Here is a 281549-nt window from a genome sequence, read left to right on the forward strand (position 1 = left end):
ACTTCACATTAAAGTCCTACTTACAGAGACTGCTACAGAGGGAGAGACTAACATGCCTGCTATTGCAGGCAATCATATGTGATTTTTTTCATCAAATGATTGCTCTCTTAAATCACATTTTTATCCTCCCTCTACGTATTGCTGCTGTTTGGTACGCTAGCCTAGATGTATTCAGCACTACTTTATTATCAGCTTGTTCCTGTGCCAACACTGTCCTCTTTAGCTTACTTCTCTCCTACCTTTACATTTTTCCCCTCATACTTATGAGGAAGTGAAATCCCCCTCTGCTTTTGGTGGCTAAACCTAGTAATCTCTCTACTCTATGCCTTCCAGCATTGTAGCGGCCATTCTTCACAGTTTGTATCTCCCTTGAGTGGGGTCACCACAATTGTTCATTTCTGGAGAAGAACAGTCCAAGTACATTAATGAAGAACAGAGCTGTCAATGTATGTGAATCACCTGGACAAACTCCTCCCAGGAAAACACAAGCCTTCACTGCAAAGTGGAGCTCAAAAACTCCATCTTAATTCCAGTATTTGACAAATATAAAAGCCATCTTCTACATGTACCCTGTTTATCAAGTGATAATTACACAAAGCAAAACAGTGATAATTTGTAAAACACAAGTATGCAAGTTAAATTCAAATTGCAATTTCACAATTCACATTTCAGACATTGTGTTGGATCTGACTGTGTCAAAGTGATGAAAAATGTTTAAAACATTTTGCCTCCTCTTACTGTAAGAAAATGTGTATTTTAGGGTGTTCAGGCTGTAAGTTCTATAGATGGCATGATTGAGAGCAAGAATAATTTAGGAAGAAAATGGGAATCATAAGATTCCCAGCTTCCACTTCAATTAATGATCTTTAAATTTTGGTTTAAAACAGTAGAAGACTTTACAATACTCATGATGTTTAGGTGAAGGTATAATAGTTACTCTAAGTTTTGGGTTTAATGTGTGAAATTCACATATTCAAGCTTTTCCAAAACTATCATCTAAACAAACGTTTTGCTTTGTTTATAATTGAGGCATTATTATTTCACTTCAAACAAGTAGTTTTGTTACTAGTAATCTGGTTTAGAATTGTTTTGACCTGAGTAGAAAATGTTAGTTTCAATTTGTTTGATGTCTGAGTTTCATTGGAGGTAATATAGTTTAACAATATAAATGGGACTTCCTACACAGGAGAAAAAGGCTTTTGGGGTAACAAATCTGTGATAGATCTCTTGTTAAGTGAACAATTTCTCTCAAAAATCACACAGCCCAGTTTAATCTCAGTTCTTGGTACTAGGAACAACATATCTAGCAGTGTAATTTCCTCAGGTGCTTCATAACTGTAGTTATTCTGAGTCATAATAACTCCTACAAAAGTAATCAGTTTTATGAATTTACCAATCTTTCTCACATACCACTTAAAAGGTACATCTCACTAAGCTGTAGAGAGGTAAAGTAGGTGCTTATGGTTGCCATGTATCAGTGGCAGCACTAGAAATTGAGGAATCCCCCCTCCCCAGACCCTTTTCTAACTTCTTCACCCCTTGGTCAGAAACTTAATTCCATGACACAGTAATTACACTAAGTGCCATATATTCTTGCCCCGCCTATACAGTTGTTGTGTAGATAGTTGTTGATTTTTCACTCTGTTTTTAATGCAAGAGGTTAATAATGCTTGGGACATTTGGGCCTGGCTTATTGAGTAACTGTCACCTCCAAGGTGTAATTTGATTAACGTTATGTAATTTAGTCTCCAGTTGGTTTACCACTTTCCAATAACCACATCAGGGATATCACTGCACTAACACAGCCCTGTGGCATTACAGTATAACACCTTGGCTTACCCACCATCAGTATTTGGTAATCCTGCCTAGCATTTTCAAACAGTTCTCATGGTTCACATTCATTTGGCCCCTGCTTGAAATCACTACAGATGCACTACAAACACTGGTGAATTAAACCTTGCAAACTATAGGAGGGGAACTTCTGTAGACAGAATTATGAGAATGTGCAAAAGGTCTTGATTGTTTTTAGTTACATTCAAAAAATCCATAGGTATCCTTAGAAGCCTCAATGTAGGCATCAGTTTTTGAAGTAACATAGAACTATCTGTGCAAATAAAGGTGTTATACTGTGACTAGTCAGTAACTAGCTTTTAATAGTATCCTTATACTCCACAGGGCGTATGTGGCAGTCACTAAACAGCCCTTGCCATTTTAAGTATGTAAGAACCTGACTGTTCCTGCATCCGTTCAACCCTCTATAAACCTCTTTTCTGGGGTTAATTATGCGTGTGAGTGTTGCCACTAACATTGCTGAGTGCTTGTGGCCTTCCTATCACTGCAGATTCTCTGCTGCCTGTATTTGCCTACAATGAGCATCTTAATGCCTAAGGTGGAGAAACAAAGTCAAATAAGATGTTTATGCTCTATTTCACTGTCTTTTGGGGTAAGATCTGAGTCATATGCTCTTGTTCTACATGATTATCATCCTCTTGAGTTGTTACAGTTGTGAAACTGATTTATATGCTGCAGGAGGGGTAATAGAGGACACAGATTGCAATTAAGAAAGCAAAGACAACTTGGGCTAACTTGTTGGCTCTGCCACACTCTCTGTGACTTAAACCCATATTCTGATCTTAGACCTTTGAAAGTGAGCCCGAATTTAGTCTCAAGCTTAAACTTACTTGATGTTCAAGCTCTGTGGGTGACAGGTTCAAGTCGGGGGTAATTCTATGTTTCTAAGCATCTACAACGTTCACAGTGGGATCAAGACTACAGCATGTATACATAAAGATGGGGAAGAAGGCAGCTGTTTCTCAAAAGTTTAAGGTCTAAAATGAACACAGAAGTAGACAAAAAAAGGAAGTGGAGGATAATGTGATCATAGCTGGTTGTAGTCACTGCTCAGACTTTGTCAAGGAGGACCTGGTGGACAGAGCGGATCGTGCTTATCCCTGATACAGCTTCACTAGTTTTGAAATGTCAGGGATAGTTATACCAGGGAATAACTTTACCTGTACCACATACACATTTATTTGATTACTGCAGCTGGAGTATATATGAAGTACGTAACAAAAACACCGTGTACCCACCCTGTGATGTAAATTCACTGTCTTACGTCACGGGAAGAAGAGGAAACACAGTAGGGTCAGAGCTAGCATTGCAATCCGGCGAGCTTCTGAAGCCTTCTCCTACAACTTTCATCTTTCACAAAGAAAGAAGAGTAAGAATGAAAGGGAGGAATGAAATAAACATTCCTGGAAGTGTAAATGCCGTTTTTCCCCAGGAGATGGCGAGCTTGGTCTCCCATTTCCGTTCCTCACCAGTTCCACGGCGGGAACCACCAGTCCGGGCTGTCCTTCTCAGAAGCTGGGAGCAATTGAGTGCTTGCAGTAGCCTAAACAGAACCATTCACTTCAGCAGCAAAACAGAAAGGGTAATATGCACTGGTTAGCAAAAGGCCTCTCATCTGCTAACACGTTAGTGGGTTGAGTCAGCTGAATACATTTTAGGAGAAGCTGGCAGAGATGGTAGTAGCAAGAGGTTCTCTGCACTGTGCCAGTCATTTTAATCACAAAGAAATAGGACCTCTTCCTTTTTTTTTGCCAGGTTAGATCCAAATTCCTCCAGGGACAGCTTTGGCACTTGCAAGGGAGAGAACAGTGTTGTATTTAGAGGGATGCTAACAACTCAGAATGTTTCCAAATTGGTGCATCTCAGACAATTCAAGTTTCGCATGGATTTGTCTTTAAATAGCAGTGAGCAGGGCACTAGAGCAGGAAGTAAGATGGGGGAGGGACAGTTCCTCCTCTCCCAAGCATGTTACAAACTAATTTTAAACAGTGCACTAAGCACAATGCCATCCTATATATTTGTTCCCTATTCTTTGTGTGTGTACAGATTCTGTTGTAGCTTTTTTACTCACTTTTGCTGCCACTGTTAATATAAGGTCTGGAATGAAAGCATTCCCCCCTCCTCGCTCACCCTTCTGCATCCCCACCTCCCAGGAGGCATCATCTTGCCAGTCTGGCAGAGGAAGTGCTAATGCACACCAGCAACACTGACACACCACAAAGTGCTGTCAAATATGCAAAGTAAACACACTGAACAGAGACAGTTAAATAGCATCCTGTTTGCATCCCTATTCTCTTCTAGTTATTGCTGTTGTAAAAACTGGTTTGAAACAATAGTAGGTGTGGCTTTTTTTTTTTTTTTCTTCTCCCCTATCCAAGGAAGACATAATCTTTCAAGTTGACAGCATCCCTATATGCTGATGAGATAGTGAAGGTTGAGTGCCAACTAGCAGCAAAAATATAATAGCATCCATTAGAGCTGTTAGCTAGGGTCTGCCGGTGCTTCTGTTTGTAATTTAGAGGGTTAAAAGTCAGCCATGCAAGTAAGATGCAGGAGAAATTTTGCATTGAAAATCTGGACCTTGCAGTGGGTTTTTTTTAGTTTCTTACAAAAAAATAAATACCAAATTTGCTTTGACACTCTGGACCACACTGAAAGGAAGATATAAGAAACCTAAATGAGGTTTACTGAGTTGTGTCTCTGCCACACATAATGACAGGACTCAGTCCTTGTAAAGTTCATTGGAGATTTATGACCAGAATTAGTAAGTTATGCACTGTCTGAAGCATTCGTGTTCCTTAGCGCTTTGCAAGATTTAGGCATTGGTGCCTCATTCTCAAGCCTATTTCTGCATTTATCTCATGTATAGGTTGACATAGAGACATGATCCTTACCTGGTTACGCACTAGTAACCAGAATGGCAGAAAGTCATGGTTAATCTAGAAAGTTTGAACTGGATGTTGACAGAGAGCTGATATTCTTTTGTAAAGACACGTCTGGTGACAAATAATCTGAAGATCAGCATGAAAGCAAAGAAACACTAAAGCATGACTGAGTGCACTGCATAACTGAAAGTCACAAGAAGTGCATTTAGAGACAACTTTTTTTCTTCTTTTTTTCCTCTCTGAAAAGGACGCCATGAAAGTGTACTGGGCCATCTGTATCTCAGGATGTTTTTCCTTTTTTCCTGGGCACAGATGGTAAACTTCAAACATTACTGTCACTCTCATCTACCACATCAGCCCTGCAAGCAGTCTTATTTATAATTTTCATCCATTGCTTTCCGGTGACCTCCTGGACCTCCCTTTGGTGCTATCTTAGAAATTCTGGCTAATATTAAAAGGCACTAAAATAGACACATTCTAAGCTACCCTTTTGGGTGTGGTAACTTAATTCTCAATAAATAAAAGACCCTTTAAATTAAATGAAAAAGAAACAAATTAAAAACCTTTCCTATGCTTCCACAGTAAAACTGAAGCAGGCATGTTGTATGGGGGTGAAAGCAAGGCCTGGAAATGCAGACTTCTGAGCTGTGTGCTTGTCTCTGCCATGACTCTCAGGCATGTCACTTTACCTCTGTCTTCTGCCTAGCAGGTAGAAAGCTAGCTTACACCTGTTTTTGCAGGAGACAGGATACTTAACTGAACCACATGCTATTAAGCCTCTTGAAGTGTGTCAACAAAATAACTTAGAAGCCTACTGAGCATATTGCCAAGAAAAGATGTCAATGCCAGAGTATTGTGCTCCCTAGGACAGGGCAGGCTGAAATTATTTTCTACTGCCTGCAAAGGAAACAGTGTTTTGCAGAATTTACCACTCTCTCCAAATCCTCAGGAGCACAGTACCATGCAGCTTTGAAAATACAGTAGGTTCAACTCCTGAACTAAAACCTGAATCACTATTACAATGTTCTTCAAAGGAATCGCATCCCACTGGGGTTTATAGCTGAAAGCAAGTCTTCACCTCTCCCTGACCCACTTTAAAAAGTTCTCCTCTTCCATATGAAAGACTTCAGAAGGAAACTGTGAATGTAGGCCACAGCTCATCTCTTTGTTTTGGAAGAACCCCCATTGCTTTGTCTCAATTTCAGACCTCCCATGTAAAAAGGAAACTATCCAGACAATTCCCCAGCGTATGTCCCATGCACTTGTCCCTAGTGGCATCTTGTCCCTTAGCCTTGCCTCTCCTTTCATATAGCTGTCACTGGAGAGATGAATTTGGTAGGCACAGGAAATAAATTTCATGTATTTTAATTCCCTGCTATCTGTGTGATGCACATGCCCATGCAGAGTGAGGAAAGGATTGTGGCACTTCTGAGTGAATCAAGCCTGGATAATTCTGGTTGACTCACTGACATGAATTTCATTTTCACAGCAAGCTCCCAGTTGCCCAGGGTGTTGTGTTTTTGTCAGTGTTGCTTGGTTTTCAGTCATTTGGTATAGGATTCCCTCACTTATCCCCCAGATCTTTTTCATGCCTTGTTAGCACCTTCATGTCCAGTTTGGAGCATGGTCTGAAGGGCAGGTCTGCTGCTAGGACCCAGCACTGGGGCTCTCTGGTGTTAATCCTGGCTTCCTATGTCTGTGGCATGATTGCAGGGAACACAGGGCTCTGCTATCAGCCAGGCCCTGTTAGGAAGGCAATGACAGCATTGATGCTGCTCCGATGACTACAGCTCGCCTTCTTTTTTGGTGCTGGGAGCATTACAGAAAAAAAAAAAAAATGGAGTAAGGCAGGGAGGGAAAGGATCAATTTTACTATGCAAGCAATGAGACTGAAAATGTTCACCAGTGAGCCTAGTGATGAGAAATAGCAGGCTGAGATTGACTCACACTATGGTCCTGTTTTAACACTCATTAACTGATTGCTAACTAATCTAAGATTAGGCTTAACAAAATGTTTGATTTAGAAGATAAATACCTATATTCACCTGAAAAAAACAGCTTGTATTAAAAATATATCTACTAATTCTGGCCTGAGCCAGGAAGACTAGGTCCCCCTAAGCTGTACAATTTTTAGAGTACATAGTGGATGCACCTAGTCCTGTGGGTTTCAGTGCCGAGCTCAGTCAGTTGTTTGGTGAGCCAGGCCATGTACAGCAGTAAGGATCCAAGTAGCAGTGTAGAGGGGCAATTTGAGAATAGACAGTGCTTTAAACAGACAATTGTCAGTCAGTCAGGAATTTAGTGGGCAGGAAGACCTCCAAATAAGAGAATCAACTGCTACATACGGGCTTTGTGCTCTAGCTACTAGCTGGCAACAAAATTTGTACTCTTTCTGATGCAACAAGCTTTAATCCTGCTTTGTAATCAACACTGTGTATTTCTAGGTTTCAACATTCTCAGTGGACAAAATGTCCTTGAAAACTCACTGTCTTTTTATTTCCCAACACTTTACTTGAAAACATAATGGCCACAGCATCCTTCATCTGCTCTGGGACCTTTTTCTATTTGATATCTACTACATTATCACAATCACAAGTAGTTTCAGAAGTGCTGTTAAGAGGCCCAGTGGCACACTGCTGAAGTGAGATGACAGATGTCCCTAAAACTACATATCTTGACATTCAGGGAGACAACTAAAGAAGAAATATCTCAGGAAATGCAGAGTCATAGGAGCAAAAAGATGGACAGTAGAGACATTGTCACACACCTTCACCTGGTCACAGAGACTGGCTGTGAATGACTCCTTAGAGAGAAATTTCATTTTACAGATTTAAGGTAATGCAAATCTCAGGGTTCTGCCGGACAACCTACTGCCATTTGACAAGTTACTGCATGCCAGCTGAGCTAACTCACTAGTGGCTTCTGCTTCCAGTGCCTGAGAGCGCACATGCCTGCACTACACTAACTTAAACTGCAGCAATAGGCAGGTTAACACGTTACACTTGCCTTCTTCAGACACGATGTGGTCAAGTTGGAAATGCCAAATTAAGGCCATACTGTATCCTGTTCTGAATGGCTGGGGCTGACCCATCTCATTGTGTGCTAGGTTTAATTATGTTTTGCTAGACACTCAAGCATCCATTCACCTGTTCTGCAAGTTTTCTGAACTCAACCCCTGAATTAATTTTTGCAACTGGCGCCTACTCCAACGGCCAGCTTGTCTCAGAGCTTTGCAGTGCTCAAGAGAAGAGATGGAGTGTGATTTTGCAGCACGAGCCACCCAGCCCCCTGTTGCAACAGCGAGTCCTTGGCTTGCATGGACAAGCTCTTCAATGATGAGTCAGGGATGCGGCTCTCATGCCAACATTTCCTCTTGCACATTCTGTCCCCCTATGAAGGTTTGCAGCTCTGTGAGTCTTGACTACAGGTCTTGCCTCACAGACAGGCAGCAGCCTGGAAAGAGAATTTGGAATCATAACTTCAGTGAGCAGATCCCTGTGGCTTTTGTCTCTGGCTGTTGTGCCTTCAGCATTATCAGAAAAAGTCAGAGAAAATCAAACACCATGGTATCAGCATTTAGAGCAGGAAAGGGCAGGGAACACAGAAGAGTTTTAGGGACTCTTGAATGGGGAGATGGGTGCTTGGTATTTAAATAATGGGGTTACCATTTTCAAGATAAACTCTCATGGGTTGCAAAAGGCCTCAAATGAATTCCAACACTCCTCTTGGTTTCATCAGCCTATTTTCTCATCTGCTCCTTCATGCAAATGTGGTGTGGTCCCTGTTGCTCAGGAACCATAGTGGGGATACAGGGGGAGGGAGGTCCATCCCCTCATGCAACTTCTGCTGACAGGGACAGCATCCAACCTGGAGGGGACATGGAGGCTAGTTGTAAACAACTGTTCAACACAACCACTTCCAGCTTTGTATATAAATTATATGTTGCTGAGCAAATGTACTTGCAGATCTTGGATTCACAGCCCCACAGAAAAAGACTGACCACAGCCAACATCAGCAACAAAGCAGAAGAAGCACACACACTTATGAAGCAACCAGCAGGAGGGACCGGTTCTGGAACTGTCAGCTCTGCCTGCAGGAGCTCCCACCAGTCAGACGGACAAAAAGGACTCTGTGGTCTGGGAGCCCAAACAGCATGTCTGTCAGCCTGAAAGGGCACATTTTCCTCCTTGTGCCATGTCACTCTGAACTGCTCATTTGTACATGCTTGACAGTGAAAGGGTTAACTTGGAGATGGTCCCTTGATACCCACTTCTGAACGTGATGGAAATGTCAAGTGAGCCCTCTGGTCCAACATGTTCATTCAGACCAGAGTCCACTTCCTCATTAGCAACAATAAATTTAAAGCAGATGGGAAAACTGCTCCATTCTCTGATCCAGCTTTCAAAGCCCTTTGATTTCAGAATCCCTCGGTTGCTCTTTGACTTTTCTTGCCTGTGAAGTTCCTGGTAAGATTGATAGGGTCTGGACAGGAGGACACCAGTGCAAATTCTGGTATCAGTCCTCTCCTCTGCTGCATTTCCCACATCTGACCCTGTTAATTGCAGCTTCTCTCTCCTCCTGTGATGTAAAGACCTTTGATTTTTTTTCCCATCCTTCCTCTATCACCAGTTTTCTACAACACTTTGCAAAGGTTAATGGCTAACTCCTTACCATGTCTACTCAAAGCTATGATAAGCTTCTTTAGAGAGTGTGCTCTGTTTCATACCACAAACAGAAAGCCATGGAGGAAGGGGAAGTTTGGAAAGGACAGCAAGATAGCAACCTAAGTACTAATGCCTGGAGAATACTCCACAGCAAATGTAACACTAGGACATGGTCAGTGAATAACTGGGATGTCCCCATACCACGGCTTGTGAAAAGTCAGTTGGGCAGATGCTGCAAAGTGACTTGGGCAGGAGACAATGCACTACCCCTTCTGATGACCTTTTGCTTTGGCTAGCACAGGACATTTCCTGCAGCCCAACCCATGCCTTGTTGTCTTTTTCACAAAGATATTTTTCCCAGTCCCTAGCCTGGATGAATTTTCAGCTGACTGCTTCTCATCCCACCCAGGTGGTGGGAGACCAACGGATCGTCTCCCCGCTCCCCAGTTCCATTAAAATCACCTCTCATGTCCCTTCTTGGAGCTCCTGAGGCTGCTTGAGAGGGCCCTGTGAAAAGAGGAGGTGCAGAAACAGGTCACCCTGGGAAGCAACCCTCACCACAAGGCACTGACACTTCAACATCTTTCTGGAGGATCAGAGCCATCTGTCTTCCTCCTGACCCTCAGAAGAAGCCCATTTTAGCTGCTGCCATTGTACCCAGCTCCATCCCATCCTGCCTACTGCCCTGCTAAAATCCCTTGTGCTGCTACCCTGAGAAAGGATCTGTTTCCACAGGCAGAAACTCTGGTGAGCCCCAGAAGTAGGTAGGGGCTTCTCCCTCCCCTCAAAGCTCAGCTTGAACAAGGCAACACTGATAAGACTTGGCAGATACCCCATCCACCATCCCAGTCCTGTTGAGGACAGACACCAGCTCTGCCAGCTGCCACCAGTTAAGCCAGCCGCTACACTCCAATACACCATTTCCACCTTCAATAAGCAAACTCGTGTTTTCCTGTGCTTCTGTGGTCTTGGTGACAGAGGTCTGTGTTCCCTGTTCCTCACTCTCCTCCTGGTGGCTGCAGATACTGCTCCTCACCTGTGATCCAGGTCAGGGGGTCATATGCCATCGGAGGCCATGAAGAAACACTCCAGAAAACTGGGCAGGTCCTAGACATCCTGGAGCTGTCCTGTTTGACCATGGCTCTTCAGGAAAGCCACAGACAAGTTTGCCTAAGCAAAGCGAGCTGAAATGAGGTAAAAAAGCCTCAAATCACATTAGCTTGAGGTTTTGACCTTTCCCAAACCTGCTGACCCAACAGTCTTCCAAAGTACAGAAAAATTCACTTTTATACGTCACTATGATGACTCCCGACTCCTTGCAAAAATGTAGCTACATGTATTGCTAGAACTAATGAATGGCTTCTGAGATGCCTCAGCTGTCATGGCACATGGCACACCGAGAGAGCAGGGATAAGACCAAAACCATTTCCTTCTCTAAAAGCAGGTCTCTAGTCACTGTCAGCAGGACTGATCTTATGATGCACAGATCAGCAAAAAGCTGATTCCATGTAATGAAAAACAACCACATGTCAACCAGGTTTTTATCTAGACATTTATTTATGCCTGGTGCTTTTGTTCTCAAAACTTTTACAGGCAATGTATGTTTTTACACACTCTGTAGTATAATGCAGAGCCATGCAAGTGGCATATTCAACATGCACAATGTGGTACATTTTGGGACACAGGTTGCACTTCCAAATTCCTCAGATGCTTTCAGAGATCTCCCCATCATCAACCCTCTTTGCTCCAGTCAGTGCACATGACTCAGTTGTAAGAAGTGCAAGCCAGGATCCAGGGGTTCCAACCCAACTCACGTAGCAAGCCTTGTGCTCAGGCTATTTCACCTCTGTGAGGAACACCAGGATAAAAGGTGGATCATAATTTCTTCCTAGCTTATATAAAGAAGCTGAGAAGCTTCAGTTCTCTGTAAGGACTGCATAAGGGCCTGTGTGAGGATTTTGAGCCAGGACTGGGTGATGGTTGTTTCAGTTCCTTTCAGAGAGGCAGCAGTGGCTGCATGCACACAGAACTGATATGTGCCTGCATGATAGGAATCTGCTCTTGCTTAAGTTACATGTTTATTATTAACTAAACCTAGTAAAAAGCACCAAGTGACACTAAAGTATCTCTCAGAGACTGAGCAGCTGCTACGGTTGTTTTGACACAAAACTTAGTAGCAGCAAGCTGGGCCATCAGGGCACTCAGCTCCTACTTGTTTCTGCTATCAGAGATGTGATCATAACAATTTTAAAGATCAGATACAGGTGCAGGAAGGAACCAGGGAACTTGCCATACAGCAAGAGGAGGTGTAAGATGATGCTTGAAGGCTGAAAAATTATCATTTGATGATTATGGAGAGACTGATGGCTGCTTTGCCTTCCTCCTCCTTTCAGGGTGCAATCACAGGCACAGCAGAAATTGAACCATTTTGTTCACAGCAGACAAAAACCAAGCAAACAAAACTGATTTCTAGTTCAGCAAGCTGAAAGAGAGAAACACTTGGCTCTGTGTTAATGAGGCTGCTGTGGAGACTTTGGCCAACAGAAGAGCACAATTAATTTTTACTGGAAGTATCAGAATGTCAGACACAGATACCAAAGCTTTGGAGATGTGCATGTCTTGGATTTTAATTGGCTTGTTACCTTCATGTTGTCAAATGCAGATGAGGGAGGGGGTCTATAGATAAGTGTTCTTCTAAAACTCATTCCTTTCCTCCCAGCTTTGGTAACTGGGCCTGAGACAGAGGTGTAATCTCCCTTCTTCCCACACTGAGGGGCTTCATATGAGTTTAAATGAATCACTTGTTAACTTCCCTAAGTGGCCAACACCTAGGTAACTGCTTCCAGTGCCATGGTAGGGTCAAGCAAAGCAGGCTGCAAGAAACTAGGACATGGAAAGCAGGCTTAAAGGGGAGACACACCACTGCTCCAGCAGCAGAAGCCTTGGGAAGAACAGCAACAAAATTAGTTTAGAGTTCTTCCTTAGGTTGCAGTCATGGGGCAGACTCCACTACCTATTTTTACTTTGGACCGGAAGTAAGTATATTATTTATTTCTGTCATTCTGTCTCCTCACAGCAGCTTATAAAGCTTAAGTCATATTATTTGTAAAGCAGTCTGCAATCCCCAGAGCAAAAGTACCACTGAAAGGCCAACTAGCAGAATCAGCCATCCTGCCATCACGGAGCACAAGGTGGCCCAGAGATGGGGCAGAGGGAGTAGAATGAGAGGAGTGATGAGGCAGCCAGCCCAAGGGCTATCCTTTCCCAGTCCCTTTGCTGACTGGGGAGGAAGATACTCAGCTTGACACAATACAGTCTAATATTCAATATTATAGGCCCCTTGAAAGGGGTCTATAAGAAAGATGGGGGTAGACTTTTTAGCAGGGCCAGTTGCGATAGGATAAGGAGTTTTAAACTAAAGGAGGGAAGATTCAGACCACACATGAGGAACAAATTTTTTACAATGAGGGTGGTAAAATACTAGAACGAGTTGCCCAGAGAGGTGGTAGATGCCCCATCCCTGGAGACATTTAAGGTCAAGCTGGACGGGGCTCTGAGCAACCTGATCTATGTGAAGATGTTCCTGCTCATTGCAAGGGGATTAGACTACATGCTCTGAAGGTCCCTTCCAACCCAAATTATTCTATGATTCCATGATTCAGAGGATCACAGTTTCAACTTTTGCCTCACACGTTCCAGACTTTGGCACAGAATTTCAAATTGCATTAATCTGGAAAAGAGTCAAACAAAAAAAGTTGGGGTTTGTTTTGGTTTGGTTTAGTTGGGTTTTGGTTTGGTGTGGGTTTTTTGTTTGTTTGTTTTGTTTTGTTTTGTTTTTCCTAGGCATTGCTTAAAATAGGAAACAAACAAGTGTCATTGCTGACACACACAGCCCTGGAGACAGCAGTGAGATGCCCAGACACAGACAGATGCATGCGACTCGACATGCCTATGCTTGATCCAAACTACATTCCCTATCCATCACCCCAATATTATCAGGATAGAAAATGTGTTTCACTTCTTTTTTTTTTTAATATCAGATTATGGAAGATAATTAAGCACCTTTCTACTCACAACCCACGCCATTTGGTTAATAACATTAATACCATGAAAGTTTGTTCTCAGTTTTCCATCACTTTCTTTTCCCTGGTCTCCCCTGTAATTTGCTCTGCCTGGCTATTTCAAAGCACATTTTTATTATGTCCTTTTACTCTATTCAAATCACCATTGTTTGTTTTGTTAGCAGTCTCACTTGAGGGGCAGGGTGTATTTAGGAGGGCATTCAACATTCAAAAATTAAAAGCCTTGGAACTACTATTCAATTGGAAAATGATTAAGCACTGCACTCTGGCATTTTTCAGAAGCTTGTCTAAAAGCACCCCAGTGCCAATTTCTTGACGCTTTCCCCTTCTCTTTTACCTTTAACTGAGAATCACTGGTTTACTTGCACACTAAATAGGACTAAATGCTTCATGCATTTCAAAGATAGTTTTCTAAATAATCAGGCTAAATCTTGATGGGTTCACTTATTTATCTAACTGCATAGCTCTCAGCAAAGAAGTGTGCTGTTACTGGACACAATCCCAGTCCGCCCAGAACCACCAGCCTCTTCACGCTGGGGTCACATCTAACAGAGATTGCTCTGGGTTAGCAGTTCATAGGCTAGTAACACATTTTATTAATGAAAGGGCTGCCACACAGCTTATTTAGAAAAATGCACAATGCCATAAAATAAGTGGGTGTAAAAAGGTGAACATTTTGTCACCCACAGTGACAGTGCCACATGGAAGACAAAGGATCCTTTTTCATGTCTCTGCCAGGGAGTGCAAGATTGTTAGTACACAATGGCAATGCATCAATCTAAGAAAAAATCTGAGTAATTTCTTGTTGAACCAGAGGGGGGCAATGAATTCAACTTCATATCTGCATGCCCCCCTTGTTTTGTAGCACAGGATGAAAAATAAGCCCAGACAGAGAAGGAAGACTACTACTTTGCATTGCATTTGATTACATTGCATTGCATTTGATATTTGGGTGATGAGGTTAACTTGGCTGCAGGGGGAAACTGGAGGTCAGGCAGACTAGAAGAATGAAGAGTCACACAGTGATTTGTATCTTCATCGGGCCATTAACTCTGCAGTAACAATTCCAGATGTTTTATTGGTTTAGAACCTGGATTTGAAAGGTTCTTCCTTAAATTGTGACTCCTGGAGTCACAAGACTACAGCCAAAGCTATAATTTCTGACTGGACAAAACTAGACACTTGGAAAAACACAAACACATCATATTTAATGCGCTGCTAGTCTGCCTGAATCCAGGGTCCTGCTTACAGAGAAGTATTCTACTACTTCTGTCTGCATGGGCTGCTGACTGAAAATATGACTGCATTAGAAACAGATAAGTGGTGCTTCAGTTGCTGGGGATGCCTTGTGAAACCACACTATTGCCAATGTACTGCTAGGGAGAGACTTCTCCAACCTGCCGCCTCAAAAGAGTGACACTTACTTGCCTCTTCCCACTGGCTGCCTAAAGACAGTGAGTGGAGATCCAAGCAGCTGGTCAAGCCACGGCAGTGCAGCCAGACCTGATCCATGCTGCTGAGCTTTGGGACAAACTATCAGAAATAGTATCAGAAATAGTGTGGCCAGCAGGACTAGGGAACTGTACTCAGCAGCGGTGAGGCCACACCTCACATACTGTGTAGTGAAGGGTCAGGAGCACAAGTCTTATGAAGAGCAGCTGAGGGAACTGGGGCTTTTTACCTTGGAGAAAAGGAGGCTGAGAGGAGATCTTATCACTTTCTACAACTGGTTGTAGAAAGGTTGTAGCAAGGTAGGTGTTGGCCTCTTTTCCCAAATAACAGATGATAGGACAAGAGGAAATGGCCTCAGCTTGTGCCAGGGGAGGTTTAGATTAGATATTAGGAAAAATTCCTTCCCTAAAAGGTTATCTAGCATTGGAACAGGCTGCCCAGGGAAGTGATGGAGTCATCACCCCTGGAGATACTTAAAAGACATGTAGATGTGGTGCTTAGGGACATGGTTTAGTGGTAGAGTGTTAGGTTTATGGCTGGACTCAATGACCTTAAGGGTCTTTTCCAACTGTGCTGCAACAGAATTAGTTTTCTTCAGAGCAGCTAATATGGGGCTATGGTTGGGATTTGTGCCGAAAACAGTGTTGATAATACAGGGATGTTTTAGCTATTGCTGAGCAGTGCTTACACAGAGTCAAGAACTTGTCTGCTTCTCACACCACCCCAGCAATGAGTAGGCTGGGCTTGCACAAAGGGCTGGGAGGAGACTCATCTGGGACAGCTGACCCCGAAATGACGAAAGGGATATTCCAGACTATATGATGTCATACTCAGTATATAAATCTGGGGGAAGAAGGAGGAAGGGAGGGATGTTCAGAATGATGGTGTTTTGTCTTCCCAAGTAACTGTTATGCATGATGGATCCCCGCTTTTCTGGAGATGGTGAACCCTTGCCTGTCAATGGGAAGGAATGAATTAATCCCTTGTTTTGCTTTGCTTGCACACGTGACTTTTGCTTTACTTATTAAACTGTCTTTGTCTCAACACATGCGTTATCTCACTTTTACCCTTCCAATTCTCTCCTCCATCTCACCAGGAGGTGGGGTGAGCAAGCAGCTACGTGGTACTTAATTGCCAGCTGGGGTTAAACCACAGAACTAACCTAAATGATTCTATGATTCTAAAACTCATCATACCAGAGGGTACAAAGCCCATACAAGTTGACCTCAGCACAAATTGCAGTAGGAATCACTGACAGATGAAAATTGTCAGTTGTGAAAATATCCCAGAAAAGTCCAGAGATGGCCTTTAATTGCTTAAATTACTTTCCATGGGCAGGGCATCACAAAGCAGTCATGTTGTTGTCCCTAAAACAGGGTTCTTTACCTGACAGGTGCGCAAATGAGCCAAATTCTGCACACAGAGATTAGATACTGATTATATTACGGAGTTGTACAAGTTTGGATGCTAGCTCAAACTAGCATACCAGGAATACAAAAGTCTCAGTCATTTATATAAAATCCTATCAGTATATACACCCCTCAGGGCAGTACTGTAGGGTTGACTGGCTACAATATTTGCATACAGGTTATATAATACTAGTCCTACTATGCATGCTCAGTAAGTAGCAGTCGTCTCCTGGAGGTGGGTAGTCTTCGACAAGGAGGTGTGGTTTTGTATTAAAATGATATTATAATGAGAAAAGTTTACTTTAGGTTAAGCATGTCCACAAAATTTGTCAATGATCACTACATAATCAACTGTCCATGGCTGACTTCTCAATTCCAGGATAGGTTTTGTTCTACAACTGGAAGTTAATTACTGCTAGACATCTCATCTGTTATTAGTCTAATATTAACTTTCTAGTAGGCTGCATGATCAGGTCATTTGGCCTATCTAGCAACAATGCTAAGCTGAAAAGTCAGAAGGCAGTCCTCAGACTGAGCAAGCACAGGAACACCAGACCTTCACCTTTGGGACACATAATATGAAGCTGACAGAAGAGATCTAACTACAGGCTCAAATAAAACAAGAAATTCTTCAGGGCATCCTTCAGGGCATCACTTCCAGATTGAATAGAGATGAGGACAGACAGACCCAGTGGCATTTTTCTAGTAGCCAAGAGTGATGGGGGAAAGGCCCATATAGCCTCAGGGATCCTTCGTAGGCCCCTGCTTGGCTGACAGTGTAAAGTCAGACACTTTCCAAAAAGTACAGTACAAGCTCATTTCCAGATGATATTTCATGTTTTTATCCCTCCTTCTTCTGTTTAAGGGGTTGCTTGGATCACATAATGAGATTTAAGAGATTTCAGACAGACTTACTTCTGGGGCTGCTGTGCAGGCTCAGCTACCATTCCCAGTCACTGGAGGAGCGCAAAGCCCAAAGCCTTCATCTTGAGCATGTCTTGTAATCTTCCCTCACATGGACCAGGCCTCAGTGACCTAAAAAATAAAAACCCTCGGAAAGGTTAATTCCTTAAAAGCTCTCTCACTTCAGAAGTAGAACAACCACCATCAAAAGTCCACTCAGCACAGCTCAGCAAGACAAGAGATGAACCACTGGCTGCAGGTAATTGCAGAAGCTCACATGAGACTCTGCTTCCACTGAAATAAGTGCCTGTTTCTTCAAAAGTAGAAAACCTAACCCTAACCCTAGCAGTATTAACCTCTGCATGGGGGTTATAAGCCTCATTACCCAGCAGCTTAATAGAGGCCCACCGTGATGCAGCAATATTGATTTCAGCTCACAAGCTAGCTGGGATCTCACCACACACGTAACATATGCACACCGCCAGCAAAAAAACAAGGGTGAAGGCAATTTCTGCCTTGATGTGATTAGTGTGCAGCAATGCTATCAGCTCTCCAGTTCCCTGCCTCCCTCTTCCTCCCCAGCCAGGGCCTTGTCCTCCTTGGATTTTATATTCCATCCCCTGTCTCAATACCACATCATGCCTTTCTCTTACAGCCTGAAGCACGCACTCAAAGCCCATCTTCCTGTGCACAAGTGCTTCTCTATGCTGTACCTAGCCACTGTTGGAAACAGAGCTCCTCTGCTTACTTTGTCAGATTAATACAAAACTGCTATCAGCATAGTGGTAGGCTCTTACTAACAATTAATAGTGGCAACTCAGGAATGATTAATGAAGGTAAGAGTTAATGTCATGTTTGTGTGACTGAGGCTGTCAGTGGGGATTAAGGAAAACACCCATCACAGCTCCAAATTCTTGTCTGCTTCCACTTTCATTTAAAGAGAATATATTTTGGACAGTATTAAAGTAATTAAGCTCATTAATTTTTTATGTTATTCACTTGTCTTCTGCAGATCCTGGCTTTTTTACTTCTTTTTGTCATCAGCACAATGGGAAATTAGCTCCTGAAGTCTTACTAAGTCTTTACTGGCAGTCTTTAAAGGCCTTGGATCTCACAAGACACTTCATTCATCTGGCGACCCCCAGGCTACAAGAGCACCAGGGTGCTCTCCCTCCCATCCCCTCCCCTGCACTCCCTTCCTCAAAGCAGAGATAAGAGCACAGCTATTTTAAAAGCAGGAAAGGAGATAAAAGCACCCACTTCAGATCATATGCTGCTGTCATTCCATAATTAACTTCACCTACATTTTCAAAGGAAAAACAAAAATGCAAAAATAATTTCAAACCACTCTTTCCCCAACAAGTTAGTCATCTCATTCTTGATACTGATATCAATAAAATGAAGTGGAGAAGTGGAGACTTCTTTTTTTTTTTTTTTTTTTTTTTTAATACTATTACCAAGTCACCCTTCAAAGCACTATCTTGAGCTCATTTTTCAAATGCAAGCATAAAAGGAGGCCAGGTCGCTCTCTTCTCTCTATAGTTCCCTGTGTCAGTTTGGGCTACCTATATGCTCAGGGCCAAAATGACATTTCTCCCTCTTCTCTCCCAACTTCTTCCCTTTCCTTTCCCAGTTGCATAAAGCAAAAAATGTTGGTGCCAGCCATCTGACAGTGTTCCTACAGCCTCTTCAGGAACATGTGCCCCTACTCTCCACACACTGCAATTGCAGTTTGCACCTTTAAAACAGCATTATTTGCAACAAACCACTTCCAAAATACCCTAGAATCAGAGAATCACCCCTGAATTGGAAGGGACCCACAAGGGTCAAGGAGTCCAGCTCCTCTCCCAGCATATGACAACTACAACATTGACACCATGTGTCTGAGGGTATTGTACAATCACTTCTTGAACACTGTCATGCCTGGGGCCGCGACTGCCTCCCTGGGGAGCCTGTTCCAGTGTTCCACCACCCTCTGGGTGAAGAACCTTTTCCTAATGTCCAACCTGAACCTCTCCTGGCACATCTTCCTGCCATTTCCTTGGGTTCTGTTGTTGGTCACCAGAGAGAAGAGAACAAGGCCTGCCCTTTCTTCTCCCCTTGTGAGGAAGCTGTAGACCATGATGAGGTCTTCCTTCAGTCCCCTCTCCTCCTCACTGAACAAACCAAGTGACTATAGCCACTCCTCATAGCTTCCCCTCTAAACCCTTCACCAGTTTCATGGCCCTCTTCCGGACACTGTCCCATAGCTTTATATCTTTTTTATACTGTAACACCCAGAACTGCACACAGTGTTCCAGGTGAGGCTGCACCAGTGCAGAGCAGAGCGGGACAATCACCTCCCTTGACCAGCTGGCAATGCTGTGCTTGATGCACCCCAGGACACGGGTGGCCCTCTTGGCTGCCAGGGCACACTGTTGGCTCATGTTTGACTTGCTGTTGACCAGAACACCCAGATTGTTCTCCACAGAGCTGCTTTCCAGCATCTCATCCCCCAGTCTGTATGTACAGCCAGGGCTACCATGTCCCAGGTGCAAAATCCAGCACTTGCTCTTATTGAACTTCATGCAGTTGGTGATTGCCCAGTTCTCCAGTTTGTCCAGATCCCTCTGCAGGGCCTCTCTGCCCTCCAGAGTGTGAACAGCTCCCACCAATTTTGTGTTATCAGGGACTTAGTTAGTATTTCCTCAAGTCCTGTGTCCAAGGACAGAATATTTATGAAGACACTAAAGAGCACTGGAACACCACTAGTGACTGGTTGTCAGCCCAATATAATCTCATTTACCCTTTGAGCCCAGCCCGTCAGACCCTTCCTCACCCACTGCATTATGTATTTCTACAGCTGCATGCTGGATGTCTTAACCAGGACAATACTGTGAGAGACAGTATTAAAGGCTTTCCTGAAATCCCAAAGTATCACGTCAACTGGCTTCTGTTGGTCAAGTAGGTGGATAATCTTGTCGTAGAAAGAAATTAAGTTGGTCAAGCAAGACTTTCCCCATGTGAACCCGTACTGGCTCGTATCAATGACTGTGTTGTCTTTCAGGTGTTTTTCAATAACTCCTAGAATAATCTTCATAATTTTGCCAGGCACAGAAGTGAGAATGACAGGCCTGCAGTTGCCAGGGTCATCCCTGTTGCCCTTCTTGAAGTCTGGGAAAACGTTTGCCAGTTTCCTACTGGGATGTCTCCAAATTCCAAGAAGCATTGAAAAATCATGGAGAGAGGTCTTGCTATGACATCAGCCATCTCTTTAAGTACCATCAGATGAATCCCATCAGGCCCCATCAACGTATAGGGATCTCACTGAAGCAGCAAATCCCGCACAGGTTCGAGATTTATTTGGACTTTGTCATTGTCACAGCCATGGTTTTCTAGCTTCTCTGGGACCCCCAGAGCCCATCTTCGGTGTCGAAGACTACGGCAAAGAAAGCATTAAGCATCTCTGCTTTGCCTGTGTCCCTGTTTATGAGGTGACAATGGTCATCAAGGAATGGGCCAGTGATATTTCTGGTTTGCCTTTTGCCATTAACATATTGAGAAAAGCCCTTTTTATAGTCCCTCACAGTACTAGCCAGCTTCAAGTCTTATTGAGCTTTGGCCACACAAATTTCCTCCCTACAGTGGTGAGCAGCATCTCTGTTGTAGTAGTAGCAGTATAGTGTAAATAGTGTGGGCCACACTATTCTTGCTGCATGCCAGGATGCTGTTGGCCTTTTTTGCCACCTTGCACACTGCTGGTTCATATTCAGTAAGCTGTCAACTAACACAGAATCACAGAATGGCTGGGGTCGGAAGGGACCTCTGAAAATCATCTAGTCATACTCACCTCCTAAAGCAGGTTAACCTACAGTAGATTGCACAGGAATGTGTCCAGGTGGGTTTGAATTTCTGCAGACAAGGAGACTCCACAACGTCTCTGGGCAGCCTGTTCCAGTGCTCTGTCACCCTCAGAGTAAAGAAGTTTCCCCTCATGTTTATATGTAACCTCCTGTACTTCAGTCTGTGTCCATTTCCCCTCATCCTATTGTTGGGCACCACTGAAAAGAGTCTGGTCCCATCCTCTTGACATCCATCCTTCAGATAATTATAAGCGTTGATAAGATCCCTTCTCAGCCTTCTCTTCTTGAGGCTGAACAGACCCAGCTCTCTCTGTCTCTCCTCATAAGAAGGATGCTCCAGACTCCTAATCATTTTTGTAGCCCTCTGCTGGACTCCCTCTAGTAGTTTGTTGTCGTTAAACTAAGGAACCCAGAACTAGACACAGTCCTTCAGATACAACCTTACCAGGGCAGAGTAGAGCAGGAGGATAACCTCCCTTGACTTGCTGGTCACACTTTTCCTAACGCACCCCAGGATACCATTGGCCATTCAGCCAGTTCTCAATCCATCTCACTGTGCAATCATCCAACCCACACTTCCTAAGCTTTACTATGAGGATGTTGTGAGAGACAGTGTCAAATGCCTTGCTGAAGTCAAGGTAGACAACATCCATTGCTCCCCCCTCATCTATTCAGCCAGTCATGTCATCACAGGAGGTTATCAGGTTGGCCAAGTGTGGCAGAATGCAAACCCCCCTCTCTCCCCCTCCCTCCTTCAGTATGGAAGGAATGCAAACCACCCTCTCTCCCCTCCCTCCTTCAGTACGGAAGGAGTAGGCACATCTCCCTCTCTCTCTGCTACTTGAGGCTAACAGCTTCTTTTGTTTGGCCCCAGAGCACCCTGGCCAGGGCCATTAGGAGAAGGGAGTGCCGAGGCGCCAGTGTGCCGCTGGGCGCCTGCGGCCAGTGTGGGGGATGTTTGGAGGCTTCAGGGGCACCCACAGCCCGTGTGGGGGTGCAGAGAAGCTTCTAGAATGCCTACAGTCAGATCTGATCAGCCAATATAAAAACGGGATTCTCGTCGAGACTCCGCCCATTCGCGGGTCTCTTGGAGCACGAGCAAGATGCTGCCGCCAAGAGCCCCCCTCCCCGGGACGGAGACTCCGCTTGCTGTGCCGCCACGGGTGTGAGTAAAATTTCTCGCAGAATTGCGAGTATATTTATACTTTCCGTGCTTAATACAAGCACGTGTACTTTCCGTGCTCAATACGAGCACGTGTATAAATTAATCCTCGTAGAATCGCGGGTGTATTTTCCTTCCGTGCACACTTGCACGTTTATAAATTTATCCTCGCACAATCGCGAGTGTATTTTCCTCCCATGCTTCCACATAAGCACGTGTAGTATTCTGTGCACATTTGCACGTGTAAGTAAATTAGCCCTCGCAGGATTGCGAGTGTATTATAAATTTACCCTCGCGGAATCGCGAATGTACACTTTCCGTACTCACTACGAGTACGTGTATCTCTTTAAAAATAATCCCGCACCGTGTTCAGGCAAGTGTGTATTCGTCTCGGACTCAGGGCCAGTTCCGGCATTGTTTTGAGTGAAGCCACGTGCATGCACACTGTGGACCGCCTGTTGTATTAGTTGCTGCCCCTTAATAATTTTCCTCAACTGATATCTGAACCTTTATTTAAGTCACTTTGGAGTGCTAAAACCCTGTTTCTCACCAGTTTAATAAAAGTTGTTTTGGACCCTGTTGTCCCTTAAACTAACCTCGGGGTACCTCCGTGACACCAAGCATGATTCCCCCTTCTTGAATTCATGCTGACTACTTCTGATAACCTTCTTTTCCTCCACGTGCTTGGAGAAGACATCCAGAATAAGTTTTTCCATCACTTACCAGGGATGGAGGTGAGGCTGGCTGTTCTCCAAGATCTTTCAAAGATGATGGAGAGTGGCTTAGAAATAACATCGGTCAACTCCCTCAGCACTCATGGGTGCATTCCACTGGGGCCAATGGACTTGTGGATGTCCAGTTTGACTACACGATCTCTAATGTGATCCTTCTCCTCCGCACTTTCCTGCCTTTAGGGTCTGGGATTCCTGCAGGCTGGTCTTAGCAAAGAAGGCATTCAGTAACTCTGCCTTCTCTGAGTCATCTATTACCAGGACACCCACCTCATTCAGCAGTGGATCTGCATTTTCCTTAGCTTTCTAATGCTCTTCTTGTTGTCCTTGACATCCCTGGCCAGATTTAATTCCAAGTGGAGCTGGTCCTTCCTTGTGACATCCCTGCATACTCTAACAGACACCTGATATTCCTCCCAGATGGCCTGTCCCTTTTTCCACATTACATAAACATTCTCCTTCCACCTGAGTGTTGACGGCTGCTCCTTACTCATCCATGTTGGCCTCCTACTCCCTTTACTTGATTTCTTGATTTCTTCACACCCAAGTCTGGCCCTCCAGCCAGTTTTTTACCCAGTGAAGAGTATGCCCATTCAAGCCACAACCTGCCAGTTTCTCCAGGAAAATGCTTGGTGGAAAAGGATCTGGGATGTTGGTCAACAGTTGGCTGAACATGAGCCAGCAGTGTGCATGAGTGTCCAAAAAGGCCAACAGCATCCTGGCTTGTACCAGGAATAGTGTGGCCAGCAGGACTAGGGAAGTGATAGTCCCTGTGTACACAGCACTGGTGAGGCCCCACCTTGAATACTGTGTGCAGTTTTGGGCCTCTCACTACAAGAAAGACAGTGAGGTACTAGGGAGAGTGCAGAGGAGGGTGATGAAGCCAGTGAGGGGCCTGGAGCACAAGTCTTATGAGGAGTGGCTGAGGGAACAGGGGCTGTTCAGCCTGGAGAAAAGGAGGCTGAGGAGAGGCCTTATCACTCTCTATAACTACCTGAAAGGAGGTTGTAGCATGGAGGGTGTTGGTCTGTTTTCCCAAGTAGCAAGTGATAGGACAAGAGGAACTGGCCTCAAGTTGTACCAGGAAAGTTTCAGATTGGATATTAGGAAAAATTTCTTTATGGAATGGTTGTGAAGCAGTGGAACAGGCTGCCCAGGGAAGTGATTGAGTCAAAACCCATAGAGGTGTTTAAAAGATGTGTAGATGAGGTTCGTAGGGACATGGTTTAGTGCTAGATTTAGGTTACAGTTGGATTCGACAGTCTTAAGGGTCTCGTCCAATCAAAATGATTCTAAGATTCTATCATCACCATCATTAAGCTCCAGACAATCGAAACACTCCCTAACAAACAGGGATACTGCACCTCTTCTCCTTCCTTGCCTGTCCTTTCTGAAGAGTTTATAACCATCCAATGCAGTACTCCGGTTGTGGGCATCATCCCAGCAAGTTTCTGTGAAGGCAACTACATGGTAGTTTTTCTGCAATAGCTTCTGTCTCCTGTTTGTTGCCCATGCTGCATGTATTGGTATAGATGCACTTCAGCTGGGCTATTGATCCTGTCACCTTTAAGCAGTGAGAAGCCCTAATTCCTTTGTGACCACTTTCAGGTACTTCTGTGGTTCCTAACACATCTATAATCCCTCTGTCTTCGCTACCGCACAGCTCTCCATCCCCTACTTCTGCTGAGACAGCAGACCAAAGGGCCTCACTAGCATGCCATCCCTCAAATGTTGGGTTGCTGCCCTTGGGTTTGTCTCTGCTGTGCCTGGGTTTCTCCACTTCCTCCTTCAAAGCTAGTTTAAAGCTCTCTCAACGAATCCTGCAAACTCCTGTCTAAGGATCCTTTTCCCCCTTTGAGACAGGTGCATCCCATTTGTTGTCAGCAGGCCAGGTGTCATGTAAACTAACGCATGATCAAAAACCCCAAAATTCTGCTGGTGACACCAATCCCACAGCCAGGTATTGATTTGGTGGATTTTCCTATATCTTCCCTCATTGTATGCTGCAACCTGGGGGACAGAGGAGAACACTACTTGTGCTCCTGATCCCTTAACCAGTCATCCCAAGGCCCTTAAGACCCTCTTGATTTGCTTTGGATTTCCCATTGCAGTCTCATTGCTGCCTACCTGAAAAATTAGTAGAGAATAATAATTTGAGGACCTTACCAGGGCAGGAAGTTTTCTCTTCACAACTTTAACCCTGGCCCCAGGGAGACAGTAGACATCCCTAAGAAGTGGGTCTGGTCTGCATATTGAGTCTTCTGCTCCCTTTAAAAGGGAGTCTCCTATGACCTTGACCTGCCTTTTTTCTTCATAGCAGCTGTTTTGATGGAGCATGCAGATTGACTTGTCCCCTGCAGCACCTCCAAGTTAGTTGAACTACCTTCCTCAATATTGTTGTTTGGTTCTACCTGCAGAGCCTCATACCTGTTGTACAAGGGAACCTGGGAAGGTAGGGTAGTCACAGCAGAGACACTCCTCTTTCTGCACCAGGCAGGAACATTCTGCCATTGCCCCCTATCCCTCAAGTCACTACATTTCACCATGCAGAGAGAAGGTAGGGAGTCCTCTGAACTGTGTGCCCTGTCTATGTCCTGGGCCTTTCTGAGGGAGGATAGGGTGTGACTCCAGTGGTCTATCTCCCTCTCACACTCCCTGATACTCCCCAACCTACTCACCTCCTCTCAGAGTTCTGCCACTAAGCAGAGGAGTTCCTCTACCTGGTCACACCTCCCACAGCTGTGCTCACTGCTGCCATCTGGTATTGGTGTAAGAGCAGGGCACACCCTGCAGGCTGACACCTGGGTGGAAACATCCTCCCACTGCATCTTGGTCCAGACAGCTGCATCACTTGTGGTGGGGGCCAACCTTATGGAAGCCATGGCTTTCTGCTGGGTGGATACCATTACTCCCTGGTTGAGCTGGCAGACCTTCTCCACCCTTCCTGTGCACCCTTCCGCGCAAACTGCCTCATCCAGCTTTGTTTGCAGTGCTCCTGGTTACTAGGGCTCCCTAGGCTGCCTTTTATAACCATGGTCACCATTGCCCCGGCAATCCACAGGTCTCATCAGTGACTTTAATGATAGCTGGCAGCTCCTGACACTGCCCTGGTGTTCCCTTGTTTTGGGAAACCATCCCTGTTCAAGATCTGCTGCTTTGCTGCAGACTGGGTTGGCTCCAGAGCAGCTCCACTTGGCAGTGGTGAGGCTGTGCCTCAAATACTGTGTTCAGTTTTGGGACCCTCACTACAAAAAAAAGACATTGAGGTACTGGAAAGAGTTCAGAGAAGGACCACAAAGCTGGTCTAGAGAACAAATCTTATGAGGAGCTGTTGAGGGATCTGTGGCTGTTTAGCCTGAAGGAGGATCAGGGGAAACCTTATTGCTGTCTACAACCACCTGAAAGGAGGTTGTAGCATGGAGGATGTTGGTCTCTTCTCCCAAGTAGCAAGTGATAGGGCAAGAGGAAATGGCCTCAAGTTGCACCAGAGAAAGTTTAGATTGGATATTAGGAGAAATGACTTCACGGAAAGGGTTGTAAAGCAGTGGAACAGGCTGCCCGGGGAAGTGGTTGAGTCACTACCCCTGGAGGTGTTTAAAAGACACATAGATGAGGTTCTTAGGGACACGGTTCAGTGCCAGATTTAAGTTTATGGTTGGGCCTGACGATCTTGAGGGTGTCTTGCAACCAGAATGACTCTATGACTCTAGATACCTAGAGGTTAGAAGAAAATATGGAATTCAAATATTTGTTTCTTATTTTCAATCGATGTCCAGATTTTTAAAAAAGGAAGAGAACTTGAAACAATTACCTGCAGGTCCAGACTTACCTCTTTTTTTTTTTTTCATTAAGTGTGCAAAAATCTTCTGTTAAATTGAATGAATTGAAAAGATTAAAAATGGATGCACAAGACAATACTACCCACTGGTAAGGAAGCTGGATCTTGGAAGACATGGGTTCTGTTATTCTTGAAATTCATCTTGATGTCTCTCCCTGTCTCAGGTTTCCCCACTTGAAAAACAGTGCAAATCCTCCTCTCGTCCCTGCAACTGTGTGCTGTTGGATGGAAATGAAATTAACTTTCTTCATGCAGTTAGAAACTCTCCTCCCAGGACTTGCTGCACAGCACAGATGGAGTTAGTGAGGAAATGCATTGAGTATTTAATTTATTTTATTTTATTTTTATTTTTTAAATTTTATACATATAATTATTATTGGCATTAGTACATTAGTATTATTTATCTATTTTATTAAACTGTTCTTATGTCAATCCAGGAGGTTCTCCATTCCCTTTGGATTCACTTTCCTACTTGGGGGTGGGGGGAGTGAGCAAGCAGCTGTCATGGTTTTGATTGCTAGTTTGGGTTAAATCATGACTAACTGATAAAAAGGAATAGAGTGATTAGTTACTTGAAAAACATTCCTTCAACAAAGCAGCCTGAGAATTTCTGGCTAGCTTCCTGAAGGAAGGTGACAATGTGTCTAGAATGATTTTCACATATTTCTGGTATCAGATACCTGACAGTGCTACCAAAACCATAACAGCCCAGGCTCATGGCACAGGAATTTCTAACCTTGACCTGCAAGCAGCTCCTAGAAACTGGCTTTGCTCATGAAGATCTGCTGCATCTCTCAGATGCACTTGGTTGTTGTTTTTTTTATTCCTGTAGGAGCCTAGGTTTGATTTTATCTATGTAATCTATGTCTTAACCAGCATATCTAGCACAACACCTTGAAAATGGATATTTAAGACAGCTCCATTATTTCTGAAGCAGAGTACTCTCCAAATTTACTGCTTCTGCTAACTCCTCTGCTCTGCACAGACTGCCAAGGAAGAACAATAAATACAGCAACAGATGCACAGAGAATTCTTGCTCTTGACTTTGCATTGCATTGAGTGAACAGAAACTAGCAAAAGAGCAGCCAATTATCAGCCGTGTTTCCTTAGTCTGCAAACACACCTGTTGTGCAGCATTTAAGTATTTCTTATTCAGGTATAACAGATGGAACACTTACAAAACTTCCAAAGGGGTTATAACTGTGTCTAGCCACAAACCTTACTATCTTCCCCTTACACCGCATATTTGCAAGCTAGTGCTGCTTTGGATACAGTGTTGAGTGAACAGTATTTTCTAAGATAATTCTGTCACAAATGAAGAAAAATCTACTCTGTCAAATAAAACATCATACTTCATCACTGTACTGCAACATGACTTACATTTGTCAAGGAAATACTAGATATTCCAAGTAAGTGCAATAGTCCATTCATTCAAATGGATGCTACCAGGGTGCTCCTTTAGAAGTGAGCTGGTTTCAGTCAAGCTGAGCTATTGCTCCTATTGTTCTTACATGTGCTGGTTTGACCAAAAGCAAGTTAATTCTCTCCATGCAGTTAGAAGCCTTTCTTTATTGTAGCTTGCATGGTCACGGTTTAGATGTAGTTTGAGAACAAGAAGGTAACACCCCAGGACAGAGTTAATGTTTTTAATTGCTCTAGTCTGAGCCAAGGGCTCTGAGCACTCTGCCCACAGGTGTGAGGCAGCTAGGAAGAGGGGCATGGATGGGGCAGACCTTGACTGACATCCAGACTGATCAATAAGAAGGTTCCATGACATTAGCATCATGCTTCTTGTTTAACCAGAGACAGAATCTTCCAGCCAAACTTGGAGTGCCTTGAAGCTGGGATGGAGACCTGTTTGGGGGAGTTTTGTTTGTGAGTTTCTTTAGTTAGGCCTTCTGTCACCCTGCTGTTTTGCAGAGGCCTCTGGGCGTTCCTACCTTTTTCTCTCTTTTTTTCTCCAGGATTGGCTGCTCGGGACCAGGTGCTGCTTCTTGGGACTGGCTGCTCAGTGTAGAGGAGTTAGTGAGGAATATTTTGCATTCTGTTTCCATTTTATACATATTAGTAATAGTAGTAGTATATTAGTGTTATTTTGTTATTTTATTAAACTGTATTTATCTCAATCCACAAGTTTCTCCCTTCCCTTTTCATTCTCTCCCCTATTTGGGGGTAGCATGAGGAGGGGGTGGGTGAGTGGCTATCATGGTTATATTGCTAGCTCAGGTTCAACGATGACATTGTGGTATCAGGTAATGAGACATGACATTTTTTACCTCATGGTAACTAGCAGGAGATAGCTACTTAAAACAAACAAACAAAAAACACAAACAAAAAAACCCAACAAACCAAAACAACCAACAAACAAACAAAACCAAAAACCAAAAGAGGTAGTTACCTGTACAGTGACTGTTGGGAAGCATATAGGAAGTGATGGTCCCAAATCAGCTCTCAGTGAAAAGAAGTCTTCTGCATGGTATCCAGCACCCAAGCAACTTCACTACTCAACCACTTTGTGTCCACTCCCACAGAAATGCTAAGGGCTGGATCAGCCACAAAACTGCTTTACTTTTTTATCTGCAGTAGTCCCCTCAGTAAGGCTGTAAGGAATACTGTTGAGGTTTGAGAAGCAGAAACTCATGTTTCAATTCACCTATTCACAGTTTGGCAGATAAACAGAGAAAAATCCCTAGAGAGATCAATCTAGTACTTTTCCGAAGTGCTTTATGCAATCTGCATACCCTCAACTTTGCTTTGAAAAGCAAAGAAGAGCTGTGAAATTCACATGAAAATGCCTTAACTTCAGCTAATAAAAGCACATAATTTTGGACTACAGGTCCTGAACAAGTGAAAAGCTGCTTAGTTCTCTCACCAATAGATAACTGAGGCTGAAAGATTAGGAAACTGCTTGCAAATCAGCAAGAAAAGATGCCGCCCTCAGAAATCACTGCAGAAATAAAACTGTGTATTTAATTTTCAGGCGTAAAAATTAAGATCTTTAAAGAAATTGAAGCAGAGAGAATAAAAATTATTAATCAGGTAGCTCAGCTGGAGAGTGTGCTATTTATTTTCATAAGTGGCTGTCTTCCGAATCAACATTTCTTAAGCATAGCTCTTGCTGGGATTGAATAAGCCAGCTTCAAGAAGCCAGCATTCCCTCCCCCGCAGAGAGCCCATTGCGGCTGCACCAACAGCTCTGTCTCCTTTGTGCCACTGGTGTGAATTTTGGATCCACAGTTATTTATTCGAGGCAGTTTGCCACCATCAAAGATTACCATCTGAGAATTTCAGTGAGGGTATATGACTTAAATAATGACAAAACTGACATGCATTTGTGAAGGTAGCAAATGGAGATGAGTCATGGAAGTGAAATACGTCAACCTCTATATACTAATACAGACTGAAATATTGAGATGTAACAGTTGAACCTGTTCTCATTATTCTGTGGAAATAAATTTGTAACATAAGGGGTACTTCTTAATGCTAGTCCTTTGAGTGACAAGACTGTCTCTAGTGAGCCACCTTCACAAGAAGAGTGGCTATGATCCAGATGTCAAGCAGGGCTGGATGGTTCCCATGATAGTGGTGGTGCCTGGGAAAAGTGCCCTGACATAGGACTTCAGCCAGACATGCAGCCTGCCCAAGAGCATCCTAGATCTTGCTCATGTGTCTGGCACATGGGTCACGGACCTGGAGATAAACAGGGATATTGTGCTCATAACATCAGTGGCAGGTGGAGAGGGGAAGGTAGAAGCTAATGCTAAAGGCCCCTTAGCTCTGCTAGTAAATCTGCATGCAGCAACCAGCAGAGTAACAATCTCTGCTGAAGCCTCTAGAGCTTTGCTACATAGCAGACAACAAAACACGACTGTTTCAGACGCCTCATCTTTGATAATACAAACAGAAGGGCAAAATGAGAGACATATGTATCAGTATATTTTTATACACATATGTACATGTGGATTTCCAAAATAATTTCCTTTTAAAAATATGTTTTAAACCCACACAGATTTAACAAAGCTTAACACTGACTGCAAAAGCAGCTGGATGAAGCCTCAGGTAGGAGGCTATAAAACCAAAAGAACAGAGACTTCACGAAGTGGGGGACATCATTGCTTGGGAACAGTATTAAAACATCCACTTTATTCAAGAATACAGAACACATTTTTGACGATTTCCAGTTTACAAAAGTTTAAGACAAGGTTGGGTTTCAATAGAGAAGCTCCACTAAAGCCCTTATGTAATATCTCAATTTCAAGTTGACAAAACCCCTCAAATCAGAAAAATAACGGACAAATGAAGGCCACAGTCCTGTACTGGGCTACATTCAGGCAGAATCGAGCACGGTATCAAAATTTTTTCTGGAGTCACATATTCTACTACATGGGTGAAATATAGCCTTGTGTTACTAAAAAAATATTTCAGATCTCATACAAACTGCAAGAAGAGCACTTGTCTTATTTTAGTTCCAGGCATTATATGCAAAATAGCTTCCGAGGACCGACAGTGAGGAACAGTACTTGCCATCTGATCACCATGTTAAAAATACAGCATTAAATTCTTCCTTCATTTATACAATTTTAAATATTCATTAAAAATGAAATTCAGAAGTCTCCTTCTATCCTTTTCATTGTTAATAGTTTTTCTTATCTACTAAAACCATTTGTCTTTCCTAAAATGTCTAAAAAGCACACAAGATTAACAACCTGCAGCATTAATGAAAATGAGAGTAATTGTCTCTTTTCTCCACCCAGCTTCTGTATGCATCACAAGGGCCCTATTAGCTGTATCAAAGTGAAGTGGTGTAAATAAAACTGATTTGACTTTAAAGGAGAGAAAGAATGAATGCAGTTATTTAAAAAATCGCAAAGCACTCAGTGTTGTCATGTATGTCATTGTAGATGAAAAGTAAAAACAATTATTCACAGGCTCTCTATTAAAGACATTACTGCCAGTTTTCCATTAGCACAATACCAAAGAAGTAAAATGTAATTTGCCTTACAAGGAACTTCAGGTTATTGTCAAGTGGATTCGCTAATGGCCTAATTTTACATATACAGCATTCTGACTTCAGCAGAGGTTACAGATACTCAAAACTCCCGAAATTTGTTTACCTCAAATAGTAATTTCTTCAAATTGTTTTGTTGGAATCAAATATATTAATATCTGTCCACTCAATAATGCAGTATTATGCTGTATTAACACTACTAAAAATGACACGTTATAAACCATTTTGGTGTGATACTACAGCAATTTCCAAAGAAACCAGCTAGCAAATCTGTTCTACAAACCAGAAAACTAAGATGAACCCCCCCCTTAAAGTTTTAGCATGCCTTTTTGGAACAAGATACTCCTCAAATTTCTGTGGTCCCCATAAATAACAAAAAAGAGGAAGACAAGACTTATTTATCTTTTTGGATCTCTAGACAATGATATGTAACAACATCCAGAAATGTAGTTAAACAGCCTCCCACCAAATCAACATTCAACCAGAAAGGCACAATCTCCTTTTGTAACTTGTATTCTCAAAAACTAAAAGATACCTATACAAAGATAAGTACACCCTTAGCCAGAAGGGAAAACTTCACACCATTTAGAATGTTTCCCCCCCCCCTTTTTTTTTTTGTGAAGTCCAAATGGATTATCTTTATGCAAAAGTTACATGAATATATACAACCTGAAAGAGTATTTTTTTTAATATATATACATATATGACAGTGACTGACACAGAAGGCAGAAGAAGCAGGCTATATCCACTCTTTTCCCACGTCTTAGGAATGCAAGGCAGTGTTTTTCAGGTGCCATAGGCAAACAGTATTTGGTTTGCACACACCTTGGTGTCTTAGAACACATGTGGTAAAATGCAGTCCCCCATGGAAAGATTGTGTGAGGATATGTGCCATGTAAGTTACATTGGACACAATGATTTAATTTCACTAATACAGCCTTTGGCAACTTTAAAACTAAAAAGATGCCTAATTCTAATGAAACTACTGCAAACTTTTCAACAGTATGTTTTAAAGTCAAATATAATGTTTAAAAAACTGTAACAGAAAAATGTTAAGGCTAATTCTGATACAGCATTACATAGCTCTCTTAAAGAGGCCAAGCAGAGCCTAAATGAAAGGCAAAAGGGACAGTGGGGCCCGGTGCTCACAGGAGACAGCCCTGCACCCACCTTCACTATTAGCTCAGCTATGTACTCAAATTTAATCTACTTGTAAAATAAAGAATAACTGTCTGCGAAGTGCCAATGGAAACCTTCTGCTTATTAAGGTGGATGGAGTCATTAATTAGCCAAATCTTGCTTTGTGAAGGACAGCATAATTACACTGCTTTTGCCCCCAGCAAGGATGAAATCCGGCCCTATCTTGTACATTGCTTTACAAGGACCTAGGAGCATCTTCAACAACACACTTCAAGACAAGCTGCTTAAGCCTGGAATAAAAGACTGTCGCTGATCTGCTTCCAAAGTCAGCCAAGCCCATCAGCATTAGAATTCTCCAGTGCTCCTCACTGTGTCATCTCTTATATACCATGACAGTAGACTCCAGAGCTGGAAATAAAAAAAATAAAAAAAAAAAAGGCCACAAAAAAATTGAGGTCTATGTGTGGGAACTGAGACTAAACTCAACTTACTACCCTACTGACACTCAAGCTCAAAAATTCTTGGGTTCTGAGCATAACCTTTGGGTAGAAGAAGTTACCCTAGAATGATGGGAAGAAAGTAGAGGGTGTGGGCAGTTAGCTTCCTTCATTTCATGTTTATTACATGGAATGAGGAATTTGAAATGTGTCTGACAGACAAATAGAAATAATTTTTCAAGGTAAATTTCCCTCTGGACAAAAGAAAGACACTGCATTGTTTTCTGTATACTGAGCAGAAGCACTGGACTGCAGTGGCATTTAAATTTACTGCTTGCCTTCCTCTTGCCTCTCTGAATACCTTTACCTCTGAGATGCTTTCACATGGGTGATTCAACACTGCACTGAAACACACTTCACAGGAGACCATTCTAAGAGTTAGAACAAAACAGACACAAATAATTCTGGTTTACTGTAGAAGCTAGAATTTCAACCAAATGAACACAAATAATGGCAAACTCCATTAAAAAAAAAAATCCTAAGTGAAACTTTGACATTTCACAGTTCTACTGGTGCAGTAGAACTAAATCTATGAAATATACTGTGAAATATACTACTTACATACATAGACATAGTATTAAACATGTGTATCCATGCATGTATGCATACATGCCATGCTGTAGTCAGGGTCAACAAGTCCAGCGCATTTCACTACATGACCTGCTTTCAGTAACAAGTATAGCAAACTAGTCATTCACACTAAAGCTTTCCACGATGAGTGTTTGCCTCAGGCTGGTATTGGTGTTCAAGAAATAGCTGAGGTTTTTTTTGTGTTTTTTTTTTTTTTTAATTTATTTAGTTGTTTGTTATCGTTGTCTTTTTTTTGGTTTTTTGTTTTTAAGAAGGAACACGTGGATTAATGTTGTTTTGCCACACTTGAAAAGAAGTCTTGCGCTGATTTGTTGAGATGCTTCAGTGCCTCTGTACTCAGCCTTGAAGTCTGACAGATAAGTCAACCTTTGTGGTGTTCCTGAGAAAACCCATGCAAATTTGGCCTAGATATTACCATCTGGGAAAAAGCCCTCGTTTGCTCAGTTAGAGAGTTGCTGAAAACTACATTCACAGTGAGAATGTTCCAGAATGAAGAGAAGAGTCAGACCTCCAAGCAGAAAGACTGCCTCTCATGTGCTTCAACAACCACCAGCTGGCATTGGGCAGTAAGAACAAACAGTTCATATGTCAGCAGGATGGGAGGCAGTCTGAAAACAGCAGTCTTTCTGGCAGAGTTTTTGTGCGCAACACTTTTATATATTATACATGCACATATATACATTCATGTACAGTAAACAGTCCAAGAAATACATCACATCAGTTCTTTGACATAGCACTGATGTTTCTCTTATTAGTTTGAACTGGAACTTGCTCGCAGAAATATTGTGGAGAGCTAATGTGACTATAGGTTTAGCTCTCACAGCTCTGTCTTTGGTGAGCCCAAAATGCTGAATTGAAATACTAATTGGATTCAAATCAAGTCATCATTCAGATGCATGTTCCCCTGAAACCTATTAGCAGATTAACCTATACAGACTTGAAAAAGTAAATGCCTTCCTGCTATCCCAAATCCTGAAGAAGTTACACTTCTCTTTCAGCAATGTGGTTGACCAGAGAATTACTCCGATCTGCTGTCCTCTCGAGAAGAGTTCTGTTGCCATCCAGACTGTCATGGATGCCTCTTGTCCAACTGCTAGCTGTGCCCAGAGGGCTTCCTGCCATGGGGGCATCTGTGCTCACCAAGCTTCCTGTCTGAGATCGGTAAGGAGGAAGATCTGGCTGATCAGGGGATTCAGATTCAGAACAATAAGGTGGTGGAGGAAGGTCAAACCAAGGAGGTCTGCTGTAAGATACACAACATAGTGAGAGGTTACTGAAAACAGTTGTATGGAAGAAATCAGATAGTTTTCCAGTAATGAAAAAAAAACCAAACAGTATTTCTTAGCCTTTCCATGATATCTCTCAGGATATCTCAAACAGACCTGCCTACATTATTCAAAACATCCACATGACTACTGGGCAGCAAGGTTTCTGGTCAAGATGCAACATAGCTAGTTACATCCTGCTTAACACTCTACACTCTGATTTTCATGGGTATGCACTTCCAACAAATCTCAGCTTACACTCAGAGAAGTAAGCATACTGTATAGCATTTATGCAACCTGAGAAAGCACTTTAAAAGAAATAAGGTAAGTAGTGGATTTACACCTATAGATAATTATGTGAACACAAGAAAACTCTGAGGAAACCTCCATTGTGTGACAAAGATTAATGGTTTATGATTTACAAATAAATAACAAACTAAATTGTCCACATGACAAATCACTTTTGCTGTCAAGATATCACATGCAGAGCAACTGCTAAGTAGGCATAGACGACTACAGGATTCAAGAACACTGTTTCTGGTTCTGACAGTAAAAAAGTTAAGGGACTGAAGAGTTTAGCAGATTCATAAATAGGTCCTGAGAGCAATCAGCTCTGAAATTGCTTATGTTTTGTATCAGTGCGTGTGAGAAGTGATTACAATCCTCACAGCTGCTCATTTTGTTGTCCTTATTAATGAAAAGATACTATTATGTCTACATTAAGACAAGGAGCTGCTGCCAAATGCATCAGAGAATAGGAATGTACATGATTATACTATCTTTCTTAGATCCCAGAGTTCATCCTAAAAAATATCGAAAGGGTGACAGTGAAAAATCTGGATCATTAAAGTTCATACTATGTCCTGTTTATGTACAGGAGATGTCACTCTAGGAGTTTTGTGTGGAAAGACTTTACAGACAGATTAAAATGAAGGCTAATTACCTAAAATAAAACCCGTGTCTTAACTACAAAAATATAACCCAAACCACACTCATACACCAGAATTCAAAGTACTTTCAGCTATTTAAAATGAGAACAATGCTTTACATTTCAGAGTCATGTTCTTTTCTTCTGTTGGCAAAGGGAGACTAGTGCAGAGCAGAGGGACTATAAAATTCGTTATGCAAGAACTGAAGACCTCTTACCTTTATACACTTACCACATATGATCAAGATAATTAAAAAAAAAAATACTATGAGCTACAACCTAGATTTTTTTTTGCAAAACTCTAAATTCATTTTTCATGCTTTGATTCCAGACTAGCACAGGATACCACTACTAGCCAAGTGATGCATTTCTCTGCATTCTCCTGCCATCCTCAAAATCTCTACTACCAACAACATGTGCTAAGAGAACATGACTTAAGTTTGCCTTAAATCCCTTTAATATCAGTAACAGTAGGGGGACCTGAGGAACATGAATTTTTCATGTGCCAGAGAAACTCAAATTTACCCAAATTTGGACCTATGTATGTGACAGAATTGCAATGTTGTACTTCTGTCAAAAGCAGTAATAAGGACAAATGGGGAGCAGAGGCACAGATTAACAGAGCTGCAACCAGTAGCATGAAACTTTGGTGACCACAGAATCAGGTCGTGTACATACCTTTGGTCAAGCACAGCCTCTGTATAAGATGGCGGAGAGTCCAGGTCCACTGGCCTGTGGTAGGCCTGGTTGGACATGTACTGGATCCCATTGTTGACATTGTAGGTGACGCTGCAGTGGTGTGGGTGATCGAGGACCACCAGCCGGGACAGCAGGACAGGGTGCTGCAGCCGATGCACTGGCAGGGTCATGAGGTTGTTGCGTTTACGTTGGTGATGCAGGACTAAGGCAAGAAAGGCTACCACAAGTACGAAAATGACAGAGCTACCAATGATAGCATAGGTAATACTAGGGTAGTAGAGCAGCTGATTTTCTGAGGTCACGTAATCTTGGCCGCTGCCTACGTCTGCAAGACAAAAGGAAACCTCCAATTTGTTTCAAATATAAAAGTGCTCTTACTTGACATACGCTGCGTTTTCGGCTAATGCACTGTGTGAAAAAAGCAAGTTTTCCCTTTTTCTTTGGATTATGAAAAATTAGCTTATTAAAAGCATATGCTTGCAAATCAGATGGCTGACTACTACTCGACTCGGTCCATCCTGACCTACTAAAAGTGCCAGCAGACAAGCTAGGAAGAGACAAAAACACACACCGTAGTAGGAAGCACGTGCACTGTCATCTCCCCTATCCCTACTTATCAGCCATAACTTTTTGTTTCCAGAAGTGAGACACCCAGTTCTGAAGCATAAGCATAGTACCTCAGCTGTACCCAGCAAAGCACACTAAAATCAGAGATATACAAGTCCTGATCTTCACTTTTAATGATAACTTGCAGTGCAGTCCAACTTCACATGGAGTTTATAAAGAAAGGCAGCAACTACCTCCTGCTCCACAGATCTAACAGTCCAAAATAAGTATGGGAGAAAATACAGATAGCTGCTCAGTAAAGGGTGGTTATTTGGATATTAGTGATCAGAAGACCTCCTGCTGGAAAAAATTCAAAAGAAGAAAGGATGTTGGAACAGCAAAACCTACAACGTAAGCCTGGTAGATGTGTTACAAATAAGAGATGTGAAAGTCTAAAAGCAAAGAGTGCAGTGAAAGAAGTAAATGGTAAAACCAAACCAACCGAACAAACAACAAAAAAACCTAAACCAAACCAAACCAAACAACCCCTAACCAAACAAAAAAACAGGTTAGGATAGAATGAGGAAAAGAAAAACATGAGCTGGGCTGAGGGCATGGAAGATCACACAGTGAGCTTCAGTTTGAGACAGAAATGGTAAAAGGAATGGCTGGAACTGGTAACCGAGTACCAGGGAGCAGCAGCATGACCCTAAACAGCATTATTATAGGGATGATGAGAACATCAGCTCAGAAGAGGTACTTCAGATAGCATGTAGTATGTGTTTTACTTGCAGAAGGCACTGAGGAATTGGCAAAGTTACCCAAACTTGTAAGAGAAGTTACAGTTGGATTTGTTCAGAGGCATAATAGAGGAGAACCCTGCCTGGGTTCTGGGCCCAGAGAAGCAAAAGGTAAAGGACAACAACTGAATGGATCTTGAACTCCATGCAAATCTTTTGAGGAAACATAATAAAGAGAAAAAAAAATGAAAAGGAAGAAAGAGGGTCAGAAAAGCAAAATGGCATAAACACACTGACATGACTCTGCCACACTCAAGGCCAGTGTCAGCACCACGGAACTATGTTCCCACAACTCCATTTCAGCACCCTGTTCCCTAGGTCTTACAGCCTTTGAATACTGTTTTCTTTTTTTTTTTTTTTTGTGTAGAATTTCTATTTCTGTGCAGGCTGTACCTCCGTATAGCCTCAATAAGAAAAATACTATTCTAGTACAATACAGTCATCTACCTCAAGAAAAATGAGAGGCTGAGCAGAAAACAAATAAAACGATCCCAAACCCTTGACCTCCAAAATCCACAGAATTACAAGAGCATGATTCATCCAAATTCTTCATTTCCTACTGCAGAAGGCTGGGACAGTAAATCTTAACATACGATTTTCCTTTCTTTCACCTAACAACTAAAACTGCTTTTTGGTCACTGACTGTGTCTGTCACAATAAAGAACTTTCCTCAAGCACCCATTGTTCTGCATCAAGATGCTTTGGGTATTTCTCCCAATATTTGGTTTTGGCAGTTCACTTCCATTGTTAAACACCAAACCACATTTTCCAGCATCACTATAAATAACTTATGCATTAGTTAAGTAAGATATACCACAGTTTTCTTGATACCTACTGTCACACCTCAGTGAGGATACTTACTAAATTTATTTCCCCCATACAACTATGCAGAAGAGAAAGCAGAAATCATTGTTACCAGTCAACACCAGGTCTGGTTCACTCAACAAAGTGAATAAAGTCTGCATGAAGAATGTAAATCAAAGCGAAAGGGAGGAAAGGAATTCAAATGCATTAATGATTTTAATTACAGCTCATCACATATTACTGTAGCTTCTTTAATACACTCCTTAAATTCACCAGCTGAGAAATTCATTAATGCCACATATCACAGACAAGGTCCAGTGTAGGAAGCATAGTGACAAGCAGATAATTTTTATGCAAATATCAACAAGTTTATTTGCAAGGAATGACCCATGGATGAATACCACTTCCTGCAATTCCTTAGTGCAAGGAAGGTATATGTATTATAACATCCCAATAAAAGACCACAAGACTTGGCTCACTGGTTGCAGCGCACTGGTGTAAGACAGAGAACAAGATGCCTTTGCAGACTTGACTTGACCTAATTAGTTAACTTGGGATCATTCTGCAGCAGTACAGTCCCATCTTACTGAAAGGGAAGAAAAATGAGATAAGTGAATTATATGTCAATTTCTTTTCTAAACTTTTTAGGTTATCCATCTGTTTATGACACAATATTCTAGGTCCTAGATGAAAAGCCTCCATAAATCCAAACAAACTATATGGCTGAAGAAAAAATACTTTGTCAAAAGCCAGATGGGATATGGTGACCAGCTTTACGTCAGTCTGGAACAAAACATCTATTTTATCTGGTCTTATGATTCTTTTCATACAACAACAGCCCACATACCTTGCAGAGACCTTGTGTAACTTCAGTTAACATGCTGTTTTGGAGCTTTAGGATTACTGTGGTTAATGTAACATCATTTGTTTTCCAGTAACTCTCTATTCCTTTTCAGGTTTTTGTATCTGTTGCTTATACTCCCAATTAGTTCACTGTATCTCTGAGAACAAGAGCAGTCTAAGGGCATGCCTACATCAGGGACGGTGGGTCTGTGTAGAGATCTCTGAACCAGAAGTATAGCTGTGATGGTGCTTTTTTGAATAGTGCTATCTGGTGCAGCCTTTGAACTGGCCAACACAACAATATTGCTTTTGGAATCTGAATTAGCATCTCTATCAGTTCAGCTAGTTCTAGCCTGCGTCTAACATGGAGCTGCACTGAGGACTACAGATACCCTGTGAAGAGGAAAGAAGTTGATTTATCTGTCAAATGATTGCTCTTGTGGCCTGTGCAGTGCTGAGTACTTACTCTCGCCATGCAAACAATCCATCTCCCTAAACATGCATGTCTTTATACCTTTACAGGAACAGACATAGAGTGCACTGTATCTGAGATGGAGTTTTGTCTAGGAAGATTCAGGTATCATCAAAACAAAGTCCTCTTCCACCACCATAACAACCTTATTCTTGCCATACAGGTGGGGTTTCTGGGCCAAGAAGACACAATCTTAAGGGGATGCTCACAAATGAAGGTGTTTTGCTTCTGCTGTGGTGTAGTTTAAACCAAGAAAGACCAACTTGCATCTAACCCCCCCTTTCTAGCCAGGTCAGTAAGTGCAAGCCCGCAAAAGATGAAAGGAACATTACCTGAGCCAATCAGCACTGCTTGGCTTGTAGCTTTTGGAGAGTGCATTTCCCATTCAAGGAAAAGAAAGAAACTGCCCTTAGTGGTCTTCAAAATAATGCTCTAAGCAAGAAAACTGCTCTATAGCACAGCTAAAACAAAAGCAGCAGAACTATGAGACAGTTTTACATACAAGCGACTTTCACATCAAGTTTTTTCTTCATCTTACTATATATCTGATCATGTTGAAATTAGTAACTTCTTGGTAATTCCTTGATAACATTCAGTTTTTTTGTAGAGCCAGGTGAGTATATAGAGGTGTGGAAGGGAATGTCAGGTACCTAGCTGAGATTGCCCAATGAACCTTGATCCACTTTGTGCACATCGTAATAGGGAGAAGGTGAAAGATAACACCTGAAAAGTCTTAGCTGGACATGCACAACTATTTTAGAAATAAAAAGCCATTACTCTTTAGTTCAGCTCTAGTAACTTTCAGCAAACATTTACACATCACAGAAGTCACTGAATTGAATTTCTTGATAATTCATCTTCTCTGAGAAGAAGCAGGTATCATCCAGGCTGGCTAAAACGTTCTGTCTGCTGTACTATGAAATGCAAATTCACAAAAAAAGGTGAGTGGGCAAGCTACTTTAGCTTAAATTCATGCCTTCCCCCGCCCCGAGAAGATCTGTTTTCTAATCATGCCACGTATAAACAGTTTATCAATGGCACTTATGCCTATTAAACCCTATTATTTGGGAAATGCTGAATTTGCAGACTAGAGATTTTTGGAGTGTAAAAAGCTTTGTTAATAATGTAGGAAAACACTGATAAAGGAAACATAATGCGTTGTGCTCAGAGGGCTGTCTTATTGACTGTGAACAAATGTGCTGTCTCAAAGATTTTAAAAAGATTGGAGAGTAACTGCATTAACTCTGCCAGACACAGGGATGAGGGGCTGTTATTTTATTTTTTGCAATCCTCAAGCCTGGCTTTTCACAGTTCATCGGAGAAAAAGCTTTTCAGATACATAATCTGAGCAGACATCTGTAGCCTTAACGAGCACAAGTCACGGTCCATCTCCAACAAAGACGCTACTGTAACAACACATTGAAATTCCAACTAATTCAAGAGCAGAGCTGCAGCTTGGAAGGTTAAAGCCACAAAAATCAAATAGGGAAAGGCAGAGACTCTGCACATTATTTACTTTTTGCGCCAGGAGATCCTAGGGCATGCTGCTAAGTGTCCAAAACCTCTTAAATTTCTCATCCTTGATGAGTTTATGTTCCACTAAAATATGTCTTATGTAGATTTTGTGCACTGGACTTCCAGAATATTCTTTATTCCAGTGATTTCCTTTCTAATGCAGTTCTTTTTTGCCCTATTGCCCTTCTCCAAGCTACAAACAAGATCTAACACAGAGAACACAGCACCTTGACTTCATGGAGTTTCATGCTCAGTTACCATTTGTTCCCCTCCCCAAGCAACTTTGTATTTTCCTTAGACACCAAAGACAAAGATGTTTTCAACTGCATTCAAAGTGTGTTTCTGCCCTGCTTAGGGTTTCTCCGTTCCACACACAGAAGATATATTTGTTAACAGATGTGTTGCACGTACTAAACAGACCTTATCTATGGAAATTGACCAAACTAATACAATATCATTACATTTTTGCTTACCAGGTACTTGGTAAACAGGTAACATTTCTGGAAAAGCAGCAAGATGAAACCCCAGGCTCTTTCCAGGCACATCTACAACACTGATGGCTTCACATCCAGACAACCACTGATCTGCACATATGTACTGGCTTGAAATGTTTTAACCTGTGCTATTCACAAGTGTCCTTAATATCCATGGACCAGAATCACAGCAGCCAGCACAGCCCTTGAGCTATGACGTGGGAGCAGAGGGCAGCTCTATTTCCAGCTTTTGAAGTTGCTCATCGGGTCATTTTCTCTACATCTGCCTGGCTCCCTGCCCTGCTGTCCCCATCTTGAAAACCAGATAATGATGTTCTTGGGCTCTCTGACCATTCTCCCAAGCTCTTCTGTACTGACAAGACCAACATTTTCCTGAAAAGCATATTTTAAATATTAGTCATTAAGTCTAAATTCCACTAGGTGCTCTGTCTTGTCTGTTTTTTCAGATGACTGAAAAGACATTCATGACCTTGCCTGCATAAACAGAATAGGACATCTCAATATAGAGAACTTATCCATCCATTCATTCATATAGGTTTTTTAAATTCTTATTGGTTTTTAGTGTAGCACCTTGGAGCTCTAGCAATGAAATAGGATTTCTCTGTATAATGTACTGTACAAGCTCTGAAAAGATGACAGCCATTGTTCCAAAGAATTTGAAGCTAAGCAGAAAACTTGGAACTATATATAGTTATAAGTCTACGCAACTAGTCAGCGAGATACAGATAAACCTCAAGACCGCATTAGTCAGCAGAATTAGCAGCAGTCTCATCACATCTCATTCAGTGCATCAAAATGTGTGTGTTATCCATGCCCTCCTTTTCAGACGTAAACCCCTCATCCTGATCACATGTTATAAAACCAGTGCTTTCAAGTCTTTGCAGCTGCTGAAAAGGCAGCTGAGTCATCAGACTGAAGATCAAGAGCCTCACCTCTCACATGCCCTCCTTTTTATGTTCTGCAGTGTAGGATAATTATTCCATGCACTTCACACACGACAGTTTAAACATTAAAAAAAGAAAAAAAAAAAAAAAGAAAAGAGGAAAGCAGCAAACTGAGCAAATAAATAGAAAACTAAGAAATACTTAGCAGTTGCCATTAAAACTGAAGTTCTAGAATAAATGTGGCAGCAATGTAAAAACCTGCAAAGCCAAAATCTGCCATCAAGCATGGAAACAAAAGGTCCAGGCTTGGTAGCTGGATGGAAGCCAAGGAGAGAATTAAAGTGTTACTCCAATGCAATTCAGGATCACTCCAACATTGATCTAAGCAGCACTTCTGGACTGCTTGACTTTTGACATTTTGGAATTGCCTGCTCCTGGACTTTTAGGACGTGGTACTTAAGAACTGACCAGCCCTGATGGACCCCAGCACCTTCAAAAGCTTTTCCCAGGTGACCTTAAAAAAATCTACAAGCCTTAGAAGTTGCCCATGCATTCATAAAGGCAGGAGGATCTCATCTCCTCCTTTAATGCATACAGAAAACTTGGATAGCTTTCTTCTTTGGATGGACTCAGCATAACATCGCAGACAGTAAATCAAGATATTATAGTACCTGGGACTGTATCCAGAACATTAATTCCTCTTTTCGAAATATGCATTATAAAAATGTTGGTCTCACTTCAGCAAGTTTTCATATAAATAGATTAAGCAAAAAAAAATCTTTAATTACAGAATTATGAAAATTGCTGCAGTTCATGAAAGGTTGTTTATTCAGCACTGCTAAACACAGCCCATTGAATGGGTGAGTGCCAGATGTTATTCTCACTGAAGATGGAAGTCTTGCTTTTTGTTTCCACAGAGATTGTGGAAACATTTATTTTACCTTTGACCCTGGCTGACCGACTGAACTAGTCATACTGAATTGTGCAATTCTTGATAAAAAAAGCATGTGTACAATGCAAGAAAGAAAAAAGTATTTTGAAGTTTGTATTAAGAGGCAAGAATCATAATTCTTAATCACTGTGTCAAGATAAGTACTGTATGCAAGGACAAACGAAGAGACTTTTGGTAGCATACTTATAGTTAACATTCTGTGTGGCAAGACTGGAGGCAAATAATAATGATTAGTATAGCTAAGCATAGTTTAAAAGGCACTGAATTAGCTAATGTGTCACATAAAAATGAACCTTTATTGACAGAATACTCATCTAAAGAATAGCAGTGGTAAAGAAGGTTAATAGAAAACTGGCTTACCACAAGCAAATTATATTAAATGTATTGTAGCATGATTCTACAAAAGCCCAATGGAACCACCTTTGAATGCTGGCATCCTCTTTTGGCCAGCGTATTTGAAGAAAAACAAAATTAGTTTGGTCAGAGTACATCATGAGAAACAAAGATGATGAATGGGAAAACCAGGCTTAAATATTGAGAGAGAAAAATTAAGATTTAGTCTTGAGAAAATATGAGTAAGAGGACACATGACTTAAGTATTTATAATAGCCACAAGTTATAAAAAATAAGCTCAGTGACTCATTTTTAGATTGTTGGGCAGACCAGAAAGGCAACAAGGGTAAAAGGGAATAGATGCAGGACAAATTTAATGATACACTTCACAGAAAGAAGAGAAAATACATTAAATGGCATTTTGTGACTACATTTAAACAAAAGCTGAGAGACCATGTAGAGTATGTGCTGGGGAATAACCATATCATGTGGGAAAAGCTTCTAGGGAGCACCTTTTGTAATAGCTGAGACACGTTTCCATACACAGACCCGTAAGAGCACCTGCGGTAATTTCAAAAATCAATCTTAAAACAAAAAAGGTTAAGAGTTGTCCTGGTTTTGTTAAAAACAAGACCAGTTTCTCTTTTAGTGAGTTTTCCTTTTGTCTAAGTTCTTCTAAGTAACTGCAGTTTTCTGAATTTGGCTGCATGTTTTTTCAGACACTCTTTGCTCAGGAGCTGATAACAGTAGCAATGGTCTGCAGAAGAGACCCAGGTTTAGACTTATGGCTATGGTAGCCAAGGTTACTGATAAATTTAGAATGTTCCGTAAGTGAGAGGGGCGTATTTGCAAGGAGGGGCGAACACAACAGGTGACTAAAATTGACCAACTAAGTATTCCATCCCATCCACGTCATACACCCTATAAAAGGGGGAGATCACAAGGGTGATCTCTTCCACCACAGCTGGCATCTGGAAGAGGACTCTGCCTGTCATACCTGCAATCTGAGGCCTGGTTCCAGACCCTGCATCCCTGAATCCAGTTCCAGTTTGCTGCAGAGTCCAGCCCATGACTGGGCTGCAGCTGCCCTGCAGCTGTAGGAGCAACACCAGCTCCACCGTGGGCAACGCTGCACTGCCCCAGGAAATTCAAGATTGGTTTTGTATATTTTGTATTATTTTCTTTATTAAATAGTAGCACTAGTAAAGCATTTTTAACTTTGCCCAACTTGCAAGTTTCTCTCCCTTTTCCTCCTATTGCCTTTCCTTAGTGAGGGGGGAGGGGATTAACAGAGAGCATCTGCCATGGTTTACCATCGCCATGCAGTAAGCAGTGATAGAGTTCATGTTAATTTCAAACAAGAAGAAACAAAACCATTTACTACTACTCCTTTATAGTACAAATGCAAATAACTAACTATACTATTTCTTCGAGTATTTTCAGACAAATCACAGAAAAGTTACAGTAATCCAACAAGACAGGTAAACATATTCCATACATGAAAAGCAAGACTTAAATAAGTTGAGGAGCTAAAAATTGTCAGCCAGGATCAGAAATGGGAAGTCCCAGCTTCCTTCAGCCATACCCTGCTCTTGATATACACACTTTAATGGATTATTTACTTTTACTTTACTATCATAAAGGAGGCAGATTTATTGATTTACTCTTAAGATGCACCTTATTGTTCTTGAGCAACTCAGTACTGCCTTCCCCAGCACTCTGTGGTATGACTTAATGTGCGTATATATCAGCTGAAAAACTGGATTAAACACGAATTAGGAAATAAAATTTAAAATTAACAAAATCACACTGGGTTCTAGACTAAGTGGAACATACCAAATATCTAGAAAATATTGAATAAAAACCCAAACCAAATCACACCTACACACTCCTCTCACCTCCTCACTCCCTTTACAAACTATTTTTTCAGCTAATTTATCTTCCTATAGATAAAGAACACATAAAAAAGACCTCTAGAAGCTAAGGGCCTGGCTCTAATCTAAACATCACTGTGTAAATCAGTCACTCTTCCCTCATATTACTAAAGATCATGATGGCTGCTCCACTTCATACTCACCTATGCAACTCCACATCTTTCTCTTTGAACATTTTAAATACACACACACACACACACACACAAAAGCTGCAATTTGCTTCCATTGGGCTTTTCACAGAACTTCCAAGAGGTGGAAAATTGAAATTTAATGGTTACCTACGACTCATGAACTGACAGATGACCTGGGAGACCTTACATAAGAAAAACAGATCCTAAAAAGTAATTTCCACACTCGGGTGTTAACTACTCTTGGGAGTTTCACCGCAGTTTTAAGGGATTAAAACAAAGAACAGCCTCCATAACTAAGCCAGCTAAAAGTTTAATTAAATACAATTGCTTGCTGTGCTTCCCTTCCTCATACAGCCTCATACATATTCATCACTGTAATTACAGCAGAGAAAAACTCCACAACTAATTATGCTATGCTTCTCATCTTCTATATGCCTGGATTTTTTTTTTTACATAATTATTACTGAAATTAATGGTGAGTTAGCTAATTTTGCACTTTGTCCTTTCAAGCTCGATTGAAAATTAAAATTTTTCAAACCAAGGTGTTCTTGTAAGCATAGTGCTTCTACCTCACATGGTGCTATACACCAAAATGTTATTTTAATTGCTTTTAGTAATGTAGTATAAAGTACTAGCAATGTAGCATAGAGGAGTACTATAAATTTTATAATTTTAAATAAGAATGTTGACCCAATACATATTTATTATATGCTTATGAGTTGTACACTCTTCAAAGAATATTCAGTGTGCCCACTGCCACTTGGCATCTCATGCCACTAGCACGTCATTGCCTGAGACACAGGGTACTCCATCAGTGCCACAGTTAGCTTACATCAAGCTCAAACCTGGAATTTTCTTTGACTGTGGTTCTAACATTGAGCCTAATATTTCAAGAATGACTAATGATTTTAGATGTCCAGCTCTACAATGAATTTTGAAAAAAGTAACAAACATTTCTTCCCTTGAGAGGTGGGGGAAAAGGAAGAATCAAATAGGAAAGCCAAATTTTTATTTGATCTAGAAAAAGTATTGCCTGAAAAAAATCTGACTTGATCTAGAAAAATAATTGCCTAAGAGTACATTCTGTGCATGGCAAACTTTTAAATCCACAGGTCAAAGACTTTAAAAGCTGTAAGTAAGCATTTAACAATGTCTCCCAATTTGCTAGGGTAGTCCACATCAATTGTACATGTGGTGTTTTACTGATTTAGGATATGCCTTTTATGAAGGACACTGTAAAATGTAAAATCGTGCTGTCTACGAAAAAGCATCTGAATTCCATGCCATGACAGCAGATGCGAGATGCAGATGTCCTGGATAGTGGCCCCAGCTATTTCCAGAGTGCAACTGACACTCAAACAGGACCAATAACATGTCTCAGCAAACCAGAGGACATGTCAGAGGCCCGTACCACAGAGCCCCATGTAAATCAATTTACTATTAAGGTTATTTTCATTTAAACCCATGTCCTTAGTATCTTATAATAATGACAACACTAGGTTTTTGGCCCATTAAAATAATGAATTACTATTTAAACAAAAACAACAAGAAAGTCAACTTATTTCAAATAGTTTTTCTAGCTTAACGCCAAAGCTTCAATCTTGCTGGGTTTAATCAAATTGAAGTTTTTTCATTTGTCAAGAAATCTTGCAAATTGCTAATCAGCTAGTACATTTTCAAAAGGACAAAAGAAGTTTACAAACAGAACATTTGTTCTTTACTCTTCCACAGTCTCTGTGAGCCACTTACCTAACTCAATGGGTAAATTTTCTTTTATAATCTTCAAGGCTTCACTATAAGAATCAGAAAGAGTAGGCTGCAGCAACGCAAGGTGGACAGTTTATAGGTTGACTTCTTCAGAAAGCAAGTTCTTCTCAAAAGTGTAGCTTTTACTTGGCAATCACCCCATGAGCAAGACATCACTACATAAAGGGAATAAACCAAGTTGATCAATTCTGCAAAAATTCCTGTTGCTCCAACAAAGCAAAAGATGTGCCCACAATAAATTTGTCACAAAGATCCACAGTGCAGGCTTCCCAGGAAAGGAATCATTATAGCTAACTATTATTTCAGTTATCTAGATTGAAGACTGGTGTTCTCAAAAGCAAAAGTCTGAAGAGGAACACCTCAGATATGATACAACATCAATAAATGAGAGCTTCCAAAAGACGGGTAAGAGCAAGTATATCTGGAACATGTCCACTATGTTTCAAAATCTTGTTGCAACAAAAATCAGATCCCAGACACTTGACCCCATTACCTGTGTTGGAAACTGCTTTTTAGAGCATGTGACCATAGTGCAAAAGGCTTGAGCAATACAAAGCTGTATGTCAGGACACGGGGTTAAAGCTGTCTTGGAACCTATCTACAGTAAGAGACAGAAAGGAACTTTAATCAGGTCAGGAGCAGGTGTACACCATAATCACCCAAGGAGCTATTACAAAGAATGTGGAATTCCTTGTGAGTTCCCAGAGTGGATGGGTAGTGACTAAAAAGATAATTAAAAAAAAAGGACATTGAAGGTCAAGAGTCCAAGAATGCCAAGAAAACACATTCTGTAAGTGTAATAAAGACCTATGATTAGTGGTCCCTTACCAGTAAAGCAAATGAATACAGTATTTGTTCTGTCTCGGTAGTCAAAGCGTTGTCGAACCCATGAGCTATGTGTGTATTATTAACTAGGAGGTTCTGAACAAACTAGACTGGTACACTGTCAGAAAGCAATGATTTCTGTTTTACAGTTAATTTGCAATTCAATGGGGAAAAAATCCCTACTTGTTTACCAAGTCCAATTTAAAAAGAGAAGCAAAACACAAATTCAGCTGCATACTTTCAGTTAATAGTTAATAGTTAAATACTTCTAATCATACAAAATTGCAAAGCTCTTTGTAAACAAGTCTACAATTTTCTTAAGCAAAGAAATTTTTCTTCTTCATTCTGCTAATGGCTAACAATAGTATTACACAGATATAGTCACAAAAATACAACATATGGTTTGATGTGAAATTCTGCAAGTTTTTATGTACTCTGCATCTTCCATCTGATGGAAATTTTCTATGCTCTTATTCAAAACTTGGAAAATACCTGCTAGGAACATTCCAGGCTAGTGCATATTTCCAACAATTATCACACCTACTACACTAAGAAAAAATTTTAAAACATAAAAAATAAAAAAGAAAAAGAATAAAAGAAAAAAATAAAAGAAAAGAAAAGAAAGAAAAGAAAAGATTATGTCAGTCTTGCAAATGTTGGCTGTCATTTATCTCAACTACTCCACCATAATACTTCTGCTTTAATTAAATATAAAATCGGTCCAGTAGACATGCAGATTTAATTACTACTGTGGTTTAAAATGAGCTTGTTTCCCCTAGAAACCAGTAAAGATTAGTAGAATGACCTCACTCTAATGGAAAATCCTCAGGCTGGCAAGATGCTGGACACAGGAATTTGTCCCTTATGGCATAGTTTAGAATCATAGAATCTTAGAATCGTTTTGGTTGGAAGATACCCCTCAGGATCATGAAGTCCAACCATAACCTAAACCATGTCCCTAAGAACCTTGTCTAAACACCTTTTAAACACCTACAGGGATGGTGACTCCACCACTTCCCTGGGCAGCCTGTTCCACTGCTTCACCATCCTTTCCATGATTTTTTTTTTCCTAATATCAAATCTAAATCTCCCTTGGCGCAACTTGAGGCCATTTCCTCTTGTCCTATCACTCGCCACTCAAGAGAAGAGACCAAAACCCTCCATGCTACAACCGTCTTTCAGGCAGTTGTAGACAGCAATAAAGTCTGCCCTGAGTCTCCTTTTCTCCAGGCTGAACAGCCCCAGTTCCCTCAGCTGCTCCTCATCAGACTTGTGCTCCAGACAATTCACCAGTTTCATTGCCCTCCTCTGAACATTCTCTAGTACCTCAGTTTAATTACCATTCTCATCATACACACTGCTCACAAAGAAGTACTGGTTTAACAAGTTTAATCCAAACATACCTGAGGTCTATGGCAGCTGAATATATGATGGAAATAAATGCACTGTTATAGGAAAATGGCCTATTTGGCTTTAGCTTTGTCAGCTCAGTAAGGGTGGTCCAGATATCAGAAGTCCCTAAACAGGCTAGAAGCAGCACATTTATTATTAGTTAAAGCAAAGTATGAGCAGTTACCCAATCAAGATGATACTGAGTTATTTGTATTAAGTAGTGAAGAATTACAACACTTTAATGAACAAAATAAGTAGAAAAAGAAAAGGGGGGAATTGTAATAAACAATTCTAAGAGTTAGAGATGTTTGTTCATTAAAGCTTCTTAAAAGGAAACGCTCAGGGGTTATTGTGCAACATGGGAAGCCCCTGTCCTTTGTTATGCAATTGCCTTAAATGTTCGATCCTCTAAAGGTGGGGGGGCAGGGGTAGGTGAGAAGATAGGAGATTAACTGCCTGGCAACAGAGGACACATGCGCAGAAAGAACAAGTGACGTAGCACCCTGAGCAATGAACCCGGGACTGTCGGCCCTATAAAAAGTTCGGAAGAAGTTTTTCCCGCGCGCGCCACTGGAGCAGCGAGGACTCCTTGGCCACCCAGCGCTGTTTTTGCTTATTGCGTTGAAATCCATCGGGAATAAATTTCTGTTATTCAAGTTAATTTCGAGTCAAAATTTATTACAATTTGGTGCCGTGACTCGGATGAAGGATATTCGGTGGCAACCCGTCTACAGGAGGCGCCCCGCTTTTTTTTTTTAAGCGGCCCTTGTGGGACTCTTGTCACCGGATCCTTCACCGACGAACATTCTAAATTGCAATAAGCAAAGTAAATGCCGGCAGCCCCTTAAACTTTGTGCACGAAGACCCGAGTGAAGACGCACGACACGTGAGTATAGGCCGGTTATCCACTCGGTTGGGGCTGGGATTCCTGAGATACAGCGGAGGGTATCTCAGAAGATGAGACAGAAGAAAAGTAGGCATTCTGTTCCCATGGGAGGGGAACCGCAGGAAAGGCTTCCCCCAATTCCCCCAGACAGTCCGTTAGGATTAATGATTAAGTATTGGGATGATTACCCCTCTAGGCAGGGTAAAAGCAAAACAAAAATGATACATTATTGTATGGAAGTTTGGGGTGGTAAAGAGATCCGTAGAGACCACCTATATTGGCCAGTTTTTGGATCATTTGAGGACTGGATCTGCCAGGCTTTAAACATTATGTTAACTGAAAGGAGCCTTTTAGTTCAGAAGAAAGCGAATATGCATTATTATGGATAAGATCAGAGACTACGGTTAATCTATACCCGTTAAAAGAAAAGGGGGGTGATAAACATGGCCGCCAGAGAAATAAATGGCATGAGGAAGAGATCCTGATGACACTCCCACCTTATGTACCACCACCGCCACCCCCGGTACCAGTTCCTAGCCCAGTCCCTAGTCCACCCCCTTTGGCACCGAACCCGGAGGGTTCGGATGATAACCAGTCCACAGGGCCTGTCACGCGTAGCAAGACTGGGCAACAGCAACAGCAAACACCAGGGCAACTATATCTGCTGCGAGAGATCGCAATGGGAGGGCCTCAGGCGGGAATGGGATATGTGGTGGTACCTCTTAATTCCGGGGGCATTAGAGATTTTAAAAAGGAAATGGGGAGTTTGCTAGAAGACCTGTTGGGAGTAGCAGAGCATGTTGACCAATTTTTAGGGCCCAACGTATACACGTGGGACAAGTTGCAATCAATAATAGGAATATTGTTCACTGCAGAAGAGAGGGGAATGATCCGTAGGGCCGATATGCGGATTTGGGATGAACAGCATCAGCAAGGTCCTGCAGCCGACACAAAATGGCCACTGCAAAGACCTGACTGGAACAATCAAGATCCATTACATAGGGGTCATATGCTAGACCTGCAGACTATATTAGTCCAAGGCATTAGAAAGTCTGTTCCAAGGGGTCAGAACATTGGCAAGGTATTTAGTGAACACCAAAGAAAGATGAAACACCTACAGAGAGGTTGGAACGGCTCAGGAAAAACTTACAATTGTATTCGGGGTTAGACCCTAGTACCCCTGTGGGAGAGGCGCTGTTAAAAACACAATTTGTAGCTAGATCTTGGATAGATATTAGGAAAAAGCTAGAAAAATTAGGAGATTGGCAAAATCGTGGGTTAGATGAACTATTGAGGGAAGCTCACAAAGTGTATGTTAGGAGAGAGGATAAGAAAGAGCAGAGGACTGTACGAATGATGGTTGCAGCAGTCAGAGAAGGTACAGCCCAACAGCAATGGAAATCCAAAGACCGATAGAATGCTTTTACTGTGGAAAGAAAGGGCACATAAAGCGGAACTGTAGGAAGAAAATGGCGGATGAGAAAATGTTTAAAGTGGAATAGGGGTGTCAGGGGCTCTTTTTGCTGGGGACCCAAAAAGGAACGGAGCCCTTGATAAAACTAAAAGTGGGTCCCCAGCAGCAAGAAATTGAATTTCTTGTAGATTCTGGAGCAGAACGATCTACCGTACAAACTTTACTCAAGGGATGTGAGATATCTTCCGACACTATGCAAGTAATTGGGGCAAAGGGAGAGCCATTTCGGGTCCCTGTTATAAAAGGAGTAGTTATTGAAACCGATTCCAAAATAGGAGTGGGAAATTTACTTTTAGTTCCTGAAGCTGAATATAATCTCTTGGGACGGGATTTAATAATTGAATTGCGTGTTAATTTAGAAGTAAAGGGGAAAGAAATTCGGATAAGATTATGTCCTCTCAGGGCGGAAGATAAAAATAAAATTAATCCTGAAGTATGGTATACAGAAGACTCAGTAGGGAAGCTGGACATAACACCTTTTAAAGTTAAAATTTCTAGTTCAGAAATACCCATTCGTGTAAAACAATATCCAGTATCCGAAGAGGGCCGAAGGGGATTAAAACCAGAAATAGAAAGATTACTAGAAAAAGGCCTACTCAAGCCCTGCATGTCTCCCTTTAATACCCCCATTTTACCCGTAAGAAAGAAAGATGGAAAATGGAGACTAGTACATGACCTGAGGGAGGTGAATAAAAGAACCGTGAGTCGATTCCCTGTAGTGGCCAACCCGTATACCCTCCTGAGTCAATTAGGTCCGAATGATCAATGGTATAGTGTTATAGATTTAAAGGATGCCTTCTGGGCTTGCCGGCTTGATGAAGAGAGCCGAGACTATTTTGCCTTTGAGTGGGAGGACCCAGATACGCATAGAAAACAACAATTGCAATGGACTGTGCTTCCCCAGGGGTTTACTGAGTCACCTTACTTGTTCAGGCAAGCTTTAGACAAATTCTGCAGGAATATGAGCGCAGTCCAGAAGTGGTACTAGTGCAATATGTAGATGATCTCTTGTTAGCAGGGCAAGACGAAGAAGTGGTTAGACAAGAAAGTATTAAATTATTAAATTTCCTTAGTCTACAGGGGCTCAAAGTGTCAAAGACCAAACGCCAGTTTGTTGAGCAAGAAGTGAAATATCTAGGACACTATTTAAGCAGGGGGACCAAACATTTGGACCCAGAAAGAGTAAATGGGATCTTGTCATTGCCAGCACCAAAGTCTAAATGACAGATAAGACAAATATTAGGACTAACTGGATACTGTAGACAATGGATCAAAAATTATACAAAATTATCCATAAAATTATACAAAAATTATATTTAAGCAGGGGGACCAAACATTTGGACCCAGAAAGAGTAAATGGGATCTTGTCATTGCCAGCCCCAAAGTCTAAATGACAGATAAGACAAATATTAGGACTAACGGGATACTGTAGACAATGGATCAAAAATTATACAAAGAAGGTAAAATTTTTGTATGAAAAATTAACACAGGAAAAACTGGTACAATGGATGGAACAAGATGAGGAACAATTTGATTGCATAAAGAAAGAACTGATAAGTGCCCCTGTGTTGAGCTTGCCAGATATATGGAAACCATTTTATTTGCTCACTAATACAGATGCAGGGACTGCATACGGGGTCTTGGCACAAGAATGGGCTGGACATAAAAAACCGGTAGCTTATTTATCTAAATTGCTAGACCCCGTTAGCAGGGGTTGGCCAACATGCCTACAAGCAATAGTATCAGCTACATTACTAGTAGAAGAAGCACAGAAAATAACATTTGGAGGAGAATTGCATGTTTTGACACCACATAAAATACGAGGGGTTTTGCAACAAAAATCTGATAAATGGATAACAGATTCTAGGTTGTTAAAATACGGAAGTATTTTAATTGAATCCCCTAAATTAACCCTAGAAATTACTTCCTTGCAGAACCCTGCACAGCTCTTATATGGGGAATCTAGCGAACAATTAACACATGATTGTTTGCAAACAATTGAAGAGCAAACAAAAATAAGACCTGACTTAGAAGAAGAGGAATTGTCAGAAGGAGAAAAATTGTTTGTAGATGGCTCCTCTCGAGTCATTGAAGGGAAACGTAAATCAGGATATGCGATAATAAACGGAAAAACTAATAAGGTCTTAGAATTAGGGCCATTAAATCCTGGGTGGTCAGCACAAGCCTGTGAGTTGTATGCCGTTTTAAGAGCCTTACAATGGATCGGCACGGGTAGTGGAACTATATATACGGATTCGAAGTATGCATTTGGAGTAGTACATACATTTGGTAAAATTTGGGAAGAATGAGGGTTGATAAATTCCCAAGGAAAAAACTTAATACATCAGGAATTGATCGCACAAATCTTGCAAGAAATAAGAAAACCTAGAGCAATAGCAGTGGTTCATATAAAGGGACACCAGAAAGGCCTGAATCCCATCATTAGGGGAAATAACCTTGCAGACAAAGAAGCAAAAAGGGCGGCCTTATTAAATCTTAAAGGACTGACTTATGAGCTGCCAGATCCAAAGAAATTAAGAGAAAATTGCCCTAATTGCGGACAAGGAACAGAACGGGAAAATGATTTCCCTTGCGATGAGTGCTGGAAAGAGTTTAACCTAGACGCTATTCCCTGTACTTGTCTTGGGCTAAAAGATAGACAGTGTCCTAGCCATCCACGCTCAAATATATATGTCTTTAGTACTGTAGAAAAAGAAAAGCTAACCAAACTAGGGGCAAAGCAGCAAGGTGAACAATGGAGATTAGAAGATGGGAGAGAAGTAGTTCCAAAAGTAACTGCGGTCGGTATAATGAACAGGTTACATGATATTACGCATTGGGGAACGCAAGCATTAGTAGATCAATTTGCCACAAAATATGCTTGTATAGGAGCATATAACATAGCAAAACGTATTGTTGAAGGGTGCCTTACATGCCAGAAAGTAAATAAACAACAAATAAGGAAACGAGTTCCCGGCGGAAGGGAACTCACATACTGGCCATTCTCAAGAATACAGATAGATTTTACAGAGTTACCAAAGGTCGGGCGATACTGCTATTTATTGGTGCTTGTAGACCATCTCACGCACTTTGTGGAGGCATTTCCAACAACTAGGGCCACTGCTCATACGGTGGCAAAAATATTGTTAGAAGAAATAATTCCCCGATATGGAATAACCGAAGCTATCGATTCTGACCAGGGCCCACATTTTGCATCAAGAATTATTACAGAAATCTTTCAGGCACTAGGTATTGACTGGCAGTATCATACTCCATGGCATCCACAAAGCTCGGGAAGGGTCGAACGAATGAATGGAGAGATAAAAAAGCAGCTTACTAAATTAATGATAGAGACTAAGATGTCATGGGTAAAATGTTTGCCCCTAGCACTGTTAAACATAAGGACCCAGCCGAGAACAGACCTCGGAATATCACCCTTTGAAATGTTATATGGAATGCCATTCGATTTAGAAACGCCACAAGATCACCCAAAAGTGAGTGATTTTCAGATGAAAAATTACTTAGTGCAGTTGTTGAAGCGAAGGAAATACCTTTGGGAAAAAGGGTTGGTGGTACAGTGTCCACCTCTGGACATAAAAATACATACCCTAGAACCTGGAGATATGGTACTCATAAAAACATGGAAAGAAACATCATTAACCCCTCGATGGGAGGGACCTTATGTTGTTTTACTCACTACAGAAACAGCCATCCGAACTGCGGAAAAGGGGTGGACACACGCCAGCCGAGTTAAAGGTCCAGTCAAGACTAATGCCTGGACTGCAGAGCCCACAGACAACCCTCTAAAAGTTAAACAATAAATGGACTTGGGCTTGTTGAATCATATCGCGCAAGTACAGAAAAACGATAAAGTTGTTTATGAATAGCCCATTTGTAAAAATCATAGAGTTAGATGTATTAATATAAGTTGTAATTGTTATCCTTTTTATATGCTTTAGGTGCATGGTGTGCCGAAACAATTGGTGGTTGCATTGTATAGACGGTATTCCCCTAGAGGAATATACAATCAATGTTATAATACAGAATTAGAAATTACAGATTTGGCATTGAAATCAAAAGTCGCACGAAAAAGAGATCCAACCCGACAGTCCTGACTGGTGGTGTGTATACACCCACGAAATATAGCCTGAGCGGTTTTGCTCTCACCCTAATGAACCAACCCCTCTAAAATACAAGTAACAAGGGTGTGCTGTAGAACTACCATAAAGAAAATACCGTGCCACTCTCCTATAGTCAAAGACTATAATTGGGAAGCGTATAAACAAATGCATGGAGGGCAAAAGCATTCAGGGTTTCCTGAAGAATATTCTTGCTGCCGAGAAGATGGTTTACCCCGTGGCTCGAAGCAACCGAGTCGACGGGCGAGGCAGAGGAATAAGAAACGGTGGAAACAAGAGCCTGAGTGGAACTATGCCAAAATATTGGCCGAGCTACCCCAATGTTAAGCGGCACACCCAGGCACTAACTAAAAAGCAAGGAGGAATGAGCCAGAGTCAATGCAGCCCAATCTGGTACACTATGTTGATGTTGCTATTATTGCTGAGCTATGGAGAAACAGCGCATAGACCGTATAAGTGGACTTTAATTCAAGCAAAGGAAAGTCGTGTGATTGAAGAAAATGTAACCGTAGGTGCACTCTCATTTAACGTAACCATTTGTGATTTATTAGGACATTTAGGTTCTGGGGAAGACTGGAATTTTGGTCACTGCAACCCTCCACATAAAAGGGGAAGTGCAGTATCAACTTATTGGTGCCCTAGCTCCAATCCAGGAAAGGGATATTGCAACTATCCTAACCAATATTATTGTGCTTATTGGGGTTGTGAGACAATAGCCACAGCGTGGAGCGTTGCCAATCCGGATAAATACCTCTAAGTCAACTGGTGGCCTAGAGATTGTCGACAATCTCTCCCATCACTTTATGGTAGTTCTGACCCAGGGAATTGCAAAACGTTAGAAATTACAGTCTTGCAACTGCAAGACCAGGGGTGGTCAATTAGCAAAACTTGGGGTGTAAGGATCTGGGAGACTAGGACTGATCGAGGGACACTTATAAAGATACAAAAAGAACCTGCCCCAGAAGGGAAATCCCAATCAATAGGCCCTAATGTGATAATAACGGGGAAATTAGAGATAAATAAAACTTCTAAGATACTTAATATAACAATGACAGATAGCTCTGATATAGATGCATTTACACAACCGGAAGAAGTAAACCCACTTTGGACTCTAATAAATGCGAGCTATCAGGTGATTAACAAAACACACCCAAATTTAACAGCAGAATGCTGGTTATGCTTAAACACCAAACCACCATATTTCGAAGCTATTGGACTAAGAAATATGCCAAAGCTCGCTAATGGATCAAATCCTGGGTCTTGTAGGTGGGAAAATAATACTCAAGGAATATCATTGCAACTAGTCCAGGGGCAAGGAATATGTATAGGTCAAATACCCCCTGGAAAACGGTATCTATGTATAAATGGCACCCTTAAAGCTAATAGGCCTGGTGATTGGGTAATACCTGCCAATAATTCTAAGTGGATATGTTCATAAACCGGACTTATACCTTGTGTTTCTATGAATTATCTAAAAACCATGAAAGAATTTTGTATACAAGTGGTCGTAATCCGTAAAATTACTTATCACTCGAAAGAATATGAATATCAGCTAGAAACTGTCTTTACACACCGATTAACGAAAAGGGAACCGGTCACTGCTCTGACCTTAGGTATGATAATGGCCCTCAGTGTAGCAGGTGCAGGAACACGAATTGCCTCAATAGTCAACCAAAACCAAGAATTCGCGGCATTGAGAGCAGCCGTCGATGAGGATCTGCTAAGAATAGAGCAATTATTACTGCGCTAGAAAAATCAGTCAGATCCTTGTCAGAAGTGGTCTTGAAAAACCGGCGAGGATTAGATCTATTGTTCTTCAAAGAAGGAGGCCTTTGTGCAGCTTTAAAGGAGGAATGCTGTGTATATGCAGACCACACAGGTCTAGTAAGAAATACCACGAATAAGCTACGAGAAAATATAGAAAAACGAAAAAGGGAATATGAATCTTGGCAGAGTTGGTACGAAACCTGGTTTAGACAATCACCTTGGCTTACAACCCTCCTCTCTACTATAGCAGGGCCATTGATTCTCGTAATGCTAGTGTTGATGTTTGGACCATGTATTTTTAATAAAGTAATAGCTATTGTGAAAAGCAGGCTAGAAGCAGCACATTTATTATTAGTTAAAGCAAAGTATGAGCAGTTACCCAATCAAGATGATACTGAGTTATTTGTATTAAGTAGTCAAGAATTACAACGCTTTAATGAACAAAATAAGTAGAAAAAGAAAAAGGGGGGAAGTGTAATAATTCTAAGAGTTAGAGATGTTTGTTCATTAAAGCTTCTTAAAAGGAAACGCTCAGGGGTTATTGTGCCCTTTGTTATGCAATTGCCTTAAATGTTCGATCCTCTAAAGGTGGGAGGGCAGGGGTAGGTGAGAAGATAGGAGATTAACTGCCTGACAACAGAGGACACATTCGCAGAAAGAACAAGTGACGTAGCACCCTGAGCAATGAACCCGGGACTGTCGGCCCTATAAAAAGTTCGGAAGAATTTTTTCCCGCGTGCGCCACTGGAGGAGACTCCCCGGCCGCCCAGCGCTGTTTTTGCTTATTACGTTGAAATCCATTGAGAATAAATTGCTGTTATTCAAGTTAATTTCGAGTCAAAATTTATTACACACTGAGAACAAGGATTGTCAACTTGAACAGAATGTCTACAAGAACTTCTTGTTCATATCAAAGGTTTAGAAGAGACCAAGAACACACCCAACATGATGACAGTAAGAAGTTCTCTCCTGAGGTGTGTCCTAAAGGGACTTCTAGGCTAGCTGTCAGCAATCTGAATCCCACCTCCCTGATTTCCAGTCCTCTGTGAAGGAAAAGCTGTGTACATATTAGTTCTTTTTCTACACTAAGATTTCGGACCAAGAATCTCAAAAGGCTATGTGTCAGATGGAGACAGTGATTCTGGATCTGGGCAAAACCCAAACCAATTAGTTGCTTGATGATACCCGAGTAGCTGGACACAAGCCAAAGCTGTTCAGTAGGAAGCAACTGCAGGCATTTGGATTTATTAAAAAATGTAAGTATTCAGTGAAAAGCAACTGGCAGCTGAAAAGGTACTTAACAATACACTCCTCTTGCATTTGCATTTAAAAATTGCAGATGTTCCTGAGTATCTTTATAACCCTACTCTAATACTCTGTCTAGACAAAAAACCTCATAGAATGTGTAACATATGACACTTTCTACATCCTTTGTCGGTCTCTGTAGACTCAGAAATTGCATCCTTTCGACAGTGCCTTGCCGCATTTCAGTAAAGTTTTTCTGCCTTTGGAAGCAAAACCACAATGCTTTAAGGATGAGCAGCAGGAGACCATATCCAGGAAAATAATTAAACCAGTATTGAAATAATAGAATCTGTAGAGATGAAGGAAAAATAATGGCTATTTCTGTGTTGCACAACTTCTTTTCAATGATGCATCTTACACAGAGACTCCAAAGTTGACACTCATTGTACAGAACAAATATTATGTGTGTTCTTCATTGCATGCTAATTCCATAACAGAACGGCAGCATTATGACATTTATCACAAAAGCAGTATTCTTCTATTATCCTCCTTCACTAGCACCTGATAGCAAAGGAAATCAGGGTTCCCTGATTTTACCTGGTCAAGGGAGTTCAAATCCGTGTTAATTTATCTCCCGAAAGCTACTGAACCTACCTAGGCTGTAGGTCCTGGCCTAGCCATTCAATAGTTCACCTAGGCAACAGGAAATGGCAATTCTGATCTCTTGTCCAATACTGCTTATGCTTTTCTGATACAATGCAACATATAAATACATAAGGCACACTTGAGGACGAAAAGGTAATACAGAGCTGCCTCCTCCCATGCCATTTTTGCAGCATCCTTCCTCTTTCTCCCCCTTAACAGCCCAAGGACTCTCTCTCCTGCAAAGGAAAAAAAAAAAAAAAAAAACAAACAGAAAGAAAAGAGGGTTTCCACCTAAATAGCCTGAAGCTGTACAGTTAAAGGCTCCTTCTTAAGGTGTTTTGTTCTCAATCACCTTAAGAGGAGGGCAGCAACTGTTCCATACCCTTGGACAAAGATTTTACTAACTATGATAGTGGATGAAAGGGAAAAGCAGCTTATCCTGGGTCTTTCTGAGCTAAGTGGATGCAAATGGTACATTTCTGGCAGAATTTAATCCTGTTTGTGCACTGAGTCTTCCACCTTGGGGATCTCTAGTAAATGAACTCCCACTGAGAGCATCCCAGACACAGGTGTGAAACCAAAAGCCAAACTGCTTTGCCCTGCCAAAACAGTAGCAGAGACAGAATACGTCAACTGCATTGATCTAGGAATCCTGGAATTCTCCTTTCAACCCTTCCCACTTCACAGAGAAATCAATTTGTTTCTTCTTAGTGGATCAAAAGTTTCTCATGCTCTAAGTGTAACTCCAACACAAACTCCTGATCATAAATGTCCTAAAAATATGCAAGCAAATGCTTTCATCTGGCTAGAAGAACATTCTGACCTAGGTTGAAAAGCAGGAAGCAAAATATAGAGACATACACTTTTAAAGCCACAACTTGTCAGTGGATGAAGCCTTCTGTTCACTACTGAAAGCATTTTGGCAGGAAGAAAACATGCTCGGCACCCTGTTCTCCAGTAATAAATGCACATGTATATAAAAAAAAGAACACACCTGTCAAAGCTGCATTAATTTTCATGTTTGATTGCTCTGGTCAAACAGTTAACCTGCTTTGCTGATTAAAAAAGTAACTTCCTCCTCCTTTTAGTTAATGCACTCTTATCCATCAACAAAAAAAATGGTCTTCTGTGGGACACTCAGAGTTGTGTGTCCAGGTTTGCTGTTCTGCCTCAGGCTTATAGTGTGCATCTTAAATCATACAGCGCTTAAGCTAAAATAATATTATGATCCTGTTGTTTTTTAAAAGCTAGTGATATATGCTACTTACAGCAAACTGAAAACCCAGTGGGAAGCATTTAATTAATACAGTTTGTTCAAAGAAAAACAAATGCAATTCCTCCTTCTCTGTCAACCAGCTGTCCTGCAACCTGAATGCAAGAACACAAAACAATAAAGTAAGCCTGTGAGAAAGTGAGACAGAATTGGAACTTGACAAAGAACAGTACAAGACAACTGCACCAATATTAGGCAGGGATATTTGAGTTTTGTAACATCTGTTTATTAATAAATATAATTTTCACTATGTGCTCTGGTTTCAGCTTTATCTTTCCTAGCAGAGATTAGCAGACAATTTCAAAATACCTCTCCCTCAAAGAGAGTCTCTTCAGTTGTTTTATACAGTGCTCTAGATTATGAAAGCTTCCCAATTCAGACATGGAGGAAAAGCATGGTAAGAAATGTGGGAAAGAACAAATAAAAGAGTTTGCACAGCAGAACTGGCCATGTGAATTTCTTCCCAGCCCCTGAAGACATATACATCCACACCAATCAGAGGCCTCCAATTAGCCACTAATCTGATACTGATTTTAGTCTCATTTACACCAGATTAGTTACAATACCAGATGATTTACTACCCATTTAAATGGAATATACTGTATTGAGATCTTTAACATTTTGAAAATCCTAATATTGATTTCTTGGAGAATTCTCCTCAGTAACATCTACGAAGCAATTTAAAAAGCATTCTCTCTTTTTTTTTTTGAAACAGCAACAAAAAAATGTCAAGACTGGTTGAGAAGTTCTTAGAATAAATACTGTCACATTGATCAGTATTCGGTAAAAGTTTCATCCTCCAACATTAGCCTTGAACTTCAAGCACTCACTGAAACTTGATACAACAGACATTTCATTTTTCAGTTGATGGCAAAGTCAGTTTATAAACATACCATGCTGTTGAAATAAGACAGCCTCCATGTGAATGTGATACCAATCTTGTAGAGTACAGGTTAGCTAATTCTTTCCAGCTAGGACATGGGAATGAGAAAAGATATACTTTGGCAGAAATCAATCTAGAAATCAATGGAAGGGAGTAGTCTCTTTGCCTCCTGCTGAGATCAAGTGATCCAAGGCTGTCAACTGAATATTTAAGTTGAGGTATATATTTGTATGGCTGAGTTTAACTTACCATGCCAGTATCAATGCATTACTGAGAATGTCTTCACACACACAAGCCTGCACAACTATATTTTCTTTCACCTCTGGGCTCCATTTTGCAATGCCCAATACTTGTTTCTATCTTAAGATGATCAATACTTCATTTTGGAAAAATAAGGAAAAGATTCAACCAGTTCTCCTCTGCACTATGTATAAAATTTACCTGGCCCATGAGAGGAATGATTGCAAGAGCAGTAACATCAAGATCCCTCCTCTTAGCACATTTCCCCTCAAAACACACAGTCTGCTAGCATGTGTGCTTCTTCTAACTGGGTTAAAACGAAATGGAAATTGGTGCCTAATGACATACACTGCAGACCTACTTACAAAAAAAATTACTCAAGATCTGGCAATTATGAAATTTTATTTTTTTTTTCTTCACTGTTTCTCTTCCCTCCCCCTGAACCTCCACAGGACTGAAACAAATCTAATTTATGCAAGTCCCAAAACTTCTCTTAGTACAAATCTTTTAATAATATAGTACTGTTTCAAGTGAAAGGGCAATTCCAAGACACAACCACACAACCCACAGGAGCTCAGAATGGCATCCACCAGCACCCAGTCAGGTAAGTAAAAAACCAGTCTCTCTACCAGTGTCAGATCTTCACTCTTCAGACTTGATTACTGCAATGCTGGTATTTTTGCTTAGCTTAGTATTACAGAGTTATGTACCGAAGCTCTGTGGTAAATCATATTCATTTGAAAGTGTGTCCATCACGAGGAAATGCAATAATAGATAACTGCTTTATTGTTCATTGACTGCTATAAGTTTTAATAATTGTTCCAGCCTCTGCTTGGTCTTTTCTATTTAGAAAATCATACCCTTTAAGGTAATGATGTTTTCATCTCACACAACATCCTGACCTCATTTGCTGGATTTTCAGTTTGACCGGCCTCCTCTTTGAGCTAATGATTTAAAGTGGTAGCTACCTATTTCCACTACATTTATCCATGAAAGAATTATTTATATATTTTGAATTTGGGTAACTTTTTGGGTAACTTGAGGACTGCTTCACTTAGTTATCCAAATAAGTTGAACAGAAGCAACTCAATGAGCAGCACTGAATACAGAATTCACACCAATGAACTGTGTATCCCACATATTTTATAGGAAGTGTTTTTTATATTAATTCTTTTCAGTATGTAAATAAATATATCAAATTCACAATTGTTTTCAGAACAGAAAACAACTCAATTTTAATTGTTTAGAAGCATCCTTTCAGACTCAAACAACTTTTGGAGATGCCAAAAGGAAAAAGTGTCTTCTCACATATAGATTTGAAACAATTCACAAGCTGTTCTTTGTCGAGTTGTGGGGGTGCAGGAGCATCCTCATACATGTACAGCCTTTGGATTGTCACAAAATCAAGAAGCAGTGAGTCTCTTATCCCTAGTACCTCCACAGCACTTGTGTCATCCCCAAAACTCCAACTTCAAGGCAACAGAGGCTGACATGTACCCAAACTGTGTGAACATGATCATTATGAAGATGTTAACAAAGAAATTACTTTCCAAGTAAAAACCCTTTGTAGAACACCAGATGATTCTTTCTGCTGTTAATTAATAACAGGGAAAAACCTTTCCTGACCCTCTAAAAAACAAAAGCCATTTTACCAATGAAAAACCTCAGTGCCTTCTCTGTGTTAAACCTCATCTATACTTAATGTTTTGGTCTTCATCATCGATTTACAGCTAAAATTCCTCTCTTTCTATATCATTGATTTCCAAGAAGAGCTGACCTGAATGAGCACAAATTTAGCTCTTGAAGAACACCACTGTGAAAACACTCTTTGCTAACTGCATTGTGTGAGCTAACAGATATTTCTGTCTTCCCCATGAGTAGTGGATTTGATTAATAGTCTTTCTAAGAACCAAAATCTGCCTTTCTAAGATTAAAACAAGAACAACCAAACCAAATCAAAACACACAGACACACAACAAGCCCCTCCCACCCCCAAATCAGAAAGACTTCATTGGAAGCAGAGGATAACATACCTAGACTGTTTTGAAGCATATGGAAACACTAGGAAAAGGCTACTTAAGCCCTTCAACCTCTCAAGAGACACAAATCAACACATTTCTTATTCATCTAAGCAAAAAATGAAAAAAATTACAAAGAATAACAAACAACTGATCAACTTCCCTTCATTATTATTTACTTGCATAGCAGAAGCAAAAGAGTGACTTAATTATATTCTGATACTTACATTTACCAACTGCTGGACTGATTCTGAATGAAAATGTATAAATATGAAAAGGGATAAGTGAGTGTATGTTCTTATATTTTCTTAGATAAGAATAAAAAAAATTTGATAGAGAGATTCAGAAGTCCAAGTAAGTATCTTATTTTGCAAATATTGTCCTGTTTCCACATTATTTTTTTCATACAGCTCTAAAGTATTAGCTTCCAGGAATTTCACCAGGAAGAGCTGAAATGGGTCTGTTGATTAAACTGTCTTCTTGCTGCTCAAGAGGATTAAAAAGACATAAAAGAGTTATGCTAAAAAAAAAAAAAATCCAAAATAAAAAGGCTAGAATCAGGCAGTATTGATCAGAAGGGGAACTACATTTTTACACGTCAAATTGCTGAGTGACACAGGCATTCTCCACATACAGAAAGATGTAGATTTCACCCATGCAGAGGTCAGATAGCAGTTCTGCTACCATTTTGGCTAACAAAGAAACTCATATACACAAGCTCCATGTTTCTAGTGAAATCATCTACTAGGAGAAGCACAATTTGTATCAAACTACAAAACATACAACAGGATCCAATGAAGACCACCGTATTCCAAAATACCTTGTTGTAGGTGCCCTAGGGAACTGCCTGAATTAACTCTTAACATTTCCAAAGTTATATCAAAAGGAGAAATGGATTCCTAACTTCTTCCTGAACAGTGTTTTCAAGTGAACTTCTGACAGTATGTTTCTACCCTACTGGATACTAAAAGACAAGACACTAATGGTCAGATGCTTCGTCCACTAAAATCCATCTGAAGGTTGTGTTTAAGAGCACTGGCACAAACCCATTCATATCTCAATGCAAACTATTACCCCATTCACTTAAAAAAACGAAACATTTTTCCAATTTCCTATCAATCTTGCACTCTTTAGATAGCAATTTTGTGCTTTGCACCTCGTGCAGATGATACAAAGCACCCTGCTAAAATGCAGAGAGATATAATCTTTCGGGAAATAAGTAACCTGCTGCAAGTTCTGGATACCATATTAAGGTGCAGCAGCAAGGAGGATGCATTCATAAAGCTAAGCTAAGATTAAGAGACCTGCTTTTAGGTGAGAAGTTCTATTTTGGGTCAGGATAGAAGCAAATGAAACATGCAGTGAAAATTTGCTCACCTATGAGGCTTCAATACCCTTCCTAGATTAGGTGCATTCTGTCGAGCCACTGCATTCCCAGCACAAGTCCTGAAGCCACAGGCTGTATCTGAAATAAAAAATACCTGGGCCACATTATCCAAAGTGCTAGTTTGTGATAAGAAATTTATTAAAAACAAGTAAGTGATCATGCCTGAAAACTCTGTCCTCCTTCAACTGACTCAAACCCAGTGTTGTGGCTAATGACAAAAATACTGCTGGCTGATACAATAGCACACATCCTCAGAATTAATGATTCTGGAATCATGGTCTCAGACTGATCCTGTACTCTGTACAAGGTAGTTTGAAAGAAGACAGTACTGATCATCCATGCCTTATCCATGTGCATACATTTTAATTCTTTGGGGCTGAAAAATGGGAGTTGTTTGTATCGCTGTTTTTGGTTTGTTTATTTTTACAGCTACTGGATAATTTTAGAAGTTCAGAGGCAATATTATCCCCTGCCATCAGGGAACTAAAAGAAACAAAGGGTACAGAAGTAATCAGAGCCAGTTATCCCAAAGAATACAAAGAATTCATAGTGCCAAAGGACGCAGACACAACAAGCTGAATGCTAACCTGATGGGATCCCCCCAAAAAAAAAAGAAAAAAGATTGAAAATATCTGACAATACATTCTCTGGATCACTAACAACATCTAAAAATATTCTTGGTCAGCAGCTTTCCTTGACACAAGAGATCCATTCAGAAAGGCAAGTCATCCTCCCACTAAATCCTGATCAATAAAAAAATCCACATTCAACATCTCTTGGCAAGTTAAATAGCCAGTGCTTTGAATATTTAACTAAGCATTGTAGTAGGGGAATTAACAATTAAAGTAGCAGAAAGCTCTGGAGGTACAGAAGGCAGAAGTGCAGAGGGCAGAAGATTGAAAGACTGCATGTTGCAGTGCCTCTCATAAGCATTTGGTTTAGATAGCTGGTCTGAAAATTCATGTAAAATATGGAATTCATTTGGAAAAAGTATCTACCTGGCATGCAAGAATCAATCCCATGATTACATGTTAATAAACAGAAACAAAATGCTCTGAATGCATCTGATTATAGTAATGGGAACCAAAAAGGAAAACATTATTCTCTGGAGAGATGGAGGCAATGGCAAGTTATTCTCATAGGGAATCAAATGATCTTCCCTTTGCTCTAATAATTTAAACACAAACTAAGCTCAGCATTTACATACTGTTAATAGCAAACAGAAACTACAAATACAACTGGCATAACCATAATACATGAAAGGCTGAAAATGCCCCACAGAGTGACTGTAAGACACCAGAAAAGCTCAGACACAACACGGCCCAGAGCTGACTTCTTTATCTGTGCTACAGGAGCAAAGAACCTGTTGGAACAGGCACAAACTTACTCAACAACAGCTCAAGACATTTCAGTCTTTTGTGACAGAGGCCATGTGGTTGTCATCATAGCAAATTATACACAACTCTGACATTCAAGTGAGAAGTTCCTAATTTTAAAGATTCTTCTTGAGAAAGATCTAGCTCTTTTTTTTTTTTTTTTTACAGGAAAGTGTCTGAAGTGGTCAGTTTTCAAGTAATGAAAATATGAAACCGACATACCCACAGTTCTGGGGCAAAATATGAGATGTATTCAGCTTTCAATGCAATTTCTGTCTTGGACCAGGAAGAAGAAAATGTTTTGCATGTTGAAAGCCACAGCGTTGAGTTGCATATGCATGAACCAGATCATGGAAAACAAAACTGCCACCAGCAGAGATATTCTGGATCTGCTGATCCCTGGAACACAAGGCCAGCCATGCTTGTTGCAGAAGATGCAAGGCGTCACCACTGAACACTCATGCTGTAGCTAGCAAGCCTCTCCTGACAGTGAGATGGCAGTTGGCGAGATGCCTGTGATAGTTCATTTCTTCAGAATGAAGCATCATCTTCATTAGTATCTGGTTGCAAAGGCCAGCAAAACAAAATGCAACTTGTTTACCTTGCTGGTGCAAGGATGAAGTAAGGTGAAGCATTAGTGGAAGGATCCACTGTAGGACTGGGCCTACCAGAGCAGTTTTCAAAACAGACTGTGCCAAAAGGACACGGCAGATTGTATTGAGCAATCATCTAGTTACTGCATATCACTCTACCATTAAAGCCACAAGAAAGAGAACAGATTTCTTTATTTAAAAAAAATTGACACCTCTAGCTATACATATATAACTTATTAAATATTCTGTGATAAACTATACTCCATGTTCTTGGCATAACACAGACTTACAGAGGAAAGTTCTTTGCTAAATATAAAATTCTCTGTTTAACAGGTGAACCTCACCTCTCGTCCAGAGCACCAATCCCACCAAAGAGTGCATTGTTTTGTTTTAAAAAGAAAAAGATTGGTAAAATAACACGTCACCCATTGCAAGCTTCAAAGTCAGAATTCATGGACTAACACTAACAACCTTTTAAGGTTAAAGACATGTACACTAATGTGCCTTGAAGTATGACTGTGAACCACCTGCTTATTCCATTCCCTTCCCCACCATGACAAGCTAGAAGGAATCTTTTTTTCACAGAAGGATGGGACAAGTTTGCATATTTTCCAAAAGCATTTGACAGCATTCACAATAAGTAATTTTGGCACCATGTACCATACATTGCAGATTTACAGAAGTACACTGTATTCCCAGTGCAAACAAATCCTCCCAAGCCTATCACTTGTCCTCATGAGCTTCTGCCTATACATGACTACCACCCACAAAGTAGACTTCAATAAGGCTTCTCTTCTACTTTTTGGTAGGTGAACTTCCTGACATGGGAACTCACAGAGCTGCCCTCCAGCCAGAAGAGCTTCAGGCAGTGGGGTGCTTCATGGGATCTTCTCCTTCCCCTCATGTTGGATCAGACATGTAATCAACAACAAATACATCAGACCTCCAGATGCAACAGGAATAAGGTTTTGTTAAATATCATCACCCCTTGCAACAAACACATCCTGTGTTGTGCTATGTAAGATAAGGGATCCAATACTACTTTTTTTTTTTTTTTTACCAAATAGCCAGAAGTGCTTGTTGTGAAAGCATATTCATTTCTACACATTTTCACCAGGAGCGCAACCTCACACAACACACACCTTTTCTTTAGGAAAGCCAGGAATTACACAGCAGTTACCTACTGAGCCTCAGTGCAATGCATGCAATACAACGCAAGACACTTTGTCTCATCTGTCAAGCAGTCAGATTTGTTTGTTTTATACTGTCAGGATGCTTTAGTGTCTTGAAGATTAATTATGAATCAAAGCGACATGACTCTCTTTCAATAGAACAGATAGTTCTGCCTAGACAGACACTTATTCTCATGGCAACTGCTCAAGGTAGCACAAAAAATCATTTACAGAATGATACTGTGAGATAAACTCCTGGAAGCTAAGAATTCCAGAGTTAATGGTCAGGTCTTTGTCAATGCTAACGATGTGCATTCTTTTGTGCATGTTAGTGCTCAACAATGACCTGCAAAATAAAAAAAATGGATTAGCATTAGATTTTGAATTTTTTGTGTCTTGCTTGGGTTACAGATTTAATTATTCTTTATTACAGCCTTCTTGTCCATTTTCTGAAAAGGGAAAAAATAGAGACTTATGAAAAATGAAACATATCCACAGAACTTACTTGTTTTAGCTGAGTTATTATGTTTAAGCTATTTTAATGTTTTGAAATCTTGGTCTCAAATAATCAAACACCACTTCAAGGAAGCTGTTCATGATACTTGTGAATGCAACTGCTGCAGCAATTTATTCTCAATCTATTAGCTCTTTGGGTCTCATGGTTCAAACACAGGATTAGGGTGCCCTACCACCCTCAGTGCAATTCCTCTGGAAAGGCACCTAAAACCAGAAGAACTACCATCACCACATCCTAAGTGTTTACAGAGAGCAAAGCAGTTTCTCTGCACAAGCTCTTAGGACTTCACCCTCCAGACTTCTCTGAACGTGCCTCTTCTGAGCAAGCTGTTGCAATTAATTTGGGTTTCACTGGTTTGCAAGAGAAACACTGAAGGTAGGATGCACCTAACAGAACACAGATTGAATGACCTGAGCTCTGGAAGCCTATGAGAAGTGCTTTAAAAATGTGTATTTATATGCACCATGTCAAAAGATGCATTGATAGGTTGCATGAACTGATGGTTGAATCTGTAGAATGGGAAGTTCACTCTGTCCTGTAAGAATGAGTGCTACGTTAACACTAAGGACTCTTGCAGCGGTGACGGCTCTCCCTCAATGAGCAAAACCTGTGCTTCATTTAAAGCACACTTGGGCAGAGCAGAGGTGGCACTGTAATTTGTCATAGTAAAGGCTTTTAAATGACAATGGACAGGAGTTTCACCTTATGACAAATGAACTTCTGTAACCTTAGCTAAGTGTGTGAAACGAGAAAAGGCATGAGCTTTCCCTGGGGCTGACAGAACTGATGGCTAAGATGCAGCATGAAATATAGAGGGAAAAGATAGGTTGACACTCTCTTCTGAAATTGCATTCACTCGCATCTTGCAGACATTCCTCGCTCACACATTCCTATCATAGAACAGCCCCCTGCCTCAGACTGCGGAGTGGTAAAAGGGCCACATCTCCCACCTACATCTACTTTTCCACTTTTCCCACTACTGCTTTTCCAACAACAGAATCAAAACCACATCAGACAAACAGCAGTCTTATCAACAGGCCATTTACCACCAGAGGTGGAAATCCGCCGCGGGGAAGAGTGACCCCAAAACATCATGCTCACAGGCAACATCTGTTTCAGACTCACCAGAAACTACCAAATGAGCTGGTGTGAGGACACTAGAGCATTTTCTCCAGTTAAAGAGAGAACAGATTGCCTTCAGAACTACCAAGAAGAGCAATAACCTCTCTCTTTTGTGCTGTGCAATAGTTAACTTACTCCCTCATTTAAGCAGAGCACTCCCAACTCAGCAAACGAAGGCCACCAAAAACCTGTCTGCACTTCAAGGCACTCTGCTTGAAGGACAAAAGAAAGGCTTTTCACCAGCAGTGGTGAGACAGAGGTCTGGTGCAGCACTACCACAGAACAAGTGTAAGATGGAGCAATGAACAACAGAATGAAAATACCTTTCAACAAGCAGCAGATATGACTGGAAGTTTTAAAAGATACTGCATTAGGGAGAGAAAGGAATAGCAGAACTCGTGTGGACTTCACTCTTTTGGCCAAAAAGATATTTCTCTCTACCTTGTTGAATTCCCTCTGACAGCTTCTGATGTCTACACACTTACAGATGTAGAAGTTTCTGCCTGACGTTCCAGGAGATTCTTCCGGCAATGGATTTTAATGAAGAGAAACATGCCAGCTGCATGGAGATGCAACAAAATGATGCAGAGAACTGGGGGCTGAGAGACATGGGCACAGCACCTCCAGCTGAGCTCTGGATGAGGCTTGTATTGCCTGTGCCCACCCCAGCCTCTGGGCAGTTTATGCTTTTTCTTTGGCCCACGTACAAGGAAAGCATATGCACACCAGTAAAGAAAGGATATACACCTTCCATCTGGAATATTGTGCCCAGTTCTGGGCCCCTCAGTTCAAGAAGGACAGAAAACTGCTGGAGAGAGTCCATCACAGGGCAACAAAGATGATGAAGGGAGTGGAACATCTCCCTTATGAGGAAAGGCTGAGGGAGCTGGGTTTCTAGCTTGGAGAAGAGGAGACTGAGGGGTGACCTCATTAATGTTTACAAATATATAAAGGGTGAGTGTCATGAGGACAGAGCCAAATGCTTCTCGGTGACAACCAATAGTAGGACAAGTGGTAATGGGTTCAAACTGGAACATGAGGTTCCACTTAATTTTTAGAAGAAACTTCTTCTCAGTGAGGGTGACAGAACACTGGAACAGGCTGCCCAGGGGGTTGTGGAGTCTCCTTCTCTGGAGACATTCAAAACCCGCCTGGACACATTCCTGTGTAACCTCACCTAGGTGTTCCTGCTCTGGCAGGAGGATTGGACTAGATGATCTTTTGAGGTCCCTTCCAATCCCCAAGATTCTGGGATTCTGAGGTTCTCCCTCCCTCTTCTGATAAAAGGCTTGGTGATGTGTCACCAACTCTTCTCGACATTCAGGCTAGGCATGAGGAACAAAATTTTTACAATGAGGGTGGTAAAATACTGGAACGGGTTGCCCAGAGAAGTGGTAGCTACCCCATCCCCTGGAGACATTTAAGGCCAGGCTGGACAGGGCTCTGAGCAACCTGATCTAGCTGAAGATGTCCCTGCTCATTGCCAGGAGCTGGACGAGATAACCTTTGAAGGTCCCTTCCAACCCAAACTATTCTATGATTCTGTGACACTTTCAAACATGGTTTGTGGGCCTATCTGCAAAAACCTCATCTCATCTGATGATGTCAGCAGGTAGCTTATGCAGTTCAGGAGAATGTGACAGTCCACTTGCACAGTGAAAGTAATTGTAGAAATGTCACTTTGAAGTCTCACCATGGAAAATATCTTTAAATACATTAAAGCACAACAAAGCCCAGAACATTTTAAAGCTAATTAATATACTTAATATTGTTCTTAAGCAGGATAAATACTTTGAAGCTGCCCATAAACTGCTCTGCAAAAGGAACTGCCGGAGAAAGCAGTGTACATAATGCTCTGAAGAACAAGGTCCCTCAAGTTCTATTATCCTTCTTCTGTACACTTGTGTTTATAAAATTACGTTAATTACATCCAGGTTTGAAATGGAAACAAACAAGTCACTAAGCAGACAGACTTAAGTATGTGGTAAGCTGTGAGAGGTGCTGTTTTAAAGCAGTAAAAAATACACAACTATTATTTTCCTCTTCTTCTTCTACTCTCCCAAGGAAGGTCTCCTTATAACCAGATCTGTTTTCTGATCATTTCATGCAATACTTGGCAAGTAAAATGTGTTTCTGCTTCCTGAAATCATGTGCATTCAGTTTGAAAGTGCCTAAGAAAACAGATGCTGTTGAGTATTTGCTGAGGCTGCAGCAGAGCTGCCTTTCACGGACAGCAGCCAGACATTAGGAACAGTTACCCCCACAGAAGGGCCTTGTCACTCTCTGGGCCAGGTTGGGGACAAGAGCCTGGACCCTGCTCCCCTCTGTGCTCCTCGGGGCATCTTCCATGTTGGCCACCGGGAACCAGATCCTGCCCAAGGGACAAGCAAAACAGGAAGGGAGAAATGCCCAAACTTTTTCCTCCAGGCCCACAAGATACACTTTCAGTCTGTAAACTACGTAGGGCAGAAGAAGGGTTTAGAGAGTTTGTTCTGCATACAAAACAAAAAGGAAAGGTAAAAGTCAGAGTAATTCTGTACTTGCAATAAGTGACCTGCACTACAGGCTTGTAGAGGCCCAGAAACCAGGTCAGGAATGTCATACTCTAAGAGTTTTATTTGGCTTCAGAGCAGAGGTGGAGTTAGAACAGGAAAACCTGTTGTGAGAACTGCAGGTACAATAATCACCCAGGAATGGTAATGAAATCCTCATGACCTGAGTCCTTGAAACTAAGACTGAACAAAGCACAGCAGAGTGGTGCTGCACAAGGCAGACTGAACTATCAAGCAATGGAGATCGTCTTTTGAGCCTCTAAGAAGGAAGGAAGTCTGTGTGATAAAGTCTGTGTGATATCTGCTCAAGTCAGTGTTCTTGAAGGCAGGGAGAGAAGGTTTGCTTGTATTAAGTTTTCTTTGGTGCTTAATTATTTACCTCTAAAAAACCCCCCAAAATATTGACTTACATATAAAGGGTGAACGTTGCAAATATGCCTAAAAGCACAGAACCTACTAGAAATATACCTTACTTGTGCATCTAAACAGACACTTTGGGAAAAAAAATCCATCATCATAGCTTTTTGTTTTCTTGTTAGGACATAGCCATAGCATACACAGGAGAGAAACGTTCCTTTCTCACTGTGAAAAGGGCAGATGTGTGCAGGCCCTTATTCATTTCCCTGGCTCTCTCACTGCGTAGTAAAAGGGAAAAGGGTATGGAAAAGAGAGAAAATGAAAAAAGCTAAAGAATTCCCTTCTAACTATCAGGAGAAGAGCCAGAATATGTTGCAATTGCAATTCCAGAGGCAACTGCCATAAGAGTAATATAACAGTTTTGGAGAGGCAGTCCTGTAGCCCCTGGAAAGGAAGGATTTGAAAGTCTGATTTTTTCCCCCCACCCCGCTTCTCCTCTCTCCTCAGTCAGCTCCCACAACTGGAAAGCCTGGGGAAGAGTGCTGCAGAGAACTCCACCCTGTTAAAAATGATAAAGACTTGTGGTTGAAAAGCATCAAAAACCCAGGGGAGAATTTTCTCCAAAGTACCGTTCACAGATCTCATAGCAGTGAGGAATGCTTCAACACAACTGTTGGTGGCAGTCTGCTCTCAACCCAGCTGCAAAGGTCTCCTCTCCCTCCTTCCCTTTAATATATGAGTGCACAACTTTAACTATGACAGTTCTGGCTCTGCACACCAACTGCTGCAATGCTGCGTTTGCTGCCATGTGCTGCATGTGGCAGGAGGCTGGCCAAATGCTCATCCCCAGCTCACACTCCAGAAGCAGACTACTATCCCATTTCCTGCAGAAACTTTCTCCTCTAGCAGATGTTAAATGCAGTAACTTCTTTCAAGACTCCCCATTCCACTGCAAGGCCTTGGTTCCGGTGGCCAATGGGAATGCACTGTGGCCAACACATACACCTCATGTCAACAGTATCAGGAGACTGCTCCCACTTAGCAAACCACAGGCAGGGAACTGCTAGCAGCATCAGAGAAACCTGTAACATAGGCTATAAATCAAGGCCATAAAATATAAGCAGTACAAATCATGCGGTAAAATAGCTAGAAATTCTTGCTCTAACAGCTTTAGCACAACTGGAGCAGAAATTGACTCCTTTTCTCACATGTGACTTGCAGACACCATTAAACTTGTAATATTAAATTTCTGCTGAAATTATAATAAAAAACCCACACATGCTGAATACTGCCAAGTGAGAGACCTGGTCCATCTCAGAGAACTGGATGGAACAGAAAGGAATGTATACCCAGTCTTCTCAGAGAGATGCATGATTTCTCGCATATATGTGTGTGTGTGGTGGGTTTTTTAGTTTTGTCTTTTGTTTTTTCTTTTTTTTTTTTAGTTTTTTTTCATTTGTTTGCATGTTTTAAGCCTAGACAACTTACTGCCCCTCCAGGGTGACCTAAGAACAATGATCAAGTAGGAAAGATTTACTGAAATAGGATAACAAAATTTTGTAGTATTTTAACTGGAGATAGTGGATTGAATCCTGAATATGGATTGATGTATAGTTCCTCTTGTTTGATACCTCCAGAAAAGCCAAAACCAAACACACGAAGAAAGAGCACGATACAAAAACTAAAGAGACAAAGAAACCAAAAAGCAAACAAACAACAGCAACATGTGAGAAAGAGCCCCTGATGGTTTACAAGAAAGAAGGCAATAAAAAAACCAATCCAAAACATAACCAAACCAAAACATAACAAAAAAACAAAACCAAAAACAACTGAGGGAAGCACAAATTTTACTTAATTTCTTTTCAAACAAACAAACAAAAGTAAACTGCTTGAAGAGTTTTTCCAACACGAGAAAGTAGAGAATATGGTGAGAGTGAAACAATCAATGAAGGAGCACAGGAATAGGTTCAGTATGTTTTCTCTACTCCATATTTGCATTAGGCTTTCTGGAAAGACTGACCATAGGTACAAATATGAAAGACAGAGACTGAAATCAGTCCTGTACCTTCCTGGGAAATTCATTATTTGAAAGTTAACTCATTTCACAGTGGTTTTCCATGTTGCTTGGCTTTCACCTCAGATGGGCCATATAGCTTGCAAAGGTATCATGCTGCGATCTCTCTCCTATATGCAAGCTCACAATACTACTTCTTCATGTTTCCTCAGGCACCTCCAGCCAGTGCTCCTTTACATATGGAGTCTTGAATTACGTCCACCTTGGCCAGGAAGGTACTCTCTGGATATTTTCTTGCAATTATCAGTCATGACTAGAATCTGATCTCATGTGGCTGCCAACGAATCATTGACTCTCTGGGATTTATATATCAAGAGGTGATGGAAAAGGCAGTCTGGAAAACAAGGGAGAGACCAGCAGTGGCTTCTGCAAACACTCGGTGATTCAATCACACTTTTTTTGCAAGTTCAATGGGGAGAGCAAGAATTTGGGCTCAGGAATGTAAACCTTGGCAGCTGATTCACCACAAAACTGACTGTAAGAGCAGAAGCTTACCACTGTCTCAGTCGTAATTATACAAGCTGGCTCCCACACAATAGAAATTACAAGACTGTGGCCAAGTGATCCTTTCACAAAACAAAATTGAAAAAAAAAAAAGAAGTGGGAACGTGACTTAAGTCTCTACCAATGACCTCTACTCCATTTGCAAGCCAGGCTCTACTCACTGCTTTTGTCCTCTCATACCTGCTGTAGCCACCCTGCTGTCTGAGACCATCTCTGAAGAACCTCTCTGTCTAACCGATCACCAACATACCTGTTCTAATCTGGTCAGATAATTTGGCGTTAATAGCAAGCAAAAATAGCAGAAAAAATTCAGCCTGGAATTTGTTAGCTTTTGAGAAGAACATATAACTTTCTCATCTGCCTTTTCCTGGTTGATCTCAGTCGTTCAGTTATTAAACAAAGATCTAACTTCCCCCCCAGCATTGCTTTCCTGAAGTCACATGATTGTTGTTTTCTTTTTCTAGAGTGTGAAAAAAGAAAATTAAATTTGACAGCAAGTTAGTTACTGTAAGGACACTCTCCCATACAATATTCCTATACCTACAGGTTCTTACAAGCATCAGTGCTGAATACCTTGCAGAGCTTCCTTTAACTGCACATAATTATCCCGTTCCCTCAAGCTAAGTCCAAACCACCTCCTTGCAAACCAGTCAGCAAGGCTCCAGCCACCAGGGACTTCAAAGTTAATTGACGCAATAGTTCAAGTTTTATTTCAGAAAACCTTTCTCAAAAAAACCTCTCAGCTCTAGAACTTGTTCTGTAGAAGGACAGTCCTAAGTCTTCTCCTATAGAGGGTAAATAATGAATACCATTCACCAGGGAAAAACCTGTCTCAAAAAGTGTAAAAGCATTTTCCTGGACACCCATAAGTAAAATGAGGTTGTTGTTTGTTAGCTATTCAGCATGTAGGAGGCAAAGGGAAATGATGACCTAAGAATAAACAGTTGAACAAATGGAACAAGCTAGTTTTTAATTCCCACAGGTTTTAGTGCAGCAGATCCTCAAAACTACTTCCACTTAAGAACTAGTTGGTAATCACTGCATTTACTGTAGTGCAATAATGCTACTAGAATAAACAAAGTCTTGAAAGCTCTTCTTCAAAGCCTAATCTAATTTCAGCACCAATGCCCAGACCCCACAATGACTGGTTGGTGCCCTTCAAGTGACAGATAATATTCAGAAATGATTCAGGATATTTATTTTCTTCCAAATTACTTTATAATCTTTCATAAAGCATTCAAATTTTAGAAGTTGGGTATTCTTAATCTGCAAAATAGAGATCGGGTGTATGACAGAGATTAACACAAAATGCCCAAGGTCATTTACCATGCCAATAGCAGGAAGCATCAGGCAGCTCTAGCTGCTGTCATGTCTGTGTTCAGGACACATGAATGGGCACTCCCATTGTCCCAGCCTTCCGCTGTGTTAGTGGAAACACTACTAAACTAATATGGCAGAGGTATGAACAGAACTTCTGCTCCTAATGCTTCCCACTCACCTCCCTTAACAGCCAATACCTACTTTGACATCTGAACTGAATTTGAATAGAGATACTAAAAGCACTTCATTGCACTGTAACCTCTGCACTCCTCCCCCTGCTTGCATATATTCTATATTCTATATTACAAATAGAAAATTCATTATTTACCTTCTAATTCCCATTGCATGTTGATGTTTAGGTAATTGAAAACCATATAATTACTTTATATTTTTAACATCCCTCATAAATATGGATTTTTAACACAATCCTTTATACCAAATTAGCACAGAACAATCTGGTAATGTGAGATGGGAGCATGAGCTAGCTGGGCAAGTTCAGGGAACATCACACAGACTAACTGGTGTGATGCCTCTCACCACATCACAGTTTTCAGCAGGCAGAAGAAAATCGGCTGCTGTACCCAGTTTTCCAAGGAAGCTTGATCAGATTGTGATGCAAGTTCTAATGCAAGAGCAGCAAAGAAAGGAAAGCTAGAATTCAACACCCTCGTCCTTCACAGATTTACAGGTACTGAAGTGCTTGGCTGAGGATCAATCTCAGCTTAATCTAAAGCCTAGCAAGAAACTTTATTTTTTGTGGTAATACTCTTGCTTACCAAGTTTCACCTGCTAGTTTTAGATCAAACACTATATAAAATACCTTCCTCTGGAACCCTGGCTGACAGCTTTCTTGGGCTTTAAAAATCATGCTGAAACAATTTGTGTTCCACAGTGAACACTGCACGCTGGTATGGCAAATTGTGACCTGCAATAGCGAAACAAATGACATTTGTTTCAGTTGCAGAAAGTTAACCCTCCCCGTGACCTGGCTCGGACCAGTGTTTGGAAAGACAGGGCATGAAGACATTAGTGAGTTCTGGTAGACACCCTGTAATGTTAATACCACCTCAGTTGTGAGGTATACCCCCCAAATTCAGTTTTCCATACCCTTATTTCTCCTGTAAGATGATATAAAATCATATTTTCTGTAAGGCAGAATAAAATCATAGCTATGCCAGCACAGTAAAACCACTTAGAGAAAAACCAGAATTACCCTAAGCAAGAATTTCTCAAAAAAATGAACACAAACTGTCCAGACCTATCAAGGTCACACATACGTGGGGTCGCCTGCATTTCTGAGGGCAACCCTGCATTTCTAGCTGCTCTCCTTCCTGTGAGTCAAGTGCATTGTACCAGCACAGCTTCTAGCTACAAAGACATCTGGCTGACCTGGAGATGTTGCATTTATTTTTGTTGAGCAGATGTCAGTAAAACTTTTCAACAGACCTTGGTAACCCTGTGCCAGGGGACTGTCTCCACTGAAAACATGCTGCTTTAGGTCGATTACATAATTGATTATTTATTAAACTGCTACAACATCCGAACAGAGGAATAGTCATCTTGGCTTTGTTTGTGGCTTTACATTTGAGTAAGAACATATATACAAGCTTTGACAGAGCTCACATCACAAATTATTCCCAGATATAACTGAAGTTGTGAAAAGATACAGATTTTAAGTGCGTGCAAAACTAGTTTCAGAAAAGATAGAGTTGCAGTCTGATGTTTTAGGAGCCACAACTTTCAACTTTACTGATAGCAGCTGCAGGGAAAAACAAAACAAAACAAAATAAAAACCTTCCCCAAAGTCTGATGCACAAGATGCTGGGATTTGCTTCTCCCACTCACACAGGTCTGAGCAGCAAGACTGGTCTTCTGTTGAATTCCACTGCTGCACAAAAAGAACAACTGAGCTCCTAAAGTGCAAGAAAGGAAAACTCTTGCGCTTTCTGTCCACATCCCTGTGCAAGCTGCTGAATGTAGCAGCGAGCTTTCTCAATCGTTCTTAAGTACTTAACCCAGGAAAGCTTTGCTGTGGCTCCCCCCCTGACACATTTGCTATGACAACTACCATTTTCCAACAAAAAACAGGTTGTGTCAGTACTGAAACTATACTAACAAAAATTAAAGTTTCATTTTAAATACAAACTCTATAGCCTTTTTCTACAGTAACTGTAGAAAAAGCACTTGGTGACCTTACCTGGAACTGATTTGGTTTTAAAGCAGGTCAATGATTAACATCTGTGCCTTTTATTTGGATTCCCTCCATTGACAGCAAAAAGACTGGGGGCTGGCACCTACAGTCCAGCAACAGAGCCTTCTGCACAATTAAATGACACTGACATCTATGAAAAGTTAATGCAATTCGGCAGCCAGGACATGGCATGACATGCCAAGACATATGGTATATTTCAAACACCTACAGCTGCTAAAAAATTGTGGAAAATGGTTTTGAAAGTAATTGATTTTTATTAATGAGAGCTCAAGAGAGAATTTAATTAGCCTCAAGAATCATGGGGAAAAAGAATGTCCTTTATTTTAAACTTGTCTTCCTCAAGCATGACATTTTATAACCTGTTCTTGAAGTTTTGAAGCACAGGCAAAGTAACTGGATATGCCTGTCATCAGCTTTTTCTGGAACTGTTAATTAGGCATAAATGCTACAAAGTGAAGGTAAAAATATCTGGACACAACAGTTAAGACCTCATATCTCATTTCTGCACAGGTGAGAAAAAGAACATGCCATTTACAGTCTTCAGTTCCCAGCTCCCCTCATCAGCCACTGGCTGAAAGTAGCTGATACACAGTTACTATGTACAGGTACTGTTTTTGTAACAAGCTAGAGAAGTGCAATCTCAATCCCAGCAACCAAAAATGAAAAAAATTATGGAATTACAGCAAGAGTCCAGTAAGGCACTCCTGTAAGAATGGCACTTCTGTCATGGGAGTAAACTGTGCCTTGAGGGAAGGCTACCATCAGCATCCTGAAATATGTCTGCCTACACAATGGGCATAATACGAGTTGGAGACAGAAAGTCAGTTCCCTGTCCTTACTATAATATCTTCAAGTAATTGTTTTGCTTTCAGGGCAAGGTGATTGTTGCTAGGTCCTCCTTTTCTTCCCTAGAGCTGTTGACAAAATACAGTGAGCCTGCAGTGATACAACACCTTGATTAAGATTTGACCTCAGTCATAAAACTGATTTTTCCATACTAGTCAGGTCACCATCTGCTGATAACTTGCACCAGCTGCTTGGACCTCTCCTTGAGATCCTCACATCTATTTTACAGTAGTATAATTGCAAAGCCTCAATGCTTGGTGAGGTAAGAGTTCCTTTCTCAGTCCCATTAAAAAGTTACCATGCTTCTGAATTAGTTTGGGACCACCTACAATAATGCCTCTGTTATTATCTCCTGTTGGAAGCAAGTGACCAATAATCAATTTTACTGCTGCCTAGGAGGCAGCAGGGACTATGAAGTCCGTCCAGATAACTGTTGAAGTAAGTGCACAGGTGAACTTAGCAGTCATCTGAAATATCATACCAGCTAATATAAACATCTGCCTACTGCAGCTCACCTTACCTTTTAGCCTCCATGCAGATGGAGCGATTTTTTTCTTGATAAGAAACCTCTCAAATGAATAATTTTATGAGGAGAGAAAAAGGGAAAGAAGAGGAAGCCTGAACTTAATTAGGGCATGAAGGAACAGAGGAAAGAAGAAACTCACAGCTGACAAAAACATTTCCATCTAGCAAGTGTTATAAAACAGGGATATTAGAGAGCTAAATATGCTCAGGCAAAGCCTTCATTTAATAAAGCATTCAGTGACATTTTATTTGTATCCTTCCTTAAGTTTATGCTTCTATTTTGTCTGCATCTGAGTATTAAATTTCTGCTGTAGACTGAATCTGGGCTAAGCTGATGCACAGTAATTGCAAGTTGAGCTTCGGTTTATACACTGAGTCAATAATGAGTCAATAAAAGGAAATGTATGCAGCCAGGATCAGACTACAAAGCTTTGGGATGTCTAAGTGGTACCACAACATTTGGGAATTTCAGAATTTCAATTTGCCATATGCAGAGGGCTGGTTACAAACTCCATACAGAATGGAATGCTCTGGGAGCTATTTGTGTTTCGTAAATGATGTTATGTGGTATTTCATTGAAATTTACAGTATGCCTGGCCCAGTTCTACAACCCACTTTATATTGCAACTCAATTGTGCAAACACCAACAATGAACCAATGTTCACCATTACAGCCAGTCCCATCCAACCTCATCTCACCATCTCACCTTCACCTAAATCCACAGAAATTATCATTACAGAATTTATATTATCACTTAAAAAATAATTTTAATAAGTCAACCTTTTGAACTGTTTTCTACTTGCTTGACACAGGGTCAGATTTTTCAATTTTTAATATGCTGCCAATTTTTATACAGGCAACTGACAACTGTGCATGCTTCTAAATCTGTTTTATTTCAGGATACTGAGGTATATAAAAATTCTAATGCAAATTCAATGAGAAAATATGCAAAATTAAAAAAGGAGGTATTCACATGTGCAACAGTAGGCATTAGCAAATACACTGTAGAAACACAGGGCAGGAATCAACTTTAGGACACTTGCAAAACATTTGGTTTATAACTTGACCATAACGGTACTGCTTACTAATAATTGCAGACCTAGAATTGTAGGTACACTACTGAAGCCAAGAGCACCTCTCTACAGCACTAATCAGAGTGAATATAGACTTGCAGCAATAAAACCTCCTTTCCTAGGCAATGGGGTTAAAGCTAATAAAGGTATTTAGTAAACTCGGAATGAAAAAAAAGGCCATGAAAGTAAAAGGAGTTTGAATGAAAACGTCCGGTATGCTCTTGTTAGTGTTAAAGCTGTCTATACTAGAAGTACAAAATAGAGGAGAAACTAAAGGAATAAGTACTGTGAAGAATAAAAATTAAGAGAATAAATTAAATAGTCCTAGAGCTGAACAAATTTACATGGTTGTTGAAAAATATTAAGAAAGAGAAATTTGCTTCCAATTGAGTGAACGCCTGTCGCAGAGCAGGAAAATCGCGCCCAGCGACAGGCAGGCTTGAGGGGCACACCCAAAGCAGCTGCTGTGAAGGTTTAGCACTGTAGCTAATTTGAGGCCCAGGGAGAGATCTTAAAGTAGTAACAGAAAAACATGTATGTGGGAAAGGAACTTTCCTGGATTAAAATCCATTAAGTGTAGAACAGAAGCAGAAATTTCCAGTTGCTGCAAGTGTTGTTAAAACTGGAGTAATGCCCTAGGAAGAGCAATTCACCTATGCACCTTGTGTGGATAATCCAAGCAGATATATCCTCCAGCCAATCCCAAAACTCAGGCACATACTTTGATGATTACATCACATTACACACTAAGGGAAACATCTGGCCCTACTACTTCAATGCTGGAAACTAGAGATGACCAAAGTATAGCTGGGGTGGGATTAAAGGAACAGCTCTTAAGTTTACCATGGCAGCTACCAGAGCTACAAATAATTACTGTCAGGAATTAGAGAGGAATTATTTGACTTGCTTCCAAATTGTCACAGTTTAAGTTTTTAAACTGATACTTTCCCCACGACATGCAAGCCTTTGTAAGATGTGCAACACTCAGTTACAAGTGCTAAGGAAAAAGGAAGATGGGAATTTGTTCTCAAAAATCTGACCTTCCTCCCATTTTCACAACTAAATCCTGGGGCCTCTGTCTCCCTCCTCTCAAATGAATCCACCCCTACTTATGACTAAAATTAATCTTTCTAAACCCATGCTTTCAGGCTCATCTGAAATTGCAGCATGCTAGCAAACCTATTATTCACCAAGGTCAGCACATTTTGAAGTGTTTCATTTCAAAGCTGGGTCAATACATTTTTCAGTAAGGGGTCACATTCCTGTTTTCCTAGCCTGCAGAGTGACCCCTCTTTATCTTAATGCATGGAGGAGTATCTGACATAAACCAAACCCCTATGCTACTGGAGCTTTTCAATAACAACAGCAGGATAAAGGAGGCCTTTGAAGTTCAGAGAGGAATAGGAAGAGGTGTCAATTTAAAACACTTGTCAGTATACCCAAGAGCAGAAGGAGAGTAAAGTACCAATTAATAATTCACACTTCTATTCCACATGTTATCATAGTATCTCAAAACAGCTTGCAAATATTTATTAAGACTCATGACATAACCCTGAAGCAGGCAAGCATGGATGAAGCTCTACTGCTACCAGCCTGGATGTCAATCTGAGAGCAATTTGTTTAGCTGATCTATGTCCCCTCTTCCCCATCTGTTAAACATTGATGACACTATCTTACAGTGGTTTAGAAGCTTAGTGATTTATAAATCAACACATTTTTAGATAGAAAAATAGCATATGAGGGCAATCTCATATGCCTCTCATGACTACACTCAGTTACACTGAATTAAAGCTATCACATTCCACATGATAACATAGCTAGTGGGAAGAAAACCCTCTTTCTTAATTTTACAGAATCATAGCATAATTTTGGTTGGAAGAAACCCTTAATATCAAGTCCAACCATAAGATTTGCAATGCTCTGTCTGTAAGTACCCAGAGAGTGGTAGTCAATGGCACAATGCCTGGATGGACACCAGTGACAAGTGGTGTCCCTCAGGGGTCTGTACTGGGACCGGTATTATTTAATATCTTCATCAATTAAATTGACAGTGAGATTGAGTACATTCTCAGCAAGTGTGTGGATGCCACCAAACTCTGCTGTGCTGTTGACATGCCTCAGGGACACGCCATCCAGAGGGACCTGGACAAAAGAGAAGTGGGCCCATGTGAAAATCATCAGGTTCAACAAGGCCAAGTGCAAGGCCCTGCACCTGGGTCAGGGCAACCTCCTCTAACCATACAGGCTGGGGTATGAAGGGATTGAGAGCAACCCTGTGGGGTACTGGTGGATGGAAGATTGGACACAAGCTGGCAATGTGTGCTTGCAGCCCAGAAGGCCAATCCTGTCTTGGGCTGCATCAAAAGAAGTGTGGCCAGCAGGTTGAGGGAGGTGATTCTGCCCATCTACTCTGCTCTGGTGAGACCCCACCTGGAGTACTGTGTCCAGCTCTGGAGCCCTCAGCACAGGAAAGACATGGACCTGTTGCAGAGGGTCCAGGGGAGGCCACCAAGATGATCAGAAGGATGGAATACCTCTCTGATGAGGACAGGCAGAGAGAGTTGGGGTTGTTCAGCCTAGAGAAGAGAAAGCTTCAGAGACACCTTACGGACCTTATTGTGACCTTTCAGTACTTACTAGGGGCCTATAAGAAAGAGGGGGACAGACTTTTTAGCAGGGGCTGTTGCGATAGGACAAGGAGTGATGGTTTTAAACTAGAAGAAGGGAGATTCAGGCTAGACATCAGGAAGGAATTTTTTACAATGAGGGTGGTAAAACACTGGAACAGGTTGCCCAGAGAGGTAGTAGATGCCCCATCCCTGGAAACGTTCCAGGTCGGGCCAGACGGTGCTCTGAGCAACCTGATGTCGTTGAAGATGTCCCTGCTCATTGCAGGGGGGTTGGACTAGATGGCCTCTGAAGGTCCCTGCCAACCCCAACTGTTCTATGATTCTATGACCAGGATTCTTGGGTACTGTGTTAAAAAGAAACTCATTCTAGTTACAGTAATTAGAGGGGCTGTAGAAAGAACTGTGAGAAATGAAAGATTGTCCAGGGTAGCCTCTAATTCTAAGTAGTCAGCGTGTTTGGAAGCCAGGACAGACATACCCATAGCTGTGAACTCCGGAGGGGATTGTCATTTGCATTCAGATGGGAAGTTGAGGATATTATGTGGTTTAGTTGTCATTTTGAAAGACAGGTGCATGAGCTCCACTTAGAGATGGTGAAATGGCAATGTAGGGAGGCTCTGAGCTGCTAATGGGCAAAGGCAATCACACTCCCCACAACCAGCATTTCATTTTGAGAACTCCTCATTTCCACCCCTGTACTTGGACTCCTTTCTTAAATAAAAAATCCCACAAACCATTGCTGCTCTGGTCCTAATATGAAAGCGAGTTCCTTCTTCCTTGTTTGGGGTTCTTTCATGCATAGAATAAGAGAGAATTTCTTTGCTTAACCCTCCTACTCATCTAACTTTTGTGCAAGGACCAAAGATAAAAGTAATGGCTTCATGAAATACTGCTCTTTTCTTCTCCTGAGACTGACAGTCACTTCCAAAAGCAGAGTATCGTGACAACAAACAACCTGGAGTGAATCCAGCCAATTAATCTGTAGAGGAAGCAGTCATCCCAACCTTGGAAAATAACACTGCTACTTTAAACTTCAGAAGCAAATAAAAAAATAATTAAAAAAAAAAGAAACCCAACGAGAAACCTTACCACTCACATTGATCTTATTAGGCTGCCTTAGGCTTGCAGTGAAAAACAATTCAGCACTTAGCATACAGGCAGCGGAACTGATACAGCAGCAATACACACATGCTAGTCCCTCCCCCTTTCCTCACCTTCCCCACACCCCTCTCCCCAAGACAGGAGGTAGGGGAGGCCAGAAACCCTCTCCCAGGCTCTGATCTGAGCAGAGCTATGTTCCCAGGCTGTGATGTAGCCCAGCAAGCATGTTAGTTACCAGGATGATTATTGAAACTAAATACCAAGGATACACTTATTGAGAATAAATCTATATCCACATCTTCAGCACACAAGGCAGCTGTGCAGGGCAGAAGATATCTGCTCTGTGTGATTTCGCCCCACACACCTGGCCTGCATTCTTAATTCCTAGTGCCCAAGGAAGCTCAGAGTAGTATCAATTAAAAGATATGAGGGGTGGACTGATATGAAGGTATCAAGGCCAGGCCCTGCTAACAAAGCACAGGTACAATAACCAGATGGTATAGCTGCTGTCAGTTTTGAAGATAAGGTATAGCTACTGTCAATTAAAAAGGATAAATATGCATTTCCATCCAAAATGCTTGTTACTGAGACAGAAATTTGTCTGATGGATTAACTTTGCTCATTATAATCTCATTATAATACCAAAACATACCTCTGTCTCAAAGGGTACCCATCTCTGGCCTAACTTCAAGCATGTGTAGTAAGGTTTTTACCTTAAAAATCAAAGTGAGGATTTCTAAACCAATCAATATCAAAGGTTTGTATGACTAGAGTCCCTCAAGTTCCACCTAAATGTGGAATAGTATAAAATAACCTAACAACAGAGGAAGTGAGGGGGAAAACACCATCACCGAGAAGTCAAGGGAACAGCATAATAGAACTTTTGGGATCAGCTGATGGGTTGAGCCTATCTTGCCTGCCCTCAGGAGGACGCTCTTGGGCAAGATTTGTGCACTAAGTTATACCAGGTTTAGACTTCAAGCTTGTACACATTAATAGCGCTATATAGTAATCTTAGAATTTATATATATATGGAACCAATACTTATTTCTTGCAACTAACATCTTATTTCAACTGAAGCGTATTTTTGCAACTAAAGCATGTTTTTGCAGACAGTGTGTTTATTAACAGCATCTAAAAGAACTTGCACCTGTTGCTTTAATAAACCTCGTTACGTGTGGATCTAGTGGTGAGAATTTCTCATTGAGTGCACCCAGACCTATAGCATATATTATGCTATTCATGCATCTGTGCAGTGCGTATATTATACTATTTGTGAATCTCTGCAGCGTTAAGATTCAATGATCACGACTGGCCTGCACTATTTGTGAATCTTACTTGTGCGAATTCAACACTATTGCGCCCAGGCCTATAGTATATATTACACTATTTGTGCATCTGTGCACCAGACTGGCCATTGGGCATGATTAGGACTTACAGAGCCAACTTCAGGTTATTTGCATCACTTGGGAGTTCAACCTAGCCACCTTGCATGGGGCTTAACTTCTGCTGAATTAATTATCTTAATGCAACAGACCCCTTCAGTCCTTATATATGGAGCCAAAGGAAAGAGCTCATGGGTTAGGAATGGCACAGAAGAGATCATCATGTACCATTGCTATAAACCCTATCTTGTTGGCACTGCTGTTGCATGTTTTCCCTCTTCCTCTGTGAGCTGTCAAGAATATTTAGCACCACGTTAAACTCTCAATAGTAACTCAGACATGAAAATGTTTAACAGCTGATGCCCTATACAGATAATTTATTAACCTAAAGTCATTTCTACATAATTCATGTTTTATAAAATGCTATGGTATTAAGTTACAGAATACAAAACCGAGGAGCACTAGATGTAGACTTACAGCATAAGTTAAAAAGAAAAAAAGTCAGAGATTGTATTTTGAGATTCTCACAAGACTCAATACACAACAATTTTCAAACAAAAAATTTTCTTCCCTGTCCTCATCTTAAATACAAAATCAAGGAAGGGTAGGAATAAATTATTTCACAGTAGACTTGTCATGCAGTGAAACATGCCTTTTGGAAAGTAACTGAACAATGAGGATCTAAAGTTTCAAGCCTACACAGATTTACTCATCTGGTAAACAGGCAGACCACTGAATTACTTCAAACTGAAGCTTTATTATTGATCCCCCTGGGTCCAATCCATAAATCATAAAGGTCACTAAATGGATTCCCAGCAACTTCAGCGAGCACTGGATCAAAGATTCTAAGCACTTCTGCAAAGTACATTTTTATTAATCTGAAAAAGATACCAGTCTTCTGAGCACTGACAATGAAATGTATGCGCATGTACTCTACATGTTTCATACTCATTATCTGCAGAATTAGGAAACCACAGTTCTAACTGATACACAGCAAGCCAACACAATCATATATTTTTTTACTGAGCCAGTTCCATGTTAATTTGAGTTGGTATAATATTGCAGAATAGAATAAAAACCCTGTGCCTACCTTGAGGGCTTTCGCAGCTTTCTTCATCACTGTTGTCTTGACAGTTATTTTGACTGTCACACACAAAGCTTTTATCAATGCAAAGACCATTTTTACAGTGGAATCGAGCAGTAGAGCAAAGCAAGGGATTTGCTGCTGCGAATAGAGGAAGTGAGATGTTTCATTAGAAATTCTTTTATGCAAACAGACAGTGAAATAGCCATTAAAAGCAATCAATGATAAAAGGTCACAACTCAACAGTTGGTCAATTTGCTGAATATGTGGGAGTAACTTGGCAACTAAACCAACCTTGACTCTCTAAACAAAGAGTGCTGAAATTTCTAATTAATGCAAGATTCGTTACAATTAGTATACATTTAGTCCACCCATTGTTGTGATAAGCCTTCTGTTCACTTTCACAAGAGCCCCTATCACAATGACTGTTCAGTGCTCAGCATTTGCTCACAGTGAAGATGGAGGGTAGCACTGCCTACCATAAACACTGGCTGTTGCTTTCCATTGTGACAAACTCAGTTTAGCTCAAGTTTCATAAGCAAACAACCCTGGCTGAGCACTGCCAGGCAGTGGTTTATTTACCTCTGCTTCTGTCTTTTTCTATATTCCCCATTCTCCTCACTATTTTGAATTGATACAAAAGCAATGTTGACATTTATCAACTTCTCTGTGTTTGAATTTCAACTCCTTTTTACAGGTAATATGCACAGTATAGTAGCACCCAGAAGGCCCTTTGACATAAGGCCCAGTGTTGCATATAGAGCAAAAGAGAATAGTATTTAAGTAGATGCATTTAGATAGAGTAGTCTTTTCACCCATGCCAAAACCAGCTGTAATTATGCTATAAGATGCTATGTCTAGTTTAATTTAAAGCTTCCTGCAGCATAGTTTTCACCACTTCTAGCAAATTACATCACTGCTTCAATTCATCTCACTATCAAGGAGGTTTCCCTGATATTGATCTCAGTTTTCTGTTTTCTAATTTCATCCTTCTACTCTTAGCTACAGCCCAGCATACATAACTACATAATCCCTCCCTGAACAGTGTTTGCACCTTTCATATACAGTATATAGCCTCATCTTCCAACACAGTCATCACTTAGCTAAGATATGCATGACTTGGCAGGTTTTAATATCTCCTCATAAATCACTCTCTGTGTCCCTAATAATTTTTGGCACTCTTCTCTCAACTCCTGCCAGTTTTTGGTAATGAAGTGACTGAAATGGAAAGCAACTTTCCCACTTAAAAAAGCCGTCTAGATGCCTTATCTGCTTCAAAGTGATTCTCTGCCACAATAACAAAGGGGATTACAGTTCCTAAATAATAACTGGCTTCCTGTTTTTTATTCCTTAAAGTAAAAGCTGCTTTAAAGGGTCTTAGAAAAACCCCAAACAAAAAAACCACAAACAACAATAAAAACCTACAAAACACAACCACGCACACACAAACAAGAACTTTAAAGCCTGCCATGCATATAACCTGCAGTATATAGGACAAACACTGAATTCCTCCAGCTCCCCAAAAACACATTGATCATGAACATGCTAAGTATCCTTTGGTTTGAAACTACTGCACACTTGCATAGCACATTGATTTTCCAGGTCACTTTAGGGCGTACCATATTGTTCCTCTACATAAGCTAGACACTCGTATATGCTAGAAAATACCAAGTGCACCCGTAAATGGCATAGAGAAACAGGGAGATCCAGCAGCATGTTATCAGCTGTAAGGTCCCATCACAGCTACACACTACAAGCTCATGGGAAACTCTGTCATTCATGATCAATTCCATGAGCTGGTGAATTTTCAGTTGAGACTTGTCACTTGTCAGTCCATCACCTCAAGGATATTCAATGTGCTTTCGTCAAAACTTCTTTCTAATCTACTTGTTTAAGCATAAGCCAAAGTTATTTTCTTAACCTTCAGTCTTGTTTCTCTAGCTTCACTTGCTACACAGAGCTGCTATCTCCCTGCCACAGTCCTCCTAGAGCCCAAATCAGATTCTCTATGCCAACAACAGATGGCACCTTAAGAGATGTTCATACTGTGGGGGAAAACACAAGAATGAGAAAGGCAGATCCTCCAACAAGTAGACAGTGATAGAACACTGTAAAGATCACCCCTTTTGTTATCTTTGAAAGCTAGTGTCTGTTGTCCTCCTCCTGACCTTTACATTTCATTAAAAGGAAAAATACAGCATGCTTCAACAAAAGAATGAGCAAGTATTTGCCACAAGCTTCCATCTACAGACCCACACTTTTAGCAGCTCCTGATAATAGCAACAGACCTGCTGGATCGAATATCACCTTTCCTTACTGCTATGATATATACCTGTTAGACTTAGAGATACAAACGGATCTATGCAGCCACACACAGGGAGTTTAGCCCAAGTTCAGTAGTACTTCAGATGATCTCTCTGCTGAGACTTCCTTGCCGAACAGCAGCTCAAGCTAGTGCACTGGCATGCATGCCTGACTTTGAGAACCGCCTTCTCCTTCCAATAACCTGTTTCATTAAATAACCCTTTGTATGCTTTTTTTTTGGTGAACATGTATAAACAGACAAACCTAAATGTGCTGATAAACAAATAGGTCATTCTTCAGTGACAAGAAACAGGCAAATAAAAATTAAACAATTTTAAGTCATACTTAATATTTGCCCAATTTGTTACATTTGAGTACAGAGAACCCGTAACCAAAGCAAACATACAGCTTAAATCTCATTTCAAAGTTCCAAAGGGGCTTGAAGTATCATATAGGCATTATATACAAAACTAGACTGAGTTGGACCTTAAAAAAAAAGAAAGATTGTCATTTACAAAGTGAAAAGCACAACGATTATCCTGGTCATAAATGACAGGGAGAATATTTGACTCAGAAACTAAAGGTCAGTGAATGCTTCCTTTCTAAGCAGTATTAATCAGCTGAAAGAAAAAGAAGTGGCAGCACTCGAAAGCAGGCTCGCACTTACTGCAGTTTTCTTCATCACTGCCATCAGGACAGTCCTCAAAGCCGTTGCACTGGAAGCGGCCAATGATGCAGTGGATCCCACTAGCGCAGGGGAAGAATGTGGCACCGCACCTGGACTTGGCTTTCGCTAGGAAAAGATATAGACAGAAGAGGGGAAAGATGAGGGAAACAATTTACAAAGGTTAGAGATACTTTTGTAGCAGGACAGGTTAGGGTACTCTGGGCAGCGATGGTGGCACTGATGTTAGGGGCCTTCCAAACTCCCTATGGCCTGCTTTCAACTGCTTTACATTTTTTGTAAGATTTCCCTTGCTTGGGCTGAAATATTTGCAATTTGTATGATTTCCAGAATGACTGAAACATTGAAACTTAAAACAAGTCAAATGACCTCTCAAAACAAATTTAAATTTCTCAACACTTTGGAGTACAAGTTTGTAAATTTGTAGGTACTCCTAAGTTTCTCTTAAAGACTCACATGAATTTGACGAACTTAGAAGCACTGGAGGAAAAATACTAAAATAGAGGGTCATACTTCACAGAAAACAAAAGCAACTATTTCTTCTTTGCATGGAAGTCTGTTGTAAATGTCACTGCCTCAGGCATAAGTCCAGGAGACAGACACCTAAGCAGGTCCTCAGGAGGCAGACAACAACCCTCAGAGCCAAAAGTCTAGCTGGACTAGTCATAGCCCCCCCCCAACCTGGAGATATATGTCACATTGAGTCCACAAACACTAAACAACAGCAGCAGTGTAAATTTTGTAAACCACCAAGCTTCTCCTGCTTGCTCAGAGGAGCCAAACAGTGAAGAGCCCAAGGTAAACAGAGATAACGAATGAACATGGCAGCAAATTCAGAGAATTTGAGATCTGGAGGCAAACTTGGGCAAATACCGGTATTCAAAGAGTAAGGATCATCTGGAGAAGGAAAGGAGGAATGCAGAGATATCAAGTGAATCAGTATCTTTATGAGAATAAGAAACACAAGAGACCTTTATTAAAGTATTTTTCAGGCTTCAGAAATCAAGCTCAAAAAAGAAAATGCTACAATTAACACTGCCTTTATTCAGCACAATTTATATAAAATTGGGTGCGAAAGGAACACGAGTTACATGAATCACATCTCTTGCTGTCCATCATCCATTATACAGTTATTCAGGACAGAAACTACAGCTATTTCATAGTACCAGTACATCTATTCATATAACACTAAATACTAACAATAGCATTAAAATGTGTTTAACAAATGATTACAGAATCTCATTATGATCTCAAGTACTTCACATTTTTTACTTCACTGCACAGCAGCCCTTCATGGCAAGAAAAGAACACTGCCCTCAGCTATAATGATGCAAATGCTTCCACCACGATGCTCAAGGCAAGCACAAGTTAAGTCTTGTGGTATCACTAGCCTAGAAAAAAGCAACTCTCAAAGTAAAAAAAAAACATTAATGAGACATGTGGTTAGATTTTTTTCTCCCTTTTGCTTTTTCAAATTAGCACATGACACAATGGACCACATCACACGACACTGAACTCTTCAGAAAAAGTCCACTCTAAAGCAAAGCCAGTCACTGCAGGAACAGTATGCTGGTAACTGCAGGAAGGTGCGTATGGTGCAATGTGAATACACAGTAATACCATGCACAGACCACTGATGGGAGAACACCAGAAAAAAAGCCAGCTCCATAACCTGTAGGCCTTTTGAGTAAATGTTTCCTACTCCTACACCAAATCTACAACACACATGTGCAACTCCTAGGTTTTGAGATGTGACAGATCTGGAGATCACAGCAACAGGCAGTCTTTTTACACATCCATATGCTACATCAATATGCCAACCTGTGCAGTTTTATAAGGCCAGGACAAGGTCAGGGACAAGCAGAGTCCAGACAAAAAAAAAGGTATATCCAACAGGGACAAACTTTCAGCAGTAATTTGGAAGGAATCCTCACTTCCAGGGTTAAAACCTAAGTGCAGCTGTAGCAAAGCCTTCTTCCATTGTTCAGGAGAGTACATATAAACTGTCTTAAACCACAGCTACAGTAACTCTCCCTTGATTTAGCATCCTCTGACAACAAATTCTTGCAGTTCCTCTCTTACATTTTTTCTTTATTACACCAGTAGTTTTCAGCTAGAATTATGAAGTGTAAAATAGGATGTATCACTGAATTTCACATATTCAACTGCCACTTTTTCTGAAGAGTATCCAAGGTCCACCTGGGGAAAAAACTTGAACCATTACTTTGTAGTAAAATAGGGAATAAATTACCCTGAAGTAGATGCTGTGTTTAACACCACTGACCATGGAAAACCCTCAGCCAAGATATCCAAGCCCCCGTGATTCTTCACACAACTTCAAAGAGCAACTTATGTGTGAGAGTTTTGAGGCAGACATCTCAGCTAAATAATTCAGTAACCAGAGGTCTGAGGCAGTCTTTAAACAAAAGCAGCAAAACAAACACTTCAGCAACAGATTCCCAGACCACCACTGAAGCCAGCAGTCTGTATTAGCATTTGACCAATATTCACCACACTAACTAGCCAGCCAAGCTGCTGCTGGAAGTGTGTGGTAATAACACACATATATGAAATGATGCCCAGTGCCTTCACATGTTGTTTTTCTTTTTCTGAAAGCTAGCACCTTTTTGAAACCACACAGTCCGTTTACATTCCTCAGACCAAATTGACAGTATCTGGACAGCTTCCTTTTTTAGAGTTGTATTCTGAGCCAGAACAGTTCCAAGACGAGGAGAGGCAGAAGAAATAAGAAAAGTGAGAAGCAATTGTAGTTTTGCCCCTATTAACATTTACTGCATCCCATTTCTTCAAGCAGCTTTACTTCAGACATTTGTGGTTTGATTTGAGACTCTAAAATTTTGTGGCAAATCACATTCAGATATGCCCTCTGACATCTCTGAAAATCCTGCCAAATGAAGGCTTCAAAGTTATTTACTTCTAGAATTTCTAATATGGGCCATCTCTTACAACCTTACTCTTTCAGACATACTGAGAATCACTAACACCTGAGCCTCTGGCCCTCTGAAGAGCAGAAGTCATGTGCCTGCCCTTTCCTGATCAGAGGTACAGTGGCAAACGCTGCAGGAGCTCTTTTTCAGGTACAACAGACACACATCACAGCAACCTCAGTAGTCCTGGCCTCTAAGGCAAGAATGCCCGAAGCACATCTGGTGTTTTACCTATAGCTACTGCAGTAAAGCTATAAGCAATATTTAATGTTTGACCACATCTGGAGGAAAAAGGTGCTAGAATGACCAGGAACAAAGCCAAGCTTCTGGAAAAAAATGCACTCTTTCTTCTGTTTAGAACATCCTGACACCTCATCAAAAAGAGGGGGAAAACATTCAGGACAATGATTTAATGAAAGTACTACTTAGATAATTATATAATGTTTAGTTCAACATTTTCTTGCCAGACCTTTTCCATCTCATCCTCCTCTTGAATCAGCAGCCAGCAAACAAGAAAATTCTGTTTTAGAATAACTGTTTATCGAAAGAACACATACTAGTAACCACAGACCATAAACAAACAAGAAACTAAACACCTTCAGTATCTCTAAGTGTCCCTTTTACAGTCCACTAATTTTTAATTTTTTTAAATTCTGAGGGAAAGAAAGACAAATCCTGAATGCAGTTCTCCATATTTGCAACAGACATGATATATACACAAAAAAATCCTAATTCAAACTTTACATTAAATGCCCCAAAAAGATAAAAGAGTATTTCAAATGCCATAGTGATTCCCTAGTCACACAGCTAGCTGTTCATTAGACACAAGTCTCACGCTCAAACAGAACACAGTTTTCCAAGTTCCAATTCTAGATGCAAAATGCATTTATCATATGCTGTGCATAAATGCAGGAAAAATGATAAACCAGTAATGGCTTAGTCCAAGCCATGTCTCCTGACTCCGGAGAACTCCACTGGGGAATTTCTGCTTTATTTTCAATTTGACATCCTTTTGTCCTCTGGCACAGTTCTCTGAGGTTTTCAAGCAAGTGTTGTTCAGCCATTGCTCATAAAGTTCCAATGGAAAGCACAGTCATTTCTTCCTGAGCAGAAACACACCTTCCTATTCTGCAATGATCTCTGGAGATACCCTTAACATAAGGGGCTATGAATTTTCTTCAGGTTTTTGGCACACTCACAAGTAACAGATACGTATACCAAGATCACGACTGCCTGTAGTAGGTTCAAATCACCTGTTGCACTATTCACAGTACTCCTCTGCAATTCCTGTGCCCATTACATGGCTGTTACAAAAAAGGTTTTTCTTCTCCTTTGCTCATTCTCTCTTCTTACTGCACAGGTCTCAAGTTTTCAGGCAGATATGTATGTGAAAAGCTTTACATTTATTTAACAGCAGCTATCTATTTGGTTCCTTAAGTGACTTCAGCCTTGACCAGCTTTCAAAGGACAGCATTATCTTTCCAATCTATATAATTCTGTTACACTTGGCTGAAATGGGCTCAGGGTAACCAAAATTACCAGGATAGCAAGAAATGACAAAAGGGAAGTGAAAAAGGACACAGATGTGTGGATCATCTGACCTAATGTGTTATGTGCTTTTGTGTTATAACCAGCTAAAGAAAAGGGAGAAGTTGGCTGTTTTTAAAGGAACTGGCAAGTCCTCCTGAGCCCAGGTCTCCCGAACCTAAGAAACTGAGAGACCACGTGTTGGAGGGGAAGAGGAAAGGACTGAGGGACACATGAAATACAGCAAGAAATCACATAGCAACTTACAAAACTGCATCTAAAGAAAGGCTACACAAATACCAGATACAGTGTGGATCGAATTGCAGAAATACAGCAAGTACAAAAAACACCCCAAATAAACCAACATTCAACCAATTTGTCAACCTATGGCAGAAAAGGTTCATTCCAGTTCTGTTCTATTTTTACCTATTCATGGCAGAAGCAACCCAGGACTGAAACATTAACATGAACCTGTATTTAAATGACACAAAAGGGAATTGCCATGATTTTTAGAAAGAGGTATCGGTGAGCCACCATGCACTGGAGGAGCCTCCCCTGACTCCATTAGCCATGGGAAGAAATTGCTCTTCACTGAAATATTCTTCTCATCTCTTAAAATTCAAACGGGAAGCGAGTGGTGAAGATGGTGGTAGAAAACTGCTGGCCACAGTATAAACTTGCCAAACGTTGCCCCCAGGCTGGTCTGCTTAAGTTCAAGAAAACTATTTTGGCAGTGGTACCTGTGAGTGTGTGAAGTCACTTCTTATGCTATGCAGAAACCAATCCTGCCGCCCCCTTCTTTTAAGGCTCTAAAAAAAAGCAGCTTCCCATCAGGATGAGTTGTACATTCTATGGTAGATGTGACAGTTTGCAGGCGCAGCTCTACAGCATTAACAAGAAAACATTTTGCTATCTTTAGGGCAGCATGTGTGAAAAAGCACTATTTTTCAAAATGTGTAATCCGTGTTATTATTTCTCAGCAGAGATGAAAAACAGCAGGGGGGAAAAAATAATTTGACACGTACTACGTCAAACTTTATACTGTATATGGATACCCCCTTGTATAAAAGGCTTGTGAAGCATGGGAACAGGCTTCTCAGGGAAGTGGTGGAGTCACCATCCATGGAGGTGTTTAAAAGGCATATAGATGATGTTCTTAGAGACATGGTTTAGTGCTAGATTTAGGTTATGGTTGGACTCGATGATCCTGAGGGTCTCTTTCAACCAAAATGATTCTATGATTCTAAAAGCAATTCTGATACTCTTGACTTGGCTACAAGGACTTAAACTGGACTAGAAGGTTACAGCAGATCTTCTGTGACAGGCAGGTGATTTTTCTTTCTATAGATAGGGCAGCAAAGACATAAAATGTTTTCTATAATTATCAGTAAGCAAAGTGTAGTTGTGGACTACAGATATAAGGAATACAGCCAGGACAAGATAGCATGGCCCTACTTCTAGGAAAAAGACAATTTCATATGTAACTGTAAGCAGATACTAACCTACTGTACAGATACCACAGTAAAACTTCTGAGCTGTGCCCCACAATCATGACACAATGCTTAAAGAGAAGACACTATACATTCATAACAGGTTGTGTTTCTCTTAGAGAAGCCAGTATGCAGTATTGCTAATTAAACTCTAGAGAAGAAATGTTCTGAGTGAATCACTACTGTCGACCCAGCTAGTCTGCACCTCCAGCAGTTCACACCTAGTTACACAGCTTATTGCATGCAACAGATGCAAGGACAACACACAACAGGGACCTCACATAATGTGGGCACTACGGCAAGCACATTTCCTTCTTTTAACTCTACAAATATTTATATTTTGAAATCTTTCTCATTTTCTCATATTTTTGCAGTCTTGAGTGAAACAGGATGTAGCAGATCCAACAGCAGACAGTGACAACCCGCAGCTAGAAGTAATCTGCACTGCAATAAACTGCACAGTACTTTGAACTGAAATTGTTGCCTTTAGAACCCCTCCAGGTAGCAATCAGGTAAAATACCTTTAATGCTGCTTCACACCCACACATCTCAATCCAACAACAGATGATGATTTATTCAGCTAATCAACACTTGATTACTTGCTTGAGACATGAGCAACTCTCCAGACAGAAACTGTTGTGTGCAGATGCTGCATTATTGCAGAGCCACAGGTATTTTCCTGACTTTGATAATGAACCATTTTAAACCTCTCTGCTGTTGTTAATTTACGTTAAGAGATGCCACGGCCACAAATAGCACTGTAAATTCAGTCTCTCTTGATGCACGTGTGGTGAGGCACAGCATTTCAGTAAAGACTCTACATGAAGGAGTTAAAGGTAGCATCCTTTTGAACTTATCCCTGTTCTTTGAAAAACAGGTTTAAACTTCAATTTACACAGAAGAGTAGGATCGATTTTACAACACTACATAACACAAGCAGGATAGCAGCAGGATACGATCCCTTTCACCCCAAGAACTGATACAAGCCCTAATGCAATTAATGCTAACAGTTGTTCGGGGTTAGTTAGTTCCTGTTTGAATCCTACCTTATTTTCAGTTCAGTTCCCGATGGGAAAGCCATCACTACCTGCAGTCATTCAGCTGCCTCAGCACAGAAGGAAAACATCATTTGTTGGCTCACAGATCTTCAACAGGGCTGTCTTTCAGAATGACATGGATAATTTCAGTTACTCTGCTTGCTTTTTCCTATCTAGAAAAAAGTTAGTACTTGAGTACTATTTCCAATATAAAATCCACTGAACAGATTATTATGCCAGAAATTCTCCAATTCAAGACAAAACAACATTTTAATTTAAGGAGTTTTGATCCAAAACACTGTCAACTGCAGAGCATTCATTGCACCTACAAAAAGCACTTGGGTCACTCTTATCTTTGCTGCCTGTTTAACCACTCAGGTGAAAGAGTGGCTAGTCATTTACTACTAATGTAAACTCACAGAAAGTGAGCCTAAAAAGTACTTTATTTTAAAGGCAGCAATTTTTTAAGTAGTCAAATTAGCCCCATCAGAGGTGTTGTGGTTTAACCCAAGCTAGCAATACAACCACGACAGCCACTCACTCACCCCATCCCCCTCCAATATGCAAGAGAATCAAAAGAGAAGGGAGAAACTTGGATTGAGATAAATACAGTTTAATAAAATAACAAAATACTAACACACTCCTAGTAAATATATATAAAAAAATAGAAATAAAAGATACTTAAGGCAATTCCTCACGAACTCCATCCACACCGAGTGGCGAGTCCCAGGAAAGCAGCACCTGGTCCCCACACCTGATCCCAAAGGAAAAAAAAAAAAAAAAGAAGAAAAAAGGCAGAAAAGCCCGGAGGCCTCTGCAAAATAGGAAACGCCAAAATAAATGTCCCGACTGAAACTCCACCAGCTCCGACAAAAAGAGCGAAGAGAGGAAGAGCAACCCAGAAGGTCCTGATTCTTCTTAAATAATTAGCATGACACTAATGGTATAGAATACTCTTACTGATCAGTCTGGATGTCAGTCAAGCTCTGCCCCATCCATGCCCCACCTCCTCGATGCCTCCCACCTGTGGGCAGAGCATTCAGAGCATCTTTGGCTCTCAGAACAGAGAGATCAAAAACATTAACTCTGTGCTGGGATGTTATCTTCTTGTTCTCAAATTAAGTCCAAATAATGAGCGTGCTAACAATGAAAAAGAAAGGTTTCTAACTGCATAAAGAAAATTAACCCATTTTCAGTCAAACCAGTACAAGAGGTTGCCTCTAACATAGTGAACTATTACTCACCTATGTGGGCAATATTTACACTATAGTTTACAGTAAGAGAGAAAGGACAATACCAAAGTAAAAGAGCTGATGGAGTCTGCTGCTTTGAAGAGTAAACTTCTTCCTTTGAAAAGGGGAAAAAGAGAAAGCACTTCAGAGTTGGACTACTATGGGTCTGTGGCCTTTACTTCTTGTCAGACAGTAAGGCGTTAAAGTAATATTTCATGATCTAGAAGTCTATGTTTCAGTCCTTCAAAAATATCTCAAAGCAGATGAGATGTCAGAAGAGAGTACAGACAATAAGCTTGTAAAACAGTAAAACAATTTATCACTAAAAGAGGTATTTTAGAAGTTACTACTCATTAAACAACCTGAACAATAACATCATACAAAAGGACAAATTCTAAATCAGCTGTTACGCCATATAAATTAAGCATAACTTCAAAGTTGTTAAGTTACTCAGGATGCATTCAGGCAGGACAAAACCTCACCCTTCACAGATTTCAGCAGCAGGGGCAACCATCCTCAGAGGACATCACTGGGCATGATGGGCTGCAAATCCTCACCCCATCCTGGGCTACTAGCTACCTTTATCTTTTTATTTCAGTTATGCTAGTGACTCCATCTAACTGCTAAACCTGTCTGTTCCCAAGCTCTCCAATCTGGCTATTTACTGACCCTCATCTAGAGGAGACCATCGAGAGGATTAAATAATTAGCACCACAAACCCTCTTGATCTCTCTGCATAAAGAGCTATCAAACATAAGTAGCTATTGCAATTGCCCTTCCTCATGTGCAAATTTCTGTAATTGAGCTTCAAATGAAATATTCACCATGGTCACTGCATTATAAATCTTATTATAACTAGTAAGTATTTGGTTACTTAATCATGAGTGAAAGTGAGTTTATTCCAGCTTGATATTCCAAGTTGGAGAGCCATCTAAGCAAGTAACAAAAAGATCAGCAGCTGGCTTACAGCATCTTCCCAATTAATGCAGACATTAATTTCATACATTGTTTCATATTCAGCTTTGTTTCAGAATTTTGATGTTTGTCATCTACCTGCCACAAATATTCCAGGTCAACCAGGAGATAACAGGAAGCAGCAAGAAAAACTGAAGGACACTTCAAAGCATTCAGTGCTCATAAATTGTGAACAGAAGTCCAGAGGCCTTCCATGGATATAACTACAATACATACAACTACTTTTATAGAGGAATTTCTAGTTCTCTGCTATATATTCTAGTTATTTAGAAAAAGAAAAAAAAGGTGTTAATTTCATTAGCCTTTTACACAGATTATTTCTGGATTATAATTAAGACCAGGACGACTAAAGGTTGTTTTTGTATAGTTTTGTAAGATTGTTGTTTGCACAACACCTGGAAGCCTGGAATCCTAGCACATGATGATCCTTACTCCATTAATATGAATACATGAAATCTACTTTTACTGCAGCTTTTCATTGCCATGATCCAGGGTAGGTCTGGTAGACAGCTTCTCTCTTCCTTAGTTCTGTCCCCACTGTTAGATTTTCTCCTTCCATATATAAACCTCCCCTGTCATTAAATAGTCAATTAAAAAAAGATTACGTACTTATTGGTTTCCTTATAGACAAGCGCTTTCTCCACAGATATTTAAAAGGCACTAGATGGAGATGTAGTATAAGGGGAATGAAGAATGATTTCAAGGTCTTGGGAAGGATGGTGAAAGACTCAGGGGCTCAAGTGAACTTCACTCCTTCCATCTTCAAGTGACGATGTGGGATGGAATAGGAAAATTCAGTCTCTAAATGGTTGGCTCCAGGACTGGTGCTACAGGCAGGGCTTTGGATTTTTTGATAATGGTTGGTTTTATAAGACTCCAGTCCGGACAGTGTTACGCGGGAAAGGTTTATCTCGCAGAGGCAAAAGGATGCTGGGGCAGGAATCACCTGGGCTCATTTGGAAAGCTTTAAACTAGGCTTGAAGGGGGATGGGGTTGTAGCTGGGCTTGTCCCAGTGGGGCAGCATTCTAAAACTGATGAGGACCGAGTGGCCTCCTATGCCCCTAGGGAGAAATTGGTGTGCTCTGCTTGCTCTCTGAAATGCCTGGACACCAATGCGCGCAGCATGGGGAATAAGCAGGAGGAGTTAGAATCCTATGTTCGCTCGGGAGATTATGATCTGGTGGCAATTACAGAAACATGGTGGGACAGTTCACATGACTGGAATGTGGTCATGAATGGCTATGCCCTTTTCAGGAAAGACAGGCCAGCAAGGCGTGGTGGTGGAGTTGCTCTCTATGTGAGAGAGCAACTACAATGTACTAAATTCTGCCCAGGAGCAGATGACGAGTGAGTAAGAGTGTATGGGTCAGGATCAAGGGGCAGGCTGGCAGGGGTGACACTGTTGTGGGCGTCTATTAGAGGCCACCAGATCAGGCTGAGGAAGTTGATGAGGCCTTTTACAGGCAGCTGAGAGTGGCCTCACAGTCACAGGCCCTGGTTATTGTGGGTGATTTTAACTTCCCTGATGTTTGCTGGAAGGACCATTCAGCCAGCCAGCCACAGTCCAGGAGGTTCCTCCAGTGCACTGATGATAACTTCCTCATGCAGATGGTGGAGGAGCTGATTAGGAGAGGTGCACTGCTGGACCTCATCCTCACTAACAAGGAGGGTCTGGTCGAAGCAGTAAAGGTTGAGGGCTGCCTCGGTTGCAGTGACCATGAGATGGTGGAGTTCAGCATTTGTGTGGCAGGAACAGAATAGCAAGTAGAATTGCAACCCTGGACTTTAGCAGGGCTAACTTTGGCCTTTTCAAGCAATTGCTGGGGGAAATCCCATGGGCAAGACTGCTTGAAGGAAAAGGGGCCCAAGATAGCTGGATTGCATTCAGAGATTGCTTCTTCCACGCTCAGGATCAGAGCATCCCCACACGTAGGAAGTCAAGGAAGGGAGCCAGGAGGCCTGCGTGGTTGAATAGGGATCTGTTGGGTATGCTCAAGCAGAAGAGGAGAGTTTACAGGTCATGGAAGCAGGGGCTGGCCACTTGGGAGGAATATAAGGCTGCTGTTAGAGGATGTAGGAAGGCAGCTAGGATAGCCAAGGCCTCCTTAGAATTACAGCTGGCGAGAGGGGTCAAGGACAGCAAAAATAACTTTTTCAAATACATAGCAGATAAAACTAATACCAGAGGCAACGTAGGCCCACTGATGAATGGGGTGGGTGCCCTGGTGACAGAAGATACAGAGAAGGCAGAATTACTGAATGCCTTCTTTGTCTCTGTCTACTCTGCCGGAGGCTGTCCTGGGGAGCCCTGTACCCCTGAGACCCCAGATGAAGCCAGGTCAATGGAGGAGTTTGCTTTAGTTGATTAGGACTGGGTTAAGGAGCAATTAAATAGTCTGGACATCCATAAATCCATGGGTCCAGATGGGATGCATCCATGGGTGCAAGGGAGCTGGCTGAAGTCATTGCTAGACCGCTCTCCATCATCTTTGCCAAGTCTTGGGAAACGGGAGAGGTGCCCGAGGATTGGAGGAAAGCAAATGTCACTCCAGTCTTCAAAAAGGGCAAGAAGGAGGACCCGAGTAATTATAGACCGGTCAGCCTCACCTCTGTCCCTGGGAAAGTAATGGAACAGCTTATCCTTGGTGCCATCTCAAGGCATATCAAGGATAAGAGGTTATTAGGGGCAGTCAGCATGGCTTTACCAAGAGTAAGTCATGCTTGACCAACCTCATAGCCTTTTATGAGAATGTAACATGGTGGATGGATGATGGCAGAGCAGTGGATGTGGTCTGCCTTGACTTCAGTAAGGCCTTTGACACAGTCTCCCACAGCATCCTCACAGCTAAGTTGAGGAGGTGTGGTCTAGACAATAGAGTAGTGAGGTGGGTTGCAAACTGGCTTAAGGAGAGAAGCCAGAGAGTGGTAGTCAATGGTGTGGAGTCTAGTTGGAGGCCAGTATCCAGCAGAGTGTCTCAGGGGTCAGTACTGGAGCCAATATTATTCAATATATTCATTAACGATTTAGGTGAGGAAATTGAGTGTACTATCAGCAAGTTTGCTGAGGACACCAAGCTGGGAGGAGTGGCTGACACACCAGAAGGCTGTGCTGCCATCCAGCGGGACCTGGACAGGCTGGAGAGTTGGGCGGGGAATAACCTGATGAAATTTAACAAGGGAAAGTGTAGAGTCCTGCACCTGGGCAGGAACAACCCCAGGTTCCAGTATAGGTTGGGAAATTACATATTAGAGAGCAGCGTAGGGGAAAGGGACCTGGGGGTCCTGGTGGACAACAGGATGACCATGAGCCAGCACTGTGCCCTTGTGGCCAGGAAGGCCAATGGTGTCCTCGGGTGTGTAAGGAAGGGGGTGGTTACTAGGTCCAGAGAGGTTCTCCTCCCCCTCTACTCCACCCTGGTGAGACCACATCTGGAATATTGTGTCCAGTTCTGGGCCCCTCAGTTCAAGAAGGACAGGGAACTGCTGTAAAGAGTCCAGTGCAGGGCAACAAAGACGATTAAGGGAGTGGAGCACCTCCCTTATGAGGAAAGGCTGAAGGAGCTGGGTCTCTTGGAGGAGACTGAGGGGTGACCTCATTAATGATTACAAATATATAGAGGGTGAGTGTCATGAAAACGGAGCCAGGCTCTTCTCAGTGACAACCAATGGTAAGACGAGGGGTAATGGGTAGAAACTGGAACACAAGAGGTTCCACTTAAATTTGAGAAGAAACTTCTTCTCAGTGAGGGTGACAGAGCACTGGAACAGTCTGCCCAGGGGGGTTGTGGAGTCTGCTACTCTGGAGACATTCAGAACCCGCCTGGACACATTCCTTTGTAACCTCATCTAAGTGTTCCTGCTCCTGCAGGGGGACTGGACTAGATGATCTTTTGAGATCCTGAGGGGTGACTTCATTAATGTTTTTTTTCAGATATATAAAGGGTGAGAGCCACGAGGACGGAGCCAGGCCCTTCTCTGTGACAACCAATGATAGGACAAGGGGTAATGGGTACAAACTGGAACACAAAAGTTTCCACTTAAATTTGAGAAGAAACTTCCTCATAGTGAGGGTGGCAGAACACTGGAACAGGCTGCCCAGGGGGGTTGTGGAGTCTCATATTCTGGAGGCATTCAAGACCTGCCTGGACGCCTTCCTGTGTAACCTCATCTAAGTGTTCCTGCTCTGGCAGGGGGATTGGACTAGATGATCTTCTGAGGTCCCTTCCAATCCCTAACATTCTGTGATTCTGTAAAGTGTTTGTATCTGCACACTTATTGACCCTGGACTGGTGGGGATTTAGACTTGGTTAGAAATATATTGTAGTCTGAAAATACAGCCCACTATAATGATTTTCAAGTTTCTCCAAGGTAAGAGGTAAGAGAGAATGTCTGGAGAAAGGAAGACTTTCCCTTGGTGGACAACAGGATGACCATGAGCCAGCACTGTGCCCTTGTGGCCAGGAAGGCCAATGGCGTCCTCAGGTGTGTAAGGAAGGGGGTGGTTACTAGGTCCAGAGAGGTTCTCCTCCCCCTCTACTCTGCCCTGGTGAGACCACATCTGGAATATTGTGTCCAGTTCTGGGCCCCTCAGTTCAAGAAGGACAGGGAACTGCTGGAGAGGGTCCAGCGTAGGGCAACAAAGATGATTAAGGGAGTGGAGCACCTCCCTTATGAAGAAAGGCTGAGGGAGCTCGGTCTCTTTAGCTTGAAGAAGAGGAGACTAAGGGGTGACTTTATTAATGCTTATAAATATATAAAGGGTGAGTGCCACGAGGACGGAGCCAGGCTCTTCTCGGTGGCAAACAATGATAGGACAAGGGGTAATGGGTACAAACTGGAACACAAAAGTTTCCTCTTAAATTTGAGAAGAAACTTCCTCACAGTGAGGGTGGCAGAACACTAGAACAGGCTGCCCAGGGGGGTTGTGGAGTCTGCTACTCTGGAGACATTCAAAACCCACCTGAACATGTTCCTGTGCAACCTCACCTAGGCGTTCCTGCTCCAGCAGGGGGATTGGACTAGATGATCTTTTGAGGTCCCTTCCAATCCCAAACATACTGTGATACTGTGATACGGCAGGGCACTGCAAAACTTGACTGCTAGTCCTGTTTATAGAGAGTTAAAGTCTAAGACCATACTCCCAAAAAAATCCCACATGCCCTACACTTCCACCATTTCACATATATTTTAGGAGGAACACAGCTTTAAAGTATGTGAGCTGCTGTAATTACACTAGCTATTTTAATGTATTGCCTTTATCTTGTTCCTTGTGCCTGTATTGTCCTCGTTTATGCTCATATGAGATTACAGAGCACGTTAAGTCAGTCAGTATTTGATGGCTAGCTTGGTTATTTGCTATCAACCATTCTGCTGTCTTTGGACATATTCATTTACAGCAGAGGCTTGTCACCGCATCTGCACACAGACAATGGCCAAAGTCGACAGCCACTCTGGTGAGTACCATGAAACATGTCACAGCCACTCCATACTTCCCAAAGTAGCAGATACACATTTGATGAACTAAAGAGTACAAGCTCAGCTCTAATATTTTTAAATGGTGTTAGAATCGTAAGGCAAAATCTGCAAAACACAGAATCACAGAATATTAGGGATTGGAAGGCACCTCAAAAGACCATCTAGTCCAGTCCCCCTTCCGGAGCAGGAACACCTAGATGAGGCTACAGAGAATGTGTCCAGGTGGGTTTTGAATGTCTCCAGAGAAGGAGACTCCACAACCCCGCTGGGCAGCCTGTTCCAGTGCTCTGTCACCTTCAAAGCAAAGAAGTTTTCCCTCATGTTTATATGGAACCTCCTATGTTTCAGTCTATGCCCATTGCCCCTCATCCTATCATTGGGCACCACTGAAAAGAGTCTGGTCTCATCCTCTTGACTCACACCCTTCAGATATTTGTAAGCATAAATAAGATCTCCTCTCAGCCTTCTCTTCTTCAGGCTGAACAGACCCAGCTCTCTCAGGCTTTCCTCATAAGAAGGATGCTTCAGACCCCTAATCATCTTTGTAGCCCTCCACTTAACTCTCAAGTAATTCCTTGTCTTTCTTAAACTGAGGAGCCCAGAACTAGACACAGTACTCAAGATGTGGCCTCCCCCAACCTGCTGGTTTTACTCTTCTTAATGCACCCCAGGATACCATTGGCCTTCTTGGCTCATGGTCAACCTTTTGTCTACCAGGACTCCCGAGTCCTTGTCTGTAAAGCTGCTTTCCAGCAGGTCAATCCCTAACCTATGCTGGTGCATGAGGTTATTCCTCCATAGGTGCAGAACCCTACACTTGCCCTTGTTGAATTTCATCAGGTTCTCCTCTGCCCAGGTCTCACTGAATGGCAGTTGTCTGCTGTATGAACCACTCCTCCCAGTTTGCTATCATCAGCAAACTCAGTCTCTGCATCCAGGTCATTGTTGAATAGGTTAAACAAGACTGGACCTAGTACTAACCCCTGGGGTACCCCACAAGCTACAGGCCTCCAACTAGACTGCACTGTTGATCACAACCCTCTGAGCTCTGCCATCCAGACAGTTGCCACTCCATTTCACTGCCCACTCATCTAACCTACACCTTCTTAGCTTGCCTATGAGGTTGCTGTGTGCCACAGTGTCAAAAGCCTTGCTGAAGTCGTCATAGAAGGCTTCAGGTTGGTTAAGCTGATTTCCCCTTGGTGAATCCATGCTGAATACTCCTGATAACTTTTCCTCTACATGCTTGGAGATGACATCCAGAATAAGTTTTTCCATCACCTTTTGAGGGATGGAGATGAGGCTGACTGGCCTGTAGTATCCTGGGTCATCATTCTTGCTGTTTTTGAACATTGGACTGACGTTGGCTTTCTTCCTGTCCTCAGTTACCTCTCCTGTTCTTCGTGATCTTTCAGAGATGATGGAGAGCAGCTTAGCAATAACATCTGCCAACTCTCTCAGCACTTGTGGGTGCATGCATCAGGGCCCGTGGATTTGTGGCTGTCCAGCTTGTGTAAACGATCTCTATCCTGGTCCTCCTCAACCAAGGGAAAGTCTTCCTTTCTCCAGACATTCTCTCTTACCTCTTACCTTGGAGAAACTTGAAAATCATTATAGTGGGCTGTATTTTCAGACTACAATATATTTCTAACCAAGTCTAAATCCCCACCAGTCCAGGGTCGATGAAGAATAAGTGTGCAGATACAAACACTTTACAGAATCACAGAATGTTAGGGATCGGAAGGGACCTCAAAAGATCATCTAGTCCAATCCCCCTGCCGGAGCAGGAACACTTAGATGAGGTTACACAGGAAGGCGTCCAGGCAGGTCTTGAATGCCTCCAGAGTATGAGACTCCACAACCCCCCTGGGCAGCCTGTTCTAGTGTTCTGCCACCCTCACTGTGAGGAAGTTTCTTCTCAAATTTAAGTGGAAACTTTTGTGTTCCAGTTTGTACCCATTACCCCTTGTCCTATCATTGGTTGTCACAGAGAAGAGCCTGGCTATGTCCTCGTGGCACTCACCCTTTATATATCTGAAAAAAAACATTAATGAAGTCACCCCTCAGTCTCCTCCAAGCTAAAGAGACCCAGCTCCCTCATCCAGACCGCACTCCCTCAGTTTAGCTGTGAGGATGTTGTGGGAGACTGTGTCAAATGCCTTACTCAAGTCAAGGTGAACCACGTCCATGCTCTGCCATCATCCAATCCATCTTGTTATGTCCTCATAAAAGTCAATGAGGTTGGTCAAACATGACTTCCCCTTGGTGAAGCCATGTTGACTGCCCCTAATGACCCTCTTATCCCTGATATGCCTTGAGAGGGCACCAAGGACAAGTCGTTCCATCACTTTCCCGGGGATCGAGGTGAGGCTGACCAGTCTATAGTTACCCAGGTCCTTCTTCTTGCCCTTTTTGAAGACTGGAGTGACATTTGTTTTCCTCCAGTCCTCAGGCACCTCTCCTGTTTCCCAAGACTTGGCAAAGATGATGGAGAGTGGCCCAGCAATGACCTCAGCCAGCTCCCTCAGCACCGCAGGTGCATCCCATCCAGACCCATGGATTTATGGATGTCCAGATTGCCTAACTGCTCCCTAGCCCAGTCCTCATCAACCGAGGCAAACTCCTGCATTGTCCTGCCTTCCTCTGGGGCCTCAGCGGTACGGTGCTCCTCAGGACAGCTTCTGGAAGTGTAGACAGAGACAAAGAAGGCATTCAGTAACTCTGCCTTCTCTGTATCTTCTGTCACCAGGGCACCCACCCCATTCATCAATGGGCCTACATTGCCTCTGCTGTTAGTTTTATCTGCCATGTATTTGAAAAAGCTCTCCCGTTGTCCTTGACCCCTCTCACCAGGTGTAATTCTAAGGAGGCCTTAGCTTTCCTAGGTGCCTCCCTACACCCTCTGACAACAGCCTTATATTCTCCCCAAGTGGCCAGACCCTCCTTCCATGATCTATAAACTCTCCTGTTCCACTTGAGCTTACCCAGCAGCTCCCTGTTTAACCACGTAGGTCTCCTGGCTCCCTTCCTTGACTTCCTATGTGTTGGGATGCTCTGATCTTGTGCCTGGTAGAAACACCAACCATCTTGGGCCCCTTTACCTTCAAGCAGCCTTGCCCATGGGATTTCCCTTAGCAATAGCCTGAAATGGCCAAAGTTTGCCTTGCTGAAGTCCAGGGTTGCAATTCTGTTTGCTATCCTGCTCCTACCACATGAGGTCCTGAACTACACCATCTCATGGTTGCTGCAACCAAGGGAGCCCTCAACCTTTACCGCTTCAACCAGACCCTCCTTGTTAGTGAGGATGAGGTCCAGCAGTGTACCTCTTCTAGTCAGCTCCTCCACCCTTTGCATCAGAAAGTTATCATAGAGGCACTGGAGTAACCTCCTAGACTGTGGCTGGCTGGCTGAGTAGTCCTTCCAGAAAACATCAGGGAAGTTAAAATCCTCCACCACAACCAGGGCCTGTGATTGTGAGGCTGCTCCCAGCTGTCTGTAGAAGCCCTCATGAACTTCCTTACCCTGATCTAGTGGCCTGTAATAGATGCCCACAACAGTATCACCCTTGCCAGCCTGCCCCTTAATTTTCACCCATAGACTCCCAACTCGCTCCTCATCCATGCCTGGACAATACTCAATATATTGTAGCTGCTCTCTCACATAAAGAGCGACTCCACCACCATGCCTGGCTGGCCTGTCTTTCCTGAAAAGGACATAGCCATCCATGACCACATTTCAGTCATGTGAACTGTCCCACTATGTCTCTGTAATTGTCACCAGATCATAATCTCCTGACCAAACACAGGTTTCTAACTTCTCCTGCTTATTCCCCATGCTGCGCGCATTGGTGTCCAGGCATTTCAGAGAGCGAGCTGAGCACACCAATTTCACCCTAGGGGTATGGAAGGCCTCCCAGCCCTCATGAACTCTAGAGTGATGCCCTACTGATGCAAGCCCAGCTACCACCCCATCCCCCTTTGAGTCTAGTTTAAAGTTCTCCCATTGAGGCCTGCTAATTCCTGTCCCAGCATCCTTTTGCCCCTGTGAGATAAACCTTCCCACGTATCACTGTTTGGACTGGTGTCTTGTAAAACCAGCTGTTATCAAAGTACCAAAAGCCCTGCTTCTAGCACCAGTCCTGTAGCCAATTGTTTAGGGACTGGATTTTTCTATTCCCTCTCACATCATCACCCAAAACTGGAAGGAGGGAAGAGAAAATCACTTGAGCCCCAGACTCTTTTACCATCTGTCCCAAGGCCTTGAAATCTTTTTTCATTCCCCTCAGACTGTGGGATGCAGCTTCCTCCCCATCTGTCTGAAAGATCAGCGGTGGGTAGTAGTCCGTCGGGTGCACCAGGTTGGGGAGCATCCTGGTGATGTCCCTGATCCGGGCTCCAGGTAGACTGCACACTTCCCTACGATGAGGGTCAACTCTGCAGATTGGGCCCTCCGTCCCTCTCAGAAGGGAATTGCCTACTACAATTATTCGTCTTTCTTTCTTATCTGAGGCAGTCTTGAGGCGTGGGGTCAACTGCCTCTTTCTATGTGACCTCGTAGTTGAGCCTTGCACCACATCCTCACCTACCTCCTCTTCAAGATCCAGGGCCTCAAACCTATTACGGAGGGGCACGTGGGGAACCAAAGTAGGTAGGGAGGGAGGTTGCCCACGGTCCCGAACTGGAACTAGCTTCCAACCCTTGTCATCTTTTCTGTCCCCTACCTCTGACCGACAGCGACAGGGCAGGGGTTGTCTCAGGTCTTCTCCCTCTGCCCGACAGGGTAAGGGGTTCGTCTCCTTTTGGGTGGTATCCCCCTGCAGCCTCCCTGAGTGGCACGCCAGGGAGTTATACCACCAGTAGATTTCCTTTTCACACTCCATGATGGTCCTCAGTGTCTCAATCTCCTCCTTAAGCTTTGCAACCATGCTGAGCATATCTTGCACCTGCTCACACCTCACACAGGTGGGATGCTGGCCATCGTCATCCAGCAGCAGCAGGCTCTGGCACTCCCTGCAGCCAGAAACCTGAATAGCCATGGTTCGGGGCAGACAGTCTGTCTGAGTTGCTACAGTCTTCTTCAGACAAGCTCTCTTTCTGGTCAAGACCATGGTCAGCCACAGTACGAAACACTGGCAATAGGTGAGAGTCTAACTAGCAAAAGGTGACAACCTCTACACCCTAGTGCACAAGTTACCACACCCACTGCTGCAGCACAGAGTGGGTGCTACTCACCCCTGTCACAAGCCAACTGCCCCTTCCAGCACCTGGTGGGCAGTGACGCGTCACTGTCCTCCCGGAGGCTTTTTCAAGACAAGGGGTGGGGGTGTGATCACTCTCGCTGCGGTAACGCCCGCTCCACGTCAGCTGCTCTTGCAAGGGCTGCAAGGAGCTTCCGGGTCTCTCAAGAACGAAAGTGCCCCATTGAGAGAAAAAAAAAAAACAAACCAACAAAAAAGGCTTCTCTGTACCTCGAAGTTTTTGCTTAACTGGGACCCGCCAAGCTGCCTCCAATCAGCTAATCTCAGGAACTGAGTCTTAGTTGTGTCACATCTCCTACCCCGTCACTTCACCTCCTGATGACAGCAGAAGATTCATAGTCTTTTGAGACTACAAAGCATTTATATAAAATTCTGTGTGCCTTTAGATAGTTTAAATGGAACTGAAAAGCTACCCAACGTAGAAAAGATAGACACACAGTGTGGAATGTGACAAAATAGGGCATTTTTATTATATAGAAACATACAGTTCAAACTCTACAGGGTAAAATCAAAAACATGGTTAGGAGACACATAAGAGAAGATGAAATTAAGGATTAATATGCCAATATATCAACAATGAACAAGTTAATTACAGCATTATCTCAAATATTATTCTACTAACCTGCCAAAATCAGTTAAAAATGCTTCCAAAACCAACAGCAGAAGTATGGTTACAGCCATAAAAACACAGATCATTCACAATACACATTGACCACTTTAATGAAGCAATTCATTTAATGAAGACATTCTACCCCATAGAGAAGACTTGTTCATAAAGACTCCGTATGAAGGACAATCAGGGCAAGATCTGATGATGATGGATTGGTGGTGATGAAATGAGCTTTTTTCTACCACAGTTGCAGATGTTCCTACAGAGGTCAGCTCTTGCTAGCCAGTGCAGAAGTGTGTTGACAACACATTCTTACAAGCATGGATGATGCTCTGTTGCTCAGACATATACTCCAATCACATAGCCCTTAGCATTGACTCAAATTTGTGTTGAATGGGCAACAGTGGCAACTGGTAACAGAAACATTTGAGAGACAGAAGTTCCTAACACAAGAACACACTGCCCCAAGGCTATCCTTGCATAGTTTTTTTTTTCCAGACCATGGCCTACACTCCTTAGCCCTTGGATTAACACAGCTAGTCACTATATTCACTGTGTGCCACTGTTTGCTCACAGCTGAACACACAAACTTGGCACTTAAGAAATGGTTCTCAGAAGAGCAATAAAGGAAAATCTAGACTTCTGGGTATTTGGTATGTTTAATTCTGGCTGCTGTCATGCCAGGCACTTAGTACAGATGATGTGCCATGCTCTGAATCTGCACCATCTGCTGCTCGTTAGCTGACAAAGGCAGCAACATGCCATCTCTCCGTAAGCTCTTGCTCATTAGCTGACAAAAGCTGTTTTCAGTGTTCACATTGTTCTTTCTGTAATAATCTAATATAAAGATCTACAAACAGCAAAGAAAAGAGGAAACAAAGATGACAGTAAATTATGAGTTTAGCTACATTAGCACACTCTTAACTCTCAAGGAGAGAATCCTTCCAACAGCTGGATGCAGGTCTTGGCCCCAAAGGAGTATCTCAGCAGCCAGGTATAAAGGTCAGCACTAAAGATAATCCATTTACCTCAAATGTTTTGAAATGTGCAAGCACACATTTCTAGGCTCTTTCCATTCAGGTTCTCCATTTTGGATCTTCCATATCTGTTAACAGACAGAGAACAGAGTAGCTGACTGCATGCAGCTCACACCTTGACCAGTGCAAGCAGTAACCCCAGATATATATATATATGCCTGGTATGCAACCGGCACCTATAAGCTCCACAGGAAAGTCCTGTTAGTAAAGATTCTGCATGTGTGAAGAGGAGCCTTTCACTATAAATCACCTACACAGCTAAAAAGCAGTAGGAGTCATTAAAAGTCCACTAACATTTAAAAAAAACCTGCATGACAGTTACTGGACTACAGAGGCTGATGAGCAGTCCAACAGACAAGAATCAGCACAGCTGGGGGAATGAACTACAAAAGGCTTCTCCATTTTGCGAGATGCACTGATGACAGCAGATTACTCAAACTATAGAGAACCAGAAAAACTCAGAAAACATTTGCACGGCTATGGTAAATTAATTCTTTTTCAAGCTCAATTAGTGGCTTGGAGGAAAAGCCAAAGAGATAGTCTGCTTCAAGGAGGAGCAATTCTTATTTATGATAATGAGAAGGCACTGTCTCAGCTTATTCCTTCCCTATCATGCCTTTTTTCAGCCCTCCTCTCCAGATAAATCCAGGTAAAATTTTTCTGTCGGCACATCACCATGACAGAAGGCAAGAGTACAAGAATGTTCTATGCACTAAATACCACACAGATAGCTGGCATGGGAAGTGTTAAACCGATCACAGGTCAAAGCACAGAGGAAGCAAGGAAGATGACAGATGGTATGGATTCTGGCAAATGTGAGAAATGAAGAAAAAGCCCCCAAACAAAGTGACACAGTTAACAGAGATGATCCTGCAAAACAGGAGACAGAAAAGGGACAAAAGGAAGAGAGGGAAGAGATAAGGCACAAATGGACAAGGTGCAAGTAATTCTGCTTTGCATCTTATTTCCTCCTTACAGCCAGACAAGCACTTTTCACTCACTGGCTGCAGAAAATGAAAACCAGACCATAAGCTTTAAGTTTTCCTGCTGGAAGGAAGACAGATAGGATGAGATGCTACAACAACGGAATTAATAAAAGATTGTTGGACATCCACATTCAACTGCAAGACAATCCAAAAGAAAAAGAAAGACTTTGCACATAACCACATATGTGTGCATGAAATTTCTTCAGTCAGCACACTAAAACACAGCATACTTCACAAAAATACCAGTCCAAAGTATCAAATGAATCCTATAACCAAACTCCTATTCACACATAAACACTTTAAAGCAAGGTTAAAGCCTTTCAGCATGAACTAGTTAGTCGATGAGGAATCACAGACAAAGAAGCTTAAGGCACGGCTCAGAGCAGTAACACACTAGGAACTCAGCCATCTCCTGCTGCTAATCCAACTCCTACAGCTTTGTCTTCACTATCAACAGCTCAGCTAATGCAAAGCAACATCACAACAGAAAACAAAGGACTTCAATTTTGCTGCAAGGTAACTTTTAGTAAGTAGAGACCTATTCTGATAGCAGAAAGGTAACAAAAGTCTAGCTTAAAACAATTAAAAAATCAAAAAATTTTATACCTATATCTATACATACACACTCCAACCTTTGCAATGCTGGCATGACACTTTGAAGCATGGCTGGCCTCCCTGGAGTTGTCTGACACAAATAACACAAGACACACTGGCATAATTACACAACCAGATGTGACACACACATACACATTTTGAATGTCAACTGTTGTTTCTTTTCAGCTGCTGTTTCTGCAGCCAAGAAGAAAAATCTCCGGGCTCCTACATTCCCTTCTCTCACTCATTAAGTCCAGAGGATCTGCTTGGTTCAGCTTCCGTCTCATCACTGGAAACTGATCATGTACCAGAAAAAAAATTTCCCAGGTTACATATTCAAACCCTGGAAGAGGTGCCCAGTGGGGCTGTGGATTCTCCATCCTTGGAAATGTGTGAAATTTGACCAGACAAGGCTCTGAGGAACCCTGATCCAAGTTAGTCCTGCTCTGAGCAGATAGCTGGACCAAATGAACTCCAGAGTCCTTTACAACTTAGAGTAATCTAGAAGCCTATCTTTACAGATTGACACAAACTGGAAGGGGGAGAAGAGACAACTGATTTTTCTTCCTTTGCCCCTCTCAGACAAGACACTAGGGCTGCCTTTCAGTGCCTTAACTCTGAGCTAGAAACTCCTCTAACACCAGATTCGGGCTGTACAAGCCCATCCAAATTTTGATTACTTTCTCATCCAAAGTTTGGTTGGTAGCACTATAGCAGTACACCATAAGAATAGGATCATTTTCAAAATTCAACAAAAAAGCTAATCAAACTTTTTTAGTGACACGCACTGTATGTATATACTCATCTAAGTGACTGAATTGTCCCTCTGAGGCTATTAGCAAGGTTAGTTGATTAGCAGGAGTCAAAAGGGATTGTTTTCTGGGTTAGAAGGACCCAGAAAAGGACTGTCATCTTTGAGACAGTAAGCCAACTTCCTCAATTTAGACATAAGTCAACAATTAACAATGCAAACCCTTCCCGGCCTCCAGTGACTCCTCTCACACCCCACGTCTCTACCATGGTGCACATGCACAGACTGTAGCTACACGGGCATATTTAGCATCTCACAGGCACATTGGCTGGTTCATTAGACATGCTTCTCATGGCAACACACAAAGAGTTAAAAGCTGCCTACTAGAATGGAGAGGATGGAGCTGCAGAACAGGAAGGCTGAAGCTCTCCAGATGCATTAGAGCAGGGGTGTCAAACTCATTTTCACCGGGGAGTAGTAGCATTTATACAGTCCTAAAATTACGTTTGCCCCTTTGAAGGCAACCACTAGGCTGATGTGGCCCCCAGTGAAAATGAGTTTGACACCCCATATTAGAGAATGTTGCCTGCATTAATATTATTTTTTTTGTTTGGAGATTCAAATGAGGAATATCTCTATTCTGTTTTGGCTTCTCTGACTGGTTAACAGCGGGCCAGCACAGGATATGAAACTTCTGCTTACCCTGTTGTCTCTTTTCCATGTTAACTTTACATTTATGAAGGTGATCAGATAGCAGATAGATGTATAGAAGAGGAAAGAAGTGTCTAATTATCTCTGTTAATTTGTGCAGGATCAAAAGGATGCTCATCCAGAAAACTGTTAACCAACCAAGTGGGCTGGGAGTATTTAAATAAAAAACTAAACAAAAGACAATTCTGCAAAAACTGAAATTCATAGTTGCAGCATAGCCTAGATCAGTGAGGTTTATTTAATTCTGTTGTGACAAGAACAACTCTTAAGAACTGTAATTTTGCAGCTATTTATTTATATTTTATTGTCAGTTACCATGTCCATTACTGCCTGCAATTCACTAGATCTGACTGATTTTGGTAAGGAAATTTTTGAACACAGAGTCACAAAGTATATTTTCCTGTTACTGATTCATGGGTAAATATCCAGCCCAACTTTCATTAAGAAAATCTTCATTAAGGTTAATTAAAATCTTCATTAAGATTTTCCAAGTGCATCAGGTGAAACAAAATTAATGCAAGGCAGACGATGACAACATTCTCAGAGACAGAAAACCTCCTCGTTCGTATCCTACATATACAGAGAAGTGCCATCATTCAGCTTGTTTTAAGAAGTAGAAACAGCACACCTAAAGAATTGCTAGCAGCATATTCAGGAGCTGGGTAATGAGGAACCTGAGCGTCACACAGCTGCTGTCATCAGAAATATTTCACAAAAAAGATACAGGTTAAACTTTGGACATTTTCTATTCTTGCCAAAGCTCCCACTAACAAATTCTGCTAGGATTTAAACAGAACTGCATGACAACGATCAATCCTTACAACAGATCCATCCTTTCCTAAGATGTTAAAATCTAAGCAAGAAAAATTAACTTGTCTTCAATGCTGCAACATAAGCCTGATGCTTTATAAAGACTGCAAAGCACCAGATATTTTATACAGATACTTTTAATGCCTTAGATAGGGAGAAAAACTCACTGGTTTAAATCAGAACTACGTGTGGAGATTTCCACAGCACAGTTACTAAAGCCTCCTTATTTTAAAAGGGGTAGATAAATGGGGTTAAAGAAGAGGCATCAAGTTAAATAAGCAAGAGTATTTAATGGAACGTGGTATTTCTAGTCAGCTAGTTTGGAAGAAGCTATTCTTCCTTCTGCTCCGTAAGCAAATCTAATCATGTCTTTAAGTGTCCTGGGAAATGTAAGCTTCTTATAATTCAGTTTAAGTTTAATGAAAACATCCATAAAGTACAAATGTTAAGGAGAAACATTTGTCAGACGAAAAGGAGTCACTTCTCAGAAATTTCTCAGTTGCTCTAGAATCACATGAAATTTGAGGTTTTTTTCTCTCCTAACTAGATTTCAAATCATAGCATTATGCTGCAGGATAATCTAGCCATCTGGGTAAAACATGTAGGCCAGGAAGTTTCATGCTAACTGATGGCTGAATAACATTAACTAAAGCTTAATTAATGCTAACAAAACGACGAAATCACAGAGGAGAACCAGATGAGATTTTTTTTAGCTCTCTAGAACTGGGAGTTCTGTAGGGAGGATTGAAACATGTAAACATTATTAGTCAATTCATTTGATTTACTTTCCAGAAAGCTAATATTAAGTTGAAAAGGGTTAAGAATTACATTTTGACAGGAGAGAACAGAAATAACAGGATACAGTCAGCAATTTCTAAATGAAAGGAACTAATTTTGATGGTAGTGGAAATCAACTTACAGCACTAGGCCAGCATGTTGAAGCAGTATACGCAGGATCCCTAAAAGTTCACAGAGCATCACTCTTCCACTGGAAGAATCACAAGTCAACTCTGTTTCAATTTATCCATCCATGAATAGGAGTTTAGCAGCCTGCTACCAAGTGCTGTATTAAAATCAAACAGTCTGAAGAACCTTAAAGGTTCTTACTGTATCCCTTAAGGATATAGTAAGGAAGGCTGTACATTTTTTCCAACAATAACTAAATTAAGAAACTGGTAGTAGCTTTGCTACTTACCTAATATACACCAGTAATGCTACCTAACCAAGCCTTATGATATTAAGCATGTTAAGGTCACTTACGGCATTCCTTCTCATCACTGTCATCAAAGCAATCCGGCAGCCCATCACACTGCCAGGCTCCTGGGATACAGCGCCCGTTACTGCACATGAAGTTTCCAGGAATGTTGCATTCATTTGTGAAGTTATTCCCAGGCAACAGCTGGCTCACTGTAACAAACAAAAAAGAGGGAAGTTTACAGGAGATTTTTAAAAAGGCAGTAAAAGCAGGCACCGAGCAAGCTGTTTATCAGTGGTTGAATGAAGATGAGACAAATGGTGTCTTGGCCCTGGATATTTTGTCATTATCCTTATCAGTATTTTTAGTATGATACTTGGTAGCACTTTTTTTTTCCCTAAAACACTCCCCACTTTACATATTTCTTTCTTGCTATTTTCTTTATAGAAACATATGTGCAGCCTTCTATGTACCCTTAGGTCAAAGCAAAGTTTGCTAAAAAAAAAAAAACAACAACCCACCAAACAAAAAAACTCTCCTTCACATGGTTGATTTAAACACAAGTAAAACAGATGAGGCTACAAGAACCCAAGTCAATACTCTCATGCCTTTGTCAGATCAGTAGTTAGCTTGCAGAATAGTTTTGTTGTTGTTTGCCAATGGCTAGGAACTAAGTAACACATTAATTCATACCAGGTTTTCAATTAAGTTTTAAGAGTATTGCTGCTGATCAAAGTTAGAATTGAGCTTCTTGGTGTTATTATATTCCCTGGCATACAATCTATCCACTATGACAGTTGACACACTGTGAGTCTGCCGAGTGGAGGGGGTTTAGTAGCTGGGTACTGGAGATCAAGATAACAGTGCAAGAAGGAAACCTGGAGATTTTTCTTCAAGGTTAAACACAGCTCCACTCAGTCATTTTAATCTACCATGTTTCCCACCTTGTGTATTGTTTTTAGAATGCAGGTATCACAGAAATACAAACTTCAGTGAAGGAAGACAACAATATTCAATAGTTTTAATAAGTACTAAAACAGTCATGTCAGGTGGTTGAGCTAGGGCAAAGCTGCAAGACAAGGCAGAGAATGAAAGAATATCCTTTCCCCTCATCCTCCTCTGTCATGTTCCAGACTAGTCACAGGCACCGTGCACTTTTCCAGGTAAAAAACAGAAATAAAACCTTTGCACATAAGGGTCAAGTTGTCACAAAAATATGCCCCCTCTGCATGCCCACATATCATCATGGTTCAAAATCAGGAAGAACAAATTAAGCTCATGCACAGCTTTATCATTTACTATAATTTACCTGTTTTGAGTATAATTGCACTCCCTGGGGGAGTGGCAGAGCTGCAGTTAGTTCTCTCCATTGTCCACCCTACACCAGCTTGCTTCATGTTCCTGTGAGTCCAAATCCTTCCCCTCCCCAGAAAGGCCTGAGCTCCAGGGGTGAGAAGAACTACTATAAACACAGCATGGCAAGTGCCCCACTCTTCAATGCTGCATGGGGCACACAGCACACCACACCTGCTAGGACCAGGAGTTTCAGAGAAGACCTCTTCCTAGCTCATTCCCGCAGTCCCAGGGAAAAACCTGCTCCATAGAGGCATCTCTGGAGAATTTAGCTGCCAAAGAAACGAGCCTCTAAGCATGAGGCTTTCTGGAAACTCCCAAAACAGCCAAATGCAGATGGCTCTCTTCCTCCCCTACAACATAGCAAAATGCTGCATCTCTGACACAGGCAAAACTGCTAACATCACTGTTTAAAACAACATGATAGGAATGCTTCAGGGTGGTATTTTTTTTAATGCCCCAAACAACATATTTTCTCTCAAGTGTTATTTCTTGCAAATGGGTGACTCCCCTGGGGGCGTTCTAAGAATCTGCCAGCACAGAGCAGACGCCTTAATGGAAATTTGCTCTGAGCTGTTAAAAGACAAGGTAGTTCAGAAAAGTGGGGAATACAAGGTCTTCTGAGCCAGATGGGGCAATCTCAGCCACTGGCCTCATACCCAGAACCACCTATAACTCTCCTGCTGTAGCATCCTGAAAAAAGAAAGTGACAGCCAGCAAAATCTAAGCCTAGGCTTAGCAGCTGGCAATTTTGTGTCTTTTTGCTTTTAGCAGTCCATTCAAACCTCAATTCCACTCCCTGTATCACTGCTTTTCTGATCCAAAAAGACTGGGTTTGGTCTACATACTGCAATGAGAAAAGGCTACAACCACAAGAAGCTCAGCTCAAGCCCACTAAGGCATGGGCTTCACTGCTCCCAGCAGCTGCCAGGGAAACGCCATACCCAACTCTACTTCATGCCCGAGTCCCTAAATCTAAATCAGTGATAGGAACAGTTTGTCCTTTGCTAGTCCTGCCACAAAACACTGAATAGACATGGTGCTGCCAATAACCAGCCCTAGGTCAGTACAGCCTTACAGAATCACTGTTAAGTTCTGCAGTTCTGTGTTCAACCAGCAAGGGGTTTTGTGCTGGCTCTGGCTGGGATGGAGTTAATTTTCTTTATAGTAGCTGGTATGAGGCTATGTCTTGGATTTGTGCTGAAAACAGCATTAAAAATACAGGGATGTTTTTGTTAGTGTTGAGCAGTGCTACCACAGAGTCAAGGCCATTTCTGCTCCCACACCACCCCAGCAGTGAATAGGCTGGGGGTGCACAAGAAGCTGGGAAGAGACACAGCTGGAACAGCTGATTTCAACTGACCAAAGAAATGAGAGAGATCATCCTGAGTGACACCACACGGCACATACAAGAAAAACAAGCGATCGGGCCCCGTCAACATGGGTTTATGAAAGGCAGGTCCTGTGTGACCAGCCTGATCTCCTACAACAAGGTGACCCATCTAGTAGATGAGGGAAAAGCTGTGGATGTTGTGTACTTATACTTCAGTAAAGCCTTTGACACTGTATCAGCAGGTCATGGCCTGGATGGGTGTGCTCTGAGATGGATGAAGAAGTGGCTGGATGGCTGGGCCCAAAGAGTTGTGGCAGCAGGTTACAAGTGGTGTTCCCCAGGGCTCAGTATTAGGGCCAGTTCTGTTTAAAGTCTTTATCAATGATCTAGATGAGGGGATTGAGTGCACACTTAGTAACTTTGCAGATGACATCAGTTGGGTGGGAGGGTTGATCTGCTGGAGGAAAGCCATACAGAGGAATCTGGATCAGCCGAATTGTTGAGCTGAGGCCAATTGTACGAGGTTTAACAAGGCCAAGTGCCAAGTCCTGCACTTAGGTCACAACAACGCCATGCAATGCTATTGGCTTGGGGAAGAGTGGCTGGAAAGCTGCCTGGTGGAAAAGGACCTGGGGGTGTTGACTGACAGCTGGCTGAATATGAGCCAGCACTGTGCCCAGGTAGCCAAAAAGGCCAACAGAATCCTGGCTTGTATCAGGAATAGTGTGGCCAGCAGGACTGGAGAAGTGATTGTGCCACTGTACTTGGCACTGGTGAGGCCCCACCTTGAATTTTGTGTTCAGTTTTGGGCCCCTTATCATAAGAAAGACAGTGAGGTACTAGAGAGAGTGCAGAGCAGGGTGATGAAGCTGCTGAGGGGCCTGGAGCACAAGTCTGATGAGGAGCAGTTGAGGGAACTGGGGCCTAAACAGCCTGGAGAAAAGAAGGCTGAGGGGAGACTTTATTGCTGTCTACAACTACTTGAAAGGAGGTTGTAGCATGGAGGGTGTTGGTCTCTTCTCCCAAGTAGCAAGTGGTAGGACAAGAGGAAATAGCCTCAGGTTGTGCCAGGGGAGATTTAGATTGGATATTAAGCATTGGAACAGGCTGCCCAGGGAAGTGGTGGAGTCACCATCCCTGAAAGAGTTTAAAAGGTATATAGATGATGTTCTTAGGGACATGGTTTAGTGCTCGAGTTAGGTTATGGTTGGACCAAAAATGATTCTATGATATTCCAGACTATATGATGTCATAGTCACTATATCAAGCTGGAAGATGAACAAGTAAGAGGACTTTTGGAGTGATGATGTTTGTCTTCCCAAGTAACTGTTATGTGTGATGGAGCCCTGCTGTCCTGGAGATGGCAGAATGGCTGCCTGCCCATGGGGAGTAGTGAACGAATTCCTTCTTTTGCTTTGCTTGTGTGCATGACTTTTGCTCTACCTATATTAACCTGTCTTTATTTCAACCCATGAGTTTTCTCACTTTCACCGTTCTGAGTCTCTCCCACATCCCACTGAGGGGGAGTGAGCAGTTGTGTGGTGAAGAGTTACCAGCTGGGGTTAAAGCAGGACAGGTTTTGGTTTTGTTTGTTTGGTTGGGTTTTTTTCCCCTTTTTTTGTTTGTTTTGTTTTTTCTTAAACAAGTGATTGAACATATTCAAATCAGTCTTTACATCATTCACTTGTACCTGGTAAGTATCAACAAATCAAAATTGCTACTCTCAGACAGCTACAGAGAGTGAAACTGTCAGCATTACACATCCTCCTATTAGCAAACAACTCCCAGTGCACAAATAACACCTCTGCCTCCAACTGGAGAAAACCTGCCACAGTATTACTAAACTACGGCATGCTGTCACCAGATCAAGATATGAAAGAAATGAGACACCTAGGTATTCTTTGCAATGTGAAGGCACAGTCAATATGCCATGTTCTCAAGTTTGGTATAATAAAAAGCATCGAAGAGCTTCAACAGCAGAATCTAACTCCCTTCTCCCCACTCCTCCCAAAAATAGCTTTCAGGTCAGTATGGTACCACTAGAAGACTTTCCTAGTAGTTGTCATAACTTAGAATTTACACATTCTCAAATATTATAAAATGGAAATATCCTGGCTAAGAATAAATCTCTGATGTAAACCTGAGTTATTTCAAGCTTGCCAAGATAACTAGGAATCACTGAGGCTTTTGCTCTCTCAGAACCCTAAGTACCTAGGCAGCACATTCAGGCAGCAACATCAAAAAATGCCGTTCTCACGGTATCCCTCTCTGTTGCTCTGCAATACATTCTTGTCTAACCTCATACCTACAACTCTCAGCCAACCTGCTCCACTTCTATATGGAAGCTGCATCTATTAAAAATGAAAAATCCTGCTGTCAACACTTAAGTGAGACCTCTTCTAGATTTGGGCAAGTTGCTAGCTGAGTACTGACACCAGATCTCACAGGTACCTGCCCTAACTAAAGAACTCTCCACCCTAAGCATCACAGTATTCTTGAGGAAATCATAACGGAATGCATTTCAAGCACTGTAACACATCCTGTGCCGAATAACCAAAGTTCAGCTCCTGTCAGATCTACTGTTGTTATCTTGCCTGAAAAGCTTAGCCATGATCTCCACACTTCTTTAACAAAAAAATTTAGACCAAGCCAATCATTTAAGAAACTTAAAAAGTTTCAAAAGCAAAAACCACAAAGCAAGAAACAATCCCCTCAAAAAAGCTAACAAGTCCCTGTCACTTTTAGCAACTCCTTTAAATAAATGCTGTACTTCTACCCTACTAAATTTATGCAACATTCCAGGGGTACCAAATTTTGTCACCCAGTAAGTTGTTTGGTTATAGTATTTCCTTTGTCATACAATAATTTTATCCTCAATGTTCTTCTGAAGCAAGTAGTACCAACCTTTTCAGACAGGAAACAAAAGATACTGGCAAATCAAGTTACTTGCTGACAGCCCTGCACAAGTTTTGCTGGGGAATGGGAACACAGAACTCTGGCTCAATCCAGTTTCAAAGCAACATCTATTTCTCTTAAAACATGACCATCAGCTGCTGAAAGAGAGTCACAGGGTACAGACAGCAATTTGAGAGTCCACACATCTAGAAACTGTTTTACATGCATTACTCCATCTCCAAAAAAATCCATTGGTGGATAAACAACTATCAAAACAGTAGTACATGTGAAACTGTTTTAAATTTGATTGCTTTTTTTGCTTCTTTCACTTTGCAAGTCTCTTCTACCAGATGTAAAAACTCTCAAAGAAATCGTCAGTAGAGTCATCACCTCCCAGCCTTAAGGAATGCGATGTTTCTGCCCACTGAGAATACAGCCCACTGCATGACTTGGAGGAGGTGGGGCTCTGTGCATGCATATGAGGAGGAGCAGCATTACAGACACACACAACACAGACATGAAAAGGACTCAACTATATAATCTTGTCCATTTTTCTAATAAGGTCCATATGGATGTCAGGTTTTGTGCAGTCAACTTGCTATACCATCTGTTGGCAGGGGCAGAAATTCTTTCAATCTGGTAGAGCTGCTTTTCCAATAGTTGACATATTTACCCCGCAGACTCTTTGACCAATCTTGAATTTTACTCAAATACGAACTACACAGATGTGTTCAGTTACTAAAGGAGGAAAGGAAGAAGGGGAAAGACGCAGTCCATTTTCATTGCAACACATTGCTCACTTGAAGAAGCACGCCATCTGGTCTGAAGAGAAAAAAGGGACTCATGTTTCACTTTGAAGGGGACTGAGGAAGGAAAGTCAATCTGTTTTAGCAGCCACTTCCAAAAATGTTAGCATCCAAATATTTAATACTTGTTAAAAAAGAATCAGGAGAAAAAAATTAAAGGACAAGCCATACTGAGTACTTCACAGTGTATTAGGAAAGAAAGTCAAAGATATCTTTCACAAAAAACCCTTTACCTTCAATCACCCCAGAATTGTGAACATTGCAAAACTGATCACTACTGATAACACTGCTGCCTCTGTATCAGAAAGTGTAATCAGTAAGAGTATGCACTCACCCTGCCAAGGAGGAAGACATACAAGACACTTATGTGTTCAATACCCTCATTAATGCCAGTAACTTCAGACCCTTTGTGAGAAGGACCTGTCACCAAGGATGAAGCATGAACTCTTCACTGCCAAGCCTTCTGCCATGTATTTTGTGGGAATCCTGGGATCTTCACTACATACTTTCAATTGGTCACTGCTTAAAGGTTTTCAAATGTGAAGAGAATTATTTTGATCCAGGCTAGTATATAGCTGTGAGGCTGAAGGGGTATTCGTTATACTTTCCGACCACATGATGCACACAGTATGCTCCATATTTGAATGAGTTAATACTTTCTTTCTACTTATACCCTCGCCAGCTGTAAATCCACACCAGGTTTGATTTCAGCACATCAGAAATCCATTCCCACTCTACTGAAATCTGCAACACATTCTGAAAACAAAAGGAAAGAGACTAGAATAAGTCAGTAGCTGGAATTTGCAGCGAGATGGCATCAAAAAGAGACCTTCAGAACCCGCCAATATTTGCTCATCAGGAACATACAACTAAAGAAAAGTAACAGATAATGGCAGACTTGAACAAACACTTTTTGATACTCTTCCATCATCTTAAAAAGATAGCAAGTAAGCAGGGCTAAGTGACTGGTAGGATATTGCAAGATTAGATTCTGTAGAGACTGCAAAACTATTCACAAATGCTTACATTCAGGACCAATTGCTTCTATAAATTTAGGCACTAAGGACAGATGTATCTTATCATACTTCTTTATGTTGATATGAAGCATCTGACTCACTCCACATATAGTTTATAGATATCTACTAATGCAGATGATGCACCCAGAAGAGGAATTCAAAAGCTGATCATGAAGAAACCCCAAACATTATGCTTTGCCTACAAGCTTCAGTTTAACATGTGAAAGCATAAACTTCACTGGCAATACAAGTATGTTGTCACTAACATAACACCAGTGGAATTCAGGTAGACTTGGCTCCACACTGCACTAAAATGGAAGGCAGAGCCTATCTGTGCTTATGAAACAAAACCAAAGATAGGACTCCTGCAGCCACCCAGAGTCTGTGGCAAACTTACTCAAGCTCTTTACTACACTTTAGCCATTGTTAAAATTAAAACAGGGCACAAGTTTTTAAGAGGAAGATCTGTGGGGGACTACAGTGGGTCTGTGGATTCCCTGACAGAGGGCATGGGAACAGAAATTAGCCTTGAAGAAAAATGGGAGAAAAATGGGAGTAAAGGAGTATCTGGAGATATTAAGGTGTACTCATGAGAGAGACGGGAGTAAAAGAGTAACACTGATGACAGCAAAATTAGCCAATCAGATGTTACTACTACGACTTGTAACCAATGGCAAAAATACACTTGAGCTGGTAAAGACTATATAAAAAGGCATTTGTGGCAATAAATGGAGACTGTTGTTTGTACAGAAGAACTTGGTCTATATCATTTGTCTGTCTCAACTGCGACAAAGGTCCCATACTGAATTCAAGTATGTAGGGCATAAAAAGATTGCTCATTAACAGCACCAAACAGGAAAGGAAATTACACCAATGACAACTAAGTTTACATTCCATCTCTTAAATAAACAACCTCAATACCATCCAAAAAGTTGTTTGCAACTGCCTGTTCATAAGCCCCATGAACACTAGTCTTCAGCTTGATTTGCCCTCCCATGCACTAGTGCAAAGTTGCCTTACCAGAACAGAGGACAAGCATCCCAAAGCACATTCAGGCTGGCTTTAGGAACCCAAGAATAAAACAAGCTCTCCCTTACTCTGCCATGAAGTCATCTGTCACAAATAAAGAACAACTGCCAATGATCACCTATCAATTTAAATTCCCTTGAAAAGTTTTAATGCTTATCCTCCCCTATCCTCATTTAAACTGCCTGATTATTAAGTTGCTTATGCAACATTAGAAATTATCTGGGTTATTTATAAAGGCAGATTGACAACACCACTGCAATACAAGTGCTCAAAAAAATTGTTTCTTCACTGAAGCAGCAAGTAAGTTAGTGATTATTCAAGGAACTCCTCACTGTTCGGGTTTGATTTCACCTCCTACAGTTTTCCAACTGTGATCCATGAGATGTGATATATTCAATATCTAACATTTTGAAGTTTGAAAATTGGTAAGACCTAGTCAAAAGAGCAGAAGCTCCTACGGTTACTTCCAACTAAATACTAAATATTACTGAGGCAAGTCAAAGTCAACACGAAGACCCTTTTCAGAGCACTAAAAAGGATAGTTTCTTTCAATCTAGAGAGAAAAACTAAAGTGGCAAGGAACACGGACTGCTATCAGATGTCCATCCTTCACTAATTCCTCACAGCAAAAGCTGCCTTTACTGAACTGGAGGGTGATTACCACATCATGATCTCCACCATAAATAATACAATATGCCTTCAATAGTATATTTTTTTTTTCTAAATATCCTACAGTGTTAATATAAGCAATTGGCAAATTCACCATAGTAGATGCCTGTATTTCAGCACTTGGCCATGCAAGCACCTGAATTAAATATAATCTTCCAAATCATTCCCTAATAAACAACCACTTGCTTTTTCCTTGCAACACAATGTGGAGAAAGTGAGCCGAGGTAAACAGGCTTACTTTAATCCTACAGCCTTCATGGCTGGATTCTTTATTTGGGGGACTGGACATTTCACTAGAGTCCCCACATTCGCTCTTCTCCAATGCAGCTGCCTGAGTACACACCAAAAATACATATATCTCCTAGGTCTGCAGTCTCTCAGCCCACTTCACAGTATCACAGTATGTTTGGGATTGGAAGGGACCTCAAAAGATCATCTAGTCCAATCCCCCTGCTGGAGCAGGAACACCTAGGTGAGGTCGCACAGGAACATGTCCAGGCAGGTTTTGAATGTCTCCAGAGAAGGAGACTCCACAACTTCCCTGGGCAGCCTGTTCCAGTGCTCTGTCACCCTCACTGAGAAGAAGTTTCTTCTCAAATTTAAGCGGAACCTCTTGTGTTCCAGCTTGATCCCATTATCCCTTGTCCTATCATTGTTTGCCACCGAGAAGAGCCTGGCTCCATCCCCATGGCACTCACCCTTTATATATTTATAAACATTAATAAGGTCCCCCCTTAGTCTCCTCTTCTCCAAACTAAAGAGACCCAGCTCCCTCAGCCTTTCTTCATAAGGGAGGTGCTCCACTCCCTTAATCATCTTCGTTGCCCTACGCTGGACCCTCTCCAGCAGTTCCCTGTCCTTCTTGAACTGAGGGGCCCAGAACTGGACACAATATTCCAGATGTGGTCTCACCAGGGTGGAGTAGAGGGGAAGGAGGACCTGTCTCGATCTACTAACCACCCCCCTTCTAATACACCCCAGGATGCCATTGGCCTTCCTGGCCACAAGGGCACAGTGCTGGCTCATGGTCATCCTGTTGTCCTCCAGGACCCCCAGGTCCCTTTCCCCTACACTGCTCTCTAATATGTAATCTCCCAACCTATACTGGAACCTGGGGTTGTTCCTGCCCAGATGCAGGACTCTACACTTTCCCTTGTTAAATTTCATTAGGTTATTCCCCGCCCAACTCTCCAGCCTGTCCAGGTCCCGCTGGATGGCAGCACAGCCCTCCGTGTCAGCCACTCCTCCCAGCTTGGTGTCATCAGCAAACTTGCTGATAGTACACTCAATTCCCTCGTCCAAGTCGTTAATGAATATATTGAATAATATTGGCCCCAGCACTGACACCTGGGGCACTCCACTAGATACTGGCCTCCAACTAGACTCCGCACCATTGACTACCACTCTCTGGCTTCTCTTCCTAAGCCAGTTTGCAACCCACCTCACTACTCTATTGTCTAGACCACACCTCCTCAACTTAGCTGTGAGGATGCTGTGGGAGACTGTGTCAAAGGCTTTACTGAAGTCAAGGTAGACCACATCTACCGCTCTGACATCATCCATCCACCTTGTTACATTCTCATAAAAGTCTATGAGGTTGGTCAAGCATGACCTACCCTTGGTGAAGCCATGCTGACTGCCCCTAATAACCCTCTTATCCTTGATATGCCTTGAGATGGCACCAAGGACAAGCTGTTCCATTACTTTCCCAGGGACAGAGGTGAGGCTGACCGGTCTATAATTACCCGGGTCCTCCTTCTTGCCCTTTTTGAAGACTGGAGTGACATTTGCTTTCCTCCAATCCTCGGGTACAAGAGAAACAGGCACGGAGTGAACACAGCTCCCAACTAATACAAGTTTAAACAGAAAAAGGATGAGGAGGAAAGGAGAAAGAAATACTTCAGATTACTGAACAAGGTGCACATCAAAGGAAAAGCATTCCACAGCAAGAAGGTCAAATGGAGATTATACACTGTTCTTATCCAAACTAAAGCTATCCAACCAGACTGTTTCCTCACAGAAGCAGAAGAGGCAAATACATCTTATCCTTAACACCTTTGAGGGATGTATTGCTATAAAACCACTCTGAGGACAATATTATTTTTGTCTTCACAAAAAACCTAAAGAATTTACACACAACAGCCCAGAAGGCCTACACCAGATCTTGGAACAGAACTTAGATTTCATTATCTCAGTCTCTGCTTTAGCAATATACATGTAATTACTTGCCAATAGGAGTCAAACAGCATTGTTTGTATCAAACAGCTGTACTTAAGAGAAACTAAATGGGGGGTAGGAATGAAGGAAGAGATAACAAGCTTGTGTGTCCCATCACACTATTCCAGTCTCCTGATGACCAGACCAAGCTGATATTCTGCCTCAACAATACAGAGATCATGCCTGAACTGTGACAGCAGTGAGACTGAGTCCAATTCATTCAGTTCTGAATTTAAGCATTTACCTCCAAGAAGTACATATGCTGCTCCACACAAGAACCAAGGAATGACAGGGTTGAGCCCTTTTTATCCCCTGGTGAATAACGTTTATGATCTTTTGCAAGATAGGTAGCCATGTGGTAGCCATTTTCTCCCTAATTTTGGTTAGTGGAAACTCTTGGATACTCATGGCAAAAGGGGTCAGTACATGACCCTCAATTTCTTTCAGCTATAATGGCCACGAGTAACATCTTTAATGAACAGTTTTCCACCCTGCTTGCCCTCAGTCCCCCAAGACAACTTACAGCAGAAGACCAACTCAGACTCATCCACCTAACCCCTAGAGCAGGGGTGTCAAGCTCATTTTCATCAGGGGCCACATCAGCCTCACAGTTGCCTTCAAAGGGCCGAATGCAATTTTAGGACTGTAACTGTAATTTAGGAATGTAACTACTCCTATGAGTTTGACACCCCTGCCATAGAGCAAGATTAATAAACCAAATTTAGAATTGTTTGGTTGATCATAGACTCCACTCCAGTTCCTCTCCCTGCAGTGAGTTTAAGTAAATTATGAAAACCATTATTGTACAACAAATTAGAGTACTCAATGACATAGAACCCTTTAATAATTAACATCCTCTGGAATGGAAACATTTTCCCTAATTATATGTTCTTTATACTCTCAGAAGAGCTTAGCTATTATCTCCAGGCACTTAAAGTTAGCACAGTCCAGAAGAAAAATCTGAAATACAAAGAACATACTCCACCAATTGTCATCTTCAGGTTATTAAGCAGTGACTCTCTTCTAATCATTTAATCTTACCCACAGTTTATGACTACATCTTTCTGATCTTCCAAAAGAGCAGAAGACACTGTCACAAAAAATATTCCACAGCAGTGCAATTGAACAAAAGCAGGTAGCCCCCACGCCCTGGAAACACAGAGTTCAAAAGGAACCTGCTCTCTGACAGAAGAAAGCTGACCAGTTACTGTCTCCACATCAGCTCCACAGGCAGGTTCTTAATCACTTTAAACTTCCACACAGCTTGAAGCCAGGTATACATTCATACATCATTGTAAGCAGGATACGGAAAGAAACAGAAGGGGTTGCTGCACAGTTACTAGCCAAGTCTACAGGATCTTCTGTTTGTTGAAGTAATGTGCATAGTTAACAAAAGTGAAAAGGTAAGACCAGCAGACTTTGGTGGATTCTATTAATTTCTGCTGCACAAGGAAAAACTCATGTTTCCAATTTTGCTATGTTGGTGAGCAGAGTTATTTATAGACTATTAAGGCTTTCTAAGGCTTTCAGTTTTCAGAAGATAACTCCTTTAGCACGGTGTTTTGAATCACAGGGCAATGGTGTTTCTCCCTTGAAATCACTCCTAGCAATATATCAGCTCTACTCCAAACACTAGCACCTTAATAGAACCACTTTTCTTTCAACTTCTTAATAGAGGGTACTGCTCCTGAAGACACAGTCCTGCATTCAGACAGATTATTAGGAAGTTCAGCATCAAAGAACAATAGTCATCTTCACAGGCTGTGACAGACATCCCCACTTCTGAAGCAGCTCTGGCTCTCCTGTCCCGACTCATGCCAACTGTTCGGCTTTGACCCTTAGACCATATACATATATACATACATATAGACAGCGCTTTTTCGCAAGAGAGATACTGTTGCATGAAACTTTGCTTTGACTGCAACCAGGTTCGTGTCTGATGTATAATACTTTTCCAGATGTTTCTTCACTAGAAACGCATACTTTTTTAATTTAATTTCAAGCTTTAATTTGATAGAAGAGCATGACAGCACTGGTGGCAAAACGATAAGCAATATAAATACACATAAAAAAATGCAATTGAGCATCTTCATTGGGGGCAGCAGCAGCAAAAACAGCAAGAAAAAAAAAAACAGAAGATGTAACTTCTGTATTCAAACCTGCTAAAACTAAAGTGAATCCTACTGATTTTATACCCTCTGTAGTCAGTAACTTTCAACACACTTCTTAGTAAAAGACAATGTTTTTGTTTTGCTCACAGCCTCTCTACTTTTGAGGAAAGATTTCTCTCAAGCACCCTTATGATACAGTTAGGGAAGAGACAGTAAATCAAGTTCTATTATAACTAGTATTAGATGAATCAAAGTACAAGTACCTGACACAGCGAGGAACCTCAGATTAGTCTGCCTGTTATGCCTTAAAAAAAAAAAAAAAAAAAAAAAGGCAGCCTAACTTTGCCTTGGTAAACTTTATGATCAACTATCTGTCCTCACACAGAAAACGCTTCTGCACCTCACAAAACTGAACAGACTGTCTGCATCAAGCCTGCGCTATCTGGTCACATGGTATTAGTCACCCTGAAAGCACATCCTAAATTATTCTCAACAGTGCATGGACAGAGAGAGTAAATTAAGTAATCTCAGTCTTGTTTCTCACTTCCCAAACTACCATTAATATCAAAACCTTAAACTCCTCCCCATGTATGACTGTAGAAAATCTTGGAATTGTAGACCTCATGCTCAATCACTACCTGTCATCATTTCTGGTGATAAAAACCACTAGATTTTCACAGCTTTTAATCAACAGCTTACTCAGAACAGAGATATCTGAAATACTTTCTAAAGAAACAGGACCATTGCAGGTTGCAACATCAGCTCTGGCTGCTGGTCTGACCCACCACAGAATCCCAATTTCATCAGGGTGGGCAGGGAGAGCTGACTGGAAAATTAAATTATACTAGTCAAAGCCAGGGAGATGTTTACATTCCCTTGCCTACAACAACTCTTAATCATGAAACTCTTTCTCCACCAGTCTCATCCCACTGCTTACTCTTCTTATAAGTTAGAGTAAGAGAAATGTACTTACGGCCAACATCCGCATAGTGATAAGATTTCCGAGCTGAATCTTCTTTCTTCAATGGGCAGAAGTCTGAGCACTAATCCAACTATGCTACTGATAGGGAGGAAAGACCGAAATACAGTGTCATGCAGAGAGATAAACACCTTGAAGGTGGAAGGAGCTAGTAAGTTTTAGTATATTCAAGGAGAGAATTACATTCTGTCTGCAAAACACAAAAGAACATGACATTTTAAAGTGCTCTCACCATGCAGCACCTAATCAGTCACCCATATATCCGGCCTTTAAATATTCATATAACATGAAACCAATCTGCTAAATACAGATCTGTATACAGTTGCTTTCTGCTGTTATGCCCAGGTTTTAGCTACTTGTTGCTCTCAGTAAACACAGCCCTCTTTGTCTAACGTTTTCCTTGGCAATAGGATACTTCTGACAACATCACCCAGTATAAATCATGAGCCTGTCTAAACCAGTAAGGACAAATGGCAGAACTGGACAGTAGGTCTTGTACAAAGTGAACACCAAGATTTAAGAAGAATGTAGCATTCAATTAAATGATAGAAAAGACAAGAAAAGGAATAAAGACAAAGTTTGAAATGAAGTTATATTTGGGATTTTACGGCATGGCTGCAGAAACGTTAGAAATCCCATCAGTTCAGGTACACGCATTTCAGGACAAGCTGGTAAAGAAACGTATATCAAACCAATACCTAGCATGCTGCACGTCCAGAACGAAAGTGAATTCAATGTCCAAAATTAATATAAAGGAATAACCTACAACAAAAGTGATGAACAAAAATTCCATTTTAACAATGAGCACTTTGGCTTTTTTTTGTTTGTTTTTTTCTAACAATTGGAAATGGCTACTTTTAACTTTCCTCACATAATACTCACATAATACTCCATGTCAATAAAAACCTATCTAGCACTATTAGGTTTAAATTTCCCAGTCACAGAATGTGAACATTTACTTCCAAATATCAAAGGTTTTTAATTGCTCTTCGAGGCTTGTTTCTGCAAGCACTTTTTTGCACTACGCAGATCTAAACAGTCCAAAAGGCTGCTGTTAACCACATATTCTTGCTTAAAAACGTGTATTGAAACACCTCTACTTAAGCGCCTTCTGAGATGACAGCTGTGCAAACTCTGGGATGTTCAGCCTTACTAGCTGGGTAGATTCTTTTAAATCCTACAGCCAATGTAAGAAAAATCCCACAGTTGTTCTGTGTGGAGAAAACAACTGAATTCATTATTAGCTTATTTACCCACATGCAAGTGCTACTTAAAGGTGTTCTATTGTGCCATACAACGATGACTTCAGGGGTGCTTCACTGAAAAGTAATGACAAGGAGTGGCAGCAGTTAACTGTATGGCTGTGTCAGTGCTAATTATTAAAGAAAAAAAAAATCTACAATGTCAGTTGCTCTGGGAGCATTTCACCATGGCAGCGGCTAAAGTATGCCATAACTTACAGGCATAAGAAGCACTGAAGTCTTTTGGAGTTTGTAGCTGATACTGGACACATTATCTCTCTCTGCATCCCAGCATACAAACCCAACAATGCCCAAATATTTAGTAATACAAAAACATGGAGAGGGATGAGAGGAAGGGAAAAGTGGGAGCTATGAAGGAGAACGCCAATCTCATCTCTCAGCAGGATGCTACAGAGGTATAATCTTAGCCCTTCTATTACACAAGGAGTAGCCACTTAACACAAGACTACTTAGTATTTCTGCAGTCTTCTGTCCCACCACACAACTCACACACAGAATCAAACTCTGCAAATGAATGCAGTTTAATCAAGAGCTACACATTAAAAAAACAAAACAAAACAAACCCCTAGGGCAGAACAACAGCCCTAGGTTAAGAGCAGGACAGGACTGTAGCCTTTTCTCAAGCTAAACCAGATAACCTAAATCAAAATGCTCCTGCCATTTTCAACTCCAACAGACATCACTTAATCTAATAAAGTTGCTTGTACTTAACTATGCTACAATTCCTTCTTTAAGCAGCAAAGGAGAGTTTTCAAGAGCAGTAATTGTCTTGGCAGCTGCATATCAGAGTTTTCGCCAATAAGGAAAGATGCATGTCAGAACCAGACATGCCATGCTGTGTTCCAGGAAGCATGTAGGTAGTGAAGGCTGGTGTCCCACCCTGACATCTTAGCAGTGAATGACCATTCGACAAATGTGCTACATTCAGAACGTGCAGGGCTCTGAAAGGGAACTCACTGTATAAGCACAGTGGAGAAACCAAAACGAGATCAAGTTATAATAACAATATCCTCCCGATGATATCAGGAAAGTAATTTATGCATTTAGGATCTGACTGTGTGTCAGTACAGCACATGAGGAGGGGAAAGTAAGCTGTGATATTGTTAACAAGGGGACAACTCAGGCTGTGTGACTACATGAAAGCTCCACACCTTGGAAAGAGCCTACAAGACACAGCTGGGATGTCAGGCTCCGCAGAAGGGCCAAGTCCAAGAAAGGCCAGAGTAACAGAACAAAGCATCAACAATGTCCTTAATAATAAAGAAAAACACTCATAACCTCTCACTGAATGACACTAAGCTAATTTCCAAGTGTGAGGAGATTGATGACAGATAACCACTATTTTAATCTAGATAGAGACATATCTGCGGACTTCCCTACCTTGGGAAGCAACTCAGCTCCTGCTTTGAAGTCTCACCCTAAGAACAGAAAACAAGGAGACAAGAAACCTCCCTCCCAAGGCTCCTAAAAAAGGAAGAAGCATGTTTTTCCAAATAATACATTGAAACAACAGTTAAAATTATGAGAAGAATTAGCAGAAGACAATTAGAGTTAAGGAAAGGCAACAGTTTAAGAGTAGTGTAGTGCTAGTGACAGCGCACGTCCAGTGAACACGTTGTACTGTTCCTAAACAGAAGCATTACCTGGAAATAGATAACCTCTTCAAATACAAATGCAAATCCAACAAAGAGATAAGAATTAAACTGAAAAGAAGGCATACATGAAGACCAAGTGAGTTGAGTAACAAAACATGGTGCAAAGTAAACTTAGAATATCCCTGAATCTTCAAGAACAAAGACAACTAATTCCCCTCCAGCTGTAATTGCAATGCAGAAATGGACATATACAACTTTAGAAAAAACAATTCCAACACAACAAGCCAAATTACAACCTTGATTTCAGAGGATCACCAGGCTGGATTATAATCAGCCAAATTTCATCCACCCTATATTGAAAACGCAAAAAGCCATGGTGCAGCCACAGTGACACTATTTAGACCATCCGGACCTCAAACCACTCCCACAATAGTCTGGAGATCACTGATAATATACTGGTCTAATTCAACAGTGAGATATCACAGAACACTAGCCTCTTCAAATGTCATACCCCAGGTCTATTTGAAGAGATTTTGCCATTACTTTAGGCTCAAGAGGTTTCTCTTATATAAAAGATGGTGTGTGCTTGCCCTTTTCCCATCACTCTGGTCACATGTCCTCCCCTAGGCAAGCCACAAAGAGACAGTTAAGGAGGGGCAGAAGATGGAGCTCAGGAATGACAGATATATACAACAACTGGTTATTTATTTCAAGTTGGGAATTTCCCATAATCACCATCAGAGGCCTAGAAAATAATCACCTCAAGGGAAAAACAACAGTTTTTATAACCAACTACCTAAAACATCATTTTCTCCCATTCAAACTGAAGTCTCTGATGTGCTCTAATAAAAATTATAGAGAAAATAAAGTGACTCAGTATTTGCTGCACAGATTAGATTTCTGCTGCTTTCTGTAAGCATATCAATAACAGAAAAATAAATGGCATTTGCATTTTGTCAATGCTGTGGGAAGATACAGGCAGGGATTATATTGAAGTGAGAGGCTCATTCTTTTCACAATTTCGTTTCACCTTACGTATTCACTTACTCATTGTGCCAGAAGCCCTAGCAATGATGTTTTCCCATTGTAAAAGAACATACACAATGCCCCCACACAGAGAGGATGTTAATGCAGGGTGTGCAGTGTGGCAGTGCAAACTTTTTGTGAGGCATTGGCAACCAATTCTTTCCAGCAAATACTGCCACAGGAAGATATTATCCACACACACCATATATGACAAACCGCTTTCAACCTAGCAGTAAAATTGGGTTTGTTTACATAATAGGCAATCTTGGATTTTGGCTCTTTCAAAGGTTGCTGTGTTTATCAGCACAGTGAAGAGTGAAGCACAGTGAAGAGTGAAGAATACTGGAATGAAAACAGACAGAGAAAGATTTAGCGAAAGAGCAGAAAGGCTTTTGGTGCATGCATGAGAAAAATTAACATTTCCCCACAAGCAGTGGAGGTAACTGTTGTCAACATCTTTGGGAAGGGCCACACATGACACAGTCCAGGATTTATGTGGTCCATTGTAAGGTCCATAGTCCATTTAGTCTGTGGTGTACCACCTTTTGTCCTTTTTCCTCCTGTCATCCATCATATTTATGTATGCTACAAAGTGTACTTTCTGTAGAAGCCAGGACAAAGACATGTCCAGATAGACAGCGCCAAACTGGCAAATATTGGGAGGGCTGTGGAGCAAACAGATGAGCTGGGGAATCACAGAGTTACACAGATGGAGATCAGAAGGAACAGACAACATGTCAGGAATTTTGTGAAAATTTTCTACAACAAAAAATTCATAATATTTCAGTAACCCAGAGAACTCAAGATCCCCAGGCAAAAGACATGGCTTCTATGCATTTGATAATAAAGTTTTATTCTCAAATTGTGTATCTACTGGGTTCCAAGGCAGGATACCTTTGTTTTCACACCAAACCCAGACTGAAACTTAGGATGCAGCAAGTTCATAGATTTCCCATTCTTTTTTCAAGGTTCTAGGGAAGCAAGCATTATCACTTGCAGTAACACCTAAAACTGGCCATAACAGAGGTTCCTGTGAGCCATGACAAATCTACTAATGAAACAGCAGTTTCAGGCTGCTGACATTAAGGGTTAATTTTGAGTCTCATTGGCCTAGCTGGCCACTCCCATAAATACCAACCCAGCAAATATAATTGCAAAGCACGTATATTTGGCTCCAGTCACTCTGCCAATTTAGTGGCAACTAACATCTGAAAATTGCAGGGTGTAAATTTAGCAATAGTGGGTCTCACAGATGCGCTTTTTTATTGGTAGAGACTATATTTGATTAATCAGAATTAAAAGAGATCACACTTTGAAAGCTTATCTTCCCCCCCCCCCCCCCTCCTTAATCTTGAGAAAGAAATAAGAAAAATCAGACTGTCTTGACTGGATAATGACAAAGGCAGCAGAGCTCAAAACTGTGCATTCTGAGTTTCAACAGTAATTTCTTTCAGTTTAATGAGCAGAGAATTGCTAGTGCCAGTCAATAAGACTTACGCCAAGCAGCTATCAAATCTGGCTAAGGCAAGCAGGAAGAGATGTCTCTGGAATACAGGGACAACCTGAACATATATTATCTGTAACAGACATGTTCAAATTTCTTTTACAGTCTCAAGAAACCAGCACCTAGCTAGCTCTGACTGTGGCTTTCCACTACCACTCACATACACATTTGCACCTTCCTTTCTGTCCTTCCCACACACAAGTTCAGAAGACAATGAAAACAGTAAATAATAGGTATTTTTAAGAACACTCTGGTAGGTAACATATAGTGCTAGACTGACAGCCATCACCCTCAAAGTAGACCACTAGTGTAAGAGATATGGGCACTATCTAAGGTTTCTCCTAAACCATGTAACAAAAGCATGCAACAGCAGCGACCAACCAACACAGTTTTCAGTCTTTGCATTTCCACGAGCCATCGTGCCCATGCACCACTGCTGTTATACTAACTCTAATTCTTACTTGGCAGAACAATTTGCCAACCCACTTGCAGCCCATACTGGCTGCTGCTCATTTGGGTTTAGATTTTCTAACTAAGTACCTGTGCTGGTTTGACTGGAAATAAGTTAATTTTCTTCATGCAGTTAGAAACCTTTCTCTTTCATAGCTAGCATGGTCAATATTTGGACTTAGTTTAAGAACAAGAAGATAACACCCTAGCACAGAGCTAATGTTTTTAATTGCTCTGGTCTGAGAACCAAGGACCTTCTGAGTGCTTTGCCCACAGGTGTGAGGCATCAAGGAGGGGGTGCATGGATGGGGCAGACCCTGACTGACATCCAGATTGATCAATGAGAGTATTCCCTCTCATTAGTGTCAAGCTTTATATTTAAGGATAGGTGGGATCCTGTGGTCTTGAGTGCTCTTTTCTCTCTCTCTCACGTTCTTTGCTCTTTCTGTTGGAGCTGAGTGAGTTCAGCTTGGGATGTTTAGTTCAGCATATTGTCATTCTGTAGAGGCCTCTGAGCCTTTCTACCTTTTTCCTTTTTTTCTTTCTTCAGGATCAGCTATTCAGGACCAGGTGCTGTTTCCTGAGACTGGCTGCTCAGTGTGGACAGAGTTTGTGAGGAATTGCATTGAGTATCTTTTATTTTATATTCTATTTTATATACATATATTTACTAGTAGCGTATTGGTACTTTGTTATTTTATTAAACTGTGTTTATCTCAATCCAAGTTTCTCCCTTCCCCTTCAATTCTCTCCCCTATTTTGGGGGGGGGGGGGCGGGGCAGGGAGAGAGTGAGCAGCTATCATGATTGTACTGCTAGCTCAGGTTAAACCACAACAGTATCTAGGCAGAATTACTTCAGACTGAGATTTTCAGTCTTCTGGTGCTGGAGCCATTGCCACACATTTCCATTCTTTTAAATATGGGCCTGTATGTTTAAAGGGAGGGTGTCTTGCTGAACATTCAAAACTCATTTCTCTCCTAGGGAAACCTGAACTGAAAGCATTTGGGAGCAAAAAAAGATCCTTAAAAAGGCAGCCAAGATTCTTCATAGACTCATTTCTTTTAATTCCCAGCTACTGCAATAATTTCTGTTTTTATTAAAAGACAACTCATTCTGTTCAGATCTACTGTCAAACAGTTACAGAGTCACAGCTGCCACCTTCCCAGTCAGAAAGCCTTGCAATCATCCATATGTTGAGGTCTTCTCTATTTTCTAAATCCACTTCATTAGGATCAGAGAAGCAGACCTCACAGGTGAGGTACAAAGCTCTTCAGGGTAACAGACCCTGCTATAACTTCAGAAAACTAGTTAACCCTTCAGAAAGAGATCACATATTTCAGACAAGATGCAAAGCAAATGGAAAAAAAATTAAAAGAGCAAAGACTCGAAGCGGGGTGGGGTGGTAGCTGGGCTTGCATCAGTAGGGCATCACTCTAGAGTTCATGAAGGCTGGGAGGCCCCCCATATCCCTGAGGTGAAATCAAGTGCTCAGCTTGCTCTCTGAAATGCCTGTACACCAATGCGTGCAGCATGGGGAATAAGCAGGAGGAGTTAGAAACCTGTGTTCGGGCAGGAGATTATGATCTGGTGGCAATTATGGAGACATGGTGGGACAGCTCACATGACTGGAATGTGGTCATGGATGGCTATGTCCGTTTCAGGAAAGACAGGCCAGCCAGGCGTGGTGGTGGAGTCGCTCTTTACGTGAGAGAGCAACTACAACGTATTGAGTATTGTCCAGGCATGGATAAGGAGCGATTTGGGAGTCTATGGGTGAAAATTAAGGGGCAGACTGGCAAGGGTGATACTGTTGTGGGAATCTCTTACAGGCCACCACATCAGGGTGAGGAAGTTCATGAGGCCTTCTACAGACAGCTGGGAGCAGCCTCACAATCACAGGCCCTGGTTGTGGTGGAGGATTTTAACTTCCCTGATGTTTTCTGGAAGGACTACTCAGCCAGCCAGCCACAGTCTAGGAGGTTCCTCCAGTGCCTTTACGATAACTTTCTGATGCAAAGGGTGGAGGAGCTGACTAGAAGAGGTGCACTGCTGGACCTCATCCTCACTAACAAAAGAGGGTCTGGTTGAAGCGGTAAAGGTTGAGGGCTGCCTTGGTTGCAGCAACCATGAGATGGTGGAGTTCAGGATCTCATGTGGCAGGAACAGGATAGCAAACAGAATTGCAACCCTGGACTTCAGCAAGGCAAACTCTGGCCTTTTCAGGCAATTGCTAGGGGAAATCCCATGGACAAGGCTGCTTGAAGGTAAAGGGGCCCAAGATAGTTGGTTAGGGTTCAGGGACTGCGTCTACCAGGCACAAGATCAGAGCATCCCAACACATAGGAACTCAAGGAAGGGAGCCAGGAGATCTGTGTGGTTAAACAGGGAGCTACTGGGTAAGCTCAAGTGGAACAGGAGAGTTTATAGATCATGGAAGGAAGGGCTGGACACTTGGGGAGAATATAAGGCTGTTGTCAGAGGGGGTAGGGAGGCAACTAGGAAAGCTAAGGCCTCCTTAGCATTAAACCTGGCGAGAGAGGTCAAGGACAACAGGAAGAGATTTTTCAAGTACATGGGAGATAAAACTAACAGCAGAGGCAATGTAGGCCCACTGATGAATGAGGTGGGTGCCCTGGTGACAGAAAATACAGAGAAGGCAGAGTTACTGAATGCCTTCTTTGTCTCTGTCTACACTTCCAGAAGCTGTCCTGAGGAGCACCGTACCGCTGAGGCCCCAGAGGAAGGCAGGACAATGGAGGAGTTTGCCTCAGTTGATGAGGACTGGGCTAGGGAGCAGTTAGGCAATCTGGACATCCTCCGGATGGGATGCACCTTCCAGTGCTGAGGGAGCTGGCTGAGGTCATAGCTGGACCACTCTCCATCATCTTTGCCAAGTCTTGGGAAATGGGAGAGGTGCCTGAGGACTGGAGGAAAGCAAATGTCACTCCAGTCTTCAAAAAGGGCAAGAAGGTGGACCCAGATAACTATAGACTGGTCAGCCTCACCTCCATCCCTGGGAAACTGATGGAGCGAATTATCCTTGGTGCCATCTCAAGGCGTATCAGGGATAAGAGGGTCATTAGGGACAGTCAACATGGCTTCACCAAAGGGAAGTCATGTTTGACAAACCTCATTGACTTTTACGAGGACATAACAAGATGGATGGATGATGGCAGAGCAGTGGACGTGGTCTGCCTTGACTTGAGTAAGGCATTTGACACAGTCTCCCACAACATCCTCACAGCTAAATTGAGGGAGTGCGGTCTGGATGATCGGGTAGTGAGGAGGACTGCGAACTGGCTGAAGGGAAGAAGCCAGAGAATCATGGTCAATGGGGCGGAGTCCAGTTGGAGGCCTGTATCTAGTGGAGTGCCTCAAGGGTCAGCACTGGGGCCTATATTATTCAATATATTCATCAATTATTTGGATGAGGGAATAGAGTGTACTATCAGCAAGTTTGCTGATGACACCAAGCTGGGAGGAGTGGCTGACACGCCAGAAGGCTGTGCCGCCATCCAGCGGGACCTGGACAGGCTGGAGAGTTGGGCAGGGAAAAATGTAATGAAATATAACAAGGGAAACTGTAAAGTCTTGCATCTGGGTAGGAACAACCCCAGGTTCCAATACAAATTGGGGAATGACCTATTAGAGAGCAGTGTAGGGGAAAGGGACCTGAGGGTCCTGGTGGACAGCAGCATGACCATGAGCCAGCACGGTGACCTTGTGGCCAGGAAGGCCAATGGCATCCTGGGCTGTATTAGAAGGGGGGTGGTTAGTAAGTCCAGAGAGGTTCTCCTTTCCCTGTACCCTGGTGAGACCACATCTGGAATATTGTGTCCAGTTCTGGGCCCCTCAGTTCAGGAAGGACAGGGAACTGCTGGAGAGAGTCCAGCGCAGGGCAACAAAGAAGATTAAGGGAGTGGAGCATCTCCCTTATGAGGAAAGGCTGAGGGAGCTGGGTCTCTTTATCTTGGAGAAGAGGAGACTGAGGGGTGACCTCATTAATGTTTACAAATATATAAAGGGTGAGTGTCATGAGAATGGAGCCAGGGTCTTCTCGGTGACAACCAATGATAGGACAAGGGGTAATGGGTACAAACTGGAACAGAAAAGGTTCCACTTAAACTTGAGAAGAAACTTCTTCTCAGTAAAGGTGACGGAACACTGGAAGAGGCTGCCCATGGGGGTTGTGGAGTCTCATACTCTGGATGCATTCAAGACCTGCCTGGATGCCTTCCTGTGTAACCTCATCTAAGTGTTCCTGTTCCAGCAGGGGTACTGGACTAGATGATCTTTCGAGGTCCCTTCCAATCTCTAACATTCTGTGATTCTGTGAAGACTTTTCTCCTATAAAAGCAGCAGGAGGGGGCTTTCATTTAACAGAATTATCTTCCCTAATTTTTCCCTTCCCTTACTTCCTTCTCATTATACTTCTCAATACTGGCAAGTTACTTAAGTATACGGAGATCAGTAGTTTTCCACAAAAAAAAAAAAAAAACAAACAAAACAAAACAACCCACACTCTTACAAAGGTAAAAATATTTGGCCAAGAAGATGAATACTGTGCATAGATCATTCAGACCATAAATGCTGGGACCTTTTTAAATCTTGTTTTTATTATGAACAAAAAATGGCACCATCCTTCAAGATGTTTCCAAAAAAGGGTGTTCTTCTCTTCATAAAAACACTAATACTTAGTGACACTGCCACAACAATTTAATAGGACAGCCGTACTATCCTGTTAGCAGGAGATATTACACATTAGCAGAAGACAATAAGCCATACTGCCTAAGACACAAGATAAGCACCATCCTAAGAGACGGCTGATGTCACTGGATAATCTGTGGCCTCATGTATTACAGAATACATCACGCTGTTCTGTTTTCAGAGAGACCCATCCAAGTGCCTCCCTGACTAACTAATTTCCAGATAGGTCTTTGCTTGCCCATATGTAAGAGGATGCTCATCGCTCATTGCAACATAAAATTAAATTGCATTCAAGAACTAGAAAATCTGACATTGACAACACAGCCATGTTCTCCATTTCAAGTCTGGAAGAAAGCCTGTCTGCATCTCACAGTGCTTCATGTGGAAGGAGACTCCTGCGACACTGGCAGCTAGCACCAAGGAAAGAGGATAGCCAACAGTGAGGAGTGGCTTTCTTCAGCAATACTTCATTAATAATTTAACTGTTAATGGCCATGTAACTGGAGTGGTTGCAGGAGAAATTAACAGTATATTTGTCCATTTTTTTGCAAGCACTTCAATTATCTTTACTTTCTAGTTAAGCAACAGGGCTCCCCTTTTGTTCAAGGATAAGTCCATTTTAAAACTGATAAATGTGTTAAGCTCAATTAAGAAACACAATTCATTTAAATTTTTTAATCACCCAAAAAAGACTGAGTGATTCCTTATAGGTCAGGAGTGTCACACTCATTTTCACTGGGGGCCACATCAGCCTCGCCATTGCCTTCAGAGGGCCGAATGTAATTTTAGGACTGTATAAATGTAGGAATAGTAACATTCATACAGTTCTAAAATTACATTCGGCCCTTTGAAGGCAATGGCGAGGCTGATGTGGCCCCCAGTGAAAATGAGTGTGACACCCCTGCTAAAGGTCTTCACCATTTTCCTAACCTCCTATGCAAATAATTTTCATGTATTCAAATACAACATAGTCTATAACACTGAAAGGAAAGGCTTATGCACTCATTACTTCGCTGCAAGTTATGTATATAGATATTTCTGATTCAGGAAGTAATCACAAAAATAACATTACTTTTTACCATGTACACTTAGCCATGTTCTGTGAATTAGGTGAAAGTATAAATGGAAAACTAAGATACATAAAATATAATGCAATGCTAAAACTTGCCCAGGACTCCAGCAGCAAAGAACTTTGTTCTCAGTAAACACAACACAGGCTGTAAGTGTCCTACACCATATTCATGTGTTTCACACACAAAGCAGATGATATGGCTCAGGTATCAGCACTTAAATTATCCACTGTGGTTGCGTTTTCTCCACATTTCCAAATAAATAAATTTAAAAGGAATACACTAAATATTGACTGCATTATGACTGATGACTGCACAAAATTAACTGAACTTAAGCGTTACCAGCACCAACTAACACTAGCTGACTCCAAGTATGAACTCAAAGGACACTTGCACATATCTATTATACAATATCCCAAACACAGACCTCCTTAAGCTGATGATGAAAGTTCTTTCCACTTACACAGTCACTAAGATTACTCATATGATCAACACCTCATCTATAACATGCCATATGCTGACTCCAAAGAGGAAGGGACAATACACAAGGAACAACTAGCAGTGGGAACATGAGTCCTCTCAGCTAGCTGGAGGCTGTAAAGAAGATACCATCAGAAATCCAATGCCAAAGAGATGGGCTCTCCAGGGAAAATTACTTACTTTCTTCCTCTAAAAATCTACTGCCAATGTTACAAACATTCTTCAGCAGTCAGGAAGGTTCAACCCAAAGACAGACAGAGTATCTCATAGAGACTGTTACCAGAAAGGTAACTTTGCAGCTTCATTACTGTCATTATTTGAGTGCTCATTAAGAATTTATCAGTGTATTTCAGATAACCCTGTAAACAATATCTTTCAGGAAGGGCCAGACAATACTGACTTCTCATCACGCTCAGACACAGCAGACAGTCATGTTACTTACAGAGACTGCCAGAGACAGGTGACACTGCAACTTTTCCATTATGTCAACGTATCTTCTGTGCTTCAGAAGGACCTTATCAGCAAGAAGTACAGGCTAACAGAGATGCTTTGTGATCAAACACTTATTTAGCACAAAAAATTTTGAGCATCAAGATGCAAACCATAGTAAAACTTTAAATGTATAGACATGAAAACTTCTTTGTCCCCATGTATGCCCCAACCAGAGCACAAAACTCAGTGTCCCACTGGAAACCAAAATCCAATTACTCATCCTCACAGACCAGCCCAAGACTCAATTCCTCCTCCTGCTGCACCAGTTTTACATTGGATTTGCTCCTCCAAAGCTCTAAGAATATCACTAGTGAAAAGGAGCACAGAACCAAGCATTTTGTTTGTGGAAAGTAAAGGTTTAAGCCATTGTAGTCAGAACTTGAAATTACTATTTTGCCCTTCTCAATTTGCTGTCTACCTTTTTTTTTTTTCTGTGAGACATTATAGATTCAGGAAAATACTGTGAAGGTACATTATTGCTCAAGGTATCTGTAGGAAACAATTATTTTGCAAATATAATAGGCTCAGGCAGGATCTCTCAGCAAAGGATATTTTTTTAATAACGATATTGCAACAGCAGGTATTCTACCTAAAGGTAGAACACAATGGTTTAATGCTAGTGTGCTGACTCAGCCTGCTCCCTGACAGGAATGCTAGCGATATAAGCTTCAGGAGGTGGAAGATTAATGCCAGTACTTGCAACATAGTTCAGCCTTACAGACAGAATCCCTCTCAGGAAAGAGCAGCTTTCCGGGTAGAATTTGAGAAGACTGGAGACAGGGTTCAGCCATGCCACAGATGTCTATATGATCACGTTACACTGCTTTCCTTGGCTTCAGTTTTCCATATCTGTCAACGATTACTAATGCTCTCCTATTCCATGGGAATGCTGCAAGCATCCATAACTTATGTTTCCATGCTGTTCAGATGCTGAGGAGGTGGGTATCTGAACATATATATACTGATGAGTAGCTTTCCAAATATATATACTGCTTTTTAAGATGCATCATAAAAAATGCCACATATTAATACTAAAGCCCACAGGTATATCTTGAATAATTTATTCTTCAGTAGTAAACAGGCAAAGTCAAAACCAAATGAGAAGGTATGTGGCTAATACCCTGTCTAGGTATTCTGATTAAAATACAGGTAGGCCTACCCCCATAACAACTGAAACTCCTACTTCCCAGCTCAACTACCAGATTAACTGTCCTCTTATTTACACTCATGGGGGCTCAGTAAGAACTGCTGGTATGGTCTTAATTTTTTGTTTTCCTCTTGCATGTATACATACCTACCCCTTTTGTTTAATGCTGGGTGTGACTTGTGGAAGGAGAATGGAACAACTTGTATAGATTCATAATCTGTTTTTAAACAAGCTTCACATTTCAAGGTATCCAAAATGACTTTCCCCTGGAAATATGCAATGACTATCTCCTGGTACAGCTGCTTACACCTAGGGTTTAATTTTGACAGTTGAGCTCATTTAAACTGTTCTCTAACCAAATCATTTACTACAGCATTTAAATAACACATTTTTTCCAAAACAACAGGCCAACACAGTCCTTCCAAACTGAAGTAAACACCACTGGAATATTTACTCAATCTATGCCAAGTTAGTTTTCTTGTAGTTTGGGAGGCTTGTGTTCCCAAACACCCAACTCATCCTACCTTCAGGGGCAAGACTGGCAAAGGTGGAAAGAGTGCCCTGTTTCCCAAAGTCACTGCCCCTTTGAGATAACCCATATCAGACATGCTTCCCAACCCAAACAGAGATAACTACCAGGTATTTTAGAAGTCCAAGTCATGTGGGTTTAATTTTAACAGGATCTGACAGGTCTTATGCAGGTGTCTTCAATACAGGCCAAAAGGAAACTAAGTTGATCACTTCTTAAATGGGAAAGTCTGTTCACAGAAGTGGGCTGCCTAATTTTGCAGCTGATGAGAAAACAAATGGAGCATGAACACTGCAGGAAAAAAATTAAACTGTGCTTTGCAGGTTAAACGCAGTTTCCCCACAAAACTATTTACAAGGAGTAGTGGCAGTCACCCAGCTAGCAACTCTGGATTCAACTTCAGTCAGGGCAAGAATATCCTGCCAGTGATCAGAACTGCTTTTTGTATTTTCAGATTTCATTTGACTCAACTAATTGGCCATTAAGCTCCAATAAGTTGAACATTTATCTGCAGATAACACAAGAAATAGGAAAGTAAGCAGCCTGAGGCTACCCTGAAGACTTTTAACCAAATAGCAAGGCAGAGCTCCATTACAAGAATTCATCAGAAAACCTATATAGTCCATCGGCAGATTTTCTAATGGGATCCATTAGAAATTTTAAGGATAGTCAAACTGATGAGACATCAAGTCTAACTCACGTAGAAGTCATTAACAGAGAGTCTTTACCTTTGACAGCTTGAAAGATACCAAAGCTGCTGCACACTGGGCATTTCTGCTGTAACAAGCATGCATAGTTTTGCATAAGAACAGCAAAAACTTAATATACTATATTTAAAAAAAAAAAGTGAGACTGATGAAAAGGTATAGCTGTGCAAATGAATCTCATCAAGTACCTGCTGCTTCTGGGTGGATTCTGTTGATGTAACAGAGAGACAAACACTTTTATATTTTACCTCAAAAGAGCCTACATCCAGGAACTCTGAATCAGGAGTTCTCCAAGAAATGGCTACTAATATCTCAGTTGTTGAAAAGGACAGGCATTTCAAAAAGAAAATCACTCTAAGTTGCAGTGCAAATAGGAAATTATGCTGTAAAACATTTTGTTTCTACATTTTATGAAAAACGGAAGGAGGAAGAAATATGTCTATTACGTTCTTACCCATGATGAACATATAATTCAACTATGAAATAAGGTCACTGAAACTATTCTGGACTCTTTTTTGGGAGAGAAAGGTTGCAAGGAAATAAACATTTCAGAAAAGCATGATGCTGTCACCAATCCTTATAGAAAAAAGAAAAAGCTGACCACACTACAACAAACTTGCAATTTAGAAGTGAACACTCCTCATGGCAGATTTTTAGAGTACAACTGGTACTGTAAATTTGTATTGTTTATAAATAGTCTTAGGAACTCTACTATCAACGGCCTTTTCATCTTCCAGGTAGTCTGTTAATGTTCTAGTCAAATCAATTTGATCTTTGGTCAGAAGTACACTACAAATTTGCTCATTACACACAGCTCTGTTTTCAGAGGGGTGAAAAAGAATTGGCTCCTGAAATTTGCTTGCAGATCCGTGAGGAAGCCCTCCATCTGATGATAAAAGGACAAATGCTTGTGGTTTGTTTTAGAGCTCATAGGCCAGACTATTAATATTACAGGGCTTCACTTTCCTCTTACCTTCACACTCACTGATATTCAAAGACATTATATTCACAAGACAGAAAATGCCTGACAATTGGATGTAGATCTCGCCTCCAAAGATAGGGCTAGCAAACAAAAATTTCTTAAGAGAATGTAAATCAGAATTCTAATAGGACTTAATAATGGGGAAGAACCTTGGTTACACAGCAAAGTGAATGATCTGTTCATTTAAAAGTTCACAATGTGGTGGGGTTTTTTGGTGGTGGTGGTGGTGTTTTGGGTTGGGTTGGTTTTTTGTTTTTTGGGTTTTTTTTTGTTGGTTTGGTGGGGGAGGGGGGGGGGTTCGTGTGTGTGTGTGTATGTGTTGTTGTTTTGGTGTAACTCCACACAGGTTTGTATTCCGATTGGTATCAGGCATTCGAAGTTCAGCCAGCACTTTATTAAGACATGAGACTAACGTCAGCCACATGGATTTTTTGGTCCCTCTCCACCTTCTTTCCACCTTTCAAAAGCCTTTCTTAAAATAGAAAAAAACAAAGAGCCTTTTTTGAGTTTGAATAGACATCAGTCACCACAAACACTGTTGTTGCTTGTTAGCCAATTTTGCATTATGCCTTATTAGTTTAATGAGTTAGTCTTTTAAAACTGCTTGAGCAGTTAGTGCAGTTCTTCCAGACTCAAAGATTTCACAACCACAGTTTGCATTCTACCAGCCTGAGCAGATACTGATCTCAGCATCTGTATTGTGTCTTTCCAGCTACCCAAAAAAGCAAAGCTCTAGACTGTTTTACAGTATGTCAGGTTCATGATAAGACATGTTTCTTGTTCTGATGATGGAAGATTTAGTCCCCCATCCCCAAGATCACCCATCTAAGATCAGTATCAGAGCCCCGAGCAGTCCTGGGAGACACTCATTCTCAAGACAAAATACATGCACTTCTGGTTACAGCTAGACTATGTATGTTCTAGTAGTGTGCAGTTTCACATAGTTCTTAAGATTGCATAGTTTTGGCCCTAGCCACAAGGGCAACTTGTGCCACCGAGAGGAGACTGGTTAGCAAGTTAGGAGTTATTTTTGTCTTTGAAGTTCATTGACTGCAACGTCTATCTTTTGGAGGTCCTAAGAGCTGACTCAATTTATCTGTTCATGAAGAACTGATGTGCTTTGGCAGGTGAAGCAAAGTATAATTACTCCTCATATTAAACAACACAAGCAACTGCTCTTGCATGTTTTATATCAACCTCTCTTAACAGTGCCCATATTCACAAATTATTTAGCCATTTATACATGCATACCTTGCATTGTGTGTCAAGTGAATATTAACTGTACTTCATAAATGATCCATGAACAACTGAGTAATTTACTCAAGATGCACAACTGACCTGTAAAACTGTACCAAGAACCCAGGGAGAATATGTCCCATGCAGTCTGCTCTAACCAAAAACCACCTTCCAAACTCAGCTAGAGCAGAAATTCCACACAGCCCCACCCTGGGCCTCAACACACAGCACAGCTGAACAATGGATGGGGAAATGCCAGGGAGAAAAGCAAGTCCAGCAGCATAGAATCATCCTATGCAAAATTTCCTATGTAAGTGATTTCATATTCCATTAAATGTAAGATCCAAATCAAGAAGAAAGATGAAGCAGATCACAAACTACAGGAAAGGCACACTCACTAGAGAAAAGTAATTGGATTGTGAGGGTATAATTTTCTAAGTTATTTTCTGCTGGGGCTCCCTCTTCAGGAGGCACCCAGCTCAAGCTGCTCTACAATGTATCTTGCAAATAAATCATTTATTTTAGAAGAATTTCTGGAATCCCTGCCTGAGTCTCTGCTGCTGGAAACCCAGGGAAAAGAAACTTCCTTAACGGTTTGGCACCCCAGATGGAACCCTAGGCCACCACTTTCTGAGTCTCTCATCTTCAGACATCCAACCGCCAACAATGGATGAGTTCATCTAAGCTACAGAAGGTGTTACTTAAGTTATGTGTGGGCAATGACCATGTTCCCTGCAAGGCAACCACTAGCTAGCAGGTTCAGTACAGCCCTGCACAACAGATTTCCTGTGAAGAACACTCTGGACAAGCAACAGTACTACAAGTTGGCAATTCTTGCCCTGTCTTATAAAAGGGGGAAAGAAATGCAACTTGCCAAATACATGGATTTTCATAATTACATCAGTTTGTATGTCTATATCATGCTTCACAGGTTTCTAAACTGTTCTGTTTCAAGAATCTTAATGGCTTACTCTAACAATAACAAAAAGAAGATAAAGGAAAAACAGGAACACTTGAGAAAAAAAAAATCATCAAGAAAAACCTACTTATCTTGCATCCAACTCCCACCACCAAGACAGAATATTTCTCTCAAGGCAAAAAGCTATTTTGAACTGTAGAAAAATACACCTGTTATTTGTAGCGTATAGCTCTTGACTAAAATTAGGGTAGCACTAATAGCATAAAAGAAAGATGGGAAGAAAGAGTTCATGTCAAAAAAAACCCGATAAAGCAGGTAAAAGGGAAGCAAGTACAGTGAGGAAAGAAACAGATCTTGCCCAAAGTCATACTGCTGATCATTAATACAACCTGGAGTAGATCCTGCAGCACTAAGACTCTGAACAGATCTGGCCAGCAGTGTACAAGTCTTCAGTTGATACAGATACAGCTGGCAACTGCATTCTGTCTGGAGCTCTGTCATCTGACTTGTTAACAATTCAAGTGATAAATTCATGCAAAACATATCAAACAAGATGAAGGACTCCAAGGATTGAAGGAACTTGAGCACAAAGTTATACTTAGTAGCCAGAATTCACATCTTAATGTTTAATGGGACCACAATCTATTGCTGCAGTAATATTACTGCATTTTATCAAGACCAGAGATAAAAAGCCCACAGGAAAACTTTACTTAAAAATGAACTTTCCATCCAACAAACTCAGCTGTTTCAATATAGACTGACATAGGCTACCTCATCTGATGTAACTGGTTTTCATCCAAAACCTTCAATAAAAGAGCCTCAAACCAGAAATCTTCCCCCACACATTCCCCCGGAGCCATCTGGAATAATAAACCGTCTAAGCAAATGAAAAGTAACATCCCAACACCAGAGAATCATAGCACAGTGTGGCACTTGGGGATTTTAATTTAAAAGAACAAAACAACTCAGAATCCATACTAAAGAAAATATAATAATAATTATAATAATAACAACAACAACAGAAAGACCAATACAAAATACACCACTAAAACTGGCAAAACTGTCCTTCTGGTCCTATAGAAACAAACTTTTTCATAACACAACAGCACCCTTCAACCATATTCAACTTATACGCTTACCAACCTTCAATAAATTAAGCCTCACAGGCTGCTCAAGAGATACAAAATCTAATTTAAAACTGAAACCTCCTGGCTATCAGGACTTCCCCAGATCTGCCATGAGTTCATCAGCCCCTAATCCCAAAAGATCCCATACAGCAGGTTAAAAGCTCATTCTTACAGTACATAGATAATTTCAGCTGAGTTTCACAGCCGTACCACCTTCCACTCATTACCTCAGCTCCCTGTTCACTATGACACGGCAACTTACACAACTGTTTACTCATACACAAAATGCAGATTTGCTGTTATGTTGTAATTGTACCCAGATTCACAGCTGTTCAGGCCATGGCAGGAAGGCTTAAGGATCCCAGAGAAGAAAGTTCTCACCAGCCACCCTCCCACAAATTGCTTCCATATTTATTTTGTTCATCTGGGCCCTTTGGATTATCCACCGTGTGATTCCCCAGTCTTTCAACACATTTCTCACACTAACAGGAACTACCTGTTATTTCTATCAAACTTTCAAAGAGGACATATTTGTATAAGCTGCAGCTAAATTAGGTATCTGATTCCACACGCTCCTTTACAATCAAGATGTGGACATCTGTGCAAGTAGCCGAGACCAAGTACGAGCAGAGACCAACAGCTCCATTTAGAAATCTCCTCACTGCCTGAACATTTCCCACATGCAAATTAAAACACAAACACACCGATAGCATTACACCATCTTCTCCCTTAGAAGGACTTTTCTGTCCTGATAGCCAACACTGCATGCAATATAAGGCTGGTTTAAGCTACCTTTCAAATCAGACAGTTTTACAAGCACAAGAGGCTGCACAAAAAAAAAAAAAACTCAAACACATCATCAAGTTACTGCAGTTTAGCAAGTTTCTACATGTCAAACAAGCACCTATGTGGATACACATCAGTCCACAATAAATGCAAACCTCCACTGATCATAAAAGTTTTAAGTTTAATTATCAGAAATACTAATTCAGTCAATTGCTTTCTGGAAGACTGTTTGCCAATTTTTTTTTTGTTTTTCTTGAGCTTTTTGTTTAAATTTTACTCTTTTTTTTTTTAAACACATATGAGCGCCACCTCAAAAACAGAGTTATGATAAACTGATTATACTAATGGCTGACTATACAGTGACCTCCAGCCATAAGCTACTTATATTTCAAGCAAAGGGCAGTCTGTCATTCCATGTTTCTCTTTAGAGATACCTTAAAATACATCATTAAAACTAGTTTCACTTGAAATATTCCATTCTACATCTTAGCATATCCTGTTATGAGATCTTGCCAGAGTAGAAGAGTTTTCCTTTAATACTTGGAAAGACAAAACCACACACAACCAACAACTATTGAGACACAAGATCTTTCTCCCTCCTCATCTTCAAAACCTACCTGCTGCTAACGAAACCATTTTCAAGTTCAAACCCTGAAAACATCAGTTTAAATACTTACCACAGAGTGCCTTCCACCAAAGATAGGATATCCATAGCTTCATTTTGCAGCAGGTAAGAAAACAGAACACTGACAGCCTACAAGGCTTCCAACCAATTCATAAAACCCATCATTAGCTTCCACAACAGACAAGATACTGAAATGAAGAGCATTTCTATCATCACAGTGGATCTCACACTACAGATTTTCCAGGTCTGTTCCATTACTGCTTATGCAGACAGAAAGAGCAACCACAGAACAAGATATATCACAGAAACTATTCTGGCAAGATTTACCTGTTTGGAAAAAGAAATTAAAAAAACAAAACAAGACAAAACAACACCCCTACCCCCACACAACTCAGAACAAAACAACAACTAACACCACACACACTAAGTCTGTTCCCAGGTGATAATTTTGTATTAGGCCTTCCTACACTACTGCCCTGAAACAGAGAGATGCTTGAACCTAAGCTCATTTCATCATTGCTGCCTAACAAACCATCATCTCCCTGTTACAGTCTGCTAGATTTACAGCAAAGGGAGCCATTTTATTTCACACTTGGTAGATAATCAGCATACAAAAGGAGGTAGCATGCAGTTTACTGTTGTTATTATAAACATATTATAGTACCACCAGGAAATTTTTTTCATCTAAACTATGGAGCTTGCTAGTTTCTCAGTGTATCAGGCACTGCAGACTGTAAGTTTATAACATTTTATTTCACATTTGTACAAAAGGTGCCTTTTTACTACCTCTTTTAGTTACCAATCTCCACTTGAAAGGAGCTATTGAAGGAGGAATGTTGTTTTCACAACTGTGGATCTGAGGTCTTATCCAGCAAGGAGAGACTGAGGGACATACAGCTATCAGACCTTGAATATAGAACAAAACCTCTCTGCACTAATTGCAGAATGCAAAGCAATTCTTGTGGTTAAAAATTAAGCTGAGGGGAAAGGTAAGAGAGCCGAGAAATCATATCTTAAATGGAAATAAATAAGTAAGGGGAGAGGCTCGTTAGAATTGGATTAGTGAGAGAGGTAAACTGAGGCAGGACATCCAGGAATCGTCAAGTAGGCTGTGAACCCTGTAGTACCCAACCAATGGGAAAACAGGGGAGGGAATATATGGCCAGGATTAGAGGAATATAAGCAGGGGCTTTTTGCCCTGTTTAGTGTGCCTACCGTTAAGTAGAACATCTGGTTTTGCAAAATCGTTACTAAAATATGCTTTGCTGAGACATCCTGCCTGAGCCCATTATAAGCAAGATAATAGTTTATTTGAGATTTGGGGGCTCATTCAGGAGGCAAAGTTGTCATTTTGGGGGTCCCTATCACCAAAAGACGGAAAGGCGTACCCCACTGATTGCCATGCTTCTGTGGATTGTCAGTGGGGGCTCCAGGAGGGACCAAGAGAAACCCTGAGGCTGTCACAACATGCGACTGCAACACTACAATCATGCTTTCACCCTCACACTCCTTGGCAACTGTAGGCAACTGCTGTGGCTAAGTTATTCCAAGTGAGACAGGACAGCTGGAAGCTCCTGGGCCCTACAACTCCCCTCACGCAAGCAGCAACAGGAACCTATGGAAGCCAAGGACACATGCCTTTCCCTGACAATATTCAAAATCTCTGAACTTTACATGAAACCCACAAAAACATCTTTTTACTTCAGTCCCTGCATCAAAAATGTACTTGCAAGAGTAAAATCTGATAACAGCCTCAAACACGAAACATCCAATAACCAGTAACTGACCTGAGAGAACCTGTCTGTGAGCGCTAGCTCCTGTGAGAAATCCCATTCTCCCCAGCATGGATATGGAGCTTTGCATTAAGGTTATTACTTGCTGGCTGCTTTCATCATGACCACTGGCAGACTTAAGTCTTCAACAAATATCCAATGCTTGTTGTGTATCACCTATTTCTCTTGTTACTTTGCCAAGTTGGAAGTTTCTTTACTTGCCAAAGCTATTACAAGAATCCTTGTCCATCTCTAACACACTGACATGCCATACAAGCCTGCAGCTGGCCTGCGTACTGAGAGAGAGAAAAACACCGGATCCAGTTCTGAAAAACACTGTAGACCCAGTTTAGGAGTTTGTAAGAGGATTGTATCAAAATACAAAATAGATCTACTGGATACACAGGACAGGTACGAGTCTCAAAGCAGAGAGTGGTTTTCTTGCTTCTACTTACACTTCAGCAGAACAGAAAGGTGTTCAGCAGTAGTCTTCCCATGCAGTACACAGAGATTTTCAGCAAATATATTCTACTAAATGCAATACCTCTGAATCTCAATACAACTGAAGACCCATGTAAGGAAATAACAGGTATTTCCTTAGTTGCATGGGGAAGTCTCAAGCTAGCGGACATTACACAGCAGAGTTTAATGTGGTAACATTACTCTTCAAGCAGCTCCTACCCCTGCTTGATTTTGGAGATATTCTGTTCTAAGCTTTTGAGACGTAGTTGCAAATTGGGATGAAAGCATTTTTGTGGCCCTGCATGTTTATGCAGTCTGTGGAACAGGGTCCTGACTCCAACAATATTAGACCAAAAGACTTGAGGAACCAAGACGCAGAAGCCTCCCCCTAATACAGAGCAAGCTCAGTATGTTTTAAGAGATGTAATATCTGCATTATGTATTCGACTTACACATCAGAAAGGTCCTTACACTGAACTGTGACATCTTGGGGACTCTACTCAGGAATTCCAGCTGTGCACTGCAATTCTGACTCTCCAGCCAGCTAAAGACTGACATTTTAAAGACCTACTTCACACCTAAAAAAAGGAAAGTTTGTATTTGTCAGAAAAAAAAGTAATCTTTTTCCACTCACTTTGTAATCATACTTCTTAAAAGCAGTTCATTTACTTAAATATTTTTGACTCCTGCCATCATTTCTCTCCTTAATGGACAACACAGGTTGAAGAAAAAGTTACATAAAACTGTGTTCAAAATGTATTAAGTAGATTTAGGGTTTTATGAAAAAAAAAAAAAAGTATTGAAGATATAGCACAGTGGTGGTCAGGATTATAAAGAGTTCGTTTTTCTATTAGAGACATTTTGTTGGTTTATTCAGCTATAATATACTTGCAATTCTCTGAAGCAAACCTTTCCTAAACTCACTGTAAATGTGTATAGCTCAGAAGAAGAAAAAATATACATATATTTGTATATATATATATGCTCCATGTATATATATATGGAAGAAGATAAACATAAATGCCTGTTTTCTAACTAAGAAAATTTATTCTACACTACTTATCCTGATGATGTTGTTGCAGTCTAAGCTGGTAACTGGTATCCTTGCAGGACCCAGCCTATATCCAGGAACTCCTGGGCTGACACTGAACCAAAGCAAGGCACTGGGAACTGGGTCAAATCATGGCACACACAGAACAAGAGAAGGGGATCAGAGCTGGGCACAATCTTCTTCTACTGGCAAGAGTACAGACAGACGAAAGAGACTGGGTGTGCACATGCCTGAGGGCTTGATGAAACTTGAAATGAGGCAGGGACTAGAAAAAGAAAGCAAGGGGACTGCGGAGCTCCCGTGCAGGGAAAAGAATGTAAAGTTTCAGATCAACAGTCTTTCTGACCAATTATCAGCTGCAATTACAAACTGAAATTAAACCAGCCTGGTATAAGTTCACACTATATATCATAACAAGATAAAATCTCTCCCATGTAGGCATCCTTTCAGGATCAAAAGCACTATTTGATCCAACTACAATACTAAGAACAAAAATGCAAATGAAAGATGAAACTTTGCTTTGCAAATCTTTGCTCATACAATCCGAGTCAACAGTTACTTCTGCAGACTAAAGAACTGTTCAGACAGAGATACTATCCAGTGTTTATTGTCTGTTAACTGAAATTGATCCCCATGGTTTCAAGGTTTTCCATTTGTACCCAAAAAAGGTTCAGCAGGAAAAAAATCTTTTCAGGAGTTATTAGAACTAAAATTCAAAACAGAGTGAAGTTCATGCAGAAACAAACTAATTCTCCCTGTGGGAAGCCTGGCAGGTATGCCAAAATATCCAGAGGAAGCAACATTCAAAAACAAATCCCTAAAGACTCCATACTTTACTCTTAAAAACAGAACACATTAAAAAAAAAAAAAAGGCTTCAGAAAGCTCTTTGAATCTGCCCCAAAGTAAGCCACAGCCTCTGGTTAAATAACTGCAGAGTAACTATTGAGCAAGTTTGCAATTGAAAAGCTGAAATACTAACTTCCCTATGAGAGACAGATCTTGTTGGTCACTACCCCCAGTCCAAGATAGAACAGCAACATGGGATGTGGGTGACTGGGAAATCTTCCTATGTAAAGATGAGTATCTTGTAGCATGGAACCCTCCATGTTAGTCTAAGGGTAATAATACAAGCAAATATATTCAACACACGTAAATGTATATCTTGCTATGAATAATTAGGTGAAATTTGGGCAACATTACTGTAGTAAAATGGAAATTTATAAGGAAGAAGGTAACAACGCAGATAAACAAACCTGAGCTTTGCCTGAAGCATTCCGAAAAAGGAACCGCTGAAATAGTTTTGCAAAACACCCACAAACCTACACAAGACTTAAAAAATGTTACAGATGAAGTTTGCAGTTATCACTGCAAGTCCTACACTTCTCCTCCTTCCTACCCATCTACAACAAACTCAAAGCAAACTTTTATCATGGAAACTGTAAAACGTATCAGTTCTCCATGACAACAAATACTCTTAAAAAAAAATTTAACTTTATAATCTGAGTTTTACCCACTGTGTGTATTCACTTCATCGCCAAGGTGCAATTCAGGAACACACACAGCGGCATGCAGCCAAGCTACTTCACAATTGCAGCAAAGCTGCACACAACATCATCAGCTCGCCGATTCTGACAGATATATGGCGACCGTGAAGTAGGGAGGAAATAACTTATACAAAATTGAGTATTAACAAAAAGTAACACTCCAACCCCGGCAGGACCCAAGCGCTTCACTAGGTGCACGGACCTTGGCGCTGCGCCGGCCAGCGCCCGCCGCGGTCCCGCCAGTCCGGCCTGCCCCTCAAGCGGCGGACATCAGCTGCATCCGCGACGGCCTCCTCCGCCCCGGGAAAGCCTCGGAAGGAAGGCCCGGGTCGGACTGGCCCAGCCTGTACCACCGAGGCCGCGGCCCTTTTGGCCCGGCGGCGCCTTCGACGCCCGGATCGGCCCGGAGGCACCCGACCCCAGTCGCCACTGCAGAAACTTCCCACCCGTCCCGGCCCCGGCACCAGTCCGGGCGCCGCGCTCACGCCGACCACCCACATCCCCCAGTGGCGGCGGTGGGACCACCCTGAGCACGCCCTGAGGGGAGAGAGGGAGGGGAAGGGCGACGTGTGCATGCGCCCGCCCTGAGTATCACCGCCCGGCCACCCAGCGAGCCACGGGGCAGGCGATTCCCTACGCCCGGCCCGCCACGGGGAGGGGAGAGGAGCTATGGAGATGGGAGGGGAGGCCGGCGGCGCTCCCGGCCCGGCCCGCAATGAGACGCCGAGAAGAGGCGGTGGGAGGCCCCGGCGCCCTCCTCCGCCGAGCGTAGCACACTCCCGGGCAGCGCCCCAGGACGCCGCCACCGCCCGCACTCACCCGCCGAACCCAGCAGTAGCCACAGCAGCCACATAGCCCCAGCCCTGGGCGCTCCGCAAACTTCGGAGCTACTCCGCCGACCCTCCCCCGACGGAGCCCGCGGCCGCTGGCGGAGAGAAGGGGGGAAGGGCCAGAGGGCGGTGCCCGCCACCGCCCCGCCCCGCAGGCTGCCACCGCCCCGGCCTGCCGGCGGGTCACCACACCCCCGCCGGGGCGGGGCCTGGGCTCGGGGAGCCGCTGAGAGACCGGCGAGGGGCCACGCCCCGGGCCCGAGAGTCGGACAGGAAGTCTAGCGGGCAAAACCAGCCAGGACCCCCGGTGCATGGGGCGTTGCCTGGAGCCCGCCCCGCAGGATCATCCCTCTCTCCTAGTCAGGAGAGCGGGCAGCGCGGCTCGGATTGTCGCCGAGCATGACAGCCCTGCAGGCCGCGCCGGTGACCCGGCCTTTTGCTCCATGGCTGTCATCTGCAGTGCTGGCAGATCGCACGGCTCTGCTTCGGCTTGGCTGGTAGCACTGGGATGTTGCTGCTGGCAACGACCAGCGAGTTGCTCGTAGTGCATCGCGACAGCACACTGAGAGCTGCCTCATCTTTCTCAAAACTGTTGTGCATCAAACACCTACAGCCAGTTTTGAGGACCGTGGAGGGTTGTGTTGGCATTAGCGTGTCATACACCAAACCCACCACTTGCCGTGTAGTGGCAGGCAGGAGCACTTCAGTGATGCCTGGAAGAGTTTAGGTCAGAGCTGCACCCCTGCAGACAGCCTATATCTTCATGAGGCACATAAGTGCTCACTCTGCCCTTTCTGAAATAAGGAAGGGGTATGGTGCTCTGAAAAAGCCTCCCTTTCCACTTTCTGACACTCCTCTTATCTTCATTCCCTAACTGGAAGACAAGACATTTTCATTATAGCCAGTTAATCAGGGGTAGCCTGTGGCATTTAATATCCTTGTAAACCTCTGAAACCGAGCATTTAGGAAACTTAAATTGCATTTTCAGCCTAAGGGCCCAATCCTGATCCCACTTGTCTTCAATGGGAGGAGGAGTGGGCCTCGTTTTGAGGAACATTATTTTTCAGTATGTAGTGACCAGGAGTGAAGAAACCCATGTTACCATATGAAGCATTCTGCTTTTATGGGAATATCGCTGCCTGTTCATTAAGTGGTACCTTTTGATTGTAAAGTATTCCTCTGTGTGTGTGTCAAGTGCGTAAGTAGATCTGCATGTTCATACAGTGAAGTTTAGCTCCCTAAAAAGCTTGCAGCATGTATTTACTAGCTGAAGAAGAAAACTTAGTGCAGAAGATATTTTAGCTAAGAATTAAAGCCAGCTGACAAGAGTAAAAACCTGCCGAATGATTTCTAAAGCTGTGTTTAGCTAATCTGCACAAAATACTGTTTCAAGCAGAATTCTTAGAATTCATTTTTAGTATAGTCAGAGGAGCGTGAGGACATTTATTGGTAAGGATTTCACATCATTTGAAAAAAATGAATTTAATTTTTTATTTAAAATAAGACTTTTGTACAAATATCCAGATTCAGTTTCTGTTCTTTAATAGTATTTTAGCTCCTGATAGCTAATTCCTATGTGGAACTCACCTTGGGAACCAGTTTCCAGAAGAGGACTTGAGGTGAAAGAGTTTATTCTGAACACTGAGGGATGTGACTGTGGGAATTTCCTCTGCCTACCAGGATTCTGATTCTGCCTGGGGTCCCACTGTGACAACCCAGCACAGCCCATTTCACCACTCAGTGGGCTTGGACCAACTCACCCTGACTATATGCAGCAACAGGAGTTAAGAGATGAAGCAAGGTGGATGGGTGCCTCCTTGGCAGTTACCAAAAAACAAGATCTAATTCACTAAGAGGCTAAGTAGGAAGCTCTCAGGCTAGGCTGTGAAAGCATTTTATTCACCTCAGTTTCTTAGCACAGGATAAAGGATCCAGTGTGATTCATGGTTAACTTGTGGATATTGGGTTACCTAGTTAAAAGTGTAATCCCTGTAAAACAAAAAGATGAAGGGAGAGCAAAGGCAAAGAAACCTCAGTAATCTCATCAGGCGAAATAGCGCACAACGTTGGCTGCTGCCAAGCACATCAGAGAAGGCTCATTAGACCTTGGAACCTGGTGTGAAGCCCACCAAGATAAACCAACCAGGAAACTGTCTCCCAGATGCCTTGAAAATTAAGGGTGGTTATTGCCTACAGGGCACATTAAGGGATGAAATGGGAACAGCATTTTGGGAACATTCAAGAATTAATATACAGTGTTTAGGGCGAGGAGCAAAGGAGGGGAAAGGGAAAGATTCAGGTGGATCAGGGAGGAAAAAAACATGGAAAATAAAGGGAAAAGCGGATGAAAGTGGCTAGCTAAGTGTAGCTGAGCCCTGTGTTTGATCACCACAGTCTATCCTATAATCTAATTAAATCCTGTTTCTAGCTGTGTTACATGTAGGTGCACTGTCAGTTCTGAGTGTGTGTGTGTGTGTCAACACTAGCAAACTTCAAACTAGGTTAGCCCACAACAAGAGTTCTGAGTAGCAGTAACTGAGTGGGACCACAGACCTCAGATAAACAACACACATGCTGATTCTCTTTACCCTCCTTCCAGTTTTATCATCACATGGGGTGGAATAGGAAAATTCAGTCTGTAAAAAATTGGCTACAAGACTGGTGCTACAGGCAGGGCTTTGGGTTCTTTGATAACGGCTGGTTTTACAAGACACCAGTCCAAACAGTGATACGTGGGAAAGGTTTATCTCACAGGGGCAGAAGGATGTCGGGTCAGGAATTAGCAGGGCTCAATGGGAGAGCTTTAAACTACACTCAAAGGGGGCTTGCATCAGTGGGGCAGCACTCTAGAGTTGATGAAGGCTGGGAGGCCTCCTTGTCCCCCTAGGGTGAAATAGGTGTGCTCAGCTCACTCTCTGAAATGCCTGTACACCAATGCGTGCAGCATGGGGAATAAGCAGGAGGAGTCAGAAACCTGTGTTTGGGCAGGAGATTACGACCTAGTGGCAATTACAGAGACATGGTGGGACAGCACACATGACTGGAATGTGGTCAAGGATGGCTATGTCCTTTTCAGGAAAGAAAGCCCAGCCAGGCGTGGTGGTAGGGTCACTCTTTATGTGAAAGAGGATGAGGAGCGAGTTGAGAGTCTATGGGTGAAAATTAAGGGGCAGGCTGGCAAGGGTGATACTATCGTGGGTGTCTATTACAGGCCACCAGATCAGGGTAAGGAGGTTGATGAGGCCATCTACAGACAGATGAGAGCAGCCTCGCAACTACAGGCCCTGGTTGTGGTGGGGGTTGTTAACTTCCTTGATGTTTGTTGGAAGGACTACTCAGCCAGCCAGCCACAGTCTAGGAGGTTCCTCCAGTGCCTTGAAAATAATTTTCTGATGCAAAGGGTGGAGGAGCCGACTAGAAGAGGTGCACTGCTGGACCTCACCCTCACTAACAAGGAGGGTCTGGTTGAAGTGGTAAAGGTTGAGGGCTGCCTTGGTTGCAGCGACCATGAGATGGTGGAGTTCAGGATCTCATGTGGCAGGAACAGGATAGCAAGCAGAATTGCAACCCTGGACTGCAGCAGAGCAAACTTTGGCCTTTTCAGGCAATTGCTAGGGGAAATACCATGGGCAAAGCTGCTTGAAGGTAAAGGGGCCCAAGATAGTTGGTTAGTGTTCAGGGACTGTTTCTACCAGGCACAAGATCAGAGCATCCCAACACATAGGAACTCAAGGAAGAGAGTCAGGAGACCTGTGTGGTTAAACAGGGAACTGCTGGGTATGCTCAAGTGGAAGAGGAGAGTTTATAGATCATGGAAGGAGGGTCTGGCCACTTGGGGAGAATATAAGGCTGTTGTCAGAGGGGGTAGGGAGGCAACTAGGAAAGCTAAGGCATCCTTAGCATTAAACCTAGCGAGAGAGGTCAAGGACAACAGGAAGAGATTTTTCAAGTACATGGGAGATAAAACTAACAGCAGAGGCAATGTAGGCCTACTGATGAATGAGGTGGGTGCCCTGGTGACAGAAGATACAGAGAAGGCAGAGATACTGAATGCCTTGTTTGTCTCTGTCTACACTTCCAGAAGCTGTCCTGAGGAGCCACATACCCCTGAGACCCCAGAGGAAGGCAGGACAATGGAAGAGTTTTCCTCAGTTGATGAGGACTGGGCTAGGGAGCAATTAGGCAATCTGGACATCTATAAATCCATGGGTCTGGATGGGATGCACCCACAGCTGCTGAGGGAGCTGGCTGAGGTCATTGCTGGGCCGTTCTCCATCATTTTTGCCAAGTCTTGGGAAGTGGGAGAGGTGCCGTAGGACTGGAGGAAAGCATATGTCACTCCAGTCTTCAAAAAGGGCAAGAAGGAGGACCCGGGTAACTATAGACCGGTCAGCCTCAACTCCATCCCTGGGAAACTGATGGAACCACTTGTCCTTGGTGCCCTCTCAAGGCATATCAGGGATAAGAGGATCATTAGGGGCAGTCAACATGGCTTCACCAAAGGGAAGTCATGCTTGACCAACCTTGTTGACTTTTATGAGGACATAACAAGATGGATGGATGATGGCAGAGTGGTAGACGTGGTCTACCTTGACTTGAGTAAGGCATTTGATACAGTCTCCCACAGCATCCTTACAGCTAAACTGAGGGAGTGTGCGGCGATTAGAAACGACACATACCAGGACGCAGATAGAGATTCACGCAGAGGCAGAGATCTTGTTAGGAAGGAGCACAGAGCCTGGCCAAGCAGAGAGCTGACCTAGGCCTAGGCTGCCTTCTTTATTCACCATTGACAATTTATAGGATTTACAGGTACGGGCCTGGACTAAGATATTTACAAAAGGTGTTTTTCTACTAATTGTTATTAAAAACACACAAAACTCATGTGATGCTTGTCTCACTTGTTTTTCCACTCATTCACAGACCAGGCCCAAGGACATTCACACATCCCATGCACTTGGGGGCAGTTATCCGACCCAAAATACCATTCTCACGAGTCTGGGCTATAACCTTTTACAATTATGAGAAACATATTTCAAAGTAATCGGTTCAAGGCCCTTTATATATTATTATGTTAGTATTATGTCTTTGACCATCCAGATGGTCATGTTAGTATTGATCTTCCTTTATCATCCAGGTGGCTGGAACAGCATATCTTGCTTTCCCACATTTTGCTTTCCAACAGGAGTGTGGTATAGACAACCGAGTAGAGAGGGAGACTGTGAACTGGCTGAAGAAAAGACGCCAGAGAGTTGTGGTCCATGGGGTGGAGTCTTGTTGGAAGCCGGTATCTAGTGGAATGCCTCAGGGGTCAGTAGTGGGGCCTGTATTATTCAACATATTTATCAACGATTTGGACGACGAAATAGAGTGTACTATCAGCAAGTTTGCTGATGACACCAAGCTGGGAGGAGTGGCTGACACGCCAGAAGGCTGTGCTGCCATCCAGCAAGACCTGGACAGGCTGGAGAGTTGGGCAGGGAAAAATGTAATGAAATATAACAAGGGAAACTGTAAAGTCTTGCATCTCGGTAGGAACAACCCCAGGTTCCAGTATAAGTTGGGGAATGACCTATTAGAGAGCAGCGTAGGGGAAAGGGACCTGAGGGTCCTGGTGGACAGCAGGATGACCATGAGCCAGCACTGTGCCCTTGTGGCCAGGAAGGCCAATGGCATCCTGGGGTGTGTTAGAAAGGGAGTGGTCAGTAGGTCAAGAGAGGTTCTCCTTCCCCTCTACTCTGCCCTGGTGAGACCACATCTGGAATATTGTGTCCAGTTCTGGGCTCCACAGTTCAGGAAGGACAGGGAACTGCTGAAAAGAGTCCAGTGCAGAGCAACAAAGATGATTAAGGGAGTGGAGCATCTCCCTTATGAGGAAAGGCTGAGGGAGCTGGGTCTCTTTATCTTGGAGGAGACTGAGGGGTGACCTCATTAATGATTACAAATATATAGAGGGTGAGTGTCATGAGAATGGAGCCAGGCTCTTCTCGGTGACAACCAATGGTAAGACGAGGGGTAATGGGTAGAAACTGGAACACAAGAGGTTCCACTTAAATTTGAGGAGAAACTTCTTCTCAGTAAGGGTGACAGAGCACTGGAACAGTCTGCCCAGGGGGGTTGTGGAGTCTGCTACTCTGGAGACATTCAGAACCCGCCTGGACACATTCCTTTGTAACCTCATCTAAGTGTTCCTGCTCCTGCAGGGGGACTGGACTAGATGATCTTTCGAGATCCTTTCCAATCCCTAACATTCTGTGATTCTGTGATTCTGTGAACTGCCTTCATATCACCAGGGTGGATTTCTGGTTTTGTACCTGGAAGCAAGATGTCATCCCAGCTCTGTTGCAGACTTTGTGTGGCTTTAGCAGGTCACTCTTGTCCTCCCATGCGTTAACTCTCAATGAAACTACAGGCCATCGACATCACAAAAGTATTGCAAGGATAAATAAATAATTTCAGGTTGCTCAGAATGTGGGTAGATTCTGAATAGCTACCAGTAATGCAGGGTACCAGCTGGTGATCAGAACAAACAAGGAATATACTCTGAAAAAAAAGTTATTTTCTTGCTTCTATTAGCTTCACAATAAATTATGCTAGAGTAACGAAGAACTGTGCTTAGCCTGTGGGCTTGGCAGGATCTGTTACAAGAAAGCCAGTTCTTGTAGCTTTGCACACTACGGCTAAGGGCTAGAAAGGGAAATTTTCTTCAGAGCCAAGCTCATCAGGGAAGGCTTATCTATTTCCTTCCTTCACTACACTAAAAGATGTGGGATTTTGCTGCTGGATTTTAGTTTTCAAATGCAGCTTCACCTATTGCCCTGTCTTGAAATGAAATTATAATTCCTCTAATCTATAGAAATTTCAGTCTCCTGATATCAAACATCATTTAGTGAAACCGCTCGTGATGGCAGTGTCCACATGGCTCAAGTAGGTTGTCTCTTCCACAGGAAGGCTTCAGGGAAGCTGAACTAGGGACAGTTGTAATGGAAGTACTGTATAGCACAGGTGCTGAATTAGATGGAAGAGATACAGAGACTTTCTCTCCATTCACATCATAGCTGTATTCGGTCCTGCTTAGGAATGTCTTTGTGGCAAATCTGTGAATAAATCAGGTGCTCTTTCAGCAAATTGTGTGTCCAAGTTTGGGCTTCTGATGACAGTAGAATAGGTGTGAGGATATCTGGCTTTGGCATAAAGTTCTCCATATTACTCTGTTGCCAAGGGGCAGGCATTTTATCTTTATAATGCAAATCTGCCACCAGGACTGTGGAATTTAACATCTTTTTGGTTACATATTCTTGTGAGATGCGCAGATGAAAGATAATCAATAACATAAAGGGTTTCCTGTGAAAAAAAAAAAATCCAAAAGTATATTGAAACTAATCTCTGTCAATTATTAGCCTAAAGAGTACACTTTTTAGGTTATTGGGGATAGCAGATTGTCTTCAACTCATATTGGCAGACGTGCTGGTTCTTACTCTGGGGGACAAAGGATTATTTAGAAGTACATTGCAGAGGATCCGCATCTTCAAGAGAACCTGGCCTCCCTAGGAGATACCAGTGCTCAAATTTTTCATTTCTCATTTCTAACCAGCTCAGTATACAATTCATATTTCTTTTCACAATCAGTCCTATAATATAGAAATTGATTTTTTAGGGAGTTCACACTGATTTGAGGCAAAAGAGCAAAATGCAATCATGTCTCTAGATGCAAGCTAAATTTGCTGGCTTCAATCTGGGAATAGTGCTCTGAAAAAAAGTAATTCTAGTCATTTATATGTGTCATGCCCAGTGACAGGATTGATGGTGATGAAAAGTCTGTGTTAATTAAGGATAAAAATTTGTAATGATATATTGCAATGTTTTGTATATGACTGAAATGTCACATAGCAAGCCAGGAAGTTTTGAACTGTGCTTAGCAACAGCTTTTTGATGGATCCAAAATAGTAATAATAATGTCATTTAAAAATAGTTCAGCAAAATGATAAATGTAGATCCAAATACATTTATAAATTTGTCATCATCATTAACATCTATCAAATTAAACAGATACGTTAGCATATCAGCATATATCCATCTATCCATTAGAATTTGTCTCCATTATGGCTTTGCAATGATTTGATCTTTAGCTCTGCATGAAGCTTAAAGCTCTCCTGACTGTTGCAGCATTATTCTCTTTAGAAAACAGAATCAGAGATCAGTTTTCAAAGCAGAGGTCATAATAGGTATTCATATTCCCTCCTGTCACTTGTATGCTTATCTCATAACATCTTAACATGTGAAGGTGTCACAGAGGCACCCCGAAGTTAGTTTAGATGGACAACAGGGTCCAAAACAAACTTTTATTTGGTAAAGAAGGCGCAGCAGATTAATCGGTGGAAAACAGGGTTTTAGCTCTCCAATAGTGACATAAATACAGGTTCGAGTATCAGTCGAGGTAATTATTGAGATGCAGCAAATAATAACAATGGAGATCCACAGTGTGCATACACGTGGCTCACCAAAAACAATGCCAGAGCCGTCCCTGACTCCGGGAAAAGTTTACACTTGCCTGAATCTGGCGAGGAATTATTAAAGAAAATACACGTGCTTATATTTAAGCACAGAATACGCACCCACCCAAGTGGTGAGGAATTACTTCACTCACCTACATGTAGAGATGAGGCAAACAGCGTCCCAGTCCTGGGAGGGCGCTCAGCCGCAGCACTTGACCCGAGCTCTGAGAGGTCCACACAACGCGGGCAAACCTCGGCGGGAGAGGTCCCGTTTTTAAAGCCTTGTAAGATCTGACTGTGGGCATTCCAGAAGCTTCTCTGTGCCCCCACTCTGGCTGTGGGGTGCCCTGAAGCTTCTAAGCACCCCCACTCTGGTTGTGGGCACCCAGCAGCTCCTTGGCGCCTCTGCGCCCCCACTCCTCCTCTCTCTTAACGACCCTGATCAACCAGTTCTGGGGTCAAACAAAAGAAGCTGTTACCCCCATTGTAGGAAAGGGTGAGGATGTGTCTGCACCTTCCACATCGAAGGAAGAAGGGGGATGGGGGGAGAAAGAGGGGCGTGCATCTGCCACTGAAGGGTTATGAACTGTATGTACTGGTGTGGTCCTTGTCACTGTGCCAGTTGAAAACATAAGGATCAGGTCAAAAGTAAGGAACAGTTCTCAGACGTGTGATTACATTGACAGCCTTCTCAAAAAAGGCAAACTGAAATGTGATTGAGCTCAAAGAATGAGACAAGCCTCTCCCATCCCCTGCATACTATGGGATCCAGAGCCTGGAGCGACAGGAAGCACCTGGGTAAACTAATACACCTTTCCCTGGGCTCTGCATGTGCCAGGCTTGGATTCAGACATCTGCTCAGTTGCCGTGGCCTGCCTCTGTGCTATCAGGAGCTCGCTCTTCACAGCTGCCTGAGCCAACGTGAACAGCTAATACTGGGACTCGTCTCTGCAGATTCAAGCTACTCCATAGTCCTTGTGCAAAAAGGGTTTTAATGAGCAACCAGAAAGAGTAGATTATGATGGATCCCATCTGGGATATTCTGGTAGTGCAAATTAAGCTAGCTTAAATGTTAAATCCTCTTCCTCCTGCCAGGTCTCAGCATGTTAGAAAATGTGCAGAAACTCCTTGCTCTACAATAGCTGCTGGCTTTTCTGTTCTACTGCCATGGAAAGGGAAGCCCCTGAATCTCTGGCCTATTAATTTTAATTTTTGATTCACACAATATGCAAAGAACCCGTGCTGTACATCTCCAGTTTGACCTGAGTTGCAGCTGTAATGGCATTCTCTGTTTGAGATTCAGAAATTGGAGATTGAAAAGGCTCAATTTGTCCCTACCCTGAGCAACATGAAACTGTTCTCCATTGCAAAGAAAATCCCCTGCCTAGCTCCCTCTTACTGATGTGCAGGCTGTCATACTGTGCTCCAGAAGAGCATTCCACACTCTGAGAGTGTGTTTAGACCCTCATCCACTTCCTCTGCTTACCTCCTATCTAGGTGTGGGGAGGAATGGGGGGCAAAAATCCTTCTCCTCTTTTTTGTGCCACAGGCATAAACGTGGGCTTCACAATTTCAGTTCTGTCCTCCCTGCTCTTCCTTTGGACAATCTGCATCAGTAGTGGTGCACAATTGCTCTACTATTAGTGCAATGGGATGTACTTGGTTTTGAGTTCTCCTCTACTGCCACAGCCACAGCAGGAGGCTGTTATGCCATGACATTAGCAGCATGTCCTAGGGTATAGCCTGACAGCATGGCAAGGGTCTTAGCTCATCACTCTGCCCACCATGATGGCAACTTCGAAGTATTACCAGGTGATGTCTGTGTTTTCCATGATTACACGAAAGGTGCAGGATCCCACCCCTGAGTTGTATCACTCAGGTGACACACAGCTGTTTTTCCTTCTCTCCGTTTTATTCTGAGCTATGTTAAATTTCAGCTGGAGCATTTTCAGAGCAATTTTCCCACTCCCAGCACCATTGCCTCCAACATATGTGGTTACGCCACTCTCTCTAGACAATTCCACATCCTCACATCCCTTGCTCATGCCAAGCAAATTTCCAATTCCAGCTACTCTGCTACAAGGGAAAAAGTTCAAAATCAGAAATGCTGGTGGAAAGTTATGATGCCTGTTTTACCTTTTAATCCTACTCTGCAGAGTGGCAGAGGGCTACACTAGAGGATTCAATTGCAAAGTAAAAGCACTTTCAAAAAACTACATCCTTTCAATTTTGCATATAAATGTATATATAAATTAGTCAGTTCTATAGTTATAGTCCTCTAGCATGCTGGCTTAACTGCAGTTGTGTTAATTTTCTTCATGCAGTTAGAATATTTTCTCCTTTATAGCTAGCACAGGCTTTTGTTCAGATATACTATGAGAATAATGAGATAACACTGCTTCTTCCATGGGATAGAATTAATGTTTTTATTTCAGTAGCTAGCCATGGTTTTGCCTTAGTATGAAGAGAATGTAAGCACTCACTGATATCTTGGCTGTTGTCAGGGAAATTAAGAACTTTTTCAGCCATCCAGTTGCAGGTGCAAATTGGTAGGAGAGAAGCACAGACAGGACAGCACCTAGATTGACATCCAGGTGGATCAATGAAATATTCTCTACCATTGGTGTCATGCTTGGTATATAATTGCAGTTGGCCTTTCCGTCTGGTTGGTTCCTTGAGTCTGGGTTTTCTGGTTCATTAGTTCAATTAGTTCCATTCAGGATTTCCATTCCATTGGGAGTTTGGTGTTAATTTGTTCTTTGGCCATTCTCCCATTTTGCAGTTGGGCTTTGGGCCTTTCTGCCTTTTACCTTTTTGCACTCTCTTGATCAGATGTCCAGGACGAGGGTACTTTCCTGTCTGGGACTGGCTGTTCAGCACAACTGGAGTTTCGCGAGTGATTGCACTGAGTATATTTTATTTTATTTTATTTTATTTTATTTTATTTTATTTTATTTTATTTTATTTTATTTTATTTTATTTTATTTTATTTTATATATATTAGTAATAGTAGGGGTTTTTTGTTTATTTGGTTGGTTGGGGTTTTTTGTCTCATTAAACAGTTTTTATCTCAGCCCATGAGTTTCTCCCCTTTTGGTTCTCTCCCCATCCCACTCAGAAGGTGAGAGGGAGTGTGTGAGTGGCTATCATGGTCCTAATTACTAGCTGGGGTTAAACCATGACATGTAGCTACAAAGCCAGAGTTCTTTTTTCCAAGCTTCTCACCCCACCACTTCTCAATGACTCATGTCACAGTTTTATTATACTTGGCCTTCTGAGTACTTGTGTTTTCTGGAGAGATTCTTTAGAAATCCATTGCATTTGCAGGGTTTTTTTGTTTGTTTGTTTATTTGCTTTTTAATTCAAAAGTAATTTTGTTTCTTTGATGTGAGTTTTGTTTATTACCTAACTTGTCAGTATTTTCAGCTAATGATTTCAAAATAAGTAATCATAGGCAGCATGTAGAACAACAACATGATTATGTCGTCCCCAGGTCTTCTGATTGCCTCCTGGACAATTAGCATATCAATACCTTACATTAATATAATGGCAGTCTGTGAAATTTCCAGGCCACTTCCAGAATCTAAACTAGATAAAGACAAGCAGAGAGGATTATTTGGCAGTAAAGTAGATAATAAATGAATGCCCAGATCAGTACAGATCCCCTAGCAGGACCACAGCAGTTTGGTTCCAGCTCTCTCTGAAAGAGGTTCTAACAAATAAATAACAAAAGTCAAACTGTTATGTCTTGACAATGAAAATTTGCTGTAATTTGCAGGAAAATGTCATAAAACTACATTATGTGTGTAAATCCCCAGCTAAAGTAAAATGTTACAACATCTATGGTGTCTATGCCACCCGAAGGTCTAAGAGTTTAACTCATGTCTCCAGTTTAACAGCTATTTTAAAAACAGAGTGCCTCTTTCTTGCTCCAGGTCATGAAAAGAACCACATCATGAAAGCCTCCTTTTATGTGCATATGTGTGATTTTTTAAAATATATTTTCACAAAATATTCAGTGCTATCTCACACTGATGCCTTTGTATACAGAGCAGAGGAAATGCAACAAGAAGCAGGCAAGTTGTTAAAAATAGAAGGCAGGAGGAAATGGAATAGCCAGGACCCCAAAACCTCCATAGGAAAATAAGACCTAAGCTAAAACTGAGTTTTCTGGGTGCCAGTCCTTAAATTAAGTCTTTTCAAATTCAATGCTAAGGTCCTTAATCAGACACATTTAAAAATAATCTTGACCACAAAATGACTTTGTGATTAGGGAAGAGGTGAAGAAAGGAACCTACCTTATCTCTTCTAAGCCCTCCTGAAATGCAAGACAACAATATGTCAGGAGAAGATAAACTATATGGTGTTTGCAGTTCCTAACTGGGAACCTGGCTGGTATTTGAAAAACTGTGAATTAAGTCATTTTGTATTTGCTAACAAGGGTAAATTGAATGTTTGCTCACATTAAAATGTTTGTTTAAAACATTATATTTTTAAATGGTAGTCTAGACTTCGGAGTTTATCCAAAAATTCAGTCTTTTCAATGACTAATGTTCCTCAAGATGTTTATGGATGAAGTCCTCCTAGAAAGCACTTCTAGGGCTCATCTGACTTTTTAAATATCTTCTTCAGGATGAACTAAGTCCTCAGAAATGCCCATTTCTCTCCATCAAATGTGAAAGAAGCCCACAATGTCTGGCTCCAGTGAAAACAACTGCACTGGAAATGTCTGGAGCTAAGAGGAGATGAATCCCCCTTGCAGTGTCACAGTTCATACATTTACAGTAAGACATCAGACTGCCTGTGCCTGAAGTGAAGCATATCCTATTTACAGATCCAGACCCAGCACCCTTTCAGCTGCAGGCCTCCTGGGGCAAGAGGAGGTTCTCAAACTGGGGCTCAGATGCTTTTTTCCCACCCCTGAGGTGCAATTATCAGTAGTGAGTACTGTGAGAAGTTTGCACCCTGAGAAGCATGGAAGGGTCTGTAGAAATTTATGACCTACACAGGAACTTTCCCAGGTTTCTCTAGTTTTCAGAAGTGTGAAGAACTCACTGGTTATTGCAAAGACCCCTTAATGACACATAATTTTGGGTATGTGGGGAAAAGGGAAAATTTCAGTTTTCAGTGTTCATTGTTAGTGTGGTGGCTCTGACAGCCATGACTTGAGGAAAGTGGATCTCCCATTTCCTTGCCACAAATTCTGAATACTTTGAAGCTTCAAAACTGAGAAATGTGCTGCTTAAACCATGTTTAATACACAACATCACAACACAAGCTTGTTTGACTAGAGGTCTGATGCAGGGGGCAGAAATACTGCATCTGTATTTCCTAGTGCCTAACAGAGGAAGGAGGAGCAACAGCTGAATGAATCTGGCCCACTAGCTCAGTTGTCTCAGCTGGACTGCACACAGCATAGACATGGATATAGTATAAATTTAGATAATGGATATGCTTCACAATTCACATATCTTTTTAGTATTTGCTGTTTGTTTCTTTGTGATCAATGCAGGGATTTGGAAGGGAGTAAGACCCCAAGTTATAACAAGGAGTCATTCTTATTTTACACAAGAGAGCAGTGGCATATTGAAACACTCACTTTGATGGTTTTCCTGGTCTGCAGGGAGTGCTCAGTAAAAGCTGTCTGTTCCATCTAGATTGACATAACTGGGATTGTTGGTCCCACATGAATTGAGCCAGGAAGTACTGCAGTGCAGAGATGGTCCAAACAGGAAAGCAAATGTCACTGATACGCAAGATCTAATTTCAGTGTTAGGCTAATGATACAACTGATGCTGAGCCAGTAGGAAATTATTATGGCTTAGATTAGATTACACATGCAATGTCAGAAGAGCCCTTCTGCACCCTCGTGTGCATCCCTGCCCTTCCTCACCACGCTCCAGAGAGCAGCCGGCCCCTTGCCTCTCTTCTGTCATGCTTTTGTTAATACAGATAGGTTAAAAAGTTGTATAAGCAATTCCAAGCTACATAGTAATGTTATTTTAGCTACCTTCCCTCACCTTCTCCTGAAATCTCATTAAAGAAAAAAAAGAAAACCTGTCTGTATGGAAATCCAAAGTGACCTCTTTTATGCATGCATTGGTATTTGTTCCACCTGCTAGAAGCACAAAGGGCTTTTCAGATCCAGAGGCTGCTGGGAGCGTCAGCAGGGCCAACAGCAAAATGAATGACCATGCCACAAAACAGAATGGGAATTTGAATCTTGGCAGCTCCAGTCACACCTGAAACTCTCCATCCAGCAGACCCCTCTGGGCCTGCATTGGAGGGCATGTCTTCCTCAGCAAAAATCCCCTTCTCTTTCTCTGTCCAACAGAAGCAGCATGTTTGAGTTACAGCACAGAGCAGCTTGTGTTTGTGAAATTTTCTTTTCTATCTCACTGACTAGAAGAGAAGCCGTCTTTGTTTACAGTCCAGCTGTAATTAACAGAGCACTGTGCAAAGCCACACATTCACGCATGGTGGGACACCAAGATGAAGCTCATGGTACACAAGGGAATGGCAAGGTATCAGGTAAAAGACTATCCCACTGACTTCAAGAAACAAAGGACAGCCTTTGTGGGTGTAGGGAAACACCATGGAATCACTGATAGAGAAGCTATTTGTACCATGTAGGCTTAAAATCAAACCTCAGCATGAGCTAAGACCAGATGAATGGTACCAGTTTAACAGTAGGTGTAGGAGCAGATATAGAAGAAAGAGCATTTCCCTGTTTCTTTGCATGTGGCTGCCTAACGACAGGGGTTGTGCAGAAAGAGAAGATCCTGCACTAGGGAAGGTTTGGGTTTCCCCACTTAGCAGCGTGTACTTAGATCCCCAAGAGCCACCCTGCTTGAAGTCAGGTGAATCTGAATCAGCTCTGGTGACACAAGTGTCTCACAGATGTGACTCAGAGTTGAGCTGAAAACAAAAGTTAGTTTTCACTGGCTTGGAATTTCATACAAAACCAGCGCAAATTTGGATCCATCCAGTACGTTAATTTTTTAGAAGCTGGTGCTAATGCCCATGGAACAGCTTCATTACTATTTGTGTTACACTTAGAGTCTTGCATGAGATGTTCCATAAATACTTAGCATGGGCTTGTCCTGCACTTACATGGCCACTGGGTTGATTGATTTGGGTTATTTGGTAAAGACTTCTGTCCAGCATGCTACTACAGACTGTTACCATGCATCAATCCTGTGCCAAGTAAAAGATAAAGAGTTAAACCAATGCTTAGGATCTGCCCTGTTGTTCTGAAGCAGGGGCTAGAGTTTCCAACTCATCTGTACCAGAGATGTATGGCCTAAATGCAAAGGCTTACCAAAGGCACTTAAAGCTTCCAATAAGTCCTTCCAGGAGAGAGATACTCTCAGAAGATTGTAACACTACATTAAGAAGATTATTTCCTGAAGGATGTAGGACTGAACAAACTTCTTCTGTTATGATATTGCTTTTCTCCCTTAACTCTTACCTCCTCCAGCTCCCTCTTGGTAGCGATATTACAGAATTCTTCATGTCATCTGTGATTTCATAATTAATAATCTGCCTTCATGAATGTAATTATAGGGAATCACTGAGGACTGTCTCTACAGGAAACATCTGAGAAATGTAAAAGTAGGCACCTGAAAACCAAAAACAAAACCAAAAACCGAGAAGGCTATTAAAAAAGGGGAACATATATTTGAATTTAACCTGCATCCAGAAGAGAGAATGAGGACTTACACCAGGAATGGGAAAATAATTTCACACTGTAGGATTAGTCCAGAAAGTCTGTCTTGGCAGAGTACTAGTGTGCTGGCATCCATTCCCAGCATGAGTTATATTAGTTGATCAAGAGGATCTCCATTTATTTTCCTTTTTGTAAGCCAACAGCTAATCCTAGCATTTCTTTGTAGTTGTTTCCCCTCTATTCTTCACCTGTTTGGATCATAGTTTCACAACATGCTAGCCCTCTGCTCAGCCCAAGGAAGACCTCACCCATGACTGTGACCTCTGTACAGTGCTGCTATAATTAATGTGTTTGTGAGTGTGGTGCAGCATCTGGCTACATGCCTTAGGTGATAAGACAATCTGTTCACTTTTGGGGAGGCAGACAGCTGCCTTCCAGCTGCAGCTGGGTGATGTTCACTGTGAGGTCTCAGATGGCCAAAACCTACAAACATGGCAGAGACCGGTCCCTCCCAGGAGAAAGAAAGGGACCACCAAGTACAGCCTCTGTACAGGCTCAAGTTTTGCTAGCCTGGGCAAAGTACCTGCCTCTAGTACCTGTCCAGAGCTTCCTCCCTTAGAGCTAAACAACCAAAGGAGTTGCCAAGCAGAGAACCCTGGACTGGTGCCTGGTGGTAGCTTGCTGGGGCTTTGTGTCAGACTGAGGGGCTATCAGATCAGACTTGTCCTGCTTTGACCTGTATTTCACAGATTAGAGCAGAGGTGTCAAACTCATTTTCACCAGTGGCCACATCAGCCTTGCAGTTGCCTTCAAAGGGCAAAAAGTACTTTTAGGATTCAGCCCACAGGCCTTGTGTTTGCCACTCAGATATGTGCATTGTGCTCCTGTATCACTGACAATGTCTCATAATACTAAAGACAAACTGTTCTTATTCCTTGAAACACAAACACGTATTTGCTTTCCCACCTATCATTAAATTGCCTTCCTTCTGCATCAATCTTTCTCTTACGGGACATTTTGGGATTCATATTGTTCCACCAAAGATGGTATGGTGGTACCAAGACGTCCTTTAGGACCAGGTTAAATAATAGTCAGGCCCTCTCACACAGGCTCACCTTTCCTTCAAATCCCCTTCCCCATAAACAGCAGTCATTCTTCCTCCATCAATTCTCCCCCTCCATCTATTCCAGTAACATTCTCCTTGTTCCCCCATTGCCAGTTCCTTGGAAAGCAACATTATCCTTAATGCCGTTCCCTGGCATTAACATTCTCCTCATTCTTCCATGGTGGAATAAGGAGAATGTTCCTTTGGCAGTGGACATGCCTACTGATGTTCTCCTTTTATCACCTTCCATGAGGAGCATTCTCCTTATTCCACCATCCCCCTCACCGCCCAGTAGAGACGTTTGCTTTATTTCACCATTACAAATCCTAGCAGGCACTTTCCTTCTTACCCCATCTGCTCAAGCCATCTCCCTTAAAGGGGTATTTCCAACTGGGCAGTCGCATTTCTTTTGATAAATTAGCCAGATACATGAACTTCAGCAAGTGGCTGGGACTGTGGGACTATGTCTAACTACTGCTCATGCCCCAGAGCCAGCCTGTTATTAAATGACATATTATTAAATGACATTAGCATGTCATTGCGCAAGCACCACCACCACTGCTGGACCACAGAGCTGGCTGTATCAGTGGAAAACAATGTAGAATTCATAAGTGGGACCCTGGCTGCTGGTTACAAAGTATCTTTTTACAGGTACTTTAAAAAAATAACATGTAATTTCTAAAGTTCATGTATCTGGCTAATTTATTAAAAAATTAAATTAAAGTTGAGACTACCCACTTAAGCACCCCATCCCCGCTACCCCTCCCCACGTAATTATTTTCTGTCTTGTTTTTCAATGTCCCAAGGCACTTACTAGTGTCCCACATCAGTCTCACCTATTACTCTTCTTACACAGGCTCACCGCTCTCCTGTAGCTACAGCCTCGACACCTGTGGATTAGAGGTTCCATCCCAGTGCCCTAGGCTGCCCCATCCATGCCACGGTTGTCCCTGGCTGCCTAGAATCAACCTAACTGCTGAGACTTGATGGCCATGAGGAGTAGCAACGTAGGAAATACAAAGATTAAAAAAAAGTCAGGGTTTTAAAGCCTTTGTAATAAATAAAGACACAAGCTTTCCTCCTCACCCTGCCTTCAGTTTTTAGGGGGAAAGCCTGTGAGGAGCCACAGCACTTTTTGCTGAAGACAGTGCAGCAAGTGTGGCAGGAGACACCTGGCATAGTGGTGCCCCTCCAGCCATGGGTTGGAGCAGCCAATGTGCTCCTCTCTTGCTATTTCTTACACAGATGAAACGGAGAGGCACGAGAATCAGAGCTGGCCACCCAGCTTACGTCATGAAGCACTTCCTTTTTTCCAAAATATGAATTTAAAGGAGATTGAAAATGGTCCCAAGACTGCACAGAAATATATAATTAATGAAAAGGTGCCAGATATAATTAAATTGTTTTACTATTTTGGGAGCCTGACCTTTAATACACTGAGATTGTTGTTCTCTGGCTTGGCGTGTGTTTCTGTATAAAGTTAGACATACATTTCTCTTCTGTGACTCACTTTTACTGTCCCTAAAGCATATTTGACTCTATGATGACACAAAGACTTACTAGGCAAACAATCAAAGCAACTCTGAGATTCCCAAGCAAAGCCCTGATCATCCTTCAAGTGCAGTTTTGCCAACTGGTAGAGCTCCTCCAGTTCAGGGTCTCTGCCTTACGAGATTAAAGCATTTAGCACAAATAGGAAGAAGTATTCTTCTATGCATTTTGCCCAGTCAGTGGAACCCAGACCCAGAATCACAGAATCAGAGAAACGCAGAATCACAGAATGTTAGGGTTTGGAAGACCTCAAAAGATCACCTGGTACAATCCCCCTGCTGGAACAGGAACACCCAGATGAGGTTACACAGGAATGTGTCCAGGCAGGTTTTGAATGTCTCCAGAGAAGGAGACTCCACAAACCCTTGGGCAGCCTGTTCCAGTGTTCTGTTACCTTCACTGAGAAGAAGTTTCTTCTCAAATTTAAGTGGAACCTCCTATGTTCCAGTTTGCACCCATTGCCCCTTGTCTTATCATTGGTTGTCACCAAGAAGAGCCTGGCTCCATCCTCATGGCACTCACCCTTTATATATTTATAAACATTAATGAAGTCACCCCTAAGTCTCCTTCAGGCTAAAGAGACCCAGCTCCCTCAGCCTTTCCTCATAAGGGAGATGCTCCACTCCCTTAATCATCTTTGTTGCTCTGCACTGGACTCTCTCCAGCAGTTCCCTGTCCTTCTTGAACTGAGGGGCCCAGAACTGGACACAATATTCCAGATGTGGTCTCACCAGGGCAGAGTAGAGGGGAAGGAGAACCTCTCTCGACCTACTAACCACACCCCTTCTAATCCACTCCAGGATGCCATTGGCCTTCCTGGCCACTAGGGCACAGTGCTGGCTCATGGTCATCCTGTTGTCCACCAGGACCCCTGTCCTGTCCCAACAGATAGGATGAGGGATGAGTTAACTCTGAATGTGACACACGCCCTGACTCAACAGATGAGATCAGGTGTGAGTCAACTCTCGGTAATTCTGCACAGCAATGTGAAGTGAATGACAGACAATCACTCTGGGGGTCCAATTATGAATTTATTAAAAACACATGGTGGCATACAAATTACAGTGATTAGTGACTTGGCAAAGGTATGTTATAATAACACAAAACTTATTAATACATTGACAGCAAAAGCCCTTCTAAAAACGGGGGATTGGCAACAATTAGTAACTGTAATGTAAAACGTAACAAGACTTTAGCAGCAGAACTTACAATGGTATTACTTTTATATGTTCAAGAAAATGAAGAGAGAGAGAGAGAGGAGGAAAACTAAGATATCAAAAAGAGAAAGGCAGAGAGAGAGAGAGAGAGAGAGTAAGGTATCACCACTCCACAGGTACATCAGTCCCGCAATGACCTCTGGAGGTAGGGGGATGCATTGAAGATTTACATGCCACCCACTCATATAATGCGTGAGGTTGTTTTATAACCCAGTTCATTTACATGCGAGATAGGAGAGGGTGGTTCGTCTCCTCCCTCCACTCACTCTTCATGCTAATTAGGAAGACTCTTCTGGAAATGGGTCTGGGGTCTTCAGACTGGGGGAAAGTTCACAGTAATGACCAGAAGTAAGTTGTTTTGCCCATCAAGGGTAGCTGTTGGTTTGTGGTTTCTTCTGGTAATTGGTTGTCTGAGAGATGGTTCATCTCTATCATCCCAATTAGGCCATGAGGCCTTTCACAGCAACACTGTTAATTGCTCTTATCTTACAAGGTGTCTGCCTCCATGGCCATAAAACTTTGGAAAGATGAGATGTCATCTATCTTTTCCTCCCAAAGTAACAAACCCCAGATGTTTAAGGCATAACATAGCCTTTTGTTGTGCTAAGGACTTGGGGAGCACTTCAAGGTTGTCACAACCCCCAGGTCCCTTTCCCCTACACTGCTCTCCAACAGGTCATACCCCAACTTATACTGGTACCTGGGGTGTTCTTGCCCAGATGCAAGACTCTACACTTGCTGTGGTTATATTTAATTAAATTTTTCCCCTCCCAACTCTCCAGCCTGTCCAGGTCTCACTGGATGGCAGCACAGCCTTCTGGTGTGTCAGCCACTCCTCCCAGTTTGGTGTCATCAGCAAACTTGCTGACAGTGCAATCTCTTCCCTCATCCAAGTCATTGATGAATATATTGAATAGTACTGGTCCCAGTACTGATCCTTGAGGGACTCCACTAGATACAGGCCTCCAACTAGCCTCAGTCCCATTGACCACAGTTCTCTGGCTTCTTTCCTTCAGCCAGTCCACAGTCCGCCTCACTATCCGATCATCCAGACATACTTCCTCAGTTTAGCTGCGAGGATGTTATGGGAGACTGTGTCAAATACTTTACTGAAATCAAGATAGACCACATCCACTGCTTTACCATCATCTATCCACCTGGTTATGTCCTCATAAAAGGCTATTAGGTTGGTTAAGCATGACTTACCCTTGTTGAAGCAATGTTGACTGCCCCTAATGACCCTCTTATCCCTGATATGCCTTGAGATGGCACAAAGGATAAGTCGTTCCATCAGTTTCCCAGGGATGGAGGTGAGGCTGACTGGTCTATAGTTACCCGCGCCCTTCTTCTTGCCCTTTTTGAAGACTGGAGTAACATTTGCTTTCCTCCAGTCCTCAGGCACCTCTCCCATTTCCCAATTCTTGGCAAAGATGATGGACAGTGGTCCAGCAATGATCTCAGCCAGCTCCCTCAGCAACCACGGATGCATCTGGACCCATGGATTTATACAGCCTCCAGCAGTGTAGACAGAGACGGAGAAGGCATTCAGTAACTGTGCCTTCTCTGTCCCTTCTGTCGCCAGGGCACCCACCTCATTCATCAGTAGGCCTACATTGCCTCTGCTGTTAGTTTTATCTCCCATGTATTTGAAAAAGCTCTTCCTGTTGTCCTTGACCCCTCTCGCCAGGTTTAATGCTAAGGAGGCCTTAGCTTTCCTAGTTGCCTCCCTACCCCCTCTGACAACAGCCTTATATTCTCCCCAAGTGGCCAGCCCCTCCTTCCATGATCTATAAACTCTCCTCTTCCACTTGAGCTCACCCAGCAGCTCCCTGTTTAACCACACAGGTCTCCTGACTCCCTTCCTTGAGTTCCTATGTGTTGGGATGCTCTGATCTTGTGCCTGGTAGAAACAGTCCCTGAACACTAACCAACTATCTTGGGCCCCTTTACCTTCAAGCAGCTTTGCCCATGGTATTTCCCCTAGCAATTGCCTGAAAAGGCCAAAGTTTGCTCTGCTGCAGTCCAGGGTTGCAATTCTGCTTGCTATTCTGTTCCTGCCACATGAGGTCCTGAATTCCACCATCTCATGGTCGCTGCAACCAAGGCAGCCCTCAACCTTTACCGCTTCAACCAGACCCTCCTTGTTAGTGAGGATGAAGTCCAGCAGTGCACCTCTCCTAGTTGGCTCCTCCACCCTTTGCATCAGAAAGTTATCGTAAAGGCACTGGAGGAACCTCCTAGACTGTGGCTGCCTGGCTGAGTAGTCCTTCCAGCAAACATCAAGGAAGTTAACAACCCCCACCACAACCTGTGACTGTGAGGCTGCTCTCGGCTGTCAACTTCCTCACCCTGATCTGGTGGCCTATAATAGACGCCCACGATAGTATCACCCTTGCCAGCCTGCCCCTTAATTTTCACCCATAGACTCTCAACTCGCTCCTCATCCGTGCCCGGACAATACTCAATACATTGTAGTTGCTCTCTCACATAAAGAGTGACCCTACCACCACGCCTGGCTGGGCTTTCTTTCCTGAAAAGGACATAGCCATCTGTGACCACATTCCAGTCATGTGTGCTGTCCCACTATGTCTCTGTAATTGCCACTAGGTCATAATCTCCTGCCCAAACACAGGTTTCTAACTCCTCCTGCTTATTCCCCATGCTGCACGCATTGGTGTACAGGCATTTCAGAGAGTGAGCTGAGCACACCTATTTCACCTCAGGGGCATGGGGGGCCTCCCAGCCTTCATCAACTCTAGAGTGCTGCCCCACTGATGCAAGCCCCCTTTGAGTGTAGTTTAAAGCTCTCCCATTGAGCCCTGCTAATTCCTGACCCGACATCCTTCTGCCCCTGTGAGATAAACCTTTCCCACGTATCACTGTTTGGACTGGTGTCTTGTAAAACCAGCCGTTGTCAAAGAACCCAAAGCCCTGCCTGTAGCACCAGTCTTGTAGCCAAGCATTTATGGACTGAATTCTTCCATTCCACCCCACGTCATCAGCCGAAAATGGAAGGAGGGAAGAGAAAATAACTTGCGGCCACCCTCTTTCACCAACTGTCCCAAGGCCTTGAAATCTCTCTTCATTCCCCTCAGACTACAGGATGCAGTTTCCTCCCCACCTGTCTGGAAGATGAGCAGTGAGTAGCAGTCCATTGAGTGCACCAGGTTGGGGAGTGCCCTGGTGATATCTCTGATCCATGCTCCAGGTATACTACACACTTTCCTATGATGAGGATCAACTCTGCATATTTGGCCCTCTGTCCCTCTCAGAAGGGAATCGCCTACTACAATTACTTTCTTTCTTTTGGAGGCAGTCTTGAGGTGTGGAGTCAAACACCTCTTCCTATGTGACCTCATTGGCAGGCCTTCCACCGCATCCTCACCTACCTCTCCTTCACGATCCAGGGCCTCAAACCTATACAGAGGGGCATCTGGGGAAGCAAAGCAGGTAGGGAGGGAGGTTGCCCATGATGCCGAACTGGAACTAGCTTCCAACCCTCCTTATCGTTTTGCATCCCTACCTCTGCCTGACAGCGACAGGGCAGGTGCTGTCCCAGGTCTCCCCCCTCTGCCTGGCTGGGCGGGCAGTCCATCGCCTTTTGGGGGGTATCTCCCTGGTGCCTTTCTGACTGGCACTCCAGGGAGTTACTCCACCAGTCAATCTCCTTCTTACAGTCCCTGATGGTCCTCAGTCTCTTGACCTCCTCCTTAAGTTTCACCATCATGCTGAGCCGATCTTCCACCTGCTCACACCTCGTGCAGGTGGAATGCCTGCCTGCCTTCCCCGGCAGGCTCTGGCACTCCCTGCAGTCAGAGACCTGAACAGCCACAGTTCGGGACAGGCCCTCTGTCTGGGTCACCGCAGTTTTTTTGTGACAAGCTCTCTGTCTGAAGGAGACCATGGTAAATGGACAGACTCAAGCTAGGCACAATGCTCAAATGCTTGGAGATATCATCAGTGTGAGCTCTGTACCCTGCGCCCTGGCCAGCAAGTGGCAGGTTTGCCTTCAGCCTTGTCCAGGGTGGGGCTATTAAACCAGTGAGGCAAAAAACACCATTGGAAATTATCTTAAGAACAGAAGAATTGAGGAACCTCCCAGGCTTATTTGAAACAGGTGCAGCTGCTGGACCATACACTCCTAGGTGGAGTCAGGCCATAGGCATTTTTGCATTTTGAGGCTGTCAGCACATCCTTTGCTATCACATCCCCTCTGCTCTCCATCTGGCATATACCTGTGTATTGCTCCTGGCTCTTGGCAGTGCAGATGCCTGAATACAGAAGAAGCCTTTCCTTCAGCAGGTTCAGAAAGGATGACCAATTGCTTTCTCCCCTGACTTCCCAGTCAGAGCACCCCTTAATTCACTTTAGGTGACACAACCTGGATTAGTTTACACAATATAAGTAGTCACTGTGAGATATTCTGGTAGATTTTGCCTGGAGCAGGACCATGAGTGCTCACATGAACTGGTTTGCCAGAAGAGCTGATGAATGGTAGTGGCTACAGCTGGAGAAGGAGGTATCACCCCTGTCTGGCACAGCTGGATCAGGGATAGGACTTGTGGCCAAGGCCCTCTGCCTAGCAGGAGAAAGCTTGCTTCTTTCCCCTTTCTAATACAGAAGGTAGGTTTTATCATTGGAGGTGTGTGGAAGAGGCTAAGTAAATCTGCATAGTGAAGCACAGTCTCAGTGCAACGGTTGTTTTAATGTGTAGTTAGAGCAAAAGAAAATACGGCTGAGAGACACTCCCTGAGATTCAGTGTTGGCCAGGGAGGGTAATACAGGCTTATGGGGATTGTCTAGGGAGAAAGCCAATAATGGGAATGCTTGCAAAATCCAAACTTAATCTCTTATGCTGCAGAGAACTAATCCTCATGCTTGCCATTAATCTTTTTAACAGCGACAAAATGCTCTTACCTTCCATGTGGCTCATTGAGTCAGAAAGTAGGGCCTATGGTCTTTATAGGCTGGACAGTGAGCTGCAGAAATCCTTACACCGACATTATCTTTCCACTGGCTCTTCTTAAGAATTCAGTATGGACTGGGATGTCTTTGATGACAGCCTGCTTTTGCTCTTTTTGAAGAAACATGCCCATGTGTAGGCCTGATACGGACCCTTCTTTTGAAATAAGGAATCTCTCTTGGCCCAGCAAGAAAGAGGCCATTGGCAAGTAGGACTGTAATGACTTGCCACCCATGGCACCTCACTGAAAGATCCCTAGACTTGGAACTGGCTGGCAGTGGGTACGGCTCTGGTCTGTTACATGGTCTTGTATGCGGGCATCACGTGGAGGGTCCTTGTACTTTGGGTTTGCTGTTACAAAACTGATAACTTGTTTTCCAAATGATGGCAACCTGATTAGCCTAGAGACAAAAGCCTTATTGTTTTTACTGCAGCAGACCCCACTGAATTTTCTGGTCTTCTGGACCAGGCCTATAAGTTCACCCACACTTTCTGACCCACAGGATTTTCTGGAGATCTTTTATTTTTTCCTTTCCTCCCACCCCCTTACTTCTGTTTTTGTTATTCTTACTTTTGTTTCTTTAAAATGTGGGACTCTAAGTGAATGCAACACATTGCAAAATCCCTTGCAATAACAAGGTCCCTGAGGCAGGAATGTTTAGATGCTCACTGTCGAGAGTTTTGATTGCGGGGTGACAATAAAACCCTGGCAGATGTATTGTTAACCCCCTCTCCCTGCCCTTCACCCTTCAGCCCCTTCTTCTCCCCCCTTCCCACTAAGGACAGGTGATCAGGAGGGAAAGAAGGACAGAGAGAAGAGAGTTGGAAAAATCAAAAATGTTTTACTAATGCTACTAATAAGAATAGAGAAAATAACACAAAATATACAAAACTGATCTTGAAAGTCCCAGGAACTGCAGAACCAGCACCTGCCTGGATTGGACTCCGCAGCCAACCGGAGCTGGATTCAGTCTCTCTCTAGGCCTTAGTTCTCAGGGATGCCTAGCAAGGTCCTCTCCTAATGTCGGCCATAAGCAAAAGGGACGAGATGCTCATGATCTCCCACTTTTTTATGAAGTATTCACGTGAATGGGATGTTGTACTCTGTTGGTCAGTTTCTTGGTCACCTGTTTCTCATTGCCTCTCTCGCGAGATGTGAATCTGTCCATATCAATAACCTCGCATTCCATTGCTATGTTTACCAAAACATGTATCTGGTTTTCCAGGAAAATGCAGCTAATATAAAAGCTTTAGCTGATAGGCAAATTCACTAAAAGAGAAACTTGTTTTTAACAAAACCAGGACACTCACCCACGATCTCCATAAACTACATGTTAGGGAATAGACTGTCTTAGCTTATTGAACAGACTGTCTTATAAGTTTATTAAATAGACTGTCTTATAAGCTTATTAGCTTATTTTGGATACTGCTTCTCATAGAACTTATTTAGAAACTGCTTATATAGAACTTGCTTAGCATAAGTAACTAAGTTTGATTAGGCTGCAAACTGTGAACTTTAAAACTTTCTGCCTAGAAAGGCCCCAAAGTTGGCTGAAGCTAGAAGATAAAGAAGCTTTTGATTGTCGACAGGTACTGCATCTCTAGAGATAAGTAAAGGAACAGAACATCATAGCTAAAGCAGACAAGAAACAGAATAGTGTTTTGGTTATTGCCAAGGACTTATTTTTCTTCCCAGCTGCAGGTGCAAAATAACAACTGATGAACAGGACCTAGAATTGACATCCAGTCTGGTTGGTAAAAGACAGAGATAGGAAATGTCCTGCCTGCCAAAACTGAAAGGATCCAATGAAGAATGGGGAGAGCCTAGATTCTAATTTTACAATTGGGTTGAATTGACATGTGAGGAGTAGAAAACTATAAAATGTAAGGTTGTAATTGTCAAAGGTTTTCTTTGCTCGGGGTCCCTCCTTCAGAAGCACCCAGCTCAAGCTGCTCTCTTTGCTGTGCCTTACAACTACATTACTTATTTAACAAGAATTTCTGGAATGCATGTCTGAGTCTCTGCTTCAGGAAACCTAGAGAAAAGAAACTTCCCTAACACTGCAAGCTAACATACTGCCTTCTATGGAATCAGGAAACGTTGAACTTCACTGCTTGAGATAAGACTCAAAGGATGTAACCCTTCATGCACCACCAGCCATGCTGTGGTAGAGCAGCCTAGCCTGTCCAGAGTCTAAAAGCAAACTGTGAAACTAATCTGTATGTATGTGTCTTAATATGCATGAATTGCAACTAGAATTAGACCTCCTTGGACAGTTGAAACTATAAATGCAGTCAAAATATTCAAAGTTTCCAGGGAGCTCAAGGATTTGTGAATAACAGAGAAATTGGCAGCTAGCAAGGGATATTGTGTAAAACACATGGACTGCCCTTCAAGGAGAAACTTTTCATCAGGAGGGACATATGCTGGCTGCTCTCATAAGCTGCTTCCAGCTCTGTCAGTGGCGATTCAGGACATAAGACTATGTTTTCATAGATAAAAACAAATCTGCATTTTTAGTCTCTCTGCAGCAAAGAAATAGCCTAGGAAGGATACAGGATACCCCTTGGGAACAGAAGACAAAAGCAAATAACAAACAGAATGCTCCACAGATGGAAAGTATTTTGACAATGAATCCTTTGAAATCAGATTATTTTTGTTTGTTTTCACATGAAAGAAAAAATCAGCTCTATCTGGCAGCCTAGCAAAAGGTCACACAACACTGGAGCCCTGTATGAGTCCAGTTTCAAAGACCCAAATGAGGCATTGTGTGGATTTCACCTATTGACTGTTACTCTTCTATTGGTAGGACTTCCAGCTGTGTGTGGGTTGCCGCTTCACTACATAGGATGCAGGAGCATGAGCAAAGGATGACAAGTTGACACCACTATTTCCTTTGGGCAACAGCTGCCCACATTTGACATTGATTGGACCTCTCACTTAAACAGTGAGAGCAAATGGGCCTATTTAGAGTTTATACAAGCAGTTGCATGTTGCCCTTTAGCTATATATCAACATTTGGAAAGCACAATTAAAGCAAGAAGAAAAAATAATGGATTTTTCCTTTGCAGCCCAAACACAGGGCACCTTCGCATTGAAGTGAAGAGCAGAGGGGGAGCAACAAAGAGCAGATTGTACTGGGCCAATATAGATGAGAGATGCTGTGCTTTTTCCTGAGTCACTTCTCACCAGCGTAGGAGTTCAGAGCCTGAGTAGAGTTAGCAGATTCCAAAAGGGCAAAAGTTTGTCCCACGTATTTAATGGCAACAGAATTTTCTTCCAAGGTATTTTCTAGCTTATTTGCTATAGAACAGAAAGAAAAGACCTTTTCTTGGTGGGGAGATTACATGTCCTTACAAGACATTGTCTGTTTGCAGTGCTGCTCAGCTCAAATCACATCAGTATCTTATTCATTGAAACCTGGGCAGCCCTCAGAGGCCAAGCAAGCTGCCAGGGTCACACAGAAAGGCTGCGGCTGAGTCAGAAAGGTGATTTTGCTCGAATAAACTCCAGGCAGGTGGCTGTTCCGACTGTTTTCTTCCTGCATCACAGGAACAGCAGCAGTGCCTGTGCAGGGAGGCCACCATAGTTAGATGGAGTTGAGTGCATATTGTACTTAGTAATAAAATTGTGCCTTTAACACTGCCTTAAACATGTGTTGGAAATAACCACCAGGAAGATGAAAAGGTGCCAACCACCTCCACCTCATGCTGAGGACCTTCTTCATCCCACTGTTCTCTCGGTGCTTGCCCCTGCAGATGGCCAGAACCTGGCTAAGCTCCTGCCCTGCATACAGTGTACACGCTGCTGGAAACAGCTGGCTGCCTTCTTGCAGCAGAGGAAATGCCCTACACCCACCTCAGAGAGGCAGGCATTGTCACCTTATAAATATGTCCTGAAATCGGTTGTATCTTGAGGCAAGAAATATAAATGCAATGATCATACATGGGTACAGAAAGATGCTGCATTAGCCCTGATGCCTGATTACAAGAAGCAGCATTTGAAGATTGTTTCTTCCCTTTTGTTACCTTATTCTTCCCTCTCTGATCCCTCATGATCCCACAGCCTCACTAATTACCCAAATCACATTCTTACATTTGCTCCCCACAAGCAAAGCCTCTCTTTTAGGTAGAAAAAGACATTGAGGAAAATGGCATTACTTCAGGCCATTGGGCAGGGGCTGGCAATTGGGCATGGTGCACATAAGCCAAATCTTTAACTTCATTTTTGAAATTCTCTTGGCTGGAGATGTTCCTTGTCCCCAGCAAGCTTCCCTCAGCACTGCTGCCCCTGCCCCAAGAATGCAGCACATACTGGGCATACAGTCACAAAGGGCAGGAGCATCTGGGGACATGCTGATCCCTTGTCGCATAGTGCATCCTCAACAAACACTGGGTGGGCATCACGACATGGCTGTGCTGTCTGGACCAGCACAACTTTTAAAATCTCCACTCCCACTACTTCCTATCTCACATCCTCTACTGGTTAGCCTGTAAACCTGAAGGGACACTGCAAATTATTATGACCACCTTTGACCTACCCACTTTGGCATAAGTGGACTAAGTGGTATTTTATGGGAGATTTATCTAACAGCTGATCATCTTTCAAATGCTGATAGTAGGAAAGGTTTCCCTGGGGATGTTTTCTAACACCATCACCTCACTCTTTAATAGGACTGCTTCTGAAGGCTGTGATGCTCTGGCTATGTGCCCTCTGCAAAAACAGTGAGGAGAATTTATGGTCTTGTTATTTGGAAGCAAAGGTGCCAAAACAGAACAAAAAACCTAGAGCCAGACTGTGAGACGAATGGAAAAACTGAGGGACTCCTATAAGGAAAAGGGAACTACTACCATGTCACTGGAGATGAGAATCCAGCCCAAAGACAGGGAAGACGAGACCAGATGGTTTGCTAGCTTGTGCCACACTGTCTCTGCCTTCTCTGAGCCTCTGTGGCCGTGTGGAGTTGCGAGCTGCACCATATGAGCCCTGCAAATTTCAGCATTGTCTTCATTTAAGTTGCCTTCATGTTTTAATTTTGAGAGACACCAAACACCCAGAATTGTTTTTAAAGCCACTGAGCACCATGGGTATTGTTCACCCAGGGCCACAGGGCCACAGAAAGTGACAGTTCACCCCTGGAAAGCCTCAGCCATGCCCCCAGGCAGCCACAGTCGGGGAGATGGCAGCGCTCATCCAGTGTGTCAGAAAGTCACTGTCCTTGACCAGTGTACACACAGTGGCAAGAAGGACCCCAAAAATGGGAATTGATCGGGTTTATAACTAATTTACCGTCTATAACAAGCTGTTGGCCAGTAGCAATGATTTTGGATCACTACCATTTTTCAGTTGTCCTTGAGACAGTGATCTAAGAGATGAAGTCTCTGGCTTGTTCTCAAAATGCTTTCAAGCAGAAATTTCCTGAAAATGTCTTGTTGCATTGCCTCCAGTACAGTATTATCTTTTTAGGGTTCTTTTGTTTTATTTAGTTTTGTTAACTACACCTTTGACCCCTGAGTTTGCTGCCCTGTGATTAGTGGGGACCTGTTTTTTCCATGGTTTCACAGCACAGTGGGGCTGTCAAACACTGGAAATAAATGATGGATCAACCCACACTTTCACTGCCCAGAGTCTGAACTTCAGAGATGCCCAGGAGAGCACTTGGCAGCCAGGGCAGCACACAGCAGGGTTCTGCGCATGCCCCACCACAGGACATGAGGGGGACATAAAGCACCACCCAGCAAAGTGCTCTGGACCCCACAAAGCAGTGCAGGATTGGTTGTAGTTTTGGCCAGCTGTGTCCTGCATTATGTTAGGCAAACCAGTATTGCCAAGAAGTAGCAGCAGGGAGGCAGAGGTAATGTTCTCTCTGCAAAAGCTACCCCATTCATGCCGGACTTGAGAAACTCCATGCTTGCACACTAAATCCTTTCTGCCTTCTCCTCGTGAATATGTCTTTCCCCAGCTCAAACTTCCGTGCTCTCACGGATTTACACACACACATGCACATCCAAGGAGGTGGGTTTTGAGATGCCTGATGGCAGGCCAGACCACATACAGTGCAATAGTGAGGATCCAGAGCCAGACAGGCAAGTCAGGGAGGAGGTGTGCTCATGCTGGTTGATCCTATGTCCAAATTGCCTGAAACACTGGAGCATGCATCTGTATTGTGGTGACACCTGGGCTGAGAGGCTTCCCATCTTGCCTCATCAAGGTCAGCTGGTCACTAATGAGTTTGTTGGGGCCACGGCTGTTGGGAAGTACCTGCCAAGGGATCTCATATTTTCTCACTTGCAGAGGAAATGCAGCCATTTGGGATGTGCTGGCACCAGGAGTTTTCATTGTCACCAGCTTCTTGGGGAGCAGGCTCGTGCCAAGTGGCAGAACGTGGCTCAACATGCAAGTGTCTCACAACCCACTGGCCAAAGAGCACAGCCAAAGTAGAATGGCCCAGGAGCTCAGGATGGAACACATGCATTGTACACAAATTATTTTCCAGCCTGCTGTGCTGCTTTGCTTTCTCCACTGATGTTTTCATTCAGACAGCAGCAATATAAAGGGGAATAAGGTCATCTCACACTTGCAAATAAGAGCAATTCTGAGAAAGTGTCCCAGAATAGATCTGAATAGACTGAATATTATGGAGACAAGATGCATCCCAGCCTCAGGGGCTGAAGCGTACCTATGTGCATACACAGAGGTACAGACTACCTCTTCCTTTCCCCTTTCTTCCTCCACTTTCTGGAGTTGTCTCCAGAGCCTCCCTTGTCAAAGTTGCTGACTGAGGAATCAATGCCTTTCTCCTGCTTTACTGTCGTTTTAGGGTGACTATTAGTCATGAGAGCAGCTCACCAAGTGAGGTGTAAAACAGAGGACTACCACTGATCATTAGAGTTCCCTGGACACATTTCTACTAGGGGTGTTTTTAATTTCTATTTATGGACCAAAATTTCTTCCAAAATATTGCTGCTGCAGACTTTCTTGGGAAGATGCTTCCCTGTCTGTCCTGAAGCTCCACGTCCCTAGTATGCTCAATAATTGCTAATATACATATTGAGGAATCTTGTACCTGTTGGAAAGGAAACAAACCTCCTCTGAATCAGACAATAGAAAACAAGGTTTTCTGGAAAGGAAAATTCTCATTTACACAATTAGGAAGCAAACTACAGCTCCATGGTAGTTATCTTGAACTCCCTGGATGGTGGGGAGATCTGCCAATCACCGCAGGAAACAGAATTAGGAGCCCGGGAGGGAGCAGCCTTGAATTAGGTGGCCAACTGCCATGGGGCATGCTGGTGTCCCTGCAGGCTGAAGACTCTGCTACCACTTAGTCTCCAGCTTCTTTGCATCACTGAAGCTAATTAACAGCAAGCACAGTGGTGAAATGTTTTCTGCATTGACGTATGCTCACTGTAAGCAATCCCGAGTTGTGAGCCCCCGTAGTCTGAGGGGAATGAAGAAAGATTTTAAGGCCTTGGGACAGTTGGTGAAAGAGTATGGCCGCAAGTTATTTTCTCTTCCCTCCTTCCATTTTCGGCTGATGACGTGGGGTGGAATGGAAGAATTCGTCCATAAACGCTTGGCTACAAGACTGGTGCTACAGGCAGGGCTTTGGGTTCTTTGACAACAGCTGGTTTTACAAGACACCAGTCCAAACAGTGATACGTGGGAAGGTTTATCTCACAGCGGCAAAAGGATGTTGGGTCAGGAATTAGCAGGGCTCAATGGGAGAGCTTTAAACTACACTCAAAGGGGGATGGGGTTGTAGCTGGGCTTGCATCAGTGGGGCAGCACTCTAGAGTTGATGAAGGCTGGGAGGCCCCCCCATACCCCTGAGGTGAAATAGGTGTGCTCAGCTCACTCTCTGAAATGCCTGTACACCAATGTGTGCAGCATGGGGAATAAGCAGGAGAAGTTAGAAACCTGTGTTAGGGCAGGAGATTATGATCTGGTGACAATTACAGAGACATGGTGGGACAGCACACATGACTGGAATGTGGTCATGGATGGCTATGTCCTTTTCAGGAAAGACAGCCCAGCCAGGCATGGTGATGGGGTTGCTCTTTATGTGAGAGAGCAACTACAATGTATTGAGTATTGTCCAGGAGTGGATGAGGATCAAGTTGAGAGTCTGTGGGTGAAAATCACACCTGCAGGCTGGCAGGTGTGATACTGTTGTGGGTGTCTATTACAGGCCACCAGATCAGGCTGAGGAAGTTGATAAGGCCTTCTACAGAGAGATGAGAGCAGCCTGTTCAGCAACCAATACTGGCAGGTCTGTTGTTAGCTCATCTGCAGATGATGCAAAGTTGCATCTAACAGTCTCTGCCTCATCCCAGAACAAGCCTGGAAGAATTCCCCATGCCATTTGGCTTGTCTTCTGTACGTTTTCTCTCCTGCTATACAGTGCACAGTCTGTAAGTAGGCTTATTGTGCAAGACTGAAACTAGTAATAAATATATGACATTGAGAAAATGGACATATAAATTGGAAGTAGTAAGGAATCTCTGTGGCACTAGGACTGCTGAGGGGCCTTTGTGAGGCTATTCTTCATTGTGACAGCAAGAGCCCGTAAATAAACATGTAATACAACAACGGATATATAGCATCTAAAATGATAATGTATCTGAATTTCCCCACAAATCCTAAATCCTTGAGCTCTCCCTCACACACACAGGGCAGTTTTAACCATCTGAACAAGAGAAGAAACATTATGCATAGACAGCTAACATAATTTTTAGTGGAAAAAGTAGATACATGATAACAAGCTGATGTTTAGGCCAATAAGAATTTGAAATTGGCTGAGGACATATGGCATAACTCTTGTGCACATCCAGCTCTTCTCTGCCTCTAGATACACACCTGCCTTCTTTAGCTTAATAACTAGGAGATGTTTCGTTACACTCCCACACTGAACACCGCAAATAAAATAGCAGCATGTATGGCAATCATGTTTTTAGGCCTTAAGCCCCCTTTCTCACGCTCTTTAGGTTTCCGCTTGACTTGTGCTGCTTCTCCTTCTCTTAACATAGCCCATGTAGCCCTGGCTGCATCAGAGCAGCTCAGGGGCTGCAGCTAGGCTAAGGCAAAAGTCTTAATAGCTGGTTGTGGTCAGAACCTTCTCTAAGCTCTCAAGAAAAGGAGACAAGAGAGCTTCCCTTGATTTCCTCTCCTGCTTCTCCAAACAAATCTGACCCTCTGTCTTGTCAAATAGGCTTATCTAATAAGGCTATCATGCTGTATATAATAACAAGAATAAACTCCAACCATTCTCATTTTGCAAGCTCTTAGCATTTCCTCAGCTGGTTTCACACCAAACATCCACCATCAAAAGGTAACTTAACTGGATCAGAATAAATAAAGTTACTTTTGCTTCTCCAGTTACTTCCGAGGAAAAAAAGACACAGATTTTAAGTAAGCAAAAAGAAAGTATGTGTGGGCAAGTGACAAATGTAACTGGAGTAAGGAGGAGCAGTGCTCATTGTTTTATAAAATTCACCATATGTTGTGTGGCTTCATTACTCAAATCTTGCATGCACTTCTTTGATGATTTGATGACTTCATTTTGTACTGCTGCCAATTCATGACTTGGCTGATCTGATTTGAGTTGTATCCCTAACTCAAAGATTGCATTTTGCTCATTTTCACACATTTTAGTTATTAAGAAAAAGAAAAAAAAAAAGTACTCTGCATTAGAGGTATTTTTAATGTTTTCTGTGTATGTGGTTATTTAATATACAGCAAAGCTGAACAAGAAAACATACCCTGGAACCTTACTGCTATTAGCTTGGTGCAAACGTAATTGCAGTTTCAGACTGTGAGTTTTAAGTCATTATAACTAGGCTCAAACACATCTTTATTAATCAAAATAGGAACCATTACAATCAACACATGTTTTTGCCAATGAGAGATAAATTTGTTTATTCCTATAGTGGAAAAATCCTTGCTTTGGGATTCAGCAAACCCCTGGAAAGCATTTTCTGCATCCTGTTCATTATGGAAGTGTTCCCTGCAAGAAGCTGTTGAGGTACTTGAAGAAGTGGTAGTCGGTTGGCGAGAGGTCAGATGAATATGGCAGGTGAGGCAAAACTTCATATCCCAATTCATTCAACTTTTGAAGTGTTGGTTGTGTGACGTGTGGTTGGGTGTTGTTGTGGAGGAGAATTGGGCCCTTTCTGTTGACCAATGCTGGCTGCAGACATTGCAATTTTCGGAGCATCTCATTGATTTGCTGAGCACACTTCTCAGATGTAATGGTTTTGCTGGTATTCAGAAAGCTGTAGTGGATCAGACCAGCGGCAGACCACCAACCAGTGACCATGACCTGTTTTTAGTGCAAGTTTGGCTTTGGGAAGTGCTTTGGAGGTTCTTCCCAGTCCAACTGCTGAGCTGGTCATTGCTGGTTGTTGTATAAAATCCACTTTTGGTCGCACATCACAATCCAATCAAGAAATGGTTCATTGTTGTTGTGTAGAATAAGAGAAGATGACAATTCAAAAAGATTATTTTTTTGATTTTCAGTTAGAGGATGGAACACCCACTTGTCGAGCTTTATCACCTTTCCAATTTGCTTCAAATGCCGAACAACCACAGAATGGTCAACGTTGAGTTCTTCAGCAACTTCTTAAGTAGTTGTGAGAGGATCAGCTTCGATGATTGCTCTCAATGGTCATTGTCAACTTATGATGGCCATCCACTACACTTCTCATTTTCAAGGCTCTTGTCTCCTTTGAGAAACTTCTTGAACCACAGCCGCACTGTGCATTCATTAGCAGTTCCTGGGTCAAATGCGTTGTTGCCGTTGCAAGTTATCTCTGCTGCTTTATGACACATTTTGAACTTGAATAAGAAAATTACATGAATTTGCTTTTTGTCTAACATAATTTCTATAGTTTGAAATAAATATAAAATAAACAGCAAGCAATAAGTCAGTAGCAAAAGAAACCATAAAGCACTAAAAGCGCATTAAAATGGTGTATAATAAAACCACATTTATTTAAGAATGTATTCCAATATCAAATGACAACTTTCAACGATGCAAAAACTGCAATTACTTTTGCACCAAAGTCCTCAAAAGAGCCACCTACCCGTTGGGTACCGGCACAGGCAACCATAACCTTCTGCTTCTCCATCTTTCACAAGCTGCTAGTTCATTTGCTGGCTACAAGGTAGGTACCTTGAAGATTACTAGGAGTATAAAGAAGGGTTCATCAGAACCACCAAGACCAGTTTCCTGCAACTACAGATAAGGATATTTTATAGAAACCCTTGATACGCTTCCCATCTAAACTTACGAAAGTGTACTTTCAAAAGTGACAATATTCATCACCTTCTGCAAACACTTTCCCAGGATTTGTGCTTGAAATCCTATCTGAAATCAAATCTAATCTTGAATATAGCTGCTGCATTGCCAAAGATCCTTATCTGTTTGAGGAGCTTTTATTTTTAGTGGTCAGAGCTTGACAGAGTTGAGCTTCTGAAGGTGCCAGGTATGCCCTGTTCTCCAGATCCTGGTCACCCACTGGCTGTTCACTCTGTGGTAATGGTAGAGGAGGGCTTATACCAACACAGGTTGGGCAAACCCCAGGATGTATCTCTACACTTGCAGGGGTCAGCAGGTTTTCAGGTTGGCCCCTGGATGCCCTAGGCTGGACAGGAGCTTGGAATTGGGAGTCCCAGGCTGTATGGGGTGCTCTGGGGCCCTGCTGCTACTCCAGCAATGTTCCTGGCTCCACACTCAGCATCCTCCACATTTCAGGGAGGATGGTAAGTTCCCACCAACTTAAATTATCTGACAATGCTGTTTATTTATGAAAAAGCTTTCTGTGGAGCCCAAGTGATTTGCCAGTGGCTGCGACCTGTCTCTAAGCCTAGCAAGAACCAGCCAGCAGTAAACACAGATGCTAAAAACAACTGGCATGAAGCAGCTTCCTAAATTAATACATTTTCTTTTGTAGCATGAGGGCTTTTGCTTATGGTGTATATAATATACTTTACTGCTAACAAGGGTATCCAAAATAAAAAAAAAAAAAGGGAAATTAATCTTGTGATTTACTTTATCTCCAAAATGACTAAGAGACCAGTCACTGATGGTGTCCCTATTAGAAAAGTGAACACAATATTTACAGGGAGTAACATTGATCAAGAGGCTGCTCCTGACCATAAAACAAGTGGCACATTTTTCTTTTGGGCCCTGGCATGTGATAAATGTGGCTGTCAGACCCCTGCCAGAGCAGCCACAAAGGGCACCCTGGATTCTCCAGACACTGGGCAGAAGCTGCCTGCTAGCTCCCCTCTTCCCCATGTGCTCAGCCAAACACCAGCAGCATTTATGGCTTTGGAATTTCCTCCCAGCCATGTGACACTACCTACAACTATAGTAGCATTGCAATTCCCATCAGGAAAAGTGATCTGTGACACATTTTCTCCTGCCTCACCTCTTAAAGTGGGAGGAGCATGGAAACCCAAGAAATGGACAGACATGTGACCCTGATGCCTCTAATTATCTCCTTACACTGGCTGGCCCCTGTGCCCCACACTGTGGCTCCCAGCCAGAATGGCTCTGGCTTTCATTATATTTCAGAGTACTCACAGATTTAATGAATACTGGTTGGTGGCTCATCCACTCCCTGCCACTTGGGTTCACACTTCATTAACTGATAAATGTTTTTCCTTGGGGGATCATACTTCTTCCTCATTTGACCCTGGCTCTCTACTCATTTCCAGCCTGCTTCTTGCCTGGCCCTGGGAAAAATCAAAGTGATTATGGCCTGGATCAGCAGCCAGGGCAGGAAATTAGTGTCGGAGATGAGATACCGTCGGGTTTGGTGACTACCAACTGCAACTTTAGAAATGAAAGAAGACCCATCTTACCAGAGTGAGCTGTTATCCACCGGAGCAGCCAGGGCAGGAAATTAGTGTCGGAGATGAGATACCGTCGGGTTTGGTGACTACCAACTGCAACTTTAGAAATGAAAGAAGACCCATCTTACCAGAGTGAGCTGTTATCCACCGGAGCAGCATCCGCTGGGTGTCAGTACAGATACGTTTGCCTAACCCTGCCGGTTCCACCTCCCTGCTCTCCCAGTGGCTGTAGCACTCCTGCAAGGTCGTACCTCCCTCAGTAGGAACAGCAGCATCTGCAACTTCTCTGCTTTCAGAAGAGTAGGCAGCTGGCTCTCCTTGACAGGAAAGGTCCCTTCCAATCCCTAACATTTTGTGATTCTGTAAATCTATGTGGCATGAGGACTAAACCGAAACACTTCCCAGCTGCTGTGTACCCAAACCAGCTGCATCAAGACTCAGGCACAGGGTGATGGTGCTGCTGCTTCCCCACAGCCTGCCCCCACACAAGGCTGCACTTCCATCTCCTTCCCGGTGGAGGCAGAGGATTTATTTCTGTCATTTTTGCAGTGTCTGCTGCTTTATGCCTCAGTTTCCCCGTTTAGATATAGAGAGGATTTTTTTGCCTCTTCTAGGATGTTTTGCCTCTTCGCTGCATGGCTCTCGGGGACAGGAGCCATCTGCTGGTGTATATCTCCAGGACCACACTCCGTGGTGCCCTGCAGAATCCAGATGCTAACATTAAACAGGGGTTCGAAGCCGGTTCAGACTATAAATTCACATTAGCACCAGAGTAAGACTGGATGTGGTGGACAAAGCTGTGTAGCTCCAGGTGTTCAGCATTGGTCCACCAGCTGCAGCAGTCCTTGGGTGTGCAAGCGGGTGGCTCTGGCAGCCCCCCAGTCCTGCCTGAACCATGGCAGTATCCTCCACCTCTCTCTGCCTGCAGAGAGGGACAGGCTGGGGGGTCCACTGCAGCCAGGCTGCTTCACTTCAACCACCTTGTTCCTTGCCATAACTCCTCTGCCTTTTCTAAAGCTGGAAGACAAAGCCCTTGTTTGCAATATACCTCAACAGGGAGGAATTAATCCTTTTCTTTGGACTTGCACATCAGGAAGCTTGTTTCTTTTTTTTGTTTGTTTGTTTTGGTTTTTTTTGTTTTGTTTTTTGTTTTGTTTGTTTTTGTTTTTTTTTAATTTTGTTTTTTGTTTTTTCCCCCTCAAACACACTGTGGGTGGTTTCTCTGCAACAAGTCTGGGCCGGGGAGAAGCTCTTATTTATTTAGTCCCTAATGGAAAGATCTCAGCTGGTATTTGTTAGCAGTGCAATTTTGAAGCAGGGAGATAATATTCTGAGGGGACACTCTCAGTAGCCTGAGCTGAGGCATCTGCTCATGAAGGGATTTTACCTTCCCCAGAGTTGCTGAATAGAACAGCAGCAAGGAGAAGCCATGACTCCTCATAGTTTTTCCAAGTAGTGTACAGAGAAAAATATTTTTGCCTGCAGTTCTGACATTTGGTTGTAAAGAAAAGATGAAACCACTCACTGGGTACAAGGTCTGCTCAGTACTGTTGTTCTTTTAAACCTGACTTACTTTGTTTTTTTTGTTGTGGTGGTAGTGGATTGTTTGTTTTTGTTGTTGGTTGATTGGTTAAGATCACTCAGACCACTGGAGAATCATCAGGGGCTTGAAGAAAAACATTCAAATTTGGACTTTCCCAAAGTACAAAGGAATTTAAAGTTTTAAAGCAGCAATATTTGCATTTAAATGTTGCTGAGTCCTGGATCTAAAGTCTGACATCTCTCTTGCTGTGGTCTGTAGAGCCTCCTGACACACTGCTGGGAGCCTCCCAGTGCTAGAGAAGGAAAAGCTGACCACAGCCAGGTGCTTTTCACCACTCATTGCAAAATGATAATGATCAAATAGCAGGGTGGAATACATCCTTATAAATCCATGCAGTCTATACCCAAGTCCAGCAAGCCACATTTCTGTGTTTCTTTGAACTTGATTTTATTTCCGTTGTACCCCATCAAGATTGTTTCCCATTCAGAGGAGGTTAAACACAATCTTTTCAAGTCTCAGCCCACAGAGGATTAAATACTTGGCAACTCTGGGAACACCAGGAGCTGGCCATGCATGTGATCACAGGCAGGATCCCAGCCCTGCTCCCCCCAGCTTCAGTGCATGTTTTATTCTAGTTTAGGCACTCAGCCAATTGCTAAAACCCTGAATTCCTGTCCTGGAGCCTAAACACATTGCCCCATCCACCCATGCTGCCTGCCTGAAACCATGGTCTCTTTCTCTGTGGGTCCCTGAATGGGTAGACAGCTTCGTGGGAAGAAAACAAACAAAGAAACAAAACCAACACCAAAACTGTATCTTGGACTATAACCACAAAAAGAATAAAGGTAGCAGCTCTGGACATAACATCTGGGTACCTCCAGATATGTACAGCCTGACCCAAAATTGTATGAGGCCAGTTGTATGACGCTCAACAAGGCCAAGTACTGAGTCCTGCGGTTGGGTCACAACAACCTCATGCAACACTATATGCTTGGGGAAGAGTGCCTGGAAAGCTGCCTGGTGGAAAAGGACCTGGGGGTGTTGATTGACAGCTGGCTGAATATGAGACATCAGTGTGCCCACGTGGCCAAAAAGGCCAACAGAATCCTGGCATGTATCAGGAAGATACTGGCCAGCAGGACTAGAGAGGCAAATTGTTCCACTGTACTCGTTACTGGTGAGGCCCCACCTTGAATAGTGTGTTCAGTTTTGGGCCCTTCACTACAAGAAAGATACCAAAGTGCAGGAGAGAGTTCAGGGAAGGGAAGCAAAGCTGGTGAGGGGCCTAGAGAAGAAGTCTTATGAGGAGCGCCTGAGGGAACTGGGGCTGTTTAGCCTGGAGAAAAGGAGGCTGAGGGAAGACCTGATCACTCTCTGCAACTACCTGAAAGGAGGTTGTAGCATAGAGAGTGTTGGTCTCTTCTCGCAAAGAGCAAGTGATAGGATGAAAGGAAATGGCCTCAAGTTGTGCCAGGAGAGGTTCAGATTGGATATTAGGAAAAAAATCTCTTCATGGAAAGTGTTGTGAAGCACTGGAACAGGCTTCCCAGGGAAGTGGTTGTGTCATCATCCCAGTGGTTGTGTCATACATTCTTCTTCCACCTGAGTTTTGGCAGGAGCTCTTTACTCATCCATCTTACTCCCTTTACTTAATTTATTGCTCATAGGGATGCTTGGAGGAAGTGATATTTGAATATTAACTGGCTTTCTTGGACCCCCCAACCTTCTAGAGCCCTATCCCATGGGATTCTTCCAAGCAGGACCTTGCAGAGGCCAAAGTTTGGCCTGTTGAAGTCCATGGTTTCAGTCCTACTTATTGCCCTGCTTTTTCCATGCAGGATTCTGAACTCCACCATCTGCCCCCAACCATGACATCTCCAAACAGTTCTTCTTGGTTTGTTAGGAGAAAGTCCAGTAGCACACGTCTCCTCATTGGCTACTCTACCACCTGTGTCAAGAAGTTATCATCAATGATCTGTAGGAACCTCCTAGACTGTGTGTGTTTAGCTGTGTTGTCTTCTCAGCAGATGTCAGGGTGTTGGACGTTCCCCATGAGAACCTGGGCTTGTGGTTGTGAAGCTACTTTCAGCTGTCTGTAGAAGGGCTCATCAACTTCCTCTTCCTGATCAGGTGGCTTGTAGTAAACACCAACAGCTGTGTCAGCCTTATTAGCCTGTCTCTTAATGCTTACCCATAAGGACTCAACTTGTTCTTCATCCCCCACTAGGCAGAGTTCAATACATTTGAGCTGCTCTCTCACATGAAGTGCAACTCCTCCACCTTGCCTTGCTGGCCTGTCTTCCCTGAAAAACAGATGGCCTTCCATGACAACATTCCAGTCATATGAGTTTTCCCACCATGTCTCTGTAATTGCAATGAGATCATGGCCTTGCAATTGCACATAGAACTCTAATTCTTCCTGTTTATTCATCATGTTATGTGTGTTGGTGTACAGGCACTTTAGAGAAGTAATTGAGCATGTGAGTTTCCCATGACGGGTGCAGCAGTATCTACTATAGTGTCCAGGTTTTGTTAAAAACCAAGTTTCTCTTTTAGTGAATTTGCCTGGCAGCTAAAGCCTTCATATTAGCTGCATTTTCCTGGAGAACCAGATACATGTTTTGGTAAACATAGCAATGGAATGCAAAGTTATTGATAAGCACGGATGGACATCTCGCGAGAGGGGCAACGAGAAACAGGTGACCAAGAAAATGACCAACTGTGTATAACATTCCATTCACGTGAATACTTCATATAGAAGTGGGAGATCATGAGGATCTCAGCCCGTTTGCCTTCTTTTCCCTTCTGCTTATGGCCAACATTAGGAGAAGATCTTGCTAGTCGTCCCTGCGAACTGAGGCCTAGTGACAGACTGAATCCAGCTCCGGTTGGCTGCAGAGTACAGTCCAGGACTTTGGGTGTGGGCTCTGCAGTTGCTGAGACTTTCAAGATTGGTTTTGTATATTTTGTATTATTTTCTCTATTCTTATTAGTAGCATTAGTAAAACATTTTTAGTTTTTCCAACTCTCTTCTCTCTGTCCTTCTTTTCCTCCCGATCACCTGTCCTTAGTGGGAAGGGGGGAGAGGAAGGGGCAAAAGGGGGAAGTGGGGGGGAGAGGAGGTTAACAATACATCTGCCAGGGTTTTATTGTCACCCTGCAATCTAAACCCTCGACATGTAGCAATACATACCCTTGAGGTGGCTGGCCTTCTGGTTCTGTGACATGAGGGTGATCTGGCTGTGACATCTGTTACCACACTGATCACCAGGGTTGATTCAGCTGATCTGACTGGCTAAATAGGTGTCCCCTTCCTCCCTCACTGCTCCACATGCGTCCCTCCCAAAGCTGTGTGCTTGGTCGAAGAGGATGACCTTCCCTGATAGAGATGTACCACTCATTGGTCAAGGGTATATGGTAGTTGTGCTCCACTGCTATAAACTCCAAACAAGGTCAAGGTCCATTTTAAATACAGCCCTTAAGTATGTGACTGATTTTTAATTCAGCAGGACTTAAGCTCACGCTTTAAGTACCTGCTTAGGGCTTAACCATATGGCTGAAGTAGAGCTTAGCCAAAACTGGTTGATCCTGGTCATACCCAGGAAGTTAGAGACTGCACAAGGCATCTCCATCTGGTCATGGTGGAATTAGAGATGTGCAGCAATATGTTGAAAGAGGTGCAGCAAAATGTTGAGAGAACAACCTACTGCTAATAATTGACATTTGCTGGAAAGGCTGTTTTCATCCCACCTGAGGGTTGCCATGTTGCATTGCTGTTTCTGAGACTGACAGACTGCCAGTGGAAGAGGCCCTCAGTCACTCAGAGGCAATTAATTTGTGACACTAGCAATTATGTCTGGATTGATTGCTTTGCTTTTCAGGTTCATTTGGAGGTAAGCAATAATGATCTTGCGCCATGCTCTCTATTTTTGATGGGACTTTACAGAAATTAATTGGAGTTCAAATCAAGTCTCAGAAGCTAAATGAACAGAGAGGCCCATAATATCTGCACAGAGGTGGTGGAAATCTCTCTTGTAGCATTTCAATTTCATGCACATTTGCAAGTTTAAGATTTTTTTTTTTTAGTGGCGATATTTAGGAGAAATGCTCTTTTTGACAGAGATAAAACCTGGACATGGATCCTGAGAACAGGAGAGTGGGCCACTTGAGGACCTACCTCCCTGATAAAGCCTTATTCAGTATTTTGGCAACCAATGAAATGCAGACCAGGTCAAACCAAAACATAATTCATGCAAATCTGAATGATGTACCAGCACCTGAGAAACATGGTCTAGGAACAAAATGGAAACAGTGTCATTTTCATGTTCAAGGGTTAAGATGGCACTGTGTAGCCTATGGGTACCTGATGTAGCAACTGTAAGCTGTAAAAAGCTTAGAAACTTCCCCTAAGCATACTCTCATGTTTCTTTACTGATTACTGATTTTCACAGAGTTTCTAGACTATAGTCTTTAGTGCAAGGCAAATTTTGATTTAGAGGAAGCTGAGATGTCCAATCCTGGATTGAAAACATTATTTTCTTTGAAATTTGTCATGATATCACAAAGCTAAGGCTAATGAGGGGAAAAACAAACAAACAAACCACCACCACCAAAACCACAATCAGGCAGATGATTAAAAAAGCATCAAACCCACCAAATGCTACAGTACACCCAACAGCCTTTGACTGAACCTGGCACTTCAAGGAGAGAGAAGATTTTCCCTGAAAGATTAATGACTCAGTTTTCCCCTCTCCTCCCCATCAATGGTTTCCTTGATTCTACTATCTGAGCAGCTATAACTGCCTTCCCTCAACCTTCCCATATAATTTCAGGTTATCCCAGAAACTAAAATGAGAAACAGAAGAACAGAAGGTTGTTAGTGTGTAGATTATATGCAAACCAATTGACCACTTGATCACTCCATGACTTCAAAGAGTGGGCAGAGAGCTTGGTTCCACTCATTGTCACTGTCAACTGAAATATAAGCAAGGGATATAAGCAAGGTATACAATGAACCTTGCAAAGCAAACGTGAGAAAGCCTGACTAACTTCCATACGTATTATAATCACTGCAAAGTCGGGGCAGTATACTTCACACAACACATGCATTCCAGCTGCAATATACATCTGTAGTGTAACTCATCCACCTAACATACAGACAGGAAATAAGGTTTTTCCAGTATCTGACTGTAACATCTGACTGTAACAGCTGAGTTTAAGCCTACAAACACCAGCACTACAGCAGGAAGAAGCCCAGAGGCCTGTTCACATGCTTAAGGCATCTTGCTGAATCAGGATCTGAACTGAGTCTAGTAGACAGATGTTTTTACACCTGTCAGCAGGGGAGCAAAATGGCTGGTCCAGGGACAGCTTCTGATCCTGGCATGATTATTATCTTCATAGTCTCCTCACACAGGATGACAGCCTCACTTTTACCAGGCAAGGCAGCTCTCGTGGGGAGACACAAACATGGAGGCAGAGAGTATCTCAGGACCAGCCCACGCTGAGCTGTGAGCAGACTTCCCACCTGCAACCAGCTCAGGGCATGGAGGAGCTGCCTAGGCTGCTCAGTTCTGCTGCTGCACACCACACACAACTCTTTCAGTGCGATTCTAGTTAGAAGTAGCAAAAGACTGAGCTCAGAGGACAGAAACGCAAGAACCATCAGGTTTGTGCCTGAGGAGACTCACTGACACATTTTGGCCACGAAGAGAGAGGCAGCTCAGACTGTACAGGCACCTAAACAGCCGAGAGAAGTCAGAAACCACAGCCCAGTTTCACATACACAGGGACAAATCTCTGTACAGAAGGATGCTAAAGGAATGCCCCAGGCCTGTACATTTGGCACCGTGACACACCACGTTCCTGGAGGCCATGAAAAAAAACAAAACCAAACAGTTGAGGGATATTTCCCAAGTCCTTGTTCCTTAGTGAGTGCTTTGGATTTCCAGTTTGTTTTATAACCCTGAAATAGCACATCCTTGTGGGTGAGCAGGGTAGTAGTACCCCTCCCATTTTCAGAGGACACCAAAGCAGATCTATTCTGTAGCTGAAGGGAAGATGATAAACCTGCCCCCTAAACACACCTCAATAAGGCTTGGCCTCACACCCTAAATGGAGACCAGGTTTAGTCTTTTCATAATGAAGATGAAAATTTCAATCAAACATATTTGTGATGCTTAAGGGACACCCAACAAACTGTTTTGACAAGTTGCTCTCCTGGCTACACAGAGCTAATAGTCTCAAACAATTTTACTGAGCCAAGGAACATAAACAGGTAAAGCTCACAGCTTCCACCAGAAGCATTACTGTGAGAGCAGGACATGATGACAACTAAGGGGTCCAACCTGAAAATGCTCTTTGGCACAGCACTTGCAAAGACAGCAAGGTCATAAATCCCAAGGGACTGCATGTAGGAAGCCACCTGTTTACAGTGTTTGTAAGTACAATTTCCAGGACTGGACTCTAATGATATATGTGGCCCTTTAATTTTGAAGCTGTTCTGATGCCCTAAAACTTGTTCAATAAGGGGAGAAGCTGGCCTGGAACCTCCTGAGGCTTTTAGATCATGACCACTGCAGTTACTCAGAGCTTTGTATCTGGGGAGAGCTCCCTCTAGCAACCCTCTGCTGTGGGAGACAGTAGGTGGGACTGCTCCCTGGACAGCCATATTTCACCCATACGTCAATGATTTCTTCCTCCACTCTCTGTACTGACTTACCCTTCAGAAACAGGGAAAGGATTTCCTTCTGGTGCACCCTGGAGGGCTTCTGTCATGAAGAGGCACTTCATTGTGGGACCCTGTGGTGAGGCAGGTCTTTGATCTTCCCTGCAGCCTACTGTGCCTTGCCTCTGCTGCCACCTGTGCAGAAGCCAATATGATAAGTGACTTGCTGCAGACCCTGGCAGGAACAAGCACCAGGGCTGGGATTTCCAAGCTTTTTGGTTTCTTTTCAGATGATTCCCCTCATTTTGCATAATTCTCACTCAGGATGCATGTTCCTCCTTTGACAAAGCTGGCTCAGAAATTGTAGAACTCTACTGAGTTATTTTACAACAATTCCAGCAGCATGCTTAAGGGTATACTAGATTGAATTGTTAACTGTACCCCTGAAATCCTTCTTCTTGAAAGACCATTTCTACCTCATATCATATATTAAGCTCAGCTGCACTGAATTATTAAACTGAAATCCCCAATTACTCCCATCAATGAAAATACTAGAGTGGCTTTTAGACCCATATTTCTACTTTTTACTGTAACACATTCTTCATTTTAATTACTGGCACTGTATTTTCAAAGGCCAGTGCCTTATCTTTGCAGGATATTTGTCAACCTAAAAAAAAGGTTGATGAGTGAATAAATCATTAGGTGTGACAAGCAGTGAATTCCTAAGGGAGAAGTATGTGAGGAAAAAAAAAAAATCACACTATCAAGGTGAATCAAAGAGATGTTAAAGTGAAGTAACAGGAGGAAACATAAGCTACTTCTCCTGCTACAGGTGTGCATTGCTCAAGACACTTTGCTGCTGTTCATTACCAGGAGGAGACTAAGTAGAAATTTTTCTGTGAAGGGAAAATAAATCTTTTGTAAGAAAGGTAAGTTTGTGGACTAAAAGATAACAAAGGCTCCCCAGCTAAAATTTCTAAATGAAGAAATCAAGATCTGTTCTAATCAAAAGCGCAAAAGATACTCAAAAAGCAACCCCAGTGCATAGTAAGCCTCATCTGGCAGATGGCTCCTAACAATGAACTACTGCAGTTCTCTGATTGCCATTACCTTCTGTGATTCAAAGAGCTGATGCTCTGTCATGAAAATCCCATCCTCAAGGTTTGTCAATTGTTTAACTGCTGGAGGGCCACCATACAAACTCTTCTGCACCAGTACGCAGGAATGATAACTAACTCAGGAGTGATAACTAACTCAGGAATGTTTTGAGTGTGATCTGTGTGGCCCAGCCCATTTCTGAGCACTCCAGTGACCTGCCAATTGGTCAGGGCAACTAGAAATATCTCCTAGGAAAGCAAAGGGTTGGTTGTGACATGGGATTGCCAGCTGTGTTACCTTTTCTCTAACCAGAAGAAACAATTTACAAAAAGACAGTATGCACTGATGAAGGGTCCAACAAAACACTGGTGTGTGCAAACCAATGCCTCTCATGCTACATTTTCACTTTTGCTACCCAGGTCAGCTGCCAGTGTTATAGTCACTCCTCTGCCTTGTTGTGCAGACACACCTGCAGGCTTCATGGCTTTACGATAGAGGCACAGCCTTGCAGGAAAGCTGGCTTAAAATTCTCTAATGTAATTCCTGTCAGCTGATGATCAAGAATAATTATCTGCAGCATTCAGTTTGGAGTACATGTGAGGAGACAGTAGAATGCCCAGCACTGCATCATCAGTACCCTGAAGTTCAGTAATGGGCTTTCTTCCTCAGGGAGCAGTCATGTATCCAGCCATCATCTTTGTAAATTCACCTCCACCTGGTACAAGAAGAGTAATTATTTTTCTGTCTAGTTTCTTTCCTGTTTGTGTGCTTTCAATTTCACTACTTGTAAAAAGCCTGGGACCAACAATGACTACAGCAAATAGAGATAAAGTAGAAAATGCAGGGAAGACTCTAGAGACCATGCTGTATTTTTTTCCTTACAAGACAAATAACATATATTACATTATACCTCTCATTCCCCTTCTAACCTTTTTAAATAAAAAGAGATGAACACAAGCCCAGCTGCACAAAGCCAACATCTGACAGGGTCAAAAATTTCTAACCCACAGCATATGTGCTTGTACTAAAGGCACTATGAGAAGTAGTTTTTTGGGACATTAACCACAAAAAGGATACTCTGGAGATGTTTTATATAAAGGTCCTGTTATTTTCTCAACCTAATCTAGTATCAGCTGAAATGTAGGAGTAACCACCTCTGAGGACGAACCACTACTGCAATCTGCAGAGCAGAAATAGTACAGGATGTGATATAGAACATTGTCTTGTGCCACTTCCAGTCAGCCAGCTTCAGTTTTGATGTAGCAGCCATCTTCTACAGGCATGAGAAGGGATCTTAAGCCTTTGCCTTTCTGGAGTTACTGGATATCCTAAGCCATCTGTGCTTTTCAAGGGTAGGACTGGAAGATTCATTAACTCACCTTATCTCTTGTTTATTTAGCATCAGGCAGAGAGACCAAATTTTGATGAACAGATATCACATTTTTTCACAGTGTTTCCCACAGTAGTTCTAGGCTGCCAGTTAAGAGGGGGAAAAGGCAAATTCTTGAACTCTACCCCGGCTCTTCTCTCTTAGGGAAAAAAAACAAGGAAAAAAGAAATAGACCTTGTCCCACTTACATGGAGAGTTCCCTTCACCCACCAATACAATTGGCACTACACCAAAAGATTGTCTTCCAGCTAACCACTTTCAATCTACTGCATGAGGGTTAGTGCAGAGGGGTTTTGATAGATAAAGATTTGTTGCTGAATTAGTCTGGCTCAAAGGAATCTCAAGGCCACTTCGAGAAGCTGAGAACAGAATCTGCTGTGAGAAAGAGGGGCGTTCCTCAATCAGCGGGGTCCTGGCGTGGCGTGAATCATGGGATGTATCATCAGTGAGACTCCAGCGCATGGACAGCCCATGATATTCATTTAGTGAATCCATGCTTGGAGCATGGACGTGCGATTAGAATATAGTTGCGTATATAAGGAGGCTTGTTTCTGTAATAAATGGCTCTGCGTGATTCACATTGAATTGGAATGCTGAGTCCTTTATCGTTCCATCAAATGGTGACCCCAACGTGATACTCTGAATGGCGTACCACTACGATCGGGGAAAAGCCTGGAGCGGCCCAGCTGGGAGCGGCTTCAGCTGGACTGAAGACCGGATGGAAGCGTAAGGACGCCTCAGGAATAAAGTTGTCGACGCAGCAAAGGAAAAAGGTGAGCGACTGGGAGCAGGAGGAGGGAAGAGTAAAGTTATGGGGCAGAACGTGTTCTCTGAAGCACAAGCTGCAGTTAAGTTCCTCCTGTATATTCTTTCTATGAGAGGACTTAAATAGGAAGAAAGTAACTTACGTAGACTATTAATTTAGTATAGAATTAATGGCTACCCGGGAGAAAACGAGAAGGCTTTTAAACGTTAACTTTGGGATGATAAAGGGCAGAAATTATGGAATAAGGTCGGCAACGGAGATGATAAAGAAACTAAATCATTAGCGACTACATGGAAGCTTACAATTTCCACCTTAAAATACTTTAAGGCTGAGCGGGCTGCAGTTGCCGGAATTTTTTCAGCGTTGCAGCCTGATAACAAGCCTAAAAATGACTGTGAAGTTTACCTGGATCGTGTCTTTTGACCCTCTCCCCACTCCCTCCCCTGTTGTGCCGTCGGCACCCCCGATGATACAGCAGTCTGGGGCGGAGGGAGGAAAACTACCGAGTGGGTGGACTCCTATACCATTACCCAACTCTAGAGAGATCAAGAGGTCCAAAGGACTGGAATCAGACAATTTGTCAAAAGAACTGGTGAAAGCTGAGAAGGCTAAAGTCATAAATAAGTGTAATATCAGTCCTTTTACTGATTCGTGTCCGTCTTTACTGCCTTCGACCCCTTTAACTCCTACGAGAGAGCAGAAGGAGTTGTCGGATAAGAACTGGGCAAAAGAACTGTGTGAAAGATCAGATCAGCTATTAGCGAGTGAATCCAACAGTCAGCAATGCGGTCACGCTGATCGTGACGGGAAAGGGGATGAGCCTATGAATAATTATGATGCTAGAAAGTATTGCCGAGAATGTGTACTGTTCCAAACCCCCCTGTTACTAATGATTCTCCAGCACCGTTCAAGTCCATGTTATCTGATGACTCGGAAGAGGATGAGAGTTTGAAGCAATTTTCTTGAAAAGTTAAGTATGTGTACGAGTTGCCCCGCGATCAGATAAAAACCATGAAAAACTCAAGCAAAATTAGACCTATGCAATGTAACAGCTATAGATCATTTAGGGCAGAATGATGGGGATTCATTGAAAGGGGCAGGTATCCCACAACTCCTGGAAGAGACACTAATTGACACACCACAACTACAGGCACGATAAGTTTCTGAAATCCTGAGGCAGCCAACAGATCTTGCATATCAAGCTATGATAGAGGTGCCTGAAGCCAACAAAGCAGCCAAATCATTTGCAACTATGAATCAGGGTCCCAATGAGAATTACATGCAATTTATTGACCACCTTCAAGAGGCCATCAATAAGCAGGTTGAAAACTTAGAAGTTAAGGAAGCACTAGTATTGAAATTAACAGTAGAGAATGCTAATGTTTGCTATCAACATGTTATTTGCGAGTTTTACAGTACATATTATGTACTCCTGTGTATTGCCTCTCTGAAAATCAAGCAGCTTGTCAGGAATGTGAGTTAATTGTTTTACTAGTTGTTTTTAAGTGAGCCGTAAAACCTTCTCCCCGCTTTTTCCACTCACTCTGCAAGCAGCCCTGTGCCTTCCTCCCCTTCTCCTCCTCCCCGCCTCTTCTCAAGGTTTTTGCTTGCAAGATGGGGTCAGGAATGATTGTTTTCAGTTGTGTTCCTAAAAAATTAGTATTGGGAGGTGTTTTAAAACTTAGGAAAACACTCGGAATTATAAGGAAGGAAGATCTTGTTAAATATTGAAAACAGTGTTGGCTGCTGTATAAGTTAAATGATTGGGAAAAGTGTCCAGAGAACAGAATCTTGAAGTATAACACTTTGTTGCGATTAATGTTGTTTTTAAGGCCAGAAGAGCAGGACAAAATAAATCTCTACAAGAAATCATTAAATCATTTCAGACAGTTTTACAGGCGGAACGGTTTGAACTTCAACAAGCTGAGAGAGAATTAGCTGATAACACACAGGTCAGAAAACTTGTTAAAGTCTGCAAGATGCTTTCCTTATTAACCTGTTTTCTTTTTCTGTTTAAGCATGTTGCAATTTTGGTAGGTCTTTGCTATATGGTACGATAAGTTCACAGTCTGTTAAATCATGAGAATCCGTTGACTCAAAATGTGCATTTTGTGATAATTCAGAAGATCATGAGTAATTTAGTTCTTTACTGCATGAATGTGATCGTAAAATTTTGCGTGTAGTAGCTGTTATTTTTCTCTCCAGCATGCTACCTTTATTCCAGCATTCAGACTTGCGCAACTCTGTGACAGGCTGTGTCTCATCTCGGTGTGCTGGATTTGGCTTTTCCGTATGCATACCATGTAAAGAATCCTGGTTTTGGAATAACAGCTGTAGTGCACCAGATGAGACACTTTAAAAAAACCAAACCAAACCAAACCAACAAACAAACAAAACCCAATAAACAAACAAACACAACAAAAAAAACCCAAAACAAACAAAAAAACCCAAAAAAACAAACCAAAACAAAACAAAAAAACCCACCAACCTTGCCTGGTCCAGCTCACTGCGGCGGGGGGGGAGGGGGGGCGGGTGCCGAGTGGGCTCCAGTCCGCACTGACCTATTTTGTCAGGGAGACCCAGAGGTACCTCCACCTGGCTGAGCAGTAAGCGGCCCAAAGGTGCAATGCAAAAATTGAGATATTTTCTTAAATTAGTGTGACTGTGATCCATCTGCATATTTGAACTTGGTGTTTGGTTTTCATATCTGAGCTCAGTATTTTAGTTTGCAGATTTATATTTGGTACCAAAAGAATCTTGTTTGGGGAGATAATTACAAAATGAGAACCGGTTCCACTGCTAAAATTCCACCTTGCTCCCCCTTAGGATGCATCCTTACACATTAGAGTAATTGCTTATATTGTTATCTAGTAATTTTGAGACCAGAAAATAATTTGAATTGTTAAATTCTGCATTGAAAAAAAAAAAAAAACACCAAAAACCACCTTAATGCTATGATAGATGTGAATTTGGAAGAGGTTGTATTTAAAAGTTGCTAGAATATTAACTGATTTGGATCTAGGAAAACAGAATCATGGATTTATGTTTATTATACTGGATTTTGACATCTGTAAATTGTATAAGGTAAATGGAGCTAAGGAATGTAACTATTGCTGAGCTACTTGGAATTGCATATGGTATTATGGTTGGAATGAAATGGGAAAACAAAAGAGCAAAATATCCCAGGCCGGTGTGCAGCTCATCGTAACTGAGGAGTTTCCCAGAGCCTCCCACTTCGTACCAGCCATTATGCCAGCTGCGTGACCTTGGTTATATCTAAACTGCAGCAACAAGAGAAAGAAAAAAAAAAAATTTAAGAACTTGGCTGCCCGCTTTTAAAGTGGCGAAAGGGGGGTTCTCTGTCCTCCCCACTGCAGCGATGTAATACTGAATGGAACAGTCTGACGGTGAAGTTTAAAGGCATCCTGAACAGACCCATAGTTCTAATGAAACTGGAAAATTAAACCAAAAATTTGTTAATAGACTTATTCTGTGGTAACTAGTTGTAAAAGACTTCTTAGTAAATTCACAGTTTTTGAGGTCATGGGAGAGAACGAAAGAAAGGCCATTTTTTGAAACCAATAGAATGCCAAACTTGGAACAAAGTTTTAATACATGAATTCTTACAGTTGCCAGAAAGTCCTATACCTCTCTTAGGTTAAGATTTGTTAAGTAAATTGTAAGCTCAAATAACGTTTTCTGAGAATTCTGTTTAGTTGCATGGCCTACAAAAAGCTGTTTGGATGGTGCAGATCTGCTTGCTGCAAGTGAGAAATCTCCAAGAAAATTTCGAATGCTGTATTTCCACTAGTATTAACAGCCAATGTTTCGATAAAGCAAATACTACACTGATAGATCTGAAACAGGACTTTGATCCGGTAAGGGAAAACAATATCCAATAAATATGACAGCCAAAATGGAGTTAGAAACTTTGAGGAATAAATTTATGACAACCTTACAGGCTGACTGCATTCGATTGGACTTGCAGATTTGTCTATGAAACAACCTGTGGCTGTTGTGGGACAGTATGATGGGAATGCTAACAGACTGATATACCAATTGTCACTCTAATCAAGAAAATGCAGGGAATGAATTTAAGTCTTAATAGGCCATGATGCTTTTGCCATATATGTACCATTTGTGAAATTTAATTCTGATTTTTTTTTATTTGTAATCTTTGTCTTTGTAAATTGCACTAGCTGGTTTTCTTAACAGCACAGCTTTTGGCATGCATAAATGTAAATTGCTGCAGAACCTGCAAGTCTTTAACATCAGGTCATAGGTCATACTTGTATGTGGTCTGATCCTACATACTTGCAAAGTTTTTGTTGATGGTTCTGGGAAGTCTCATAAAGCTGTAGTGGTTTGGCGTGAAGATAACAATTGGCATCATTCTGTAAAAATTATTGAAGGTTCAACCCAATTAGCAGAACTTGGCACAGCTTTAAATTACTTAGAGCTTTTTAAGGAAGAACCTCTAAATTTGATTTGTGATTTTGAGTGCGTAGTCAAGATCCAACGCATGTATCTGGTTCTGAATTTTTTTTGTTTTGGTTTGTTTGTTTTTTTAAAAAAAGGGGGGAAGTAGGGGAAACACCACAAAACCAATTGTCAAAAGCATTGTATGTGATGAAATACTTTGCAAGTATGACCCAAAACCGTGCTAAATCAGAAAGAACCTACATTAGTTATGGTCAAATCACTAGTCAATGGAAAAGGCCTCATCAATTGATAACCTGGGGAAAAGGTTATGTTTGTGTCATTACAGGCCGAGGATTGAAGTGGATCCAACAAAGATTCAACGGATGCAGATGGACAGGAGGGAGATAAGTTGTGAGGACTGTTTCAGATGTAAACCATGGATCCTAATTCAGTGTTATAGATGCTCACAGACCTGCTGGTCTAGAAGCCTATTAGCAAGCAGGTGGTGTACCTTCTGTGGAGAATGGCAATTTGAACAATCAACAGGAGACCCAAAAGGGTGATATTATGATTAGATAGTCAATGCATAGATAAGGTAAAATTATGAGATATCCCTACCATAGTAATCTAAGTTTAGCAACTGATAAAGTTTTAGAAGGGATATTAAGGTTAAGCTATTGATCTTTTAAATAGGTTAAGATAACTTTTAAGATATTAATTCAATTATTAGTATATGCTGATGGTATTAAGTGGACAGCCCATGATACTCATTTAGCGAATCCATGCTTGGAGCGTGGATGCATGATTAGAATATAGTTGCGTATATAAGGAGGCTTGTTTCTGTAATAAATGGCTCTGCATGATTCACATTGAATCGGAATGCTGAGTCCTTTATCATTCCAACAGGTTAGCATCAGGATCACACTGATAAACCAGCTACCAAAGCTACTCTGAACACTGACAGAAACACCATCTTTTGCTGGGGTAGATGTGCCTCTTACATGCCTGGTACTTTTGCCATGCTCATGATAGCCACATGTTTTTATATCGTGCTCTCTTGCATTTCTAATGAAAACTTCAGTTTGCATCATTGTAACAGGGGACAAGGAAGATCAAAACCTACCATGCATATGAACAAGAAAAATATTTGCAAAGACACAAAGTAGGGCTGATTTTCAAGGGCCATCAGTTGATGATTCAGTACAGAAGGATTTGTAATTCATGCTACTGAAGAAGGTGAATTTAATTTTTATTAATTAAAATGGCTCTTAATGTTTACATATGCATTAACTATCCCACCCATTTTTAATAGTCACTGTTGCACCACAGGAGCAGAGGTACTGCATAATTTTTCAGACTTTGCTTCTGAGACAACAAAACTAGACAAGCCTTTAATGTAATGTGGCTGGTCAACTCTTACCTTTTTAATTTATATCCCATTGCCTTTTAAAGCCCCATCTTTCATTCTGTGCTGCTGCTGCTGCTGTTAGAGCCCCACTGCAGTTCTCAGAATCAGCTCTCTGCTATTCAGCACAGTTGGCTTTTGAATGAAACATGAGGTTCTTTAGCACCTCAGGAGGCTGAGCATGCCTTTGCAGCCCAGCCCCAGCATCAGCACAAGGATTGTGCTTTAATTCCACTTAAATAAATTCAGTGTTGTTGGTTTTGCCCCTGCTCATAAAGGAGCTTAGTGGGAAAGTCAAAACAGATCTCAGCCAAAGGGGAAAAAAAAATGAAGCAAGCCCATAAATTAAGTCAAGCAAGTGCATCCTAGATACAAAAAAGAACTCATGCAGACAAGGCAAACCATGCCATGCATAGAAAGCAAATCCCCACTGATGGTCCTCCCTCATGCCATTGCAAAGAAGCAAGTCTCTATGTGAAGTGTTTCTGAGCATGCTGGAAACAGAGGGGCCCTGGAAAAACAATTAAGAAATAAATTCCACTATTTGGTGGCATTTTTTCCAAAGGAGACAAAGTGTCTTTTGTAAAACATTCCCACTAGAAGCCTTGCAGAGTTTGAACTGCATCCACAGCCACCATTAGTATTAAACCTAAAGCAAGATCTTATTGTCTGCCTTTTCTTCTACTACTGAAAATCCAAACAGATTTTAAAATATCTGACTAATCAACTATGTCAGAGCTGCACTTCTCCCAGAATATCAATCAACTTTATTATAATTAAAAAAAAAAAACTGTTAGCATTATTATGGCAAGAAGAGAACAGAAAGTGAGAGGGGGTAAGGTGCTTAAGTTCCATGAGGCAGTTATCCCTAGACTCTAACAATAAGCTCCTGCTCATTCACCAAATGAAGTAATATAAAGTCTGTAGTATTGTTTGCTAACTAACACATATTATGTAAGGATGAGATCTTCAGAATGAATTAAGCCCATTCCAAAACTCTCTTTAGCTCAGGAGGGTTTGGAAACCTAGCTAATGTAACAGCATACAAAACCCCCAGCTAAGCACCTTCATGCTTACTATCCTTGCTCTGAAACTCTGAGACGTCAACACAGACTGATCACATTGCCTTATGCACTGTGGGAGATGCTGTGGGGTCACAGGGTAAAAAACAAGCCTAAGCTGATTTACAGATATTGCCAGGGCAGGAAGAGCTTCAGCAAATGTCCTTTTTTCACTGAGGAAGGTCGGTAAGTGAAGTGCAAGATACCTGTGAAGTCTCCCTTGGAGACAAAATCACCATTCCAGCAGAGTCCATTAGCAGAGGATGTGTTGTCATCATTGTCTTACCTTCCTCCTGGGAAGGAAAAGTGGGAGGGAAAGGATGAGGTCTGTAAGCAAAACAAAGTAGAGAATGAGAAAGAGCTGAGAGACCAATTAGGCACTGCACACATGTAGGCTCCTTGCATAGCAGCTGACCTACAGAGGATATTCAGTGTAGACAAATGTCTGCTTATTGAACTGCTAAAGTAAGCAGATACAAAAGCAATGCAGCATCAAGCCATGGTGAGGGAGGTAATTTACCCTCACATTAACTCTATTATAAAGAGATGATCATTGCCACACAAATCAAAACCGATATATTGGCATAAACACCCATAGTCAATTCCACTGTCTTGCACATGTGTCCTGGGTTCATCTGGGATAGAATTAATTCTCACAGGAAGCTGGGAGAGGGCACAGCCAAGACAGCTGACCCAAACTAGCCAAAGACATATTTTATACCATATGACATCATGCTCAGTATATAAAGTGGGGAGCTGGCCAGGAGAGGGTATCGCTGCTTGGGAGCAGGCTGAGCATTGGTTTTTCAGGTGGTGAGAGATTGCATTGTGTGTCACTTGCTTTGTATATTCTTTTATTGTTATTATTATCTCTTTCTTTGATGCCCTGTAAAACTGTTTTTATCCCAACCTATGAGTTTTACTTTTTTTTTTTTTTTCCTAGATTTGCCTCCTCATCCCACTGGTAGTGGGAGGAGAGAGTGAGTGGCCATATAGTACTTAGTCTTTCATTATATTTGCAATTATGCAACTCTGTGAAGGTGGAAGAAAGCTCCCTCTGGAAAATTCTTCTCACCTGCCATGTCACAGGAAGGCCACTGTCACCTTGCAAATAGTAAGGGATATGTCTGTTTTGTTATCCTCAGCCAAACATCCCTGTTCTTTTCCTGCTGGAAAGAGGCAATAAGCAACAGCTAAGAAGGGGTAAAAGAGGCAAATGGGGGTGTGAAAATTCGCAGTTCTTGTGTATGTGTCTTGTTTGCAAATGAGCACTGAAGTGCGTCCCTAGACAGACACATCATTGTGAGTGAAAGGAGCTCTTTTAAGCATAATAATATTTTAAAATCTATAATTTGACATGTAATTTGAATTGAAATGAATTCAAAATTCAAATTACAACCTATTACACTGGCAACAGCATACTTTCCAATCTCTCCTTCCTCCCCTTGTTAAGAAACACTTCCACTCTTGCTTCAGTCTCTCAAGCCAGGAATATTGGAAGGATGCTCCCTCTGAGACTGTTTACTTCAATGTAGATCTTTAATTATACTGCAAGGACTGGAAACTGTGAAGATAGAGCATTCTGAGGTACATGAAATTTAAAGAGACAAATATGCAAAACTCCTCAGGATGCTGCCAAGGCAGCAAATTCAGAAGGAAACCAATGCTGAATAACATAATTTTCCCCAGTAACTGCAAGTCATTCAGCAACCTTGAATTAAGCTCGCATCTCTGCTGTCTGTGTCTGGCCTCATGAGAGAGGAACGAAATCCTTTATCAGCAGTACTGAAAAAAACCCTCCAAACACCATAAATATTAGGAGGCCTCAATTAAAATCAGGAAGCTGGCAGCTGCACTGCAATGATTAATGGGTTCACACATCTCCTTATGCCCTGGATCATCCATGCTGATCTTATGTTCGAGAATTTCACAACCTGAGCAGCCCCTAAGTTTTCAAAGACATAGCCTTAGCTTTCCAATGATTCCTCCAAGAGAAGGAGTTTGGTTTCCTCTTTCTCTCTTCTCTTTCTTGAAAACATCCTTAAGACTGGGGCATTGAACAGGGCCTACCAAATCGCTGTAGTTAGTAACCCATTTTACACTGAAACAAAAAACAACTGTACCTCCACAGTAAGGAGGATGTTAGACAGAGAAATCAGCTACCAAGAGCTGATCAAGGTCACCCAGAGTGCTGGTAAAAGGGCTATGCACCTAATAATCCACCAGGGACTTTGATAGTAAAAATCACAAGTTTGGCAAAACAGACATGTTGTCCCTCTTCTAGTCTTTTCCAATTGTGCAATCTACAGGTAAAACAAGCTAAGCCCCTGTATGATGATGAAACCCTTCAAAGCTGTTTCTCATAGCACACTGGTCTTGCAGAGAAAGCCTGTTCAGACATCAACAAACCCTCCAGGTTTTCAAAATCTGTCCTGTTTGCTCTGTCCCCAGGGTGTCTGGGGACACAGAACACTGGGCACGGAAGCCAGATAGCTCTGCCTTTGTAGTTTTGCTGGGCCCTTGAGCAGAAGATTTGCAAGCACATTAGCAAAGTTCCACCATAGCACTACAGACAGGGCAATTGCCCTCATTTCCATTTCACAGCAAAAGGGACCGAAGTGGCAGGAGGGCAACTGAACTCCTAAGGCCACAAACCATGTTAATGGCACAGCTCCAGCTCTGCAATCCTAGTGAACAGTTTATCCCTCTTCAGCAAGCCACAGAGCTCAAAAATCTCCAAACCCAAGAGATGTCTTAGTTCACTGCAGATGAACATGTGGGGCTATACCACACTGCATTCTGGGTAAGGGACAGTAATACAGTGCACAGAAAATATTGATGCATTCAGACCTTAGTGTAGCATGCTTCTGCTGCAATAAACTGCCTACTGCATTCAATACCATTGCATATCTATTAGTTGTGTGCATAGAAAGTGTGCTAATTGCCTTTCCATTCACCAGTTACAGTTGCTACTGCTGTAGTAAGTACATTCAACACAAAGTGAATTTATGTTTAGAAAACAGAGCTGCTTCAGGAACCTCCTGCATTTTAATTACCATCTGGATATATGTGGGTTGCTCTGTTTTATAACAATGCTACTGTTTGAGTTGCCTTTCCCACTCCTTTAACATGGAGATTTTTATTGTCAGCCATACCTTGTAATGGTGCTAGTGGTATTTGGAACAGAGCACTCTGGTGCTTTGCACATACAATTACTGCAGGTGTGACTGCAGCAATAATGGGTGCCAAGACACCACATGCGTATAAAAGGTGGTCATGAGCAGTTGTGAGGGAAAGCCTGAGGCCAATCCTGAGCAGTTATGGTGAGTGGCAGCACAGCAGCTCACTACTCTGCTGGGGAATCCCAGCGAGTCATCTCCACTTTACAGCACATACTGAAATTTCTGTGGCATGTTTATCTTGCACAGTGTCTGTTTTGCAACCCATCCATCATCTGAGAGGCAACGGAGGGCAAAGAGTAGGAAAACAAACACAAACACTCAACCCACATTTTATGCATTGTACAAGGGGGTGATGGCAGGGAAGGCGGCAACAGACCTGCAGAGAGCTTCCCAGGTGGACAGGGGTGAGGGGAGGAAGTAGAAGGAAACAGGGAAGTGCTGATGGAGGGAATGCAGCTGGAGAGAAAGGAGGCCAGCTTGGTCTCTTGTGAATGAAGCTTTTGTCTTAAGAACTTGAGCCTAGGAAGAGCATCTCAGGGGCCATCATCTCCAAGGCAGCTGAGGGTGGAATTTCCCCTTATTTTTTTCAGGGCAAGCCTTATTTCAATCAGCTTGTGTGCAGTCTTAATTGATGGGTAACACCAAGGCAGAAGTAATGGACACTACCAAAATATCCTGCACCAGCCACGCACTTCCAAAGCTCACATGACAGTTTCACATTGGAGACTACGTCTAGCAAATCTACCCAACTGCTTTGTGCTAAATCTCACTAAGGAATAATCTTTTCACTTCTGTCAGACATGCTTTTCTCAGATGGATGTGTGCATAGCAGCAAGGAAGAAGTTTGAGCAATTTCTTCAAACAGTACAAACTTTTGCTTCCATCTAGCAGCCCAAGAAAAGATCACCTCTTGTCTCCCTCTTATACATTCAGATAAAAACCTTTGACTGGAGACATTAGGGTTAACAGAAATCTGCCTCATCTGCTGCTCCAGCTTTATACTCATGTATCAATGTGTATACACACTTAATTTCCTAGCTTTGTCTTGAACACCATGAAGTTTCGCACAGTGTGACTACAGACAAAAAAAAAACAACCCAAAACAAACAAACACCCCCCCCCCAAAAACAAAACAAAACAAAAACAAAAAAAACCCCACAAAAAAACAAAAACAAAAGAACCACCACAACCCACCAAAAAGAAGAGGTGAAATATTCAATGAAGAGAATGTATTATTTACTGGCTGAGAAAGCAAGCAGCACTGATAGCCCTGTAAGAAAAAGTTTGAGGTTCAGTAGTTCCCTCTTTCTGTTAAATAACCTAAGACATTTTCAGTGTGATCCTGTTGGAGGCAACAAAACCACAGATGTCTGAAAGTAGGCAAGGAGCTGTTCAAGCAGTGTTCACCCTTCAAGGGGCAATCAAAGCCATCCTACACCTTGCACACAAATGGGAAAGTGGCTGGAATGATAACATGTGTGCTACTCATTGGGCTGTCATTGAGAGAGGTACCTTCAACGACAAGCCAATAATAAAATTGCTCTCTTCTGCTCCCAAAATTGTTACTATTATCTGCCTCCTCATTTGCCAGAGATTACACACTTACTTCGGAAAACTCAGATTCTGTCACCTTCCATGATCCAAACATAAGACATGATTTACCAAGGAAGCCAGCTGAACTTCTGTATTCCTTCTTACTTTAGTGTGCAATCAGTAACGGGAAAAACAAGCAAACAAAACCCAAACCAAAACCAAAACCAACCAACCAACCAACAACCCACCAGAAACTCCCCACAAATAGCTATTTCTTCTTACTTGGTAGATGAAGTGCAATCTTAGTTTCATGCATCACTTACACACCCTTGTGTAAATATGTATAATTGACACATAAGCATGCTCCCTGGAAACAAACAATCACTTTACACAAAAGTTCAGAAATGCCACTTTTTCACCCAAGAGCCTGCTGCAAGTATTTTTAAATGAAACAGCTTGTTCAACAGTTGTACTGAAGAGCCCTTATGGAGATCAGGGCTCTGCTCTATTAAAGCACTGTACACAACAGTCCCTCATTGAGAGACCTGACTCCTAGATAACAAACCAGAGAGAAACCTGAAAGGAATAAACAAAAGGGACTTTTCCATTTCACAGCATCTGTGGGCAAAGGCAGAGTTGCCGTTTGGCTAAAGTGGTTTCTAATTTCAGCTGTCTCTCTCACACTCTCTGAATCTTTGCTGCTGGTGGAGCAGGGGTGGCTGAGAGGAATGCATATATGCCCCTTGGCTGATGCAGCTTTGGCTTGTTCAGTTTTCTGTTTGTGTCAGAACAGAGGACTTAGAAATGTGCCCCACTCAGCAGCTGTTTTAGCATGAAGCTCTGGCAGGAGAAGGACTAAGGCAGCAGCATTTCAGCCTCCACAGCTAAACCAGATTGTTAACTGGAGTCGGGAGAGAGGACTTCTAGTCCAAAGTCCCAGTCACTGAACATCTCTCCTTAGCTTTTTCTGTTGTCATTGACTATACAGCAGTACAAATGATCGTGGGCTAACTTCCAGAGCTTCTTTTCATTTAGAGAGATAATATCAAGTGGTGGATAGTCTTACACCAGGCTTTGTTAACATTCATTTACCTTCAGAGGTAAGACCCTATCCAGCAACAGCAGCAGAGATGCTGAGTGCCAACCAAACACACCTGCATTAACTTAACCAGAAACTTATTTCATTGTATTTTCCTTCTTTAATCCAGAAAGGAACTACAAAAATAAATGCTTCAGCACAAAAACAACTGCATACAAAACACTGCATCAAAATAATAAGATAAAATGGGAAAAACATATTAAAGTCACTTGTAAGAGTGGCTACAGCATTGCAGTCTCTCATTAAAGAAAGAAGAATAAAGGACATGATGCACACACATATTTCTTTACATCAGTGTGTCTGTGGAAGTAAGACCTTGAATTGTCAAATGAATGTACTCCGAGTTTTTGGTTTATATATATATATATCTCATTTCTTTTATTCCCTGCTCTCACGCCCCAGGCCTCTAAAAAGCATAGGACCAAACACTATTTCCTCTCACAGTTTTGATTCATTATAGAGAATGTAGATTAGAAGCAGGAAGCCAGGGAGACCTTGGGATGATTTTAGTTGCCCGTGTTTTCTTTTAGAAAAGAGGATAATAGATATGCAAGATTCTCCATGAAAGACAGATGGATGACTAAGGTCTACCTCATTATAAGCTGCCACAGCAATAATATGGTGTGTGGCAGCACTCATTTGAGCACACACACAATCTTAACATCTCCTCTGAAAGACAGACAACATTAGAGTCTCTCCACAGCTGAACAGCAAGTTCTTGGGATGAGACTATGATGTACATGCAGATACTGTGAAAAGAATTAGGACTGGACAATGAGAAAGGAGGAGAAGAAAAAGGGCAAAGTCCCCAGATGATTAATTTCACAGATTCAGCAACCATGCTAGCATTCCCCTAATAATGCACCTCTGGCTTGGCCAGAAGAAATTTTTCCTGTGACACAGAGCATCTACCCTTTGCGTCATGCTGTGCCTACTAGAACTGCTTTCTTCTTATCTGGATTCACACCTCACTGGTAACCAGAAGGATGCCACAGACTCCTTTCATATGAATCACAGAAAGAAGTCACAACTAACAGGCTCTTTCCAAGAGGCAACCCCCATCTCTCATTTTAAGGTGACATGGTTTTATGCAACCAACCTGTTGTTCCTTATCCTAAGGTTTACAAAGATCTATAAAGCCTCATTTCTTTAGGGTCTGGTTAACCCCTTGCATTGTTTGCATTACATTGATTGCTTACTTGCATCCAGGTTTGTTCTCTTTTTCATGTGCTGTTGAGGAGGAGGAGGAGAAGCTACCCTGTGAAGACAGGCAAAGAGGAAGTCAGAGTTGTTAAGACCTCAGTTTGACAGGTTGGCACATACACCATTCAATAGCAGCAGCTATTCTCTACCAAAACTGTCACTGCTGGTACTGCATAAAACATTTCCTTTGAGAGAAGCTTTAGGTAGAAAAACGAAGTATAGAGATCAACACCTTTGTGACAACATGACTTCTGAAATTCAATTAGGTCCTTGACCAGAGGGCTGGTGGTTCGGTAGACATGCATACAAAAAGCACACTCAGTGATGCTGTTTAAACCGAGGATACTATTTGTCCTTCGGATGCTGCTTTGCCAAGCACATGAGTTTGATTAACTGATTCTTCTCTTGGATTGTCAAGGGAAATAAATAACTCATCATTTGATTTATGATTAAAACCATTTTATAAATTCATGAAAGAGCAAATGTTTTCGCTGTTCCAAGAACAAGGAGTTATACAGGATCGTGTTTGAGTTTTTAAAGAAAGGAGGATACTGTTGAAGAGAAACATGAAGACTAAATTATATATGGACACTAATGGATTTATAGGCTTATGAAAAACCTCTGGACATCACAGGACTGGGAATATTGACTTCCCAACAGCACTACAGAGCATCATTACAGGATGAAATGTCCAAATACTGACAGTAGGGATGTGATGTTAAGTGTCCGTACACAGAAAAAAACGCCTGAGGTGGGCTTGCTAAGGAGCTGATAGAATTTTCTGGAAGACATATTACAGGGCAATATGAAAGTATGTTGGAAAAAAAGTCCTGGACTTCTGCTGTTGATGTTCACTTTTCAAGGAGATCAGAAGGGACAAAATTAATTAAAAGCCCACGTTTCTAGTTTTAATACTGATTTTTTAAAAAATAGTTTCCACAAGTTAAAAAGATGTTCCAGGAGATCTTTGCAGACAATATGGGTGCTAGACTCTTTTGTATAGAGATTGGCTGCCATCTTTTCAAAGTACTTAAAAATGTCATTAAAAAGTCAGACCTCTTGGCTCTTTCCTATTTGTGTTCTGTGCACTACATGCATTGTAATGCAAACCGTACAAAATAACATATCTATATTACCTGTATTCTTTCCATATTGTCATAGTGTCTCACAAGAAGCATGATTTCAGGCCCAGTGGAAGCCTGTGTAAGAGCATTTTTAGCCACATGCATCAGAGCTCCAGTGGGATGAGGACAGTGGCACATTTAATAATGTGGAACATCTTTTATTCCACTCACAGCAGCAGAATGTTGTTGCATGGATGACTTCCTTTAAACCAAACCAACTTCCAGCACAAGCATGAAAGCCTTTGGTCCATATCACAGATGTACCTGAAAATCCAAAAGTAAAGACGAAAGACTGGAAAGGTTACAACTGTCTGCACTAAAGGCATATTAAGGAGAAGCAAGGAGATGTGCTGGGTGGCGAAGATCCCGGATGCCCACAATGCTCCCAGCTGTACCACCACCCCATATGTTCCCCCAGCGGCTCTTCCTGCCTCACAGCACTGTACAGCATTTCACTGCACTGTCCGTGTCAAGCTAGTTTGAATAAATCCTTACAGCCTGAGAGAAGTGACCTACGAGAAGCAGCTGACAAGCAGTTATTTCATTACTTCATGAAAGACAACCTTATTCTGTGCCATTCAAGCTTGATTTTTTGCAAGAACAAGAACGAGCTGTTCCAAACGTTGCACTCAGCATCTTGGAATGATGCCTCTGATCAGGGCCAGGCAGAAAAAGGAATTATTACACAAAGGTAGTGTCTTTGTCCATTTCTACAGTTTAGGGTAAAGATGCAGGCACTCAAACACTGACTGCTTGATACTGTTGTTTCTGTAATGTTGCTACATTTGTGCACATTGTTGCAACCTTGCTACATTTCCAGCACACAGACATGATCAAACTGATCAAACGTCAGCTTACTTGATTCCTCAAAATAATGGAAGAGACAGGGTATGAGAGGATGCTGTACCTGCAGTGGGTTACAAGTCATTTTGTGGTAGACAAAAACACACTAAAGCAAGGTTCTGTTCAAAAATGGCCAAAGAAACATGATTTATGATCATTATTTCTATAAGTGGTTCATTTTATGTTAGATTTGCTCATGAATAAATGGGATTTTTTTAAAAAGTGCTTTGCATGAAAGTCATAAACATTTGGTCTTCTTCCCAGGAACAATCACGTGACTTCCTCAGATCAGAAAAAATACCTAGGCTGCCCTTGGTTCATGCTCGGGTGCCTCCTTTTATAAAACCGAACACCTACAAATTGTATTATAGAAATTATATATATACCTATTAACAAACGGGGAGCTGTGCAATTTCATAATGCGATCTGAAAACTAGACAGGCAGGAAACTACAGAAAGAGGGACAAGGAAGATAAAAATTCACATCATTAAGACAGTTAGGTGAACCCCCCCTAGCACACCTAGCCATCCCTCCCTAGAAACATGCTATGCTCCATGATGTACAGGTCCATTTCTCTAGAGAGAACTGAATTGCAATTTATTGTGCATTCAATGTGCTTCCAAGAGGTCTCAAAAGCTGCTCTCGTTTAAAAGACTGCTGAAAATCCTGTCATTTCATTGCTGCCAGGTAGATTCTTACCTGCTGGCATACACCTCTCACCTGCTTCACTGAACATGTCCCTGGTCAAACCGCTTCCTCTCCTGTTAAGCTCTTGGAGTGCAGCACCAAGTACAGTACCAAGCACGGTAAAATTATGCTCTTTAGCACAAATGTGGAGTGATTCCTACTTTATGTATGTAAAACTGAGATCTTGAGAGACACAGGGCAACTTCATTTACTCTTCACTCACCCTAGGGTAAAATATGGAACCCAGGATACAAAGACTCCCCTGAACCACCCAAGCCCTGTTTCATTCTAACACAGGTAAATACATCCTGTCCAGACTAGATCTCAAACTAGTTGTATTTTTGCCTGTTTTTTCTGACAGGAACACAGTTGTGCTGTTCCAAATGCCATAAGTGCAAGTCTGCTTCAGAGCCTCATTTTTCCTACAGTTAAAAAGTTTCTTCTAATTTTTAGTCTAAGCACCAGTCTACGGCCCGCTGTTCTTGTGCCAAGACTGTCTATTATCTTAAATTATTCCTTCCGATACACAGGGCAAACCCCTGTTGGTTTTACAGACTGCAATCATATTGCCTCTTTACCATAATTTTACTATGTGAGACAAACCTTCTCCCTTTGTATTACCTTTTCATTAAAGCAAACCATCACCAAATATATTCCTAAGTTGATATTTTTTGAACATGAGTGACCAGAACTGCAGTCTTTAATCCAAAAGACACAAGAGCTCTAGTGCTCCTCTTGAATGACTCCACAAATAGGTTTTCCCCAGCTGCATCACATTGGCATCTCATGATGCAAAATATAGTACATATTTAAAAAAAACATATCATAGAAGACTACCCCAGTCATCTTCTGCAGTTAAAAAACTGAATTTTTACACAAAGCAGATTCAGCAGGTCTTATCTGGACCAAGCCACTAGCATATTTCTCTACATCATTTCTCCCAAAGTTATGTGATGAGTTTATGTCGTGGAATGCAACCCCCCTCTTTCCCCTTCCCCCCCTTTTCTCTTTGGAAGGAGTAGGCACATCTCCCTTTTTCTCCTCTACTTGAGGCTAACAGCTTCTTTTGTGTGGCCCAGAGCACACCACCCAGGGCCATTAGGAGAAGGGAGTGCCGAGGTGCCACTGAGCCGCTGGGTGCCTGCGGCCAGTGTGGGGCATGTTTTGGAGGCTTCAGGGGCATCCCACAAACAGTGTGGCGGTGCAGAGAAGCTTCTAGAGTGCTTACACGTCATAATCTGATCAGCCAGTATAAAAAACGGGACTCTCGTCAGCGACTCGGCCCATTGTGCGGGTCCCTCGGAGCACGAGCTTGGCCACTGCCGCCGGGAGCCACGGGCCCCCCCCGCTCCCCGGGATGGAGACTCCACTTGCCCTGCCGCCACGCGTGTAAGTAAAACTTCTCGCGGATTGCGAGCATATTTATACTTTCCGTGCACATTTGCACATATATTTTCCGTGCACATTTGCACAGGTACTTTAAATTAATCCTCGCACAGTCGCGAGTGGCCGCTGAGAGCCCCTCGCACAACCGCGAGTGTATTTTCCTCCCGTGCTTTCACATAAGCACGTGTAGGATTCCGTGCACACTGGCACGGGTAAGCAAATTATTTCCTCGCACAATTGCGAGTGTATTATAAATTTACCCTCGCGGAATCGCGAGTGCACACTTCTCGTACTCACTACGAGTACGTGCATCTCTTTTGCACCGTGTTTGGCAAGTGTGTGCTTCTCCGGGACCCAAGGCTGGCTCCGGCATTGTTTTGGTGCAGCCACGTGCATGCACACTGTGGACCGCTGTTGTATTAGTTGCTGCCCCTTCAAATTATTTCCTCAACTGATATCCGAACCTGTATTTAAGTCACTTGTGGAGTGCTAAAACCCTGTTTCTTACTGGTTTAATAAAAGTTGCTGTGGACTCTGTTGTCCCTTAAATTAACCTCGGGGTGCCTCCGTGTAATATTTCGTGACAGTTTATAGCCAAGTAGGTTGTTTAATCCTTTGGTGAATAACCTTGTACTTAATACCATTCCATTTTATAACGTTTCTACTGCTTTGTCTTTAAGGTCATCCAATTCTACTTGCACAATATCTTGATCTTCCTTTTATTGGTGTGTCTCACAACTTTGTGTCAGTAACAGAAAGCTATTCTATTAACTCTCTCCACTTTCTGAGACAAAGTCACTAATAAAAATATTTAGCAAGATTGGTCCCAAGACTACTCCTTGATAAAGTCTCAATAGTCTCTTTCCAAGATTTTTCACTTTACAGTATCACTTCCTGCTATTTCCCCATTACCCAAGTGCTTGTACTGCTTTCTAATCCTTGTCTTCTCCAGATTATCTAACTCCCTGTGAAACGTGGCATCAAATAATTTCTGTTTCTTGCATTTCTTTGCCAAGGAGATCACTTAATTAATTACTTAAAATACTCTGAAAATGCTATGCTGCATTTTTCCCCACTTTGCATTTGTTCCTGCTCATTCTCTGTTTCCCAAATTGGTCTATAGTACTGAGGTTAGATCAGCATGTCTGCCTGTCCCTGAGATTTCCTGTTCTTCAGTCAAATGGTGTAAATTCAGAATTCAGAGATTTATTTTAAAAAATAATTAAAAAAAATTGTTTTCACACTAGGACTTAGTGTACAAATTGTAGCAGAATTCTGGGAAGGATATAACCAACCTGTCAGGGATGTCCACCAAACTCTTTAAGTTTCGCATCCACCTTGAATGTTGAGTTTATTTTGCAATAGCAAATGTCTCTTCTGACAACTCACATCATATAGTAAGTGGGGTAGAAAAACTGAACAGTACATTTTTCCACTAATAAGTATCAAAAAAATGTACTTAAGAATTTAGGAAAGTAGGTAGCATTTATATCTAAATGCAGGATATAGAGTTTCCTCTTTGGTACGTCCTCAGAAGAGTAGGGAAAAAGTACCACAGAGACATCTGGAGGGATTTCAGAACTTGAGTACTTTCCACATGTGACCATAAATAAAAAAGCAGCACTGCAAAAAATTTCCATTTCTAGACCAGCTAACAAAATTGTCTACTCTGGAGCCACTAGATACCAGAATGGAAAAAGGTATTTGGCTAAAATAGCCAACTATTTACATCTTAATTTTTAATGATTATTCGTCAAAACCGAGCTGCAGTTACATGCAACAGTAGCTAGGACAGAATTGGTAGTGCATGCCTGAAGATCAACCAAAAAGAACAACAGTCTACTACAACTACCAATGGCAAATCCAACATGAAGTACTGGCACATTTGCAGACACAAAGCTGAGATGCAGCAAGTTAGCCCAGGCGTGATCCTGCTGTGCTTGTGTCCACTAGAGTCCTGCCTCTGACTGCTGCAGGATACAGTTGGTTAACATAACTGCTTGCATGAACCAGCTATACTGCTCAAAAGACACACACACACTCTAATTTAACTGGAAAAACAGCTGAGAGGGAAACTCTGACAAGAGCCTACTCTTATACTGGCCAAAAGCTAACATTTTCTCAAAAATCTAAACAAAACCAACCAAAATTCCCACTCTGGTCAAGTGGACTCTTATACAAACATGCCTAAACAACGTCTTTCAGACAGTGACTATTCTGCTCGTAGACCTCTAGCTCATTCACAGAATAGTTAGGACTGGAGGGACCTGAGGGAATAGAGTATACTATCAGCAAGTTTGCTGATGACACCCAGCTGGGAGGAGTGGCTGACATGCCAGAAGGCTGTGCTGCCATCCAGTGAGACCTGGACAGGCTGGAGAGTTGGGCAGGGAAAAATGTAATGAAATATAACAAAGGCAAGTGTAGAGTCTTACATTTGGGTAGGAACAACCCCAGGTTCCAGTATAGGTTGGGGAATGACCTATCAGAGGGCAGTGTAGGGGAAAGGGACCTGAGGGTCCTGGTGGACAGCAGGATGACCATGAGCCAGCACCGTGCCCTTGTGGCCAAGAAGGCCAATAGCACACTGGGGTGGATTAGAAGGGGTGTAGTTAGTAGGTCGAGGGAGGTTCTCCTTACCCTCTACTCTGCCCTGGTGAGACCACACCTGGAATATTGTGTCCAGCTCTGGGCCCCTCAGTTCAGGAAGGACAGGGAACTGCTGGAGAGAGTCCAGCACAGGGCAACAAAGATGATGAAGGCAGTGGAAAGACTGAGGGAGCTGGGTCTCTTTAGCTTGGAGAGGAGACTGAGGGGTGACCTTATTAATGTTTATAAATATGTAACGGGTGAGTGTCAACAGGATGGAGCCAGGCTCTTCTCAGTGACAACCAATGGTAAGACAAGGGGTAATGGGTTCAAACTGGAACATAGGAGGTGCCACTTAAATCTGAGAAGAAACTTCTTCTGAGTGAGGTTAACAGAACACTGGAACAGGCTGCCCAGGGGGGTTGTGGAGTCTCCTACTCTGGAGACATTCAAAACCCGCCTGGACACATACCTGTGTGACCTCATCTAGGTGTTCCTGCTCCAGCAGGGGGATTGGACTAGATGATCTTTTGAGGTCCCTTCAAATCCCTTATATTTTGTGATTCTGCGACCTCTGGAGATCACGTAGTCCAACCCACCTGCTAAAGCGCATTCACATAGGATTGCACAGGAATGTGTCCAGGCAGGTATTAAATGTCTCCAGAGAAGGAGACTCCACAATCTGTCTGGGCAGCCTGTTCCAGTGCTCTGGCACCCTCAAAGCAAAGACGTTTCTCCTCATATTCAGTTGGAACCTCCTATGTTTCAGTCTGTGCCTATTGCCCCTCAACCTATTGTTGGGCACCAATAAAAATAGTCTGGTCCCATTGTCTTGACATCTACCCTTCAGATATTTGTAAGTGTTTATAAGATCTCCTCTCAGCCCTCTCCAGGCTGAACATACCCAGCTCCCTCAGGCTTTTCTCAGGCTTGCTGGGGGTGCACTCAGTCTCTTCATGCAGGTCATTCATGAACAGGTTGAACAGGACTGGACCTAATACTGAACCGTGGGGAACACCAGTAGCTATAGGCCTCCAACGAGACTCTGCACCATTGATCACAACCCTCCGAGTCCTGCCATCCAGCCAGTTCATGATCCACTTCACCATGCATTCATCCAGGCCACACTTCCTGAGCTTGCCTGTGAGAGGACATTGTGAGAGATGGTGTGAAAAGCCTTGTAGTCAAGGTAGACAATGTCCTCGGCTCTGCCCTTGCCTACCCAGCCAGTCATACCATCATAGAAGGCTATGAGGTTTGTCAAACATAATTTCCCTTTGGTGTACCCATGCTGACTACTCCTGATAACCTTCTTTTCCTCCACATGCTTGGACATGACATCCAGAATAAGTTGTACCTTTCCAAAGACGCAGGTGAGGGTGACTGCCCTGTAGTTTCCTGCCCTTTTTGAAGACTGGGGTGACACCAGCTTTCTTCCAGTCCTCAGGCACCTCTCCCGTTCTCCAAAACCTTTCAAAGACTATGGAGGGTGGCTTCGCAATAACATCTGCCAACTCTCTCAGATCTCACGGGTGCATCCCACTGGGGCCCCCAGCTTTGTGGATGTCCAGTTTGTGCACATGATCTCTAAACTGATCCTCCTCAACCAAGGGAAAGTCTTCCTTTTTCCACACTTCCTTTCTTACCTCTAGGGTCTGGGATTCCTGAGGGCCGGTGTCTCCATAATAGCAATGAGATCATGGCCCTGTGAACAAACATAACTCTCTTCTTCCTCTTTATTCCCCATGCTATGTGCGTTGGCATATAGACGCTTCACAGAAGTACTCAAGCGTGTAGGTTTCCTATGAGGGGTGCAGAAAGATCCACCCCAGCCATGGGTACCCTTGAGGTGTTTGGCCTTCTGGTTCTCATCTTGGGAGGCAGATAAGGAATATTCCCCAGTTAGACGTGACTATGTGAGCATCACCGCTTTGGACCCCACCCCCAAGCTTATAATTTTAAAGCCTTCTTCACCCTGCCCCTCTATGTTTGGTTTCTCATCCCACAGCATATCACAGGTGAGCCTGATTACATCCCCCATCATATCTAGTTTAAGGTCTGTAAATCAGCCCTGCTAGTTTGTATGCAAAGGCACTTTTTCCCCTATGTGAAAGGTGAACTGCCTCTGACGCCAGTATACCCAGTGCCGTGTAGGCCTTCCCATTAGCAAAAAAGCCAAAAAAACCAACTGCAGAGCCATGTACTAACGGAGTACACCCCTCTGCTTATTCTAATGTCACTGCCTACAACTGGAAGAAGAGAGGAGAAAATAACCTGTGCTCTTGATTCCCTCACCAACTGTCTCAAGGCCCTGAAGTCTCTTTTAATTGCCCTGGGACTATAGGTTGCAACTTCATCACCACCCACATGGAAGACCAGTAATGGACAGTAGTCCGAGGGTCATATCAGGCTAGGAAGTTTCCTAGCAATGTCCTTAACCCTCAGGAAGGCAGCAGACCTCTCTAAGAGAAGGGTCCTTATGGCATATTGGATCCTTTCTATCCCCCAGAAGGGAGTCACCTACAATATAACCCTCCTTTTCTTTCTTGTGGAGGTAGTCGTAATACAGGGGGTAGGCATTTCAGATCATGTGAGCACCTGTGGTATAGATGGTCCTTTGTTTTCATCTACCATTGACTGGCCTTACTCTTCCAAAGCCTTGTACCTGTTGTATAGAGGCACCTGGGAGGGTGGGCAAGGGGATGTTTTGCCTGCTTCCTTGGGTGTGGACTTGATTCCATTCACTCCTTTCCCTTGACCTACTGTCTTTGGTCAGGTGGGGGGAGGGTAATAGACTCTCCTGGTCTTGGTGGTGGCCTTTCATGTCTGAGGGAGGACAGAGCTTGATCACACCATTCTGTTTCCCTCTCTGCCTCCCTGATGCTTCTCAACCTTTCTGCCTCCTCTTTCAGCTCTACCACCAGGCTGAGCAGGTCATCCACTCATTCCTGGAAGCAGTTCTATAATTAGTACTAATAAATTAGAAGTAATACTACCACTAGGACTGATATTTTGAAAGCTGCCTGGGGAACACAGATGCCCATTGCCCAACATTTTTAATGGGAACTGAGCATCCAACTGCCTTCAAACCTTTCTCTGTTTGCAAATAGCACATAAAACCCATTTCTTGATAACATGCCCTAACTGCTCAGCACAGCCCTGGAACAGAGACAAAGCAGGGTGGTGACCTTCCTCTGAAGCAAAAAGGTTTCTCCAGGCCTGCACCAGGTAGAAAGGACTGGAGCAGGAACTGCTGCTCCTAAAAAGCTGGCGCAGAACAGTGTTTTTCAGCACTGACGGTGGCACACATGCTTGGCTGTCTAACACACATATGCTCAAACTGGAGAACTTCTTTAATGAGCTATGGTGCCAGAAAGTAAATATCAAATAAAACAAGGGGCAAATGCAGCTTTACAAAGAAAAAGGTTCTCTCCTACACCAAAGTAGTTCACTATAGAGGGCGATTTACATTTATTGCATGCCGAGTGAGGACTACACATTTTTGTAAAATACATATTTCTTTCAAAAGTGAGAATAATTTAGAAATTGTTTAGAAAAACACCTCCCTGAAACCATGTAGTGTATTTCTTGGTAATTCTCATCTTCAGAGCAGACCGGCCAGCTCAGGATTTCCAGACCCTGCTCCTCTTGTGGGACTGTCAAACTATCTCTGCCTCCAGTGGTGAAGCATTAAGTCCCCAGGCCTCTTGCAGTATGTCTCATCTGAACATAGGAAGAGCAGGAATTAAAACAAATAACCTGCAAAGTTACGAGAGTAGGACTATGATCCAATATAAGATTTCAGTTCTTATTTTTCATTCCCTATACAATCCACTTCTGATTACAACTGGACAAACAACATACTACGATCCACCACTTGGGTGGCCTGCTGCCTGAGAGTAAATGTTCTTTTAAAAATGCTTCACAGTCTGGTTCCACCAGGTCACTGAGGTAGTTTATAAGGCTGGAGCACCATTAACAGTTTTGACTCTAAGGCAACACACACTTCTTAGCAGAAGTAGCACCAATGCTTACACTGCTGACGCTGCACTGAAGAAACTGGCCTTCACCCATGTAGCATTTGCCTTGTCTTAAGAGACGATGTAATTTCCCACAAGTAAATCATCAGCAAAGAGCACTGTAGTCACACTCTTACTGTAACCTCCTGAGGTTCAGTGTGCCACCACTGCAACACAACTGCATGAACAGTAGAAAATTCAAAAGTATCCTTTCACGACAAACTGCTTCCCATTCTAACATCACATATGTTTGCACTGCCTGACTCTGATTTTAAATTAAATTTGGAGTTGATTCTTGGACACTGTCCGAGTTTTGTTAAAAAACAAGTTTCTCTTTTAGTGAATTTGCCTGTCAGCTAAAGCCTTCGTATTAGCTGCATTTTCCTGGAGAACCAGATACATGTTTTGGTAAACATAGCAATGGAATGCGAAGTTATTGATAAGCATGGATGGACATCTCGCGAGAGGGACGATGAGAAACAAGTGACCAAGAAAATGACCAACTGTGTATAACATTCCATTCACGTGAATACTTCATATAAAAGTGGGAGAACACTAGGATCTCATCCCTTTTTCCCTTCTGCTTATGGCTGACATTAGGAGAGGACCTTGCTAGTCGTCCCTGCAAACTGAGACCTAGAGAGAGACTGAATCCAGCTCCAGTTGGCTGCAGAGTCCAGTCCAGGGCTTTGGGTGTGGGCTCTGCAGTTGCTGAGACTTTCAAGATTGGTTTTGTATATTTTGTATTATTTTCTCTATTCTTATTAGTAGCATTAGTAAAACATTGTTAATTTTTCCAAGTCTCTTCTCTCTATCCTTCTTCTCCTCCTGATCGCCTGTCCTGAGTGGGAAGGTGGGAGAAGGAGGGGCTGAAGGGGAAGCGGGGGAGAGGGGGTTAACAATACATCTGCCAGGGATTTATTGTCACCCCGCAATCAAAACCCTCGACAGATATTTGCCGCCCAATGTGGGGCGAGAGAAAGGGGTAAATGTGGAGATTTTTGGCTTTTCTACTGCTCTGACGTACCTTTCAATTTTCTTGGCACGTGCCAACTCGGAGTTGTGACACTTGTGCGTCTGTTTGCTTCGGACATTATTTAGTGGTATGAAGGCAAAGTGAATTACATTGATTTAAATATGTTATGGCATAAGTTGTATCAATTATTTTCTACATGGTGCTCTGTGATACCACACACAACCAAAAACCACACACAACCGAAAAAACCAAAAACACCAAAAACCAAAAAAGCCCACAAACTATTCATGAAAAAAATCACCAAGGTTCATACAATCTCTATCTGAAGGTGCAATTTACTTGAACTTCAGATGAAGTAATTACTGAAACACAAGATAGGAAGTATGCAAGACTGTTGGCCCTGGAAATATTTGGCATTTTTCAGGAACAGTTCAAAAATAAGCCAGGACTGAAAGCTACAGCAGCTTTTATGATCAAGGTCCACAGCTCTGGCACTTTACACTGGCACTTATAGAAGGGGAAGATGTGGGGTGTCATGCCAAGAAGATCAGACTAAATCTCTTTCCTTCACTTCTACTAAATGCAAGAGAAAGCTGCTCTGAAATCACAGGTCTCAGATTCAGCTATAAGTGGAACCTCATGTGTTCCAGTTTGAACCCATTACCCCTTGTCCTATTATTGGTTGTTGCCGAGAAGAGCCTGGCTCCATCCTTGTGACACTCACCCTTTACATATTTATAAACAGATCATGAAAAAAAGCTTACAGGTCTCAACTCAGCATTCCCCAATTTTGCTACTCTGGTTCAAACCAGGTTTTCTATTCTTTGGTTTTCTAACTTTTCCCTCTTCCACCCTCTGAAAATGAAGTCCACTTATTTGAGACCTGAACATTCAGTTTAGTGGCTCAGTTCTCAGGACAGTGACTTGAACCTTTCAGTCATGGTGTGAAGTCACAGATATTTTGGGGTCAGATGGTTCTGATATGGTAAAAACGCACCAAGGACTCCTGCCTTGAGACTTACATACTGAAATCTGGGAAAAGAACAGAAGAGACTTAAGGGCTAAAAAAACTGGGAACTGGGGCTTCAACATTCCAGCCTTTCCTGTGGCTGTTCTGCAGCATCACTGTTTTCTCAGCTGACTCACAAGAGTATGAGAAACTTGAGCACTTTATAGGCTCAGTAATACACAAAATAGCTCTGGTGCATTTTCAGAGCCAGCAGGGAGCATTCAGGTCTTCAAAAGACTTGGGAAACACCAAGAAACAATGTGAGCACATTGTACATAAAAACAGACATGTTTTTATTTGGTAATGGGACAGACCTAGTAGAGCTTGAGTCAAGTAGAACTGCAGAGACATTTAAATGCCTCCGTTAGGCACTCTTCACTTGCATCTGCACAAGCTCTCTGGTCCCCCGAGCTTCTCCCCTTCTGTACCCTCCCCACACACTCTACAATTCACATTAGCACTTGGAATTTCATCACTATTTGAACTCCAAACATCTGCCACCAAATTATTTCTCTCTTCTGGTTCACTGAGCAGAGACTGCATCACTGAACTACAAAGTATACCCCTGACAACATAGCAGTGCCAAGCTTTCACAGCTAAAGTGTGCTTATGTGAGGGGAAGCACCCAAAGCACTCTGCAAAGACAGAAAGGGGATGGTTCCTCTGATAAATAGAGAGCTCTTGCCCTTCCCCAACTTAAAAAAAAATCCTCAAAGCTGGTGTCTGATACAGTAAGTGGTCCATTAAATTTAGTCAGCCGCTAAGTGACAGTGGAAGGCCTATGGCATGAACAGATGTACCTGCTGTGTATGCAACATACTGATTAAGGTTCATGCTGGACTTGTACAAAGCATTTAACATTGTCCTGCCTGACATCCTTCTCTTTAAATGGCAGAGACATAGATTTGACAGATGGACCACTTGTTGGATAAGGAATTGGCTGGATGATTGCACTCAGAGTTGCAGCCAACAGCTCGTTGTCCAAGTGGAGACCAGTGATGAGTGACACTCCTGAGGGTTTGGTATTGGGACAGCTGCTGTTTAACATCTTCGTCAGTGACACAGACAGTGAGCCCAAGTGCACCTTCAGCAAGCTTGGCAACAACACCGAGATGTGTGGTGCAGTTGACACCTGGAGTGAAGGCATGCCATTCAGAGGGACCTTGACAGGCTTTAGAGGTGGGCCTGTGCAAACCTCATGAAGTCCAACAAGGCCAAGTGCAAGGTCCTGCATGTGGGTCAGGGCAATCCCAAGCACAAATATAGGCTAGGCAAAGGATGGATTGAGAGCAACCCTGAGGAGAAGTACATGGGGGTGTTGGTTGATGAAAAGCTCAACATATCCCAGAAATGTGCACTTGCAGCTCAGAAAGCCAACCATATCTTGGGCTGCATCAAAAGAAACATGACCAGCAGATTGAGGGAGGTGATTCCCCTTGCTCCCTTCTGCTCTTGTGAGACCCCACCTGCAGTACTGCACCCAGCTCTGAGGCCCTCAATGTAAGAAGGACGTGGACCTGTTGGAGTGAGTCCTGAGGAGGGCCACAGTGATGATCAGAGGGCCGAAGCATCTCTCCTATGAAGACAGGCTGAGAGAGCTGAGGTTGTTCAGTCTGAAGAAGGCTGTGGGGAGACCTAATGATTGCCTTCCAGTATTTAAAGGAGGCCTACAAGAAAAATGGAGAGGGGTTCTTTATTGGGGAGTGAAGTGATAGGACAAGTGGTAATGGTTTTAAACAGAAAGAGTGTAGATTTAGCATAGACATAAGGAAGAAATTATTCACTATGAGGGTGGTGAGGCACTGGAAAAGGTTGCCCAGAGAAGCTGTGGATGCCCCATCCCGGGAAGCATTCAAGGCCAGGTTGGATGAGGCTTTGAGCAACCTGGTCTAGTGGAAGGCATTCCTACCCATGACAGGGAGTTTGGAACTAAATGATCTTTAAGGTCCTTTCCAACCCAAACCATCCTATGATTCTCTGCTGTCCCAAGGAACAGTCCCTAAATTGAAAAAGGCTGGTTGCTAATTTCTAGCCAGAAGGAAGCTTCCCTACTGCATGTTGGATTATGTAAGCCTGAATCTACAGGCATGGTTTTCCCTTATTCCCTTGGAAGAGCAACACATATATAGATAATTTTTTTAAGCGTCCATTGGTAATTTAAATTGGAAAAAAAAAAAATCTGAAGTACCCATGACATCTACATGAATGCAAAGTGAATTCATCATGATTAGCACTGTTACAATGAACAGCAAATGTGTTAATAATGGCAGGACTTTTAAGAAGTAATGTGTTGCTGGATCCCTTGTCTATAAAATAATAATAAGGTAATGGGTGCATCATAGAAATTGAAGAGGAACTCAGGCACTGACAAGTTGCTGCTTCAAAGGCTCAAAAAAGAAATACAAGTGCACGAGGGTTTTAGCACCTCAGCTGCAAAATTATTTTTGCTCTCTACTGTAATGGATTTTTTCCCCCATCTCTGAATCTGAGTCATCTAAACCACTTTCCAGTGCAGAAATGTTCCCTGTAGGATACTTGTTACTGCCTTATCCAATCTAACTTTCAGACATTTGAAAGGAGAGGCTTTCAGCCATCCCCCTGGAAAATTTTACACAGTCTCAGGAAGGCTAAGGATTGGAACAAGTGCCTGTAACTGAACTCAAATATATTTTCTTGATTTGTTCATCTACAGTCAGGATTAGATGTGGAAGATGTCTAAGGCACACAAGTTTCATTTCCCCAGCTACAGCAGATCAGTCAGCAAAGAGCAAAGTCATCTCACCAAAGGCAAAGCAGTGGTTACTGTCAAGCTCAAAGTGCAAAAATATGTGAGGGGTGTGTATGAACATGCAGGTACATACTAGTAAGGCTAGAAACATTCCCTGGGACAGGTATTCAAAATCTCCCCTGAAAATATATCTGGGGCAGTCTCAGCTTCACACCTTGAAACACTTAAACTCTTATCGAAAGCCCACCTTAACAGGTATCTCTCCAAGTAAGGTACACACGCAGGGCATGGAGCGTGTAGCACTTGCACCACTCCATTTCAGCAACACACAATTGCCTTCAGATCAAAAGGCAGGAAAGATAAATTTACGCATCTTTCTGTCTCCTCTTTTTTACCTCTTCAGATGCAGGAGGAGCATGTGGCTCTTGTGGGCACTCAGGTACCCCAGACACAGGCTTACCTTTTTAGGTTTTCCATCAAGAAACAACAATAGAAGTCCTGGGAAGAACTGACCTCTACCTGTATGGTCTTTACATCTGTGCCAACAGGCTGACACTCATGCCAAGGGCAGTTCAGGGTGTGACAGCCCTCAAGCATGGCAAGGAAATAGGGACAAGTACTTGGTGCCAAAGCTTTCAGCAACAGCTGTAAAAAGTCACACCAGCAGCAGAAGTTGTGCCAGCATTTGGCAACTCTCTTTTTCCTCCTTCCTGTGATCAAAGATTAAAATCATCTCAGTTAGATAGGTGTTCATCACAACAACTCAGGGGGAAAAAAAATACCCAGCAGGAAGAAGAGCACATGGAATTGCTGAAGTAAATGAATGCAGCACTGCTGAAAACCGGGTGTTGCATTGCTCTGTAACACCGGTGTTGATTTTGGCTCAGTGCCTTCAGCACGTTACAGAAATTGGAAGCCCTGTAGCCCTCCACACAGAAGACATGAAGTCAGCTCTGTTGTGAGATTTTTTGGGTTTAAGATACCCATGATCCACATTAAAATGTCTCTTTTTCCTGCTCTTCTGGTATTGTCCCTTCCCTCCTCCCTGTGATGAAGAACTCAAATTTTAACACAGACAAGCTACACCAGGGTGATGGAGTGACATTTTAAGCTTGTCCTATAAAATGAAAGAGAGCTAGAAACTCTCTGCTTTTTTGTCCTCGAAAACAGAAGAACCATTTGCTGGTGCTATATTAAGATGATGTTCTGAGAATTCTTTGACAGCAAAAGCACTTATAACCTTGGCAATTTTACTTAAAAAGATTAAAGGTTAGATGCTAGGAATGAATAGGCTTGAGTTCTGATACACAAGAGCAATCTCTATGCTAAGTCCCATTAAATTTCTATGAAAGTTAGTGGTCTTTATATTTTAAGATGCTTTTGGAAACTGGTGACTAGAAAAAGTTTTTCCTATGTGCTTTTAAAATCTGACTCCATCTACAACCAATTTCACAAGAACTCAGTAAAGTAACTTGAAAACTTTTCCCTCTCATATTTGTTACATGGTGCTAAGTCACAAGAGACTCTCATTCAGCAGCTCTTCCTTTGTGCTTTTGCTTTGCTTCAACATCAATGTTTTTGTAGAAAAATGTCACACCACGCCCTAGCTATGCATCAGGCCCAAAGAGATGCTGTTGTGTGTTTCTGAAAAGGGAACCAGAAAGCAATCAAGAAATTAACTTGTAAGCTGTAAAACAGCTGCTGTTGCTCAGTAATATACAAAAATCACTGCTACAGTAAATTCATAAGAAGAAGACTATCCTGGCTTTGTGATTTTCTACTGGCTTCCAAACCCAGTATAAGATAAAATAACGTATCACACAGTTCTCACATCATGTTTTCAAACATACCCATGAAGCCACCCTGCTCCATTTCTGCATACCGTAGTGAGTGGCAAGAACCTGAGCTGAGCTTTTTACTCTACCTATAAAGAGACTGGCAGTGACTTCTCTGAGAAACTGCTGAAGTGCCCTGCTAAGCCTGAACTTCAGGGCTTCCACACTGAAATTTGTTTCTGCAGTTGTCTCTGCCTGTCTTTTGGATGCACAGGGCAAATCGTAAATTCTCGTTCTTTGGAGAGAGACTATATTTGTAGGGCACAGTTGTCCCTTTTTCAGAGGCCAGCTCCTCTACCAAGGCAAATGAAGTGCAGGCAAGAGAGGATCTTAAGTGCAACAAGAAAATGCATAGTGCGAGATTTCACCACAGGTAGGCACCAAGGGTAGTGTATCACACTAAAACTGCAGATATTGCAGAGTCAAACTGCTAAAAAAAAAATCTGGAAACCTTTTAAAAAGAAAAAGGACCCCCAGTTTGGAAGTTCTGCCAGATATTCAAGTTTGATATGAAATTACAATTAGCCAAAAAGTTCTGCCTTTCAAATACAAAAATCTTCTACAGTCTTATTAAAACCCAAGTACAACAGTGGCTGAGTATACATTTTGCACATTTCCCCCCACATCTATCTCACTGTCACAGTAAAACAAACAAATGAAAAAAAAAATCTAAACCCTAAGCATGCATCTTTCCTGTAATGGCCTTTCTTCTGATTTATTACGTACAAGCAGCCAGTAAAGTATTGATAAGAGAGCATCCAGCAACTCAAGAAACACAGCAAAGAGCTTGACAGGCAAAAAAGTGGTACCGTGAAAGCCAGAGAAAGGGTTAAAACCAGTTTAACAGACAGAGGAACCTGAGAGCATAAGGCAGGCAGGCAGCTTGGTATATCATTTGTCTTATGAGACAGTTCAGCACCTCCCCTCCTGTATTACCAGCCACCCTTGTGTAACAGCTTCTGGTCTCAACTAACCTAGAATGAATTTGAACAGGCATCTCAAAGCCTCATGCCCCCACACAGAGATCTTGCTGCATAGATAAGCTTTGGCTGAGCACAAGTTATGGGTCCAGTGCAGCAGCACCAAAGGAAATTTTCAACCTTGACTTCTGGGGAGTGTGATCTGGTAGTCCCTTTTATCTTGAATCTGTGCTAACTCAATGAAATCAAGCTATTTCCCTTACTGACTTCTTACAACTCCAATCCAGTGGAGCCTTTACACTCACTTTACTCTAAGGAAGCATTGCCTAACAAGCGACAACAGAGTTAATTGGCCTTAGCATTGAAATAATAGGTTTAGCCATAAAAAACACTCCAGTCTTGAGCAGAAGATGAAGCAATGTTTACATCCTTCAGACTAAAGAAACATATCCAATGGTTTTGTTTACTTAGTAAAGCAAAGTGCTATTTCTGCTGAAATAGACTCTGACCTGGTTTATCTACACTGAAAGCGCAATTGCATTACTTACTCTTTGACAAGAGGAACTTTTTAAAAACCAGATATAACAGCAATACATAAGGAGAAAGAAACCGAGAACCTCTGAAATCTGAAATCTGAAATTGAGGTTTTGGAGTGGTAAGAAGCTATACTGGCTATCAATTATTTCCATACTCACCAAGGAACCCCTGATAATCAGTCTTCGATACTTAGCACTGTTTTAACAAAGAGGATGAGCAGATACAACAGCATAACTGGCATTCTGATGCACCTGCAGCTGGATAAAAGAGAGTAATCAAAGACTGTGAGGCCAAAAGAGCATGAAAATCCTATTTGTAACTCAAATGAGACACAGCAGTATATTAAAAAAACCTCATAAAATAAACAAAAACCACAGCCAACCAACAAGTCATTTCCTTTGACCAAGAAATGTAACTGTGGTACTAGCAAGAGGACTGCAAACCCACTTCTGCTTACCTGAGAGCTCTTTGCCCAGTCATTAATGTGCTTATCTGTTTAGACTGTAAGATATTTAAATTATATAAGATACCCTTCAAAAAGCACTTCTTGGACATAGGGACAATCTTGTGCTCTAAGTTTTTATGAAGTCTACCAAAGTGACATTCTCAGGCGTGCCATTCTTCCCCTGGCTCAAGCCATAATTTAACAGTAATTAACAAACAATATCTTGCACAAATACTTCAATACATTACTAGCGTATCCAGTAGAAATCAAAGCATCATGACTCTGCAATTTATTGCACCACTTCTACCTATGCATACATAAGAATAAATGTAACATTACAAGCTGGCACTGTCTAACTCATAAGTAAATTGCATTAAAATATACTTCCTAACTCAGCTCATTACCACTGTGCTGAAAAAAAAAAAAAACACCTTTCAACCTACATAAAGCTGAAGTAGCATTTCCCTACTCCTGTTTCTGTATATTGTCTGAAAGGTAAATGAGATATCATGAAACTGAGAGGACAAGTAATGCTTTATTTATTTATTTCAATGCTAGAGCAGTTAACCACACAGCTTGTATGCAAGAGAGGTTCTGAATTCCCTTGGTAAACTACCAAGTGATTTTGCGCCACTGCACTCCATTAAGATAAATCCATACCTTTCAGATAAAAATCAATAGTGACATTTGAGACTCTGCCATCTGGCACATCTTCCTTTTTGAGGTAAACTTGTGGTTTTAACTTCAATAATATTTATAGACAGTGTCAGAGGTTGCTGTGAAAGGGTTAGCACAGGATACTACAGGACTGGACTCTGTTGTTGTTTGCTCAGTAACAGGTATTCCCATCGCGTAAATGAAATGCTTCCACAGACCATCACTGTCAATAATAAATACCAGCTGGTATTCCTCTTTGGCACTGGTCTCTCACATTTTTCATGACAGCAGAAGACTGCCCCTCACATCCCATGCTAGAAGGGAAAGCTCCTAAGCTTTCCATGCTCCAGATGTTTCAAGAGGATGTTTAAAAGTAGCACAGCAGAGGCAAAAATCAAACCAGATGATAGACAGATGTGAGTGGATTCTGGAAGTGGAAAACTGCCTGGAAATATTTTTTAGCAGTGTCACTCTCTGCCTTACCCAAAGGCATTGCACAGGCATCAGCAGGGAGTGGAGGAAGTCTTGCACAACCAGGAAATGGGGTCCCAGAAAAGCCTGAATTTCCTCATGTTGAGCAAACTACAACCAAACTGACAGCACCCCTTTCCATTCCTCTGTATTAACATTTCCCTTCCTTCAGAGCACAACAGGCCATATACTATGCAGCAACTGGACAAAGGAAGATGGGCACTAGCTATCAGGAAATGAGTAAATGTCAGGTCTCCACTTTTTTAAATGAAATCTGCTTTTATATACCCTTACCAGACAGCAGAAGATAATTTATTTTTTAAAAAAACTTGATTATTCATCCTAGCAGCCTTCTGCATTATGACCCTCACACTAATCTTATTAAGAGGGAGTTTACGGGGCTCTTTGTGAACAGCACGTTAGTGAGAGCTCCTTGAAATAATCCCATCTCTGATACATAATGAAAATCACATTTCGCAGCCCAATTACTATGTCAGTCAAAAACCCCAACTCCATCACTAGTTGCTTTTCTCTAGATTCCAACAGCTTCTTGTCAAGCAGTGAAACTCCAGGAAGAGGAGGGGGAAAGAAAACCAAGCAGTTCATCTGATTAAGTAAAACCAACAGCAGCTCTGGGAGGTTTTGCCTGGCTGGAGACTTATTTAAACAGTGGGGGCTGCAGATGCCCCAACAGGTTGGTCAGAAGGAGGTCACTTAATTGATGCTCTTCATTGGGGCATATCCACCTGCCACATCTTCTCGTAACCTCTCCAGCCCAGACCATGTCAGCTGCAGCCCTTGGGGCACCACAGTGACACATAGCAGAGTTCATACCCACCAGCAGCCTGTGAAGCCAAGCACCCTTGGTGAGAGCCATCAAGTCTCATAGATAAGACAGAGTCAAGCCCAGTCACATCTTGAGAGGGCTGGCCAAGGAGAAATCGGTGCTTTGCAGGGGAGCGTGGTAAGTGGAAGGTGACATGCATGTCTTTCTGGTCAGACCTAAGCAAAGGACCAGGGCAACTACAAGGATAGAGTTAAGGGCTGTTATATTTTTAGATAAGTCACAAAGATAGAGATATGACCGAGAGAAGCTGCTTCCTAGAGAGCATTTAATATCCCCTCAGGCCAGTGGAGCAGGGAAAGTGCAGGGAGGGGGAGGAGGGATGCTGCTGGGCAGAAGTGGGAGGGCAGGCATCACAGGGGAGCAAGACCTACCCTAGCAAGTGGATTTGTGCCCCAATGACAGCTGGGTGACCTGGCATCTGCAGCCTTGCCACTAGCTTGCTTGGACTCAGTAAGGGCATTCATCCCCCTTCTTAAATTTGAGGCACTTCCAGTCTGCCTTAAATAAACAAATTTCAAAGGTGGTCAGCTCTCATCTTTCCAGCTGGTAACAAAAGGGAGCTGAAGTTCTCTTTGAGAAACTAAACACATGTAAGTGTGAACAAGGAAGCTAAACCTGACACCTTACTTTGTAAAAATACAGCCATAAATTCTCCATACTTTCATCTGCAATAAAAGCATAATGCTTTGTTAGAGAACAAAAACATTATAATACAATAAAATATTGGTCTTCCACAGCCTCTATCAGAAAATGAGGTTTATGCAAGAAGATTTTATGCAAACAAGCAAGTCAGAGTTTGGGTCCTGGTAAAACATTAACAGCTTTGGATCAGCAATAATTTGTCAGGTGCTTTGTGCAGGAAAGAACAGGTGGTTATCACTATATGTCACTGTTAAACCACAGAGGGGTTCTCCTTTCCCTGCAACTCAGGGGTCTTTAAAGATAACTGACAGACCATTGCTTTTAGTTCAGAATTGTTAGCCAGCTCCAGCTGACACACATCAACTCCCCAGACTGGGTAACTGTAGAAATAGTTCTGATACCATGTACATACTTAGTGCCTTACAGCAAGCTCCCTCCCACCCCAATAAGCCTGGAAAACAATACACAAGAAATAATATATCTCTAATGAGCACTTATTTGCTAATGGACAAGCAAAGGTGGGAGCAGAAAAAGTAAGACTCCTGGAGGACTATATGTATATATATATATATATGTATGTATGAGAAAGTAATAGAAGGAAGAAAATAGGAAACCAAATTATGTCTCTGTAATACACTTTTCACTGAGGGTGAAAATAGGAAACACTTGTAAAATGTTAAAGAACAGAAAACCAGCAACAAAAAGCTTGCCTGCAGGAAGTCCATAGAGTAGGGGCCCTAAACAGCTGCCTGATAGGAAAGGAATAAAGGGTCTTCTAACCAAACAGAAGATATTAAACATCAAGGAACAGCTTTATTCTGAATGGGAACACAAACCAGCTAAGAGGTTTCCAGTCCACTTGACTAATTGTTGAGGTTCTGTTGTGCCAAAAGCAGAGTTGTTATACTTCATTAAAGTTTACCCTATTCTCCATAAAAAAACAGAAGTGCCACCCAGCACCTGTCCCACACAGCCACAGCACATAAATAGGTGGAATCATTCCTCTCACTGCAACTGGGGAGAGGGTTCTTATGTGACTTTAAAGCAGCTGCACAAAAAAGAGAGTTATCCAGACTTGTCTCTGCCAACAACCTCAAGCAAGATTCACCATATAAGGAGAGCAACAACTGAAGAAGAAAAAGCAGCAGAGCCTTGGCCATATTGTGAGCCCTGTGTGAGACTCTCAAGACAGACAGACCAACCTGATCACAAGTGTTTACAGCAGAGCAGAAGGCAGGCTTCCTGATGTCTCTGCTTTGTTATCACACAAGATCCTCATGCATCTTATGTGCAAATAAGTTACTTCATACCTCATAACACTGCACCAATTTCAGGATACTAAAATTCTCTACTTCAACCATTTTTAGTAAAGACATTGCAGAAACAGAAGACTCACAAGTCCTCCTTGAGGGACACACCACAAAGCCTATTTTCTCCCACATCTCTTGTTTAATAGTCCTTTTTTTTTTCCCAGATGCTGACTGAGTTGCTAGTAAGGGTACACCTGGGTGAGAGTCAAGAGGTTTCTCAGCAGCAGCCTTTAATCAAAGAAACCTCTCTGAGAGAACATGACCCACTCATTAACTTCTCCTGCTATATCCCTTTTTATTACACTACATGTGAAATGCAACCCCTGGGGAGGAAAGAAGGGAAGAACACTCTGCATCGGCATGGTAAGAAATGACCTTTTCTTTGTCCTTGGCCACTTAGTCTCTGGGATACAACTGAAAACAGAAATTCAGCTAGGAAGACAGGAACAAATTCTGTTTGCTGAGTGAGCATGGTTGGAGGTGGCTTCCTGTGGCCACAGTAAACTATTCACAGTAAACAGCGAGGCTAGTTAGGGCCAAGGGACCAGGGGAGCTTTCAGCAGTGACCTATGTCACCTCCTTCTCAGATGCTGCACACAAATAGCTCTTCCTGCCCCTGTGGACAACAGGTCAGTCCCTGCAGCTTTGGGAGAAGACAACCTTCCTTCCTTCCTTTTGCTGTTTGACACCCAACTATCAGCAACATCTTTGAGACTGTCATCTTGATGTGCTATGTATGTGCACCAAGAGGCCCTGCAAAAGTCAAGGCTGGGATTTTAAAAGATACTTTCCCAAGCCCAGAGAGACTCAGCAGCAGAGAAGAGAGCACCCAGCTCTCAAAAAAAAAAAAAAGTCTGCAGCATTAACTGCTACTTCGTCGTGCAAATATTATTTATTTTTTAAATAGCTGGATCAATTTTTAAAACAAAAGAACTGCCACAGAAATAATTCTGACATGGCCAGAGACCTCAGTTCAGCCAATACAAGGTCTGTAGCAGGACCTGAAAGCAGGAGCACCATTTTTTTTCAGCAGCATTCGGATTACATAGGAGAAGTAACAGCCTTCCTCTTAGAGCCCTTCAGCTCTTTGCACCCCTGAGTACAGACCCTGTGTTTGGGGAAACAAATTCCTCAAATACAGGGGGATTTCTTGGCCCAGGGTAAGGGAGCACTCACAGAAGTTTTGAATCACCAAAGTATTTTGAATGTGCCTTTTTTTTTTCCTCTGTGTGTCTGACTCTTTAACTGCTTACATGGAGATAATCTTTGGGATTTGGTTTTGCTTTTAAATACCATTTTATATCAGATGGGAAAACTTGGTATTTTAGAATGATCAGATTACTTTAAGTTAGTGAGGAAAAATGAATGCATTTAAGACCTTGCTCAGGCCTGCATCTACTGCAACACAAAATGTTAAGACTTTAACAAAGATGCCACAGTGTAAGTTCCCAGATAAAGTTAAGTAATTTTGTCTGATTTTTCATTTTTTTGCTCAGCACAAAGTTCACCAGCTGGGCTGGATAATAAAATGAATATGAAATTTTATTATGAACCATACAGGTGCAGAAGCAGAGAAAGTTGAAAACTGCATGAATGTTTAATATTGGGCACTAAAGAAAAGCACTTTTCCCTTCTCTTTGATTCATTTTCTTGGGCTTTTCTAAAGCTGAGATCTCCCTCAGACTGACAATCACTTCAGTCATGCCCTATTAACAGTAACAACCTCACAACCAAACCCACACAAATCAAGAGTCCACTGGCCAATAACTAAAATGGGTCAGACCCTTGTTAGAGATTTCTGTGCCATCCATAATGACACGTCATCCACTGAAAGAGTCCTTGTTCGATATTCTTCGTTAATTATACACAAAATAGGTCAAAAACCGAAAACCATGTGATAAAAAAATTCCTGGGCCTTTGAAGAGTCAATCATATCTCTAGCAAAAAAAAACAAAATTAAAAATAAAACCATGACCTTCTCCAAGGACTTGCATTCATTTTATCTGCATGAATTTCTGGGCTTTCAGATCCTGGCTCATGTATAGACTATTTTTTGGTGAAGAACCTGATCATTTATTGCTAAAACTCTACTCAACTATTAAAATGAAAACATATTAAAGAGAAAACTAAGTCAGAGCAAACCACTTCAGTCAGCTAACCGTCTGTTAATTGAGAAAGGAGCACCACATTCTAATTTCTCAATAAAATCCTACCTTTAAATCAGGCTGAGAAATAACTCACTGAGTCCTGCTGCTTTCCTATGGTGAAACAACTAATGTTAATGACAACAGTACCAAAAGGCATGACCAGCAGCTCTGAAAGGGATGGTAGGACAGTTGATGTTGGTATTGAGTTCAGTGACTCCAGAGGGATACTGCATGAGGGCTTGGAGCCATCCTTACTACTAAGCAATTCCCAGATTTCATAAATAAATATCATATGCTTCCTGCCATAAGCCCCTGGAGATATCAATAGACATACAGAGAGACAGACATTTACTGCAAATTTTTTCTTCCCACACCCTACCTCTTCTCCCTCCAGCTACTACTGATGACTCCACAGCCACATCCCCAGCAAGTATCGGAAACCCCCCACAAGGGAAGAACGCTCCAGCAGTTTCTCCAGAGCTTACATACATCAAAGTTTTCCAGAATGCCCAGAGCACTGCTTAAGCACCCCAAAACCAACACCTTGTATGCTCAAACATTTTCAGCACAGCTGAGGAGAAGCCTCCAAATACTGACCTGCTCTGTCATGTTGCAGTGACTCACCCTACAGCCTTGACTAAGGCTGACTGTCTGACTGGTGCTTTCCATGAGCAGTAGGGAACAAGCCCAGAATATCCTTGCACACCTACCTCTAGTAACTCACAGTAGCTCCCTATAAAGGCTTGGTGCGCCTGAACATCATTATGGCACACAGCTGGCTCTTTCCAAAGACACTGGAACCAGAACATACTGATTTCTGTGTGTTGCAGCCCTGCCCCATCACCTCACTGCTCTATGACTAAGGGCCAGGGCCAAGATACCCTGAAGGCTCACATGCTGCAGAACTCCACAAAGATCACAGAACTGCTGCTATGGCTACCTGGGGGAAAAAAAAAAAAAAAAAAAAAAAAAAGGCAAAAAAAAGCAAAAAAAGCGCGCATTTTCTCTATTTCCACTTGCGTAAACTGTGGGCAAAGAAAAGGCCATTGTCACTGCCTCTCAAATAAAAGCACTTGACTCAACAGGCTAATATAAAGGCACTGGAGGGAGAGGTGTTTGTCTTATTGTTCTGTTCAGCCTTGCCTACTCTGAAAGGTGACACTCAAGCAGGCAATATTGCCACTGGCAAGATTGATAAGACTACCTAGCACTGCATGGAAATCTGCCAAGCAGCAGCCCACCTCTGCCAATGGCTTTTGGCTCTCCATGGTGCTCAGGCTTCCTTAAGAAGGGCACCCCCACCCTGTCCTTTCAACATATGTCTATAAGCATGCCATTGTGTCTGTTCCTGAGGTGTGTGTCACTTTGGGACAATCCACCCTCTTCTCAGGAGTGTTTTGAATTTGTACACAACCCTGTTTCTTGATATTCAGGGTTGTGTGGGTGCTTACCACTAGGCTGGTCAGGGCTCTGGGCAAAACAGTATTTGGCTGGCAATACCAAAGAGATCTTGGTGAATATCAGAATAGGGGCAGCACAAGGCTCCACTCTGGTTCTAGCTACAGACCTGTTTTCTATCCTCAGGACACTGTGGGACTTGACCATTGACACCATTGGATAGGTTATCCATGAACACAAAACATGTGCCACAATCAAACAGCCAAGTGGCTAAAGCTCCTCTGGTATAAAGGACTGTGGCTGAAATATTAATATGGGGAAGTCTGGTGGATTGATTATATTATGTCACACTTCCTCAATCCTGCCATGGCTCTCCTGAGAGGAGCAGGGAACTGGACTCAATGATCCTTATGGGTTCTTTCTAATTTGAGATATTCTGTTTCTACAGGCAGATACCAGAGGCCTGGTGCAATTGCACCAATAGTTTATGGAGTACATCTGCACATCACGCAGGTTCTTGGAGCGGCATCACCCAGATCAGGTCGGAAAATACTACATAGGGATGGGTCAAGCACTCCTGAGGTTTTTCCATGGCATACCAACTAGGATACTCTCAGGACATGGAAGAAGTTGCTTCAAAGTCTAGATGATTTAAGCATAGCCTGAAGACCACTACCAAAAGCTCTGTAACAGAACAGACTAGAAGTTATTGGTTTCCTAGTACCTGAGCTGCTTCTGATAAACAACTAACATCAAACAGGAAGATAGACCCCACCTGCCAGAGGGACTTGTATTGAGGCATTTACTGAAACCCTTCAATGTAGCTGTGTTCCCTGTGTGCTCTGCTGTTGTCCAAAAAGCAGCAGCAACATAATGTACTGCCTGGCTGCCTGCTGCTCTGAGCAACCCTTTCACCTCCTCACTACAAAAACATGACCACAGCCAGGGTAGGGACTTTAAATTTGGAGAAGGACAACTGACCAGCTGTGGCTTCTGCAAAATCTTTCCTCCTCAAAGGCAGTACTGAACAACATAACCAAGAACATACAGGAGTAAGAAAAGGGCTATTGGCATGATAAGTTTGCCAATAAACTCTCAAATCTTACTTTGGTTTTTGCCACCGGAATTTTCTGCCTCTAGAAATTCAGCAAAACTTCCTAGTCTCCATTCTCTCTATATGGCAAATGAATGAGATTTGTCTTCTGGAAAGTATCTGGAGTCATATGCACAAGTTAGAGCAAAGTAGTGTTACGTGGGTTTTTATTACTGCCTGTTCTGAACACTGATATTCTTTCCCTTTTTTTAATTAGTGTTCAAAAGGTATGCTTAGAAAGTACATGGTATGTAGGCAGGTCCACTGAAGATGCTGGGAAGATTCTAGTAGAAAATGAAAGCATGAGGATTCATGGACAAGATTGTTGTTAAATCCAAACTATCATAAATTAAGATGGCCTCATTAAATCAATACAATAAGAATGTTCTATTTTGAAGGAGAGTCTGTCAGAAGCATGCTGAAGTTTACAGAGTGAGAGCTGTGATTACTGAGCTATTTATTCTAAAAATGAATTACTACTTTGTTTTATTAGAAGTTAAGCCAAAAGAAAAAATGCCTAAATTTGTACACAATGCTTTCATCTTACATGAGAGAAGAGGATAAGGACTCAGCTTATCTGCACTGTGAGAGGACTTCAAGTGCCAGTCCTACATGAACGCCTCAACATCTCTTTTGAATGATGAATGACTATATGCTCCCATATCCCTTGCTTTCCTAGCTTCATGCCACATGCGTGTGTTTCTTCACAAGTGCACTGAAATTGAGATAATGCAACAACAGAGTAGTGGACCAGAAACTGAGAAAAGGAAAGAAGTGGCTGAAGTAATGTTCTTGTTCTTTGTTCCTCAAAGTGGCTGGATAAATACTTTGTGTGTCCAACACACAGCAGTGGGCAAAGGATTACAAAACATGCTTCAAAGCAGAAGATGCTGCTCGGGTCACCCATATGGATGCTTTACTCAGTGCCAACTGTCTCTAATAAAAATACTAAAGTTAAAGTGAAAACAGAAGCCAGAATCTCCTGTTATGTATACCTAGGGAAATCAGGAACTATTTAGATTGATTTTTGAATTACACCATTTTCACCTCAGCACAACAGGAATCAGGCATCAGTTTGCCCAATATGGGAAAACTGATAAACTCTACAAGAGCAGAGCAGTATTTCTAAAGCTAGGTTATCTTTTCCATGAGGAGTCCTGTCATAGGAAACACTGAATTCTAGCAACTGCAAACTGCAAAGATGTTATCACTCAAGATTCCAATTATTTTGTGCCGTTTTTGCAACTTACTACTGAAGTGTGGCTTACAGTGGGGAGAGAAAAAGTGACATGAGCATTGTATGGAGCCTGTATGCTGTAATATTGCTTTTTGATGTAGAAACGGTAGGGTAAATACTTGTCTGTTGAATCAAGCAAACCACTTGCTTTTTCATCATCCTAGGAAGATTTTGTGGTTCGGCTGCTAGGCATTTCCATGACATTTGCCATAGTTTAACATCTCCTCTTCAGATTATGCAGGTGAAGGGTAAATCCAAGCTGAACAGAAAGAGGACTCAGAACAGAAAGAGAACAGAAAAATGTTTCTTCAAAACAGGAATCTTCCTTTTTAAACATCCACTCTTCAAACCTATTCTTTTAAAAATCCCTTTTAAAATGACTAAGCATTAGTTAAATATCCATTTTGAGCCACATCAATATGTACCCACTCAAGCCATTTCTAATCAAGCTGAAACAGGAAAAGAGCAGATGGAAAGACAATGGACAACTAGTCCTTGGTGACAAAACTAAGCTATTAGCTTAGTAATGGTCTGTTTAAGGTGAGCAGGTTGTTCTGGTTCATAATTTATTCTTCTACTGGGATTGTGTTAATATCTCTTTACTGTGATGGAGACAGCTTTAGCTCAGCTTGGATTGCTGAAAGGAAGTTCAGGGTTGAACGGGTGCCTAAAGTAACTTTTGGAAGCTATTTTAACAATGGATATCATCCTTGATACATAAAGTTGAAGACTATTTGTGAGACTGCAAAAGCAACCCATGGCCATAAAAGACAGAATTAGAATCCAACATCACAAAAATTCAGAGCACTCCATACAAGCTCCATCCACCACATGCTCTGACACAGTTCTCAAGGCTAATTTTGTCCTTGTCAGTTTTAGGCCAGTCTCTTCAGCTTTCTTATGGATGTAAGTGATGCTTAGAATAACTACTAACTGGACCCAGGAAAATAAGCAATGTGGAAAGAAAGTATAGTTTCTGGTATAACGCAGTGTATTAGCATTGCCAACACAGAAGTGGCTAGAGAAAACCATGCTATGAGATGAGCCATTTGTTATGTTGCACAGAGGATTCAAGATAAATGGCAAAAGCAAAGTCATTCTGAGTTAGCCATTAAGGTAGAAAAATTGCCTTTTGCATTTCCAGAGAAGCTTTCATTGTGCTACAGGACAGCAGTGAAACAAAAAGCCCACACAGAAGGCAATGATATAAGATGCAGAGAAGAGGAAAGACCAAGAACATCCAGGAAAAGTCCATCTCAGGAAGTGTACACATCAACATCCACACACATGTTCTGACTTCAAAGGGTTTAATTATAAGATATGGACTTTTACATAGAGTAGATCACGTAAACTACAGGGTGGTTCAAAAAGATGTACCCAGTTTCAATGATACAGTGATTTCAAATTGGGTCCATCTTTTGAAACACCCTGTAGAAGGGTGGTGCCTTCTCGTTGGTGCCTCCTCCTACTAGAAGGAATCTAATGCTGTAGTTCTTGGATCAAAATTTTCCACTTTCAGATAGGCTTCAGTCTCCATAGGCAATGCACTACGTCTATAGACGTAGGAGGAATTATGGTGGGAGGGGAATTTCCAGAGTTCTTTCCTGGGATGGAAATAGCACAGGTCCCCCTGCTCAGTGATGTTTCATTGGTAGCTATGAAGTCAGACTGCCTTTTACTCCTTTGTTGCAGCAGACAACCTCACTGACAGCTGCCACAGCCAAGTTAAAAAGGTCTCATATACCCAATTGCAAATTCTTTCTAAAACCTGTTGCAGGGTCCCCAGGTGCTGCAGCCTTTGATGCTAATTTTGCAGTAGTATATTCTATTTGCAGTAGTATATTCTATTTGCAATGCTTATATTTAACTAATAGAGTAGCTCCTGGGACTCAAACAATTCAAACTGTTAGACAAACTGCAGCTGCAATTCTTCTTGTTATTTTTAACTCTTATTCTGACTTGTCACCTCTCTCCGAGACACACCTTAAACTGCATTCTGATAGTGTTATAAGAACCTTTGTCAGGAAAACATATTTGTCTCCTTGAGATGATGAAATGTCTGTCACAAATGAATGTGATTTCTGGAGTTCTGCAGCAATCTAGAAGGAGGTGTTAATTAGTACAGACTGAGTCACAAAGAAGCTCAACAAACACAAACCAATTAGCACCAACAAGTGCATCAGGACAGCTCTGTGGAGGTGACACTCCAACACTGGCTTCTAGGAAGTTAGCACTCTTTCCTGTTTCCTGGCTTTAGTCTCAAAATGACACTAAAACATATGCCACCAGACCAGGAGTCCCACAAACACATAGCAGAAAGATCTGCTTTTTCTCCATCACCTAGTTACATTAATCAACTCATTCTCACCACAGCATTCAACTCAGTCTATCCACAAAGTCAAGGAGAAGAAGAAGTTGGGTCCTCAGAAAGGTATGAACCCCTCCTGAGTCTCAGCTGGACTGACAGTGTACAAATGCTAACAGTTTTCTCAGGGAACCTAAATCTAGTGTCAGTGCAGACTTAAACTAGACAACTTCAGTACTGAACAGCAAGGGGTTCTAAAATTCCAGCAGGAAGCTGGGGAAACAACAAATAGAAAGAGCCATTCAGCATGTCAGCTTACAATCTTACAGCTTAAATATTGATGACTAGCTGACATTAGTGAAGAAAAAAGCTTCCCAAGTGTCGCATCAGGTGTTCTCCAGATGAAACATCATTTTTTCCTAGATGTCACCTAGCAGATGGACTTGTGCACAAGTAATTGTGTAAGCAGGTAAGTGAGAGGCTGGAGTTGCTAAATTTGTTTTAAACAAACAAACAAGAAAAAAAACCCACAAAAAATAGAAAGTATTATGAAGTATCATATTCAATGCTTGCTTCTGACATTCCTGTGCTCATTATTTTCCTCATTTTTAAGGGAAAATATTTCAGTCTGAATACAGGTTATACATAATACTAGTAACCAATGGGTCAGAATCCACAGTTTCCCTAGCTTCTGGCTTATAGCTACAAAATTGAAAGTAATGCTGTAAGCTAAAGAACCCATAGCCACAAACACCTAAGACTTCAAGAAGCTTATTTGCTAAATTTTGCCTTTGTACTATTTCTGTTTAAAAACTACATGTCTTCCAGTTCATATTTCCCTCTGCCAGCAGCCCAAGATCCTTCTTGATCGAAGCACATAATTCCTTTAATAAACACAACAATTCTAGAACTCTTCAGTATCTTTTCCTCTTATTTCTTTTGGTTAAGAACTTACCTCATCTTTCTTCTTCACTACAGTCTAAATGTGCTTGACAGGTATAAAAGAACGTAGTGCTAAAACTGGTTCCTAAATAAACCAAAGTCAAAGTACGGATCTAGTCAAAGCTAATGGGAGCTGTGGATGCATAACATGCTAAGAACAAACTATTTCAGCATGCTTTTAGGTGTTCAAACATTTTAAGCAGCACATTTTGGTATAAATTGGATTAGAAGGAGGTTTTTCCGCATTAACGCCATGACAAGAACCTACTCGCCCATACAAATTCCTAAAAGGATCTGTTCTCAAAACTGAATTTCAGGTATCAAAGAAGGCAGGATTAGATAAGCAGGGGAAAAATGTGTTCTTGCCTGCATGCCTCATCTTGGCTCTGCAGACAAAAAAAAAAAAAAAAAAAAAAGAGAGAGAAAGAGATAGACAGGGGTATTACATTCAGCACTTTAGAAAACTATCTTTTCTGAATCAAACATTTAGCAAAAGGACAGTCTATCACCTGTTGTCATTAGGGCAGACAAGACCTTATGGTCTGATAGCTGAGGGCATCATCCTCACATATGACTAGGTCAAGAAGGAGCTAATAGGCCAAATGCTTTTATCACTGCATTTAGATAGCACAACAATGTATGATCACAGCAGTTTACGATGGACTAAAATACATCTACGTTGTCTTTAAGCTCTGTTTTCTTTCTTTTTGCACTAGTAGGGAAATGGGACCAATATCATCCACTCACAGTAACACCATGACACCTCCTGCTACAGAAAGGAGCTGATCAGCTAAACGTTGTGTACTGAAGCAGATGGTGTGTAAAATCAGCAGCCTAACAATACCTAGCATTTCAGAGATCCAATTTCTTTTTCACAGCAGAGTTTGAATTAAACTGCAAATGTTGCAAAACACATTAGGGACACATTCTTTCTTCTCAGAAACCATTGCAATAAGAAAGAACTCCAGTCAAGTCAAGAAAAATAGAGGTGTAAAACACGTATCAGAAGAGAATCAATGTTCTTCAAAGCAAAACACGTTACAGAAGGCATCAAGATTAATTATATCAGCTGATGGTAACTGCATTCATCACACAAGATCTGTGCAGACTGGAGTTTTTGCAATCGGTACATGCAAAAACCACCTTTTCCTTGCTCAACAATTCTTTCACCCAGAGAAAAGCAGAGGGACAGAACTGTACTAAGCAAGCCTCGATTTCTAATTGCTTGGATAATCTGGAAGGGAATTATGTTACATAAACCAATGCAGTCATACAATTTAACATGCTTTGCATAACTAAACAACTAAACATCTACAACATAGCTCAGCACACTTCAGAACACTTCAAGCACTTGCCTTGTAGGTCAACTGAAGTCTTGTGGACAGCGGTTTGAAATAAATTATGCTAAGACACCTTTGCTTACAGATAATTTTCTTATTGTTGTTTAGGTATTTACATTAACTATGACAATGTAGGTTGCCTTCTCCTGTTGCTGTTAATTCCTCACCAGCCAACAGGACAAGGACAGAAATCTGGCCAGTTATATTCACCAACCCTACTCTTTTTCACCCTTGTCTATCACCCTAGTGGTCAACAAGAGATAGACTTGCAAAAGACTGGAGATACAAAGCCTGTGGTCAAATGAAAAACCAACTGGGTTCTTAGAAAGTAAATCCTTTTTCTGAGACTATTCACCAGACTGCTGGCTATGAGAGAAAGAATTCTAAATACATGGTTTTCTTTCTGTTGTTATGCTGTCTCTTTCTTATTTCCCTTCTCCCATGAGAAATGGGTAAGGGAAATACTATTTTGTTTACAGTTCATCTTAATTCTGAACTCAGAGAAGAGCACAAGTGGGATCCAGGCTTGTAATCCATTTCATTGTTTCACCTGGGTTAACACAGACACTCAAACCTTGGTCTCAAGCATCCTTGCAAGCATTGATGGACTTATTTGAATGAAGAGGAAAAAATACAAAATATTTGCTTCTTCTACCATCCTTCCAGACACACACACCATTCTAAAAATAATTTTCTTTTCCCCTTGCACAATAAAAAGAGTAATCCTGTGCATCATCAGTTGCACACCCAAGAAGGGAGACACCAGATACAAATTTGTTTAATACCTGATCAAGGGCTATGTGTGGCAGAAGGAAATACAAACTCCTAACACATATGGACCCAGTTAGTGGTACATTGGTATAACCACTCAAAAGTGTTTAGGCTTAAAGTATGTACTGATTTGCTCCTTTTATTTTGGAAAGAGCAGGCCAGTGCTGTATGAGCCTACTGACCTGCACTAGGTCTATCTGACTTGGTGCAACATGCTTTAAGCTCCCACAGTGTCAGAGACTGAGAGGGAAATGTCTCAAACGTTGTGGCAAAACCAGTTCTGCAACATCCAACCACAGGAGATGGGACATCTCTAGTAGCAGGAGATTCCTGACTAGGTGAATTGGGATTTACATATCAACAACAAGCAAACAGACACAGACAAAGGCTGGCTGGCTGATACAGGAGGTGGAGGATGTGCTGAAGGGCATGTAGTCTTCTGATAGGCACAGTATGGCACTAAGGGAAAAGACCCCAGCCTGCCAAGACCCTTCAGGACTTATCCATCTTTTGCAATCACCCTCCAGTAACACCTGTGCAACAGACCAAAGATTATGCAAGCAGGCAATCCAGAGGCCTATAAGAAGCTCACTTGCACAAGCACTTTGTGGCATGCACTCACCATCCCAAGGACCACTCTGCTCAGCAGTCTCTCCACAGGAACTGAACAAGACACCGGGGGATGCTGCATGTTGCTGGATCGAAGACTATGAACCACATCCTACACAAAGTGGAGACATAAGGATGGTGATATCTCTCTCTGTTTTGTTTCTTTCCTATACTTCTAATCTTTTGCTTTCCTTCTTATAAGTAATACAGTAACACAAGATTTACAGGCCCACATGAGTTGCAAACTTTTTGTGTTTGCTAATTGAACTTAAATCACGTAAATCCTTCTGCCACCAAACTATTTGCCAATGGGGCCAAGCTGCAAAGTAAAAGCATTTTGTTTACATATAGTGTATATGGTTTTCCAACCAAGGGGACCCACCTTTCCCCCACCCATACCTCTGAGTGGGATGTGACACACAATTGTACAAACTGCTTATGAAATGAAATGTGATGATGAAATACACTAATTATCAAACTCCAAGACCAGAATGGTGGCTTTTTTATCCCATTTTACTCATCTGAACAGTAAAATATTGCTTAAAGGGCCTTTTGAACTAACTGTCTAACTCTACTGCTATGGTTCCCTGCAGCCATATGGGTAATTGGGAGACCTTGCGTAGCACACAGTTACTCTGATTTCCTCATCTCTTCATACACACTGGGAAGAAGCACAGGATGAAGGAATAAGTTTTCCTCATTGTTTCAGTCACACCAGGAAACTCCTCTCAGAATATTTTATTTTAGTCATTTATTTATGGTGTGGAAACTTACAAGGGCCTTGGTGCACTGTACCTGGTTAAATTAAGAATAGCTGAGCCCATGCCTCTGTACTGGAAACGGCATGGTCCACATTCACCACCCAAAACCTATGTCCCTACTGTTTCTACCCAGTTGTAGTAAGGTAAAGGTAGCAGGCAACCTGTAGGAGTAACAACAGACTGTGGTTGCCTTCTTTGTCTCTGTCTACTCTGCTGGAGGTTGTCCTGAGGAGCACCGTACTGCTGAGGCCCCAGAGGAAGGCAGGACAATGGAGGAGTTTGCCTCGGTTGATGAGGACTGGGTTACGGAACGGTTAGGCAATCTGGACATCCATAAATCCATGGGTTTGGATGGGATGCACCCGCAGGTGCTGAGGGAGCTGGCTGAGGTCATTGCTAGGCTGCTCTCCATCATCTTTGCCAAGTCTTGGAAAATGGGAGAGGTGCCTGAGGACTGGAGGAAAGCAAATGTTACTCCAATCTTCAAAAAGGGCAAGAAGAAGGACCCGGGTAACTATAGACTGGTCAGGCTCACCTCCATCCCTGGGAAACTGATGGAACAACTTATCCTTGGTGCCATCTCAAGGCATATCAGAGATAAGAGGATCATTAGTGGCAGTCAACATGGCTTCACCAAAGGGAAGATGTGCTTGACCAAACTCATTGACTTTTATGAGGACATAACAAGATGGATGGATGATGGCAGAGCAGTGGACGTGGTCTACCTTCACTTGAGTAAGGCATTTGACACAGTCTCCCACAGCATCCTCACAGCTAAACTGAGGGAGTGCGGTCTGGATGATCGGGTAGTGAGGTGGACTGTGAACTGGCTTAAGGAGAGAAGCCAGAGAGTCATGATCAATGGGGCAGAGTCTAGTTGGAGGCCTGTATCTAGTAGAGTGCCTCAAGGGTCAATACTGGGGCCTATATTATTCAATATATTCATCAATGATTTGGATGAGGGAATAGAGTGTACTATCAGCAAGTTTGCTGATGACACCAAGCTGGGAGGAGTGGCTGACATGCCAGAAGGCTGTGCTGCCATCCAGCGAAACCTGGACAGGCTGGAGAGTTGGGCAGGGAAAAATTTAATGAAATATAACAAGGGAAAGTGTAGAGTCTTACATCTGAGTAGGAACAACCCCAGGTTCCAGTATAAGTTGGGGAACAACCTGTTAGAGAGCAGTGTAGGGGAAAGGGACCTGGGGGTTCTGGTGGACAGCAGGATGACCATGAGCCAGCACTGTGCCCTTGTGGCCAGGAAGGCCAATGGCATCCTGGGGTGTATTAGAAGGGGGGTGGTCAGTAGGTCGAGAGAGGTTCTCCTTACCCTCTACTCTGCCCTGGTGAGACCACACCTGGAATGCTGTATCCAGTTCTGGGCCCCTCAATTCAGGAAGGACAGGGAACTGCTGGAGAGAGTCCAGCACAGGGCAACGAAGATGATTACGGGAATGGAGCATCTCCCGTATGAGGAAAGGCTGAAGGAGTTGGGGCTCTTTAGCTTGGAGAAGAGGAAACTGAGGGGTGACCTCATTAATGTTTACAGATATATAAAAGGTGAGTGTCACAAGGATGGAGCCAGGCTCTTCTCGGTGACAACCAATGATAGGACTGCGGTGATTAGGAATGACGCATACCAGGATGCAGACAGAAATTCATGCAGAGGCAGAGATCTTGTTTAGGAAGGAGCGCAGAGCCTGGCCAAGCCGAGAGCTGACCTAGGCCGCCTTCTTTATTCACCATTGACAATTTATAGGATTTACAGGTACAGGCCTGGACTAAGATGTTTACAAAAAGGTGTTTTTCCACTAATTGTTATTAAGAACACACTAAACTCATGTGATGTTTGTCTCACTTGTTTTTCCACTCATTCACAGACCAGGCCTGAGGACATTCACACATCCCATGCACTTGGGGGCAGTTATTCGTCTCGAGATAGCATTCTCACGAGTCTGGGCTATAACTTTTTACAATTACGAGAAACGTACCTCGAAGTAATCTGTCCAAGGCCCTTTATATATTATTATGTTAGTATTATGTCTTCGACTGTCCAAATGGTCATGTTAGTATTGATCTTTCTTTATCATCCAGGTGGCTGGAACCGCGCATCTTGCTTTCCCACATTTTACTTTCCAACATTTCCCCCTTTTTTGTTTTAAACATCAGGTTGTCAATGAGCGCAGCAAGGACCCTGGCTTTGTTCTTCTTTGCATTCTGTATCATTCTCCAGATGATTCGAAGGACTATAAGAAAAAACATCACACAAGCATATCCAATTCCCACAAAACCCCATATATGCAGATTGAGAGCTGAAAATGAAGTTTTAGGTTCTAATCACTTTATGCTATTAGATAATGTTAGCCATTTTGTCTTACAGTCCCAATTCTTACAAACTATGTCATTATTTTGCAGGGTACTGGCTAAATCCTAAGTCAGGCCTTGCACATTAGCTAAGACTGTTATTTTACTTCATATCACTCATAAACACTGTAATTCAATTTCAACGGTATTACACATATTTAGCACTCTGATAACAGAAAATATAGGTTCAGATATCAGCTAAGGAAATTATTTAAATACAATATCGTAAGAATAATGAGGATCCACAATGTGCCTTTAGTCACTCACAAGAAACAAAATTAGAGGCCTTTTACTTCAGGGTACTCACAAGAAACAGTCACTCACTCAAATAAAGAAGTGAGGTGTCATTAATCTCAGGAAGTTTCCTTAGATGGTGTTCCTGTCTAAGGAAAGGACTCCAGTTTACAGGCCCGCAGCTCCAAGAAGGCCACTCAAAGGGTGTCTTCGTTGGGAACCCCGTTTCATTGTTTGGCCAGATGTGGCTGTGGGCATTACAACATAGTCCAGAAGCTTCTCAGCTAGTCTGGGCACCTCCTTTGTTAAGGACACTGTCAATTGACCAAGGATCCCACCCCTCCTGACCCATCAGTTGGTAGAGGTGAATTTTATTGACAACACCTTGGTACCCTTCTAGGTGTATGTATGTGGGGACAGGCACAGTGGGGCACAGAAGGTGCTAAAGAGCCATCAACCTCCTCATTGAAAGCTCCAGATTTCAGGGGAATGTGTAACTGCCTCACAATCCAGCCTGTGACCACAGTCATCTGACAAACTACTTTGGAGTGGTGCTGCAGTCACCTCTTGCCTCCAAAGTCAAAAGGGGGCATTCTGTTGGTGAGTTTGAATGCCCACTGTGGATCATCATACCTTATGTGTCATTTTCGTGTTGCAAATCAACCTACAATAGAACAGAATAATACAAATTACAACAATTACAGTTATTAACAAATATTGGAGAAAGCTGGTTAGCCATATTAATAGGGAAAACAAATGCATTGAAAGTTTTTTCGTCAGTTAGTCCCCAGTCCAAATAATGTAAATCTGTATCATTCTGATATGCTAGCGCCTCTTCCTTTGGTCTCTTCTATTTCTTTGTTGCCCTCTGCTGCAGGGACAGATGCTTTATCTCTGGCATTAGGTCCTGCATCATGTTTGTCCAACTCATAGAAAGGTTTAACATATTTCGCAGGAAGCCACTTTGGTCCTGTTGGAAGAAGAACACAAGCATACCCCCTTCCCCAGGTGATTAACTCTACAGGCCTTTGCCACGGACTGTTGTATAGGGGATCCCAGTATAAAACCTTTGGTCTCTGAGACAGTGAATCTGGAACACAGAAGTGTTTTTCCACTGCTGCGATAGAGGAGGGAGGCATAGTATGATTAAAAAAATTTAAACTATATGTTGCATTGTCTAACTGTTCCTGAGGCATCATATTCCCCCTTTTTTGTTTTAATAACATCTGTTTCAATGTGGAATGTGCTCGTTCAATGACAGCCTGTCCAGTGGGAGAATGTGCAATACCTGTGACATGCGAAACACCCCAGTGCTGTAAAAAATATTGCGTGGATCTAGCAGTGTATCCAGGACCGTTGTCAGTTTTATCTGTTGTGGCACTCCCAGTATAGCAAAACAGCAGGTCCAGTGATGCTGAACATCTCTGCTTTTCTCACTTGCATGCGCAGATGCACAAAGCATACCTGAAAAAGTATCTATAGAAACATGTACATATTTCAAACAGCCAAAAGATGAAACGTGTAACATCAGACTGCCAAATGTCATTAGCTGAGAGTCTGTGAGGGTTAACTCCAAGGGAGGGTGAGCCTGTAATCAGACTTTGACATTCCGGGCAAGAACGCACTATGTCTCTCGCTTGCTCAAGAGTGAGACCAAACATCTTTTTTAAGGCAGCAGCATTCTGATGGAAGAAAGCATGTGAAGCCCTGGCAGGCTGGAAACCGACTGTAGCTACAGTATAAGAATCCACAATTGTATTGCCTTCAGTTATGGGACCTGGTAAAGCTGTATGAGAGTGTATATGAGTAACAAACAGTGGGTGTTTGGGAAGCTGTAATGCAGTTTGCAACAATACAAACATATCAAAAAGCTGCTGTGGCGAGATTTCTTTAAGAAAAGTGGAGGGGATGCGCTGTAGGACCTTGACTACGTACTCAGAATCACAAACCAAACTTAGAGGTTCCTCCCTAAAAAGCTCTAAGGCATGCAAAACTGCACCAAGTTCCACTAATTGGGTTGAACCGTCAACAATTTTAACAGAATGATGCCAATCGTTATCTTCAACGCCAGACCGCTACAGCTTTATGAGACTTCCCTGAACCATCAACAAAAACTGTGCAAGCATTTGGGATAGGACCGAATACAAGTACGGTCTGTGATCTGGTATTAAAGACACGCAGATTTTGAACCAATTTACATTTAGGCATGCCAAAAGCTATGCTGTTAAGAAAATCAGCTAGTGCAATTTGCAAGGACAGAGATTGTGAATAAAAAAAATCAAAATCTGCTTTCACAAAAGGTACATATGTGACAAATGGATCACAGCCTACTAAAGCCTGAATCCATTCTCTGCCTTTTTTGATCAGAGTAACAATCAATTCCAGGGGCTCAGTAATAGTTTTACAAAAAGAATTGGGCAAAAAAATCCATTCCAAGTATATCAGTCTGTTTGTATTCTCATCATACTGTCCCGCAACAGCCACAGGTTGTTTCTATGTTGTAGCTATAAGCAGACAAACCTGCCAGTCCAGTCGAATGCAGTCAGCTTGTAAGGTTGTCATAACTTTATTCATCAAAGTTTCTAACTCCATTTTGGCTGTCATATTTATTGGATATTGTTTTCCCTTACCAGATCGAAGCCCTATTTCAGTTCTATCAGTGTAGTGTTGGCTTTACCAATACTTTGGTTGCTCATACTAGTGGAAATACAGCATCCAAAATTTCCTTGGAGATTTCTCACTTGCAGCAAGCAGATCTGCACCATCCAAGCAGTTTCTTGTGAGACATGCAACTAAACGGAATTCTCAGAAAATGTTATCTGAGATTACAATTTACTTAACAAACCTTGACCCAAAAGAGGTATAGGCCTTTCTGGAAAATAGAAAAATTCAGCTGTTAAAACTTTGTTCCAAGTTTAGCATTCCATTGGTTTCAAAAGATGGTTTTTCTTTCTTTCCCACAATCTCAAAAACTATCACGGTGAATTTACTAAGAAGTCTTTTACAACTAGTTACCACAAGATATGTCTATTAAAAGATTTTTGGTTTAATTTCTCAGTTTCATTAGAACTATAGATCTGCTAAGGATGCCTTTAAATTTCACCCTCAAACTGCTCCATTCAGTATTACAACATTGCTGCAGTGGGGGGGGAGAGAAAACCCCCCTTTCACCTCTTTAAAAGCGGGCAGCCAAGTTTTTCTTTTTTTTCCTTCTTGCTGCAGTTTAGATACAGGCAAGGCCACACAGGTGGCGTTAATTGCTGGTGCTAAGTGGGAGCTGTCTGGGAGCTGCCAGGGAGTTAAGTTTATCTTGCAGCTTGACACAGGCCTGGAATTTTTGCTTTTTTATTTTACCATTTTATTCCAGCCATAATACACTCTATATACAATTCTAATTAGCTGAGCAATAGTTACATTCCTCAGCCCCATGTACCTTTTGCAATGTCTTACAGATGTCAATAAACAGCATATAAACTATCAATTGATTTTCCTAGATCCAAATCAAGTCATACGTTAGCAACTTTTAAATACAACCTCCTCCAAATTCACATCCATCATAGCATTTAGTTTTCTTTCCCATACCTCCAACAAACACACAAGTTCAATGCAAATCAGAGTTTAACTACTTAAATTCTTTTCTGGTCTCAAAATTATTAAATAACAATAAGTGCAATTACTCTAATGCAGAAGGATGCATCCTAAGGGGGAGCAAGGTGGTATTTTAGTAGCGGAACCAGTTCCCATTTTGTAATTATCTCCCCAGACAAAATTCTTTTGGTACCAAATATAAATATGCAAATTAAAATGCTGAGCTCAGATACAAAAAACAAACACCAAGTTCAAATATGCAGATAGATCACAGTTACACTTATTGAAGACAATATCTCAATTTTTGCATTGCACCTTTGAGCCGCTCACTGCTCTGCCAGGTGGCAGTGCTGCTGGGTGTCCCTGACAAAACAGGTGAGTGTGTGCTGGAGCCCAATCGGCACCTGCCTCCCTGCCGCTGCAGCAAGCTGGGCTGGGCAAGGCTTTTATTAGTGTCTCATCTGGTGCACTACAACTGTTATTCCAAAATCAGGATTCTTTACTTGGTGTGCATACAAAAGAGCCAAATCCAGCACATTGGGATGAGACACAGCCTATCACAGAGTTGCGCAAGTCTGGATATTGGAATAAAGTTAGCATGCTAGAAAGAAAAGTAACAGCTGTCACACACAAAATCTTATCATTACATTCACGCAGTAAAGAACTGAATTACGATCTTCTGTATTATCACAAAATGCACATTTTGAGTCCATGGATTCTCATTATTTAACAGTCTATGAACTTACTGTACCATATAACAGACAAAGACCTATTAAACTGTAATACGCTTAAACAGAAACCTACAAAGAAAACAGGTTAATAAGGAAAAGTATCTCGCAGAGTTCAGCAAGTTTTCTATGATTTGTTTGTTATCAGTTAATTCTCTCCCAGCTTGTTGAAGTTCAAACCATTCCACCTGTAAAATTGTCTGAAATTATTCAATGATCTCTTGCAGAGTTTTATTTTTGTCCTGCTCTTCTTGGTTTAGAAACAACAAAGTGTTATACTTCAATGTTCTATTCTCCAGACACTTTTCCCAATCATCGAACTTACACAGCAGCCAACATTAATTACAATATTTCACAAGATCTTCTTTCCTCATATTTCCAAGTGCTTTCCTATGTTCTAAAACACCTCCCAGTACTAATTTCTTAGGAACATGACTGAAAACAGTCGTTCCCGACCCCATCTCATAAGTAAAAACAATGAGAAGAGGGAGGGAGGAGGGGGAAGCACGGAGCGGCTTGCGGTGCGAGTGGGAAAAGTGGGGAGAAGGCTTACAGTGCACTTACACAAACAATATCACAAAGAAACAACTGTAACAACAACCAATAAAACAATTAACTCACATTCCTGACAAGCAGCTTGATTTTCAGAAAGGCAATACACAGAAGCAGGTATTCCATCATGTTCTGGTGGTCGTTATGGTTTGTAAGTAACTGGAAAGGTGAAAGAAAAGTCGCCGTGCTCCACAGCCTTTTCATGGCATTTTGCATCACCCCTTTGTGTTCTGCTGTCTTAGTCATGAAGGGCTTACTGTGTGCTGTATAAGCAACATTAAAATCAGGCAAAGGAGGTGCTGAGGGTAAAGTTTTAGACTCCTGACCCAGCTCCACACAAATTCTGGCCTTACCTTTACACAGCTATGATGGCATTAATGATGGATATAAAACTGACTTTTTTTTCGAGATCTACAGAGCCTGACTCAAAAGGATGAGTCCTGTCAAGACTCAAATAATTAGCAACCTGCTCATTTGTGTTTTTCTGTCCATCCTCCCCTGTTTGCCCTTTCAGTATGTGCTCTGCCGACTGCAACTGCGATAGTGCAAAGTACATAAATCTCCAAGTAATGTGTAAACTATTGGGAACTGAATTCTTTTGTGCGTGTAGCTGTTCCCCAACCTGTTTCCAAATTTTACTGTCAAACGTCCCCTCACTCAGAAACCAAGCACAATTCTCTCTCAGCTGTACCAGGAGCAAAGCTACCTGCTTCTCAGAAGTACGATACCTAGAAGAACATAACAGCTGCAGTAAAACCTGCAATACAATTTATGTTCCTGAGAAGCGGCTTGCCCTATACTAACGCAATCCCGCAGATCTCTCGTTCAATGAGGGCTGCTTGTCCCTATCTATACTGTAGGGATTAATGTGGCCACAAATAAAATTTACTCACCCATCGGATTGTGTGGTCGCCGCCAAACACACTGCTCAATGAAGAGCTTCCAGGGGTCACACACTCACACGGGGCACCATTTGTGACGATTAGGAACGATGCATACCAGGACGCAGACAGAAATGGACGCAGACAGAAATTCACGCAGAGGCAGAGATCTTGTTCAGGAAGGAATGCAGAACCTGGCCAAGCCGAGAGCTGACCTAGGCCTTCTTTATTCACCATTGACAATTTATAGGATTTACAGGTACAGGCCTGGACTAAGATGTTTACAAAAAGGTGCTTTTCCACTAATTGTTATTAAGAACACACAAAACCCATGTGATGTTTGTCTCACTTGTTTTTCCACTCATTCACAGACCAGGCCCAAGGACATTCACACATCCCATGCACTTGGGGGCGGTTATCCAGCTCGAGATACCATTCTCACGAGTCTGGGCTATAACTTTTTACAGTTACAAGAAACGTACCTCAAAGTAATCTGTCCAAGCCCTTTATATATTATTATGTTAGTATTATGTCTTCGACCGTCCAAATGGTCATGTTAGTATTGATCTTTCTTTATCATCCAGGTGGCTGGAACTGCACATCTTGCTTTCCCACATGTTACTGTCCAACATAGGACAAGGGGTAATGGGTATAAACTGGAACACAGAAGGTTCCACTTAAATTTGAGAAGAAACTTCTTCTCAGTGAGGGTGACAGAACACTGGAACAGGCTGCCCAGGGAAGTTGTGGAGTCTCCTACTCTGGAGGCATTCAAGACCTGCCTGGATGCCTTCCTGTGTAACCTCATCTGGATATTGCTGCTCCGGCAGGGGGATTGGACTAGATGATCTTTCGAGGTCCCTTCCAATCCCTAACATTCTGTGATTCTGTGATTCTGTGAGACAGCAATTGCTTTTCCTTGGTGCCCCAGGCTGTGTACCATTCTGAAGTGTAGAAGGTACATAAGGAAGTCATCTTCCACAATAACCTCTGAGAAACAAGCAGGACAATGCAACTCAGTCTGGTGCTACTCAGAAATTACAGCCTGCACATAACAGATAGTCCAGTTCAGTTTATATAGCTAAAATGCAGAGATAATACAACATAATTACAGAGTTATTAATAAAATATGGTAGTACCCAAGGTTTCAAGTACAAGATGAGGCACATTTCATGTAAGTCCTCTAAAGCCTGATTCAAAATTGTAGGGACCTTAATACACAAAAGCCAAAATACTCTTGCCTAACACATGGACACAGTCACTTGCTGCTACAAATTCTGCTGTACCACATGCACTTTAAATGTAAAGCCCCCTGGTGCTAGCAGAAATTATTTGGATTAGCACTACAGTTCTCCCACTGCCAGGGAAATAAAAATCTCACCGTACCACTATCAGAGATTTCTGTGGCAACTCAGTGAATAACTGTAAAAGCAGCTGTCAAATAGCAAGTGACCAAAAACTACAGAGATATAATGGTGGCTCAACAACCTTTCAATTCAGCTATTAAAGTGTCTGCAGCTCCCATTTTGCTGCAGGTGAATCAAAAGTGATTGAACAGAATTAATCTCTCCCTAGAGCATTAAAAAATAGTTAAAGTTTCAGTGCAGACTTGCTAGATTCTTTCAAATCGGAGTTTGTTAAAAATTCCTCCCTGCTCTAACACCAATGAACTGAATCTACAATAAACTGAATTTTAGTAGAGCTGAGTTTTGGAGGACTGAGTTAAAAGAATGGTGTGAATTAGAATTTTATATATTGAGATTATAATCTTCCAGTTGAAATACATAAGCCTCCAGGAAGTATTGATAATGAACTGCAAACTCTCTCAATATATTTCCAAGCACCTATGCAGTGCTAAGCACATGAGGTACTCACCTTTCCTATGGAGCTCTGACTGACTACACAAAATTTTTTTAAAATTCCATACTGAGACCAGAGGTGTTCAGTCATATGAACAGCCATTTTATGGTTTTAGAACTAACTTAAACATCTGTTTAGGAACCCTATGTGAAGACCAGGCTCCACAGCTCTGTCTTGGAAACCTGAAGCCCTGCCTGATACCCGTGTATCCAGCACTTGTGTTATTTTATGATCTAAGAAGGGCAATTTTCCTCTCCTTGCAACAAATACCAAAACTACAAACTGCAAGAGTTTTCTGAAGCTTTTGCTGATTGAAGGACAAAGGAAAACAAATTGAGAAGTAAAAATACTAATGTGGAAAACTCAAAGCTGGCTGGGGGAAAAAAAGAAACCATAGGTTTTTAAAGCTTACAAGAAAAATACAATCTGTATATTTTCCAAAAGTTTGTATAGGCTTCTCCTTCCCACAACCACAGTTTCTGCTAAACCACTTTGGTTTTTTTTGATTCAGACCAGGACTATTGAACCAGAGGTGTCAGATGAGACATATTTCAGGTGCATGAATGATGAAATTTAGCTGTGAGTTTTGGATGGCAGTTTATCCAACCCAAACCTTAGCTACTCGATACTCAGCACCAAAGTGGGCAGGCCATAAAAAAGAACAAAAGCATAGCATTTCCTCCTCTGGAAACAGAAAGAAAAACAAATACGTTCTAGCACACATGTAGGAATCTTAACATAACTAAGTATAACACTGGGACATGTGAGGTTTTTGTTTGTATAAATTGCTAGCTCTAAGGACAAGTTTACTAATGGAAGCTGATTAGCAGATATGCCTATTTGCAGAATAACAAGAAACCCAGTTGGTTCAGATGTTAGTGTTGCTGCTCCCAGCATTTTTTTTTCTTTTGAGTGAAAATTCAATACATCTCTGCCAGCCCCCCGATGTGGTACAGAGTTAAAGGGAAATTTTTACTGTTCTTGACCCACCTCTCTCTAGAACATGAGAAAATCCAGGAAGGTAGGGCTTTAAAATACAAACTCAGACCTCTGAAGAATCATGAGCAGCTCACATCTCCATGCAATCAGAATTATCACTCTTGCAATGCCTTCTCATCTATTTAGCTCTGTTTTCTAAGGGATCGATTTTTGTCTTCCTTAGGTTTGTTGAAATTTCTTCATATGCACGTCTGTGCCAGAAACCAATTTCCTAGACCTGCAATTATTCAAGATGCCTTGTAGCCTCCATGTGAAGAGCTATAATATTAAGGGAGTTCCACATCAAGGTTGCTTTGTAAGAGTATGGTCTTCATTGCTCTCTTTAATTTTTACAGTGTGCCTAAGCAGAATTTTGAATACTAAGACTTCAAACTATAATTGAGCAAATCCATATACAAAATCTGGCTTTGTATGAGGCAGACTTGTATGTACCCTCCATGCACAGCCATCCAGGACCCAGACAATGAGGAAAAAGCTTAGAGATGCACTGGTTCTTGGGGACCTAGATTAAGAACTGTGTCTGTAAGAGTAACCACAGTTTATTTTTCTAGAGACACACATACAATCTTATATCTACAACAGTTCTTTCTTTCAACAAATATTGTTGCAGAGAAATTATTTGACTATAAAGAAGCTTTGAATAACTGGGTGTCCCTGTTTGTCAGATGAGTTATAAAAATGATAGTGTTCTTTTACTTTATACAAACCAACAGCATCTCTCAAGGATTTTATATGCAATATGCCAGAAATCCGGTATTAAGCAGTTGAATACATTTGGCTTTTTGCCTCTCATAACCACTGAAAATATGTGGGCATCTGAATGTAATCACACAACCTTTCCTGTATTATTTCTCACATCATGGCTTATCACCCTGGACACTTAGTGGCATTTATGAACATATTTAATGCTGATATAAGCAACAGAAGCTGAAGAGTAATGAATTTCCCCTGTTCTTAGGTTTTACTGCAGGTTTGAGCAAGGGAAGTTCATTGAAGGCAGGTTTTTTGTTGTCTTTAGGTTTCTGCTGATTGGATTTGCCATGTAGACATTGATTTCAACCCACAGTGCAGACAGGCAAGCAGCAACCACTGCTTCCCACAGGTCCTCAAGGTGGAGAGCACTCTACTTCTCCTGACAGACCAGCTGCTGTGCTTTATCAAACTGCTGCTGAATTTTTGCCTCATCCCTTTTTATAAAGTCCACACTCTTCATCATCAAAGGACTACCTGGATGCAGATAAAGTGTAACTGAAACAAATAACTGAACTTTGGCTATACTCCTGGCCATGGTCTCAGAACACAGTCCATACCAGACTGTGTCTTGAAAGGGTGAGCTTCACCATGAGACTCATTCTGGCTTTCCTGATCATCAGTTAGAAATACAGCACTTACCGATCCTGGGATAGAGCACAGATCTGCCACTAGACCCAGCAGAAGGCTGGGTGTACTCCTATGCTCCAGGGTACTTCTAAGTCTCTGTTCCTACTGAGAACATCACTGCATGTAGGGTCTGACGAGCGCTGTATTTTTGAAGAGATTCTGGAAAATAAAATACCCTCTAAGAGTTAATGTGTGACTTGAGACTGGTGGATATAGAAGTGAGATAACTTAAAGCTAGGGAGGCTTAACAAAACTGACATGGTCAGTTACCAGATAATGGCCACATCCAAACATCTCATCTCAATTACCAACAATTAGGTTACAAGCAGTAAAAAGAAACATCATTAAAGTAATTTGATTTTAACTGGGAAGGTTTCAAAAACTAATATTAAAAAATGGACTCATAGTAAAAAGTAGTTAGAAACAGCTATGACAGCAGGGTGGAGGTCTATTTTCCTAACAAAACAGTATCATTCCTTCATTGTTTTGAGGCTTCCTACTTTACCTACGAATAAACTGTTTAGTGAAAAATCCTTTTTGTTAATTTGTTTCCAGGAAAAATATGCGAGTGAGCAGAGGCAGGCTGTGTACCTTAACCAGCAGAATGCGGCACTGTTCCTGTGGCCTGTAGGTAACAGTGAAGGTCCAGGTAGAACAGGGTTTGTGGTCAGGCAGACGATCTCAGATTAGACCAAACAACACAGCTGGGAGAAGCTGAGAGGCTTTTGGGCACACAAATCATAATTAGGTGCTGCTTGTGTTTGAAAGCATCTTTGACTTTTCTAGCTATATTTGCTGGTTTAATACAATATATTATCTCTACAAACCTTTGGTTACCTATGTCCTTAGACTGTCAGAACTTTGACAAACCACCAAACAAAAATAATAAATGAACAAAACAATCATATTCAAAAACTGAATAGCAGTTACAGGTTCAGCATGCTACTAAATATGTTAAACTGCTTTTCTTCCTTGACATATTATATTCTATACTGGGTCACGAAGTCCCAGGGACATGAAATTTAGTTTTCATGATTGATTTTATGGTTTCACCACAGTGACTCATATGAATAAAAAAGCAGTTTTTCTTATCAATTAATTATCTCTCCCGTGAAAGGCAGAATATGCAAGACTAGTATACATATTTTTAATTTATTGCCTTTATCTCTAAACAAAGGTCTTCAAGACATAGGTCTGGGTCCTGACATTTGTGGAAACGAAAGCACAGGGGCAGTGCCAAACTAAATCTCTTGTGCCCTAGATTGACAGAGGGGAGTTTGCCCTGCCAGAGGCAAACTAGGAGTAATGCCACTTACAGTATTGAACCTTCCCTGAATAGAGTGAAATGACTGTCCATCTTTTTGGATCTAGCTTGTGTCTATAGACCTCTGCAGACAATTGGCATCACATAACTAAATAAGAAGTTTTTCAAAGGTGCATTGAGTTGACAGAATGAGTCTCAAACCAGAGAACAAAAGGAACATGTTCATTAATCTGGCAGCCTGTTTTGACACCTCTCATGTAGAAGATGCTGTTAATCCCAATATTCCTCTGAGCAGTTGCCTGAAATACAATGCATAAATTCACACCTCTCAAACAGGACATCCTTTGGACACCATCAAAACACAACATTCTCCACCTGTTTATCCACTTCAGCTTGCTCTTTATATTTCAATGAATTAAATATTACTTGCATATGTCTATATGCACATAGCAAAGAAAACTACAGAGTTCTCAAAGTTCAAACCTCAATACTAAAGCAATACTCATACCACTGCCACATGAGCAAAAAATATTTTCTCCCCTTAACACACATTGCTTATATACCAAAACACTTCCTATATAATTAATTATAATTAACTTCCTTATAATTAATTGCATTTGATGGCAAACCAAACATTCTAGGGGAAATATAAGCAAATAATTAGCATTTTTTAATGGGTAGCTAGTGCCAGCTCCTAAGGTTTAGGTGTAATACAGGCCCACACCTGACATATCCCCAAAAATAAAGCAAAAATCCTGTGGGTTATCAGTGTTACCATGGAAGCCAGAAGATCCAGACATCCAGAAGATCCTGGGGCTAAACTATAAAACATTCTTCTTGTCTGTGGAAAGCAGATTCTACCAGAGGAAGATCACCGAATACAAATCACTGAAGGTGGGAACTGAAAATAGGATCACCAGAAACAGTTAAAGAATAGTAGTTGTCACAAACAATCTATGGGACTCTCACAACACACAAAAAGGGGACCCTTCCACTGAGCATCTGCCTGAGAGACTGACTTGTCCTGGAAAGCAGAGTTCACCTCTGTGGAGCTGGCCAGCTGTGATCTCCAAGGCAGTTTCATTGACAACTGATGGACAAGAATGCTATTATTTTCCCCCTCACATCCTACCCCATTGTTTTTCATCTTGTTTTGACTTCATGGGACCAGATTCAATTAACAGTTAACACCACTAATTAAATGCCAGCAGTTCACAAGTGACAGTTGCCTTACAACAGTCAAAAAAAACAGTTTTATCTTGGAGGAAATGGTGGCAAAAGGAAGATTTCAAGAACAGTTCAGGTTTTAAAGCAAAACACCAGGATGACTCAGAGTAAGTGACTTAGCACTTATTTGTAATCAAGAAGTTCCTGTAATGACTCCAACTGGTAAATTCTCAAATAGTTTACCATGTTACCATAAGCACTCTGAAACCTTTCTTAATTTATCCCAGTCCCTGAAGGGGAATTTCTGCCCAGTGCCTATATACCATGCCCACCTTTCCTCCTGCACGCATTACAACATGTCCGAGAAATGCACAGACTGTGATCAGATTCTCCTCTGTAAGAAGAGTAAGAGCCCTCAGAGGCAACAGCACTTCTTCTGAATCCTGTGAACTCAGGCTTCTCTGACAGAAGATTCTCACATCAGCTGTTCTTGACAATAAGCTGAAACTTGGAGAGGTTGTTATCCACACTATCCACAGGTAAGTGGTGGGACCAGGTTTGCCAGTATCTATTCTATTTCACTGGTCAAATATGGGCAACTTTCAAGAAAAAACAGCATGACTACAGCAATTCCAGTGCAGCAGTACCAAAATGGACATTGTATTTTTCTTCATCATCAGAAGAAAAGTAATCTCAGAACCCAGGAATCCAGCCCTGAAAGGCTTTATCTGTCAAGCCAATATCATCTTCTTATCCAAAACCCATTCAGCTGTTGATAGCAGGCCCTAGTACCATGTATCCCCTTTGAAACACCACAAAGGAAGCAATCACCATCATTGTTCCTCGATGCAGTTTGAATCACCCCACAAAGAGCACACTACAGCAATCTTACAGTGTTTTGTGCATTTTGCAAAGAGCTTGGGGAAAAATTCACAGATAAAAGGAGTATGACCTTGCTTCAGAGGGGTTTTCAGTACTTTTCGGGGCAGAGACTGTCTTTATTTATGTCTTGTGTATACAACAAACATAGCAAAATAGAAGCTTTGATCTAATTTCATCCTTTACCTACATGCACTTGCGCCAAGCAGAATACATGAGGTGAAATCTTGTCTCTTCAGGGTTTACTCAGAAGGACAAAGGAGTAATAATATTAGGACTCAGTGTTCTGGACAAAAGGACATCACCTCACAATATGGTTCCCTTCTCACTTTAAGAACTGAAGCACAAATCAAAGAACTATCTTTGTGTGAGCTTCTAAGAAGTTACTGAGAAAGCTGAGCAGATGATTGGAAATGTATAAAGAGGACTATGATGTTTAAATAATAGAATTGCTTCAATTAAGGTTAATCAAAAGAAGAATATATTCTTCAAGCATCCAATAGATGGCGGGGGGAAGGGACGGGGACTGAAAAAAAAGCCACTATATCAACCAATGTAATTGCTTTAACCATATAATTAGATTCTTTCTCCCTGTGCACTCCTTCCACTCCATACAGTACAGCCTCTGCAACAAACAAGAAGAGATGCAACAACTTTCATCCCTTTATACCCCCTTTCATTCTCAGAGCAGGCCTGCCATGGTCAAAACTATCTGCAGTCTCAATAATGATCTTTTCTCCATATGTTTCATAAGTAAGTCAAGTTTTGATTAAACTAACTGCAAGAAGAGATTCTAGAAAAACCCAGCACAACAGAAGTACAATAAAGCAATCTCACATTGTCACCTGTGGGGATCAAAGGCAATGATTAGGTTACCAACCTGCCTTGCAAAACACCTTTACTTCAGCAAACACAGCAGCTTACAGGAGTAACAAGTTGGCCTTTGTATTGATCAGCCAGAGAAGGAGCAAAGTAAATGGCCAGTGGAGTTTAGATGTACTAGCTGCAAGCAAGTTCTGCAGGACATCTGCCTGCAGGGAAGCACAAGCCTGCTTGTCCCATACTTCTACTTTCTTTGAAATACCATGAACACTCATCACCACATGGGCAGCTGATCCAGGGTAAAACTTGGGTTATTTTTCCTAGACTGCCCAGTAGAAACATGCCAAAGGAGTGAGGGAGAGTCAGGCTTTCACCTCTGGCAGCAGAGCAGAGTAAAATCCTGGCTGACAGCAATAAAGAGTTCCTCTCCAGAGGGTGTAGGATATGTCACACTTTCTTAGGCACAGATTTTCCTGCCCTTCCTCCTACTTGCTTGACGGCTCCTGACCCGTCTTTTCTCCTGCCTTTAATTAGTGCACCACATATTCACCTTGACTTGCTCTGCTTATCAGCAGGCTGGTCAGCAGTAGGTGATAGGACAGGTTTAGCATTTCAGTGAACAGAAAACCTTGATGTTCAGCAAAAACTTCGAAGTCACTGCTGCATACACATGATATGGCTTAAAACTGGGCATCTTCTCACAGAAGGGGAAACACTCACTCATGAGCCCAAAGGCCATCCCTCTGTCAAACCAAAAAACTGGCTTCAAAGCAATTGAGGCACTCCAGCTCACAGAGAAGGCAGATGCCAGGATGTGTTTCCTCATTTGTTTTGATTTGTCTTGTTCCCAGAAAAGGCTGGACATATTTTTGGATGAAAAACTAAAAATAATAACATGGTGAGACAGATACCCCAGACAGAAAATTTCAGCCAAAATGTTTATGAGTTGGTAACACTATAATCAATTGGGAACCGCTTCGGACAGAGAGTTGAGGTGATCTTAATAGGTGCACTACCAAAATTTCTTACTACAATTAGAACAGAGACGGGAAAAAGTATATCCAGTACAGCTCAAGCTAGGTACTGTCCACAGGCAGCATATTTGAACTGGCACAAGTTAACCTCAATTGATGGCAAGGCTGGTACCACCAGGTAGATTTCTACACTATAGGTTTCCTTTTAATTAACATGGTTAGGTATTGATGGAAGCCTGTGAGGAAAGTTCTCTTCAAAACTGCTCACAGGGCATTCTCCAGCAAAAACTCGCAAGGGTGAAGGGCAGGAAGCAGCACAGGCAGGTAGCCAAACCAGCATACTCGCTGCAGATGCACTTATCTTATTAATCAGCTGTCCGGTTGGGTACAAAGGCTCTGTGCATCATCTTATGAGGCAAGAATTGAAATGACAGTGGAATTGGTTGTGGAGTTCTAATGATAAAAATCAAGGCAGGAGCATCATCTCAGGTGCTTATCTCAGTCATTGCCATTTTGAAAAGAAGAAGGAGAGAGGTAAGCAAAAGAGAAGAGCAAGAGGCCATCCCCCTTCTGTCAGGGTCTGACTTCTCTCTGCACAGCAGCAAGTCACTGGAGTGCTACCCCATCCGGATTTTGAAGTTTATAAACCTGGAATGGGAATTTCTCCATTTGTTCTTAGTGGATTTATCTGGCTTGTTTCCAAAGCTCTGGTCTCCTCCAGAAGTGATGCATTTTGTTGTTGTTACCAGAAGTTTAATTAGGCCACTAGAATTGAGTGCCAAAAATACCTTCTGCACAGAGTTCTTCCCCAAATAAAACCAGACTACTGTAAGGGCCATTTCTTGAGACAATTTGCAATCCTCATGCTATTTTCAGTCCAGCTTTTATCTTAATTAATTTGGGAGAATGAAAAAAAGGTAGAGATCAGGCAGGTGGTGGTATTTCTCAGTGGCAGTTACTGGGTATCTGCTCATCAGCTAATTGTTTTTGAAGCTTCAGATACTCATATAGTACATATTTGGAAACTATCTTTGCACAGGGGGGATAGCAGAATACCTACACATTTCCAACCTGAATTTAACATCTTTCTTGCAGAAGGCACTGTAGGCAGTCACAATGCTGTAAAGCAGCTTCCTGAGAAGTCAGGGAAATGGCAGCAACGTGACAGCACCATGTCTTACACTTTAGAGCTACCTACTTTCATCATTACAGCCAAAATACTGCAACTTTCAGCAACCTTTGACTGCCACATTACTCACCAACTGTTACATGGTTAAATTCACCACTGCTTTGGGAAATTAGAGCGTTCTCACACCTACAATAAAATTCACAGAAAAAAAAAAAAAGCAGGCAGTCTTCCCCCTTGTGTTGGTTGAGATTTTCCAGAATGAGAAGTTAACCCAGTCTCCGTAAGGAAAAATCTGGCACTGATGGCTCCCTGGAAAGGATCCATCTTTCTAATGGCATGGAAAAAAGCCCTCAAGCTAACAAAGCAACTTTTCCCTACTCCTTGAAGTTCCATCCAAGTTTTATTGCCTTATAAACAGCAGGAAAAAAATGCAACTTCCTCTCCCTTGTTTGTGTTCCTCAGAAAATAATGTCAGCCTGTGTCCTGGTTTTGTTAAAAACAAGACAAGTTTCTCTTTTAGTGAATTTTCCTTTCAGCTAAAGTCTTCTTAGTAACTGCACTTTTCTGAAGTTGGATACATGTTTTAGTAGACATAGAAATGGAATGCAAGATTGCTGATAAGGATGCCTGTCCCATAAGTGAGAGGGGCAAGAAGAAGCGAACTAAACAGGTGACTAAAACTGACCAACTAAGTATTCCATCCCATTCAGATGATACTTCATATAGGAGTGGGAGATCATTAAGGTCTTGTCCCTTTTTCTCTTCTTCAACTATGGCTGACATCTGGGAAGGACCCTGCTTGCCATCCTTGCAAATCTGAGGCCTAGTGACAGACCCTGCATCCTTGAATCCAGTTCTGGTTTGCTGCAGAGTCCAGCCCAGGGCTTCCGGGTGCCTGCTCTGCTGCTACAGGAGCAGTGCTGAGCTTTGCCGAGGAATTCAAGACTGGTCTTGTATATTTTGTATTATTTTCTCTATTTTATTAGCGGCATTAGTAGAACACTTTTTTTTCCAACTCTCTCTCTCTTTGTCTTTCTTTTCCCTCCTATAGCCTGTACTTAGTGGGGAGGTGAGGGGGCGCTAAGGTGGCGGGGGTGGAGAGGAGGTTAACAAAGCACCTGCCATAGTTTATTGTGGCCCTGCAATCAAACCTTGACAGCCTGTCAAATAATAACTGAACTGCCTAGTAGTGACCCAGCAAACAGGGTTGAGGCCATTAGTGTGGCAGTTTGCACAGGCAGGGTGAGCAGGAAGGGCAAGGAAGCTCTGTCAGCTCAAGTGATTACCTCCATTGGTTGTTGTCACCCTCACAGAAGGAACCAACTATGGTATCCACTTGGGGCAAAGGTAGGTCTTCTTCACAAAACATGAAAGAAGCAGCAGCCCAGACAGAGCTGCCACGAGAACACGCAGCCACTAAGACTGCAGGCTGCAGAGAATGCCAGAACCTTTCAGTGGTATGGAATGTCAGTAAAGAAAACAGTTGTGTGAGGCGTGAGCAGGCGGATGACCTGATCAGCCTGGTAGTATCACAGTATCACAGTATGTTTGGGATTGGAAGGGACCTCAGAAGATCATCTAGTCCAATCCCCCTGCTGGAGCAGGAACGCCTAGATGAGGTCACACAGGAACATGTCCAGGCGGGTTTTGAATGTCTCCAGGGAAGGAGACTCCACAACCTCCCTGGGCAGCCTGTTCCAGTGCTCTGTCACCCTCACTGAGAAGAAGTTTCTTCTCAAATTTAAGTGGAGCCTCTTGTGTTCCAGCTTGATCCCGCTACCCCTTGTCCTATCATTGTTTGCCACCGAGAAGAACCTGGCTCCATCCTCATGGCATTCACCTTTTATATACTTATAGACATTAATAAGGTCCCCCCTTAGTCTCCTCCAAGCTAAAGAGACCAGTAGAGCTGAGAGAGGAGGTGGAAAAGCTGAGAAGTATCAGGGACCTGGAAAAGAAAATATACTGGTGCAATCAAGCTCTGGCCTCCCAGAGACAGGAAAGACCATCAGGAAGAAATGAAGATCAAAGGAGGCCTGTATCCTCCCCTTGCCTGACCAAAGACAGCAGGTCAAGGGAAAGGGATGAATGAAAGAAATTCCACACTTGGGGTGGAAAGAGAAACACCCCCTTACCCACGCCACCCTTCCAGGTACCTCTGTTCAACAGGGAAGAGGCTCTGGATGGGGAATGCAACAACTTGAGGAATGGGGGGAAATGGCAGTATGTTCCCGCTTGGTACAGAAGGACAAGGGTCCCTGCTGTGACTACCCCACCTTCCCAGGTTTCTTTGCAAAATAGGTGTGAGGCTCTACAAATGTAACCAAACAACAACACTGAGGGAGGTGGTTCAACTAAGTTGGAGGTGCCACAGTGGATAAGTCAACCTACACCCTCCATAAAATCAGCTCCCACAAAATAAAAAGGGTGGCTAGTAGTCATAAAGACTCTTTTCTAAAGAGAACAAAAGGTTCTAGACATAGGCCAGACATACTTCTTAGAGAAGTCTACCGACTCCCTGGGGCCAGGGTTAAAGATGTAAAAAGAAAACTTCCTGCCATGGTTAGGCTCTCAGATATTATCCCTTAATAATTTTTCAGGTAGGCAGTGATGAAACAGAAAGGGAAATCCAAAGGCAATCAAGAGAGAGTTCAGGGTCTTGGGACAACTGGTCAAGGGAATAGGAGCACAAGCAGTGTTCTCCTCTGTGCCCCAGTTGCAGTATATGATAAGGAAAGATGCAGGAAGACCCAGCAGATCAATACCTGGTTGAAGGACTTGTGTCCGTGGCAGAATTTGGGGGTTTTTGACTGTGGGTCAGCTTATATGACACCTGGCATGCTAGCAACAAATAGGAGGCACTTGTCTCAAAAGGGGAAAAAGATCCTGGGGCAGGAGTTAGCAGGTCTCATTGAGAGGGCTTTAAACTAGATTTGAAGGGAGGAGGGGAGAAAACCAGGTGTGGCAGAAGCAAACCCAAGGCTTGCATGCCAGCATTTGAGGGAAGAGGTGCTAGTGAGGCTCTTCAGTATGCCGTCCCAGTGGAGGTAGGGAATGGAGAGCCGTGCAGTAGAATAAACACAAGGGTTATAGATGTGTTAGAAACCATTGAAGCACTTGAGGATGGCCACAAAGGAATTAGGGCTTCTCAACAGAAAAAGGTGGCAGGATCAATAGCCCAGCTGAAGTGCATCTGTACAAATGCACACAGCATGGGCAACAAACAGGAGGCACGGGCACACATTTTATGGCAGAAAAACTGTGATATAGTTGCCATCACAGAAACATGGTGGGACAACTCTTACAACTGGAGTACTGCATTAAATGGCTATAAACTCTTCAGAAGGGATAGGCAAAAAAGGAGAGGAGGTGGGGTCCCCATGTATATTAGGAAGTATTTTGATTGGCTGGAGCTTGATGAGGGTGATGATAGGGTTGAGTGTGTACAGGTGAGAATCAAGGGGAAGGGCAATAAGGTGGACATCCTTGTGGGAGTCTGTTACAGACCACCCAACCAGGATGAAGACACAGATGAAATATTTTGCAGGCAGCTGGGAGAAGTCCCTTGATCGCTAGCCCTTGTTCTTGTGGGGGATTTCAACCTACCAGATGTCTGCTGGAAATACAACACAGCAGAGAGGAAGCAGTCTATGAGGCTCCCGAGTGCATGGAAGACAACTTCCTAACACACCTGGTTAGTTAGCCAACTAGGGAAGAAGCCCCACTGGACCTGTTTTTTGTAGACAGAGAAGGATTCGTGGGCAATGTGTCCCCTGGGAGGCAGTCCTGAAGGACAAAGGACTCCAGGAAGGATGGTCTCTTTTCAAGAAGGTGATTTTAGAGGTGCAGGAGCAGGTTGTCCCTGTGTGCCAAAAGGTGAGCCAGTGAGGAAGAAGGCCAGCCTGGCTGAAGAGAGCTGCAGCTGGAACACAGGAATAAAAGAAGAAGTTATAACCTTTGGAAGTAGGGGCAGGCTACTCAAGATGAATACAAGAATGCCGTGAAGTTAGGCAGGGAGAAAATTAGAAGGGTCAAAGCCCAACTAGATCTGAGCCTAGCTACTGCTGTAAAAGGGAACAAGAAATGTTTCTACAAATATATTAGCAACAAGAAGAGAGCTAAAGAGAATCTCCATCCTCTGGTGGATGTGGAGGGAAACATAGTGACAGAAGATGGAAATGTTGAGATACTTAATGCCTTCTTTGCCTCAGTCCTTAATAGTAAGACCAGTTGTGCTCCAGGTACCCAGCCGCCTGAGCCAGAAGACAGGGGTGGGGACCAGAATGAAGCCCAAAAAATCCAAGAGGAAATGTTACTGACCTGCTACAGCACTTATATATTCACAAGTCTATGGGTCCAGATGGCATACATCCAAGGCTGCTGAGGGAACTGGTGGAGGTGATCACTAAGCCACTGTCAAGATTTGATTGCAGGGTGACAATAAACTGTGGCACATGCTTTGTCAACCCTGACTCCCCTCAGTCCCCACC

General features: G+C 42.2%; 1 protein-coding gene across 6 annotated transcripts; it reads right to left on the reverse strand.

Annotated features, from left to right (window-relative positions):
* Positions 1-30931: 30931 nt before the first annotated feature.
* Positions 30932-159517, reverse strand: LDLRAD3 (low density lipoprotein receptor class A domain containing 3). Of its 6 annotated transcripts, none has more exons than XM_082057529.1 (7): positions 159368-159471; positions 133067-133153; positions 118730-118876; positions 92011-92136; positions 89046-89180; positions 36927-37272; positions 30932-35298 (listed from the first exon to the last, which is right to left on the reverse strand). In XM_082057529.1, the coding sequence occupies exons 3-7, from the start codon at positions 118815-118817 to the stop codon at positions 35037-35039; spliced, it is 957 nt and encodes a 318-aa protein (XP_081913655.1). In that variant the 5' UTR covers positions 118818-118876; positions 133067-133153; positions 159368-159471; the 3' UTR covers positions 30932-35036. The 6 variants fall into 6 exon arrangements, 5 of the variants coding, with proteins under 5 accessions (XP_081913655.1, XP_081913656.1, XP_081913654.1 ...); XM_082057530.1 differs by lacking the exon at positions 159368-159471 and adding an exon at positions 151570-151628; XM_082057528.1 differs by lacking the exon at positions 133067-133153 and having other exon boundaries at positions 89046-89177; positions 159368-159517.
* Between the last annotated feature and the right edge of the window lie 122032 nt (positions 159518-281549).

Source organism: Streptopelia decaocto (assembly GCF_964273445.1).
Source record: "Streptopelia decaocto genome assembly, chromosome: 7".
Lineage (NCBI taxonomy): Eukaryota > Metazoa > Chordata > Aves > Columbiformes > Columbidae > Streptopelia > Streptopelia decaocto.

Coding starts and splice junctions, on each gene's coding strand:
- LDLRAD3 (XM_082057527.1), bottom strand. CDS start 159,401: ATGTGGCTGCTGTGGCTACTGCTGGGTTCGGCGG. Junction 37,273..89,045: donor AAGCTGCGAAAGCCCTCAAG/GTAGGCACAGGG, acceptor TTTGTCTTGCAG/ACGTAGGCAGCGGCCAAGAT. Junction 35,299..36,926: donor GAGGCTGTGCTTGACCAAAG/GTATGTACACGA, acceptor TGTATCTTACAG/CAGACCTCCTTGGTTTGACC.